General features: G+C 33.8%; 1 long non-coding RNA gene across 1 annotated transcript; it reads left to right on the forward strand.

Annotated features, from left to right (window-relative positions):
- Positions 1-8,435: 8,435 nt before the first annotated feature.
- Positions 8,436-168,683, forward strand: LOC132413949 (uncharacterized). The gene is made up of 4 exons (XR_009516851.1): positions 8,436-8,549; positions 99,771-99,811; positions 117,692-117,745; positions 168,624-168,683. It is a non-coding gene; the product is annotated as an uncharacterized lncRNA (long non-coding RNA).
- Positions 168,684-288,358: the final 119,675 nt, after the last annotated feature.

A 288,358-nucleotide genomic window follows, 5' to 3' on the forward strand; every position in this document is an offset into this window, starting at 1 on the left:
CCTCAGAAAACATAGTGCTGCTGGAATATGGAGAAAAAGTCAACCAGAAGATTGCAGCCTGCCATCTCATTTATTCTCATCCCAGGTATAAAAAATGGGTATCTTGGAATGACATAGGATTAAGAAACTTTGCTATTAACTCCCCTGCCCAGGAAGTCCTTCTGCTCAGCAAGGGATAGAGAAGAGATTGTCCATAGCAGGAGGTGATTAGACCTCGAAAAGGTGGAGCAGAGACATGTTATAGAAATGAGCAATATGATGGCAACAGGGTGCTAAAAATTGTTTTATGCACCCCATGGGGTTCTATGACTCAGATCATGGTAGTCATTAGTCACATAAATAGTCATAACTAATAGACAGCAGATTAATTAGCAACATCTTCTATTCATGTAAGGAGACCTTATGTTTTTTCCCCTCTCTTCTCTTAGTATCACCATTTTAAGAAAGATTAAATTTTCTAAGAGCCAGAAGATAGCCCACCTTTTTCTGTCTCCTGGTCACAATTCTAGTTTTTACTAGGTCAGGGAAAAAATGAGTTTTGAATTAGATACGACACAATACATATTAAAAGGCAAATAAATGTATACAAATGGCACAAAGTAACTGAAAGACTATGGAATCTGGATAAGAGGTGGTTAACAGAACCTCTTTCCAGTGGTGAAGTGAACACCTGCATTATAACAGCAATTTTTGAAAACTAGATAAAGGTTTTTTTCTTGTTTATACTATATATCTCAAAGATGTCTCAATAAAAAAATATAAAAAAAGTATATAATATTAGTACTGGGGATGCTCTTCCAGCAGTTTTGCTATGCTGTATAGAACCAATTTAAGGAATTACCAGGCTTGATTTTTCACTCTACCTTAAAGAGAATATAAATAAAACACAACCACTAATTTATGCAACATTATTTTTGTGGCAAACATAGAAGTTTTCTTTTAAAAACCTCTAATTATTCAGGTGAATAATACAAATCAGTAACTCTTTTACTAATTTAGAGCATTATTCTCAAAGCACAGAGATGATGTGGCTGGGGCAGAGGATTTACTTTGTATCTAATGGTTTAGCTTTTTAAATTCACAGGAACTGCATCTCACAGATTTTCATTTTGGATCATCTGCCAAATGCTTCTGTACCTCCCATGTAATTGAATGATTCAGAAAATTCTCAGAGATTCTTAGCATGATTCATTATTCCACTTTTAACTTTCTTGGATTTAAATATGGAGCTTAAGATAGCCATTTCTATTCTCTTTCCATATTTATTATCATAATAATCAGTGAATAGGCAAGTGTATGCTTTGCCATCTATTCTCTCTATAGCAATTTTCATAACTTACAAAAACATGAAAATGGTTTCTTCCATGATATCTATTTTTGATTAAATAACATCTTGGATAAAAGATAAGAGTCAAATTAATAATATGCTATGTCTTTGTTTATCTTTTTTCAGTACTTTGGATAGTATAGAGTTTAGAGAGGTTTGTAGCCCAGGGATTTTAGCCCGATTTTAAAATGAGAAATTATGGAGTCTTAAAAAAAGTGATCTCTGAAATTAACAATCAGCATTTGAATGCAGTGTTTTGCTTTAATTCCTCTCTTTTGAGATCCTAGGACTGAACATGTCATAAATTTACATCAGAGAGTGTAATGTCGATGTATGCTTGTTTGCTCTTCCCAGATAATTTGTTGTTTTAATTTATATCAAAGATTATAAGCAAGGATCTTGAAATGCTGTTGACAGCATTATTTAAAATCTGTCATTGCTCTCAAGCACTATCATAAATAATCACATACATATTTCACATTTAGATTAGGAACACTTTTGTAATCTTGGAATATTTATTATATTTTGAGTTTATTCCAAGGAAATTATAATAGTTCCATGTGAATCTAGAAAATGAAGATTGGTATGCATTACTCAAGTAACATCATTGCATATTTATAATTTCATTTTTATAATTCCCATAATAATTGACTTCATATGAAAACAGTGAGTATTGGTGGGACAAATTTATCCCCTCACTTGAGCAGGTTACTTTATTTGAAGGATTGCTGAGCACATTATTCTTACTGCTTTCAGCCAATGGAAATAGAAGACATAGTTGGGTACCATTCATTATTGCAAACATAGTGCCTATAGATTAGACATGCAAAACCATGTAGTCTTACACCTTTTATTCTCCCTTCTGACATAATCTATATTCCATATACACCAATGAGAACCAGAAACATATAGCTTAACTCTAAGATCTGAACTGCAGTAACATCTGTGAGATAGTTCTTCTTACAGAAATATGTCCTAAATAGATTTAGAAGCAGATTGAACCTTCCTAAGATAGGCGTATGACTAATTAAATGAAAATACATCATTCTATCTCTCTCCTTTGAAAACTTACATTGATTAGGAAAGAACTGCAAGATATTAGAGGAAAAGTTCCAAATCATTCAAGATAAAAACAAGCAATCCTTAAATAATAGTATTAAAATTATTTACACAATTGTATTGATTTGAAATCAATAATGATCATGTGAATACCTCTCTAACAGTTGAGAAAAATTTTTAGTTGCAACACTTGTTAAATTAGCTAGAAAAAAATTCAAAATGAGTCTTTTCAGTGCTGCAAGATGTACAAACATGATGTTTTATTTTAGGAAATATTTGTTCATAGTAAATTGAGGTATGTTAATATTCACTTTCCAACCAAGTAATTCAAATTAGTTCATATTTATAAATATCTGTATTTATTTATTTTTTCCTTTTCTGACTGATGCTTGCTTTTGTAGCTGAAACTTTTAAAAATTGTGTCAATATGATAAATGGCTCAAATTTGTTTATAAGTTTAGTTATTTGTAATCATTATATTAAATAGATAATATTGATACATTTCTATTTTGGAGTGAGTCTAATACTGTCATAGTTTTGTGTTTATTATAAATAAAATTGGAGAATCTAAATATCTAATAGATCACTAAGGAAATATGAGGTAAATAATCACAGTATATATAGTATTAATTTTTACTTAATACTTTAAATACTTCAATTATATGTAGAGAATAATAACTTTTCTAAAAAATTGCTTTTTATCTAATCTTAGGATAATTTTTTTAAATGAAGGAAAATGTCATTGAAACAAACTGAAATACGACAAGAGTTTAAAGCTAAATTTTCTTGTATACTCAATAGTTTTTCTTCTTTGGAATCTCACTCTTGTAATTCAAAGTTTTTTGTCCTCAGACATGCTAAAATGTATCTAAAGAATTAGTACATCACTTAACAATTTATTGGACACCTACTGTACTGATTTTGTTTTGTTGCTGTAACAAATTGCCAGAAACTTAGTGGCTTAAAATACGCACTAAAACAGATTTATTATCTAAAGATCTTGGAAAGGAGGTGCCTGAAAAATGGACTTCACTAGGCTTAATTCAAGGAGTGGGCAAGGTTGTTTTTCTTTCTGGAGTCTCTTGGTGAGAATCATTCCTTGCCTTTGTTTTTAGAGGATGGTCCTCTTCCAGCAATAGCAAATGATGCCTGCTTCTATTTTCAAATCTTCTCTGATGATCTGCTTCCCTCTTAAAAGGACGCTTGTGATTATATTGGGACCACCCACATATTCCAGAATAATTGCTCCAGCTGAAGATCCTAAACTTAATCAAGTATGCATAGTCCCTTTTGCCATATTCAAAATTCCTGACGATTAGGATATAAATATCTTTGGAGAGTCATTAGTCTGCTTACCCCACCTACTGTAAAAAATACTTGGAACATAATCGAAAACAAAAGTGAAGTGGTCCATAGAACTTGAAGGCCAGAGGACAATGCAAATATTGAAAATGGGATATTAGTAATGAGAGTAAGATATATGGGATAAATTTCCAAATGTGGGAAAAATTCAGATCTTGATGGTTCTTTAAATCATTTAAAAAATATTTTATCTTCAGGGCTATTTATGATCTTAGGAGAGAATCCTAAGCTTTATGAATATTGCTCTCATTGCAAAGTAGAGAATGGAGTAAAGACATGACAGAGCTAATACTGTTATAGTTGTAGATGGTTGTTTTCATACATGTAAGAATTAACTATACAACAAACAAGCTTGTTATCAGATGATAGAGAAAAAGATTAAAGGAATGTTAAAAATGGAAGCAGTATGAAATATATATTTGGGGGAGTGTGAGAGCAACATAACACAAATATTTGAAGAGAGCTGCCAGATATTATTAAGGGCCAGATGGTAGTCAATAAGCATGACCTTGTAGAGGCACTTGTAAAGCATTCTTCAGTAGTACCTATCAGCTTGGGTTTAAGACAGGGTCAGGCATTGCCAGACAACTCTGTTAAAAAATAATCTTGCAAGGAAATTTATAATGTATACATAAAAATGGTTGAAGTAAATAGACTATACAAGCTTAGCTGAGTACAAGGAAGAAAAGGCTGACAGGTTCTTATGGAGACAAAAAAAAGTAGAGAGAGAAGAGCATTAGTTCCAGTGAGACTCATGACAGTTGCATTGGGAGTAATCACCAAGTAATTTGAATTAATAGGAGGATGTCCTTATAGAACACAGTCTTCAACTCACCTTATGAAAGGTATACAATTGCCAAGTTAAACATTCTATTATGTGACCAAAGAATGGGATAGAAAAGAGAGTCTAGAGATTAAAGAAAGACATTAAACTGAGAAATTGGGTACTTAAATGTTCAATATCTGGTGGAGAAATATGTTGCCATTTATATCTCTTTTACTAGTTCTAGGACATAAAACAATAAGTAAAGCTGTTTTTTAATTACATCATCTTTTCTGGATTACCCTTCTTTCATTCTCATTCTGAATGCTCATTCAAACCCTTTCCCTGCCTACACTGAAAAATCTATTTTATAATTTGAAATATTTGCTTTTATATATCTAAGATTTAAAAAATGCTTGTTCTCATAGTTATATGCCTCCTTTTTTCCCTACTAGCTAATTTAAAATATCTCCATTAAAGTATATTCAAGGAGGTAGCTGACTTTTTAGTAAAAACTTTGAAACACAATTTGGCCTGTAGGTTTCCCCTGCTTTTCTCCGATATTTCACCCATGGATTTTTCTGACATATCCCCTATTATTAGAAAAATGGAAGACAAAAATAATAGGTGGATAAGTAGAAACTGTTCAAAAAATATCAGCAGGTCTCCTAGCTTTGTACTGACCAGGAATGCAGACAAGAAGAAAAAAGTTTCCTGCAGAGGATAGGATTATTGGAAAAGGGAGAGGATTCATGGAGGTCAATAAAAATATGTAGTAAATCCAAGTAGACAGAGTTAAGGAGCTTTTGTCAATCCGTAAGTAAAAAGTAAATGGCAAATGATCTGTTAGCACAGTAAAGACTATAGGATGTCATAGGAAGATTTGTTATTTTAGTCACAAAAATATCACAGAGAAAATAGGACCTGAGTGCTATATGGAAGGAAAGCTACACTGAATGGGTTTCTAGTGTGGGATATGATATGTACTATGATTACGTCTTAGTATCTGCTATATTACTTGTGATTTTCACTGATTAATACATTACCGAAGGTGAAAAATGAAAGACTTCTGCATCAATATATGAATCTGTATGTTGAAATTGTTTATATCTTTCAGAATTTTGTGGCTAGTATCTTCTCAAATTAACTTATATATTATTTTTTACATGAATTTTGCTTACTTTGGGCCAGATCATGACCTTCCTTACCAGATAATAAATACTTATTTAATATACTTTGGAAGATTTACAGATATTATTTTGGTTGCATGCTTATAATTTCATGTACATCAGGTAACCAATGATTAATCATAATAAAATGAGGAGATTAGGGAAGTATAATGATGATAATGAACTTAGTAGTTAGAGCAAGTACTAAAATCCTAGATTCTTTGAAATTGATGTGGACATCTCCAGGATTAGTCTTTTTTTTTTATATATATATATGGAATTAAAATTTTTTTAGAGTTACTTACTCCTCATTATTGGAAGTAAACCTGAGCCCCAGCCCCAAAGAACTTAGTTCAAGTTCTAGTGGTGTCATTTAGTAGTTTTATAAGGTTAAATTATTTATTTTCTCAGAGCCTCAGCTTCTTTATTCATGAAAAAAATCACCATTGATGTGCAACCATCATACTTCTCAATATTTTAAAATAAGGTATAAAACTTCTAAGAAGATTAAATATTCATATCTACCCAACATGCATGCTTACTCTGGAGGCAAATAACTGGGTAACCTCTATTATGATCATAAGACTTCTTAGTGAGCAAAACATAAGGAAAGCTGGTTATAGAATTTTCTCAGTGTAGCGTATTTGTCTACAGCAAATGATATATTTACCACTTTGAACTGATAGTTTATTTTACTCAGTTTATTTCTTGAAGTAGAGCAGATAATTGATTTTAAAAAATCCATTGTTTGGATGGACTTTTAAATAAATTTTCTCTCTCTCTCTCTCTCTCTCTCTCTATATATATATATATGTATATATACACACACACACACACACACACATGTACGTATATATTTTTTCATTTCCATAATTACCTAAGGACTTGACAGTAATACTTGACACCTTCATATAAAGAAGAGTGGGTATTTTTAAAATAGGAAATGCCTTGTTTAATTAATGGAGAGCCATAAAAATTAACAAAACACACTTGAAAAAAAGTCCAACCATAAAGTGCTAAATTAGGTATCTGAGAAGGGTTATAAAATATTAGATGCTTCAATATAATGATTTAAACATAAGAGCACACTCAGTAACCAGATTCAGAGATCACCTAGTTCATAAATTCTAGTAATAGAGCATGGGTAATAACTTCTGAAACACTATAGTACATGTCAGAACAACTTGATTTCTGTAGGCAGAACTATTAATGTACTTTGATGAAAGAGGATATAAAGGGAAAATTGTACAAAGTAGTCTTTAGTTGCAAGTAAAACAATAATATGAAAGCACAACTGTGGAACTAGACATCATACAAGTTTGAAATTTGGGTCTTCTGAAAAATTCCCTGAGGTATGGTCTTTGCCTTATCCAGCCAGTATTTCTGTAGACACTCAACAAATATTCATAAGTTGCTTATAAATGGTGACAACAGACACAAGATTAGTATATTCAAAACTGTCAGAAAAGGAGGTGCTTCCAAAAACATATATAAAAAAAAATCTGTCTGTGAAAATTGAAGAAATCTCTAACCCAGCAGAATTGTTACTCTTTTAACCATGGATTATCATTGAGTGATAAATCCCTATGGGGAATTTGTAAGCCATGGCTCCATAAATAATATTGTCATTATTTTCTATCTTCCTTGTCCTAACAAACTAGACTTCTTCTAAATGTATCTCTTGGCATCTTTCTGTCAAAATATAATTGTGACAGCCATGAAAATCAATGTGTGAATTAGAAGTGAAACAAATTTTACAAAATCTAATGAGAAAACAGATTTGGAGAGACATAAAATAATTAGGGGAAATAATAATACCAAAGTATAAGAAGACAGAACAACTTTTTTATTGGGTCTTCAAAATTTGGTGCTTGGTGATAGAAGAAAAAACTTTCTGGAGTATTTTTCACTCTGAGTAGTGTCACTAGTTCTTGACACTAGGCCACACGATGTACTATGAATTATACAAATTTTATTTCTCTGGTTATTTTATTGGTTCTATCTATAATAACAAAGTTTTCCAGAAGAAAAAGGAACAAAAAAATTAAGGTATTATATCATTTCAAAAATTTACTTTCAGAACATGTTTTGCTTGAAAATTTTGAGTTAAAAAATTCTAAAGATGTTAGTTATTAATTTTATTCTGATTTCTAGCATAATTAACTGGCTATTGAAAAGCTGGATCATCAGAATCCTGTGGTACATGGCATTTAAGGCTTTGTAAAAGCTGGATTTTCACACTGAATGTACTTGTGACAAAAGATATAAAATGACATTAGTTCTCATGTGTCTATCTAACCTGTTCTGTGACCAACTTATCCTAGCTCCTACCTCAAGAGTCTTAAAGTTAGGTGGCAGCTCTCATAGATTTTAAGTACTTGATCTGTGCCCATGAAATGTGCAGCTTTGGTTTCCAAGATTCCCTTAAGCAATAGATATATAATTCCCTCCACAGATTTTTTTTTTATAATGGTGGAGGCCCTAATGGCTTTTAATAGTCTGACTTGTGCCTACTTAAATTTTGATTTTGATGGTCAAAACAATTCACATTTTTTGACTTATTTCCCCAAGTCCCCCATTGATTTATGCATGGACTTGTCTCGAGGATTTGTGAGTCCCCTAACTGCTGTCACCTGTTGTGGACACTGGAATTCCTACTTCTTGAATCCCTAAATGGCTGCCACCCACTGCAGACTCCCACTATAACTACTTTGAAAATCTCATGGGGGCCCAGAACCATTCCGGGAACAATCTTTTTTAAACAACATTTGTTTGGATCGGAGAGCTGCATGCAAGGGAGAGGAGCTCAAATACGAGAGTGACACTGAGAGGAAGAGTGAACTCAAAGCGTTCAGAAGGCGCCTTGCCTGTGAGTATCCTCCTGCAGACCATTAGCAGTAGGCTTAGGATCCCACCCTCTTGACCAAAAACTGTTAAGGAATAATTAATAAAGACTATTTAGGGAATACAAACAAACTTTATTAAACACTTCTTAAACAGCACTGCAAAATAAGACAGAAGGTTTCTTTTATAGGATAAAGAGTATGGAACAAGGAAGAAAAAAAAATCTGATTGGTTGGGACTACACTATAAGTGTAAAGCCCAGAGTTAGCTTGGCGTTTGGGGACTGGATGACTGAATATACTGTGTTTCTGTTCAAGCACAGCATTTATTGGAACACAAAAGTTTGGTTTGCTGATATGGGAGCCTGGGCAGGAGAAATTTATTTCAACACTAGTAAGTACGTTTCATTTGAGAAAAAGTTTTCTTTAGGGCATTTACTCTATATGGAGTCATGCAGGTGATTCCTATGATGTATCCTACATATTAAGTGCTTCTACAATTCCAGCCAGGGCTTTGCCACAGAGTCAGATCAATCCCTGCTCCCAAAGCCAGTTATTATAGTTATTATAATGTTGGAAAGGTGATTCTGGAATTTCAGTAGTTATGCATATTAAATGGATATTTGGCTCAGTATATCCTGCCTGAAATCGATTTTCTTAGCACTGTACAATTAGTACTGATATAGTTAATACTTTAAGAACACTGCAGAAGTAGAAGTATCATTGTTAGGTAAGAGAAAATTCTAACTATGATAAGTCAATTTATAAAATGAAGAATTTAGAGTTTTGCATAATACTCTGGTCAAATATATCAATTGATATAATATTAAATACAGTGGGGATGACTTTCCAGGGTTAAACTATGGGTTTAACTATGGGGGTTAAACTATGGGGGTTTAACCCTAGTATTAACTTTGTGATAATTACACTTTCAAAAATCATGAGCTACCCTTTCAAAGGAGGAGATGGTATGTAGATTAATTTGTGTGTCAAATGATGACAAATTCCCAAACCACAAAATATTATAACTGAAAATATTCACTAGTAAAAAATAATTTAAAAGCTTTTGATCAGATAAAGAGTGTAGAAACAGTTTTTGTAAAAGCTGAATTGCATATAATTGGTTAGAATACCAAGATCCTTGACAAATTCAGAAGAGCAAAGACATGTAAGAAAAGGAAATCTATTTGGTATAGCTTTGCTTGCCCTAGTAACTACCAAAAGCTCAATTTCGTGACCTGCACTGGACAAAAAGGAATCATTTGGATTTAGAGACACAAGTACAACTAAAGACAAATTGCATTCCAATAAGCTCTTCTAGTATGTTTCCAATAAGAAAATCGCTAGATTTTGTAAAGGATCTTTTATTAGGATTTCAAAATTCTGAAGATTTCCAGAGTCGTTCCTGTTATAAGTAATGATATATTTTGGAACAATTTGAAAATTGGTTGTCTTTTTATCAGTTTGATTTATTTTGATTCTTTGATAGTCTCCCATGTCCTCAGATGTATGATGCTCTTGTTAATTATTTGAGACAGAATACTGAATTTGAAGGCCATTAACTTTGATTTTCTCTCTTTCTATTTTGATATAGTGTTTTTCACAGCACGTAATTATACTTTAGGCTTGATCAGGCAAAACTTCCTAAATAAGGAAAACTTTTAAAATATTTGAAGTTGGAGAGAAACACAGCAGTTGAAACCACAGAGACTAGAATAAGACATTACTACTCGACTAACATTTGCCTTGGTGATCAGCATCTTAGAATCATTTTGTGGTGAGCAGTATAACAGTGATCCTCTCACTTTCAGTGCTATAAGATGTAAAATCATGATATTTAGGGGATGACACAAAATATTCCTTCCTTCCCAAAGCTAAAGACACCAAAGGGCAGTGGAAAGCTAAAGCTTTTTTTCAAAATTAAGCTTACAAAATTATTTTTGTTTTTATAAACCTAAACTTATTTAATCATTAAGTTTAAAAGCTCTTTAAAGAGTGCTTAGTCCCATTTAAATATCGAGTTAAATATCTTAAAAGTATTTAAAACTACATTCATTAACTCAATTCCATTTTAAGTATTTCAATTTTCTGACAATAAAGAAAATCTCCTAAGTACTAAATACTGCTATAAAATTTAATAAAATAACCTTGCAAATAAGAGAACCATTAAGCCTCTTCACATATTTCAATATGTTGGGAATAAACACTGTAAGATTTCAGCTTAAGATAATCTTACACTTATTAATCTATTACAAATTCCAAATTACTCATAATGTTGTTACTCTAAACAGGCCTAACTTCATATACACATTTTAAGTACATAAAATACAAAATATGCACAAGCACTTTCCCATCAAAATTATTAATTTTTTTATTATTTTAAAACCTTCTATATCTTTAAGCCTCTCAAATTTTCTGTTATTGGATATTTTATTACCAAAATTTTGACTGAGACATGGAGCTTTACATACCCAGAGCCATTCTTCTGAACACAAACTAAGGAGGACATTAATTATGGTAGCTCTAGTAATTTGGCATTACCTTCTCAACTCTCTGCAGGCAAAAGATATATAATAGGATATTGTCTTCAGTCAGGCTCTCACTAAATGATTTAGTCTGGGCTGTCGATTATATACCAATTGATGTTGTTATTTTGAAGCTTATAGCTTGTTAATAAATGACATTTCTAAATGCTTAGAATGTGCCAGTTCTCAGTGTCTGGTCTGTCTTGGGGGCAACATTCAGTGACCAATGGATGGCACTTTCTGACATTCTCCATTGGAGGCCAGGGGAAAGCTCTAGCAAGTCATTCACCAAACACTATGTTATAAGTTCAATTTTTCTTGCATTGACAACCTATAATAATGAATAATTATGAGTGCAAGATTTATACTAAGATTTGCACTAGACAAATCATTCCTGTATTTCATTTAATTTCTAAGAATATTAGTACTCAAATTTTTCATCTATTCAAATTATTTTAAGTTCATTAAATCTTATCTTCCTTTGGATTTAGTTTTCTCTATTTCCCCCTCCCCCCCAAGTTTTCTAAGGCAGAAGTTTTGGTTACTGATTTAAGACCTTTCTCCTTTTTTAACAGAGGCATTTTCAGATATAAATTTCCCTCTGAGCACTAATTTTGCTGCATCCTATAAGTGTTGGTTTATTGTTTTTTTTAATTAATTATAAATAGCTTCCTAATTTCCTTCATGATTTCTTATTAATTTTAGTTTGAGTTGAATTTTGACCTATATTGTTGCAGTAATAGGAAAGGCTCATTTTCTGGTTAATGTGTATAATCACAGTCTATTATTAACAATGTATCTCAATGATCTTTTTTTATGTTTCCTTTTATTCTTTACCTAGAGATATTATGCTCAGAGAGCAAAATAATAAAACTCAATTTTAAAATGGCATTCCATTAGACTCATTGTTTCCTTCATGTATAATAGGTCCTTGACTTTAACTATAATGTTTTTTGTTGTTTTGTTTTGTTTATAAAGGTGAATATAATCATTACAATCAAACTAAAAAGCAGGAGGAAAAATATCTTACAATAACAACAGCTATATGAAACTTTAGTTTGAATTTTCCTGATCATGCAAAAATGTCTAATTAAAATTTAATTAGTATATGTTCCAATTTGCCCTTCTTAATTGTCCAAAATAATTATATGACATATTTAACTGAAATTTATATTTTTATGTTAATCGGTGACAATGTCTCAAAATAAATAATTTCTGATTTTAATTTCCAGATGAATTCTGTGCTTGCACATTATAATGAGACACCCTTTCAGAAGTGTGTCCAGAGAAAACCTAAAGAATTTTAAACACAATTATACACTCTAGTGTGTTGTTTAAGCCTTGTTTCAATAAGACTCTAAATATAATTTTTAAACTGCTGATTGAATTCCCTTCAATTATCCTACATCTAGTCAAGTTTTATAATTTTATTTTTATTTGTCTCTTTTCCCATGCATTATAGGAATAATCCATTAGAGGGCAGGACCTAATTAATTAGAATCTTCAGGGAGTAATATGAACATTCCATTTAAATTCTGCTTACTTAAAGACTAATTAGAAAGTCCCTTTTTTTGTTTCTATGCTCTGGGGGGAAAGAAAAACACTCAGAGAATACTTTAATGGCTACAGAAAGTATAATTTATAAATTATGTATGATAATTAAATTATATTTTCTTTCTGTGATCATTCTTAACATTACTTTTACAGAATAAAGGAGCTTAAAATTTATATATATGAATGCATAAAATCAGTTTATTAATAATTAACAAATGCTATTTGATTCTCGTAGCATTTTTTACATCAAAATAATATTTGAATCAACAGCTGTGTTTGAATATTTTTCACTTAGATAAACACTTAATTTGAATTTTTACCTTTTAAAAATAATTGTTACAATTCCTATTATAATTTCAGATATATAATTGGCACTCAGTGAAAAGTGAGCTTACAATTTTTAATTTAAATGTATCTAGAGATCTTATGACTTAACATTTTAAATAGGGGTACGTGAACATGCCAAAACTATTCTATCCCACTGCCATAAATTTGAAGCAAGGTGTTACTTCAGTCAGTGTGGACCTATGGTTAAAAGTAGATGGGTCAAGTTACAAAATCTATACACAAGAAAATAACTGTATTTATTAAAAACATAGTGAAAGACAGAGTGATCTGATTATATGTATAGAAAATCATTAACCAATATCATAAATATTTAGAAGCTTAATATTTATTTTAGCTGCTTCCATGTATGAGTCTATGTAAATGCTAAGTCTTTTACATATTATTAAATTGTCAACAGTTTTTTTTAAATGCATTTAGATTGTGTAAACTGTTAGCCCATAAATAAGAGCCATTTAAGTAACTGTTCTTAGTTTATCTGATTAGTTTTAGGTAGTTAACACCATATTGACTTACCAAGATGCAGTTCTCAGTGATAATAACCATACTCTCTAAAAACGACGTATTTTTCTTATGCTTAAACTAATACATTTTTCAACTGTTAAGTAACATTGAAATGATATCACTTGGATTTGTAATCAGAGATAAAATAAAAAGAAATTAAGTGAAAAATTAAATAGGAGAGGCAGGGTAATGAACAGCAGTCTAAGGAATATATCTTTTCTCTTTGCTCAACTGACACGAGGATCTAGAGGACTGCCCTCCAAACTTAAGATTACAGTGACGTATCTTTGTCTTGCATTGGACTTGGGTTTCTTACTTAAGAAATTATGATATTGGATTTGATTTTCAATAAGATTTTTTTGTATAATTTATTACATAACTACTTGTACTCTGTAGTTGCTTATAACAAAAGTTTATTTGAGAGTATTCATTACTTTTATTACCATTTAAAATTTTCCCATATTTTATGAATTTGTTATGCTTAATTCTGAATGAAATCACCAGGTAAGTGGAACTGCCATGCTTTTAACAGGTGAAGATAAATAAAAACACTTGAGACATCTTATGCTGTTTTGTGTTAAAAGTAAAGGGATTATAGTGGTGCCAGCATTATATTAAGAACAAATGATTACATTCTCCATGACAGGTTTAAAGAAATACAATTAGTAGGATATCAAAAAATATAAGATCAAGATGCTGGTGTTGATCATTGGTCTGAAAAATGCTGAAATGTGGAAAAATGAGGAAGACAGAGAACTGAGCTAAGAGAGATTGTCCTAGTGGAGCTGCCTGCATTGTAGGTGTTCGGTGGGTGAGAGATATATAGTTTTTCTGAGAGAGTTATATGGACATGAGTGTAGGTTTATTGGTATTCAATGGTCTTATCTGAGAGGGTCATATACCAGGTAAGGAGAGGTTGAATTCCAAATGGAATGGAAATGACCACACATGTCCATAAGTAGCTAAGCTCTGGACACACTTCCTGCACTAGCACCTGTGCGTGGAGGCTTCCCCAGACCCTCCAGAAGTCAGCAACGCATCCTTATGAGAGAGCTAGATTTTGTATGCCTGTCATATAGAGAAAACAAATCCCAGGCCAGTGATATACAAAGAATCAGCAAATCAACAGATGATTATAGGTAGTTATGCTAGAAAAACCAGTAAACAAATACATTTTTATTTCAGAACAAATGAGATCCACAAAGACCAAGGGCGCAATGATACAGCATAATATGTCTCCTTTATCCCACTCAGAGCTATCGGGACCATATATATCCAGCCTTCATGGGAAGAGTAAGAGGGATTAAGATATTATGTTGACATTTTAAAGAGACACTAAGTCTCTTACCATATTACTAAAAACTAAAACTAAAAATATTACCATAAACTAAAATATCTTAATAATCAACATTATATAGGCAGCTATTGGAAGCAGGTTGAGCTATCAATAAAGGAGACCATTTATCAGGAAAAAAAAGTTGTTCGACAGAGCATGGTTGATAACAGTTACTGGAAAAAATAAGACCACATCATATTTATGCTTCAACAAATTGAGATTTTGAAACAAATTTATGTGCCTTATGTATATATATATATATATACACACACACACACATATATATTCATATATATACATACATCTATAGATATGTGTGTGTAAGGTAACCATTTTTCTACCTGTCTGCTCCTTAAAAATTTCTACAGATATTAGAATATATATAACAGACATTCTAATTGATATAATACACATAAAATTAATGAATTTATAAAATTTTATGAATTTTATATTGCATAATAAATATAAATTTACTATATTAAAATGTATATGATAAAATAGTCATAATAATTGAAATTATGCTATTATTTCATTGTTACTTGTATGAGAAGAGCAGCGGCATCGCTCTCTAACGTAGGACATGTTTTATCTTCATTCAAACTGCAAGCAGATTTGCCATGGGGACATCCTGCCAGACCAAGGGTGTAAAACTCAAAAAGCTTTAAATCCCTGTAGATTTTGTCTGGTTTATCCTCATCTTCAAGGTCATAATTATTCAAAAACCTGAGAAATATATTACCTAAGGGACTGATAGAAATCATATAGTCTACTCACTTTAATACTAAAAGGTTTACTTTCTTATGAAATTAGAAACTTTCACAAAAACTAAAACCAACAGAAGAGATGTATTCAAGCAAAGTTAATAAAAATGCCCTACAGCTATGATCTGTAAGATTGGAGTCAATGGGAATTGAATGCGTCACTTTACACTATCTTGCAGTACTCACATCTTTTGAATTTTTAAAGTTGAAATAAAACCTAACCTGAAACTTTACCTTTGAATGTCAGTGGAAGACATTTTAAATCTTTTATAACTGTGTACTTTCAGATTTCTAAATAAAGTGAGACAGAGCTTTTAAACAAAATAATTTTCAGCTACTTTATTATTAAAATATTGTTTTAACCATAATTATGAAGAAAGATAAGCTACTATGTTTTACATTAAATTATAATTAATCCTTAAAAATAATCTCTTTCCATCATGAATTTTCCCAATAATGATAGTATAGGAAGCAACAGTAATGCAAATGTGTGATTTAGAAGTTTTTTCTTCTCAGTTCAATTATTCAATCTGCAACTATTTTCTGATTGTCCACTACTCTTAGGCATAATGAATGTGGCAGTAGAAAAATTATTTCTTCGGTCTTCCAACTGGGGATAAATTGATAATAAATACATAAATGACACACCATATGCCACTAGGGGATGTGAATAAGACTAAAGCAAATTAAGAGGCTAGAAATAAAAGGGATGGGGTGAGGGTATAACCAGTTTCATGGTCATTTGACCTGTTCAGTCACAAGGGCCCTGCATTCAGAAGGACCCTGTGTTTGCCTTAATGCTCTGCTTTTACTGTTTTAAAGTTCTTAACCATTTTTGAACACAGGACAACATATTTCATTTTGCTCAGGGCTCCACAAATTATGCAGCCAGTTCCAGGTAAGATTATTTTAGATAGTGTGGCTCAGGAAAAGCATATCTAAGTAGAAACTTAAGAAATTCTGGAGTGTTTCATGCAGCAGTGCCGTCCTCAATATCTACGAGAACATTCCAGAGGGAATCATTAGTAAAACATGCTGTGGAAGTTGGAAGAGTAACAGAAAGTTTAGTATGGGTGAAGGAGAGAGAACAGTGTGGTAGGGTCTTGGAAGCAGGGAGTGGGGGCAGATCAGATGGTTTTCTGGTTCAGTGTAAGCACTTTGTATTTTAGCTTGACTGAGATAAAAGCCTTTGAAGGATTTGGAGGAGAGTAACATGATCTGTAACATTTTTGAGAAGGATCGGTTTATATGTATAAGGACACTATTGCCCTAATCTAGACAGGAGTTGATATGTAGAGATAAACTCTAATGGGATGAATGTGGAACCAGGAAGATGAGAGACTAACTTCAACTGTCTAAGGAACATAAAAAGGTGAAACAGGGAACAACTCGAAGCCCAGTTTCTGCAATCAGGCTATGGAAAAGTCTAAAACTGCTCGCAACGTGTCTAGTAGGAGTATATTTGTGAATGTTTTAGTTGTGCTTGGGGTTGGGATGGAATGAGAGATAAAGGATAGTAGGAATAACCCACAAGGCATCTCATACACTGTCATCAGGACATGGCATTTTCCTACCTTCTTTGCCCAGTGTCACTCACCACGGTCATTATTTTGACTAAGGCTTAGTTTATTGTCTCCCTGATCCACATCCCGCAAAAAAAGGTTTTGTTTTTGTTTTTATGAGTATCCCTGGGAAGTAAAAAATCCAAATTTGGGGGCCTTAACTTGGACCTACATATCCAAAATATTTGGGAGGTAGTTTACAGGAATACATATATTTATACAAAACATTCCCAGTGCTTCTTTTCTTCATGCAATTACTTCAGTGAATTTTTGAAAATCAATAGACTACATAAGTCAGGGTCTCTCTTTGTACGCTCTAGTCCATCCCATTGATCTATGTGTTTATCCTTATGCCGATACCACACTGCCTTGATTACTGTAGCTTTACAATAATTCCTGAAATCAATATGTGTAAGTCCTTCAAATTTGATCTTCATTTAAAACAAAAATTTTGGCTCTTCTAGATCATTACCTTTTCCTATAAACGTTAAAGTAATATTTTTAATTTATTCAAAAAAGCCTATTAGGATATTGATGATATTGCACTACATCTATAAAAAATTTTTCAGAGGATTGTCATCATAACAATATTTAGTCCTCCAATCCATAATTACAGTATATTTCTCCCTTTATTTAGGACTTATTTAAACCCCATTTGGAATATTTAATATTTTCCATTATGCAGATTTTACACATCTTCTCTTAAATTTATTCCTATATCAATTTTAATAATATTGTGAATAGGGCTTTTAAAAATATTTTCTAATTTTTCATTTCTAGTATATAGTTATACAATTGATGGATTTCTATTGACCTTATGTCCTGTTCTCATGTCAAATTCATGGATTAGCTTTGTCAAATATTTGTGAACTCCTTAGGTTTTTCTATACAATTGATGATGCAGATAAAGAGAGTGTTTTACTTCTTTCTGTACAATTTATATAATTTTTGTTTCTTTTCTTACCTTATTACATTGGCTAGAATCTTGAACAGACTTTTATATACATGTGATAAAAGCAGATATCTTTGTATTTTTTCCTGATGTTAGGTAGAAAGTAGTGAATTTACCAATGAGTATGATGCTAATAAATGATGTGCTAGTCAGCCTTTAAGATTCTTCGTATAGTTAAGATTACAAAAACTAAATTCTGTTTAACTCAAACCATTATATAATTATGGATGCATTTTAAAGGGATTTAATTCGATAAAGAGATGATGGCTTCTGGGATGATTTTGTTTTTATTTTTTAGTAAATCTGATATAAATGTGTCCATAGTTCCTCTTTAAACTGGAATACCTATCATCTATTTTCCTATTGTGAGATTTTAATCTATCTATTTCAAGATAAGATTTAAATCCCTTTCAGAACAAAAGATATATTTGAGGAAATATTTAGGAAAAAACACTACAGTGTTAATTCATATTATACATGCATTTGAACAGTAAGGATCCATAGAAATAAAAAAAAATTATACAGGTTTGGTGATTCACTCTTAGAATTGTTTTTGTGACAAAAAATGCAGGGTATTGGAACTGTAGATAATTCAAGTAAATAATTTTTATTAGCAACTAATTGTTAGTAACATGAAATATTTTAATAAGAAATCAAAGGCTATGACCCTGGATGAAAACTCCATGCAAATTAGAATTCGTTTGCCTACTATGCAAGGGAGAAAGTAAATAAACACAATATTGGATGTTTCAGAAATAGAATGCAGATATTTAATATGATCACTAAGTAGATTTTGTGGTCTGTGGAAGCTAGGAAATGGAGCCAATTTCATGTATATTTTCAATTTTGGTTAGCAGATAGAGTGGTTCAAAATCATTATATATGATGTATGATATTCTCTAATGTTTGTGGTATATATTAAATAATTTATGCATTTATTTCTGAATGGGAATAGTAATCACTTGATAGCTTTCCTAATGTATTATATTTATCAAAATCTTTTTATATTGGTAGATCGGGTATAGTGAACTACTTGACTTGGCTTCATAACATGTTAACAAAAACAAAACAAACAAACAAAAAAAACAGAAACAAAATACTCCATTCTGCTTTTATTTCTAAATGATTGTTAGGATTACTTCATTTTTGAACAAAGAGCTGTGAAAAAGGAATGCTACTCACATTATGAGATTTTCATACACATATACTATATTAATAGTATACTATAATATATAAATATAATGATTAAAATATGTGATATATAATATGATTCCAAACATTTTGTTTATATAAAGAGTCAAAACCTTTTATTTATCAGCCAATCACAATAGCTTTTTACATGCTGATAAATTAAATTTACTAGAAAGAAATAGTTGAATCTACAAGAATTTAGTACCTATCCTCACTGAAGCAAATGATCAAAAAGACTAGGTCCCACTTTATAAAGATGCAAATTTGGGGAGATAACCCAGTGAATGGGGAAAATAAAAGAGCTGCACATTTAATCAAAGGGGTGGAGAGAACACAAACGCAATGAGGACAATAGACACTGAAAAAACACTGAACACCTTTCCCATGCTCCAGCTGCCATGCTTGTTCACAGGATGAACTTACACTCCACAATATTCTTCAATACAAGCATGGTTTTTTTTCCCATTTACCCAGCAAGAGCCAAGCAATGGCTTTAAAGAACTGAATTCTACCATATGTATGGCTTGCCACGTACAATGGGAGCAAATACTTAAATATCCTGCCTTGTAATATATAAGGGCTTCCTTGGATTGGTTACTTCTCTTTCTTTGTCCACTGAATCCTTGGATGTGTCATTCTGATAAAAGAGCCTTAGCTCTTATGATTGCATAAGAGCGGATTTTGAAGGTTTTTTTCTTTCATCAGAAAATTACTTTTCACAAGCCACTTATCAATAGAAAATCACACTGAGAATGTCTAAGCTATGATATCTCTAAAATAAAGGCCCCATGTTGCAACCCTGAGAACACAAACCAAAATATTCAGGCTTAAGTTTGGATGTTCAACTGTGATTAGATATTGAATAGGAGGAATAGATATACTTCTGGCTTATCCTGTGTGGTTGATCTCATTCTGACTTTACAGTCTCTGACATCTTTCCAAATTTTTCTTCACTAAAGTCTTTCTGAACTTCAACTGAACCACAAAGCTCTGTAAAAACTGTACATATAATACAGCCTCAAGTCCTCTCCTGCTCCAGAAGCTCACAGTTTTGTGGAGGCATTTATGGCCTCCTGAGGTGAAAAAAAGCTGGAGTGAGATAGTGCTAAGAAGAGATTTTAATCCTGCTGAGAGAAGCTGAGAGCAGATGTTCATATTTTAGTCTGAGAAAAGCACAGAATTACTTACTATTATTTGTGTGATATGCTTGTGTCTGACATTTCAATATTCCCATTCATTCATTCAATGATGAAGTTGTTTCATATATGTGTAAAGAATTAAACTAGAATGTTAATAAAATTTACTTTTCCTTTATGAACTGTTTGGGAAAAGCAAAAGTTGCTTAGTTTTTGTATATAAAACTATAGTGAAGTGTGTGCTGAAAAAAAATTAATCTACTTGTTAAAATCCATGAGATAATTTTCAAATCACAGAAATAATCATTCCTAAAGAGTCTATTTGATTTCAAGGAATTTCTGTCATTTTATCCAAAGAGTTCATTTTCCCTTATAGGAGTTTGCGAAGTGTCTAAAAAAGTTATTTGTGTGAATTTTATTCAAATTTTTGTGTTATTGGCAATAGTTATCCACAGTAAATTCTCTTGAAACCTTTTAAAATAAATAGCATATTGCCTCTACCACTTTACAAGCCCAAGCAAGCACACTCACTATAATGTATTTAATTTAGTTAGTATTTTTGATGGTTGACTATGAAAGAAAAGAAAGAGAGGAAGGAAGGGAGAAAAAGGAAGAAGGAAACTAATGGGTATTTTATTCATGGATACAAGGACCACCACAAGGCAATTAGTAAAGGTTTTCAAAGACACAAGTGCTGTGTCTGTTAATATTACATTATTACTGTGTAAAATGTTGATTGAAAAAAAGAGCATATATGCACCAAAACTGCCTTAATATTTCCCTCACCTTAACTAAACTTTAGACAGACTTCTTTCCTTCTGTACCCTCCTGACTTCCCTCTCACACCTGCCCTTATAATATCCAGATAGCCTGACCACAGAGCTCCTTCTCTGTTTTCTTAGATCATTTACTATGGAAAACTTAAACTTGTAAATTTTTTCTCTGTCCCTTTTGGAATATAAATCTTTTTTTTTCCAGTGACATCCAGTTTACTATTGAAAAGACAAAAAATCTTGTAATTACTCTAATTTTCTACTTTATAATTTACAATTTATACCACAGTCCATGTGTCTTTGATCATCAGTAAGCATTCTTCCTTTCACTCTGATTATACAGTAAATACCTCAATGGCAAGGGTCATGTATCATACTTCCTTTATGTTCTACCTGGTTTCTTTCTTTTTTCTCTTTAAAATAAAAATTGTATATATTTCAAATGTACCACATGATGATTTGATATACATGTGCATAATGAAACAATTGTTATAGTCATACAGTCAAGCTAATTAACATATTATATCCTCACCTTTGTGTGTGTGTGTGTGTGTGAGAGCACAGGAAATCTATCTTATCAAATGTCCAGTATATAATACAGTATTATTAACTGTAGTCATCATGTTGTACATTAGATATGTAGATATGTGTTGTACATTAGATATGTACATTAGATATGTAATATATGTTGTACATTAGACATGTTTTCATCCTGCAAAACTGCAACTTTGTACCCTTTGACCAACATCTCCCCATTTCCCCCACCTCCCTGTCTCTGGTAACCACCATTCTATTCTCTGCTTCTGTATTCAACATTTTTAGATTCCAAATATAAGTGAGATCCTGTAGTTCTTTATCTTTCTGTATCTGGCTTGTTTCATTTAGCATAATGCCTACCAGGTTCATTCATATTGTTGCAAATGGCACGATCTCCTTTTTTCTTTTAAAGGTGAATAGTATCTATAACTATATATCACAATTTCTTAAATATCTCTTAAGTTACCTGCCAGTTTTATAACCCAGGACCATCTTTCTCAAGCACCTGGGAGTCATCTTTTTGGTATGTAATCATCAAGGAAGACTGCCCTATCCTTTCCTCTCTATGAGAGGATAGGAGCCTAATTTCAATGGGTGCCTTGCTCAAAGTTGTAAAAGTATTTCTCGCCATGAAGATAAGAGAAAGTTCCTTTTTCTTCAGGTAAGACTGATTAGCAAACACAGATAGCCTATGATACCATAACCAAAGCCCCTAAAAATGCTCCTGACTTAGGAAGCCTCATAAATAGAATGATCATATAAGGCAATTTTGAGAGTAAAAGAGGGTGCTTTTAAGAATTATTCTGTATCAGACATAGAAAACAAACTTATGGTTATCAAAGGGGAAGGGGGGGTGGATAATGTATATAAAATAGATAACAAACAAAGACCTGCTGTATAGCACAGGGAGCTATACTCAATATTTTATAATAACCTATAAGGGAAAAGAATCTGAAAAAAATATATATGTATAACTGAATCACTTTTCTGTACACCTGAAATTACCAAAACATTGTAAATCAACTATACCTAAATTAAAAAAAAAATTATGGGAAAACTTGCATGAGCCTCTTAGATAGCCTCATCTACCAGAGGGCAGACAACGGAAGCAAGAACTACAATCCTGCAGTTCCTGTGGAACTACAGTTCCACAGTCCTACAATGTGGAACAAAAACCACATTCACAGAAAGATAGACAAGATGAAAAGGCAGAGGGCAATGTACCAGATGAAGGAACATGACAAAACCCCAGAAAAACAACTAAATGAAGTGGAGATAGGCAACCTTCCAGAAAAAGAATTCAGAATAATGATAGTGAAGATGAGCCAGGACCTCGGAAAAACAATGGAGGCAAAGATCGAGAAGATGCAAGAAATGTTAAACAAAGACCTAGAAGAATTAAAGAACAAACAAACAGAGATGAACAATACGATAACTGAAATGAAAACTACACTAGAAGGAATCAATAGCAGAATAACTGAGGCAGAAGAACGGATAAGTGACCTGGAAGACAGAATTGTGGAATTCACTGCTGTGGAACAGAATAAAGAAAAAAGAATGAAAAGAAATGAAGACAGCCTAAGAGACCTCTGGGACAACATTGAACGCAACAACATTCACATTATAGGGGTCCCAGAAGGAGAAGAGAGAGAGAAAGGACCAGAGAAAATATTTGAAGAAATTATAGTTGAAAACTTCCCTAACATGGGAAAGGAAATAGCCACCCAAGTTCAGGAAGCACAGAGAGTTCCATACAGGATAAACCCAAGGAGAAACACACTGAGACACATAGTAATCGAATTGGCGACAAAGAAAAATTATTGAAAGCAGCAAGGGAAAAACAACAAATAACATACAAGGGAATTCCCATAAGGTTAATAGCTGATTTCTCAGCAGAAACTCTACAAGCCAGAAGGGAGTGGCATGATATACTACAAGTGATGAAAGGGAAGAACCTACAACCAAGATTACTCTACCCAGCAAGGATCTCATTCAGATTTGATGGAGAAATCAAAAGCTTTACAGACAAGCAAAAGCTAAGAGAATTCAGCACCACCAAACTAGCTGTACAACAAATGTGAAAGGAACTTCTCTAAGTGGGAAACACAAGAGAAGAAAAGGACCTACAAAAACAAACCCAAAACAATTAAGAAAATGGTCATAGGAACATACATATCGATAATTACCTTAAACGTGAATGGATTAAATGCTCCAGCAAAAGACACAGGCTTGCTGAATGGATACAAAAACAAGACCCATATATATGCTGTCTACAAGAGACCCACTTCAGACCTAGGGACACAAACAGATTGAAAGTGAGGGAATGGAAAAAGATATTCCATGCAAATGGAAATCAAAAGAAAGCTGGAGTAGCAATTCTCATGTCAGATAAAATAGACTTTAAAATAAAGAATGTTACAAGAGACAAGGAAGAACACTACATAATGATCAAGGGATCAATCCAAGAAGAAGATATAACAATTATAAATATATATGCACCCAGCATAGGAGCACCACAATACATAAGGCAACTGTTAATAGCTATAAAAGAGGAAATCGACAGTAACACAATAATAGTGGGGGACTTTAACACCTAACTTACACCAATGGACAGATCATCCAAAATGAAAATAAATAAGGAAATGGAAGCTTTAAATGACACAATAGACCAGATAGATTTAATTGATATTTATAGGACATTCCATCCAAAAACAGCAGATTACACTTTCTTCTCAAATGCACACAGAACATTCTCCAGGATAGATCACATCTTGGGTCACATATCAAGCCACAGTAAATTTAAGAAAATTGAAATCATATCAAGCATCTTTTCTGACCACAACGCTATGATATTAGAAATGAATTACAATGGAAAAAAACGTAAAAACCACAAACATATGGAGGGTAAACAATATGTTACTAAAAAACCAAGAGATCACTGAAGAAATCAAAGAGTAAATCAGAGAATACCTAGAGACAAATGACAATGAAAATACGATGATCCAAAACCTGTGAGATGCAACAAAAGCAGTTCTAAGAAGGAAGTTTATAGCTATACAAGCCTACCTCAAGAAACAAGAAAAATCTCAAATAAACAATCTAGCCTTAAACCTAAAGGAACTAGAGAAAGAAGAACAAGCAAACCCCAAAGTTAGTAGAAGGAAAGAAATCATAAAGATCAGAACAGAAATAAAAAATAGAAACAAAGAAAACAATAGCAAAGATCAATAAAACTAAAAGCTGGTTGTTTGAGAAGATAAACAAAATTGATAAACCATTAGCCAGACTAAAGGCCAGAGCTTTTCAAACTTCCATAAGAAAGTGGATGTGTACTCTTTAAATATACATCCTGAAATTTAAACTCCATCATGGCTGACATCACTTTTTTACATAACCATACCTTGGAGTAAGAGACTAAAAACGGTAGGTCTAACTATAAATGTGTTCACCTAAATGCTGGTTGTTACATTATAGGGGAAGAAGAGTATTCTAAATTCTGGGGGAAATGGCAATCTGACAGAAATACTAAAGTACTGACTCTTGAATCAAAAGAGTTGATTATGAAGGGCTTCAACAAGTCTATGTCTAGAATGAAAGAAAATATCAGAAAATTGTTTTTAGTTACTTACTGCTGTAATTCTAAAATAAACCTAAATGGTTGTTTATATGCCTAAATATTCAATTCATCATAGATGCAACTAATGCATGTGATTATTTTTTCTCTCAAACTAAAAGATTTATTTAAATAGATAACAGCAAATATATGCCATATATTATATTTTCAGACCCAATACATGAGTATATGAACACATTCTTGTATTGGAGATTTAAATACTACAACACAAAATCTGAAATTAGTTTGGCTCACACACACATATGCAAACACACACAGACTCACTCTGGAAAAACGTAAGTGGATAATTTTTGACTAAAGTTTTAAAGCATGTTTCTCATTCAAACATTGTGGCATATTGAAATTTGAAATGTTATTGGTTACTTTTCTTCTGAATTTTCCCATATTTTTATCTAAATCACACATGCATAGATATGTTTTATATGCTGAAATAAATAATAGCATCGGATGTAGAGTAGCTAAAAACAGTTTCTATCCTTGCTATGAACTGAATAGTTATATGTGTTTTTAGCAAAAATTACTGCCTTTGTTGAATGTCCTATAATACAATGCTGGAAAAATAAAATTCTGGAAATAATGTATTTTTAAGGAATGGCAATGATATATATTAAAATTTTATTTCACACATTTATATCAATTTTCTCTATATGATTTACATAATTATTCTGTCAAATTAAATTTGACAGTTTTGGATACTCAGAGCAAATCAAATATGGCAAGTAAATGGTTCAAGTCAAATGTAAAATCCTATGTTTAATTACAAAAAAAAAAAGATTTCGATATTTCTAGGACTAATGCTAAGGTGCTTCTTGTTTTAGTCTTAACATTTAAATAAACTTTCACCATAGAATTATGCCCTCCTAAAATGTGACTGATATTATACTAAGGAGGATGAATGTACCTTCAGGCAATGGTACTGGCTAATCTTTGTCTTCTATTATTTGCTTTTAATATTAATGTCTTCTTAATATTTGGAATACAAAATCAACATTTTGCTATGTTTATCAGATATGTAGCTGAGTAACAGACTAACCTCAAACAAGTTTCCTAAGTATTTTTACACTACTTTTTATTTTAAACAATATGAAAATCATATCAAATTATTTTAAAAAATGAGGGATCAGGCATATTTAGTCTTATAATTTCCTAAGAAAATAAAGCTGTGGTATCTATTGGAAAACTAAATATAAAATTGGTTATATAATTTTCAGTAAGTAACAAAAGTATACAAACTGGATGTTAATTAGAAATATCTATAATTTTGAACCTATTTATAAAAGAGCAACTATTAAATACTAGTGGATAGCTAAAAATCCTTTATATGGAATTTAATTGGATTATAAAACTAATATACCTCAAAAAAGCAACATATTATATGAAAGACACTCAGGTTTTTTTTCTTGAACATTTATGCTAAATTATACCTTTTTTCATAAGTAAATACAAAGCAGCAAGCTGCCTTCTGACATTTGAACAAGTTTTCTTTTACTTTCATGATTGTTCTGCTCTCAATTGCTGTATTGCTCAGTTTTATTTAACATGAAATAAACAACCATATCATATAATGATGATTTTTAAAGCAAGATTACAGCATAAAAATAAGATAGGTATAATGATTGTGGTCATCAGAGTAATCAAGTGATTTTTCCTTTCAAAACAAGATAGCATGTTTCACTAACTCACTAAATTTATCAAGGATTACTGTGCTCATGTTTGGAAGAGATAGGTATAATTTTCTCTGTGAATTTAATCTAAGCAATCACTTACACAATATAAATTCTTTGAAATTTCCTATCACTTTTCTCATTTAATGTCTGGTGATAACAGCTAAGATATTTGCTTGTTAATAGTTTTCCTGGTTAATGAGTGTTTCCAACTATTTCTTAGTATATTTATCAATCATATCTTGAAAATTCAAGCTTAACCTATTTTCAGAAAAATGAATTTGTGAGCATAGTTAAAGTGTTGGCATAGGTGCATAGACAAGAAAAAACAAACGAAAAAAAAACAACACGAATTGGCTGACATATGGGCATAAAGTGGTAAAAAGATTCTTGCTCTGATTAATTCTGTGTAGACTCTAGATCACATGATGCTTGATTCATCTTGATTTATCTGAAAGAACGATTCAACTTTTACTGAGTGGCCCTATAAAATCATGCCAAACTGAATTAATTTGTTACAATTATGTGCATCACAGTTAACAACAGATAGCATAGATAACAATGAAAAAGTATTCTCTTTGTTAGAAATTTTGTGTAATGAATATCGTTAATCCAAAGTATGGGACTTCCCCAGTGGCGCAGTGGTTAAGAATCAGCCTGCCAATGCAGGGGACACAGGTTCGAGCCCTGGTCCAGGAAGCTCCCACATGCCACGGAGCAACTAAGCCCATGCACCACAACTACTGAGCCTGCGCTTTAGAGCCCGCGAGCCTCAACTACTGAAGCCCACGTACCACAACTAGTGAAGCCCACGTACCACAACTACTGAAGCCCGCGCGCCTAGAGCCCGTGCTCCACAACAAGAGAAGCCACTGCAATAAGAAGCCCATGCACCGCAACAGAGTAGCCCCTGCTCTCTGCAGCTAGAGAAAGCCCATGCACAGCAATGAAGACCCAATGCAGCCAAAAATAAATAAATTAAATTTTAAAAAAAGTATGGATGGAAATAATGACAGAATATAAACAAGTATTATATCTTAACAGTTTAATGAACAGAGTTCATTAAAATTATGCCTAAGACTGTTGATTTATTAAATGTTTTAAACCTGTTAAACAGAAACCCTACATACAATGTAACACTGAATACAAACTAGTAAACTTGCAATATCATTAACTGAATGTAAACATCATGGATTTTAATTCAATAAATATATTAATTTTTGCCTTATTCTTTCCGGAGTTAACTGTACTTTGTTACATATATTTTGTTGTTGTTGTTCTAGTTTCCCCCAGATCAAAAATAAAGTGAAACAAAACAAAAATAGCAGACAATGCAGAATCTGATTTATTCCTGATAAAATCTTGCTCTAATCACAGGTACTTGCTTGTCAATTCAAGGACATTCTGAGGACTGTGTATCTTTTGTCACAAAATTTTACTTGTTACATAATGGCACACTTTCATCCCATTATTAATATCATATCTATAAAACTTTAAGATGTATGTATATATTCCTCATTAACAATTTATTGTAATTTGTAGAGCCACCAGAAATTTTCATCTCTCATGAAATAAGGGGTTCAATTTGCAAAGTTGCTTTTCTTTCAGGATATTTTGTTAATTCAGCATTAGTGAATATACTATCGGAATATAATCCATTTAATGGCATATTGTATATGACCATATCATTTTCAGCATACTTATTGTATGTGACCTTAAAACTGACTGGTTTACTCACATGTTTCATTTAACTTTTTTTTTTTTTTTTTTTTTTTTTTTGCGGTACACGGGCCTGTCACCGTTGCGGCCTCTCCCGTTGCGGAGCACAGGCTCCGAACGCGCAGGCTCAGCGGCCATGGCTCACGGGCCCAGCCGCTCCGCGGCATGTGGGATCTTCCCGGACCGGGGCACGAACCCGTGTCCTCTGCATCGGCAGGCAGACTCTCAACCACTGCGCCACCAGGGAAGCCCCTAACTATTTTTTACTTATACAATAAAAGAAGAATATATTGGAACATAAACTACCATATATTTTACAAAGGAAACAAAAAATCTATAACATTTCACTACTTAATCAAATCAACAAATATAGACTTATATAATTATAATCAACCTCTACATTATCACTGCCTTAAGCCTACATATTGATATTTGTTTGTAAAATATCATTATGAATTCATGAGGTTCTACTAAGTTACTTTACTTGTCCTGACTGATTTCATTATCATTATTATTATTTTTTTTGCGGTACGCGGGCCTCTCACTGTTGTGGCCTCTCCCGTTGCGGAGCACAGGCTCCCGACGCACAGGCTGAGCGGCCATGGCTCATGGGCCCAGCCGCTCTGCGGCATGTGGGATCTTCCCGGACCGGGGCACGAACCCGCGTCCCCTGCATCGGCAGGCAGACTCAACCACTGCGCCACCAGGGAAGCCCCCATTATCATTATTCTTATTTGATGTTTCCAGTATTACAACTTACTGAAAATGAGCCCTTTAGCATTCTACTTGATCTTACCACTGCCTTGTGCTTTTCTTCAAAGCATCTCTAGTTCTAGTGATAATAGCATATTTCAGATCCATCTTGATTTTTATTGCTTCAAGGCATAAAATCAACTACTGTCCAAGAATTTCTGGTTTCCTTAACAGCTAATAATTTTAGGGAAGGTATCTAAAAGACTCTTGATTATACGGGTCTGAATCATAGAGACAAATTCTCAGCAAAATTTTTAATAAATAAAAATTTTAAATAAAGTCTTAGGAGCAATTTAGATCACCTACACAGTCATTCAGAGAGCAATTTAGATCACCTACACAGTCATTCAGAGAGCAAAGCGGATGAGCATTTAGCTTTGACACAATCTAATATTTACAAGTCTGGTAAAGGAGGACAGAGCAGCAAGGGACACTGAGAATGAACAGCCAACAAAGTAGGAAGGCAGCCTGGAGGCTGTTGTGCTCCAGAAGCAAGTGGAAAGGTTTCTCAAAAGGGACGAAATGATCAACAGTATTAAATACTGTTCCAATCTAAAGTAGATGTGGAATTAATTAGATTAATGATGATATCATGGTCATTGGTGATTATGGCAAAAATTGCCTTTTATGAATTATTGGGGCCAAAATTGAGGCCAACTTGAGAAATGATTAGAATGTAAAACATTAGATATAATATATGTATAGAAGTTACTTTGGCTGGGAAAGTTATGACATAGTGACAGTAGTCACTAAAATAAAAATAGTTTAAAGGAATATTTCAGATTCTGTTGTCTTTTCATTATCAACATTGGTAACCTTGAGATATGTTTAAATTAGAATTGTCATTTTGAATGTTCACATCAAGATATACTGTAATTTGATTTATGAGAACTTCTTGAAGAAATTAAATGGATAACAAGCATGTAGTTTATCATAAGTGATAGGTTTTGACATTTTAAATGAAGGGAAAATTATAGGCAGAGTGTAAAGTGTCATATGTTAATAAAAAATTAGCAAATATTTTGTCTATTTGCAGTATATATTTTATAATGATAATAGTATAAGATATACATTCATAAATTATTCAGACATATGAAAATAAGTTTAAGGTTAAAAAAATAGATTGGTTAGTATTGTGTTTTTGATTATATTATTTCAATATATATCATTTTTTTGTAAACACAGTATGTTGAAATCTGTGTAACTAGAGGATAAAGGCTTCCTTTAGGAATATTTTTATCCACTTCCCTAAATATAATGCTGAAATGGATGTATATATTTTAATAAGTGCTATCCAATATCTTTTACTGAAATTGATTTTATTTCCTTTACCAAGAGAAAGGGTGATGATAGGATGTGTTGCAGACAAAGGCGATGTCAAAAAAAGACAGATGATCACTACCCAGAAAACAAGTGGACATTTTCTTGTCGACTCTTGTCTCTTCTGTCAGAAAAATTCCTCTGAGGTTTCAGGCTTTCAAAATACTTGACACAATATTTTAGAAATGGCTAACACTGATGCAGAACACAGTATAAAATATGAGATTTATTTTTATTTAAGTTTCCAATTTCTATATGTCACTATTAACTTTGTTCACTCAAAATACAAAGATCATTGCTTCACCTGAGTGTTCCTCTGAATAATAGTTTTGCCTTAAAAGTCAAACATGTACCTTTCATTTGGTTCTCTGACTGAATATATCAAAGTTCTTGGTTCATGATAAAATAAATTATATTTATTTTCTCTGTTGTAAGAATTATTTTGGATTTTTTAATTTATCTGGTGATCACTCAATTTATCTCATAAAATGAACATGTTTTTTTAAAAATTGGTTAATTGTCTAAAGAAAGGTCTTTGCTACCTTATTTTCTTGTTAAACATGTTTCTTTCTATGGTTAATTTGGAGACAAATCTTTGCCAGTTAATCTCCATTGTAGAAAAAAAAAAGTTTTTTGCACTAGAGGTAGGTGAATATTTAATTTTCTAATTAATCAGATTAATGAAAGCAAATACAGTTTATATTAGGGCACAGGGTGATAATTTGCTTACCCTGTAGCTTGTCCTTGGAACGCTTAAATAAATGTAATCTTTGCGAATGTCAAAGGCTTATGCACAAGTCAACAAATTTTATCATCTACTTTTTAAAACTCTAAAGCACTTACCATTCTAAAGTATCATTCACATATCACTTGCCATCTGTATTTATTGTCTTTCCTACAAAATCATGAGCTCTTGATTGTCAAATGTGTTCTGATAGAAAAATTTTGATTCAAAGAGGGCATATTTGGCAGGGGCAAAGTCATTTCAGGGCTAAATTTTTATTTAAAAACCTGCAAAATGAATGTACTATAGCTAAGTTATCTGGATAACATTGTTAACTAGAATAAAATATTTTAATTTGGTATTTCGAATCATCAAAAGAGTAGAGATTGAGAAAATATATGGGTGTAATAAGACTAAAGTGGTGTTTATGGTTTAAAAAATGAGTCTGTTAGATCAGGAGGATAAAGTATAAAAATACTTGTATCAAGCTATGGATCAACATGTAAGGTCAAGTTATGGGTGACTGAATACCCTGACATAAATAATTTGGGGGCAGTAGAAATTCAGTACAATTTTGGTTGGGCTATATTTGTCTTGTAATATTATATTGGTTAATTTGCACAAGAATTATTGGAATCAGAAAAACAGGTTAGAAGAAGGTGTTAATAATGCAGGCATGATATATTGAGGTTCAAAGTCAGCATGGATACATAAAGGTTTTATAGGTTTTGATAACCTTGCATTGAGTGGGGGAATTAAAAATGGAAAATATTGCATGGACAGCCAAAAGAGTTGAAGTTTTAATGCTAAGCAAATGCAAGAATGGTGGCGTCATTATACTATGGAAGAACAAACAAGATCTTTCCTGACTAGAAAGTATGGAAATGACTTAATTTTGGATGAAAGGAAACTAAATAACCACTATCTGTTTAACAACTGACAAGTATCTGGAGTATCTTCTTAAAATTCTAGAACTGTGTTGGCTCTATGGAGGACAAACTATATAAAATGCGTTTTTTAGAGTTAGAAATGATAGGGAAATTAAAATAGATTTAATTTTCAGTGAAGATTTATTGAGAGCCTATTTTATGCCAGAATACTGGCCGATCTGAAGATTATTGAATATATTCATTATCATAAGGTGCATCAAGTTGAGTAAGGGATATAAATAAAGGAAGAAAAAGTGTATAAAGGAGGTACAAGGACTATATTAGACAAGGTTACCAGGGCTCTAAAGGGCAACATCAGGGCAGAAGAAGGGCATCAAAGTTATTAACATTTGCTAACAGGAAGAAGCTAATTTATTTATTCAAAATATTTATTTTTTGGCTCTTATGTATCAGCATTGCACTACAGTAATATTTAATTTTATAGCTGTCTCTGACTAGATAGACTTTACACTGCGGTAGTTGCTCCACTTCCTTGTAAGTATTTGTTAGTGTTTTGGATTTGGGGCATTCTAATAGGTGTATACTGGTATCTCATTACAGTTTTAATTCACAGTTTCTACTGACTTATGCGATGTTGAACATGTTTCCGTATGCTTACTTGCCATCTGTATATCTCTAGTGAGTTGTTCTCTCACAACTCTTCACCTCTGCTGTTATGCGGAGAAATAAACTATAGATGATAACTAAGTTTATAAGTGTGTTTGGGTTCCAATAAAAGTTTACCTATGAACACTGAAATTTGAATTTCATATACTTTCTATGTGTCACTAAGCATGATCCCTCTTTTGATTTTTTTCCCATCATTTTAAAAAAAAATGTAAAGAACTGTACAAAAAGAGAATTGGTCGTGAGTCAGTGTGCTGACTTCTGGCCTTAATCATTTATCTAAACAACAACTGGAGGCAGAAAAAAAGAGTTAAAAAAACTAGTAGAGAAGACAGTTACTCCAACAAGTAGTTGCAATAGGTGGAAAAGTTAGAAGACTTTTAAAAGATAACTAGTTATTATTTTTGTTATGCTATTTTTAAACTATTTTTTACTATGTTATATCGTATGATAGGCCCATTACATACTTGATTGAGAAGTAGAATCAGCAGGATCTGCCATAGGTTTGGATATATAAGGAATAAGTTGATAAAAGAAAGCAAGAAAAAATACAAAGGATTTTTGGAAAATTTAAAGAACAATCAAGTGTTAATTTAGATAATACTGTTTGTAAGATCCTAGGATATATTATTGGAAAAAAAAGTGGAGAGGAAGAATATGCATAAGAAATGTAACAGTGAGTCTCAATATTTCATTACTTTTATGGGATTGTAAAGGATGGTGGAATTTTTTCATATAGTAACCGAGGAAAGAACTGTAGGTTAAGACAATTACATGAATAAATATGAGAGAATATATAATGGGTGTGTATGTATGTGAATGTGAATTAATTTTGTTCTTCTGCTCCTTTACATTTTAGTTACAGCCCTTATTTATAATTAAGGATATAGGCTTCCTGAATGATTGAGCATAAATTATGTTTATATTCAGTAGCATGAACAGGCATAATCCAGTAAATTATTAAGAGATTCAAGTAAATACAATTATTTTAATAAATTCTTATGAAGAGCCTCTTATAATGTAGGCATGTTTCTCGGTATTAAGGTATAGATAAAAATTAAGTACATAGTCTTGATTTCAGAAAGTTCACAAACTATATATTAGAAGGTTGAAAACCTTAAAGTAAAAATGTGATAGCTACTAAATCAAAGATATGAATAAAATGCAATATAGCCAACAAAGAAGGAAAGAATAGTTCTGCTTTAACTTGGGCAGGGGAAGCAGGTAGAGAAGTTAACCTGTTGGGTTAATGATGATCAAATTTGTGGAACTGAGTTAATATTAAAAATCAATAAAATAAACTCAGTGTATAAAATGTCATTTCTGCATGATTCCAAATAAAAGATTTGGGCACATAAAAAGATTGACTGTCATCTAGTGTGGCAAAATATAGAAATCTGAAGATATTTAGTCACAAGTATTTTCTTCATTTAAATACAGTGTATCTCATTAGTGTTTATTAAAAGTTGGGGGACAAATTTATGTGTTCTATATATTTTTTTCCAAAGTTGTGAAGTATCTGAGAAATTGTTTAATAGCTTTTGTTCTAGCGAATCAAATTTCCCCAGTCCAAGCCAAGTTTTTACGGTATTGTCTAATCCTTATTACTCAATTTAGAGACACTGCATTCTCTCTTTGCATGGCTTTATATGTGTATTTAGCCATTAGATGACTTTGCTCCAGTAACAGTTTAATTTAATCTTGATTGATCATTTGTTAGTAACTGTACCTTGATATATATTGAAGAAACTAAATGAAAAACTTAAAAAAACAAACCCATGTGTAATATAATGCTTCCCTCTTTCTCTCCCTCTTCCTCTCTCCAGAAACAAGTGAACAAACAAAAACAAAAAAACTAGTAGTTCACAGAAAACTAAATTTTCCAAAGCTTTTGTCTCAGCTATGCTCTGTAATTATGTTCACTACCTACAGTGGAAAGTCATTTTATGTTTAGGTCAATTAAATGTCATTAAAACTTTAATTTGATACCTCTATTTATAGAGTATTAGATGAACTTCTCCTGATTCTCTAACCCTTAAGTTAGCATTTTATTGAAGGAAAATTATTGCCTTTGAGGCAATTCTAACTCTTTCTTTCTGTTCATCACATGGGAGAAAAATGTGATGCTCCACATAATTATGCCAGCACATACTTCAAAACTTACACTATATTTCAGTTCTATAGCTTGTATAATTGCTTCCAATTTTAAATTGCTTAAGGTCAATTAAATGAACAATTATTATAATTTTATTATTTCAATTAACCTTTTATAAACTTTCAAATATCTAAATTTTCCTTTATAATGCCTGATGATACTAGGCCAATGTAAACTAATTCTAACTTAAGTTTTGGACAGAGTTTAAAAAAACATATTCATGAAAGAAAAAAAATATGTGCACACCTACTTCAGTGATAACTGGGATTAAAGTGCTATTATGTTATATTTCATAGATGTTTATTTCATCTCTTTTACAAAAATTTGTATCTTTACTTGTTATAGTAATCCAAATAGGCAATTCAACCTAAATGAAAATATGCACTGGCAGTTTAAGAAAATGAAGTCCATCCAAATTCTACTGTAATGTGAAGTAGCCGGATGAGTTCCTCAAGCTATTTAAACCTTTGAGTTTAAGGTTTAAGGAGTTTAAGGTCACTTCCTGTGTGTGTGTGTGTGTGTGTGTGTGTGTGTGTGTGTGTGTGTGTGTGTGTGTGTGTGTGTGTAGGGGGCTGATACTGCTTCCTTAGTGTGTGGTAAGATTGGAACTGTATATATCAAATCATAATCTTTTGCTTCTTTTATAAATTTAAGACCTGATATTTGGCTCCCTTCCTGTGAATTTGTTGATGCAAGCAAATGCTCCTTTTTTCCCCATGCTTTTTTTTTTTTTTTTTTTTTTTTGCGGTATGCGGGCCTCTTACTGCTGTGGCCTCTCCCGTCGTGGAGCACAGGCTCCAGACGCGCAGGCTCAGCGGCCATGGCTCACGGGCCCAGCCACTCCGCAGCTTGTGGGATCTTCCCGGACCGGGGCACAAACCCGTGTCCCCTGCATCGGCAGGCGGACTCTCAACCACTGCGCCACCAGGGAAGCCCTGTACATTTTAATATACATCAATGTATGTCTATATTTGTCCATCTTTAATAAGACACCATTCAGGTAGCTGAAAATACATGTATTTTAATTGATCAAATTTTGTTGTAATCAAGAAAATATTTTGATGGAAGATTTTTAATAAAATTTTTAAAAATCTGTAACATTGTTCTTATATTGAAAAAGTAAAATAAAAATGATTTATTATCCATATTTACTTATTAAATTTGTCAAATAAGTAGAATTTAGAATTCATTTTATGTGACTTCAAACTTATTTCAAGTTATAATTAAAAGTGAGATTTTTTTATTTTTCTTCTTTTTTTTTTTGAGTTTGATTACCTTCATTTCTTAAGGCCCTTAAAAACTCTGTTATTGCAAATGAGAGAAATGGTGCTATATATTGTATGGTAGTATTTACTTCCTTTTTCAAAAAATGTGTATATAATACACTGACTAAAAACGTCTGCTTCTACAGTAGCTAATTAGAAAATGTTTTTGAATGAATCCATTTACTCTCTGCTTGCCATTTCCCTAAGGACAGAAGACATTTCTACATAGGTAAAAGGAATGATTGTACTTGTTTCATTTGTCTGTGAGTTACAACAGTCTTTATAGGCAGCTGATATAAACACATTTTTATACAGTTTATGTAAATGCTAAATTGTAAATTATGTGATTGACCATTGCAGAATTTCTAACAATGTAGCTCATTTAATAAATATTGTATTACATTAAAAAGGCATATTTTACTTTACTTTTATCATTAACATAGCCTACTTTAACGCCATATCCAGGTATTTATAGCCTGTATAATATTAGAAACGTAATTCTCATTATATTCTAGCATTAAAATTATTCATATAGTCATTTCAAATATAAAGTTCTACTGTAATTGAAATAAACTTGGTGGTAAATCTCAAGCACACATCCTGAAATAAATATTCATATAACATATTTATGATCATACTCATAATATTGATGCTGAAAATTATGAATTAGGAGAGTATATAATTACTTATTACATAATAATATATTTCTGACTCTTGTACCACTCAGGACATCCTGGTATCCTGGAAATATACATTTACTTATTTATTAAATGTAAGTAAATAATTAAATTACTCCATATTATTTATATATTCAATATTATTTTAGTAAATGGTTATTTTTATACCATAACAAAATTAAATACAATGAAAAACACTATATATGCACCCAAATTCATATTAATATTACATATTCATTTTTAACATATTATGTAGTGATGATTCATTACCATTGGCCAAAAGTAGTGGGTTTCTTACAGGAACAAAATACAAGAAAGTCTTATGAGAAAACGTCTATCTCATATTACTTCAAAATTTTAAACCTCTAGGAAATGTAAATGTTTCCCACTACATTGTGATAACCCTCCTGTTCCGGTGAGGTCACCCACAAAGCCCCCTGGGGTCCCCGGGAAAAATAAGAGAGAATCTGGGTGATAAGATAAGGTCTTACCTCTTCCTTTGGGCTTAGTCTAGTTTCGTTTGCCTGTAGTGGGCTGTGTGCAGAAGCCTTGCACCTAATACATGGGATTAGCGTTCCCAGCGAAGAACCGTTGCGAGCAACATGACAATTGGCGCGCAGCCCTGTGAAGAAGCGCTGCCCAGGACACCTCAATTCAAGATGGCGACGGCAGGCCGTGGGCGCAGACGCTGCTCCTCACCTCAGCCTGTAGCTCCGGCAGCAGCACGCCTGCGCCCTGACCGGCGAGAACTCCGCCCCCTCCGCCCTGACAGGAACCCTGAAAAGCAGCCTCGCCACTGGCCACTCACGGAGAGCAGTGCTCTAGAGCGGGAGCTCGCACCTCTCAATTCCTTGATCAGAGAATAAAGCTTCCCTTTGCTTCTGAGCTGAACTCCATCATCTTCTATTGGCTCAAAAGACAGGACAGAAGGATGCTCATTTGGGACTGACTCAGGAGGGTCGATAACAGTGAGAAGTATGTTATTTTATAAATACTTGAAAGAAAGCCATCTGGCAAAAACAGAAGACAATTTTTATAATCCCCTCTTGCTAAATTCAGTATTTTATCCACAAATGTTTATGAGTAAAATTGTTGTATAAGTTTTCTATGACAGCTCTGGCTGCTCAACTGCTTTATGCAATTCAAAGGACACCAAATGAAAAAGACTCTATATAGAGTGATAGGATGATTAGAATGATTTAAGCTGTGCTGGTCACTCTGTCTTTTCCGCAAAGTGAGCCCTCTGGTAAGCATTTCACTTTAACTCTTAGGAGAAAATTGTATTGGAAGCAAAGAAACTCATGACTTTACAGCATACGCGTTCTAGGTTAGGGGGTAAAACAGTTGAATCCCTAATAGCAGAATTCCAGCTCGCACTGTTTCCTTTTACTTAACACCAACCAGTGATTTTATATTACCTTGATACTTATACACCTACTGCAGCATCAGTGGTCAAGGCTGTTACAACAAATTCCATAAAGAAACAGTCAGTGGTTATTTCAAGGCAGTAAAGAAATGGGGAAAATGCCTGAAAGTCAAAATTTTTCTACAGTTTAACATCTTAATGTCACCTTGGCATCTACCTCAGCTACTCCTATCCCAAACCACACAAAGACCCTGGGCCTTGCAGTCTTTCCCCTCTTACATGTTTTTTTCAGAATTTTTGTGTTTATTGTTGTTATCATATTGATTGTCTGGGTTGTTGTTCCTGGAATCCACGTTTACCTCTACTTTTTTTTTTTTTTAAGGTCCTCTGGGCTTTTTTTTTAACATCTTTATTGGAGTATAATTGCTTTACAATGGTGTGTTAGTTTCTGCTTTATAACAAAGTGAATCAGTTATACATATACATATGTTCCCATATCTCTTCCCTCTTGCATCTCCCTCCCTCCCACCCTCCCTATCCCACCCCTCTAGGTGGTCACAAAGCACCGAGCTGATCTCCCTGTGCTCTGCGGCAACTTCCCACTAGCTATCTATTTTACGTTTGGTAGTGTATATATGTCCATGCCACTCTCTCGCTTTGTCACAGTTTATCCTTCCCCCTCCCCACATCCTCAAGTCCATTCTCTAGTAGGTCTGTGTCTTTATGGTTTATCTTGGCTTGGTTAGAACTACTGAGCCACAAACCTATTCTAATTCATAACCTTATCAGATACTGTCTGGCAACACTACAGTGAGTTTTTTTTAGCATATCTAGTGTGTGATTCTGCTTGAATACCTGACACAACAAATCCCTGTGCAGTATAAACCCAGTTGTTTGTTGACATTTCCAACTGCCAGCTTAGTAGGCAGCATTTTCAGGGCTGTTGATGCAATGACCATCCATGAATCTGCTCTTCGACCTCCAAAATTCTCTTGCATTTATTCATTTTTTGTTTCCTTTTTTGTTGGTTTGTTTCTAGGTTCACACCTTGAAAAAAATCATTTTAGTAGAGTTTTGGGAGAGCATGATATAAATGAGTATGTTTAATCTTGTTCTTTTTAATCAAAAGTCAGCAGTACACTTTATGCATAGTGAGGGAGACAACGATTTTTCAGGAAGTATTATAAGGAGAAATTTATTTCACCTTTAAAAAGAATGCAAATGCATATCTTAAGGGCAGCAATAGAAATCCAACGTGCAATAAATATTTTCAAATTAAAAGCAACAGGAGAGCTTAAAAATGCTGTGGTACTTATTGAGGTGAGCGTGCTTTAATGTTCACGCTTATTAATAGTTTTATCATGGAATTCTTCTGTTCTCATTTAGTTTGTGCTAGAATTGATTTCTCGTTCAAGCAAGTACACAATATTCATTCACACCTTGTTATGAATCTGTCAAATTAATACCTATTAAATGGAGCACAAGTTGCTGGGTGGTGAGCCGTGGTTCAATAACAGACCACAAGAAAAATTGAAATGGAGACACTTATTACTCACAAGTCCTGGAGGAAGTGGTCATAGGGCCACACAAGGCAGTGGAGGCAGGGTGTACTCAGACAGAGACACAGGAACTGAGATACATGCTTTTATTAGAGTTTGTCGGTGAAGTGCTTTGAAGTTCCTGGGTTAGGTCCAGAATGGAAGATTCAAACCAAAGGAGTGGGGTTTTGATAATCCCCATTGAGGTCTTATATAATGATACATAAAGGGAAGGTGTTAGGAAGCCATGGAGATTGTCCATCACAACAGTGGCTGGGGAAGTCCTATCAGGGATTTACAGTTGCTTATGACTCTGCGGGCTGGGCTGCTATCTATGGCATGTGCTTGCATGAGAGAGCTAGTGTCAGCTAAGGTCCCCCAAGCAGTTTGGCGAAACAAAATGGATGCCAAGGCAGCAATGCTGGTGAAGTGGCTTAGCTAAACTCTCTACACACTAGCTGGAAGAATCCGTAGGATGAGTACTGTTTCCCACTTACTTAGTCATTTCTTAATCAGAAATATTTAAATTATGTAATTCTTACAGAACTCTAATCCCAATTTTGACTGACAGTTTACTGAAATTGCATTATAATAGATGAAAGATTGATGTATCTACAAATACAGATATTTGGTTACATCATTTTAAAAAGAATAACTTAAGTAAACGATCTTTTAGATAAATTTAAAACTGTTTTAAAGGAGCCATTTTCTAAAAGATAATATAATGCAATTAAACCATGTTTGAAGATAATTTCTAATATTTGAATTTCCTGTATTTCCTTCGATATTTTCAAGACATTTTAAGATTTATTCATAGTAGTTCGTTATTATTCTTTCCCTTTCATTTTTTTTTTCTTAAATTAGGTCAATGGATGGAAGGAAGAAAGAAGACTTCCATCCCCATCACAAAAATGCAATTATAATGGGGTCAGATGGAAAGTTAGTCAGAGATGTCCCAGTTTCTTGACTAAATAAATTGGTTCTTTACACAATAGCACAATTTTCCTTAGAGGATTCATCAACAAAGAAGGATAGCTCTCCTTTTTGAGATTTTTCTATTTAATATTTGTAAGGTCATATTTTCTGTCAACAAACAAGAGATCAAATAGTAATTATTTTGTCACTCAAAAAAGTGAAATTTCTAAAACTATTTGGCAAAACATATAGCCAGAGGGCTATCATAGCAAATTAAAGCCATTTCTATTCAAGTACAAGTACACCAATCATTCAGTGACAAATCTGCTTTATATCCAAATGAAGATACTCTTTTTAAAAAGTTTGTTACTTCATATATTTTTGCTTTCATTAAAGTGACTGAATCATTTTACTCTATCGTGAATTTTATATTTCAAAACTAATTCGTGAAAACTTTATTTAGACAAAGTAATGTTAAAATATTATTCTTAATAACAATGCAGACTTATTTAACTAATATTAAATATAAATACAATTCATTTAAATAATTACAATTATAAAAAATGAGTTCCTAGTAAAATAATGAATGCATTATCCACATAGATGAAGTTATTAAATTCAATCTAATTTAACGTCAACACTGAGACTCAACTTTCTGAATTGATTGTCTGGTAGTATACTGTTATTTTTCCTGACAAAAGTTTACTTAACTGAATGCATAAGGAGCCCATCAGAGAAAGAGATCATTCTTTTTAGAGAATATCTTTGATAAAATTTGTCCTGATATTTTGTCATAGCAAATTTGCAGACAAATGAGAAAAAATAAATAATTATAATTTCAAATAGTTGAATTTTAAGATGGTTTATTCTACAGAATTTTTGTGACAATAGCTGACAGACTCAGTCACCAGCACACGTTTCAACCATAGAATCTCCACTTTAATACTTGCATGTATTAGAATTCCAAAAAAATTTCCTCAAAATACAGTACTGATCCTTAAGAAAATATAAAACCGCTGCTTTATATTATGCCATCCTTAAATTCACTGATACCTCATGAAAATGTTAACTGTTTATCACTTTTGCATATTTTATTTTGATCTATATTTCTCTAAATGCTGTAGAAGCTATATATAACCAATTCATAATCACCTAATCAAAGTGTTGCATAGACATTTTAGTGGTCTGTCCATTTAAGTAAGCCATTTCACTAAACTACAAAAAAAAAAAATCAGAGATTTCTATGAGTACAGAGGTAAATTTTGCCTAATTGCCTTCCTAAAACAGTTTATAAGGGATATGAGGAAACTAAAGTATGCAAAAACATCCTTTTTCATTGATCAAAATGTGTATCATCATTAACACATATAGGCACCTAAAGCTAAACACAGCCATTTTAAAACTACTTTGTATAAAACTGTGTGACTAAAGATACTCTACTCTTGATATTAGTAACAGGAACAGACACTTGAAGAATAAAAATTATTTACAAACTTTTCTAATCCTTCTTCTTAAGTCTAAAATATTTATTTTTCATGTGTAACAACAGCATTATAACACTTTAACATTAAATAAACAGATTGAATATGATGTAAACAAGATTAATATCCCCCAAATAACCATTTATTACTATCATTCAACTATCTACTGAAGAAAAATCCAAAAGTAGCCTATCATTGTCCTCCAGGAACTAGTTAACAAAAACATGCAATATTTCCTCTTGGATATGTTTGTACCTGAAAATCTGTCAAAAGTCTTTTTTTTCCCTCTTATTTAAATGTATTAATTATCTTTAGAAAAAAAAGAACAAGTTTCTGCTTTCTCATGAATTGCCTGATACAGTCAAGGTTACGCTTCATTTTAATAATGAATCTCTGAGCACTGCTAGCATCCACAATTTGGTTAAGTAGACATCAAGGGATCTGGCATTCTTTGAATTAGTATATATGCTAAGTTCAGCTGCATTTTTTATTAACAACATTTACGTGGCCCTTCTTATGACCCAATATTTTTTTAACTACTTGCAAATATTGCTTATTTAATTCATTTGATCTTCCCAACAACTCTATGAGTAATAAGAGTAGAAATAATTCAATGAATTTCAAAAAATGAACAATATTTTAAAAAACCATAAACAAATGTAATTTCTGACTCTTACTTGGATCAACATCAACAAATGCTTTCAATAAATTCCAGAGAAGTAAGAATTTTAGGCTTTATAAGCCATAAAGTCTTTGTGGCAAATAAAATAAACCTGCCATTGCAGAGCTAATGCAGCCATAAACAATATGGAAATACATGGACATGGCTCCAATAAAACTTGTTTTTGAAAATAAAGCAACAGACTGGATTGACCTAGTGGGTAATAGTTTGGCACCCCTAACTTAGATGATAAGTACTGGATATGATTCAGGTCGTATGAATGGGAAACTGATAATACTTGGCACTAAACACTCCAAACCTTGTTCCCTACAGGCATGCTTGTCTTTAGGGAACTATAAAAGCAATCCATGCTCATTAAAGAAAAAATTATGGAAATGTGATAAAAGAGAAAGCAAAATCATATATGGTATCATAGCTGAATATAGTATTTGAGTCATTTCTTTTTTGTAATATGTGAATCTAAAACAAACACTCTCTATTTGCAGGATATGAAAAAAAATCAAATAAATGAAAGTTCAGCTTGAAAAGAAGTGGTAGTTATATTAACATTAAATCATTTCCACAGATCGTACCTCTGATTATACACAATTATTTTGTCAGGATGTTTGCTGGGTTGCTACTGAAGTTGCAACTGAAGCAACTAAGTTGCTTATGAAAGTAAAAAGATTACAAAAAATCTTTTTCTAATCTTGAATTTTAAAAATATAGTAACTCAAAACAATAACAGCAGGGCAGTAACACTGCTTTTACATATGAAAGAGGTCACATTTCATCTTCTTATTGATGAGTAATTTATAACATCTGGTGTATTTGGCTAGCAGAGAGGAATTGAACAGCATGGCCCTGGTAGAAAGAATTAAATACATCTGTATACTTATTATGCCAAGTAAATGGAGTAATTTACAGATTGGGAACAGTGCAAAGTGTTGTCATTCTGGGCAAGAGTAGCATATATCATTTTATACAGAAATAGAACACTCTGTTCAGCTTGTTCCAGCCTTGGCTTTCAATTCCCAACATAAATCTTAACCCAGAAGTCAATGATAGGATACAGCAGAGAGCATAACAGAGAGTTGACAATGCGGTGGTTAGTTAATTAACCTGGGTACTCAGAGACTATTTCATGTGAGAGAAGTTACAAAAAAACCCAAAACAAACAAACAACTGAATATGCAAAAGTTTCCCATATTTGCAATGATTCTAGTCTTGAATATAATAGATAACTGGCAACTTGCATAAAGAAAAGAAATAAATTTATACATGCCCTAAATATGGAACTTCAATTGTGAATACTTTGGGTCAGATTTTTAAAATAGTTATATAATCCAATTTATTTGTGGAAAAAAAATAGATTGCTCATTTGACTCAATAACTTGTGTATAACAAAGTAATAAATTCCCCTAGCTTTCATAAAACTTTGTTAACACAATTACAAAGACACTCTCAGATTGGTTTATAATTAATTGTTTGCATGTCTATGTCCCTTGGAAGAACTTGAGCTACTTGAAGGTACAAATTATATCTGTTTGTATTTGTATACTTAATACCATAGTTGGCATGCATCCAGTATTCAATAAGTAATTGTTAAATTACTTCATCTGAATATAACTTTTTGTTGTTGTTGTTTTGGGGTTCCTAAAATGGGATATATGGAAATCACCCTTTTCCTTCCCTTTCTGATTTCAAGTTAGTTTTAAAAGTTTACCAGTCTTGGGATTTTTTGGTTTAAAGTGGCAACTGGGTAGCACTTTCAATTGTGACATTTTCTGTGAAACCAAAGGAAATGATCATAACTCATAAATCCTAGACATTCAGATATATAAATTACGAAATTTCAGGACCAAGAAAGAATTCCCACTATCCATATGATAAATAATATAAAATAAAAATATTTCTATTTAGGCTTTCTCTCAAGGCTAAAATAGTGTTTTATTTTAAAACATTAAATTCATCTGGAAAAAAAAAGGTATTCCAAAAGTCAGAGATCCAGTATTGTAGGTTTGGGTAAATGGTTCACTGAAATAGATGCATGAACCACAAAATACAGTTCACTTGTTACAATATTGTAATATATTAGAGATAATTGGTGCTGAGTTTAATGTATATTCTATTAAATAAAGGAGCTCATATATTTCTTGTTAATATCATAAAAATCAGGACTGTCTTATGTTAAGTTTAAACATGTATAGGGTAAGTGAGAAAATGACTTTTTGTCCACTGGATGGGTCCTCAGATAATCATATTTGGTGGTGGCATCATTCAGAAAACACCACCAGCAGAGGACCTGACTACACATTTTTCCAAGGAAAATATACAAATGACCAACAGGTTCATGAAAATTTGCTCAACATCACTAATCATCATGAAAATGCAAATCAAAACCACAATGAGCTCTCATTTCACATCATACCCATTAGAATGGCTCTTATCAAAAAGACAAGTTGTACCAAGTGTTGGCAAGGATATAGAGAAAAGGAAAAATGTGTGCACTGTTGGTGATAATGTAAATTGGTGCACCCACAATGAAAAATAGTATAGAAGTTCCTCAAAAAATTATTCAGCCGTATAAAGAAGGAAATCCTGCCATTTGCAACAACATGAATAAACCTTGAGGGCATTAGACAAAGTATTATAAATCAGAAAGAGGAAGACAAACAGTGTGTGATCTGTCTTTTATGGGGAAACCTAAGAATAGCCAAACTCATAGAAACAGAGTAGATGACTGGTTGTCAGGGACTGGAAGATGGGGGGAAATATTGGTCAAAGAATACAGACTTCCAGTTACAAGTTTTAGGGTCTAATGAATAGCACAGTGACTATAGTTAATAATACTTTATTACATACTTGAAAGTTGCTAAGAGTAAATCTTAAATGTTCTTACCACACACACACAAAAGGTAATTATGTGAGATGATTGATGTTTCAGCTAACATGGTTGTGGTAATCATTTCACAATATATATTTGTATCACGTCACCTTAAACTTATACAATGTTATATGCAAATTACATATCAGTTAAGCTGGGGGAAAAATTCACCAGAAAAATGGGATACAGAGGAAATTCATAATGTCATGAAATAATTTCAGTAATTTTATTAGCTTTAAGTTGGATGGTTATCTAATAGGCTTAGTTTGTTCACAATAAAGGCAGACAAAGTATATAAGTGAATAAGTTATATAAACTCACTATGTGTGCTAGAAAAGCTTTTGGCAGAAATTAAAATAAAATTTTTTTGAGTAACAGCAAGCAAAACAATTTCGTGCCCATTTTATGACCCTTTCTGAAAATATTTTCACAGGCAATATAACGGTATGAAATGAGCATGGACCATAAGTAATGGACCAGAGTGTGATTCTGCTTTCCACTACTTGCTATGTATATGAACTTGGACATATTATATTATTTAATATCTCTGAGCCTATGATTCCTAATATATGAAAAATGAAAAAAAAACATTTGCTTTGTTATGTTGCAATATTTAGGAAATGTATAAAAAAAACCATGTACAGGTTTATTAAAATGGTAGCCACTATTAGTTTTAAAATATTTTACTGATATCTTCAAAAATAGAAAGTAGATATCATCAAAATCAAACAGGTTGGTTGTTACAATGCAAGTTATGACTCAAAAAATCCTGAAAATACTCTGGCACTAGAGGAAAATGAAGGTCACTGGTAAAGAAAAACATAAAAATATGTGAGATAAGCTGCTAAAATAATAGAATATCAGATACTGATGACTAACTGATAAAGGAAAGAGAGAGTGGAGTGCAGAGATTTTGTGAACCTGAGGTAGAGGACCAGTAGATGGAAATATACACTCAAATCTAACTCATAGTTACAACAATTAAGGAAAAATGGTATAAATGCATAATTACATTTGAGATATTATGCAAGGGTAGAATTTATTGGGATCAAGGTATAAGGAATAGGATTATCCCAATATAATGAGCTCCCTGATAAAGGGATTTTCTTAAGGAAAAAGGGTAAGATATATGCAAAGCATAAGGCAACTAAATGAGTTATCAAGTGGGCTATTTCAGTGTTGGGCCAGATCCAATATATATCTCTATCTATCTCTATCTCTATCCATTGAGAAAAACAATAGGTACATTTTGATGCCAAGTTTAGAACTATTCAATAGAATAAAACAATTGAAAAAATTTAAGCATATTAAATACCATCTCAACCATTCATTTTCTATGCATTAGTTTTCACTATCTTAAGATAATCGTAATCTAAATTGATTGAGACTTTTATTTGTATCAACTAAAATAAATAAAACTCAGTTTTGTCTACATCAACGTTGATAGGTTAAAAGTACAAATATGATAGTTCTGCATGCTTAAAATATGAAGGGTGGATTTTTGTTTCTGTTAGTCCAGAGAAAAGAACTGCTAGTGGCTTTTCTACCATAGTTTCAGACAGCCATTGAACATCCTCTATCACTTAATTTATTCCCATTGCTCCTGTCCTAGTTCTGTCATTGACTTGAAAGACTTTTCATACAAATGACACTAATGCTCCTTCACACTGAGTGCTGGCAGATCACACAGGAATTTTGTCTGGAAAGTTTTTTACAAATCAACAAAACTTTTGATTTGTTTTATACGAGAATTGCAAGTGGGTTCACTATGAGTTATCCTTAAAGTCTGAGAGGAATAAGTCAAATTAATCACAGCTGGAATAAAAAATTAATATAAAAAATTAGAAATGTATTTTGAATCATTCGTATTTTCCTCATTTCATAACTTTATGTCTTAATGTATATATGTTTTGCAATATAAGTTTTGCAATATTTATTTAAATTAATCATATAGTTATATGATATAGTGCTTTTATATAGTGCTTTTAAGTGAATAAACCACACACACACTCACATACACAATGATATATACATCTGGTAACAGAAAGGAGTATAAATGATTATAAAATAACAGACTCCCATTACATACAAATATACTGTTTCCTCAGAGGCAAGAATGCTAATGATTCTTTTTTATCTTTTTATTTTTTTATTATTATTATTTTTTTACATCTTTATTGGAGTATAATTGCTTTACAATGGTGTGTTAGTTTCTGCTTTATAACAAAGTGAATCAGTTATACATATACATATGTTCCCATATCTCTTCCCTCTTGCATCTCCCTCCCTCCTACCCTCCCTATCCCACGCCTCCAGACGATCACAAAGCACCTAGCTGATCTCCCTGTGCTATTCGGCTGCTTCCCACTAGCTATCTGCCTTACGTTTGGTAGTGTATATATGTCCATGCCTCTCTCTCGCTTTGTCACAGCTTACCCTTCCCCCTCCCCATATCCTCAAGTCCATTCTCTAGTAGGTCTGTGTCTTTATTCCTGTCTTACCCCTAGGTTCTTCATGACATTTTTTTCTTAATTCCATATATATGTGTTAGCATACGGTATTTGTCTTTCTCTTTCTGACTTACTTCACTATGTATGACAGACTCTAGGTCTATCCACCTCATTACAAATAGCTCAATTTCGTTTCTTTTTATGGCTGAGTAATATTCCATTGTATATATGTGCCATATCTTCTTTATCGATTCATCCAATGATTGACACTTAGATTGTTTCCATCTCCGGGCTATTGTAAATAGAGCTGCAATGAACATTTTGGTACATGACCCTTTTTGAATTATGGTTATCTCAGGGTATATGCCCAGTAGTAGGATTGCTGGGTCATATGGTAGCTCTATTTCTAGTTTTCTAAGGAACCTCCATACTGTTCTCCACAGTGACTGTATCATTTTACATTCCCACCAACAGTGCAAGAGTGTTCCCTTTTCTCCACACCCTCTCCAGCATTTATTGTTTCTAGATTTTTTGATGATGGCCATTCTGACTGGTGTGAGATGATATCTCATTGTAGTTTTGATTTGCATTTCTCTAATGATTAATGATGTTGAGCATTCTTTCATGTGTTTGTTGGCAGACTGTATATCTTCTTTGGAGAAATGTCTATTTAGGTCTTCTGCCCATTTTTGGATTGGGTTGTTTGTTCTTTTGCTATTGAGCTGCATGAGCTGCTTATAAATTTTGGAGATTAATGCTTTGTCAGTTGCTTCGTTTGCAAATATTTTCTCCCATTCTGAGGGTTGTCTTTTGGTCTTGTTTATGGTTTCCTTTGCTGTGCAAAAGCTTTGAAGTTTCATTAGTTCCCATTTGTTTATTTTTGTTTTTATTTCCATTTCTCTAGGAGGTGGGTCAAAAAGGATCTTGCTGTGATTTATGTCATAGAGTGTTCTGCCTATGTTTTCCTCTGAGAGTTTGATAGTTTCTGGCCTTACATTTAGGTCTTTAATCCACTTTGAGCTTATTTTTTTTGTATGGTGTTAGGGAGTGATCTAATCTCATACTTTTACATGTACCTGACCAGTTTTCCCAGCACCACTTATTGAAGAGGCTAACTTTTCTCCACTGTACATTCTTGCCTCCTTTATCAAAGATAAGGGGACCATATGTGCGTGGGTTTATCTCTGGGCTTTCTATCCTGTTCCATTGATCTATCTTTCTGTTTTTGTGCCAGTACCATACTGTCTTGATTACTGTAGCTTTGTAGTACAGTCTGAAGTCAGGGAGCCTGATTCCTCCAGCTCCATTTTTCGTTCTCAAGATTGCTTTGGCTATTCGGAATCTTTTGTGTTTCCATACAGATTGTGAAATTTTTTGTTCTAGTTCTGTGAAAAATGCCAGTGGTAGTTTGATAGGGCTTGCATTGAGCCCGTAGATTGCTTTGGGTAGTAGAGTCATTTTCAAAAGGTTGATTCCTCCAATCCAAGAACATGGTGTATCTCTCCATCTATTTGTATCATCTTTAATTTCTTTCATCAGTGTCTTATACTTTTCTGCATACAGGTCTTTCGTCTCCTTAGGTAGGTTTATTCCTAGATATTTTATTCTTTTTGTTGCAATGGTAAATGGGAGTGTTTTCTTGATTTCACTTCCAGATTTTTCATCATTAGTGTATAGGAATGCCAGAGATTTCTGTGCATTAATTTTGTATCCTGCTACTTTACCAAATTCATTGATTAGCTCTAGTAGTTTTCTGGTAGCATCTTTAGGATTCTCTCTGTATAGTATTATGTCATCTGCAAACAGTGACAACTTTACTTCTTCTTTTCTGATTTGGATTCCTTTTATTTCCTTTTCTTCTCTGATTGCTGTGGCTAAAACTTTCAAAACTATGTTGAATAAGAGTGGTGAGAGTGGGCAACCTTGTCTTGTTTCCTGATCTTAGTGGAAATGCTTTCAGTTTTTCACCATTGAGGACAATGTTGGCTGTGGGTTTGTCATATATGGCCTTTATTATGTTGAGGAAAGTTCCCTCTATGCCTACTTTCTGTAGGGTTTTTATCATAAATGGGTGTTGAATTTTGTCGAAAGCTTTCTCTGCATCTATTGAGATGATCATATGGTTTTTCTCATTCAATTTGTTAATATGGTGTATCACATGGATTGATTTGTGTATATTGAAGAATCTTTGCATTCCTGGAATAAACCCCACTTGATCATGGTGTATGATCCATTTAAGGTGCTATTGGATTCTGTTTGCTAGTATTTTGTTGAGGATTTTTGCATCTATGTTCATCAGTGATATTGGCCTGTAGTTTTCTTTCTTTATGACATCCTTGTCTGTTTTGGTATTAGGGTGATGGTGGCCTCGTAGAATGAGTTTGGGGGTGTTTCTCCCTCTGCTATATTTGGAAGAGTTTGAGAAGGATAGGTGTTAGCTCTTTTCTAAATGTTTGATAGAATTCGCCTGTGAAGCCATCTGGTCCTGGACTTTTGTTTCTTCGAAGATTTTTAATCACAGTTTCAATTTCAGTGCTTGTGATTGGTCTGTTCATATTTTCTATTTCTTCCTGATTCAGTCTTGGCAGGTTGTGCATTTCTAGGAATTTGTCCATTTCTTCCAGGTTGTCCATTTTATTGGCATAGAGTTGCTTGCAGTAATCTCTCATGATCTTTTGTATTTCTGCAGTGTCAGTTGCTACTTCTCCTTTTTCATTTCTAATTCTATTGATTTGAGTCTTCTCCCTTCTTTTCTTGATGAGTCTGGCTAATGGTTTATCACTTTTGTTTATCTTCTCAAAGAACCAGCTTTTAGTTTTATTGATCTTTGCTATCGTTTCCTTCATTTCTTTTTCATTTATTTCTGATCTGACTTTTGTGATTTGTTTCATTCTGCTAACTTTGGGGTTTTTTTGTTCTTCTTTCTCTAATTGCTTTAGGTGCAAGGTTAGGTTGTTTATTCGAGATGTTTCCTGTTTCTTAAGGTGGGCTTGTATTGCTATAAACTTCCCTCTTAGAACTCCTTTTGCTGCATCCCGTGGGTTTTGGGTCGTCGTTTCTCCAATGTCATTTGTTTCTAGGTATTTTTTATTTCCTCTTTGATTTCTTCAGTGATCACTTGGTTATTAAGTAGTGTATTGTTTAGCCTCCATGTGTTTGTATTTTTTACAGATCTTTTCCTGTAATTGATATCTAGTCTCATAGCGTTGTGGTCAGAAAAGATACTTGATACAATTTCAATTTTCTTAAATTTACCAAGGCTTGGTTTGTGACCCAAGGTATGATCTATCCTGGAGAATGTTCCATGAGCACTTGAGAAAAATGTGTATTCTGTTGTTTTTGGATGGAATGTCCTATAAATATCAATTACATCCATCTTGTTTAATGTATCATTTAAAGCTTGTGTTTCCTTATTTATTTTCATTTTGGATGGTCTGTCCATTGGTGAAAGTGGGGTGTTAAAGTCCCCTACCATGAATGTGTTACTGTCGATTTCCCTTTTTATGGCTGTTAGTATTTGCCTTATGTATTGAGGTGCTCCTATGTTGGGTTCATAAATATTTACAATTATTATATCTTCTTCTTGGATCGATCCCTTGATCATTATGTAATGTCCTTCTTTGTCTCTTCTAATACTCTTTATTTTAAATTCTATTTTGTCTGATATGAATATTGCTACTCCAGCTTTCTTTTGGTTTTCATTTGCATGAAATATCTTTTTCCATCCCCTTACTTTCAGTCTGTATGTGTCTCTAGGTCTGAAGTGGGTCTCTTGTAGACAGCAAATATATGGGTCTTGTTTTTGTATCCATTCAGCCAATCTGTGTCTTCTGGTGGGAGCATTTAGTCCATTTCCATTTAAGGTAATTATCGATATGTATGTTCCTATTCCCATTTTCTTAATTGTTCTGGGTTCGTTATTGTAGGTCTTTTCCTTCTCTTGTGTTTCTTGCCTAGAGAAGTTCCTTTAGCATTTGTTGTAAAGCTGGTTTGGTGGTGCTGAACTCTCTCAGGTTTTGCTTGTCTGTAAAGGTTTTAATTTCTCTGTCAAATCTGAATGAGATCCTTGCTGGGTAGAGTAATCTTGGTTGCAGGTTTTTCTCCTTCATCACTTTAAATATGTCCTGCCAGTCCCTTCTGGCTTGCACAGTTTTTGCTGAAAGATCACCTGCTAACCTTATGGGGATTCCCTTTTGTGTTATTTGTTGTTTTTCCCTTGCTGCTTTTAATCTGTTTTCTTTGTACTTAATTTTTGACAGTTTGATTAATATGTGTCTTGGTGTATTTCTCCTTGGATTTATCCTGTATGGGACTCTCTGTGCTTCCTGGACTTGATTAACTATTTCCTTTCCCATATTAGGGAAGTTTTCAACTATAATCTCTTCAAATATTTTCTCAGTCCCTTTCTTTTTCTCTTCTTCTTCTGGAACTCCTATAATTCGAATGTTGGTGCGTTTATTGTTGTCCCAGAGTTCTCTGAGACTGTCCTCAGTTCTTTTCATTGGTTTTTCTTTATTCTGCTGTGCAGTAGTTATTTCCACTCTTTTATTTCCAGATCACTTATCTGTTCTTCTGCCTCAGTTATTCTGCTAGTGATCCCATCTAGAGTATTTTTAATGTCATTTATTGTGTTGCTCATCATTTTTTGTTTCATCTTTAGTTGTTCTAGGTCCTTGTTAAATGTTTCTTGCATTTTGTCTCTTCTATTTCCAAGATTTTGGATCATCTTTACTATCATTATTCTGAATTCTTTTTCAGGTAGACTGCCTATTTCCTCTTTATTTGTTATGTCTGGTGGGTTTTTATCTTGTTCCTTCATCTGCTGTGTGTTTTTCTGTCTTCTCATTTTGCTTGTCTTACTGTGTTTGGGGTCTCTTTTTTGCAGGCTGCAGGTTCGTAGTTCCCGTTGTTTTTGGTGTCTGTCCCCAGTGGCTAAGGTTGGTTCAGTGGGTTGTGTAGGCTTCCTGGTGGAGGGGACTAGTGCCTGTGTTGTGGTGGATGAGGCTGGATCTTGTCTTTCTGGTGGGCAGGTCCACGTCTGGCGGTGTGTTTTGGGGTGTCTGTGGACTTATTATGATTTTAGGCTGCCTTTCTGCTAATGGGTGGTGTGTGTTCCTGTCTTGCTAGTTGTTTGGCATAGGATGTCGAGCACTGTAGCTTGCTGGTCGTTGAGTGAAGCTCGGTGCTGGTGTTGAGATGGAGATCTCTGGGAGATTTTCGCCGTTTGATATTATGTGGAGCTGGGAGGTCTCTTGTGGACCAGTGTCCTGAAGTTGGCTGTCGCACCTCAGAGGCACAGCACTGACTCCTGGCTGCAGCACTAAGAGCCTTTCATCCACACGGCTCAGAATAAAAGAGAGATAAAGTAGAAAGAAATAATTAGTAGAAGTAGAAAGAAAGAAAGTAGGGAGGGAGGGAGGGAGGAAGGAAGGAAGGAGGGAAGGAAAAAAAGAAAGAAAAAAGCTAAAGTGAAATAAAATAAAGATAAAATATAATAATGTTATTAAAATAAAGAAATAATTTTTAAGAGAAAAAAAAGAAAAAAAAAACCGGACGGATAGAACCCTAGGACAAATGCTGGAAGCAAAGCTATACAGACAAAATCTCACACAGAAGCATACACATACACACTCACAAAAAGAGTAAAAGGGGAAAAAATCATAAATCTTCCTCTCAGAGTCCACCTCTTTCATTTGGGATGATTCATTGTCTGTTCATGTATTCCACAGATGCAGGGTACATCAAGTTGATTGTGGAGCTTTAATCCGCTGCTTCTGAGGCTGCTGGGAGAGATTTCCCTTTCTCTTCTTTGTTCTCACAGCTCCCAGGGTCACAGCTTTGGATTTGGCCCCACCTGTGCCTGTAGGTCGGCCGGAGGGCGTCTGTTCTTCGCTCAGGCAGAACAGGGTTAAAGGAGCCGCTGATTCGGGAGCTCTGGCGCACTCAGGCCGGAGGGGAGGGAGGGGCACGGAGTGCGGGGCGGGCCTACGTTGCCAGAGGCCGGCGTGACGTTGCACCAGCCTGAGGTGCGCCGAGCGTTCTTCCGGGGTAGTTGTCCCTGGATCCCGTGATCCTGGCAGTGGCGGGCTGCACAGGCTCCCCTGAAGCGGGGTGTGGAGATTGACCTGTGCTCGCACACAGGCTTTTTGGTGGCGGCAGCAGCAGCCTTAGCGTCTCATGCCCGTCTCTGGGGTCCGCGCTTTTAGCCGCGGCTCACGCCCGTCTCTGGAGCTCCTTTAAGCAGCGCTCTTAATCCCCTCTACTCGCGCACCAGGAAACAGAGGGAAGAAAAAGTCTCTTGCCTCTTCTGCTGGTCCAGACCTTTCTCCGGACTCCCTCCCGGCTAGCCGCGGCGCACCAACCCCTGCAGGCTGTGCTCAAGCCGCCAACCCCAGTCCTCTCCCGGCGTTCCGACCGAAACCCGAGCCTCAACTCCCGGCCCCGCCCGCCCCGGCGGGTGAGCAGACAAGCCTCTCGGCCTGGTGAGTGCTGGTCGGCACCGAACTTCTGTGCGGGAATCTCTCCACTTTGCTCTCCGCACCCCTGTTGCCGTGCTCTCCTCCACGGCTCCGAAGCTTTCCCCCTCCGCCACCCGCAGTCTCTGCCCGCGAAGGGGCTTCCTAGCGTGTGGGAACATTTCCTCCTTCACAGCTCCCTCCCACTGATGCATGTTTTTTCTTTATTTCTTTTGCCCTACCCAGGTATGTGGGGAGTTTCTTGCCTTTTGGGAGGTCTGAGGTCTTCTAACAGCCTTCAGTAGGTGTTCTGTAGGAGTTGTTCCACGTGTAGATGTATTTATGGTGTATCTGTGGGGAGGAAGGTGATCTCCGCGTCTTACTCTTCCGCCATCTTCCCCAGCAACCTTCCTTTTTTATCATTTTAGAAGTAATAGTATAAGCATACCCAAGAATGAATTTCAATGTTATATTCCTATTTTCAATTGAAAGAAAGTATCCATAATATCTTAAGCTATGTACTTTTTATTTTAAAAATTATTAATTCTAACTCGTGTAGATTTGATTTATTGGGATGTCAACCGTTAGGTTCACATCGAACTCATTAAAAGATGACAACGAACTCATTAAAAAGACGTCCTGCTAGGCCTTTAGTTAGCAGCCCATTGTGATTTAAGCATGGGGGTGTTGTCTCCATTCAAATATTATTTAAGACCCTTTTTTTTCCTTCTGTAAAAATTGGAAAAATACTATGTAAATCAAAGGGTTTGTGAAAATCTTTGAAAACGATGTCTGATCCAGCCTTAGTTAACTCCCAAATACTGATTTTAAGGCACATTCTCAAGAAGCTAAGGGCCAAGCAGATGATATTAAAACCCTATGAGTCACCATTACACAGATTATGCCTTGAACTAACAGTCTTTTTAACTCTACTATCCAGAGGAAAACATTCGAAATTGGCTTCTATAGAAGTTCCAATCACCCTGGCCATCCACAAGCATCTCCATTCAAAATTCACCCACAAATTGGTTATTTTCACCATAACATCAACCACATATTTGGATCAGCTGTTCTTCTGCTTATTGCCCTCTTTATTGGTGACTATTTCTCCTGTTCACTTCATCAATTCATTCATAGTCCCGCTATAAATCTTGTCATCAAATAAATCAAATTATCTATAATAATATACTTTGAAATATCTCACTCTTTTTACACTGTTTCTTTCAGGTCACTTTATCAGTTTACTGATATCAGGTCACTTTTTCAGGCTACTTTATCAAATTGTACCACTAGATCTCACGAGAGTTGTAACATACATTATTCGTTGATTCCAACACTTTTCTTCAAAATTAGCATTATCCTGATTTTTCTCTATGTTCAGACTAAAATCAGTGACTTATAACAACAGTTATTTAGCTGCAATTATATGAACTCACTTGTCTCCCTTTTCCTCAATCACCAGTGAAACTCAACCTTTAGATAAACCCTATAATTCTATAATTTACTTTCTCTAGAAAGTAAACATTAAAAGAAAATATTACAGAAAGCAATCTAACATGTTATAATTTAAATTTGTAACTTCAGACTTCAATTTGGACTTTTTCTTTTCTTAAAACACCATTTTTTCTGTAAAAGTTGGTGAGAAACAATTTTCCGTGAATGTTTTCACATCTATTCCAGGTCCAGGATTTTGGTGTAAAAAGCACTGGCAGAGTTGGTTAAAGATTGATTGTATAGCAACTGTGTCCTGGAAGCTAGAGATTGAGTATTGCTTGGAAATAATTTATAGACATCTTCCCAGGAATCTGGTATTTGCAATCCAGTGAGATGAAGCTGGAGACCTTCCTCTCTTCCCCCTTGGAGATTTATTTACATTCCAAAGTAAAGGTACTAATATTCATACCTTTTCCCATTGTATGCTGTGGACAGGTGGAAGCACACATGCAAACCCACACACTTCACACCTAACCTTGTAAGATAAACTAATACCAGGTTCCCAACTCTTGAGTCTGTTTCCAAGTACGAAATAACTGATGCTAAATAGAATACCAGTGATGTTCCAGCTGGAATCATGATTCACTTGAAGTCTTTTAAATAGTAAGAGAATTAGAGGATCTTACACAATCATTGGAAGTATGAGTAAAAGGTTTCTAGGTGTTCAGAAAGTGCCTAAATTGTTTGGAACCCACAGACAGTGCCTAACCTATCGGCAGTAATGAAACAAATGACTCACAGGAAATGAACCAGAAACTACATGTGTTATCTTGCTTAGTGCCTATGCATCCTCCCACAACTGCACCTGGAAAATAATATCTTCTTTCTTTGAAATTAATTAACTCTTTATTTCTATTGAATTATAATTGACATGCAATATTATATTAGTTTCAGGTGTACAACATAGTGATTTGATACACTATAAAATGTATCAAATATATATTATAAAATGAACAGTTAAGTCTAGTTACCATCTGTCACATGCAGAGTTATTACAATATTATAGACTATATTCCCTATCTCTGAGACTTTTTTTTTTTTTTTTTTTGTGGTACACGGGCCTGTCACTGTGTGGCCTCTCCCGTTGCGGAGCACAGGCTCCGGACGTGCAGGCTCAGCGGCCATGGCTTACGGGCCCAGCTGCTCCACGGCATGTGGGATCTTCCCGGACCGGGGCACGAACCCGTGTCCCCTGCATCGGCAGGCGGACTCTCAACCACTGCGCCACCAGGGAAGCCCTCTGAGACTTATTTTATAGCTGGAAGTTTGTAGGTCTTAGTCCCTTGGTACCTTTTTCACTCTTTCCCTGAATCTCCTGCCCTCAGGCGACCACAAATTTCTTTTCTGTATCTATGAGTCTATTTCTGTTTTTTGTTTGTTACTTTTCTGTTTCTTAGATTCCACATATAAGCGAAATCACACAGTATCTGTCTTCCTCTGTCTGACTTATCTTACATAGGATAGTACTCTCTAGGTCCATTTCATGCTGCTGCAAATGGCAAGATTTTGGTTTTTTGTGGCTGAGTAATATTCCATTATATTTAGATACCACATCGTTTTTAGCCATTCACCTGTTGATGGACACTTGGGTTGCTTATATATCTTGGCTACTGTAAAATTTGCTGCAATGAACATAGGGGTCCATATATCTTTTCAAATTAGTGTTTTGGTTTCCTTCATATGAATGCCCAGAAGTGGAATTGCTGGGTCATATGGGTCATAAAATCTCCATACTGTTTTCCATAGTGACCGCACCAATTTACATTCCCACCAACAGTGCACTAGGGTTCCCTTTTCTCAATATCCTCACCAACTCGCCATTCTGATAGGTGTGAGATGTTGTCTCATTGCAGTTTTGATTTTCATTTTCCTGATGATTGGTGATGTTGAGCATCTTTTTATGTACTTCTTGGCCATCTGTATGTCTTTGGGAAAATGTCTGTTCAGGTCATCTGCCCATTTATAATCGGGTTGTTAGTTTTTTGGTATTCAGTTGTTTAAGATTTTAATATATTTTCAATATCAACCCCTTATCAGATATGTTATTTGCAAGTATCTTCTCCCATTCAGCAGGTTGTCTTTTCATTCTGTCGATGGTTTCCTTCTTTGTGCAAAGTTTTCTGGATTTTGGATATGTCTCTCCAGGCAAGGGTAACAAAAGAAAAAATAAATAAGTATCTTCTCTCCCGTCTTTCAAATTTTGCCCAACATTTATCTAACCTGAAACCCTGTTTTCAGGGATTCTGGACAATATAGTTCTCAGCCATCTCTTCTGTGGTGCAGGGGCATATATAAGATGAACAGAAACAATCCAGCACACACGAATTTTTTTGACAAACAAATTTCTGCCAATGTTGCTGCCTGTTTGATTTCTTGTGCACTCAGCATTCTTTTATATTCTCTCTCCTTCCCTCACTCTGTCCCCTCTCCTCTCTTTTGTCAAAGGAATTATTGAGGAGTCAATATATCCAATTCCCAATGTTGTGCACAAAATATGGTTGAGTTTAAATCTCAAGATGTGCCATTTCCCTTTAGAAGTGTGGTCTGCTTGCCTTTTTCCATGAAATGCAACAATTGGACCCTCTCTGTCTACTTCTTTAACATGCTATGTAGCTCTCAATGCCTTTAATAGACTTCTTATATATTATTGCTTGCAGATTAAAATGTGTTTTAGTTTCTTCAAAAACATAGCCTGTATCATTGTATTTTATTCTTGTCATTTGGGGGGAGTTGTTGATCCCTATGAAGATTGGGGAAATGCAAAATTTTAGTAAGCCTGTCAGAATTCTGCTTTTATCCCTTTGTTCAATGATAATTGATAATCTTCTGAATACTGCTCCAGCCCAAAATAGAATTTCAACGGGAATTTTGCTTATATCTTGAACTCTGATATAAATTTTTTCCTAAATACTCGATTTGCTCCTCCTTAACGTTTATATTATTTCTGAAATATGTCTTATTATTTCAGGGTCCTATATAATTTTCATTAACTTTTCACTAGCAAATTTTCATGTCCTTACGTCTCACTGAAGATATAACCTTGGATCTTCTTGTGGTAATACACTTTGGGAAACTTTATGTCTGCTGTACACTGTATTTATTTATTTATTTATAGTTGATTTACAATGTTGTGTTAATTTCTACTGTATAGCAAAGTAATTCAGGTACACATATATATTCTTTTTTTTAATTTAATTAAATTTAATTTTTTTTTATACAGCAGGTTCTTATTAGTTACCTACTTTATACAGATTAGTGTATATATGTCAATCCCATCTCCCAATTCATCCCACCACCAGCACCTCCACTTTCCCCCTTTGTGTCCATAAATTTATTCTCTACATCTGTGTCTCTATTTCTGCCTTGCAAACTGTTTCATCTGTACCATTTTTCTAGATTCCACATATATGCCTTAATATATGATATTTGTTTTTCACTTTCTGACTTACTTCACTCTGTATGACAGTCTCTAGATCCATCCACGTCTCATTTCATACAGAGTGAAGTAAGTCAGAAAGTGAAAAACAAATACTCGTTCCCAATTTCGTTCCTTTTTATGGCTGAGTAATATTCCATTGTATGTATGTACCACATCTTCTTTATCCATTCATCTGTTGATGGGTATTTAGGTTGCTTCCATGACCTGGCTATTGTAAATAGTGCTGCAATGAACATTGGGGTTCATGTGTCTCTTTGAATTATGGTTTTCTCTGGGTATATGCCCAGTAGTGGGATTACTGGGTCATATGGTAATTCAAAGGGTGTTCTTCCTATGTTTTCCTCTAAGAGTTTTATAATGTCTGGCCTTAAATTTAGGTCTTTAATCCATTTTGAGTTTATTTTTTGTGTATGGTGTTAGGGAGTTGTTCTAATTTCATTCTTTTACATGTAGCTGTCCAGTTTTCCCAGCACCACTGGGAAGAGGTGGTGAAGAGGCTGTCTTTTCTCCTTTGTACATCCTTGCCTCCTTTGTCATAGATTAGTTGACCATAGATGCGTGGGTTTATGTCTGGGCTTTCTATACTTTTTCATTGATCTATATTTCTGTTTTGTGCCATATTGTCATATTGTGCCATAGTATCATATTGTCTTGATTTCTGTAGCTTTGTAGTATAGTCTGAAGTCAGGGAGTCTGATTCTTCTAGATCCATTTTTTTCCCTCAAGTTTGCTATGGCTATTCAGGGTCTTTTGTGTCTCCATACAAATTTTAAGGCTTTTTTTTTTCTAGTTCTGTAAAAAAAGGCATTGGTAATTTGATAGGGCTTGCATTGAATCTGTAGATTGCTTTGGGTAGTATAGTCATTCTCACAATATTGATTTTTCCAATCCAAGAATATGGTATATCTCTCCATCTGTTTGTGTCTTACAGTTTTCTGAGTATAGGTCATTTACCTCCTTAGGTAGATTTATTCCTAGGTATTTTATTCTTTTTGTTGCAATGGTAAATGGGACGGTTTCCTTAATTTCTCCTTATGATACTTCGTTGTTAGTGTATAGAAATGCAAGAGATTTCTGTGCTTTAATTTTGATATCCTGCAATTTTACCAAATTCCTTGATTAGCTCTACTAGTTTTCTGGTGGCATCTTTAGGATTCTCTATGTATAGTATCATGTCATCTGCAAACAGTGACAGTTTTACTTCTTCTTTTCCAATTTGTTTTCCTTTTATTTCTTTTTCTTCTCTGATTGCCATGGCTAGGACTTCCAAAACTATGTTGAATAATAGTGGTGAGAGTGGACATCCTTGTCTTATTCCTGATGTTAGAGGAAATGGTTTCAGCTTTTCACTGAGAATGATGTTTGCTATGGGTTTGTAATATATGACCTTTATGATGTTCTAGTAGCTTCCCTCTATGCGCACTTTCTGGAGAGTTTTTAATCACAAATGGGTGTTGAATTTTGTCAAAAGCTTTTTCTGCATCTATTGAGATGATCATATGGTTTTTATTCTTCAATTTGTTAATATGGTGTATCACACTGATTGATTTGTGTATATTGAAGAGTCCTTGCATCCCTGGGAGAAATCCCACTTGATCATGGAGTATGATCCTTTTAATGTGCTGTTGGATTCTGTTTGCTGGTATTTTGTGGAGGACTTTTGCATCTATATTCGTCCAGGATGTTGGTCTGTAATTTTCTTTTTTTGTAGTATCTTTGCCTGGTTTTAGTATCAGGGTGATGGTGGCCTCATAGAATGAGTTTGGGAGTGTTCCTTCCTCTGCAATTTTTTGGAAGAGGTTGAGAAGGATTGGTGTTAGCTCTCCTCTAAATGTTTGATAGAATTCACCTGTGAAGCCATCTGGTCCTGGGTTTTGTTTGTTGGAAGATTTTAATCACAGTCTCAATTTCATTACTTGTGATTGGTCTGTTCATATTTTCTATTTCTTCCTGGTTCGGTCTTAGAAGGTTATACCTTTCTAAGAATTTGTCTAGTTCTTACAGGTTGTCCATTTTATTGGCATGGAGTTGCTTGTAGTAGTCTCCTATGATGCTTTGCATTTCTGCAGTGTCCATTGTAACTTCATTTTCATTTCTAATTTTATTGATTTGAGTCCTTTGCCTCTTTTGCTTGATGAGTCTGGTTAAAGGTTTATCAATTTTGTTTATCTCCTCAAAGAACCAGCTTTTAGTTTTATTGATCTTTGCTACTGTTTTCTTTTTTCTATTTCATTTATTTCTGCTCTGATCTTTATGATTTCTTTCCGTCTACTAACTTTGGATTTTGTTTGTTCTTCTTTCTCTAGTTCCTTTAGCTGTAAGGTTAGCTTGTTTATTTGAGATTTTTCTTTTTATTTTTTTTATACAGCATGTTCTTATTAGTCATCAATAGATTTTTCTTGTTTCTTGAAGTAGGATTGTATTGCTATAAACTTCCATCTTAGAACTGCTTTTGCTGCATCCATAGGATTTAGATTGTCGTGTTTTCATTGTCATGTGTCTCTAGGTATTTTTTGCTTCCCTCTTTGATTTCTTCAGTGATCTCTTGGTTTTTTAGTAGCATGTTGTTTAGCCTCAATGTGTTTGTGTTTTTTACTTTTTTTCCCTGTAATTTATTTCTCATCTCATAGTGTTGTGGTTGGAAAAGATGCTTGAGATGAATTCAATTTTCTTAAATTTACCAAGGCTTGATTTGTGACCCAAGATGTAATCTATGCTGGAGAATGTTCCATGAGCACTTGAGAAGAAAGTGTAATCTGCTGTTTTTGGGTGGACTGTCCTATAAATATCAATTAAATCTGTCTGGTCTATTGTGTCATTTAAAGCTTGTGCTTCTTTATCAATTTTCTGTCTGCGTGATCTGTCCATTGGTGTCAGTAAGGTGTTAAAATCCCCCACTATTATTGTGCTACTGTCAATTTCCTCTTTTATAGCTGTTAGCATTTGCCTTATGTATTGAAGTGCTCCTATGTTGGGTGCATATATATTTATAATTGTTATATCTTCTTCTTGGATTGATCCCTTGATCATTATGTAGTGTCCTTCCTTGTCTCTTGTAACATTCTTTATTTTAAAGTCTATTTAATCTGATATGAGTATTGCTACTCTGACTTTCTTCTGATTTCCATTTGCATAGCATATCTTTTTCCATCCCCTCACTTTCAGTCTGCATGTGTCACTAGGTCTGAAGTGGGTCTCTTGTAGACAGCATATATACAGGTCTTGTTTTTGTATCCATTCAGCCAGTCTGTGTCTTTCGGTTGGAGCATTTAATCTATTTACATTTAAGGTAGTTATTGATATGTATGTTCCTATTACCATTTTCTTAATTGTTTTGGTTTCGTTTTTGTAGGTCTTTTCCTTCTCTTGTGTTTCCTGCCTAGAGAAGTTCCTTTAGCATTTGTTGTAAAGTTAGTTTGGTGGTGCTGAACAGTTGCACCATAAGGAAAGATAAATTCCCTTTCAGTCCGTAATACGTGGAAAGGTAGAGAACAATGGTCAAATCTATAACATTTATTGACATTCTTCCATAACTTCAAGTTGTCATTACTTTACCATAAACTTATTTATTAGGCTTAATTCTCAAGCACATTCTCCCACCACAGCTACCTTTAAAAAGATTGAATTCTGTTAAGTCCTACAGTATCTACAGTCCTTTCTGGGTGATGAAGCAAGCATATTCACAGCTTGTTGATGAATATGATGTCCCATTAGAATCATTATTTGAGGAGTCCATTGAAATAATGCTTCATATTCTCCTTAAGCTGACTTTCCACCATGGGTAATTTCTTGGAATGTACCTCCCTCTATTGTCCATATTTGAGTTAACATTTTTTACTATGTTAATGAGATTCCAGGTGTGTTATTTCAACCTTTTGAAGTAGGGTAAGGTTGGCTTCTAACATCTCCACAGAACATTTGGAACACGTAGACAAGGGCTAATAGAATCACCGTGTATATAGTTGTCAATAAATATTTGTGGCATTAATACAATTTAGGAGTATGATCTGAAGCAAAAATTATTGTGTATGTTATGAATCTCTCAATTGTATATTTTCTCCCCCCAAATATTTTCTGTTTGAAGAAGATACTCTGTAACATACTCATAAGCATCTCTGTGCTAACTTTGAAGTGCAGTTACTATAAGGTCATGACCCATCTTCCTTCAAACTATCAAAGTAATTTTCACTTTCTTTAAATAAGTTATATTCACATTCACGTTTGACATACAGTTGTCCCTTGGTATCCGTGGGAGATTGGTTCCAGGACCCCACGGATACCACAATCTGCCAGATGCTCAAGTTCCTTACACAAAATGATGTAGTACAGTGGGCCCTCTGTATCTGTGGATTCTGTATTCACAAATCCTGAATCCACAGATTCAACCAACCAAGTACCAAACCAAGGGCTAACTATATTCAGAGGATGACACTAAACTGTGACCTGAGGAATTTTGCCCAATATTTCTCAATATTGGGAGAAATAAATAAGAATCTGCTTTCTTTCTGTCTTAATATACTATCTTGGTTGTTGAAAATACAGAATTCAGTAACTCTACAGTTTAATACCCAACATCCTACTTAATCCATTGGTAGTACTTCTCCAGAGTGTCTGAAAAGCAACAGCAACAACACTAGAAATTTAAGCAGAGGCTACAGACTGCACAGCAATAATAACTATAGTCAGCACACCATAAATTGAATCATCATTACTTATCTGCAGATTATTCAGGTGGAGAATCTAGGGACTGTGTATGTATCAACAGGAATCCAATATTTTTCCAAGAAAACAAATCTGTGTAGTTCTCACAATTTACACCTTTAGTGAGTATCAAATCTGAAAGATAACTAAAAGTATTATTCTTTTGCCCTAATTGGCTCAGTGGAAATAACACATTTACAACTTGCCCTGGAATTGATAACCATTTATGAGCACTTTTCCAATGACTATAATGTCCCCTTGCTTCCATTTATTACCTATTTTGATTATGGAGTGACTTATTAGAGTAGCTTTCCTAATGTTTCTATTTCTTGGAGTTATCTGAGTTTCTTAGACATGTAGATTTATAATAGTTTTCCAAATTTGGAAAATATTCTGCCATCATGTCTTCAACTTTATTTTCTCTTCTTACTTCCTCTCCTTTGGGAACTCCAATTACCCATATATTAGGCTTCTTATAGTTGTTCCACAGTTCGATGCTCTGTTCATTTTTTTTCGCCCTTTTTTCTCTTGTGTTTCATTTTATATATATATATATATATATATATATATATATGTAAAATCTTAGACATTGTCATCCTGATCCCTAGAAGTCCAATTTGATTGTTTTGTTTTATATCTCTCCCTCTTCTATGTAACACAATCATTATTCTAACTTATTGAACATGTGGAATACAGTTAAAATAACTGTTTTAAAATCTTTGTTGACTAATTCTAACATCTGTGTCAGTTCTGGTCAGCTTTGGGAAGCTGATCTTTCTCCTCATTGTGGGTTGTGTTTTCCTGCCTCTATTTTTTGTATAACTGCTAGTTTTTTATTAGAGGCAAAACACTGTGAATATTACCTTATTAGGTGCTGAATGCTTCTGTATTACCATAACTATTCCTAATTTTTGTTCTGGAATGCACTTTAAGTTACATGAAAACAGTTATTTCCCCCCATTGGGGATTGCTATTAAGCTTTGTTAGGTAATACCACAGAAGGATTTATTCTAGGCTAAGTCTAAATATCCTACTCAATATGCCTTGAATTATATGCCATTCTATTTTGGCTGATAGGAATAGGTGCTGTTCACAGTCTTTTTCAAGTACAGGTGATGTTTCCTTAATCATTTTAGATGTTCTTCTCTTGGTCTTGGGTGATTTCCTCACATGACTGTATGATAAGGACTCTCCTGAATCCTGGAGGGTGACCATCTATGGGTCTTCAGACTTCTCTCTTCTTGCAAATTTCTTCTCTTAATTACTCTGCCTGTGACTCTATCCATCTTGGCCACCGCAGACTCTCATCTCATCTCCTGATTTGGGACTTGGATGGGCTCCCCCTGATGCTCCCCCTCCTATGCTGTGGTCAGCAAATTCTCTCAAGGCATTAGTCCGTGTGCAGTCATAGGGCTCACCTTGTTTGTTTCACTGCCCTTTGTTAACCAGAGACCAATGCCATGAAAACTGTGTAATCATATATTTTGTCCAGGTTTTTATTTATTTCAGTCAGGAAAGTAAATCCAATACGTTTTATTACATCTTGGCCTGAAATGGTACTCTTAAATCCTTTAAATCTATAGCCTTAGGGTTACAACACATAACATTTACATTTCACTGTTTTATGTGTTGTTTAAATGACGTATATTCCTCACTAAATTTTAAACTTAACTAGATATCTACAGATTCTAATCAATAGTTTATTCATACCCAGTACCTGGAAACAATCTCAACCTGAGCATCTCTTTTGCTTCCAGAATCTAAACCAAATTGTGCATAAGAGCAAAATGAATAAGTACTATACAAGTTATTAAAGAAAACAAAACGGTTTCATACGCATGAATTAAAGTATAGTTGAAATTATCATTGATGTAACTTTTGAAATTAAGTAGAACTCTGTAAGAGTTGTTAACTAATGGGTTCATTTACATTTCAAAAAGACACAACTGTTAATACAGCCAAATTGTAAAAAGACAGTCTCATGCTGACAAAGATGTTTTACACAGTGCATCTTTCTTGTCATCAGAATCAAATAAACCCAGTTGGTGTGTGCTATTCTTTAATTTCTGAGTTTCTCAATAGGAATAGTATGAGGAAAGTACTGAAAGAAAATGCTCATGGAGTGTTCTCTTGTAAACAATGGATTAAATTGACTATCATTTTTTTAAATTTGCAAACCTACCATCTAAAATGTACTAAATCAATTTTTTAATTGACTGATCTATAATACATATACAAATTTGTATACATATACAAATACAATACTATTTACTCAACACCACTATTTACTGGGTACTTATGTAGTAGGCACTGAGGATACAGAAGAAGATCATAGCTCCAATCTTGGGGAGCTCATCCTATTTTTGTAAGTATAGACACATAAATAACTGAGACACACTACAATAACTGCCATAATAGACGTGTGCAAAGTGTAATAGGAAAAATATGAGTGAACAATAAATTCATCCTAGAGTAATAGTGCTTGTTTGTTACAACCTTAAACTGCCTTCTACAATTTCACTTCCTAATATACAAGCTGGTTGAGGTTCAGTGTGTTTGCCCTGGCTAATATTCAACTCTACAATGAGAAAGAGTATCTTTAGCATCTTTTTAAAGTTCACCTTTCTATCAAAGGTGAAGGTTAAATTTAATATAGAAACTTGATGAATGTGTGGAAACAAATATATAAAGTTGTCCATTAGATTGCTCTTTTTAGTAGGCTCTTAAAAATATGTGATTAAAGTAATAAATTGTGTAAAAAATGCAATTGTTCATTATAAATATATTTGTAGCATTTCTTTTTTTTAACCTCTTTATTGGAGTATAATTGCTTTACAATGGTGTGTTGCATTTCTTTTTATTATTGTAATACATTGGAGCAATTTATGCCATTAAGAAAAGCAATGTAATTGAAAATATGTTTACATTAGGCCTTTTAATTGACCTTGTACAGCTATTTTATATATACCACTCTAATATTATGTACTAGCTAAACCAAGGTATTAAGCTTCTCTCTCTCTGTCTCTGTCTCTCTCTCTCTCACACACACACACACACACATACACACACACTATGCTCCATGCTTATGATGTTCATTGAAGCGACTTAAACCACTTAAGAGGAGTTAATATACAATCTAAAGCACTCATACTTTCAAGGGGGCAGGTGGCTTGTATTTGAACAACTTGATACTTTTGATTAATGTTTGAAGTATCTAAGAAGATAATTAACTTAGCTAAAATCAGTAAGTAAGGGAGAAAAGGTGGGTACAGTGTGAACAGCATATAATTTATAATCCAGCCTGTATATCACTGGGAAGTAAGGATATGACGTGGTCAAGCTGCTGACCTGATTCCACTGTTCTACTTTCCCCTCCTACCTTGGCTTCCTTCCAAGTAAACCCACATTCTGAAACATTCCTCCTCTATTTTTCTTTTTTCCTTTTTTACTATTCTGTGCATGCAAACCCAGGAGCCATAGGCTGTCTATGAAAGTGATTCCCTCATTATTGCACTTTCACTCTTTTCAAGAGAGTAATCAAGATTTTCACCTGGAGCAATCACATGTAGCAGCTGGAGGTCTCTCTATACCATGCATGGAGTTCAAGTAATTTATTCCTTAGATATCCTGCAGGATCAACTTTTTTTTTTTCTGATTTAAAAGAAAACGAGAAAGTGGAGAGAGAGAGAAAAAGGAGTAGAGAAACAAAATGAAGTAAAAACAAAGAGCAAAAACAAAAATACAAGACGAAATCAGCTCTAAGCATCTTCTCAATTGATTTAAACATAAGTTAAACCTTAATATTGATTTTTTTTCAGATTTTTAAAATTATTATCTGTGCACCTCCTTTCATAACACATGGGCTATATTCTGCTCTGCTTATTGTAAAATAAATCTAGATTTCTTAGGATACAGTGACAATAGCTAATAGTTAACTGAAAAATTACCTTTATATTGGGAAAAACACTTTATAAACATTGCCCAGTTGAAACTTTGGGGAAGAAATGTATGAAAGAGGTAAATATCATATTATTAATGAGAAATTGGAGATAAGAAAATTTAAATATGTGGGCAAATAGGAAAAATGATACAGTGTAGGCCATGGCTGTAACCCAGTGCTACTGAATCCAAATTATCTGAACAACTATGTTGCAAATTTTATATATATATATATATATATATATACTTAGTGTTAAACCCTACCTTCATGTTATCTATACGGTTTCCAATTAATTGTCATATATTAAGAATTTATAATGGTCACACATGTTGTTGAGAATAGTTATTGGTACCTACTATATATTAAGCATTTTCGTAACTTTGTAACATCAAAGGAGAACAAAGCAGACAAAAAGTTAATCTCAGTGAGCATATGGTTTAGCAAGGAGTAAAATCACAATGTTAATTTGTCAAGAGTCAGATACGTAGTGTAAAATATAATGAGTGTCTATATTACAGGTTTGGTATAGTCAATAAAGGGATACCCGAAGTAGTAAAATTTCAAGTGAAATTAAATAAGGAGTATAAGTAGATTGGTGAAAAAGAAAACGAAAAGCATTTTAAAGAGTGGGAAAATGTGCAATTATCAGGGCTGGAGAGAGCTTAACTTATAAGGAATCAGAGGTCCAGCTGAGAAATTGTACTGCTAGATTATACTGAGTGCACATTTTATTAAAAGGAACTGATTTAGGGTTCAGTACATAATACATTGAAAAATATTTGATTAAGAAACAATAAAAATTTTTTAAAGATATTATTTTGAAGGCAAAACATTTTAGATTTAAGTAATAGTATACTTTTTAAACTGGATCTCCTAGAAAGAGATTCATAGTGAAGCAGCAAAGATTTTGCCTAGGTGAAATTTTTAAAAATAACTAAGATGTGTGTGTGTTTTCAATAAATTTGTATCATCAGAGAAGAAAACAATGAGTAACTAGAAATTGCCATATGTATGTGCAAAGTCAGTACAGATAAACATAATTTTGTCATGAAAAATACCATCCTGTTCTGAAGGGTTCTGTGAGGTATAGAGTGATTCAAATGATTTTGCCTGGGGAGGAAAGGATTAAATTTTAATTTCACGCTTGTAGTTTCCTTCCTTGAATGATTTTGGCACGTCACTATAAATATATTTTGTCTCTGAATAACAAAATTCCTTTACAGAACACTGCAGATCTTCATCTCCATGAAATTGTGAAACACTAACCAAAAGTATAAAAAAGGAAAATGGAGAATTCTTTGTAACTACCAGGCTTGTGTTTAAACTGGGCAAACATGATTTTACAAAACATTTTAAGAAAGTTGGTTTTAAACAATTTACTTAATATATATAAGCATTAGATACTTCATCTGTAAAACCAGGTGCTAACAATACCCTCTCCATGTGTATTCTACAAGAATAAAAGATGCTATATTCAAAAGCACACAGGCAGGCCTAATTCATACTGCCAGATAGGCAAATCCAAATCTGAATTAAAACTTTTTGTTAGAAAATGTTAATAAATAATATCAGCAAAATATATTTGAGCAATGAGTAAACCACCTTCAGAATTATTTTAAAAAATTTTTTAGTGTGTCAGCAACAAAAAAATAATCGAGTCGACTTAAGAAAGAAATGGAAAATTTTATTCAAGCCAACCTGTGATTTATAATCCAGAGACAGTCTTACAGAAGGTTCTGAAGACTGTCCCACCCATTAGAGGTAAAAGCACAGTTATATATGTTTCTGAAAGAAAGGGTTATACATCAGATGACGTATTGCCAGTTTATACAATCTAGATTTGCATGTACAAAGCAAGTAGTGGGTCATCCTGACCCTTTACAAGATTGAGAAGGAATGCTATCTCCTAAGAAGATCTGGTTAATGCAGGTGCAAAATACAAACTGAAGGGTAAGAAGGAGCCCCAAATAGGCAGATAAAAATGTATGTTTAAATTTTTCTTATTTTGCTGTAGATTATGAATTTTATTTCATCAGTGAAATAGCCATATATATATGGCTATTTATATAACCATATGGCTATTTATATAGCCAAAAAATATATATACTATATACACAGTATATAGCGTATATATAGTATATATATAGTGTATATAGTATATATATATTTTTCTCTTTCATGCAGTGAAATAATGAGTGACAGCCAAAGAGAGACTGGAAAGGAGAACCATCTTTGATGAAGTGAACGTGATTATAGTCATTTCCCTTTTCCAAGGAGCTGACAGTAGAATTCATGAGACTGATTCCAGAGTAATGTCAGCATTTCTGATCCAATACTGGTACAGGACTCCTCTGTACCATCTTATTTTTCAAACCCTTACCATCTTCGCACGTGCAATTTGTCTCATCTGCTGTGTGGAGAATTAGGCCATGTTCTTTTTAAAACACATGGTATGACTGAAGAGGTATTGCCCATATTCTGGAGAAGAATGTTTTCCCAACTGTGATACCACCTATCCCCCCTGAAAAAGAGAAAAATCAAGGTGAGTTTGCATTACATAATTTGCTTTTCACAAAAGACTCTTGTTTTTATAAAAGGCCTCCCTTTCTGGAGGGCAGTGTAATACCTGAATTTAAAGCTCAGCTCCTCCATGATGCCATTCTATTCATTCTGCCACACAAATAGAAGGCCTTTGTCAAGTTATCCCTGTGTTCGTACATATCACTAATACATGAAGAGTAGAGCTAATAACATTTATGCTTGCTTGTAAGTGGCAGGAGTACCTATTAGCCTGTATGTAATGTGATGGATATCCTCTCTTCCCATAAACAGATGTATTTGCAATAACTACAAATGATTCTTCTTATACAATTAATTCTTAAAATTTATAAGTAGATGTATAAGCATATTTTTTTACAAATTTTATTTACATAAACTTCTATTTCTGTGACTCAACTTTTCTTATATTCTTTTAGAAAATCCTCAGAAATTTTCTCTTTTCTAAAAGCAAGAGCAAGTGGTTGAAGTTTATTACAAAATGTTGACCTGCCTTAGGTTAGAAAACACACACAAACTTAAAATTGTCCTCTATATTTTTTATTATAGTGGGAGTTTGAAGGCCGTCATGCGAAAACCACTTTAACTATATTGAGCAATATTTATTGGATTGTGAATACTTGATTTTTTCCTCCTAAACATCATTTAACTGTTTCCCACTTAATCCTAAATCTAGACAGAGACAGGTTATGCACATACCTTAGAAGTAAGGAGTTTGTAGTTTATTAGCCACAAAACAGTTTAGCTCAATGGAAGCCACATCATCTGCCACAGCATTAAAGTTAAATTGGCTGAGTGTCCCAGGCAGTAGCACACCACACATTGCCTATTTTCAAGGTTTATTTCAAAATATATATTCCCAATTACAGATTTGGAAACCATAGTCACTATAATTATAGCAATAAAGTTATAAATCAGATTCCCAGAGATTCATTAACTTGCTCATGTATTTATTCTTTCATTCTTCAAATATTTGTGCATGATGCAAAGAAAAACAGATTACAATGCATAGTAACAAATAAGGTGTGGTATAAGAATGGCAATAGTTAGACCATTTATAATAAAATGAGTGATTTGGGGGTTAATCATTTAAATTATTTATCATATCTTTACTTCTGAGATAAGAAAAAAACCATACACACACACACAAACACACACACACGAACACACACACACACACACACGAAAATTGCATTCTAAGCTCTAAATCTATGAGCAGATGGTATTTAATTTAATTAGTTTATAATTATTTTATCTACCAACATAAGGAGTAAATATAGATGTTGACAGTTTTAGGGAGAGGAGATGGCTAGTATTTAGGGCCTAGTATATTGGAATGTATTATAATTGAAAAGTTATATAGTCATTATACAGTCTATGGTATTATGCCTTTGTCACTTTACGGACATTAACCCGTCTCTGATAACAATCATATAATATTTTTAATGTATAATCTTACTTTTGGTTTGTTTCAAGCAATTTTTCCCATGGGCACCAATTCAACTGGGAAGGAGTTCGGTGTGTTGACCTTGTGTGAATTAAAAAGAAAAGGCCAAACACACTGGAAACTTACTTTAGCCATTGCCAAAGACTTTATGAGAACTGCCTCTCTCCTAACCTCACTGAAACATTCTTCTGCTCACTTTCTCTTTACTTCTTTCTTTAAATTTTTTATTGGAGTACTTTCTAAAAAATTTTTATTGAGTATTTTCTCAAAATTTGGTGTTGCCTGTGTGTGAAAACAGATAAATGGGCTCATACCTCAAATTATTTATTGAATAATGGCAGTCACATATCTCTAGGAAAGGTTTCCTATCTCCTCTTCCTCAATTCTCATGACCTTCTCAATGCACTGTGTACTAGTATCCATGCCCAACACTGTTGTGAAGGGACTCTTGCTAACATCACTAATTACTGCATACTGTTGAGTCTAATCATACTTGCCTCCTTGGTCCTCAATTACTTGAAATCCCATTACCTTCAAAAAGAATTGAGAACATCCACATCTGCAGAAAATCTCTTTCACTGACCTCAATGACAATCTCCTTTTTACTCCCTTTCAATTTTCTTTTTAAATCTCATTTGTGAGCACAGTTGACCCTTGAACAGCACAGGTTTGAACTGTGTGGGTCTGCTTACGTGAGGGTTTTTTTCAGTAAATATAAATGACAGTACTATATGAACCGTGTTGGTTGAATCTGTGGTTGCTGAACCACAGGTATGGAAGGCCAACTATGGTTATACTTGAGTTTTCCACTGCCTGGTTGGTTGGCACTACTACCCACCCTGAGTTGTTCAAGAATCAACTGTACTTATATGTCACATGAAGTTTAACTTTGAAATTACTAGTGTCTCTCACTTGAGTGTTTCTCTTTAACGATTACTCTTTGGGGAAATAGTTTCTGTATGCTATATGCTTAAATAAAATAAAAATTTAGAAATAAAAATATAGAAAGAAACTGAAGATTCTTATGAAGTATGAAAGTGAATTATATGCTTTTGAGATTATACATTTTAAATGGACATACCACATTGAAATTGTGCAATTTTTAGTACATGCATATTTTACCATATTCATATATTTAAATTAAAATACAATGATAAAGCATGCTCTCAAGACATCCTAGTACTTTTCCATTCATCTCTCCAATATATCCATTATTCTATAGGTGCAATCATAAATATATGTATTTGTATTTTTTAAATGGTCAGTCATAAAAATGTATGATATTATGTATTTCATGTGGTTCAAATATTCCATAACTATCAAACTCTATAGATCATGAGGCAAATTGCTTCCTCCACTGAAAATATTAGTAAACTTTATTCATACTTAGACTTACATGATTTGTACATTAACTTCAATTGTTGTTTAATACTGCATTGTATTTGTAATCTACAACTTATCTACCCTCCTGCTGAGGAAATATTAAGTTGTTTCTGCCTTGGGGGGACAGATGTAGTGCTGTAATCTATACTTCTACAGATATATTCTAGTGCAAGGATTCCTCCAAGAACTGGGATTGTTGGAACCCAGGGTGTTTGCTCTCTCACTTTTTCCAGGTATTACCAAATTCCATTTTAAAGTAGAATTTACACTGCTCCCCCCCCCACAAAAAAAATAGTGAATCCATATAGTGTTAAATTTCATCTCCAGGAAGTTTTAATTTCTTGCTTAATAGTGAGATTGAACACTCGTTAATATATTTATTTTACAGACAAGTTTCCATATCTGTGAATTATACTTTATTTTAAAAGTACACTTTTAATTACACAGTTTTATACAATTAATTACATAAGGTCCAAACTCTCCACCTAATGGCAAACCTCCTGACAAAAGCAAACTGTCTTGTTGGGGAATCCAGGGTCTAGCAACTAAGAGTCAATCTCTCTCTTCCTCTCTTTCTCTTCCTCTCACTCTCTCTCTCTCTCTCTCCCCTTGTATATGTTTATACACATATATTTATTACACAGATGTAAAATTAACAACTATGAACAAGTTAGATTAAAAATAAAGAGAAAATATACAGAGGTTTTGTACGATTTTAAAGATATATAAAAAATCAGAGATCATATATGTTTAATTAAATTGTTAGAAGTGAGCACTGAAAATACCCACCCTTAAATTGAGTCGAGTTCAGTCAATCAGTTGCTCAATTATATAACATGGTGTCATGCACACCAACAAGTAGTTTTTTGTTATACTGTGAGATTGAAAGATTTTATTGTGAAATTCTAAACCCAGAGATTTGACAGATATGTTAGTGTTACGGGATACAAATTTAATTTGAATCAATAAATGTTTAGTTAAATACATGGCTGGCTAGAAAGACATAAAATTCAATCAATAAAAAATATATAATACCAGCTGCAACAATAAAGTTACTACTGTCACTTTATTAATGTAGGAGCATATTTTTAACACAACTGAAAAAAGTACTTAGTATAATATTTGCATAAACATAATATAAATGACATTTTATATGGGAATATAATTTGTAAACCAAATACATAGTAACAAAGTGAATATTATTAATAGTGATGAATGTATCATTGTAAGTTTGTGTTTGTGAAAATGTAGTTACTTTGGGCACATGATTTAAACTCTCTAAGAAACAAATTTCTCATATTTCAAAGGATTTACAAGGAGTAACAGGATTTGTGACAAGTTTAGAAATGGATATAGTGGAGAGAGGAACATTCTTGGGGATGACAATAAGAAAGCTATATAAGTGTTATTTTATTCAGCATCTATTTAATGGAGTTCAGACCATTAAGAAGAAATATTTATAAATTAAATCAGTTATCTCTGATTACCTAGCCTTCCTTTGATCCAACTATTTGTCTGCTTCATAGTTAATAAAATTCTGATTATTCAATAAAATACCTACAGTTTAAAATCCATTTTAGTGTAGCTCTATTGGAATAAAAAATAATATCTTCTGATATGAGTACTTTTTACTTCATTCACCCTTATCTGATCATATTGGCTAACAATATTTAAGCAAACTCTGACTACTAGCGTGAAGTGATAAAATAAGTAATGCCAGTTGCACTCTTGTTTCATTGTCCCATATCCTAAACCCTACAAGCAACTTACAATTATGGTTACTTCTTTATCAGTGAGACAGATATGTTTGCATTGCTCTCTACCACACAGAGTGTGAGGCATAACTAGGCTGAAGTGAAGAGTCAAGTATTCATTTGTTCTTCAAATGAGAAGGAAAATATGTTTATTTAAACCTTAATTAACCTTTCCTTATTCATAACATCTTCATTTTCTATATATCAATTAACATTTTAACTATTAATTTTCATGATTTTGCATTTATCTGTATCCACCAAGAGACCATGAGCTTCATGAGAGAGCATGTATGATTTGTCCAAGACCACTCAGAAAATTACTCTGTATTTCTACAGTAGAATAAAATTAAGTGTTTATGTTGGATTTTCATAAAACTTAAGGCTTAGAAATTTTAAAAAGTAAACTAGAGTGTAGTAGATGACTATTTCATCAGAAAATGTTTAAACATAGATTGTACTGAGATATCATGTTTTATATTACATTTTATATAATTATGTTTTAGCTTTATGAAGGCAAGAACTATCTAATATATCTTATTTTAAAAGTTAATTTTTATTTTGTATTGGGTTACAGTTGATTTGCAATGTTGTGTTAGTTTCAGGTGTACAGCAAAGTGATCCAGTTATACATATATTTAATATATCTTAGATTTCGTTATTGTGTCAGGCAAGTAGATCTAGAGCACTTGCTTAAAATTATTTAGAATACTTATGTATTTCTGATATTTGCTATTTGCCTAGTATATAATTAGACCAATAGTAAACTTTCAGCTCTCATCCATATGCAACTGAAGTATGAAATATTCACAAAGTATGAAATTATTTAAATTTAATTAAGCTATTACCTATTTTATTTGTAATACTATTATTGTTTTTCTTGATTTAAAAATGAGATAATTTTCAAGTTTTGTTGTATTTTATGTTCATTTGAAAATTGCCTCATTCTTAAATAGTAATTTTCTCAAGTGCAAACATGAAATTTATTACTTGATTTTATTAATGAGTAGAAGAAATTCTGATTTTTTTCACAAGAATAGTTACTATTTCACTAGGTAGATAAAATCAGTTGTTTATTATTCAACAGCTGTTAATTATTGAATATAATTGTTTTTTTGGTTGTTGTTTTTGTTTTTTTTGCTGTACACGGGCCTCTCACTGTTGTGGCCTCTCCCGTTGCGGAGCACAGGCTCTGGATGCGCAGGCTCAGCGGCCATGGCTCACAGGCCCAGCTGCTCCGCGGCATGTGGGAGCTTCCTGGACTGGGGCACGAACCCGTGTCCCCTGCATTGGCAGGCAGACTCTCAACCACTGCGCCACCAGGGAAGCCCCAAAATATCGGATTTTTAAAGAAAATCACTTATCTGACTAAATCTCCTTGATTGTTTTAAGGCATTTGGATTGAAATAGTAACCTTTTAATCTCTTGCTTTTTATCTTTTTCTTTTAAATCTAACAAAACCTAAAATGATTGAAATAAGCACCTCACTCTCTCTCTTAAACAGAATTTAATCTAAGTTGCAACAATATCTCACTAATTCCTTAAGGCTTAAACATTTTAGAGAAAATGTAGCCAGAGTGAAACAAATGCATAACATGCAGCAAATAATGAATTTAGGGAATATGTATTTTTATGTATGGCAAAAAACCTTTTAATTCAGTGACTAATCTGGTGTAAACCTGTCATTTATAAAACTTGCAACATCAAATAAAATACAGTGCTTATTTATAGGTTTTAACAACGCCTATAGAATTTTACCCAGAGTATTAAATACATTAATGTGTGGTTGATATACTCAAAGTATAATATATATTTTATAGGAATTAATTAATGTATTTAGCAAACAATTTTCTGAATCCCAAATAGTGTCTATTATGCAACAAATTGTTGAGAAATATCTTTCAACTTCTTCAGCACTATCTCTTGCATTTAAGGCAGAAGGGCCAGATTAAGTTCTCTCATTTTCCCTATCTATATAATGAAATTGATAATGGTGCTTATCTGTGGGATCCGTTCTCCTGTTTCCACCATGTCTGGTTAACAGTGTTATTGGTTGTGATCCATAATTCTTAATTTTGAATATTCCAAAAACATTGTTAACACATTTATTTGAACACATATAAATTTATATAAATAGATATACTTTACATATTTTCAACATGTATCTGTAATTGTTTAATGACATATAATATGTAAGAGGTAATACTACTCTTTTTCTCTACATTTTTCTCTCCTTTGATAAACTGAAAAAGAGGCTATGTGCTAGCATGCAAATCATACATCTAATAAGGACTTTTACTCAGAATATAGAAGGAACACTTTTAACTCAAAAATTAAAAAATAAAACAATTAAAATATGGAAATACTATGAATAGATAATTCTCCAAATAATTTATATAAATGGCCAAAAAGCACATAAAAATATACTCAATGTCTTTAGCCGATCAATGAAATTCAACTCAAAATTATAATAGAAGGTCTTCCCTGGTGGCGCAGTGGTTGGGAGTCCGCCTGCCGATGCAGGGGACACGGGTTCGTGCCCGGGTCCGGGAAGATCCCACGTGCTGCGGAGCGGCTGGGCCCGTGAGCCATGGCCGCTGAGCCTGCACGTCTGGAGCCTGTGCTCCGCAACGGGAGAGGCCACAACAGTGAGAGGCCCACGTACCGCAAAAAACAAAAACAAAAACAACAACAAAAAAATCATCATCATAATGACAACAATAATAATATAAATGTGTTGGTGAGAATGTGGAGAAATCAGAATCCTCATACACTGCTGGCAAAAATGTAAACTGATGCAACCACTTTGTTAAATATTCTGGCTATTTCTCATAATTTTAAACATAGAGTTACCATGCAACCCAGCAATTTGACTTCCAGGTTATTTATCCAAGATAAATGAAAACTATATTTACACAAAAATCTGTTCATGAATGTTCAAAGCTGCATTATCCATAGCAGCCAAAATATGGAAACAACCCAAATGCTCATCAACTGATGAATGGATAAATCAAATGTGGCATATGCATATGATAAAATATTATTCAGCAATAAAAAAAAATCAAATGGAGATATAGGCAACTACATGAATGAACCTTGAAAATATTATGCTGTGAAAAACATCATTCAAAAAAGGCTGCATATTATATAATTCCATTTCCATGAAATGTCAGGATAAGCAAATCTATGGAGACAGAGATTACTGTTTCCTAGGACTGGGGGTATAGTGAAAATGGGCATGGATTGCTAATGGGTATAGTGTTTCTGTTTGGGGAGATTGAAATGTTCTAATATTGATTGTATCCATGGTTGCATAACTCCGTAAATATACTGAAACCCATTGTCTTGTACACTTTAAATGGATGAATTGTATAGAATCTGACTTACATTTCAATAGACAATATCAATTTTTGAGCCATTTAATATACAGTTGTCAGATTCCATGCCTGAATTCAAAGTGGTAGAACATTAAATGAAAGAAAGTGAAAATGTCATATTAGGTAAGATTTTAACCCATAAATAATTAAATTTATTCACTTGCAAATACAAGATCATTCAGAATACAATAACTATTTGTTTAAAATAAATTCACATGTGTATATACACAGAGAACGCCTGTATACCTATGTTTGCCTTGGGGAAAATTGTTTGCAGTGACCCATAGAGAAAGTGAATAAACCGGTGTTAAAGCATCCATTTTATCCATTTCTAAATGCACACTTTTATATTTAACCAATTAACTGTTTAAAAATGTGTACATAAGCTAATGTAATTGTGATAATTAATTACTCAATTTTTTCAAGTGAAATCCGTGACTCGTATTTAGGTAGTATCTCAGAAGGTACAAAGCTAGTCAGAGGAAAGCTATGGTTAAACTTAGTTAAGTCTTATTCCTAATCCTATGAACTTTCTGGTTCTCTTAATTGCACAGATAAATTAATTCAGAAAAAAAAGATTTTTTTCATATATTAAGACTCAAGAAGAAACTCATTTAGATTATTAACATGACCTTCCTTCCATAAAAAATGGAAGAGTGAGATAAATGTTAGAATTTGCATAATGCTTCTTTCATTGAACATTTATAAATTTTGCATAAATCATATGCTCCTGCTTCACATTATTTATGTCATGTCATCTCAAAATCAAATAAATAAAGGCACTTATTTGCTCTCAATTTAATGTTCCCTCACTAAAATAAAAATTTTAAATACCTTAAATTTGTTATTTTAAAATCCTTCTCAATGATTAAAAGCAAACAAACAAACGTACAAAAATAAACTGTAAGCACTGTAATTTCTGAAGGATCAAATGTTCAAAATAGAAGTCATGATCGACTCAGTTTATCATTAGCTCCAAAGTTGCTCTTCTGAATTCCTCTTCAAAATCTTCAAGTTCTTGAATCTCAAAAGGGACTGTATTATTTTGATAATGTTTAACTTTATTTTGCAGAAGCAACAAACATTATTAATTTTTGAATATTCTGTAAAACTTGATTTATAAAGAAACAGAAAATATAAAGTCCTCCCTACCTAATACATATTAACATTTCAGATTTTAAACTGTTTATTTCTCAAGTGATGACTTTAAATAACCAAATATAGCATGAAGAGACCTTCTAGCTGGACTTAAAATAATATTAATACTAAATTTATAGGTATGTCATTTCTTCAGGTTGAGCTAACCTGGGGTTAAATACACTGTCCAACCATTGTAAAATAATTTTTCAAAAATTGACATTTTAATTTTCATGAGTTAATTTTAATTTTCAAAATATTTTTCTGTGTGTCTAAGGTTTCAGTATCATGCACTTGATATTTGAATCAGCCTTAGTTTTGGCAGTATTTTGGTAATAATGACAGATAAATTCTATTTAATTTTTAATTAATTTAGTTTTAAATTTAATTATCTGTTTAATTTTTAGAGATACAGCAGTGTACAACGCAAAAGGTCTTATGTTCAGGAAGCTTATATTCCAACTGGGCAAGTCAACCTACAAAAAAGTAGATAATCCATGGACCATATTTCAACTAAGAAGAAAGTGACTGGCATTCAGGCCATTTCAGATAGTTTGAAAGAGGCATCTTCTCTAAGGATGTGACACAGGTCAGAGCCTTCAATAATATTTATTGAAAATGTATTACAAAAAAGGGGAAATAGATATCATCAAAAAATTAGCATTATTACAGTTCCTGAAAGATTGCCAGAAAGCCTGTAATACTGGGACCAAAGCAAAAATGGTGAGAGGTAAAGGAGAAATTCACTGAGACTGGGTCATATGAGATCTTAAAGGTCATGGCTACAGGTAACTCTATGATCAATGGAAGCTGTGGCAAAGTTTTAAGGAGAGTAATGCCATGTATGGTCTGAAGTACATTTACTAATTGAACTTAGAGTGAAGTATGGTTGAAGGGGAAATTTGGAAGCATGAAAATCAGTGATTATATAAAATTCTAGGAGAGTCTTGTGGTCATTCAGAGCAGATTGATAAAGTGGCCTTGATAAAAATTGCTTCATATGTGCTGGCAGAATTAAGGAGAATAGCTGATGATAAAATACACAAGGGAAACAAAATGTAAGGGGAACTATGTTATTTAACGTGAATGAAATATATTTTCATTTACTAATATTGAGAATGCGAAAAATGGACAGTGAGTCTAAAATCCTTATTAGGTGTGTACGGAAAATTATAGTGATGTGGTATTGGAATATTATATGGTTGTCATTTAAATAAAAGTGTGAAATACAGGGAATTAAAGGCATACATAGTTTCATAAGATTAACAACACAAAAACCTCTTTTTGAAAATACTTAAGAAAAGTACTCCAGCAAGAATCAAGGAGAAAGTTGTATGATTTATAGGAAATAAGTCTAAAAATGACTCAGTAATGTTTACATTCTAAAAAAGTCTAAAATCAGAAAATTGCATAAAATATATGCTGTACACACACATAACTAAATGTATGTACATATATTTGTATATACAAGACACCAAAATAGACGAGGTTTTGGGTGTCTGTTTGAAATCATTTGTGGACATACAGGAGAAAATAAATACTTCAAAATAGTTGTTAATGTTAATCTTCAATTAAAAGAATAAAAATACAATGTTCCCAACCAAAATAAATCTCATAAATAATAAAAGAAAAATCATGGTAAATAAAAAACACAATAATAAGATGCCAGATTAAATCCTAAAATTTTGTGAGTGAATGATTGTATGAGTCAGTTTAATCTACTAGAGCAGGAAGAACACACTACATATTCAAATTCATCATAATCACATGATATATTTAGCAAAAGCAAGTAATTTGATGTGATTAGAAATAATCAGGTAGACAGAAGTATGGCTAATTATTATAAAGTAGGTGCATTCTTAAGGATAAGCAAAAGTATTTTAAAGAGCAAACATTGGGAAAAAAAGGTGTTCACTTTTTCTTTCCATAGATATCAATATCTCTTTGGGGAAAATATGAACATTTCAATGAGGATATTGCAATTGTCCATGAATAAGATAATGTGCAAAGCATTTGAGATAGAGGCAAAATATTATATACTGAGGATAATTGAAGGAGGAATCAACACTGTGTGGAGACTGATTAAATGTTGGCAGTACAATGGCAGGGAGATGATAAATTATTCGTGTTTCTTCTTTGGACTATATGATATGACCTTAAATAGATTAGGGGTTCCAGAAAACAACGCTAAAAATGGATGAGAGAGGCAGCAATGAGAAATTAGAATTCAGTTTGGGGCATGTTGTGAAGCAAACAAATATAGATATCCAATATAAATGTAATATTTATGTCTTGATCTCAGAAGAGAGATCACAGCTTGTGATTCAGATTTGAGAATTGTGGAAGTTAACATTTGTTTGCCCAGATGTTTTTTGTTCCTGTATCTTTGATAATACATCTTTATGGTGGGAAGTTTTCTCCGCTGAATGCACAGATCCACACCTTCACTCCACATATGTATATGACACATTCCACACCAATTTAATTATTTCTGCTAGAAACTAGGGCACAAGTGTGGTAAATCACTCCTTTAACCTCTTAGGAAGATAAATTAAAGTTTCTGTTGCTGAAATCTAAGAACTGCCATTCCCACAAATCTTATAAATGTCTTGTGGTTAAGGTCTTCCTTTAATTCTACAAACCATTTCCATTTCTTTTCGTTAGTTACCTTGGTTTCTGAAGCTGGCAAACAGAAAGCTCAATAAATTATTGAAATTGGTTCCAGAGAGCGAGCTATAGGTATTATTCCCTCTGGAATGATGTGTTTGGAATTAAATAATGAGCTGCATTTCAGTGAATGGTAATGAGCATCTGATTCATATTTCAAAATGGTAAAAAAAAAAAAAAAACCCAGCTTATTTCAGGAAGTTGAGAAACTGTTACTCAAACAATGGCTGTGGTCGTATAGGACCATGAGTTTATTGAAGGAGATGCTCTGAGCCACCAGATAGTTCCTGCTATAGAATAACTTAAAAGTTAGTCTAAGTATTGAAGCCACGCTTTAAGGAAGCTGATTTGACATTACTGAAAAACACAGTGAGAAATACACACACTCATATATCAAGTGGAAAGCCTGGCTCCAGGTTAAAAATCTATTTGGGATTTTTCAGGTCTGACAATAGGCAATGATAAGTGCTTTACCTGGCAGGCATTATGGGGGAAAGCTGCCCGCCTCACACCACATTTGGTGCACAGCCAGTGCATTACAGTGTATAAGGGGAATTGCTTTCAAGAACACAAGGTCCCTAGTCAGTCATTGTCTCAGCTTGTTTGCATTCCTAACCCAGCCACCTTCATTCCTAGGTCTCTTTTTGTGAGGTCTTAGGGGGCATCTTCTTCAAGCACCTCTTCTGAGGCCTTCTTGTAAGGGAGGAGAGGGAGAAACCTTGAAGACCCATTTCCTCACTCTAAGTACACCTGGTTCTTTTCCACTCCTGGCTCTTCCTCTCACTCCAGAGTCCATTAACTTTCTGGAACCGTCAGTTCAGGGCTTCCTCAAGAGTGAGACAATCCCCACTTCTGTATCCTTAGTAATCTGTCTGACCCTCAACCAGTGCACTCTTCCATGGGGGAAAATGGAACAGGGATAGTTGGCTTTTTCTCCAGTTTTAGACTCTTGATCATACCATTTCAGTTAGTGATTAAATGCTTAAGTCTTTCATTTTTGGCTGCTTGCTTTAGTCATCTATTCCCACATCTGGCAGCTCAGCTCTTTCCCTCCAGCTCAGCTGAACTGCTGACATCAGGATACTCACCACAAGACACAGAATATAACCTAGTGTTTTTCACTATTCAAACTGAAAGATTCTATTATTGATAGTGACTCTAAAAATGAGATCATTTATTGGCAACCTGGATGGCTGATTCTGTAGGTTGCTGCATTATAATGTTAGTTGAATTTACAACCTGCTGTGTCACTCTGCATGAACATGAAGGCACTGATCGATACTGAATGGGGTAAGAAGCATTACAAGATGGCTATCGTGATGGATATGAAAGGCTTGGGGAAATGTCCTCACTGTGGAAACCTGGTCTGAAAAGCCATGCTGACTTGCAAAAGAAAGCTAATAATGTTCAAAATCCCTTTCTAGTAATAATTTCATAAAGTTTACCTAGAAACCAGGATAAAAACTCTATAGTCCTTAGGGGCTTGGAGGTTAATAAATAAGAATAGCAAGGAGAGGATTTTACTTACAGAAAGTTTATAAATTCAGCATTTTAAAAGAGATTTTGTGAAGTTATGCATCTGCTTTGAAAAAGTAGATAAAATTATTTCTATGAGTTTGTTCATTAGGAGATTTACATATACAGTTCTAAGTTGCAGGATACATGCCCCTTAAAATAGTTTTGCTTGTTTTGGGATTTATATACTGGGTTCTAAAAAAGATTTAGAATAGGAAGAACCCTGGGTATAACATTCCAAAACTACATTCAATGGTTGTAGGATTATAGACATTTAGATTGGATCTGTGGATCATAGGTATGTGGTCAATGCTCCTCTTAATTTGTCTCTGTCAGATTCTGGTCAACTACTTTTTACTTCTTCATAATGTTGAAGAAAGTCAGAATTTTTAAAACATGACTTAGACTCAGAAAGCTAGGAATACTAGTATGACAGCTTGCAGTAAAAATTGAAAACTCAAATGTAGTGAAGATCAGAATAACACTGGATAACCATGTTCCAGTGGGTAAACATGATACACAGAATCATATGATAGGAAACATTTAATCAGACATCAAGAAGCAAACAAACAGGTCAATTATACGGCTTATAGCCTACTATCTATGTCTACTTATTTGACTTATATCAAATATAAAAGTCAACAAATAAATTAAAACAACTCCCATCTTACCAACACTAGTGAAAATAAGCCATGTTGAGCCATCACATTAAAAGTTCACAGCCTTGGGCTTCCCTGGTGGCACGGTGGTTGAGAGTCCGCCTGCCGATTCAGGGGACATGGGTTCGTGCCCTGGTCCGGAAAGATCCCACATGCCGCGGAGCGGCTGGGCCCGTGAGCCATGGCCACTGAGCCTGCGTGTCCGGAGCCTGTGCTTCACAACGGGAGAGGCCACAACAGTGAAAGGCCCGCGCACCGCCAAAAAAAAAAAAGTTCACAGCCTTTCACTGAATTAGAGATTTGTAGTCTTTCACCAGATCACATAGAGCCGGTGGTAGTAGTACTAACAGTTATAGTAGTAGCAGCAGAAAGAACAATAGTAGAAGTTAAAATATTATAGTACCCTCGAAGAAGCATGTTATGACATGCTGCATAATATTGCATTTCAAAGGAAGTTGCAGAGATTACCATCACCAGCAAACACATCAAGGATACAGGTTACTCCTAGCACATTACAATTTAACTTGCCATGTTGAAAAATAATAAAATGTGTTGATAAAAAATTTATTGTGTATTTATCCCAATTATATTTGCTTTTCCAGATGTGTTCTCCTTATTTGAGAAAATAAATATAATTCTTTACATTTGGAAAAGGCTACTGATTTTTCAAATGGATTTTCTCAATTCTATGAAAAGGAAAAGATGAAAAATAAAAAATTTTAAGATATAAAAATATCTACCATGACTTTTCTATGCATTTCTAAAAGAAAGAGGAGGCAAGACCAGGTTGTTTATTACAAGTAAACACACACTTAAAAATATAGTACCTCTTATAGCCATGCATATAATGTCCAAAGAATACTTACTGTCTTACAAACAACAGCAGGAAAATAATCTCTCTTCTGGGACCCATCTACTATATACACTGGTCTGCTGCATGGTTTCCCACCCTTTCAGGAATGAGACCCTTGTTTCCACAGGTTCTGGAACTGTAGAGAATGTTGACTCACAGCTGAGTCTGGGAGTCAAAGAGAGAGAGCTGCCTCATCTGATGTCATCCCTTTCCAGAATTGCCAACATCTAATGATTGGTCACTAGGCAGTTAAATAGGCCCAACCTGATTGCCTCAAGGCAGGAGAATTCTGAAGGTTGTTCAGAGTTTATTGTGAGATTGTCTGAGGTCTCTGTTGCAACTGCATTGTAGTTTTCTCACTCTACCCAGTTCTACTTCCATCACTGCCAAATAATTCTAGATAGCCATGGACAGCCCCAAAAACTTCCTAGATGCAAATCTTCATCCCAGAGTCTTCTTCACAGTGACACTAACCCAAGATTTTGGGGTGAGAAGTAATCTGAGGAATCACTCTAAAGAATGGGATTTGGGAACTGAATCACTGACTGGCTAGCATTGAGAGCAGATGAAGTATGAGAAGTCCCCAGCATGTTGTAATGGCACAGTTTTTTATTGGAACAGGAAAGGAAGGGAATGTACTGACAGGTGCAGTATTCTAAGCATTTGAGAAGATTCGGGGAAAGTAAAAAGCATGAAATTGTATGATTGCCCCTGGGGAAAACTCACATACCGGAGAAAAACAATGAGATTCAATTCATCAACGACTGAAAGTGAAGAAAGAGTCAGACACCTTCCTTGACTCTTATCTTCTGTGATCAGAGAACAGAGCATCAGGTCCAGGACACATTTTAAAGAGTAGCAGAGCTTCAAAATAGGCTGAATTCTCAACCTTGAAAGCTTTGCTATGCCAAAGTCAGAGATTTGACTGGGGATAGATGGGTTCCTGAGACATGGGACACATAAGCAGACAAAGAGTGCAGTCCTCTCATTTACAAAATCATAACTTTTACTTATTTCTTACTTTGATGTAGTAGACATTTAAGTCTGCTTTTAATAGAATATGGCTAGTACAGCTTCAACATTTTCAAATATGGGAATAACCTGTATTTGTCTTCAGGCCATACACTCTACAAACTGCAGTGATTGTTACAGGAGAATTTATATTTCGTTAGAACAGTATTCAAATACCAGATTCATTAATTCCAAACTAAGATGCTTTGGGCAAAGTTTCATAAACTTTTCAACCACTGATATCATCCTTTCTTTTTTTAGTTTCACAGTTGAAATAGGAATAAAGTGATACTTATCTCCCTGGGCTACTTGTAGGATTAACAATGAAAAATGCAAATTATTAGTTACAGCGCCAGATACATAGTGAACATTGAACAGTATTGGATCCTAGTATTTTATATAACTATTTGCATAGATAAAATTAGTAGGCCATAATTGTTTTCTCTCAAATTTGCTGACGTTGCTCCATTGCTTTCTGTACAGTATTTGATGATAATTCAACTTTTTTCTGTCTTATATTTTTCTTTCCAAATCTGAATAAGTATACAATTTTTAAATTTCTTTTTTCTGTGTTAAATGTAAGCATATTTCTCTTTTCACCATTTTCATGATGATTAATTAGTACTTTAAATATATGCCTCATTATATATTATGATATGTGTGTAAAAGAAAGGGAATTTGATATACCTAATTTGTAGCACAAGTTCTAGTATCTAGAATGTAATCAATAATATGCTGCCAATCTGCATTTAAAAAAGCAGTGTATGTAGAGTTTCCATCAGACACAGATTCTGTGACCCACACACTCCCCTTCCCCCAAATCTTTATATGCTAATTTATTTATTGGATTCATATTACATAGGATGCAACGTCCAATTCAATCTTCTTTCCATTTTATTTGTAATCATTTATCTGTTCTTCCATTAATTCAATAAACAAGCATATTTGGGAATGCTTACTATATGCCAATCCTTATACTGTATGCAATCATTTTCTGGTAGTTGTAGGAACAGAATCAATAAAGGATAGAGGATGCTAAGATGAGGAAACAGTCTGAAATAACCCCAGCACCAGCGCAACAGAAAAACATCTTTCTAATTTTCCATTTATTGCAAATGTTAAGTTTCTGTTCTAGACAAGTACATTCAGTTCTATAATTGTGGTGGTTACAAATTAAAGCTAATGAGAACAATTAATTCATTTGCATATATCAAAGTATTTTTGAGGGGAGCCAATGGTCACAAAGAGGTCTATGTACCCTACAGACTATTTGCTTCCAGGGATTGTGACTTGTAAGTTAAAATATAAAGCAAAGATAGAATATAAATTACATTATTTAAACTCCTATTGTAATTTTATTCATCTAATGCACACATGACTGAAAACAAGGCAATTGTGTTGAAGTCTTCCTTTCCTTCTTTCTTTCTTCCTTTCTTCCTTTCTTCCTTCCTTCCTTCCTTCCTTCCTTCCTTCCTTTCTTTCTTTCTTTCTTTCTTTCTTTCTTTCTTTCTTTCTTTCTTTTTCTACATTGTCTGAGATGGTCAAGCTCTAGAGTAACTAAAAATTGTTTTTTATTTATTCAGTTAAGTAAAAAATATATATTGATGATATGAATTACCAATCCATTGACTTCAGCCTTTTGACTCTAGTCTGTAAAACACAATCATAACAGCAAATTACTCCATATCTGATCTATGTTAACTAGGTTTCTTTTGGCACTAGCATTATATGATGCTCCTAAATCTTTTGATAAGTATTGACATGTCTCTGAGTTGTGTGTCAACTTCTATGAGTGTCCAGGGCTGTGCATCTCATTTTAATGATTGTTCAGCATTAATCTTTATGAGTGATAAAAATGTGTGCCATTGGAAAGTAAATTGATTTGAGTGCATGCCCGTTATTAGGTACTACACAAAACACTTAAAATCCTCTTGCTGTGCCTTGAGATTTGGTATTATTATTTTCAACATATATACTTTGCTGTTTTAAGACATTTTTAGTATTAATTAAACTAATATTAAATGACTTTATATTAACTTCTTAAGTGCAGGAGTGATACACTTTTTACAGGAAAGAACACATTGCTATGTATGAATAAGTATTTGAGTAAACTTTGGAATTTTATTTTTAGCAGATTTTGAATTGAAGCCTACTCACTTTCACTTTTCATAATCGGAAAGACTCTAAGGAGAAAATGATAGGATTCATGATTATAATTAATTGGCCTTATATCCAAGTAAACATTGAAGATGAAATAAAATCATAATTGATAGAAATAAAGGTTTCTTAGCTTTTTTGTCTTCTAAAAATTAACTGAAAGATAATGGTGTATGAGATGTAAATTTTGTGTGGGTGGAAACCAAAATTAAGGGTTAAAAAGGACAGACCTTATAAAAAATGATTTCCCATTAAGAAGAAAGTCATAGGAGTGAAATCTAGGGAAATTATTGCACTTTTTGATGATATTAAAGGCTCAGGATCCACCTATCTTTCTTCCCAGTCATCCTTTGTATAGCTTATGGCCTCTCATAAGATTGCTACTGATTTGCAAGCATCAGGCTCCTGTTCCAAGCAAAAATAAGAGTAATATTAAAGGGCAAACAACACCAGGGATCCCACTAGCACTGTAAGAGTTTTACTAGAAACATCACCAAGCAAGGTGTAACTATCATTATCAGCAACTCAGGGAACTTGTGGAATGTAGAATTCCATATGGGAAATTTGTCAGTATACATAAACTGTAGATTTTGTAAATAAGGCAGAGACAGGTAACAGATACTAGGTAAGCAATACACAGTGCATGTCTTAAAATGTGAGAGATATGACATGGTACATCAAGTTTCATCAGAAACACCAAGGAGTCTGAAATGTTGCAATAAGCTTAATGGGAAGGGGACACAGTCAGGTAGCTTAAGTTCTACAGCTTCAAAATGTGTTCAAATTGAGGAACATGGAATTATTTAAATGTATATTTGTGAAGTTGCATTACAGATATCTCTTCTTATTGTTTAAATGTCTTGAATTATTACATCTTTAGTTACAGTTATTTAACATAAAGAAATTATTGCTATTAGTTCTAATGTTGTTAAGCCTGTCTGTCTATGTATGCGTATATGTGTATATATACATATATGTATACACATACATACATATATGTCCCAAAGATTTTTTACAGACATATGATCTCATGGATTTGCTTAAAAATTTTAATAACCTAAAGCTAATTTTTTAAGTTAATAATACAGGCCAAATATAGGAATTAGTAAAAATACAAGTATAGTAGAAAAGTATCTACTCAGAGATGTAATGATGCCTGTCTAGTAATTTTAATATTTTTTTCCTCATATCCTCTCTTGCCCTGTAAAATTTCATCTGCTTTCAGGATAGGGATCTGTCAGCAATGTTCCTTTGATTCCACTGGGTTTTCACTATTTGCAATCAGCAAATAACCCCAATTGACTCATGGCTTTGGTAGAATTATTTTTATCAATAGTATTTTGTATTAAATGGTACCTCTGATAAAGAAAGTAAAGAAGAAAGGAAGGCAGAAAAGAAGTGGGAGAGGAAGGAATATATATTCATTAATTCTTCTTTTTGTAAAATATATTTGAGCTCCCAGTACTGGCCAGGCACATATCTATGCAGCCTTGTTCTGGCTGTGAGAAAAACTTTAAAAAGAAAAATCCTTTGGATTAACGGAGTTAACATTCAAATGAAAGGTGAAAATAAATAAGCAAATAAATGTGTGAGATGTCAGAAGCTGACAAGTACTATAAGGAAAACTAATTCAGGGTGAGGGGATTGTGATAAGAAACTTGCTATTTTGTACAGAGGGAGCTGACAATTAGTATGTCTTGAAAGTTGACAATTAGTGGGAAGCAGAAAAAAGTGCTGGAGTAAAACAGTAGATATTTGGTGGAAGAGGAAGAGAAAGAAGAGCCCATGCAAAGTCTCTGGGGTGAGGGAATATTCATGTGCAACAAAGCTAGCTGGTTTGTGGAGGGGAAGGAAGCAAGAGAGAAGAGTTGGGAGGTTTAGTAGGGCAAGAGGCCAGAGGAAGGAGTTCACATGGCCATAGTAACATCTCTGGATTTTTTTTTTCCCCAAAGGTCAAGTCTTGTATTTATTTATTTATTTTTGGCTGCGTTGGGTCTTCGTTGCTGTGTGCGGGGGCTACTCTTCGTTTCAGTGCGCGGGCCTCCCATTGTGGTGGCTTCTCTTTCTGTGGAGCACGGGCTCCAGGCACATGGACCCCAGCAGCTGTGGCTCGCCGGCTCTAGCGCGCAGGCTCAGTAGTTGTGGCGCACGGGCCTAATTGTTCCGCGGCATGTGGGATCTTCCTGGACCAGGGCTCGAACCCATGTGCCCTGCATTGGCAGGTGGATTCTTAACCACTGTGCCACCAGGGAAGTCCCACATCTCTGGATTTTAATCTGAGTAAATATGAAGTAAATCATGACATTTGAGCTGACGTAATCTGGCTCTTTTTCAGGTTGATTTATGGAGAAGAGAGTGAAGGGAATGATTCTGTTTTTATATTTGTTTCTGTCATTTTCCTGTGTGCTGTTTTTCACCCCAATTGACTTATTTCTTCCTTTGTACTCCTTCAGAGCCTGAAAATTAATTAGCAATATCCTGACTATATCCCAGAGTTTATAGCTTTGGTTGGCTGGAATCCTTAAAATTTGATTATGTATATTACAATACTTGTATACATCTTATTTGACTTTACCTTGAATTTTTTGTTTATATCTACTAAGAGGTAATAAACATTAAAATATAATTTCTTTTCACACATATGCACATATACACATTGATACTAACAATAAACACTATTCATAATCTTTATCCCCAATTATGACCCTTAAATTTTTATTCCCTTTTATTTTTTCATTACCTGATAATTCAAATAATCCAAACTCAGATAGTTAATTTAAGAGTTTGAAACAGCTGTGCTAAACTTCAGAGATACATTTAAAAAATTATTTAGTATCTCTACAGATTTTGTTGTTTTTGTTTCAAGCTTCCTTTTATTCCATAGTATATCTTTTACTCTTTTGAAGTGTACATGAGCAGTGTGTTTTGTATCTTTGCTTACTTCTAAAATGCATTGTTAGTTATCTGTCTGTGAATGAACTACTAAATATATCTAATTTTGCTTAAATTACAGTTACAAATATTTTAACCTCAAATGGTGTTTTTTTTTTTTTTTTTAATCAATGGAGACCAAGGACAAATATGTCTTGGCTACTATGAATGTGAAATGTTTGTGAGACCACTTACAAAAAAATTACTGCATAAGTTATATAAATAATTGTTTGGCTCATTTCAATATAACTAAATTAGGCCTTCTGTAAACTTGTAATTTCACAAAGATTCTTATATCTATCCAAGTTATTTTTCAGCAATAACACTTTCCAATATAAAATTTTTACTGACAACTACATACTTTTTATTTGATCTCTAATTTCTTAGGGTTGAAAAACACCTTTACCATGTCATTCAAAACAATTGCATACACCACAGACAGTAAACTCTAAATGAAATGGCATGACCTACTAGCCTTATCAAAAATCTGATATCTTAGACCAACATTAGTGCCAGTCACAATTTAACTAGGTCAGTTTCTAAGAGGAAAATAAAGTGGCAACAAAAGTTGTTCATTTGTTTTATGTCAATTGAAATGTTGAGTGTGATTGGCAGAAGCAGCAGATTCAGAGTAGTGATTCAATAAATGGAATTGTTTAACTTGACCCTGAGCACTCACTCTAGGTTATCTGAAAAATGAGTTACCTGGTACTGGAGGAAGATCCCCACTCCCCACCTTCCTCCAGAGGGGACTGCACTTAAGATAATATCTTCATTGGATTTTTGGTTAACCCCACACTGGAACTCTAACATCCCATGTTGCCTCAAATCCTCAAGGACGGAGCAGCTGGTATTGCCAGACAACTCTTAAACAATTGACTCCCCATAGTTAGACTGCTTGGTGTCACACAGTTCAATTTTGACTCCATTTAGCAAATTTGCTTTCACTCCTATGCCGTAATGGGGGGGGGGGCACTATGGCAACAGTAGTAGTTCCTTCACTGGGATATAGACCAAGTATACCTTCACTCTGGCTCCAAGATGTGGGGTAATAGGAAAATAGAGAAACCTGTGCCCTAACTCCTCTCCTTTCTGATCTTAAATTTATGAGTGTTCTTTTCTCAACAAAGCCTCTTCCTTAACCCATGCCATGTTGCAACTGAAGTCCATCCAAAACCTTAGTTCATAACAAATGAAGGCTCACACAGAGGATAACAGCACTCAGCACACAGATAACATACCATTAACAATATATAGTGCCATGATCCTTGACCTCTTTGATTGGGTTCAAAAATGACAATAAAGAATAATTTATTCATAAATATTGAACAGCAAAGAGTTTTCTACACACACACATATTAGATAATCACGTTTTGATGACTACAAGGTAATTTGAGATATTTTCTTGAACTCAAAATAGTATAGAGCCATGATAAAAATAAACAAGTCATGAGGTTAGATTGTAGACATACAACTAAAAACAAAATAGATTTTCCCCACAGTTACTTCAGACAGTTCTCTAATTTGCTCTGGCTTCTTTCTTTCTCCTTTTCTTCCTTCCTTCCTTCCTTCCTTCCTTCCTTCCTTCCTTCCTTCCTTCCTTCCTTTCTTCCTCTCTTTCTTTCCTTCTTTCTTTCTATTTTCCTGTTTGCTGTGGCATAGGCAGAGGAGAAAATAAACACAGATATAGGTACCAATAAGTGATGAAAAATCAATAGCTTCATGGAAATACATAGATGGAAAAATAGAAGTTTGTTATTTTGAACTTTCCAAATATCTTTGAATCAGAATTTAAAGAAGATTAAAATGAGGATATGCATGTCTCTCTCTCTCCATCTATTATATACAAATAAACATTTATACATATATATTATTTATCATATATAACCTTTGAAAGTATTACATTTATATTTTGTATATTTAAATATTTTTGATATGTATATACATTTATATGAAATATTTCTCATACTTCCATAAAACATTAATAAACAGAAACTTCAAATGAGAGTTGGGAGACCAGAAGGGGGAGCTCTCCTGCCCTATGAAGATAGCAGAGTTCAGTAGGAAGAAGAAAGACTCCTCTTTTTTCCTGGTCAGGACTCAGCCAATGAAAGGGCATGGACTCTTTATTTACTATAGATCTCCCCTTCCCCCTCTATAAAAAAAGTTCTTCCCTTGTCCTGCAGGAACTTGCATGTGGCTCACTATGGTTGAAAACCCTGAATTGCAATTCTCTGCTGCTCCTGAATAAACCCATATTTGCTGGAAAAATAACTGGCAGTCTATTTATTTTAGGTCAACACTTCCATATTATATTGAGTTTAATGTTGTAGTTCCTTTTGATTTATTATTTTCCACTGCTTATAATGTATAGCAATTTTAACAGAGTTGTATTATAGTAATATTAGACTTAAGCTTAATTTAGATTTGTCTTTGTATATTTTTTTCCTAACAGAATCTTTCACTGCAAAAATGTAGATACTCCTCATAGGACTTCTAAAGTAATTTTAACACTGATTTTTATATAGTTAACAAATAATAGATAAAAGAAATTTTTAAAAATCTTACAAAGTAACAATAGTAGTAGTATTAATGTCAATAACTTAATAGCTATCTTTGTTGTATCTGAGCTTAAAATGATGACTTAAAGGCATTCAAAGTATAGATTTCAAATAAAATCTGAGATTTACATGTTATAGAAAACCAAACAAGGCACTGAAACAGGAGTTAACCTCTACTTCTGACAATATCAGAAATCTAAAAGTATTTCCTCAATTTACCTTTGATTGAAACATGCTGTAAAACTTTAGATATATTGAATTCAAGATTCCCAACAACCTATTATTTCTCAGAAACATGCATAGCATAATAACACTTGGTGAGACTAATGTTATTTTATTATATGGCTGCTTCATCAGTCTCCAAACTTTTTAATAAAGGTTTCCTAGTTCATTTGGTTAAGAATTAACATTACATGTTTAATCTGAACTGCATGCCTCCAGCAAATGCTCTTAGATAAAACAAGTTTGAAATTGCAAAGTGTTGCTTGAATAACTTACAGTCAATTAGAGTAAATACTATTACCTTTTAAAATTAATAGAATCTAGTAGTACAAGTATCAATTGTATTGTGCTATTTTAAATATAAATTGGCATGATGTCAGACACAGGACTTAAACACAGAGCTTTCACTTCCCTGAATTTTTAGTTCTAAAATAATAAAGTGATATGTCAAAATATCAGTGCCTTCAGTAATTAAATAAACATAACTACTTGTATAGGCTGTCTTATGTTTGATGGTTCATGAAAAGTTAAAAAATTGTAAGTGATCTGAATTTTTATTCATAGAGTGAGAGAAAAGTTCTTTCCTCCTTTCTACCTCCTAGACAAAGTTGAAGGTTCTCTAAGTTCTTATCAGACAAAAAAGGAAAAAAAAGGACATATTCCTAGGTAAAATGTCAAGTAATTTACATTATTTCAGTACAGAAAAGCAAATTGATGATAATATACTATATTCGTACTTACCAGACAGATGAGGAATTGTCCAATTTGAGGATATTTTGCAAGTCTAATATGAAGAAGCAAAGCTCAAAGCTGCCATATCAAATTTGGTGTGTGGGCCTAGTTATTTTAGAAATTTTGTGTTTTAGTTTTTAAGAATACTAGACCAGGTTGGTGATGTCAATCAAAATGCTAGAGTAAGGAATTCTGAAATTCTCTCTTAAATAAAATCAATGTGAAAACTGGCAAAATAATCAGAATCAATGCTTGCAAAACTCTGGAAATTAACCAAAGACTCAGGAATCTGGTGGCATTTATTCAAGAAAAAAAGTGCTGAACCTGGTAAGAACTGTGAGCTTTGTGGTATTTTAACTTGCCCCATTTTCATTCCTTTTTCTCTAGCTCTTATGGTAGCCTTAAAAAACAACAGTCTGCAAACATAATGAAAATCAGTAGCCTGGCAACCACAGAAGTATGATAAACAAAGTTGGATCTTCAAAGATATATTTTCAGAGAGAATTATATTTTACATGTTTGGTGATTCCCTGGAAAATCCCAATTTCAAGCCTGCCTTTATTTGCTCTGATTCAGAAGTTACCCAAGACAAAAGGCTTTTTATCCAGAGGCATTTATCAAAAATTGTTAGAGGCAGTGGTTTAATGTTCCAGCTTCCTGAAGATTTAGATAACAATTGGGGCAAATAGTAGGCTAACTAAAAAGATTAAAAGCAAAATCTGGAAGGTGAGATGTCTATATGGACTTTGAAAAATTCTGATATATCCCTGGGACTCTAGAAGGCCATATGCACATACAGAATTTTGTGCAAGCCCAAGGCCCTGGACATGCTTAGGAAACACCTGAAAAAAAGCCCTAAACTCTCACATCTGGTTGACCTTGAGCCTCCATGCAAGCAGGAAGTGAAGGCTAAGGCACAATTGTCAATCATCTGGTTGAGTGTTAAAGACATGCCATAAAACACACACAAAGCACCTTGGCAAAGACCGGAGATCTATTGGTTTCACATGTTCAACAAACTTTCTGTCCAATAGTTAAACTGCCATTAAGCTACTTAGCACAGATTTCAGTAATGACAAAGACTGTAGACTTTGCAGAATTAGTTCAGAAAAGTCACTAAACAAATAAATAATCGACATTTTTAGGGAAATTAAGGAAGACCTAAAAAATGGAAAGACCTTCCATGTTGATGGATTGGAAGATTTAATATTGTTAAATTTCCCTTACTTACCTATAGGTTCATTGCAATCCATATCAAAATCCTAGGAGTCTTTTTTAAGAAATTGACAAACTGATTCTAAAGTTTATACAGGAAGGCAAAGGACACAAACACTGAAATCAATTTTTTTTTTTTTTTTTTTTTTTTGCGGTACGCGGGCCTTTCACTGTTGTGGCCTCTCCTGTTGCGGAGCACAGGCTCCGGACGCGTAGGCTCAGCGGCCATGGCTCACGGGCCCAGCTGCTCCGCGGCATGTGGGATCTTCCCAGACCGGGGCACAAACCTGCGTCCCCTGCATCGGCAGGCAGACTCTCAACCACTGCGCCACCAGGGACGCCCAGTGAAATCAATTTTAAAAAAAGAACAAAGTTGGAGAACTCATACTTCCTGATTTCAATAGTTACTACAGACTTAACAGTAATCAACATAGCGTACTTCTGGCATAAGGATAGACATATAGATCAATGGAAGAGAAATTAAAATCCAGAATAAATTCTGGATATTTATGAGAAATTGATTTTAGACAAGGGTGCCAAAACAGTTCAATAGGGAAAGTAGTCTTTTCAACAAATGGTTTGGGAAAATTGGATGTCCCTTTACAAAAGAATGAAGTGGGACTTCTCACACTTTATATAAAAATTAACTCAAAATGCATCAAAGGCCTAAATATAACTCTTAAAACCAGAGAAATTGTAAAAGAAAACATAAAAGTCCATCTATATGATTTTGAATATACAATAGATACTTAAATATGACACATAAAGCAGGAGAAACAAAAGTAAATAAATAGGTAAAACAGACTTCATCAACATAAAAACCTTGTGCTTTAAAGGACACTATCAAGAACATGAAAATACAATCTACATAATGGGTGAAAACATTTTCAAATCTTATATTTGATGTAAGTCCGGTACCAGAATATTACAATCTTAGAATGATGAGTAACCCAGTGGAAATTTGAGCAAAGGGTTTGAATAAGCATTTCTTCAAAGAAACATGCAAATGGCCAATAAACACAAGAGAAAATGCTAACTGTAATTAGCCACTAGGGAAAAGCAAATCAAAACCACAATGAGGTACCACTTTACACCCACTGGGATGGCTACAACAATAAACATATGAAACACAAGTGCTGAGGAGGATGTAGAGAAATTAAAACCCTCCATATATTATTGGTTACAATATAATTGGTACAGTTATTTGGAAAACAGTTTGGCAGTTCTACAAAGTTAAATAGTTACTACATGATCCAGCAATTCTACTACTAGCTACACTCCTCCCAAAATTGAAAATGCATGCTCAGGTGAAAATTTGTACATGAATATTCGTAGCAACATTATTCATTATAGCCAAAAGTTGAAGCAACTTAAATCCCATCAATGATAAATAAATAAACAAATTGTGGTATTTTCATGCAATGGGATATTATTTATCCATAAAAAAGGAATTAAATCCTAATACATGCTGTGACACGAATGAACCTTAAAAATATTATGCAAAGAAGCCAGACACAAAAAGCCACATATTGTATGACTGCGTTTATATTAAATGTCCAGAATCCACATAGAAAGTAGATTCATTTTGCCAGGGTCTGGGAGGAATGGTGAGTGGGGAGTGATTGAGAATGGGTGTTCTGTTTCTTTTGGGAGTGGTAGAGATGTTCTGAAATTAGAGAAAGGTGATGGTTGACCAGCTGTGAATATGCTAAAAAACACTGAATTTTATACTTTAATTAGTATATTTTATGAAAATTGAATTATGCTTAATTTAACAAAAATACTGGTGCCAGAAAGCCTGGCTCTGCCATTTAAGATTCTGTGATATTGGCAACTATTCATCCTTTCTATCCCTAAAATTCTGCATCTGCAACATACCAGAACATTCCTTATAATATTGTTGTTAGGAATATATGAGATAATGCACATACTTTTCACCATACAATAATTATGAAATACAATAGAATACAATAATTATGAACATTTATTGTCATTTTAATGTGTTCCATCCTTTCCACAACTGCATTACATGCATTAAGTAACGTTATACATGTAGTAACCTACTGAGGAAAGTGCTGTTATTAACCTCATTTAATGGATAGTAAAATGAGGGGCAGAGATTTTAAGAAAAGAGCCCAAGGTGACTCATGTGGGTGGAAGAACTAGGCTGTAAACTCAAGAAACCAAACCCCAGAGTAAGAGGCCTCATTGCCACAATACTGATTCCATACACAATGGGCGTTGCTTCCATGGAGAGGGTGAGGGGTTTTTTTCTTTAATTATTTTGTCACCACTCCTAGAGAGACAGCAGACCAACGAAAAGTCTCTACCACTCTGTTTCCCCTAAAAGTGTTCTGATGTAGAAAACACAATGACAAGGCTGATAAAGTAGATTTAGGGGAAAAAAAGGCAGATGCAAAAAAAGACATGTCAATTGCCATTTCATGACTTGAAGGATGATATTATTTTTATTTGCTGTCATCATAGTATGCTATAATAACATCAAATTAGGAAATATATCATCTTTGATGTTTAATAGCAGAACTATGGGTAACTAAAGGGAATTGAAATTAAATCTTTTATTACTCCATTTGGTTTTTAAAGTTGTATTCATTAAATTATTAAAATAAAGTAGAAACTGAGTCAAAACCAATATGAATGAAATGTTTTAAATAGAAAGAAGAAAACGATAAACTTCCAAAATATATTACAGTTTTCTGAATCACAAACATGACAATAAATAAATAAATAAATAAAATTGATGAAAGAAAATTCTTACACAATGGAGTACCATCTGTTTGAAATTGTGTTTGTTATTATTTTTTAAAAGGTCAATAAATTTATCTCTAGAAATAATATCAATAATAGTACAGACATTGTGGAGACTAATATAAGCATACTCATTCTTGAACTTGAATTTCTTTAATAATTTGCAAAGCATATTTCACATACTGGTGCAACTGTCCTCTTTCTTAATTAGAATGTAATGAAATAAAAATTATTTTAGAAAAGCTATTTGTAATAAATCAAAGTCAAACTACTAAACATTTTAAATCTCAGTTTTCAAATCTCTAAATTAGTGTCAATCATACTTCTTTTTCAGGTTGTAAGAACAGCTAAAAATGAATTCACACATGGCAAATAGTAAGTATGAAATGGGCAATTTTTAAAAAAACATTTCTATATTATTATAATATCTCAAACAGTTTAAAGTATTAATTTTGTACCTCAATTTCATATATATATAATTATATTTTATATATAATTATATATACAATTTGATAAACTAAAGACATACAAATGAACCAAACGTTCTTCTACCTTGAACTGAAACATTTAAATATACATTTAAATTAATTTGACTTTACAATATTTTTCCAATTCTACACTGATAATGTACAGAATAAAAGACTTTAAAACTAATAATTTAGTAATTTTACCAGCCATATAGGGTACCAAATGTATGCGTGGACCCAGAAGTAATGTTAGATGGGCAGATGTTTTACACTCACCTTTCACCTTTAGATGGAAAAAGTGAGAATGTGTTCAGTAATGCAAAAGTTGTTTCTTTTAGATGAAAATATTTAACAATGTTGCAAATATACTTTGCATGGGTGCTCAAAAGTAATTCTTTCAATTCTGTATAAAATAAAAACAAAATAAAAAAGAAATAAGAAATACATACTACTTAAAAGACACAATTTATCTCAATAAGAAAATTTCATGAAACTACCTGAGAGCAACCTGAATTTTATGCCCATCTGGGAAATTTACAAAGTTGATTAAGATCAAAATTAAAAGAAAGCAAAAACAAAAACATGAATTTAAGCTGTTGATCAATAATACAGAAGCCAAAAAAATAATAATAATAACCAAAGTTGTAATGAAAAAATACGACTCATTTATGAAGGTTAATAACCACTAACCACTGAAAAAAATTATGAACATAAAATTTAATCACAAGGCTTATTGAAGTTATCCATGGGAAATCTGACCTACAACAGGTCACAACAAAGTCATTAAATTAAACAAAGTTTAATGAAGCTTACAGGACTTTAGATTCATAGCTGTAGGTATTATGTGTCAGTCAGGCATTTAGCACCTGTATTAGAATGACCCCTGAGCAGAAAGGGGGGCTCTAGATGGACAATGAATAAGGCAGTTCAGAAACTTCACAACATCCTAGGGACAATAGGAGACCAAAGTAAAACTACTTTATGTTTCACTGTAGGTGAAGAAAGTAACCTTTGTAATCACCTGTTCTTTAAATTTCCTCAACAACTCAACTATGAATGACAGTCCTAGGATATAAGTCACCATTTTGGCAAAGTGTTTATGAAAAGGAGCACAGGTTGTTTATAAATCAACATTTTTAACGAACTATTTAAAAACTATAAACAGGGACATAGCCATTGGAAATGAGCCAGCACTTTTTTTTTTTTCTTTAGCTGTCAGAGAAGGATGTGACTTAGGCAATTTTGTAGTTGCTGTGGTATCTTGAAGAATTTTTTCTTTTCTGACCAAACATATTGCAAGTATATGTTATCCCAGAGCCTCAGACGTATCATACTGATCTGTGTACATATACATGAGTGTACATAAGTGTGTAAAATCACTTAATTGTTTAGAATTGTTATAATAAAACTAAACCTTACACTGATACATTGCATTCTTGATATACTAATCAATTTTTTATTGTGGTATCAGGTAACATTTCAAGCAGAAGAAATACTGTAGCATTATACTGTTTAGTCATTTTTATAATTATAATTTCACGTTAGATACATATTTTATAACTATAATATTTTATAATTACTGAATAAAATGGTTGGATTTACTATTGTTTTTTTAGTACTCACAACCTCAGCCTGATGATTACTCTAGGTGAAGTTTTCCTGATGCAATTTCTTATGTAGGGCAATAAGGTAAACATTGTTATATCCTCATTTTTAATACTCTGTATCTATGCCCAGACCTACACAAGGCTGTCTGCTTTTCAGGCTACCCTTTCTCTGAACTACTAAGTTTTAGAAAGCAAAAATTGTGTGTGTGTGTGTGTGTGTGTGTGTGTATGTGTGTATGTGAAAGTGTATCTGTATCTGTACATTTCTGTGTCTTTGATTATCCAAGACCTCTATAACAGCTCACTTGCATAACATCACGTGCCCTTGCAACAAGACAAGGAAGAAACAACACTGTCTTTCCCAAGATGGTGTAGGATGAGAAATCTTCCCAATTGCCTCTGACTCCTTAGCTTTGCTATGGACAATTGACTTTCGCTTTAAACACTGCAGATAACTCTTAGAAGAAGTGGTCATCCATCTATGCTTGAAGGATTCACTGGAATCACATTCTTAGCCATGAATAGATAAACACGCTCAATGGAGTTTGCAGTGCTAATTAAAAACTCTTGATTGGGTTATTTTGGGGTTTTGGCTATAGAGTTGTAGGCGTTTCTTAAATATTTTGGAACTTAACTTCTTATCAGATACATAGTTTGTAAATATTTTCTTCAATTCTGTAGGCTGCCCTTGTGTGATTTCTCTTATATGTAGCTGATACTGACAAGCCCTGTGCTCCTTGTTCCTAGCCATCTACAGACATCTCAGCTAAGCCTATCTCCCCAGCAATCCTTTCTGTGATGTTACTCTCAGGTTTTTGCCCCACTACTGCAGTGGGTTCTCAGTTGGATTCTTGAGCCCTCCCAAGGCTATTTTCCTTCATGGAAAGCTGTCTGATTGTTCTTTTTCATGGGGAAATGAAGGCTGGTATCCCCCATTCTGTCATCTTGCTGACATTACTTCCTTGGGATCTAAGGTCTATTGACATATTTATGATTTTGTTAGTTACAAGATTGTATATGTTTGTCACAACTCATAGAACTGTACATGTAGCAAGTTGGATTTTTTTATGTAAATTATTTCTCATTAAATTTAATTTATGAGGTCCCTTGAATTTTACATCAATATTTATGGAATTTCATTTATCTAACCGTTCACTGAGGTCCTAAATAGAAGTGATTTTTCTGACACAAGTAATAAAAGCTACATAAAACTTCATTGTATGATTGACAGAAGACTGCCGTGTAGTTGAATATGGTTTACTGGAGCAAAACAGATACATGCAAGGTTGCCAAAATGAGTATTCTCAAGACACATTGAAACTAATAGTGAAGTATCCTCACATAGAGAAAGATCAACTCAGAGATCTTATTTTATATATAGCTGGGAAATTTTTCCTTTGATGGTGACCCATTTTCTACATGAACCATTAACTTTGCTAATTTCTCTGTATTGGGGTGAGAAAGCAGTACTCTCTTTGGTGACTATGATTTACTCCCAAATGCTTCAGTACAGGAAAATGTAGCATGTTAATTAATTTCATAAATGCACATAATGTATATTTGATTTTATGCCACTTTTATTTCTCTTTCTATGCAAAACTCACTAGAAGAGAATAAAATATGATGGGTTTTTAAAAATCACTTTTTAAATGTTATATGACTTTTCCTTAAGAAAGAATTTTGATGGCATGCTAAAACAGTATAACTGCAAATAGAGATTTCAAGAATTGTTTGATATTCCTTATGAAATAGTTGAAAATAATATTGGAGGTTAAAGAGGAGAAAAATAAAGATAATTAGATTAAAAACTCTGTATTTTATTACTATGATGATTACTTTTTGTCAGGTATTTTAATCATTATTTGTTGTTTGCATTTAGAAAATTTCTATCCTTGCTTTCTAGTCTCACCAGTATCATGGCCACAAGTGTAAGCATCTCTGAGAATGTCCAAATTTTAATAATTTCCCTGCATTTATGATCTTTCATAATGACATGTGTTAGACCAATATGTCCTTGATGTTCTGTACATTTGTAAAATAGGTAGTAAGAGGAATTAGGATTTTTCTATTTTAGTGTCTGGTAACATTGCTTTCAGGACATTATCTATATACCTGTAGTCAACTTTGATGATCAAGAGTATTCAGTACTGATTATTTAAAATGTATATATCTTTTAGTAGGTAAGACCAATAAAATTGCTTTAGTAACAGGAAGAAATAATCAAATCAGAGTTGAAATAATAATGCACCAATGTTTTGTTGGAGGGTGAGACAGCTAATCTTGAGGATTTTATTTATATTTTAAGTATAAAAATCCTCATGTCTTAAAAAAGTTAAGAATAATTAAACAGGGGTAATGAATTTTCCTTTTTTTGCCTAGAGCCTAATACCCATATGTAAGAAGACTTAAACACTTTCCATTTATATACACTTATTCTTCCAAAAAAATTTATAGTCACTTCAATGCTTGTAAAAAAGAAAGTTGGTGCTGAGGTTTTTATTTTGTTTTGTTTTGCGGTACGCGGGCTCTCACTGCTGTGGCCTCTCCCGTTGCGGAGCACAGGCTCTGGACGCGCAGGCTCAGCGGCCATGGCTCACGGGCCCAGCCGCTCCGCGGCATGTGGGATCTTCCCGGACTGGGGCACGAACCCACGTCCCCTGCATCGGCAGTCAGACTCTCAACCACTGCACCACCAGGGAAGCCCAAGTGCTGAGGTATTTTAATAAATGAGTTCAGTAATATTTGGGGCATTCCCTACATGAGCCTTCTGCGATTCTATGAGGTTGCCTTTTTTGTTTCTTTAGTAAAATAAAGTAGAAGGAGTTGGAAGAGAAAGAGGAGATGGAAGGAGAGGAGAGGCAGGAGTGAGAGGTTGTGTGGCATAATTTGGGGAAGATAGAACGTAAGAGGCAATCAGCTTCTACTCATGCTCATCAGTTATGAGGGAAAAATGGAGTTCAGACTTGCATTTACGTGTCTCTCCTTCCTTTGATTATTCTTCAAATACCAACTTCTTCACTGTGGTTTAAAGATTGCTCTATTTCCATATTATCTTGAACTTAATATTAAGCATACATATTTCTGTACACCAATTATTTACTTTGGTGAATATGCATTCTCAACATTTACTATAAATGATCTTTGCCCAATTTCTCCGGTATTAAGTGACTTCATTGTCAGCCTAGTTTGTATTTCCAGTGTCTTAAAGGGGTTGAGCCTCTATTCATGTGTTTGCTATTTATAATTTTTCTCTTAATTATCTGTACATATCTTTTTTTGGTTTGTATTGATTTGTGTACTATGAATTGTTATCTAGTAAATGGTAGTGATCTTTTATATATATATATATATACACACACAAAAAATAATTTATTCTCCTTGTATATTGTCATTCATTGCCTTTATCTGTATTTTGAGTAATATATGTTCTTCTTCTTTTTTTTTCTTAATCTTTATTGGAGTATAATTGCTTTACAATGGTGTGTTAGTTTCTGCTCTATAACGAAGTGAATCAGTTATACATATGTTCCCATATCTCTTCCCTCTTGCATCTCCCTCCCTCCCACCCTCCCTATCCCACCCCTCCAGGCGGTCACAAAGCACCGAGCTGATCTCCCTGTGCTATGCGGCTGCTGCCCACTAGCTATCTACCTTACGTTTGGTAGTGTATATATGTCCATGCCTCTCTCTCGCTTTGTCACAGCTTACCCTTCCCCCTCCCCATATCCTCAAGTCCATTCTCTAGTAGGCCTGTGTCTTTATTCCTGTCTTACCCGTAGGTTTTTCATGACATTTTTTTTCATAAATTCCATACATATGTGTTAGCATACAGTATTTGTCTTTCTCTTTCTGACTTACTTCACTATGTATGACAGACTCTAGGTCTATCCACCTCATTACAAATAGCTCAATTTCGTTTCTTTTTATGGCTGAGTAATATTCCATTGTATATATGTGCCACATCTTCTTTATCCATTCATCTGATGATGGACACTTAGGTTGTTTCCATCTCTGGGCTATTGTAAATACAGCTTCAATGAACGTTTTGGTACATGACTCTTTTTGAATTATGATTTTCTCAGGGTATATGCCCAGTAGTGGGATTGCTGGGTCATATGGTAATTCTATTTGTAGTTTTTTAAGGAACCGCCATACTGTTCTCCACAGTGGCTGTATCAATTTATATTCCCACCAACAGTGCAAGAGGGTTCCCTTTTCTCCACACCCTCTCCAGCATTTGTTGTTTCTAGACTTTTTGATGATGGCCAATCAGACTGGTGTGAGAAGATATCTCATTATAGTTTTGATTTGCATTTCTCTAATGATTAATGATGTTGCGCATTCTTTCATGTGTTTGTTGGCAGACTGTATATCGTCTTTGGAGAAATGTCAATTTAGGTCTTCTGCCCATTTTTGGATTGGGTTGTTTGTTTTTTTGTTATTGAGCTGCAGGAGCTGCTTATAAATTTTGGAGATTAATCCTTTGTCAGTTGCTTCATTTGCAAATATTTTCTCCCATTCTGAGGGTTGTCTTTTGGTCTTGTTTATGGTTTCCTTTGCTGTGCAAAAGCTTTGAAGTTTCATTAGGTCCCATTTGTTTATTTTTGTTTTTATTTCCATTTCCCTAGGAGGTGGATCAAAAAGGATCTTGCTGTGATTTATGTCATAGAGTGTTCTGCCTATGTTTTCCTCTGAGTTTGATAGTTACTGGCCTTACATTTAGGTACTTAATCCATTTTGAACTTATTTTTTTGTATGGTGTTAGGGAGTGATCTAATCTCATACTTTTACATGTACCTGACCAGTTTTCCTAGCACCATTTATTGAAGAGGCTGTCCTTTCTCCACTGTACATTCCTGCCTCCTTTATCAAAGATAAGGTGACCATATGTGCATGGGTTTATCTCTGAGCTTTCTATCCTGTTCCATTCATCTATCTTACTGTTTTTGTGCCAGTACCATACTGTCTTGATTACTGTAGCTTTGTAGTATAGTCTGAAGTCAGGGAACCTGATTCCTCCAGGTCCATTTTTCATTCTCAAGATTGCTTTGGCTATTCGGGGTCTTTTGTGTTTCTATAGAGATTGTGAAATTTTTTGTTCTAGTTCTGTGAAAAATGCCAGTGGTAGTTTGATAGGGATTGCATTGAATCTGTAGATTGCTTTGGGTAGTAGAGTCATTTTCACAATGTTGATTCTTCCAATCCAAGAACATGGTGTATCTCTCCATCTATTTGTATCATCTTTAATTTCTTTCATCAGCGTCTTATAATTTTCTGAATACAGGTCTTTCGTCTCCTTAGGTAGGTTTATTCCTAGATATTTTATTCTTTTTGTTGCAATGGTAAAAGGGAGTGTTTTCATGATTTCATTTTCAGATTTTTCATCATTAGTGTATAGGAATGCCAGAGATTTCTGTGCATTAATTTTGTATCCTGCTACTTTACCAAAATCATTGATTAGCTCTAGTAGTTTACTGGTAGCATCTTTAGGATTCTCTCTGTATAGTATCATGTCATCTGCAAACAGTGACAGCTTTACTTCTTCTTTTCTGATTTGGATTCCTTTTATTTCCTTTTCTTCTCTGACTGCTGTGGCTAAAACTTTCAAAACTATGGTGAATAAGAGTGGTGAGAGTGGGCAACCTTGTCTTTTTCCTGATCTTAGTGGAAATGCTTTCAATTTTTCACCACTGAGGATGATGTTGGCTGTGGGTTTATCATATATGGCCTTTATTATGTTGAGGAAAGTTCCCTCTATGCCTACTTTCTGCAGGGTTTTTTATCATAAATGGGTGTTGAATTTTGTCGAAAGCTTTCTCTGCATCTATTGAGATGATCATATGGTTTTTCTCCTTCAGTTTGTTAATATGGTGTATCACGTTGATTGATTTGTGTATATTGAAGAATCCTTGCATTCCTGGAATAAACCCCACTTGATCATGGTGTATGATCTGTTTAATGTGCCATTGGATTCTGTTTGCTAGTATTTTGTTGAGGATTTTTGCATCTATGTTCATCAGTGATATTGGCCTGTAGTTTTCTTTCTTTATGACATCCTTGTCTGGTTTTGGTATCAGGGTGATGGTGGCCTCGTAGAATGAGTTTGGGAGTCTTCCTCCCTCTGCTATATTTTGGAAGAGTTTGAGAAGGATAGGTATTAGCTCTTCTCTAAATGTTTGATAGAATACGCCTGTGAAGCCATCTGGTCCTGGACTTTTGTTTCTTCGAAGATTTTTAATCACAGTTTCAATTTCAGTGCTTGTGATTGGTCTGTTCATATTTTCTGTTTCTTCCTGATTCAGTCTTGGCAGGTTGTGCATTTCTAGGAATTTGTCCATTTCTTCCAGGTTGTCCATTTTATTGGCATAGAGTTGCTTGTAGCAATCTCTCATGATCTTTTGTATTTCTGCAGTGTTAGTTGTTACTTCTCCTTTTTCATTTCTAATTCTATTGAGTCTTCTCCCTTTTTTTCTTGATGAGTCTGGCTAATGGTTTATCAATTTTGTTTATCTTCTCAAAGAACCAGCTTTTAGTTTTATTGATCTTTGCTATCGTTTCCTTCATTTCTTTTTCATTTATTTCTGATCTGATTTTTGTGATTTCTTTCCTTCTGCTAACTTTGGGGTTTTTTTGTTCTTCTTTCTCTAATTGCTTTAGGTGCAAGGTTAGCTTGTCTATTCGAGATGTTTCCTGTTTCTTAAGGTAGGATTTTATTGCTATAAACTTCCCTCTTAGAACTGCTTTTACTGAATCCCATGGATTTTGGGTCGTTGTGTCTCCATTGTCATTTGTTTCTAGGTATTTTTTTATTTCCTCTTTGATTTCTTCAGTAATCACTTCGTTATTAAGTAGTGTATTGTTTAGCCTCCATGTGTTTGTATTTTTTACAGATCTTTTCCTGTACTTGATATCTAGTCTCATAGCATTGTGGTCGGCAAAGATACTTGATACAATTTCAATTTTCTTAAATTTACCAAGGCTTGATTTGTGACCCAACGTATGATCTATCCTGGAGAATGTTCCATGAGCACTTGAGAAAAATGTGTATTCTGTTGTTTTTGGATGGAATGTCCTATAAATATCAATTAAGTCCATCTTGTTTAATGTATCATTTAAAGCTTGTGTCTCCTTATTTATTTTCATTTTGGATGATCTGTCCATTGGTGAAAGTGGGGTGTAAAGTCCCCTACTATGAATGTGTTACTGTCGATTTCCCCTTTTATGGCTGTTAGTACTTGCCTTATGTATTGAGGTGCCCTATGTTGGGTGCATAAATATTTACACTTGTTATATCTTCTTCTTGGATCGATCCCTTGATCATTATGTAGTGTCCTTCTTTGTCTCTTCTAACAGTGTTTATTTTAACGTCTATTTTGTCTGATATGAGAATTGCTACTCCAGCTTTCTTTTGGTTTCCATTTGCATGGAGTATCTTTTTCCATCCCCTTACTTTCAGTCTGTATGTGTCTCTAGGTCTGAAGTGGGTCTCTTGTAGACAGCAAATATATGGGTCTTGTTTTTGTATCCATTCAGCCAATCTGTGTCTTCTGGTGGGAGCATTTAGTCCATTTCCATTTAAGGTAATTATCGATATGTATGTTCCTATTCCCATTTTCTTAATTGTTTTGGGTTCGTTATTGTAGGTCTTTTCCTTCTCTTGTGTTTCTTGCCTAGAGAAGTTCCTTTAGCAGTTGTTGTAAAGCTGTTTTGGTGGTGATGAACTCTCTCAGCTTGTGCTCATCTGTAAAGGTTTTAATTTCTCCATGAAATCTGAATGAGATCCTTGCTGGGTAGAGTAATCTAGGTTGCAGGTTTTTCTCGTTCATCACTTTAAATATGTCCTGCCAGTCCCTTCTGGCCTTGCAGAGTTTCTGCTGAAAGGTCAGCTGTTAACCTTATGGGGTTTCCCTTTTGTGTTATTTGTTGTTTTTCCCTTGCTGCTTTTAATCTGTTTTCTTTGTATTTAATTTTTGACCGTTTGATTAATAACTGTGTCTTGGCGTATTTCTCCTTGGATTTATCCTGTATGGGACTCTCTGTGCTTCCTGGACTTGATTAACTATTTCCTTTCCCATATTAGGGAAGTTTTCAACTATAATCTCTTCAAATATTTTCTCAGTCCCTTTCCTTTTCTCTTCTTCTTCTGGAACTCCTATAATTCGAATGTTGGTGCATTTAATGTTGTCCCAGAGGTCTCTGAGACTGTCCTCAGTTCTTTTCATACTTTTTTCTTTATTATGCTCTTCAGTTTTTATTTCCACTAATTTATCTTCCAGGTCACTTATCCATTCTTCTGCCTCAGTTATTCTGCTATTGATCCCATCTAGAGTACCTTTAATTTCATTTATTTTGTTTTCATCGTTGTTTCTTTCATCTTTATTTCTTCTAGGTCCTTGTTAAATGTTTCTTGCATTTTGTCTCTTCTATTTCCAAGATTTTGGATCATCTTTACTATCATTATTCTGAATTCTTTTTCAGGTAGACTGCCTATTTCCTCTTCATTTGCTAGGTCTGGTGGTTTTTTATCTTGTTCCTTCATCTGCTGTGTGTTTTTCTGTCTTCTCATTTTGCTTATCTTACTGTGTTTGTGGGTCTTCTTTTTTGCAGGCTACAGGTTCGTAGTTCCTGTTGTTTTTGGTATCTGTCCTTAGTGGCTAAGGTTGGTTCAGTGGGTTGTGTAGGCTTCCTGGTGGAGGGGACTCGTGCCCATGTTCTGGTGGATTAGGCTGGATCCTGTCTTTCTGGTAGGCAGGTCCACGTCTGGTGGTGTGTTTTGGGGTGTCTGTGGACTTAGTATGATTTTAGGCAGCCTTTCTGCTAATGGGTGGGGTTGTGTTCCTGTCTTGCTAGTTGTTTGGCATAGGATGTCTAGCACTGTACCTTGCTGGTTGTTGAGTGAAGCTCGGTGCTGGTGTTGAGATGGAGATCTCTGGGTGATTTTCGCCATTTGATATTATGTGGAGCTGGGAGGTCTCTTGTGGACCAGTGTCCTGAAGTTGGGTGTTCCACCTCAGAGGCACAGCACTGACTCCTGGCTGCAGCACCAAGAGCCTTACATCCACATGGCTCAGAATAAAAGGGAGAAAAAGTAGAAAGAAAGAATTAGCAGAAGAAGAAAGAAAGAAGATAAAGTAAAATAAAGTAAGATAATATATAATAAAGTTATTAAAATAAAAAAATAATTATTAAGAGAAAAAAAGAAAAAAATTCAAAAAAAAACAACAACAAAAAAACCAGACAGCTAGAACCCTAGGACAATTGGTGCAAGCAAAGCTATACAGACAAAATCTCACACAGAAGCATACACATACACACTCACAAAAAGAGGAGAAGGGGAGAAAATCATAAATGTTGCTCTCAAAATCCACCACCTCAATTTGGGATGATTTGTTGTCTAAAGGAGGGAAGGAAGGAAAGAAAGAAAAAAAAGACAAAGTAAAATAAAATTAATTTATTAAAATAAAAAATAATTATTAAGAAAAAAAAAAAAGGACGGTAGAACCCTAGGAGAAATGGTGGAAGCAAAGCTATACAGACAATATCTCACACAGAAGCATACACATACACAGAAAAAGAGAAAAATGGGGGGCTTCCCTGGTGGCGCAGTGGTTGGGAGTCCGCCTGCCGATGCAGGGGACACAGGTTCGTGCCCCGGTCCGGGAAGATCCCACATGCCACGGAGCGGCTGGGTCCGTGAGCAATGGCCGCTGAGCCTGTGCGTCCGGAGCCTGTGCTCCGCAACGTGAGAGGCCACAGCAGTGAGAGGCCCGCATAACGCTAAAAAAAAAAAAAAAAAAAAGAGGAAAAGGGGAAAATATCATAAATCTTGCTCTCAAATTCCACCTCCTTAATTTGGGATGATTCGTTGTCGATTCATGTATTCCACAGATGCAGGGTACATCAAGTTGATTGTGGAGCTTTAATCTGCTGCTTCTGAGGCTGCTGGGAGAGATTTCCCTTTCTCTTCTTTGTTCTCACAGCTCCCAGGGGCACAGCTTTGGATTTGGCCTTGCCTCTGCATGTAGGTCGCCAGAGGGCATCTGTTCTTCGCTCAGACAGGACAGGGTTAAAAGAGCAGCTGACGGGGGTTCTGGCTCACTCAGGCCGGGGGTAGGGAGGGGCATGGAGTGTGGGGCAAGCCTGCGGCGGCAGAGCCTGGCGTGACATTGCACCAGCCTGAGGCACGCCGTGTGTTCTCCCGGGGGAGTTGTCCCTGGATCCCGAGACCCTGGCAGTGGCGGGCTGCACAGGCTCCCTGGAAGGTGAGTGTGGATAGTGACCTGTGCGCACACAGGCTTCTTGGTGGCGGCGGCAGCAGCCTTAGCGTTTCACGCCCGTCTCTGGGGTCCGGGCTTTTAGCCGCGGCTCGCGCCCGTCTCTGGAGCTCCTTTAAGCAGCGCTCTTAATCCCCTCTCCTTGCGCGCCAGGAAACGAAGAGGGAAGAAACAGTCTCTTGCCTCTTCCGCTGGTCCAGACTTTTCCCCGGACTCCCTCCCGGCTAGCCGTGGCGCACTAACCCCCTGCAGGCTGTGTTCACGCTGCGAACCCCAGTCCTCTCCCGGCGCTCTGACCAAAGCCCAAGCCTCAACTCCCAGCCCCGCCCGCCCCGGCGGGTGAGCCGACAAGCCTCTCGGCCTGGTGAATGCCGGTTGGCCCTGAACTTCTCTGCGGGAATCTCTCCGCTTTGCCCTCCGCACCCCTGTTGCAGTGCTCTCCTCTGTGGCCCCGAAGCTTTCCCCCTCCGCCACCCGCAGTCTCCGCCCGCGAAGGGGCTTCCTAGCGTGTGGAAACCTTTCCTCCTTCACAGCTCGCTCCCACTGGTGCGAGTCCAGTCCCTATCATTTTGTCTCTGTTTATTCTTTTTTCTTTTGCCCTACCCAGGTACGTGGGGGGTTTCTTGCCTTTTGGGAGGTCTGAGGTCTTCTGCCAGCGTTCAGTAGGTGTTCTGTAGGAGTTGTTCCACGTGTAGATGTATTTCTGGTGTATCTGTGGGGAGGAAGGTGATCTCCACGTCTTACTCTTCTGCCATCTTCCCGGAAGCCCTCTATATGTTCTTAATGTTATATTTTTTGTTATAGTTATATTTTGTTGTGTTTTGATGTAATACCTCTTTTAGAAATCATTCCCTAACAGAATTATGACATTTCCTGCACTTCCTGTTCACAGTTTACATATATAATTTTTCATACTTCAGTCTTTAATCAATTAGAAATTTATTCTTGTGTATGGATAGATAGTAAGTTGTTTTTCTTTCCTGTATGAATAACTATTTCACACAGTATTATTTTCTAATTGTTGGTTTAATGACATTTTCCTATTGACCAATGATATGGATTACTTTTTCATGTGGTTTTTCATGTGGTTAACAGACATTTGTATGTTTTCCTTTGTGAAGATTTTCTTCAAGTAATTTGCTTTTTGAGGGGGCATTTGTCTATAGGAATTATTTATATACCCTGGTACAAATTCCAAGAAGTTATAAGTTCTGTAAATACAGTGTCATTAAGTGAACTTTTTTTAAGTGTATTTTTTTGAAATTTAATACAACAATGTTTTGATAATTATTGCTTACAGTATCTTGTATAAGAAATATTTAAATAATTTCCAGGTTGCAATGAGGTTTTTATACGTGTTCAACCAGAAGGTTTAAATTTAAAATTTTAAATCTTTACATTTAGTTCTCTAATGCATCTCAAAGTTTGCATAAGGTATGAGGCAGTTTTTTTTTCCATATGAATATTCAGTTGTGCCATCATTATTTTATTAAAAATTTTTCTTTCTCTAATAAATTGTTTAGCACTTTAAAAAACATCTACTGACCTTTTAAGTATGTTTCTCTACATAGACTCTATATTCTGATCCATTGATCTCATTTTCTTCCTTTATTCCAATGCTATATTCTCTTGATTTCTATAAGTTTATAGTTAGATTTGATATTAATATTAACAAGTTCTTGAACTTTGTCCTTTTTTTTGTTTCTTTTTGACCTCCTAGATCTTTACATTTCTATGTACATGTTAGAGTCACCTTCTTAATATTTATATTAAAATTGCCTACTGGAATTTCAATGTATTTCTGCTGAAACTGCATGTCATTTTGGTGAATCATCTAATCTATAAACATTTTAATTAACTTGCTTGTGTTTATGACTTTTTATCTTTGAAAAATTTTAGCAATAATATAATTAATTTTTCTGCCAGTCTTCCCCTGTCTTTATCTCTCTTTCCTCTCTTTATGGACTGTAATTACTTGTTATTCTGCTGTACTAGAGTTCTCTGAAGAAATACAATCAATAGCATGTAATAGAGATAGAAAAAGATTTGTTATAAGGAATTGACTCATGTAATTATGGAGGCCGGTAAGTCCAAAACCTGCAGTGTAGGCCCACAGGCTAGAGACCCAAGAGAGCTGATGCTACAATTCCAGTCCAGTGAAAGTCTGCTGAAGAACTCTGTCTTGCTTATGGAAGCTGGATTTTTTTTTTTTTTTTTTTCCCTTTCAGGTCTTCAACTAATTAGATGAGGCCTGCCACATGAGCAATCTGCTTACTTTTTTTTTTCGGCTGTGCTGCTTGGCTTGTGGGATCTTAGTTCCCCCATCAGGGATTGAACCTAGGCCCTCGGCAGTGAAAGCACAGAGTCCTATCCACTGGACTGCCAGGGAATTCCCTCTGCTTACTTAAAGCTCACTGACTTAACTGTTAATCTCATCCAAGAACACCCTCCAAGTTGATACATGAAATTAACCATCACACCTGGTTTATCATTTGTCACAGATCACTGTGTCTTTCTTATTTTTTTCCAAACTTCATTCTTTCTTTGTTTCAGATAATCATTTGATTTATTCTCAAATGTACTAACATTTTATTCTGCTGGTCTAGAGTGGCATTTAGTTCAACCAGTGAAATTAAATATAATAAGATTTTCCATAATCAAATTCCTAAAAGTAAAATCCTTTTATATTTAAATTGCTGTAATGTAACTGCTAATCACTAATCTCTGTCTTTGAATCTGTTAGCATTATGCAGTTCCCCATTTTTTTCTTCACTTCATCATTTGGGTACCCTACACTTAGATGGAGAAATCAGATGGTCGTGATTTCAGGTTTTACTCACTAGGAAAAATGCTAACACATAAAATGTTCTCTTATTTAGTCATAGTTCACAAAATATATTATTAAGCCTTTTAAGTCTTAGATAATCTTTCCAAGAAAACATAATATTTCCCAAGGTACATACTATTTGAAAGGGTGTGCAATTCATCAGGCATCTTTTCAAATGGGAAATTAGACAAAATAAGCAATAACCAATGTAGCAAAATAATCTCAGAACTTGTCTTCATTAAAATGATTATGTCAGGTGGATGGCAAAGTAGAAAATGGTAATTTACAAGTGGTACTACTAGTAAAGTTAAAGATTTGAGTATTGTAGCATGTTACAGCATAGAGAGTCCTGAGTACTGATAATCTCCGTTCTTGTCACATTTCCACCACCAACCAAATCCAATACTTAATTCTCATTTAATAATTGGTTATTCAAAACTTCAGCCTTTGGTATTAGGGCCAATAGAGGAATCTTGCTAAAAACAGGATTAATTACAAAAACGAGACAAAGGTGCTGCTAATTTTACCTCCTTTGCCTACTCTAACCACTGGCAACCTATTTTCAGATTAATCTTGGAAAGATTTTGATTATAGAGCTCATATAGTTCTATTACTATCCTGAAACAAGCTTCTAAGAATGCCTCCACATTCTCCAATCCTCACTAAGAAATTGTTCCGCTAGATTTCTCAGAATAGCTAATATTTTTTTAAATTTAGGTGATTCATATTTTATTGGATTATATCAAAAAAGACCTTGGAAATTATTTAATTTTATTTAGTTAAGAATTTAATGAAAAACAAGTGAGACAAAGGAAGGATCTTTTCTTTTAATATCTTTTTAAAAAATATGGACACATGATTTTAATGCAAACAAAACTGAAATCATTAAGATGGTATGCTTAATATGAGTACAAGTAAGACAGTATGATACCAGATTCTTTTTTTTTTTTTTTTTTTTTTTTGCGGTACGCGGGCCTCTCACTGTTGTGGCCTCTCCCGTTGCGGAGCACAGGCTCCAGACGTGCAGGCTCAGCGGCCATGACTCATGGGCCCAGCCGCTCCATGGCATATGGGATCTTCCCGGACCGGGGCACGAACCTGTGTCCCCTGCATCGGCAGGTGGACTCTCAACCACTGCGCCACCAGGGAAGCCCAGATTCTATTTTTAATAGGGTAAATTCATTCAAAATTGTAGTGGAGTATTAATAGGGTTTCTTAAGTCAAACCATGGGAGGTAATCAGGAAACTAATGATACTGGGAGGTATTATCTGATTTCTGCCTTTGTAATAATTAGGGGCATTTCAAAACTATTGCAACTTCATGCCGAAACTAAAATAATTCTGACTCTTACCTACCTGAGTCCTTAGTAATATGTCAAAATGTTGCTAAAATATTTATTCCCACCATCTATAATATGGAAGAAATGTTCTAACACTTACTGATAGATTAGGGTTTTCAAAAAGATTATTTTGATGGTAGCTTATGATAAAAATTGTGTCAATACAATAGTCACTAAGGATAAAACGTCATATTAAAAGCAAATATTATAGTTTCTTATGTATGGAAAACATACTGTATGCATTTTAAAGAATTTATATGGAATGACATCAATTTAGAAACTATCAGGAAGGAACCTATATGACTTTGAAGCTTGGGTTTTAAATTGCAAGTAAATCATACTGTAGTTAATGTAAAAATAGAAAGGAAATGATATGTTTGTATGAGTGTAAGATAATTTAAATGTTTTTCAGCTTTCTGCTCTGCCATTTAGATTTGCTCAAAAGTATTCATTATTATCATTGCATAAAGATGATGAAATTAAGTAATAAACTTAAAACACTGTAATTTTAAAATTATATTTATCCATAAATGTTTTAAAATATTCACGATTCCTTTATAACTTTTCCCCGGCTCAACATTGTGTTAATCTATAATATCAAGTAATTTAGTTATTGGCTTTGCTTCAGAATATCTATATGGCTTTCTCCCAGAAAAGCACTCAGTGATTTTTTTTCTTTTTGCTTTACCCACTGAATTCTTATAGGTTTATAAAAAATATTGAAAATTTGTCCTGAGAATTAGAAAGAAACTGTCTTTCTTAATTATGTCCTTGAATGACTAATACATAATATTAAATTGATGCAGAAAAAAAGGGAGAGCAATAAATAAAGGAGCATTGTGAGTAAAAAGGGACTTCATTAAACTACTAGGAGTAATTTGCCACTTACCGTAAAATTGCCTGGTGAACACTTCCAAAATTAATAGTGAGCAAAAATGTTATTGAAAGGTCTTTCTAAGTGTTCTTTACAATTACTAGATAACAACAGAATGAAAATTACCCCAAAGAGTTATAACAATAAAGCATAAAAAGTGATTTAATTTGGATTTTCGTGAAACAGAACTATGTGGATGATACTGTCATTAAAAACTAATTTGGAAAAACATATATTTTCTAGAGGAGTCAAAATTATAATATATTTGGTGGTTTATAATTTCTCAGAAAACAGGAATGCATAAAAATTAGAGTAAATGACTGACAAATATTTTAACATGAAAAATCAACATGAAACCTAAGCAAATGATTTCTTGAGAAATATGGATAATTTGTCTAGGAATCCTCCTTACAGGATATGTCATTTTTTTTAATAAGACATATATTTTGAAATAATAGTTAATGAGTATAAATTTACCTTTTAACATCAACCTGTAGTCCAAAGTATATTGATAATTATCATTGTAAATCACTGGCATAAAGTTAGGGAGAATATGGTGTATTAAAATTATATAGAAGCATTTATGTATGTATTATAAATGTATATATTTATGCAGGGTCAGCTGATATACGTTCTTTCAAAATTTAGACAATAGATCAACATTAGGAATGTTGAAATGCAACATTTGCTGGAAACTGATTAAAAATTTGATAGCTAGTCTAAAGTTTTATTCATACATTTTTTATTTGGAGCCATTTTATTTTAGAGAAATCAACTGTTTTATTTCAATTTAATAATATATTTTCAAATGGAAAAATAGCACTATTGCTAACCACAGCTATTTTTTTTTCATTTCCTCTGGCCAGATTGCAGAAGACCAATTAATCAGGTATATGTTAGAAGATCAAAGTGATTTAAAGGTAAGCAATCACTTTTTTTTACTTTAAAAACCTTGGCAAATGAGTGAAAGTTTATTATTTAGTGTAATTTGCATTCTGTTTGGAAGAGCAGAATGAAAGAATTTCACAGAGCATGCTTAAAGAATTTAGAATTTCAATATTTTATGATGATGGTATGAAAAGTATTTTTTTGTCTTTCAAGAAAGCTATGTTGTTTGTTTAAATAAATATAATGCTAAGTTAAAGGTGGTGTGTATCGACTGTTAGCTTGAAAAAACAAGGAAAAAAGACATATATCTCCAATTGTCATTGTTTTCTGGGTACATTATTAAAGAGAGAGAGTATAGGATAATTTAAAACAGTATAGCAAATTTGAAACGTCAAAATTAAGTTAGGTCAACATGGCAGTATGTTGAATAAGTGAAAATTATCTCATCAAGCAGGAGAAATCAGAATATTTGAAAAATAATCTATGTGACTATGTATTTTAAAATCTAATAGTTAAATTTACCACACTATTTTTCATATATTTGCAAATGTAAGTTATATAAGTTTTATTCTGGGGCTACAAACAACATTAATAGATGAGTCTTTAAAACCAAAAACACTGAAAAATAGTTCAAAAATAAATATTTACAAATATAGAATCAGTATGTTAGTCTTTCGTCCATTTAAGCTTAAAATTTTTTATTGAGGCTCTACTTATTATGTTCCAGATATTATCTTAGTCATTGGACATATGGCAATATACAAGAAAAGAAAGTCTCTTCTATCATATACTCTACCATATGCAGGAAGATCCAGATGATGTCCAAACCTTTATTCAACGTAGCATCCATTATTAATAAATTATATGTGTATATATATATATATATATATATATGCATGCACATAATACATGATGTACATACATGTGTTGTATACACACACACCATAGAGTATGTAAAATTGCAGAGAGACATATATATATATATAAAATATAGCACACATAATATATTATTTATATTATAATGTTAATGGAATTTGCTTTTGAGCTGTACAAATATCTATGAAGAATAGGGACAGCAAGTGCAAAACAATTTTAAGTTAAGAAGCTGTGTGGAATTCTTTTGGTACGCGGGCCTCTCACTGTTGTGGCCTCTCCTGTTGCGGAGCATAGGCTCCGGACGCACAGGCTCAGCGGCCATGGCTCACGGTCCCAGCCGCTCCGCGGCATGTGGGATCTTCCCGGACCGGGGCACAAACCAGTGTCGCCTGTCAGCAGGCGCACTCTCAACCACAGCGCCACCAGGGAAGCCCTGTGTGGAATTCTTAAAGAACACTAAGGAGGGCAGTAAGGCGCAGGAAAGCCGTTGCAGTTTTCTGATTAGGGAGTTCAGTGGCCTTGTTTGACTTAGAATTTTAAAGTACCGATTTGGCTGCTACATAGAATAGTCTTTGTGGGCTTAGTGGGCAGGGATGAAGGTAAGAAGATCACTTTGGAGCTATTGCAGTAATCCAGAATTAATATTAAGTATGTAATAAGGGGAATGGTGATGGAGAATGAAATATGTATTTTAGATAGTTTTGAAATAGTTTGTGATGGATTACATGAAATATATATATTTAAAAAAGGAGTCAAGGATGACTTCAGTTTACTTAGCTTGAGCAAAACAGAGTAAATCATGGTATTAATTTTTGAGATATGTGAAAAATATGGAAGTAGCATATCACAGGCATTATTCAAAGATTCAGTTTTAGACACTTTTATTTAGTATTGCTTATTTGGAAGGGTAATTAACAAATTGTGAGGAAAGCCCACACCTCTGAAAATCTGCATCAAGAGGAATGTCAATACCACACTTCTTTATTTGACATTTTCATAGTGATGACTCAATAAAGATCTTCAGAAAGGAAATATAATTTTTACACAAAGTATTTCATTTAATATGATTGCTTAATTCATCTCACAAAATCCTTATAATTGAATGCTTTTCTCAGGTATTTTTGCTTTCAAAATATTTGTGTGAAGTGGTCTATGTAAGTACCAAAACTTATCAAATCAGAAATATGAAGCAAAATAATTTTGCATATAGCTTATATAGGCTACTTTGAAAATCAAAATGATCAAATGTGAATTTTATAGGCTATTTTCTATGTTAATCTAATTTATTATCACCATATTATTAGTTCAATCACAATATTGAAACATTAGTTGTGAAACCTATAGTGCAAACACTCATTACTTCAAGTTTTTGTAGAAAACAATGCTAAATTCCCAGCATCTCTACCCATTTTTCTTCTGAGGTATCCATGGACTTTGCTCAGGCAGCAACCTGGCCAGCCCTATGGGGGTAATGATGGTAAGGGAATAGGGGGATGGAGATTGGCAATAGAACACGATAATGCTTCAGGAAACATAATGTCAGGGCTCTGCTCTTTACTCTGTCACCTTGAGATTCTTTAGAGAAGTCTCTCTGGATCCTTTGATCCATAAATTATCCTGAAGGATATCTAGTTTCTGGAATAGAGGCAGAGACCTTGGGATCTAACTCTACCTCTCAGAGACTTGAAATAGTCTACAAGTTCTTATCATTATTCCACACCCATGCTTTGTATCATTCAGTGAATCCAAATCTTGGGGTTTTCTTGAGTTTGAGGGTAAAAAATTATCAAGCTCCTGCTTGCCATTTCCTTTGGGAAGGAGCTTGATATTCTGTGTCTCCTGTTGGCTAATCCTTCATTCACTTTTCATCTTTCCGAAATTGGTTGCATGCCTTGCTGTATAGTTAACTCCCATTCAGTTTTACTTTCCCCATGATCTTTTAAAACTCTGTATTATGTACTTGTATTTTGATGTGGTTTGGGGAGGAAGAAAGGATAAAAAAATCCTTAGATTCAAAGTGAATATTTAATTAGAAATGCCTATTAAATGCTGTTCATGAAGTATTTAGTGGATGGGCAAAAAACTAATAATAAAACATTGTTACTGTAAATGGAAAGCTATTTCTTAAAGTTAGACATTCTCAAAATAGTAAAGTTCAGACGGTCTTAATGGTGTAATTTAATCATGTACTACAGGTTACAAGCCATGGAAAATCATGTAATAAATCATTAATGGGATTTTATCTGTTTAACTGATTTCAATTTCCAGAACTCATTATGCATTTTTTTCATGATTTCTCTTTAAAGCAATAGGAAATAAAAGTGTCTGCCAGGAAAGGATATGAAATGTTGCATAGTGCTGCTAAGTCTAATTTCAGTTTTGAATACTTCATTGTGAGTATTTACGTGATTTGTGAACTGCAACTATATTGGATATTAAAATGGAACCACTTTGGCAAAAAGCCTTCATTATTTTTTATATATTTGCCCATATAGCTTAAATTAGTTTGGTGACCATGCCAAGACAGAATACAAAATGAGATTGTTTATGAACTTCAATTGAACCAAGTATGCTGATGTAAAAGGTCGATTAAAGTTACATAGAATTTGGAAAACTGGTGCTGTGAGAAAGCAGAAGTCAGATTCATTCTGGCTACAGTGGTGGTGAATACTTCCTCCTTTTAGAAGAAAGATTGGCAAAATTTCTAGTAACATCACATGCCAAGTATTTTTTGGTTTGGTTTGAGTGGTATTGTTTTTGGCTGCAATGGTTTTTCTCTTGGAAACAAGCAAGCAAACAAAAACATTAAAAGTTCACAATAAATGACTTGTACAAGACCTTCATGATAACTCATAATAAAGGGAAAAAATGTACAGATATCGTTGATGTCATTGTCACATACAGTCCCCTGTGACTGAGTCAGGATTTTAAGTTCTGTTTGTATTAAGAACAGAAGACAAGTAATGTTCTTCCATCTCACCCATCAGAACAAATCCATAGAAATCAGAATTCTAGGATTGTCACTTTGAATCTTTATTTTTCTTTCTCCTGTTGGTTATCTTCTCCTTTCTCTAATGATTCAATATGAAACATTGTTAATGGGCAACTGGCCCTTTAATTTTTGTGCTCCTAAGATCCTTACACCTAAGAGTCATCAGATAGGGGACTAATTTTTCAAATGCTGATGAAATTGAAATATTTACATGCAAATTAAGGGGGAAAACCCACTGTGTTTTCTAAAAAAGATTTTAAAAATAAATAATGGGATAGGTTTTCATGGAATATGACTTTGAAGTACCATGAAATACTTGTCTTGGTGATGTTAGTCAGATGTGATCTCCAAACTCGCAAAAAATACTATGCATTCTCTCTCCTATCAGAATAATGAAAAAATGATCAACAAAAAGAACAAGAAAACTTGATGCTTGTAGGTATCTAAATGACTGCCATGTCAACTTCAGTGTTTGTTCTGGATACATATCATGATCCAGAGGGGATGCAGATCGGGAATAATCTGGTTAATGTGTTTGTACAATAGTTTTTATTTCTCTACTGACTACCCTATTTTTTCAATCATATATCCTTTAATTTTTCTGAATATTTATAATAGCTGCCTTAAATTAATTGTCAGCTGAGTGCAACATTTAGGCCATCTTGGGACTGGTTTCTATAGACTGCATTTGCATAGACTATAGGTCACATTTCCTGTTTCTTCACAAGTCTGGCAATTTGTATTGCCTACTCTTTGTTTCATGAAAAGTTTTAGACCTTTTGGATTCTGTTACATTTTTGTACATTGGTTTGATCTTTTATTCAGCTCTGATGAGGTATAATAGGCAAATAAAACTGTAATATATTTAAAGTGGAGAGAGTGATGATGTGATACAGAATACATTGTGAAAGAATTCCCACAATCAAGTTAATTAACACATCTATCACCTCACAGACTTATTTTATGAGAAGATTTAAGATCTACTTTCTTAGCAAATTTCAATTATACAACAGAGTATTATCAACTATAGTCGCTATGCTATACATTAGATCCTCAGGACTTATTCATCTTATATCTCAAAGTTTGTACCCTTTTATCAGCCTCTCAAATAGACTCTCATTTCCGCTGGGGCCAGATCTCTAACTTCCTTCAGAATTGTTCAACCACAAGTATCCCTGTTCTCTCAACTGGCCCATTCTCTGAGGAGATTCAGGGAGGCTTTCCTTGGATCTAACCAGCCAAGCCCTCATTCAGGGACTCAGAGTGTACCCTTGCTTCCCCCACTGCATAATTTCTTTTTTCAATGTCAAAATTTCTCAAATGCCAGTTGCTTCACTTCTCCTGAAAACTTTCCTCTGACCTCTCAGCTCCCTGGGAACAAGGCACTCTGCTTGGATTCCAGCTTGCTGTGCCACAGTTGGGGAATTTTTCCCAGTCAGAGAGGTAGATCTAATATAGGCTTACCTTGTGAGCTTCCTTATTCTTAGGGATTCATCATCTAAACACATGTTTTTTTATATTTCACCCATTTTCACATATTTTTACAAAGTATTTTTAAAGAAAACACATTTTTATTTCTGGCAGATCACTTTAGCCCATCGAGAATATACCATTTCCCACTTGAATTTCTTTTTATAAGAGATGTTCTTTTTTGTTTGCTGATTTTCATGAGTATCAACCAAATCTGGATTGTTTACCATGGATCTCTCACTTGTCCACACCTAAGTTCTGATTTTTGCCTCCAAATTTTCATAAGAATTTGGGAAATTCTTCTAAATCCTCTGACTCATGACTATAATCTAAGGTAGGGGACATCACAATGATCTGACTGGAAATTGAGCTGTTTCAAAGCTGAGATTAACTCTTTGTGAAGGCTAGGTATTTGTTTAACCTTGCACCTCAGATGTACCTTCTCAGAGATTCCAAGCAAATATCGTGAGCGTTTGCTAGTTTCCTTCCACCTCACAAGGACCCAAGGTCCAGTTCAGTTTATTCTAACGTGTGTGAAGACTGTGAACACGTCTCCTCAGCACCTCTGCCTTTCCCTGGTTGCATTCAAATCAGCAAGTGGATCAGGGATAGCTGGAGCACAGAAGGTCGGGCTCAGGCCTTATGCCATGGTACTGACCCCTCAAGTTTTTGTTGCCTTGGTAACTCTTTAATGCCTTCAAACAGATTTTTAATATATATTCTATTTGATTTTCTTAGTTGTTTTCAGTAGGTTAATTGGTCTGTTTCAAGCTAATTTAACATAGCCAGAAGCATATATTGGGACATCTAATCCCTACTTCTTAAATCCTAAGAATTTAAAGTGCATTTTCTTAGTTGGCCTAAAAGAAATTCTAGGTAAGCCAGGATTTTCTTTTTTAATTTCACCTTCAGTGTTTCAAATGTTTTCTGAAATTGAACTGACATTCCAATTTGAGTATTTGAATATTAATTTGAATATTTATGAACTTGCTGATGTGCTAGTCTTATGGTTATGAAAAATACAGGATCTGGACACTGTTTGCAAGTGTCAAGATTCAGTCTTAAGAGACATTTTTCACCCACCTTCTTTGGGTTTTAGGGCATCAGTCAAATGAAACAAGTATCAGAAATACAGGTCTTGATAGGAAAATCTGGCAGCAATGGAAATAACTCTAAATCTAGGAGGTAATTATGAAGAGAAACTAAGAGATGGAAAATAGCATCAAAACTTCCAATAATGCATATAAATACACAGGTATAATTTTCTAATAAAGATAAAAGAGGCCCATAAAATATCTACTTTACAAAACATGCTATATGATGCCCTGCAAGAACTATAGAATCACATTGGACATTTATTTGAATGGAATGCTAGTTTGATTATAATTCATTCTTATTTTCTTTATATATTCATTCTTTCTGAGAAATTTTTATTGTTTCTCCAGAATTAAGAAAAAAAGAAAAACTCTACTGCAAACTAGTGTATTATTGACAATTTCCTATAACACAGCAGTAAACATGAGCTTCAAATATGTAAACAATAATTTGTGTTTTCCTATCATAACCCTAAATAGAAAATGTACTTTCATGAATTAAAAGAGACAATGTCAACCAAAGTCAGTTCATGGACCTTTAAGATGCACATAATTACTGTAAGTGATTCATTAAAAATGCATGAATTGCAAGAATAGTCTTCAGGTTGAACAAATATTATGTCATCACATCTATATCTATATATGATAAATTATTTTAAATATGCATATTTATTTGAAAATATAGAAGAACTCACAGTAGCCCTTTCCTTTATAGATTTTTATAAAAGAAAATTTAGAGATACTTAAATCAGGATATGGAAGGATATAGTCACCATCACAGTAATTACTTTACAATATTTAGCCTTTTTTTGTTGTTTTTAGCTTTAGGATTGTTTTCTTTCTTAATCCACCTTTCAAAGACTGATAAAACAAAAAGGGGAAAATTTGAGCTGTTAGGTCTTTTAACATTAACTTGGACTTAAGATATTTGTAACAGTGAAAGGCTAACAAATGGATGCCAGAAAATAAAATAGTCATCTCAAAAAAACAAGCAGTTTTCCACTCTAAATGAGGTTGAATACTGTATATACCAGAGTGTAGGTATTTTCTTGGATTATAAAAAAGCTGCATAAGTATAACTTATGTAAAATTTTTTGAAAAGCTACGATCAGAAGAGTATACTTTGTGGAACTGTAACAAATATCAACGATAATAAGGTAATGTAAAAGATTGCCTAAAATTTAGGTAGTGCTAAATCTTCCAAGATAATTTTTCTCTGAAAAATTTCTTTTTGAAAAATATATTAGATTACATTGAGTCTGCATGATATTTTATGTTCTATGGATATTTATGTTTGCCTAATTATAGGAATTGTTCACAGTATATGAGGAGCCATGCTTCTAACATTTATGAAAGTCATGTGGCCATTTTTTGTATCTCATTATGAACAAAAGAATGTAAAGAAGTAGAGACATGGCTCTGCTGCCTTAGCTCCATATTGATATTACTGTTGATGTCTTATATTAATTATTAATTATGTATGGTTGAGTAATTCAGAACTTGAGGGATAAACTGAAGTCAGACTCTGCTGAGACTATTTTGGGGTCTTTTGGGCAAGACCAAATTGAGTCTTGGTGGGAGGTTGTGGGGCTCCCCATGGTCAATCATACTTGTAAAGAGAAAATTCCAGGAGTGGTGATGCCAACACGTGGACAAAAATAAATTATATTAGGAATAAGGAAATTGTTTTATTACAAATTAAGCTGTTTGAATAGCTCTTGTAAAAATTTATGCAATAATTTATGAGCCAAAAAAGGATGTAGTTAAATCTAAACATGCACATAGAGCAGAAAAGCTACAAATTATTATTTGGAGTATTCCTGGGGCTATTTACAGAGATAATCTTTAGGATAAGTGGGGGGACAGAAGAAGAAGAAGAAAAATAACAAATAAAATAAAATAAAATAAAATAAAATAAAATAAAATAAAATAACAAATAAAATTAAAAAAAAAAACTTTATTCCCAGGGTTGGAACAAATAGCAAGACATGACACAGTAATCAGAATGTTAAGAGAAAAAATATATAAACTTATTACTACTGAAGTTGATTAGAGAATGTAAGTTTTGATATATTGTTAATGGGATTAATAATACAGAACTTTAATTTGAAGAGATTTATTTACTTAGTCGCTTGCACAGCTATTTTACTCAGAGGTCAGAGGAGTCAGAATGCAACCCCATAACAAGAAGCAGATACAAATGAAAGCAGACCCTTGAGAGGGTTCACTTTGGCTCCTGTCTTAATTGTAGAGGCAGAGAGAAAATTAAATTGTTCTAATAATCCCCATGTATGGCCACAGGAGAAAAGTTGTAATACTCTCCCCACAGCAAAAACGTATGCATGGGGGAGGGGTGAATAGGTGTGCACAGCAAAAAAAGTTTTTTTATATTACATAAGGATTTTTTGAGCCTGTTTCTGCCTATCAATAACTAATGCTGTGACTGGACCAGATCTTGTGGTTCTTATTATGATTGCAAGATGACCTCAGCAATGACCATCAGGAAACTCTGAAAGAGACAAAGTTTATTGCTTAGAAGTCCTGGGAATTGTATGGCACCACTGGAGCCATACAGAGAGGTTGCTGAGAGAGAGGAAGCCTGGGATTCTGCTTTTATGGGGTTGAGGGTGGAGGCTTAGGGATTTTCAGGCTCACTTTTTATTGGTGAATTTAAAACATAAAAGCAGGCCTCGCTCTTAGTCATGTGGCAGGCAAAGTGTTTATTAGAGATAGCCATCTTTGAAGTGGATGCCTCTTTGAAGTAGATGCCTAGGCAATCAAAGCTTAAGTCAGACACTTGCAAAAAAAGAAAAAGAGAAAAAGGAGCTGTCAGAGCTTACACTACAGTGGTGTTTCAGCACAGCCTAAATGATTACTCATTTCCAGGTAAACAGCAACCAGTGGGTATCGGGGTTCCACTGACAGCTGAATTTTAGAAAGAGTATCACTGTCTTTAAATTTGGGGTTTGTTTCTTCTTTATTAATTGTTAGGTAATTGACCAATTCCTTTATATTTCAGTTGCAAGGGAATGAGTTATTGGAAAAGGAAATGGGTACATGCCTATTTAATTCAGCTGCTAAAAAAGGCATAATTGTTCAGTTTATCATCCATTAGCTGGACTTGCTACCATCCTTCCATTGTTGTCCTCTGGAATTCAAGGTCTGCAGAATTAAGGCCCATATATCCTCAAACTCCCCTTCTATAGCTCGTTTCTGCTTTTCTAACTGAAGTCTGGGTTTCGGGAAAAGTTATATTTTTCTTGAAGTCACTTGATGATAATTTTTTTCTTTACTCATGTACCAGAGGGACTGTAGAAAATGCAGTATTTTCTTCGTTGTCATTATAACTCTAAATATTTCCTTTTCCCTTTTACCTTTTCTGGAATCCTAGATCGTTTGAAACACATGCCCTCAAACTCTCTCTTCCCCAGAACGCTTTTTTGGTTTTACTCTAATCTGTTTCCCAAATTGCAATTAAGAACCCCAAATAAACTTAAAAAAAAAATTTGCAGCCCTCTGAGTTTTTTTGGTTGACACGGATGACACTGAAATCTTAGTAATGTCACCTTTTATACAGATTATCTATACAACACTTCAGTCTTTAAGTCCCTTAATCTCAATTTCCACAATTATGTCCGTCTACTACCCCATTTCAGCCACCCAGTTTCATGGCAGTGTCTTTAACCAGATCCTTTCCATAACTGCACCTCTTAAAATGTCTGATTTCAAAATTTCTAATTCTGTCCACAACCACTTATATTTTCATTCACTCATTTCCAATTTAGCAATTATTTAACACATTGTGTTTCCTTTAACTTGATGACCTCATTATTTTTCACTAAACTTCATGTCTACATATTCCTTTTTCCATACATATTCAACTTAAATTCCAAGTTCTATTGCTAAATTTACTATCTTAAGCTGAAGGCAAAAGAGGGTGTTGGGATAATGGTTTGGAACCTCAAATGGGAGGAAGACAATTGACATGAAGATAGAAAAGCAAATGTTTGGTAAACAAATGTTTGCTGGGCCATACAGAGACGATGGAACACAGAGAGAAATTTTAATGAACAGACTTTGCTAGATTGCTCCCTGTCTACCACACCTACTTTATACTCTAGCTATCTATAATAATAGTTCCTTTCCTGAACAGGTCCTCTGTCTACATTCTTTTAGGCAGTTAGGGGAGAGTTCAAGGTTTCTCCTGGAGTCTTTTGGGCCTTAAAAATAATCAGTCTAAATTAATCCTCATGCCAAAGAGACACATTTTGAGGTGGCAAATTTTGCTCCCCTATACCATATTACTGTATCTGTTTCCAATGCGTTCTGTCTTCTCTGCTCTTACAAGAGATAAAAGTGATCTGTTCCAATCTAAATTCAATCCCTTTGCCAAGTCTTAGAGTCTTGCTATTGTGATGGAGATTAGAAGTGTTTACCATATTTTCTATGTGTTAGCTTTCTTTCACAATCCTCCTATACTTTGGAAGAAAACATACAACTAAATTGTGAATAAAAGTGATTTTGTGTCACATTTGGGCAAAGGCAGTTGAAAGTCAATATGCCCTCTCCATCTCTTTCTTTTCTTCCATAGTGATTTTAGGAGCCATGTTATCTAGATGGTATAGTTACAAGATCATGTAGCCTCCATCAGCCCGAGTCCCTGAATAACTGTTTGGAGCAGAAAGCCTGTCAATGCCTGACAGGGAAAAATTATCATATGAACCTACTGAGATTCTGGAAGGGTGACTGTTGAGGCAGCAGGTGTTAATTACTTTGACCAATACATGAATGCTGCAGGCATTCTTGTACTTATTCTTGTGTTTATTTCATCTTCACTCCTCTATCAGCAATCTCCTCTTTTCTATGTCATTTTAAAAGGTTTACTGATACATTGTCTATAAAGTAAAATAAAAATTAAAAATGAGATAAATATTCCTACGATTTTACATTCTCTTTTGGGTGAAATATTCCTAAATTCATTGAAATATATTGATGTGTGGTAATAAATATTGGTTACTGAAATGAGTATAGTAGAGGAAAAAGTGTCAAAATGAACTATGACAATTATCTCCAACTTGTAAACTTCCAAAGGTACTGAAACTCTTATTTTATGTTATATTTGCTGCCTAAGAGAAAACAAACACCTTGGTAAAATCTGAAAGTAAACACACGTAATTAATTTCAATTTCTGTTGGATGTGTTGAAATATTTTTGTGTGTATAAAATACCACTAATGGAAATATTTAAATGTGGAAGAGGACTTGGAAATTGAAAATACAGTATGAAATGGACTCCTACATGTTGTACCCTTGATATACGCCAGTGTCCAGGAAAAGCACCATCCATTTCATTCTTAGAATGTTTTTGTATTTATGGTCTCTGATATATGCTGCATAAACTGGAAATCATTTGTGGCTAATTCACTTCTGCAATTTCACATGACCTATAAGATGTTAATAATGAAATTTCAATCCCTGTTTACCTGTCTTCATATATCAGTGTTTGTTTTAGTTTATCACAGAGCCATAGATAAGCAGTTGCTGCCCAAGTTCTTACTGTCTCTAACTAAATAGAGAATGTTTAGGGAATTTGATAATTAACTCAAATTACTGTATGCCTCAAATCTGATAAAAATAAGTCTTCATTCATTCACAAGTGATTATTGTCCAATAGTGCATAGGTCAGTCATTATAAAGAAATGAGCAAGAGATGAATTCTATACTTAAAAAACTGAAATCAAGTGGATCTAGATATCTTTATCTACTTCTCTCTGTCTATCTGTCTATAGAGAAACTATCAATCTATCTGAATGTACATATTCAGGAAAACAGAAACAGAAATGCGTAGGCCCTAAGGTGGCACTTTGCTTTTCCTCAGGCACAACATGTTAGGGAAGTATGCATAGCAAAATCAACAATGGGAGTATGGACACATGGGTATGGAAAAGTTGTGTAATATGTTATTGGTCACTTGCTTGCAGATAATTATGTCAGATTTGAATTTAGCATCTCACACTTAACATAAGTCTCTTAAATAGAGGTCCATTCTTTTGAGGAATACTATTTCATTACCTCAATTTGAAAATTGTGTAGAATTTTCCAGATATTATTCTGAGAAATATCAAAGGTTTAACACATTTTGACATACTCACTGATGGTTTTGTTCCTTTTGGGCTCTTACAGTTCTGTGTTGAAAAGCAAACGGATATTAATGTTACTTTGCTGAATTAAAATTAAAAAATTAAGAGCCTTTTTCATCTATTTTACTAATATATAATTAAATGAGTTAGTTATTATTTCTATGTCATTTTTGATGATCCTAAGTTGCTAAACTTTTTTTTCCTGTGTTTTAAAAATCCCAGTATAAGCAAAATATTTAACTTGTTGCCATAAATACCACTTAGCAAGTTTTCTGCCATAGTAATTAATTATTTTTCTTAAGGAGTCAAAAGCATTAGGAAACAACATTAGTACTAACTACAGTACTTGTTAGAAACTATATGAAATGCTATGGAACATCTTTTGTGTTGTGTAACATTTTTAATATAGGTACTTAATAAAAATAAGTGAGCATCTCTGAAATGCTATTGACTATCATGGGAAAGAATAGTCAGGAAATATATAATAGAAAGTTTATAGACTCATATGAGCACAGATATATTATTTTTATGCCAAATAATCACAAATTGTTATAATAATATTGAATTTAATAATAATAAAATCTCAGTAGTGTAGCTTTGCACAAAACATTTTTAATGTCTGTATTCTTTAGGAGCTTTATAAGTTGGAGAAATTGTCATGAATAATTTTTAAATGTCTAGATCTTATATCAAAATTAAATACTTAGTATTCATCGCAAACTTTACAGTCATTAATTGATAGTACAGAGTATGATAAGCAGTATCACTACCAGTTTATAGAGAAGGAAATATATCAATCTGTGAACAAAAAATAGGTTAGTAACACTTGTTAATATTCTGTGCACTAACTGTTTTTGTTCTTTTCAATTACCCCTTAAGAATGAATTGCATGCAAACAAAAGGAGATTTATGCATATTCAGATAGAATTTTGGGATAAATAGAGACTAGGTAATAATTCATTCAAGGCAATGATAGTATTGAATTAGAGACATATCTTCACAGTTCTTATCTCTGAAAACAATTCAAATCTACAAGGAGGGGGAAAAAAAGAACAAAAAGGAAATTCTTATGAAACCAAAAGTCACCTATAACTCTCAGCTTTAGTTCAGAGAACTGCTATTTGTGGAATGAACAGCAAAGCAGAAAACAATAAGGAAGTCAGGAATACTTGTAGGTCTACCAAGGTAATGCTCAATAGTCATGTGGAATCCTGAAAATGAGGCCAAATTCAGTGAGGAAATTCATATTTACCTCCTAAGAAATCCAACCAACTCAAACCGAACTAACTGACCAAATCAACAAAACAACCAACCAACCAAACAAACAAACAAAATACATAGGAAAGCACTTGTCTCCCTCTGTGACATACTGGGGAGAAAACAATAGATGTTATTCAGCTTGCCAGCTAAATTTCCTAGTGAAAGGAATCGAAGTAAGTACTAGAAAACCGTATTAAGGATCTGTAACATACTGACCTTCACTCTGATCCACACAAATGCCTTGCTGGATAGGAGAGAGATAATACACCCAAAGCAGAGAATCTGTGAGATGCTGTTCTGTGTTAACCTAGCAAAATTTAAATGATTTGCATCCCAGTTTACTCCGTGGGCTGGTCTATTACAAATGGATGACTCAGAAAAAATGTTACATACTCTAGGAAGAATGACAACTAAAAAGACTCCATCACGGGACCTACTCAATTGCACTAATAAAATGAGCACAAAGCAAAATGCAGATGGAAAATGAAACAAAATTTATTCCACAAACAAGTTAAATTTATAAACAAATAATTGTTTTGATATTTTAGAAATTCAAGGATGTATTCAAAGAAGAGATGGTAAGACTACAGAAGGCAATGAATATTAAGGCAGCAGTACTCTAGATATAAACAGATGAAAGAAAGGAAATGATTAAATAAAAACAAATTATAAGCAGACCTAAGAACTTGAGCCATTTCAAACAACACATATGGAAAATACACAATACTAAGAAATTTATAAAGATTAGATAAAATTAAGCAAGACAAATTATTAAACACAAGTGCATGTACACGTATATCTCACATGGAGAGATGACAATGAATGGATGAGAGAAAAAAAGAAATTATGTAATAGAAGATAAAGTTTCCTAAGTTAAAAAATAAGGGTATCGTATATCTGCAGATTAAGAAGACAACACTTCCAAGACAAAAAACAAACAGAAACCTTTCTATGGAAAAATTTCAACCTTCAATTAAACCATGATAACATTATTGGAATTCAGTGGTGAATATTTGTGTATATATTTACCTAGAAAAAAATCCAGGTTATTTAGTTATATAAAATGTTTGAAAATTACATGGTCTTCATATTTTTCTACAACCAAGTGTGGTCAAAATATTTTGTTTCCAACCATAATGCCATTAAAACTTGCAGGAAATAAATGAGAAATATTATCATGAACTATATCTAGAAACATAAACCTATATACCACATTTTTACCTAATCATTATCCTTAGAAGTTTCATAAGTAATGCCGAAAACTTGGGCTCTGTGCACCAGTGCCAAGTTGAATCTCAGAGACAAAGTTTTGGGTGAAGTAGAAAAGAGTAGCTTTAGCCTATGGTGAGGTGGGGCCGGGAGCCACTTGCCCCAGTCACTTGCCTGGGTGCTCAAGTCAGACTCTAGGGTCAGCAGAAATACTCATTTGAGGGTCCCACCAAGTTCCCCGGTGAGAGTGCTGCAGCTGAGCAGAGTGGGTGCTTAGGAGTACTGCTGGGGTGCTGCAGAAAGCCTTTTTGGAGTCTGACATGTTATCACTTTGGGACCATTGGCCATCTGCTCCTGACTTGGCCACATGAGGGCTCAGGCTGTCCCAGTCTCTGAACTGAAGAGAACCAAAAATGTTAGCATATGTCTCACCACGATGAATGCAAGGTATTTCAATGAAGAGTATGAGGAGGACATCTACAAATCACAGACTGGCATGTGGAAGTTCTGAGGAATGGTGGAATAACCCAATGTATCTGGGTGACCTTTGAAGACAGCTGAGACAGAAGTACAACAGGGCAGTGGCTGACAGCAACTCATACCCCATCTTCTCCAGCCATGTGGCTGACAGGGTCTTGGTGCTCCAGCTGGCTGTCAGCCATGAGCCTCAAGGTGGGAGAGCTGAATTCAGGACACTGGTCCACCATAGACCTCCCAGCCCCACGTAATATCAACCTATGAGAGCTCTCCCAGAGATGGCTGTCTCAATGTTAAGACCCAGCTCCACTCAATGATAAGCAAGCTCCAGTGCTGGACATCCTATGCCAAACAACTAGCAAGACAGGAACACAACCCCACCCATTAGCAGAGAGTCTGCCTAACATCATACTAAGTTCACAGACACACCAAAACACACCACTAGACATGGTCCTGCCCACCAGAAAGACAAGATCCAGCCTAATCCACCAGAACACAGGTACCAGTCCCCTCCACCAGGAAGCCTACACAACCTACCGAACCAACCTTACCAACTGGGGGCAGATACCAAAAACAAGGGGAACTACAAACCTGCAGCCTGTGAAGAGGAGACCCCAAGCACAGTAAGTTAAGCAAAATGAGAAAACAGGGAAATACACAGCAGATGAAGCAGCAAGGTAAAAACCCATCAAACAAAACAAATGAAGTGGAAATAGGCAGTCTACTGAAAAAGAATTCAGAGTAATGATGATAAAGATGATACAAAATTTTGGAAATAGAATGGAGAAAATACAAGAAACGTTTAATAAGGACCTAGGAGAAGTAAGGAGCAAACAAACAATGATGAACAACACAATAAATGAAATTAAAAATTCTCTAGAAGGAATCAATAGCAGAAAAACTGAGACAGAAGAACGGACAAGTGGCCTGGAAGATAAAATAGTGAAAATAACTACCACAGAGCAGAATAAAGAAAAAAGAATGAAAAGAACTGAGGACAGTCTCAGAGACCTCTGGGACAACATTAAACCAGCAACATTTGAATTACAGGGATCCCAGAGAAGAAGAGTAAAAGAAAGGGACTGAGAAAATATTTGAAGAGATTATAGTTGAAAACTTCCCTAATATGGGAAAGGAAATAGTCAATCAATTCCAGGAAGCACTGAGAGACCCATAAAGATAAATCCAAGACACACACCAAGACAAATATTAATCAAACTATCAAAAATGAAATAAAATGAAAAAATATTAAAACCAGCAAGGGGAAAGCAAAAAAATAACATAAAAAGGAATCCCCATAAGGTTAACAGCTGATCTATCAGCAGAAACTCTGCAAGCCAGAAGGGTATAGCAGGACATACTTAAAGTGATGAAAGGGAAAAACCTACAACCAAGATTACTCTACCCAGCAAGGATCTCATTCAGAGTCAATGGAGAAATTAAAACCTTTACAGACAAACAAAAGCTAAGAGAATTCAGCACTACCAAACCAGCTTTACAACAAATGCTAAAGGAACTTCTCTAGGCAGGAAACACAAGAGAAGGAAAAGACCTACAATAATAAACCCAAGATAATTAAGAAAATGGTAAGAGGAACATACCAACTGATAATTACCTTAAATGTAAATGGATTAAATGCTCCAAACAAAAGACATAGACTGGCTGAATGGATGCAAAAACAAGACCAGTATATATGCTGTCTACAAGAGACCCACTTCAGACCTAGGGACACATACAGACTGAAAGTGAGGGGATGGAAAAAAGATATTCTATGCAAATGGAAATCAAAAGAAAGCTGGAGTAAAGTAGTAATTCTCATTTCAGACAAAAGAGACTAAAATAAAGACTATTACAAGAGACAAAGAAGGACACTACATAATGATCAAGGGATTAATCCAGGAAGAAGATATGAAATTGTAAATATTTATTCACCCAACATAGGAACACCTAAATACATAAGGCAAATGCTGGCAGCCATAAAAGGAGAAATCGACAGTAACACAGTCATAGTAGGGAACTTTAACACCCCACTTTCACCAATGGACAGATCATCCAAAATGAAAACAATTAAGGAAACACAAGCTTTAAATGACACATTAAACAAGATGGACTTAATTGATATTTATAGGACATTCCATACAAAAACAACAAAATACACTTTATTCTGAAGTGCTCATGGAACATTCTCCAGGATAAATCACATCATGGGTCACAAATCAAGCCTTGGTAATTTAGGAAATTGAAATCGTGTCACGTATCTTTTCTGATCACAAAGCTATAAGACTAGACATCAATTACAGAAAAAAACACTGTAAAAAATACAAACACACAGAGGGTAAACAATACACTACTAAATAACCAAGAGATCACTGAAGAAATCAAAGAGGAAATCAAAAAATACCTAGAAACAAATGGCAATGAAAACATGATGACCCAAAACCTATGGGATGCAGCAAAAGCAGTTCTAAGAGGGAAGTTTATAGCAATACAATCCTACCTCAAGAAACAAGGAAAGTCTCAAATAAACAACCTAACTTTACACCTAAAGCAATTAGAGAAAGAAGAACCAAAAAAATGACCAAAGATAGCAGAAGGAAAGAAATCATACAGATCAGATCAGAAATAAATGAAAAAGAAATGAAGGAAACAAGAGCAAAGATCAATAAAACTAAAAGCTGGTTCTTTGAGAAGATAAACAAAGTTGATAAACCATTAGCCAGACTCATCAGGAAAAAAAGGGAGAAGACTCAAATCAACAGAAGTAGAAATGAAAAAGGAGAAGTAACAACTAACACTGCAGAAATATAAAGGATCATGAGAGATTACTACAAGCAACTATATGCCAATGCAATGGACAGCCTGGAAGAAATGAACAAATTCTTAGAAAAGCACAACCTTCCATGACTGAAATTTAAACTGAGATTAAAAATCTCCCAACAAACAAAAGCCCAGGACCAGATGGCTTCACAGGTGAATTCTATCAAACATTTAGAGGAGAGCTAACACCAATCCTTCTCAAACTCTTCCTAAATATAGCACAGGGAGGAACATTCCCAAACTCATTCTACGCGGCCAACATTACCCTGATACTAAAAACAGACAAAAATGCCACAAAAAAAGAAATCTACAGGCCAATATCACTGATGAACATAGATGCAAAAATCCTCAACAAAATACTAGCAAACAGAAGCCAGCAGCACATTAAAAGGATCACACACCATGATCAAGAGGGCTTTATCCCAGGAATGCATGGATTCTTCAATATATGCAAATCAATCAATGTGATACTCCATATTAACAAATTGAAGGAGAAAAACCATATGATCATCTCAATAGATGCAGAACAAGCTTTTGACAAAATTCAACACCCATTTATGATAAAAACCTTCCAGAAGTAGGCATAGAGAGAACTTACCTCAACATAATAAAGGCCATATATGACAAGCCCACAGCCAACATCATTCTCAGTGGTGAAAAAATTAAACCATTTCCACTAAGATCAGAATAAGACAAGGTTACGCACTCACCACTGTTATTCAACATAATTTTGGAAGTTTTAGGCACAGCAATCAGAGAAGAAAAGGAATCCAAATCGGAAAAGAAGAAGTAAAACTGTCACTGTTTAGAGATGACATGATACAAAACATAGAGAATCCTAAAGATGCTACCAGAAAACTACTAGAGCTAATCAATGAATTTGGTAAAGTAGCAGGATACAAAAATAATGCACAGAAATCTCTTGCATTCCTATAGACTAATGATGAAAAATCTGAAAGAGAAATTAAGGAAGCACTCCCATTTACCACTGCAACAAAAAGAATAAAATATCTAGGAATAAACCTACCTAAGGAGACAAAAGACCTGTATGCAGAAAACTATAAGACACTGATGAAAGAAATTAAAGACAATACAAACAGATGGAGAGATATACCATGTTCTTGGACTGGAAGAATCAACACTGTGAAAATGACTATACTACCCAAAACAATCTACAGATTCAATGCAATCCCTATTAAACTATGACTGGCATTTTTCACAGAACTTGAACAACAAATTTCACAATTTGTATGGAAACACAAAAGACCCCGAATAGCCAAAGCAATATTGAGAACGAAAAATGGAGCTGAAGAAATCAGGTTCCCTGACTTCAGACTATACTACAGAGCTACAGTAATCAAGACAGTACGGTACTGGCACAAAAACAGAAACATAGATCAATGGAACAGGATAGAAAGCCCAGAGATAAACCCACGCACATGTGGTCACCTTATCTTTGATAAGGAGGCAAGAAGATAAAATGGAGAAAAGACAGCCTCTTCAATAAGTTGTGCTGGGAAAGTGGGACGGCTACATGTAAAAGAATGAAATTAGAACACTCCGTAACACCATATACAAAAATAAATTCAAAATGGATTAAATATCTAAATGTAAGGCCAGACACTTTAAAACTCTTAGAGAAAACAGAGGCAGAACACTCCCTGACATAAATCATAGCAAGATCCTCCACCTCCTAGAGAAGTGGAAACAAAAGCAAAAATAAACAAATGGGACCTAATGAAACTTAAAAGCTTTTGCACAGCAAAGGAAAACATAAACAAGATGAAAAGAGAACACTCTGAATGGGAGAAAATACTTGCAAATGAAGCAACTGACAAAGGATTAATCTCCAAAATATACAAGCAGCTCATGCAGCTCAATATGAACAAAACAAACAACCCAATCCAAAAATGGGCAGAAGACCTAAATAGACATTTCTCCAATGAAGATATATAGATTGCCAACCAACACATGAAAGGATGCTCAACATCACTAATCATTAGAGAAATGCAAATCAAAACTACAATGAAGTATCACCTCACTCCAGTCAGAATGGCCATCATCAAAAAATGTACAAACAATAAATGCTGGAGAGGGTGGGGAAAAAAGGGAACCCTCTTGAACTGTTGGTGGGAATGTAAATTGATACAGCCAATATGGAGAACAGAATGGAGTTTCCTTAAAAAACTAAAAATAAACTACCATATGACCCAGCAATCCTGCTACTGGGCATATACCCTGAGAAAACCATAATTCAAAAATAGTCATATACCAAAATGTTCATTGCAGCACTATTTAAAATAGCCAGGACATGGAAGCAACATAAGTGTCCACTGACAGAAGAATGGATAAAGAAGGTGTGGCACATATATACAATGGAATACTACTCTGCCACAAAAGAAAATGAAATTTTGTAATTTTCAGTGAGGTGGATGAACTTAACATCTGTCACACAGAGTGAAGTAAGTAAGAAAGAGAAAAACAAATACTGTATGCTAACATATATATATGAAATCCAAAAAAAAAATGTTTCTGAAGAAACTAGGGGCAGTACAGGGATAAAGACGCAGACGTGGAGAGTGGACTTGAGGACACGGGGAGCAGGATGGGTGGGCTGGGACGAGCTGAGAGAGTGGCATTGACATATATACACTACCAAATGTAGAATGGATCTCTGGTGGGAAGCAACCTCATAGTACAGGGAGATCAGCTCAGTGCTTTGTGACCACCTAGAGGGGTGGGATAGGGAGGGTGGGAGGGAGATGCAAGAGAGGAGTGATATGGAGATACGTGTATACATATGGCTGATTCACTTTGTTATACAGCAGAAGCTAACGCACCATTGTAGAGAAATTATACTCCAATAAAGATGTTGAAAAAAAAATATTATGATGTGATGACAAAACAACTCTAGCTGAAGGATAAAATAGTAATTTAAACTACCATTCAAAGACCACCATTCATCATGTTTAAGAACATACGTTGGCCAGAAAAAATTACGATGGAATTTCATTCTTTTCTTAGTCATTGACTTATAACTATAGGTAGACCAGTCTTCCAGGATTTTCCTCAGGGGGCTATTGAATGGAATTAAAGAAGTGCTTCTCATATTTGATCAACAGAACACTCATGCACGGACTAAGAATGAACCAAATCCTTGCAAGCAATGGAAGCCTCAAACCAAAAACCAAACAGAAACCAAAACAAAATCAGCTTCAAAGTTCCAACTTAGACTGTGATTTCTGTTCAAACAGCAAGCCTTCCAAGTGAGATCCTCCAGAATGGAAAATCCCCTAAATGGGAACCAAGGATCTCCCAAACAGGGGCAAAAGGGTCTTTGGAGTGCTTGTCTACCACACACTAGACAATGTGTCATGACATCCTAGATGCTACTTTTCTGCTTCCCCAAAATAATTCCTCAGAGTAGCAAGTCCAGGGTAGTCCAGGTAGAGAGGAACGTACTTAAGGCAAAGATGGCCTCAGCAGCTGCTAGGGCAGTCCCTCTTCCCCTCTCTACTCCCGCCTTGGAGTTCCAGCTTCTGGGATGGTGGACAGGGTATGACTGTGGCTTGCCCTTTCCAGGCAAGTGTCCCAAGCTGTCTGCTCTCTAAAGGAATTCTCCAACCCTCTGCTCTCTTGAAAGAGGCCAGCATGGAGAAAACCTCAGAGCATCTGATCAAGCCAGGGGTCCCCCATGAGGGACTGTCCCCAAGTCAGCCCCATGTTGGATGCCAAATTTGATGCCAGAATCTTCGTTTTTGTGCACCAGTGTCAAATCAAATCTCTGAGGCAGTTTTGGGTGAAGTAGAAAAGAATAGCTTTATTACTTTGCCAGGCAAAGGGAGACACAGTGGGCTCTTACCCTCAAAAACTTTGTGTCCCAACCTGAGAGGGTTTAGTGAGGAGTTTTATAGCAATCAGTTCAAGCCTGGAGTTGCTGATAAGAATAGGGTGTGTGCAGGGTCTGCACTTCTTTAATCCAGTCTCAGGTAATCTGATGAGTTTCTGTGGTTCCTTTAATCTGGCCTCAGGTGGTCTTCTTGAAGAGTTTCTCTGCTTCCTTTAATCTGCAATGAAGAATGTTGACATCTTTATTTGTTGGAGGTTTTAGTTCTATAAAGAGCTTGATATGTGTATCCCTGGAGGCAGAACCGGGACCCTGCTCCAAGGCTGCCCTACTGTTTCTTGGCTGTTCCTCTGGTGCCTCTGCATCCCCTCTTTTCCCTATTAGCAACTGTTCAAATCTGCCCTTTGGAACTAGGGAAGGTCACAGAGGCTGGAGTCAAACAAGGAATGGGAGACAAGGAAAGGCTTCTGTGCCCTGGATCCCTGCAGGGTCCTGCTCAGTTTCATAAGTAGTCATTTTTTACATATGTTTTTATGAGTTGTTGACCTGAAAAGAATAGACTGCCAGATATTTTTCCAGCAAACATGGGTTTATTCAGAATCAGCAAAGAATTGTAATTCAGGCTTGTTGGGCTGTACCCCTCAGGCCTACAAAGCCTGTACTTGCCCAGCTTTAAGACCTAAGAAAGAGCCCTGAGTTAGCAACAAAGACATCAGTGGTTTAACGGATAGGAGGATCTTACACATCAGCAGCAAGTTTCTGGTGCGACACCCCACCCTGTACTGCAAATGGTGGGCAGGGCAAGGCGGCAGTCTTTGCTCTAGAAAAGGGGGAACGGGAGATTGCCAGGAATAGGGAGAATGATGTCAGGTTGGCTAGTTTACCAGGAAAACTAGCAGAGGGTTATGCCCCTCACTGCCCCTTTGATAAGAACAATCACTAGCTGGGGTCTGGGGCAAGTATATAGGTAGGTCAGTCTTGTGAGTAGGGTGTAGGTAAAGTAGGCACTGGTCGGGCAGAGGATGTACAGAGAGCAAGTGAACAGCTGCCTTGAGTGGCCTGACCATACAAGGGTCTGCGACATATACATGTATCTCTCTCTCTCTTCTCTTTTAAAGAGAGCATTAAAAGGTTGCATGTAATCATCAAGCGTATGTAAAAATGGAGTATTTTTTAACTTAATAATTGTTGACTATATGAATGTTCATTCAGCACTGCCTATTCAAAGTATGAAAAGCATTAAATCTAAGATTAGAATTGATCATTTCATGTTATGTATTATTTTCTTCTTTTAGTCAAAGGAATGTTTAAGATAAGCTGACCTTCAAGGAAATGCCATGTCTCAGTGAAAATTAGATAATTTATTTATGAAACATGTTTTAACAAAATCAATATAATGCCTATCTAAAAAATAACACGTAAAATCAGAGTAACATCTAATAAGCAGATTTTTAAGATATCTTCCATTGTGGACAGTTTTAACAACATGCTAATGATACTTCTCGTTAATGTTAAATGCATATATGCGGAAATAAAAAATCATCATCATGGAAGATAATTAAAAGTACCAAACAAAATCAAGACAATTCTTTAAATGTATTTTAAATCATTCTCATTAATCAGTTGTTTTTCAAATGTAAATCATCCGAGAAACATTTGATTGCTGTGTTCAAGACTGGTGACATTATCCTGGTTCATTACTTCAGGTTTCACTGCAAGCAGAGCCTGAGACAAGATCTTAGTGCAGGTGGTTAATTGAGAAGTGATCACAAGAAGTAGGAGTATGTGTGTGTGACAAGAATGGGACAGGACAGGGTTAAAAGCCACAAATGATGATGTCCTATGAAGTTCATTGTGGTAGACTGCAGGAGTTATTTCTTCCCACATCTGAGAAAATTACAGAATGAAATCCACAAGTATCTCCCTGAAATATTGGTGGCTGGGATATTTATTTACTGGCTCCTGCACCCCATTTGAGGGCTGCCACTAGAGACACTATCTTCTACAGGGGTGTTAAGTTTGGTAGGCTTTAAGTGTGTAGTCGGTGTGTAATTTGTTCCAGGTGCCAGATAAGGCCCCAGGGCAAACGCAGAAAGATGAGCAACAACCACTCCGGGCGAGACACTGACAGTGCAAAATCAGTCTGAATCCACACAGAATTTTTCAGTACCTCTAGCTGAAATCAGGCATAAGCTAAAGAGATGTAATGCAGGCATTAGAAGGATCTGCCAGTCCTGGAGGCATTAAAAAAACCAAAGCGGAAAAAAAAAAAAAAAAAACCAAAGCGCAGTCACTGCAAGAACAAATTAGAGAAGATACTGGCTTTTAAATAAAGAATTACAAAAGGGGTGAGTTGTGTAAAATACAGTTATGTAATGAAGAGTAAAATAATTGGCTGGCTTGGTAGGAAGTTATTAGTTACTGGTTACCAAGTGTATTAGTTTCTTATTGCTACTGTAACAAATTACCACAAATTTAGTGACTTAAAACAAAACAAATGTATTATCCTACAATTCTGGAAGCTCAAAGTCCAAAATCAGTTTCACTTGGCTAAGGTCATGGTGTTCACAGGGATGGTTTCTTCACAGGCTTTAAGAGAATTTGTTTCCTTGCGTTTTCCAGTTTCTAGATTTTGCCTATGTTCCCTGGCTCATGCCCCACCCACCGACCTCCATCCTTCAGTCCAAACATTGTGGCATCTTCTTTCCTCTCTGACTTCTGATTCCATCTTCATATCTTCTCTCTCTGACCCTAACTTTATTGTCTCCCTCTCATAAAGACCCTTGTGATTACATTAGGCCCACCTGCATCATCCAAGATAATCTCCCAATTTTAAGATTATTGGTTTAATCACATCTGAAAAGTCCCTTCTTCCAAATAAGATAAAATACACACAAGTTCTTGGGATAAGGATACGGAGATCTTTGGGAGGCCATTATTCAACCTACAATAAATTAAATTTTGAAGCAAAAATATAATCTGAGGACTTTATCAGAAATCTAGCTACTTCTAAATACTCTGGTGCTTTATGAAACTTACATGTAATTCTACCTGTTTCTCCAAGTTCTTATTCAAGGCAAACTTTTCATGAAGTACAAACATCTCAAAGACACAAATGAGAAACAGAATAGGGATGAATTACTCCAGATCCTCTAAATGATTCTCTCTGGGAAAAATAGTTTCTTGGTGTCCTTCAAATCTAAGTTTGGGCATAAAGAGTTAGGCTGAATATTCTTTAATAAACTCTCCAAAAAATATCATTCTTTTTGTTTTGATATGGAACAACTGTTTAGGGTCACTTATACATTCCCCCATCCATTTAGGGTAAAATGTTTCATGTTTACTGTAATGAATACTAATGCCATTTATTTACCCCAAGTTCCCCACTGCCCCACTTTTGGTTGTTGGAAGATATTCATAAAGTAGAATATTTTCTACTTTATAGATATTCATAGATATTCATATAGTAGAAGATATTCATAAATGTCATAAAGTAGACATTTTGGAAAAGCTACTTTTCTCAGTAAGGGTAAAGCAGCCTTAGATGCCAGAAATGTATTTCAGTTCTATGCCTAATTACCATAGTAAATGTCAGGAAAGCGTGGCTTTAAGTGTATTTTCATAAAAAGCCTATAGTGTGCAGTGGATCTCATTATCTTGACTAAAGGGGGCATTTCATAGTAGAGTTTCAATGACTCAAAGCCAAGCTACCTTTCAGTGATTTATAATTCCTATTACCAGGACGTTCTGCATGATGAACCAGCCATTTCATCAGACAGAAAGTTCTCAGTTGTGCAATTCTCTATCAAACCTGTTTGTGGAAAGAAAGATTTAGGAAAGCATTACAAATTTTTCAAAAACATAACACTAAATCTATAGTTGCAACCTACTCTCTCAGCATATCTAAAGGTTACAATTAGAATTTGCTAAATGAAAGTGTTTATATCCTGTCCTTTACCAAACACATGCACCACATATACATACTCAAACACAAACACAATTATTCCTCTAACTGTTGAGTGATAGTTTACTGTTAAATATTATCCAGAAAATCCCCATAAAATTATTACTGAAAATAACCTGTACAATAGCTGATGAAAGAGCAAAAACAATGCATGATATAAAATCATGCAAATAAATAGTAATTAAAATATTTTAAGTAAAAAGCACTCTACCTCTGAAAAATCCAAAATTAAAAAATATGATTATTCATACATTTAAAATTTTATTAAGACAGAAAGGTACACATATCACAAGGATACATTATACTGATTTTTAACAAACTGAACGCATCACCTAGAACATTACCAGCAACTTAGAAGTCTCTTGCTGCTCCCTTTCAGTCACTCGCCCCAAGGATAACCACTTCCAGACCTTTAACAGTATGAATAATTTTCCTCTTTTTGTCTTTTATTTAAATGAAATTCTATAAAGGGTACTCCTGTGACTGGCTTCATAGCCTTTAATTATTCCCTGATGAGTTGAAAAGTTCTGTCTTTTGTCTCTGTTGCAGAGGTTGTTACTATCTGATTCAAGGAATATTCCTTTTGTGATACAGAAAACAACAATTTAATCAAAGAAAGGTGCCTTCATAAGAATATTAAAAAAACTCCAAGGTAATCCAATTGTTGCAGGAAAGGCGACCCCTTCCAGGGCCGGAGAGTGAGCTCTTAGCTAACACTCTAAAATGCATTGTCCGAGGAGACACACATATTGACAAAGCAAAAGACTTTATTGGGAAGGGGCGCCCAGGTGGAGAGCAGTGGGGTAAGGGAACCGGGAGAACTGCTCTGCCACCTGGCTCCCAGTCACAGGTTTTATGGTAATGGGGTTAGTTTCTGGGTTGTCTCTGGTCAGTTATCTTGGTTGGCCTGTATTTGGTCTGACTCAGGATTCTTCCTGGTGGCCCTGCCCATCTCTCAGCCAAGATGGATTCCAGCAAGAAGGATTCTGGAAGGTTGGTAGGACATATTATGGGCTGGTGTCTCCTCACTCTTTTCAACCCCTCCCGAATTCGCCTTGTTAGTTTTTGGTGGCAGCACCATGTTCCTTATTGTGACTTCCTGTTGTGAGACAGCTCATGCAAGTGGTCATCATTGTGCCTGGCCAAAGTGGGCTGTTCCGCTCAACAGTTTCCTAACAAAATGATATATATTTTATATATGCAAATGAATTTTTAAGATATAATCGGAACCTATAGAGTGTTGGGAATGTGATATAGATTACAAAGTTACAATCTCTAAAAATACATTTTGTAATCAAGAAGAAAAAGTGTGCACATGTTTTTAGTGATTTCAATATATTCAAAAAAGCTGGGCTTTTAGAGAACTACTCAATCTAATTTTAAGGAATTGTTAAAGAATAGTATTTTTTTCAATCTTGTCCTCAAAAAATTCCCAGGTAAAGTCCTAGGCATTAGATTAAAGCCAGTCAAAAGACCCCCACAACCACTTTAAGTGGGCCTGTCATAATTCCAAATTATTTTTTCAAGAATGCCAAATTAACCTATATTGAAGATATTTTTGGCATATTTTAATTAAGGAATGTTCATTGGGCATAACTTCTAATTGGTAAGAATTTTCTCTCCTAAAACACCATGTCAATATTGATACATGCAATTTTTCAGCACTTAGTCTTACAGGAACACACATAAGGTGTGTGTTATTATAGTTCATGGGTAAAGCTCTATGTAGTTGGAATCCATCAACCCCGGCTCTGGCTGCCTCAGGCATCACCCAGAAACACCGAGAGCAAAGGAGATCAATAATTTTGGCACAGCTGTCATCAACTGGGGGGCACTCCTGTGTCCTCTTGAATATCCATTGAGAAACTCTATGCTAAAGCCTTGCTATTCAGTATGGTCTGGAAAAAGGCCAGCTTTGAAAGCACTTGGGAACTTGTTAGAAATTTGGAAAACTCAGGTGCCACCCCACCCCTGCATTTTAACAAGAGTTTGGGAGTTCCGTTTAAATATTGTAATTTTAGAAGTGTTGCTGTAAAGAAAGTAAGAGCGCTGATTGTAAGTTTTGGTGTGAAAGGGGAAAATTAGGATACACATATTTCTTTGGAAGAATGGAATGCTTACTATAAGAGGACATGGATGTTTTATTTGCATCTCCATACAAATATTTTTACCATGAAATAAATCACCTTTATTCAAACTGACCATTTCTCAGAAATGGTTTCTTCGTGGAACATATGCATCTCTTTTTTTCTCCTTTCTGATTTATCTGTGAACTAGTCATTAATTTAGTCATTGGAAAAGTCATTTATCTATTTTCCTATAAAAAACATATTTAAAGAGGGAGATTAGGTTTAAAAGTCATATTTGGTTATTCTGTGACTCTCTGTGATTTCAGATCAGGATTTTTTCTCTTTGTTTTTAGGTATCTATTTCTTTACAATTCACTGTCATGTTTCACAGTGTACCAAAGGCAAAGAGGAAACTCTATTATCTTTTGTCTTTGGAGAGATTCTTAGGTATAGTTGTGAAAGGAAATGTGCAAACAATGTAAGTTTGCCTATTTTATGAAAGTCAATATTTCAGACATATTTGCCAATATATCCTGGGGCACTGTTAGCAAAGCTGGGTTTGTCTCATGGAAGTTTTGCTCCCCACTGCTTCCAGTGAATCAGAAACATCTGATGCTCCCCTCTGGTTAGCAGATTTCTGCATTGAGATTCTGTTCTGTTTCTCCACAGAAGTACTCCTATGTTGCCTTTAACGTTTTAGCCAATCAATTCTTAAAAAATAACTTCAGCCACGTATGGTACCTAAACTCCTAATGAGTCTGCAAATATGGAGTTTTTAAATAAAATGACTCATTTTTATGTTATACCAACACAGGGCCATTATTTCTGGAGAAATAATGCTTATGTTAACTCTGAGTTACTCACAAATGTCCAAAACACAGAACTCTCTCTCTACTTTTATCTTGATTACTGGTATTTTCTTGAAATTACATACATTTGTTTCCAAAGTACGTATCATAAAGCAAAATTTCCACAAAACATATGGTTGGAAAAAATACAACAGTGATCTATTTCAGAAATAGGTATTTTATTTAAAATCTCTCTATCATATTTTTTCTAAGTGAAATTTTTCTGACAGATCAACAGCAATTGTCTTTATGTCCATATTTGACTATTGAAGTAACTATGTATTTGGTGAGATATCTCTTTAAAAAAATATTAAGTTATAAGGTACTTACTTTGTACCATGTGGAGCTTTTCATGCTACATTTTTTAATTTAGGTTTTAGAACTCTTCGACATTTTAATCCACGTGTAGAAAAACTATACATTTTTCCATTTATGCAAAGAGAAGGTATACAACAAACCTCAAAATAAGATATGCAGTTAGCTAGACACTGAGCTAAACACAACACACATACACGCAATCATATAATAATGCATATATATAATATGCATAATGATATATATGCATTCTTGCCAAACTTTTAGAAGTGATTAAAGAGGCAGAATCGTATTTGGCAACACATTTTCCTTATGTTCTCCACAATTTAGGTGGTCTAAATTTTTTTTTTTCTTTTTTTCTCATGGAAGTTTGGTATTCTGTTAGGAATAAGCCCAACTTGGGCACAATAATTCACATGATTTTATGATTTGCTTGGTTACTGGCACAGAGGAAGTAGATCTTCAAGGCAAAGTGATTCAATATATGTTCAAATACTCATCAACTTGGATAATGGTTTGCTTGATTTTACTAAGATATTCTCTCATTATCTAAGATGGAAAAAATAAGGGTAACTGAGTTGATGTTCCTTGTTATCAGAAATGGGGCCAAGATGTATATTCTGACTTAGATATATCTTAATAGATTTATTGGCCCAGAGAAAACATGAACTATTTTATTCAGTACACAAATAATTCATCTCAATGACCATACAGGATGTTGAAAGAATAATGTATATAACACTCACAGGCTATTATAAAATATTTTCATTAAAAGTCATGTTATATTCAAATGAAAGATTAAATATTTCATAAAAGCATAAGTATTAACATAAGAACTGATAATGAACATGAGATCCATTTACAAATAGGAATGATACAATATAGTATGTAGAATTATAGCTTCAGAATAAAAGGTAAGTAGTACATACACACACACACAAATCAACCTCAAAATATATATGGTTTTAATTTAAAGTTTTAAAAAATAGGATTTTCGCCATTTTTGAAAAGGAAAATCTACAGAGAGATATCTATATTTATTAGTACACAATCCATAAAAAGACTACAGAATAATCACGTACATATAAAGTGTGATGTTATCATTTATAAACTTCTCAAAACCTATGTAATCTGTTGGCATTCTTTCACCATTTATTCTCTTCCTTAGACATAGATTGGCCATCAGCTAGTAACATAGCAGCATAATTTATACCCACACAAGACTGTGTTGGAGGGCATGGTCTCCATCTGTGTTTTCCCTCCATCTCTGAGCGCTATACTCTTTATATTTGCTGACGTTTGAAAGCTACACATTACGTCTACAATTCACAACACTATACATTTTATCTTGGTACACATTTGCCTACTAGAAATTTCTTATTTGATTATCATACCTTAGAATCCCACATATATTTTTATTACATTTTAATATTATGCCTTCAGCTTTCTATGAAAGTCATTGTATAAAATGTCTCACAAAATATTTCAAAAATGTTTCTGAGTGTAATCCTTCTAAATATACCTACCTCCTGATTGAGTATTCGTCCAGGAACTTTCTTTTGAAATTCAATGCTAAAAACAAATGCTTTTTCTGTGAAAATAGACAGTCCTCCTTTCCATCAAGATAAATGGTACTATCAGTGGTGGTGATGTTCTATTGCCCTTTGGAAGCAAAGAAATCCACCTATATGAATTACCCTTTTCTTCCTAATCTCTTATACTTCTTCCTTAAACCTGAATTTGATTTTCTAATTTGATATCATTTTATGATTTTATCATGAAAAATAGAATCAACTACCTAAGTTTGTGCAGATAGATGAAAATCAACCAACATTTCATTTATTTTTATGGGATTAAAGAACACACACTTTAGGGCTTCCCTGGTGGCGCAGTGGTTGAGAGTCCGCTTGCCGATGCAGGGGACACGGGTTCGTGCCCCGGTCCAGGAAGATCCCACGTCGCGGAGTGGCTGGGCCCGTGAGCCATGGCCGCTGAGCCTGCGCGTTCGGAGCCTGTGCTCCGCAACGGGGGAGGCCACAACAGTGAGAGGCCCGCGTACCACACACACACAAAAAAAGAACACACACTTTAATATATTTGTTTGGGGTTCTATCATTTTAAATGATTATGTCCAAAGTAGCAGTTTACCAGATTGCATTTCAATGTATTATGTAACTCCAATAAAGAGCAACAATAATTTAATTCTGATAAAATTTGAAAAAGAGATTGAGTTAAAGCGCATGATAAAATAAAATTTGTGAATTGTCTTTAAGAGGTAACTGTTGAGAATTAATAAAATATTAATTAGATTCAGTTGTTCACACAAAGAAAATTAAAGATAAGTAAAAACTTAATCTTCATTTTATTTAAATCTTTTAATCCTCAATACAATAATTTTAATTTGAATCATTATATTCTAAATTTATTAATTTTAGGTGTTGTTAATAATGAGACAATGCTAGGCATAGTTTCATTAACCATGATAAAGAACCTGAACATATTAAAAACCCTTTCAGCATTATTCTTGTGTCTGTTAATTGACTCAAGAGAAAATAATTTATGACCTCTTAATTTAACACACTGGCTTCCGAGAGTTTGCTAATAGACAAATGATGTATCCTTTTGATTAACTGAACACATTTTCAGGAGTGTTAATAGACTGCTTTACTGAACTTTAGTAATCTTGAATTTTTAATACCATAGTGATGTTTAAAGAGGCTGGAAATGACCGTTTCCTTTTATAGGTTGGTGTTTAATTAACCATTTATTCATTCCATCAGTCAGAGAGAGTTTTAATGTATACCTATGTGCCAAGAACTCTTCTAGATGTTGGGGATTCAGCACCCAACTAAAGAAATCACTAGATTAGATTATTAGAGAGTACTCAGAGGACATTTCCCTCATTTTGGCACCACTGATGAATGTGGTGTCAAAATTTTTGCAGACAGCATTGATGGCTAGGCTGTCAGGGTATCTGTTTGGTATTGAGCTTCCTTATGAGCTTATAAGCTCATAAGGCTGGTGGGATGCTAGAATGGCAGAGCACAGCTAAAGCATTCAACAGTCAGAGACAACAGGAAGTTGATTAATGTGATGAGCTGTAATGCTGGGTTGAAATCACAGTCTCTTAACTCAGAGAAATCTATGGCAATGTATAAAAGTTCATTGTATGCATAGCACACAATAGTAATGCTGTTAATTTGTATATTTTATAAAAAGGATTAAAGGTCGGCCAGCAGAAGTTTGACCACAGTGGAAAAATTAAATTCCTCACTCAGTGTATTAATTTTCTATTTCTGCCACCACAAATCAAATATAACCACTTAAAGCACACCCATTTATTATCTCACAGCTCCATAGGTCATAAGTCCAGTCAGACTCAAACAGCTTCTCTGCTTAGGGCCTCACAAGATCAAAGTCAATGTTTCAGCCTGGTTAGGCTCCTATTGCAAGGATCTGGTGGAAAATCCACTTCCAAACTCATTCAAGTTGTTGGTTCTCCCAGTTCTTTGTGGTTGTAGATCTGTGGTTCCACTTCCTTGCTGGCTGTCATCCAGGGGTTGCTTTCCTCCTAAGGCTGCACAAGTTCTTCACATGGCTCCTTCTATCTCAAAGCCAGCAAGAGTATATTGAGTTCTCACACTTCCATTTTCTCTGCCTTCCCCTCCTGCCGTCAGCCAGGGAAAGCTCTCTGAGCTTAAGGTCTCATGTGATTAGACAAAGCCCACCTGGATAATTTCCCTATCTGAAGGTCAACTGCACCATACCACATAAACTAATCATGTGTGATGTTTCATTATATTCACAGATTCCGAGGGTTACAGTAAGACGTTTTGGGGATGGGGAGGGGAAGGGCACTTGAACATTTTTAACAGTCACATTCAGTTGCTAGATCTAAATCAACTCCTGAATTCAAAGACCTAAAGTTATTGCTGGATATACTTGAGGAAAGCCATTGCACTCTAACTAGAAGTATATACAGTATCTTCCAGTCCTTCACCAAATGGACCTGCAGCCACAATCTGGAGTGTAATGTGCTCTGGTGTGCTGCCCAGATATCCCTTTCAGGACCAAACTCCTTATTTCCCCAGGTGCCAAGAGAGTTGACATGTAATGGCTCATAGCTGAGAAATTCCCTGGAAACTGTTCCCAATTGTTTTTGGTCAAAGGAGCTGTATTTCCCAAAGTTCTGTGTCTTCTCTGGGAGCAGCTCATACCTAGTGACCAGTCAATGTGTTGTAGGTCCCTTTCCTATATTTCAGTTCACTGTGAAGGGCCATCCTCACATCAGAGCTATAGTAGGATCAGCTGAGGCCTCTGGTGCAACTGCATCAGAGCTCACCATAAAAATATAATCCTCTGCTTAATTCATTCCTGCTTCCCTCACCTTGTTTTGGATATATTCCCGAAAGTCCAAAACACATCCTACATACAAGTCTCTACCTCGGAGTCTAATTCCCAGGAGGTTGATTTAAATAAAATGAAGTAAAATTTGCACTGGGAAAGGATAGTATCTAGACTTATTGGGGACTATTAGATACAGGGTCTGGGTTAACCTGGGTAACAGGTGATGCAAAATGCTGATTAATCTTAAACACGAAAAGGAGTACAATACATTCTATCCATGCCAGTAGTTCTCTAAATCCTGGCTGTCAGTGGTGGAGAGGTGAGAAAGCTGTTTGCTTCATGGAGCATCACTGACCTATGTAATAAACTATTGTATTAGACTTAGTGGCTAGACAACTGTCTCATACCATTGGCTCATATGAGCTTTCTGTCCACTGAAATGTTGCATTTTTTAATTGGACAATTATTAGTTCAAAAAACAACAAACAACACAAAATAAAAACTACATATATTGACATTCATAGAAATGTATTAATGTATTTCAGAATGCAAATCCACATGAACTGACATTTTCACCATAAAGATCACAGTTTAAAAATGTCTTACATCATGTATCCATTTTCTAATGCTGTGTAATATATTATGAAAAATTTAGCAGCTTAAAACCATACCCACTTATCAACTCACATTTCTGTCAGAATTCCTGGTGGGTTTGAGTGGGTTCTCTGCATATGGTTGCAAAAGTCCGAAGTTACATGTCAGCCAGAAATGACTCTTATCTAGGAACTTGTTTTGGATATATTCCTGAATATATCCAAAACAAGAATCCACTTCTAAGCACATTCAAGTTGTTGACCAAATTCAGTACCTTGAGGGGTAGGACTAAGGTTCCCATTTCTTTGTCACTGTCAGCCAGGGACTGCCCTTTATCATGTAGAAGATGCCTGCATTTCTTGGCATGTGGCCTCCTCTATCTGCAAAGACAGATGTGGAATGTCCATTCATTCCTCCCTAGGCTTCAAATCTTTCTCAATTCCTTTTTCTACCAATCAGGAAAATCTCTGCTTTTAAAGGCTTATGTGATCAGATTAGGTCCACCTAGATATTCCTCCTTTTGTCATATGAAGTAGCAGAATCATGAAATGATATCTTACAATATTCACTATCTCTACCCACACTTAAAGAGAAGTGGGTTATGCTAGGGCAAGGAACATTGGGGACTATTCTCAGAATCCTTCCTACCACACATCTCATGTGTGAAAACATGTATATTTGACCATATGCCCTCAAACAGAGGAAAAAGAGATGCTCAAGGAGAATTTGTTTTCAATTTTCATGTTGATAGAACAATACTACATAGTATATCTGATTGTTTAAAATTTATGGGATGAATAAATTTAGTTAATGTCTACAATCCTACTTGAACATAACTTTCTGAAAATACGTAAAAATGAATAAATGACTAGAGTTCAGTTTTCTTTTCTTCCTTTCTATGATGAGAGCTCCTGAAAACCCCAAATCTCCTCCAAAAAGAAGAGAGTAGGAATAAAATTACACCTTTAGGTATTTCTTTCGTTATGATGTCAGTGTCAACTAGTATAAAAATAGTATGGGCAAGGTTCTACTCATTATTTTAATCCAGGAACTTAACAATTCCTGGTAACCCCCCCACACACACACACACAAAGCCCAACAAACAAACAAAAACTAAGGCAAATTATAGTGTAAACCAGGTACATTTTTTCTCTGATGCTCCATTAGTTCTAGCAGATTGAAATAATATATGTAACGTGCTTTCTAAAAAAATACCTGTTGCTACCTGCCATCTTTTACCCATATGCACTGAACTATTTTTTATATTTGGTTGGTTTTCTACTGGGACACCGGTTTCTATAGAATGTTTCTGCTTCCTCTCCTTTTCCATCAGAAAATGCTGGTTGAAGTTCCTGCATCTGTTGTATCACACCTGAGTTTACTTGAGTTATGACTAAGAATATCTCTCCAAAGCTGTTCACATATGTTGTATTTTATAAATCTTCAGTTCCAGAAAACTGCAACTGTTTTCACCCCCTGGACTATAACATTTTATTATTAACTCTCTTACAATACTTGAAAACAATTTTGGGATAGTATCAACCTTGGATTTATCTTTGATTTTTATTATTATAAAATAATACATATTTATTTAAAGATTATTACATTTTTAAACACTTAGTTTGTCTCTGTATAATACAAACTCTTTTTTGTATAGTATATGCTCAATTAATTCCAGTGAGTTCATTTATCATTTATTTCTTCATTCTATGTTTATTCATTCTACAAAGATTAACTAAATTATCAATGGAACATTAAGAAAAATTCTTATCTATTTTAAACATTTTCAAGGTAATTTGACATCATACTAAAATATTCTTTAGAAATTAACTATAAATTATAATGTTTACTAAAAATTTGTATGTCAGGCTGTTTTATTTTTATTTTTTCCCCAAGGAAATTTTAATTTTATTAAATAGAACTGTCATGCAATCAGAGCACAATGTACTTACTGACAACTCAACAGCAAAATTGTCTAATGCTCTTCTGTATGACATATTATTATAGTTTTACAAGTTATAGTAATGGGTAACAGTCAGTGAGTAATTACTATGTGCCTAGCAATCTGCTTATTATTTTGCATAAGTTATCTCTAAACTTTGTTACATTTCTGCAAAGTAGGCATTATTGTTCCTAATTCATACCTGGGAAAAATGAAGCTCAGAGAAGTTAAGGAACTTGCCCAAAGTCAAAGATAGTAAGTGACAGAATCCACTGATTTCAAAGTCTGCTTTTTACACAATGTTACATTGCTAGGGCCTTTGTGAAGTAGCTGAGTGCTCTATCTCTGCAAGCAGAATGTCCTGGGTTTATTCATGGCTCTATCAGTCTGTGGCCAATGTATTTGGGCAAATAAATTACATCAGGCTGCTTTAAACTCTGTATGTCAGTAGCATATAATAGTAACATCCTTAGTCAGAAATCCTGGGTTCTAGTCCTAGTTAGCTTCTTTGTAGCTAATTAACACTAAGTAAGTAACTTATTCTAAAATGCAGTTTCATAATCAATTAAAAATAATTTTATAAAATGCTACATAAATGTAAGCTGTAATGATGACGATATAATGATGACACCTTCCATTCTGCAATACCTGCGTGATCTGGAATTGATCAGCTCCATTCTTAGGAGAGCATTCTAACAAGAAACAAAATTTTTCCTGGAGTAATATACCTTGATAAAGCTTCAAATGATACAATCATTGAATACTCACAAATTCTGAACATCTGAGTTATTTTCTTTTTATATTGTTCTGCAAGCCTATTCATGTGAGGAAAATTGATGGCAATAAGATTCCAAAGCAACCTGTGTATGAGGAACTGAAGAAACCAGTTGTGCAACAGATGGTCATAAGAAATCCTTTGAGAGCATGTTTGAAGCACAATTTGAATCAATATGATAGAGTTGTCAATATCAGAGAAGCCCAGACTTAACGTGCCTGTGCAGCAAAGTGTGAAGGGGTGTCTCAGTCAGAACAAAATGCTCTTAGGAGGCAAAGAGGCAGAACTATAAACAACAAACTGTGCAAGTGGCAGCCAGTCATTAAGGCTGAGATAGTTTATACATATAATCAATGTTGTGGAAATTTCAGTTTATTCATTAAGGTATTTGACTCACTAGACCATGCTTTTACATTGGGTGCAGTTTGATGCCATCAAAGAAAATATCCTTCATTCACTGTTTCAAAAAGGAGAAATTTTTAAGTCATTGGATATATGCCTGTTATCCCTCTGAATTCTTCGTATGCAGGGGGAATATTATGTTTGTATTGTTTTAATACTTAACACGTGTAAAATTCCTTACAGTTACTGTATGACTAAAAAGCAATATGAAATATTTCTGAAATTTATTTTCTCATTCAATAATATTTTTTGAGCAACTATCATTTACCAGACTATGGAGATAAAATAGTAAACAGGACACATACAGCATGTTCTCTATTGTTTTAATAGGATGACAGGAAAAAAGACAGACAATTACACTGATGTGTGACTAATTCTGTGTCAAAGTAAATCATAATATAGAACAAATACTGGAGGAATCTGATCCAGTCTACACAGTGTCTGGGTACTTTACCAGAAAACATCTCTCTTCCACCTTAGCTAGAAATCTCCCAAACTAGCATTGTTCCTTAGTTCATTGTTTCTCAAACTGTAGTAATAGCTTCCTTTAAAAAGAAATAAATCATTTCATGGGAGCTGAGCATTGTTATTTTTATTATAATATTATTTAAATATGCCCAATCATAAAACTTAGAACAAAGTTCTTGGGGTTTCGGTTCGTCTGCTACGAACCGAAAAGTGTACTGTAAATGAATCATAAAGCAACACAAATCAAATGACTGGAATGGAAATGTTTGCCTACTGGTAAATTGCTACAATGTAGATTTTTGAATATGACCTGATTTACTGCTAAATGATTTCTAACACAAAGTTCATTTCATAACTATTAAAAAAAATAAAAAATCTAAAAACAACAGCTCTTTGCCAGGGTCTGCCTCAGCAAAGTCAACACACAGAAAACTGTGTTGGAAAATCAGTACACATTCAAGAACCAACAAACATTTGAATAAGGTTACTATCTTAAATGAGATATAAGGAATACAAGAAGACAGAATTACACAGAGGAAAAGAAAAAAGAGTATACTTAGAACTTTAAAATAAGTGTTTCTTTTCATTTCTCAGAGATATAAGTGAAGGATCTGTGTCCATTAAGCAGAGATCATCACACAGTAATAAGCTATTGGAGATTCTGGAACTTAAAACTGTGATTGTTGAAATTAAAAATGAAAATAAAAACAAAAGTTCAGAATGTGGAAATAATTCCAGACTAAACAAAACTGAAGAGAAAATTACTATGGTTCAATGTTGAGCTACAAAATTATCAGAGAAAACAGAACCAAAAAATAAAGCAGTGGATATACACTCATATGTGCTCACACCTACAAGTACACACTTACCACGCAGAATTGTTAAAAATTCTAAAGTAAAACCCAGTGGTTCTTAACAGTGTCTAGGAATGGAGCTAGAATAGGAGATTGTCCAGCCTTGTATGCAATGTTCTCCTTATTAAAGGAAAATGCATTCCTATGTGGTTTACGGATATAAAAGGTATTTAATTTTAAAAGGCATGAAATAATGGGCTTATCTGGAAATAGAGGAGCAAAAAATAATATAATAATACTTACCTGGTATATATTTTAGTAACCAAGGCACTTAAATAATGTTAGTTGGAAGTCAAATTTAAAATGAAACATTAAGGTAGTCAATTATTCCTGTCTGATTTAACCAAACAGAGAAGAGTGAAAAGAGAAAGAAAGGAAAGGAGGAAGGAATTTTCTACTTAAGCTGCTCCAACAACTTACTACTAAAGTTACCCAGCTTCCTTAGTAAAAAGAGTCCCAAAAGTGGCATCATTTTTAAATGCGTTTCAATAACAACAAGAAAATAATGCAGTGAACCAATTTCTGAAATGATTAACTGCCACCAGTTAAAATACAATTTTGTTCTTGATAATAATGACATAACTGCACATTAATTATAAATGTCTACAAATAGCTTAACAAATGCACTTAGAAACCTAAACAGCATTTATAGTATAACTGAAATTCAGCTTTAGAACATAAACATTACATGTGCCTTGGTCTCTTTTTGAGAGGCTTGATGCCAGTTAAATGGATGGATTATGTGAGAAGTACTGTATAATCATAGTAAGTCATCAAGTGCTTTCTTATTAATATAAAACCTAGAACCTTTAATATTTGTAATCTATGTAATAATACTTTACTGTGTAAACAAAATAAATCCATATTTTTGGCATATTTCCCTGAAGACATAATTAAAAAGGAAAAAATGCAGTGAAATTACAGATTGGATTAACTTGCTTCTGCAAAAGAAATATTGTTTAGTATAAAAATTTTTTTTCTCAAAATAAAACTAAGAAAGTAAAGAGGTCTTATATCCAGAAATGTATTGAATTCACTTAGAAAACAGTCCAAATTCAAATACATGCACGCATTTATTGAGATTGGATGATTTAAAAAATTTTAATCTTTCAGATGGGATAATCCTGATTTATTTTTAATAAAAAATTTATTTTCTTACACATATAAGTATTGTATAAATAGTATTATACAAAAGTATAATGGCATTGTAAAAACTATAAGTTGCTCTTTGATTATATAGAATTATAACTTTTCCATATGGCTTTACTTATTGAAATCTCATAAGTACTCAACATTTAAGTCATTTTTCCAATTGAAGATGATGAAGAAAAGGCAAAGGAGGAAAAGAAACAGAACAGTAACATAAAAAATGAGGCCAGAGGGCTCCTGAGGTCAGCAAGAAATATGATGGAATGAAAACAGTTTTACTCTCATGCTTATGATAAGAACAAAGCTGGAGAAACAGCAAATTAATGACTTTTCTTGAACTCATCAGAAAACTGACTTTTCAGGGCAAACAACTAACCTGAAGTGGACAGAGAGATAGTCATCTGTCTTGAGAAACAGGATCCCATATTTAGACACCTGTCTTGAGAAACAGGATCCCGTATTTTCTTACCCAGGACAAAAGCTTCCAAATGCCACCTAAACAGGAAAGAAGATTCAGTTAATTTAAAAAAAAAAAGTTCAAGGCCAAGTGTAAGATAGAGTAAAAGTGAGAAGCCCCTTCAGATTTCAGACATGGGAGGAGGGTTGCACCTTCTTACAGGGTTTCCCTCCAAGATCTCCATGATGAACTCACAAGGAAGATCTGGGAGAACCTCAGAAATCTTTGCTGTGGTGCTGGCTGAGGAAGAAGAACAGCCATTATACAAACTCCACTCAGCCCTACTTCTCCTATTTCTCCTAAAGAACAAGTCTTCATCTACCAGACATTTAAGGAAGAAATAATACCTGTTGTACAAAATCTCCTCTAGAAAATACAAGGGGAGGGAAAGGTGCCCAGCTCATTTATGAGACCAGCATTACCCTAACGCCAAAACCAGACAAAAACTTTATAAGGTATTGTAAGAAGAGTACAAACCAAACTCTACAGTGGGTAAACCTGGCAGATACCACCTTAATCCAAGGATCAAGGTTAACAGGAACAAGTCTTTGATGCCATGTTGATGTCATGTATCCGTTGGTATGATGCAATTGAAGAACACTTTCTCTCTGTGATATTCTTCCCTCAAATCCATAATCCCAATATAATTATGAGAAAACATCAGAAAAAAACTAGTTTTGGTTCTACAAAATTCTTGACCAATACTCTTCAAAAATGTGAAGGTTAGTTCAAAAAAAAAAAGGAAAGATGTAAAACCTGTCACAAATTTGCCAGGAGACCTGATGACTAAATGAAATATTTTAACAAGCATTAGAAATTTTAATGTCTGTACTATACTTTACTAGCATCACACCTTTGTTATGTCTTAATTTTGATATATGTGCCATGGTTATATGAAATGTTAACATTAGGAGGAGCTTGGTGATAGGTATACAGTAAAACTATCTGTATTATCTTTGCAACTCTATAATCTAAATCTAAAATTATTCAAAATAAAAAAATAAAAATATGGAAAATGAGTATACTCATCAAAATTAAAAACAAACAACTGTAAGACTTCTACATCCCAAAGGCGGGTAATAAATTATTACTAGAATTAAAACCCTGACATACGGGAGCTTGTGTCAGTTCAGTACCTCACATAGCAGTCCCTGAGATAAACTTAGGCGTTCTGAAAAGTTATTGTCCTTAATGTCTGCAAGAAAAAAAGGGAAAGGAAGCCAGAATACACAGGGGAAAACTTCAGAATGCATTGAGGATCTGCAACCCATTAAATGAAAGATGGGTGGGAACAGGATAGGCAGGTAGAGCCTGAGATTGGTATGCAGATCTGACAGTTTGCCAGCATGATGAGAAGTTCTGAAATAGCTACTGTCTAATAAAGGAGCCGTGCATTGGACAAAAATGACCAGCACTGGTAGCCTTGCTATGTTCACTCATTGGCTGGGACTGGGCAAAAAATGTGTAGTCTCAGCTCAAATGCTGGGACAGAAATTAAAGGTGCTACAATTATAGACTGTCAGCTACCCGCTATCTTCAGTGCTGAATGCAAGTTCTTTTCTGAAGGGAGATCTGAGCAGGGCAACTGAAGAATAGTCAATGTAGAACTAGATGATGACAGCTTGGAGTAATAATCACATAGCTTCACACAAATATTCATATGGAGATAATATAGATATATGAAAAATAATTTTACTTCACTTTAGTTTGCCCTTAACATTTGATAATGTTTAATAATTTTCTTCCAAATGCTTATGAATGGTATGAATAAAATACTTTGCTAAATAAAATATATAATACAATAGTATAAAATTTTGTGAAAAAGTGGAAATAAAATCTTACTTCACTGAAACAAGGAAAAGAATAATATTAAATTGCTAATGTTAAAAAAGTTGCATGTCATGATGGGTATTTTATGGGATTCATCATATGCATTTAAATTAATTGTGTAACCATTTTATATAGTATCCCAAATATACAATGTGCTGAAAATCATATTATTTTCAAGTTTTGGAGCTTACATGGAAAAACTATGATAATTTGAAAATGTACAAAATATCATTTCATTCTTCAAAATACATTCAAAGTTTGCAGGAGCAAAAAACATGGATTATTTCTGGCATATAGTTGGGTAATTTGAGTGGAAGGAAATGCTGGTAATGAATCAAAATGTGCTATCTCTGAAAAAAAATCAGCTTATTCTATTCCATAAAAGCTTTCATAACTTGTTACTCTTGGCAAATACGTTTATTTGATTAGAGTATACAATTCCACCTAAATAAAAAGGAAAATGCCATAAACTGAATTCTCTTACCATTACTAGTTTGCTCACAGATTCCACATATTGTATTTGGACATTATCTATCTATCTATCTATCTATCTATCTATCTATCTATCTATCTATCTATACATCTTCACCAGAAGACTGCATGTATTTTTTCCAAACTGAAAAATATTGACTTCTAAATGTTGGACTGAATATTGGGGATTAATTTTTTTTCTAATCAGATTCACGCTGGTGTGAAGAGAATCAGTACATGTGCTTATATGGAGCGTTATATCCTATTCTTTTCTTAAATTCTTTGTATATTTACTTATATAATTTGATGTAATGGGAAAAAATTAAATTAGTATGGGTACATTTTAAATATCCCAGGTAACTTAGAGTAAAAACCAATGCCGAAACAACCTTAAAACAACATTAGAGCCAGAAGGGTTACACAAGTAAGTTGCAAGTGATTGGATAAAATTTTTTCTGAATGAATGAAACTTTACTTCTACTGGAATCGTCTAGAAATAATTTTAACTATTCCAAATTTTCCATATTCCAAATTATTATTTTTAAACTTTGTTCAACATATCATAAAAGAAATTAAATATAATATATTTTGTCTTGAATTAATAATGAAATGGTATTGAACTTTTAAAATATGTAAATACGAAATACAAAATTAAGGATAGAAAATTAGTTTAAAAGCTGTTTGTGGCCAGCTAGGAACAATCAGGTGATTGACAACTCAAAAAAACATCTTAGCATTACTAACTTTAAGACAGTTTATAAGGAAAATCATGATTCTGTATTGAGGTCCAAATTACAGGCAGAGTCAATCAGTATATGCTGGGGATTTTTCCCTACTGGATTTTAGAGTAAAAACTTAAAAGCATTCTTGATACCAAAAATTAGCATTCATTATTTATCTGTTAAATTGGTGTGCTCTTCTAAACTTAAAAGTAAAGGCTTTCTTGAAGAAAAGAAATAAGGTACTGTGAATGAATGTTCACAAATATAACAAGCTGTCAAGATTCACACAGAGGCAAGTAAAGCTATAAATGATAATAATGATAAAGAAGAGAAAGTATAATTGCATGTCTGAGGCTAATAAAATATGACAAACCATAAGAAATCCTGGCACATAGAAAGACATAGAAGTCAAACAAGACTGTCTGATGAAAATAATGTTTATTTCCTCCTCTTATTTGGTACATTCACTATTTTGCAAACTTATTAAATATACCAAGTTTAGGGCATAAAACTCCAAGTTCAGTCGATATTCCGTGTGGTACAAATTTTGGACTGTTATGTTAAAAGTAGAATATAAAATTTAAACAAGATTGATTTACATAGTGGCAAATTGAATCAAACCAATTAGCTAAAATAAGGAATTCTGTTATTTGAAAGAATCTGCTTATTGATATAGATAAATATGCTGCTATTAGGATATAACTGAATATATTTGAATACATTAACATTTCTCCTTGGAAACTCCATCTAACATTCTTGCCAAAATAGGTTGTGGTTTTATTTTGAAAGAACACAAGGCTGAGATTTTGTCTCTGATATATTTATGTATCATTGTTTTTTAAGGGAAAGAATATGAAATGTACTACAGTCACTTAAGGTAATTTCAAGCAATATTGTCTTCTGCATTAAGAAAAACATAGTTTATTTTACTTCTAGGTATTACTGACTACAGAAAAAGCCAAATTGCATTTTATCCCATTATATTTTGAGGTCTTTGATGGTACATTTTGGTATTATTATTTTTGTATTCATAATAGCTAGTCAAGAACTTGGTGTATTGTTTTTCTGTTTTTCAGTTCAATTAACACCAAGTTCTTAATGGCAAACATGTTTCATGGTCAACTGATATCTCATGTTGTGTCATTTAATATTTATAGGATCTGAGTCCTATATAAGTCACTATTTCTCAAAAGAACAGTTATTTGCTGAATAAAGTAAAAGTTTACATCAAAAGCCAAGAACCTTCTTCTATGATATTCTGCCCAAGAAAAGCTAAAGTTACCTTATATTATTCCAATCTGCCACAAATGCTTCAGGTATATTAACTTAAGTGATCCATATGCATCAAACAGAATAGCTTATTCTGCCACCAATTAAAATTAAACACTGGATTATGGTAGCTATTTTGTATGATTGAGAAAATGCCCAAGCTATTTGGATATAACCATTGCCTCCAAAATTCAAGACTACTTTAAAACCACTGTCCAACAATAATTGGTTGCATTGTAGTAAGTTAGTGAGATCTATTTTTGCAAGAACAAGAGGATTTTCTGATTATAAAGATCAAGTTGATGGGGTGCCTTCAAGATGGCAGAGGAGTAAGAAGTGGAGATCACCTTCCTCCACACAAATATATCAAAACTACATCTACATGTGGAACAACTCCTAAAGAACACATACTGAATGCTGGCAGAAGACCTCAGACTTCCCAAAAGACACCCTCAGGCGACCTACACACAGAGGCAGGGCCAAATCCAAAGCTGAACCCCAGGAGCTGTGCAAACAAAGAAAAGAAAGGGAAATTTCTCCCAGTAGCCTCAGGAGCAGCAGATTAAATCTCCACAATCAACTTGATGTACACTGCAGCTGTGGAATATCTGAATAGACAACAAATCATTCCAAAATTGAGGCAGTGGACTTTGGGAGAAACTGTAGACTTGGGGTTAGCTTTCTGCATTGAATTTGTTTCTGGTTTTATGTTTATCTTAGTTTAGTATTTAGAGCTTATTATCATTCTTAGATTTGTTTATTTATTTGGTTGCTCTCTTTTATTATTTTTATATATATATACATATTTTTTCTATTTTTTCCTTTTTCTCTTTTTGTGAGTGTGTATGCTTCGTTGTGTCATTTGTCTGTATAGCTTTGCTTTTGCCATTTTTCCTAGGGTTCTGACTGTCCGTTTTTTGTTTTATGTTTTTTTTTAGTTTTTAGTATAGATTTTAGTGCTTGTTATCATTGGAGGATTTGTTTTTTGGTTTAATTGTTCTCTTCTTTCTTTTTCTTTTTTACTTTTTAACTTTTTTATTTTTAATAATTTTTTCTATTTTAATAACTATTTTATTTTTCATTCTTTCTTTCCTTCCTTTTTTTCTCCCTTTTCTTCTGAGCTGTGTGGCTGACAGGGTCTTGGTGCTGTGGCCGGGTGTCAGGACTGAGCCTCTGAGGTGGGAGAGCCGATTTCAGGACAATGGTCCACCAGAGTTCTCCGGTTCCACATAATATCAAATGGCGAAAGCTCCCCCAGAGCTCTCCATCTCAGTGCTAAGACCCAGGTCCACTCAACGAGCAGCAAGCTGCAGTGCTGGACACCCTATGCCAAACAACTAGCAAGACAGAAATACAAACCCACCCATTAGCAGAAGGTCTGCCTAAAATCATAAGGCTGGGCTTCCCTGGTGGCGCAGTGGTTGAGAGTCCGCCTGCCGATGCAGGGGACACGGGTTCATGCCCTGGTCCGGGAAGTTCCCACATGCCATGGAGTGGCTAGGCCTGTGAACCATGGCCACTGAGCCTGCACGTCCGGAGCCTGTGCTCCACAACAGGAGAGGCCACAACAGTGAGAGGCCCGCGTACCGCAAAAAAAAAAAAAAAAAAAAAAAAATCATAATAAGGTCACAGACACCCCAAAACACCACTGGACACGGTCCTGTCCACCAGAAAGACAAGATCCAGCATCATCCACTAGAACACAGGCACTAGTGCCCTCCATCAGAAAGCCTACACAAGCCACCGAAGCAACCTTACCCACTGGGGGCAGACACAAAAACGATGGGAACTATGAACCTGCAGCCTGAAAGAAAGAGACCCCAAACACAGTAAGTTAAGCAAAATGAGAAAACAGAGAAATAAGCAGTAGATGAAGGAGCAAGATAAAAACCCACAAGACCAAACTAATGAAGAGGAAATAGGCAGTCTACCTGAAAAAGAATTCAGAGTAATTATAGTAAATGTGATCCAAAATCTTGGAAATAGAATGGAGAAAATATAAGAAACGTTTAACAAGGAACTAGAAGAACTAAAGAGCAAACAAACAATGATGATCAACACGAGATATGAGATTAAAAATTCTCTAGAAGGAATCAGTAGCAGAATAACTGAGGAAGAAAAATGGATAAGTGACCTGGAAGATAAAATAGTGGAAATAACTACCATAGAGCAGAATAAAGGAAACAGAATGAAAAGAATAAAAGACAATCTCAGAGACCTCTGGGACAACATTAAATGCACCAACATTCGAATTATAGGGGTCCCAGAAGAAGAAGAGAAAAAAAAAAGGGACTAAGAAAATATTTGAAGAATTATAGTTGAAAACTTCCCTAATATGGGTAAGGAAATAGTCAATCAAGTCCAGGAAGCTCAAAGAGTCCCATACAGGATAAATCCAAGGAGAAACAGGCCAAGACACATATCAATCACACTATTAAAAATTAAATACAAATAAAAAATATTAAAAGCAGGAAGGGAAAAGCAACAATTAACACACAAGGGAGTCCCCATAAGTTTAACAGCTGATCTTTCAGCAGAAACTCTGTAAGCCAGAATGGAGTAGCAGGACATATTTAAAGTGATGAAAGGGAAAAACCTACAACGAAGATTACTCTACCCAGCAAGGATCACATTCAGATTCGGTGGAGAAATTAAAATCTTTACAGACAAGCAAAACCTAAGAGAATTCAGCACCACAAAACCAGCTCTACAACAAATGCTAAAGGAATTTCTCTAGGCAGGAAACAAAAGAGAAGGAAAAAAATTACAATAACAAACCCAAAACAATTAAGAAAATGGTAATAGGAATATACATGTTGAAAACTACCTTAAATGTAAATGGTTAAATGCTCCAACCAAACAGAACATATATGGATATCAAAGATGTCTATATACATAATAGTTATTTTTCAGATTCTCCATAGAAAATATTTTCAAAGTTATGAATGTCATTAATATAAAATTTGTTTAAAGCTTCTGGTAATTAAATACTTAATTGTCCCTATATGAGTGAGTTTGTATGACAGAAAGATGTTTCAAGTTACTTGGATTATAATCAGAGAGCTATTGAATAAATTCCCGATTCCTTTGAGAACATACTGGAATGCACAAGTTGATTTACCTAATTTTTTCACCATATTTGAAATCTTCATGTTCATTCAAAAGCTTTAGATTATTATCTCTCCAAGTAAGTATAATATATATATTAAAATTCATATACAAATATGCTTTTGCAAAACCTTCAGTGTACTATTTGCCCCTGTCTGCTAGTAGTCTTAGCATACACTGTCCAGAAGAAAGATTTTCATTTAAATAGTCCAGTAGGAAAACTTATATAAACTTTCCAGATCTGCAAAAGAAAGCCTTTGATAGTAGAGGTGATTTAAATTAGTGCTGATTTAGAACCCTTTTTAGAATATTTGCCTGTCAGCTCAGTGCTTGACATGGAGCTAATTAGAGCTTTTTTGCCCACAAAAGATGATTGTTAAGTCCAGCAACAATACACATGGAATGATTAAAGAGCCTCAGAAGCAGAAATAGAAAGGCAATTTTTATTAGAGTGTATTTTCTTTTCTACTTTTGACCTCATAGATTAGATTTTTGAAAGTATAATACCTCTTATTCAAAATACTGGATAGGGCAAAATGACTGGATTGACTTCTCAAGCAAGGATAATAAGGAATTGTGTATTTCTCTGTTAAAGATGATATATTTTATAAAGCATATTCATTTAAACAAAATCATACATATTCATATTTTACTGTTAATTTATCACTGAAATTTTAAGGGGAATGAAATGATAACCACTTACTCTCTTTTTTTTACCACCTTGGATTTTTTAACTGAGATGAAATTCACATAACATACCATGAACCAACTTAAAGTGGACAATTCAGTGGCATGTTGCACATTCATAGTGTTATACAATCACCATGTATCTCTAGTTTCAAAACTTTTTTATTACTCCAGAAGAATATCCAGGACCCATTAAGTAATCTCCATTGAGAATTTCTACATCCTAAGCTGAAGCAGCTATCTCTTTTGCATCAATATTTGCAAGAAATGGGGAATACCATTTGTCAAGATGAGCTCGTTTTGTTTGTTTGCTAGCTTGGTTTTTAGTTTTTTGGGGGTCTTTTTGTTTGTCTGTTTGTTTTTGGTCCAGAATAAAGTACAAAGATATTCCTGGAGCTAAGGAAGAGCTTTGGCTTTTGACAATGGTGAATCCATAAATTTCTCATCTGTCTTGTGCTGCTTCTTTCTCTGCGCAGAAAGTGTTTAGTCATATGCAAAGGTTTTTTTCCCCTTGAATTAATTAATCCTTGAGGTTTTTGGAATTTTTATACTACTAAAGTTAATTTCAGTTAAGGAGAAATTCCAAATTGTGTTAGTTATGTTTAGAGGAACTAGGTTGAGATAAAGAGACATATCTAATAGAAGGGTAATAGCCACCCTTCTTATTCCCATTTTTGTGCCAGTTTGAAAAACTTTTTTTTCAGTGGGGGGGGCAATCCTGGATTTAGTTGCTATGTATTATGTCACTTACAAATAACCTTCCTGGAATACACAGCAGATTGAAGCTGTCAGTTTCTCCCTGTAAAATAGGTTCCCACTTGCTATGCACATCCTTTCCTCTTTTTGTACTTTTTGACTTCATTTTCCCTTTCTTAAGCTTAGCCCTCGAATGAGTATTCTTGGCTTTGAACTTCTACTGAGTATACAGCGTCTCCATTTCTTATATATTATTTTATAAGATGGGGAATGGTACCTTTTAATAACTGAATGTTTTCAATTTTAGTTTAATCAAAATATGACTAACTTTTAAAGTTGGTGCTTTTCTTTGTTTTATGAAGATATTTATTTGAATGCAGTTGTTTAAAACAATACATTTCTAAAATATTTGTCTACTAATTGAGAGGCATTAGGAATGCTCACTAAAGAAGTGGATTTATGATTCATTTTCTCTCAAGATGGGCAGACTACATAACCTTTATTGGCCTCAGTTGACCCATTCGCAAGGCAGATATAACAATAGAATCAACTTATGAATTAATTGTGGATCTCTAGTAGTTTAATGCATGTAAAATGCTTAGAACAATGACTGGCACAGTATGTTCTCTCTGTTTTTACTAAAGTGATTCAACTTATTTGTCCTAACTGGGATGACCAACTGATTTTTTTAATGGCAGTTATTTGCATTGTGCATCTATTATATTTATTTAATTAATGCCTACCTTTAAAAGTTTATGTATATATTACTTATACTTAAATATCAATGTGTACCTTTATCTACCAAGATGCTTGTTTATGGTTTTATTCTTATAACACTCATACTTAATTTGCAAATAAAATTCAATAGTTTTATTTAATAACTACGGTGCCAGGCTATAGTTTCTTTTTCCTTCCTCTCCCTTATTATACATCTATTTAATGTAAGAAAATAGTTATTTTCTTATATTAGACTATAAGATACTTTATCATGATTAGATTATCAGTAAAAATATTCCTAGATTCATTGACTACTCCTATTTTTTCTCAATGCAATCTACATTGGCATGTCTGTTTGAATGTTGGCAGACTTTACTGAACTGTGGTGAAAGCCTCAGCCTCTAAAGGCAAAGTGAATGGCTTAAAAACTATATTACATCCTGTGTTCCTGTGTCCTACATAGGTATTTGATTTCTTAAGCTTTGTTATCCTCATTTGGAAATTAGTAATACTATTTTGTCCATATAATTCTTGTAAGAAATGAAATACGTATTATATGCAAAAGACAGAACAGTGCTTGGTAAAATATACATAATAAGTGCTGAATATAATTATTATATAGTTCCAATATGATTTTCATGGAGCTTATCAATTATATAAGTATTTCTCTCAAATATATGTTATATCTTTGAAATTTTTAACATCCAGCAAGTTTTGATTTTGCTGATTCATGAGCGATGGTGGTATACTGTACTTTTTCCTACTATAGATAGCCTATTACTGAGTAAAAAGAATTTGATACAACCTTTTAAAAAATAGTCTTCCCTTTTCTAGCTTATAATGTATAAGAAAAAAATATAATGCCTGTTTGGTTATGTTTCCATTGGTATTGACCTGTTCTTGAAATCTGGATTGTTTTTTGGTTTTCATGGGTTTATAATTGGTATTCAGAAAAGTTAGCAACACATACCTAGGTGTATGTCTTTATATAATATTTCATTTTATGCTTATGCTCAAACTATTTCTTTTCCACTCTTTTCATCAGGGACTCCTTTATTTTGTAATTAGTTTCTGGACTCAAACACTTCTTTGCATTTTTGTCATGGTAAGTGTTACTTCTTTCATTTGATGCTTTACATCATTATTAATTTGTTCCTGCATATTTTAATTCCTACCTTTATAATATTTCAACTGGAACTCCCTTTAAGCTATCCTATATTAAAAAAAATCAATTATTTATAACCACATTGACATATACATTGGAAATCTTGATCGGAAAGTCAGAATTCAACATTCAATAAATTTCAAAAAATATTCCTATTTCAGGTATAAATCTAACCAAGGGTTTGCCATAGCTAAATAACTACTAAGTACTCTGCTAACTTTGAAAATCTTTAAATATATTCCTATTTTCTATTTTTTTCCAATTTTACTGTGTAATATTTCATGACAAGGATCATTGCTTCTGATGCATGTTTAATTCACTTATATTTTATCAGTACCAGGAACATGAGAAATGTAATCTATGCCATTTAAACTATTTTATATTATACATATTTATATACATATGTTTATAAATATCATATACATACATATGCACATATATATTATATGTATGTAACATACATACGGAAGCAGGAGTGTTCAGCATAAAGCAAAAGTCTGTGTTACTTCTTTGATAAACAATGATCACAGCATAAGATTGTTTTGTGAGATACATTCTGCAGACTTGCTTCGTGACATGTAATAAAATGTTGATTGTGAGCCAAAATAAGAATACATGATATATTTTTAAACGACTTGATTAGATTTGAGATAACACCTTGATTCCCAATAATCTAGCAGTTAAAGCAATACATAGTGACTTATGCTCTATGAAATTTTGTTATAATCCAGAATACAGCTATATATTCTAACATTTTATTTCAGTTATCATTAAGCATATGTAATATGACATTAACTGTTGCATCTTACCAATGTGATATTTTTGCAAATACTTTTGAAAAAAGAAGTATTCTTCACTGAATAATTATTTCCATTTTATTTTTATCTTATTCCATAGTGTTTTTATTATAATATTTTATGATCTAATTAAATTAAAACCAATTGAATGACTGACAGGAAAAAATGAATTTTTATAAGTGATAGGGCATGACAGTTTTTCCATTAAAATATATTTTCAGAAGAAGAAGCACTATTGAAAAGATGTATTAAAGTTGATATGTATTAATTTATTCATCAGTGCAGATCATGCACTATACTTCTTGATTCCAGATGGCAATGTTAATGGAGTCATTATTTTATCAAACCCAACATCTATCCATTCTATAAATACTTATTGACTAACTTCTGTGAATGAAGACCTGTGCTTACATATTAGAAAACACAAACCTTAAGTTACTGAAAACCTAGTTGCATGTTGAAAAATACTCAGGGATGGTGGGGAAGTTGAAGAAAATAGGAAAAGAGGAAAAGGCAAATTAATGTGAGTGTGGCTATAATGTGTCTTTGGAAGAACATGGTACCTAAGCCACTTTTTATATAGTCAGCTAAGTCTTAAGCATTGACCAGTCTATAAACAAGGAGGAAGTACAGATAAGTGGATTGTGTATACGTGTGCATGTGTGTACATGTGTTGTCGTTTTCACTGTTGTTCCTCTGGGTTTCTTTTAATTATTTGAACAAAGTACTTGGTACACTTGCAATCATTTTATCAGTAAATGATATAATTTACAGAAGGTGAGTATAATTCAGAAAAGGGGGTAAAGGGGTTTCTTCATTCTGTGATGAATGTTAAGATACAAAATTTGTTGATGTAAAAAGATAGCTGATTACGGTTGGAACAAGAAATTCAGTTTTACTGGACTCATTGGTACTACCAACTTATGAATTGCAAATGAATGCAAATTTTACTCTCATTCAGTATTTCTGTTTTAAATACTCCCATATATTTTTATGAGTTACAGTTTTATATTGGCTTGTTAAACATTTTTCTAAATTTTTCCTATTGCTAATCAAATTTATGAAAATATATGGCTCTTGCTAAGCCAATTCATCAGCGAATTAAGATTAATAGCAAAGGAGAGTGATGACAGTGGGTCCTATTTCAAGAAATATTTCATTTAATGTTGTTATTCTTGGCAGGCATGTACACTTAGCATAAACGATAGAGACTATTTTTAGTTTATAGCCTATTTTCATTTTGTCAGAAAATGATCTCAGGCATGAGCAGGAAATTATTTCCAATTTTGCCATCCCCTCTCTCCTCACCTCAAATTCAAAACTGAGTGTTAAACTTAACCATAGTCTTGTGCTTTGATTTTGGTTTATTTTTAAATTTTGATTTTATATTTTCAATTATTCTCAGACCTGTTTGACTATATTAACTGATTCATAGAATTATTTTCTGATATGTAGTATATGTTGAACTCCAAGGGTAGTGATGAATAAGTTGGTGATGAAAAATATCATATTGATTGTATAACATAATTATTTTCCTAAATACAGTCTGTTATTTCTTGCCAAATATACAAGATTGGTAAAGTAGGGATAATATTGTGAATTTTAATTTTCATTATTCTTCGATTATCTCTCCATAAAAATGTGTCCCTTCATCAGATCATTTATTTCACTATTTTTTTCTTTTATTAATCATAGAAAATGTATTTGCTCGCTCATTTACACTCAATAAACAATTATGTTGATGGCCAACAGTATACAAATGTGAGATTCCAGGCAAGTTTTATGCTTTAGCCTCTAAAAAGCACATAAAATTGCTTTCTCCTGATATCACTGTAAAAATAAAAATAGAAGTAGCAAGCATATATAGAAAACTCACTCTTTTCTCAGTCTCTTTTGAAAATACTTTTCAAATATTCACTTATTAAATTTTCATAAATATTATGAAGTAAATAATACAGTAATATCTACTTTAAATGTGGCAAAATTGGAAGATAAAGGTTAAGGATGTTACCTAAAGCCACATAGTTAACAGCAGAATTGAAAGTTGAACCTTGAAAATTTGGCCAAAGAATTTGGGCTAGCGAGCACTAAGCTATTTACCTCCATTATGGTCACAATAACGATTGCCTCCTAGTGACAATATTATGTAGTTTTCTCCTACTCTGCACCAGGGCTGACTGTCCCTGCATGACCAGTGAAATATTGTGTTTAGGTCATTCAAGTGTTACAACTTCCAGTTTGGTTGCTTGAATCTCTTGCTCTGATGTTTGCTAGTTTCCATGCTGAGACGACACTTAATTAGCCCCATAAAGAGGTCCACATATAGAAGTAAGGCTCCTAGACAACCACCAGCACCAACTTCCCATGTAGATGAAGTTACTTTTGTATGACTTCTGTGGAAATTAATTCTACAAATGTATGTATGATGTAAGAAGACTGAAGTCCAGTTGATACCTACTACAATCTTGTGGTGACCCCCTAGCCAGAACCTCCCAATCAACCAACACTGAAACTCCATACCCACAGAGACTGTATAAGACAATACATGATTCTTGGTGTTTTAAGCCAACTCATTTTGAGATTTGTTTTGTAACACTAAATACATAATATACTTACACTCACTTCTTCTGAACTTTTCTTCTAAAACTCATTCAAATAAGTCAAATAATAATTATGTTTCTATTGATACAATAAGTGTGAGAGGCTTGGAGACAAGGCTTTGTACAATTTCATTCCCTCCCAATGACATGTTTCATTCTAGTTAGCAATGTGTGAATAATTAGAACTTCTGAATAATTAGAACTCTGTGGATTTTAATTTGAAAATCTCATTTTAACCATTTTATTTAACCAGCTTTAATGAGTTGTAAAATAGAACAAGAATAAATCATACCAGATGAACAATATTGCATTAGCTTCACAGAAGTTACACAAAATATGATGGCTACCTATGATTTTTAAGAGGTTTAAAATGTAAATGCAAATTCAAGTATTGTATAGAAAATCCAAAATAAATTACAACAAATATTACTAGAAAATAAAATTTTATATATACTGCATTTAGCTTATATATACTGCATTTAGTAAGAGAAAAGAATTTTGCCATACTTGGACAATTTCTACCAAGTGTTTTTTTTTTTTTCTTTACTGTGATAAAATATAATAAAAATATTACATAATTACTTAAGTGGAAAAATATGATAAGTAATGGATAAAAATGCTATTGAAGTAGGACAGAAAGAAAGATATTTTTGGAACAATCAGGCTGCTCTACACAAAGTATACTTAATTAGGAAGATCTCTTAATTGGGATTTTCCCATCTTATCAAATCGAGCCTAGTAACAGGCATCTGTAAAGACAGGTGTTTAATTGGGATAGTAATTCTAGATAATTGGGGTGCCTGCAGGTGATCAAGAGTAGCCTAAATCAATCTGATTTCCAGATATTATGTCTTTGTAGGTATCTCCTGCTGTGCCTGTTTATTTGCTCTCTAAGAATGACCTCTGCACTGTTAAGAGAACAAATGTCTTTTTAGCACTAACTGCTGCAATTTTTGATTCCCGTCCCAGTTCTTAATCACATTATAATTCTTAAATATTCTTTCTTCTGTAAAATAACTACATTTTATATAGGATAACTTTAATATTACTTAATGTGTCCAATTGAATAGTAAAGCAAATAATTAGCACATTAAAACCGATGAAATCTAACATCACAAATCAAATATGCTCTAGCACACTAAACTATAAGAAATAATAATTATCACCTCTGAATGTAATAATTTATCATATGCAAATAAATTACTTCGCTTGAAAACCTTTTTCATTTTGTTCTTAAAGAACTACTTAGAAGTTGTCTGAATTTCAAAATATATATTTTATTATATTTAATTATATGATTCAAATGAAATTATCACAGCAATGCAACATGTAGCATTGCATTTTGTTCAGACATAATATAGAAGCATGCAAACTCATAGGATGAGATAGAATTTTCTGTACATGAACTTCTACTTAGAGAAAATTTATTTCTTTACATCTTGGATTCTTTGGAATATATTTTTCAGTGGAAGTAATGTTAATATACATGCTTTTTCTTTTAAATTAAGAGACATATTTTACAACTAAACTTGAAACTTTTAAGACTCATAGTAAAGTTATACTGATTTATGGTACACAAAAATTCTGTACAATTAAAGTTCTAGGAATCTTTGCAGATAAATCTTTATTAGACTGTGTTTAAAGTAGAAATTTTAATAAATTTTCGAAGGAAAATTTTAGATAACCCATTTTCCTAAGCAAGAATCATAATTAAAATATAATAATACCTTCAGTAGCAGGTCAGGTTACCCAGCACCAAGTCCTCCTGTCTGCAGACCCCAGTACTAGGTCACCTGCCAGCAGACCTAGGAAACAGGTCTGTCCATAATCTCTAGCCAGGCCTACTGGTGAAAGACTTTTCCTGCTGAAGTCAGTCTGTAAAGACTAGAAATGTGAATACTTCATGAAACACACAGACACCAGTGCAAGACTGCAAGGATTATAAAGAATCAGGGAAACATGAAACTACTGAAGAAACAAAATAGAGCTCCAGTAACCGATCCTAAAGAAATGGAGATCTAATAATTGCCTGTCAAAGGTTTAATATAATCATATTAAAGAAGCTCAGTGAGGTACAAGAGAACACATGTGGACATGTAAACATAATCTGGAAAACAACACATAGATAAGATGAGAGAACCAAACAAATTCTGGAGCTGAAGAATACAACGACTGAACTAAAAAAATTTGATAGAAGCTTTAACAGCAGACTTTATAAGGCAGAATAATCAGTGAACTCAAATACAGGTCATCTGAAATTATCCAGTCAGAGGAACAAAAAGATAAAAGAATGAAAAAGAGTGAGGACATCTACAGAACTATGGGTAACCATTGAATGGACCAATATATTCATTTTGGTAGTCCCAGAAGGGGAGGAGAAAGGAACAGAAGCCTTATTTAAAGAAAAATGGTGGAAAACTTCACAAATCAAAGGAGGGAAATGGACAACCAGATTCATGAAAACCAAAGTAATCAAAATATGGTAAATCAAATGAAATCTACATCAAGATACATTATAATCAAATTGGTTATTTGAAAAGATAAGCAAAATTGATAAAGCATTAGCTAGACTAAGAAAAGCAAAAAGAAGACCCAAAAAAATAACAAAAAAGAAATGGAAGAAGAGATATAACAGCTGATATAACTGGAAATTTAAAAATTGTAAAAAAAATTATTATAAACAATTATATGCCAACAAATTGGACAACCTGGAACGAATTAAGAAATTCCTAGAAACATACAACCTACCAACACTGTTTGAAGAAGAAATAGAAGGCTGGAACAGACCAATAATGAATAAAGAGATTGAATTAGTAATCCAATACCTCCCCACAGAGAAAAGCCCAGGACGAGATGGCCTCACAAGTCAATTCTAACAAACATTTAAAGAATAATTAATACCAGTTCTTCTTAAACTTTTCTAAAAAAACAGAAGAAACACTTCTAAATTTTTAGGAGGCTAGCATCACTCTGATACCAAAACTACCCTAAGACACCAAAATTACAAATCAATATCACTGATGAACATGGATGAAAAATTGTCAACAAAATATTAGCAAAATGGAAATGAATTCAACAGCACATTAAATGGAGCATAGGCTATGGCCAGGTGTCATCTCTGGGATGCAATGATGGTTCAACACATGCAAATAAAACAGTGTGATATACTACATTAATGTACTTAAGAATAAAAATCACACAATCATCTCAGTAGATACAGAAAAAGGAGCCATTGGTCTTTTTGCTATTTTTAAATAAGAATTTATTGATTAGATAAATTCAATATCCTTTCATAATAAAATTCTTAACAGAGTAGGTATAGAAGGAATGTACCTCAACATAATAAAGACCATATATGACAAGCTAACATCATACTCAAAGGTGATAAAAAGCTGAAAGCTCTTTGTCTAAGATCAGGAATAAGACAAGGATGCCCACTCTCATGATTTCTATTCAACATAATACTGAAAGTGCTAACTATAGCAATTAGGCAAGAAAAATGACTAAAAGTCACCCACTTCAGTAAGGAAGAAGAACAATTATCTCTGTTTGTGGATGGTATAAGATTATAAGTAGAAAATCCCACAGGTTCCAAACAAACACGCACAACACACACACACACACTATATATGTTAGAGCTAATAAGCAAATTCAGTAAAATTGCAGGTTACTATATTAATATACAAAAATTAATTGCATTTTTATATACTAACAAAAACTATCCTTAAAAAATTAAAAAGAAAAAATCCATTCACAATTGGATAAAATACTGAGGAATAACCAAGGAGGTGAAAAACTTGTACACTGAACAGTGTAAAACACTGATGAAGGAAATTAAAACAAATACTAATAAATGGAAGACCATCCCATGTTCATATATTGACAGAATTAATATTGTTGCAGTGTCCATACTATGCAAATCTATGTATAGATTCAATGCAATCTCTAGCAAAATCTCAATGATAGTTTTTACAGAAATAGAAAAAAATAATAAAATTCATATGGAACTACAAGAAACCCAGAATATCAAAATGCAGTTTCGAGCAAGAAGAACAAAGCTGGAAGGGTCACATTTTTTTATGTGAAAATATATTACAAATTTACAGTAATTAAAAAATAGTATGGTGCTAGCATAAGAACAAATATGTTGACCAATGGAACAAAATATAGAGGTAGGAAAAAAAACCACATATATCAACTGATCCTTGGCAAGGATTCCAAGAGTACATAATAGGGAAAGGATAGTCTCTTTAATAAATGATATTAATAAACTGAATACCCATATGTAAAAGAATGAAATTAAATCCTTATCTTACACAATACATAAAAATTAACTCAAAAGGGATTAAAGACTTAAATGTGAGACTTCAAACCATAAAAATACTCAAAGTATAGGGGAAAAGCTTCTTGACATGGCCTAGGCTATGATTTCTTGGATATGATACCAAAAGCACAGGCAACAAAGACAAAAATAGGCAAGTAAGATTACACAAACCAAAAAGATTCTGAATAGCAAAAGAAACAATCAACAAATTTAAAAGGCAACCTACAGAATGGGAGAAAATATTTGAAATCCATATATTTGATAAGAGGTTAATATCCAAAATATATAAGGAACTCCTACAACTCAATAGGAAAAAAAATGGGCACAGCAACTGAATAAGCATTTCTCCAATGAAGACATACAAATGGCCAACAGGTTTATGAAAAGGTGCTTAATGTTAATAATTATCAGGGAAAAATAAATTAAAACCACAATGAGATACCACTTCATGCATGTTAGAATGACTATTATCAAAAAATCAAAAGATAACATACAATGGCAAGGATGTGAAGAAAAGATATCCTTGGACATTGTTCATGGAGATGCAACTTGGTATAGCCATGACAGAAAAATGTATGGCATTTCCTCAAAAATTAAAAAGAGAACTATTATCCAGTAATCCCATTTCTAAATATATATCTGAAGAAAACAAAATCATTACCTTGAAGAAATATCTGTACAGGAATATCTGTACAATGAAATATCTGTTCATTGCTGCATTATATACAATAGCCAAGGCATGGAAGAAACCTAAACGTCTATCTTTGAATTAATGGATAAAAAGTATATACATAAAATGGAATATTACTGTCTTAAAAAAAGAAGGAAATCCTGCCATTTACAATGACATGGATGAACCTGGAGGGCATTATGCTAAGTGAAACAAGCCAGACACAGAAGGGCAAATACTATACATGGTACCACTTACATAAGGAATCTAAAATAGTCAAACTCATAGAAGCAAAAAGTGGAATTGTGGTAGCTAGGAGCTGGAGGAAAAGAGAAATTGGTGAGGTATTAGTCAAAGGATACAAAGTTTTGGCTGAAGATGAATTGGTCCTAAAAACCAACTTCCAGCATAGTACAGTAAAAATACTGTACTATATACTTAAAAATTTGCCAAGAGGTAGATCTTATGTTATGTGTTATTGTCACACACACACACACAATGTAATAAAGAGAGCTGAAGAAAACTTTTGGAGGTGATAGATATGTTTATGGCATAGATTATGGTGATAGTTTCACTGTTATTAAAGACAAAATTATATATATATACACACAAATGTATACATATATATGCACATATATATACGTATATACACATGTTTATATATACATGTATATATGGTAAAATTTAGCCTTACCAGATTCATTTGTGTTACCTATTGATGGATGTGTCATCCCCTTCAGAGTGAATTACTTAAACTCTAGCCCAAATGTTGAATACTTTATAAATATTTTTGACTGTCATTGTAATGGGCATGTAAAAAAAGAAGGAAAAAAATTAGGAAGGATAAAAAGATGGAAAAAGTGGGAAAGTAAGAAGTATTAAATCATATTGCTGATGTTTGAAGTGGTAAGATATTTATTACAAATCATTAGAAATTATTTGACATGTAAATAAGGACTTTAAGATTATTACATTAGATTATTAAAAAACTGAATATTAAATGTTAAATTGAAAAATATTGTTTCAAGAATTTAATATATAGAAATATATATCAAACAGAAAAAAATAGTAAACATACAACAAAGATAGGAAGGAAGGTAGGGAAGAAATGAACAATGGAAGGAAGAAAAAAATATAGAATGATGGATGGGTATACACAATATTGAATGACATACTACAATTTTGTCTTAATAAAGTTGCATATAAGGAATATGTGCATATTTATTTAAACAAAGTATGTGTTTAGAACAAATGATATCTTCCATGAGGTCTTCTCATCACTGTTGACCGGATGACTATTAGAAATAACTGTCAGTACTTCTTTATCAATCTCAAAAATACCAGCAGAAGAAACAAAGTTTCAGAATGAATGTTAGTAACCTGGAGAAGTTGTGAAGAAAAAGGGAAGAAGAGGAGAGGGAGGGGAGAAGAGGAAGGGGGAGAGAAAGAGAGAGAGAGAATGAATGGGAATGAGAGTAGTTTCTGGTCAGCTGCAACTGTTACACCAGGCCAGTGCATGCACCAGATATTTGAATGAAGAAGGGATCTTGTGTATCAGGCTGAATTGTACTTTCAGGTGGCTTTTGACTGTAAGTGTATGAGAGATCCTGAGAGGGAACTGTCCAGCTGTAAGTAGTCAATGATTTAAGCACTATGTTCTGTGGCAATTTTTTTCTTTCACATTAGACACCCAGAACAAGAGAAGGGATGCCTGAGAAGGGATGCCTGAGTTAGGAAAACTGTAATAGTGGAATCAGTCAGCAAATATTTGTAATTTTCTTTAGTAATGATCAGTAACCAGGGACAAAGAAAGCAGAAAGTATGATATACTCTTCCCATGAGATATACAAAAGGAAAAACACTAAGAAAAATGTTTCAAAAGGAAATTTTAAAGTGGCTAATATACTAAACCTTTTCAGTGAAAGCCATTAATTTTGTTACTCAATGTAACAGGCAAGTGAAAAGTACATTAATCATATAAAATATTTGTAGTATATAAAATAATTCTGAATTGAAAATAAGGCTAGATAATTTTTAAATTATGCAATGTAAACACTGTAAACATTTTTACATGTTAAATGAATTGCTAAAAATTTAAAATATTTGCATATATTTCAGATGATATACACATTTTATGGCTAACATCACAAATACTACAGATTTATATATTTCTAATACCCAGTTTAAGAAGATAATTGGGAATCAAAATATTTTACTTATAATTAAAGAATAATATAACTTCAAATCAAATATTTGGGCTTTAGAAATAAAGCACTGAGGTTCATTTTTATATATTTTGAATTTTAAAAGTTAGATTAAAATAGTTAACACTGAATGTTTTAATACTTATTTAGTTTTTACAATGTTTGAACAATGTTCAAATACAATACTTAAGTGATATAATGTTTTTAAAGTAATATAATATTTTTGAATCACAGTGAAAATCTGTGTGGAAATAAAATAGTCAACATTATAAAATATCTTATTAAGTGGATTTTTACTATTGTAAAAAGCCTTTTTATTGACAGCTTTCAGGATATTTTAAGTCTTTGAAATCTTGAAAATAGATTTAGCATTTCAACATACATATTCATATCTGTTTTAATAATCTACTATTTGGGTATTAGTGACTCACTTTCATGCCTTAATCAACTTTATTGGACTGAATCATGTGACTTGCAACATGTCAAATCTTATTCTCACTTTCCTCAAAAAAAAAAAAAAGTAGCAGCTGCTAAGGATGCATTAATAATTCCCTGGGTAGGAGTTTAACAATCATATATGCAAAATCTGTTTTACTATGTTTGTGCATACTGGCTTGAAAAACTCCTTGAAACTTGAATTTTTCTGTTGACACCGAGTTACATGCACATAAAAATGATTACATACAAGAGTAGTAATTTTGATTTAGAAAGTACCTCCTAACCTTTAGAAGAAAGCCTGATATATCGTTTTACATCCCAGTAAACACTTCATTCTAATGCTCTGTATACCCATTGCATTTAATAATGGCAAAGGCATTAAAATGTTATGAATTAATGTATGGATTGCTGAATTAGAAGAAATAGTCTTATTGTTTTTTTCATCAAATTTCTACATTACCATGAAGTCAAATGTCTTGATCTGTATAATGCTTATTCTTAACACAGAATTTCCTTAATATCTATTAGATGTATAAGTTATTCTTATTTAATGCTTACAATAAACATATTACATACTACTGGTACCAGGATAATCCCCACCAGCCCTTCCCTCTCTCATTTTTGCTCATACTTTTCCAAGATAAAATGTGCAAACATTGATCTTTCCTTTGCAAGCGATAACTCTGATTAGCCACACTACTTTCACAATGCCATTGGAGTCAGGAAATCTGCTTCTCCAAATTAGACAGCAAAATGAAAATTTTTATAAAGAATCTTAAGATATCTTCCTATTACGTCTAATTCTACAAAACTCCCATTATCATTAAAATACACATAAGCAAAAGGCAAGAAGAGGTAGATTCAAATATTCTTGCTAGGGCTTCCCTGGTGGCACAGTGGTTGAGAGTCCGTCTGCCGATGCAGGGGACATGGGTTCGTGCCCCGGTCGGGGAAAATCCCACATGCCGCGGAGCGGCTGGGCCCGTGAGCCATGGCCGCTGAGCCTGCGCGTCCGGAGCCTGTGCTCAGCAACGGGAGAGGCCACAACAGTGAGAGGCCTGCGTACCGCAAAAAAACACAAATATTCTTGCTAATCTGAGTTCAAATTATTTTGAATATTAAACATACTTATAATTCATATTTGACTTCTGTAAGTTCAGGATGCAGAAATACAGATGTTATTTCTCACCAGTTCTAGGAATTAGTTTGAAAACTATAAAAAAGTAAAATCAGCATTCTTTTTTATTTTTACTTTTTTTTTTTTTTTTTTTGCGGTACGCGGGCCTCTCACTGCTGTGGCCTCTCCCCTTGCGGAGCACGGGCTTCGAACGCGCAGGCTCAGTGGCCATGGCTCACGGGCCCAGCCGCTCGGCAGCATGTGGGATCTTCCCGGACCGGGGCACAAACCCGCGTCCCCTGCATCGGCAGGCGGACTCTCAACCACTGCGCCACCAGGGAAGCCCTATTTTTACTTTTTAAACTCCCCTGTGTTCCTGTCACTGCAGTTTAAAAAAAAACAAACATGTAGTCATGTTGCTGAGCAACATTTATGTTAAACACGTACTTTGGATACTTAAAAAGACTAAAAACTACATAAACTGACGCAAAAAAACAAAATGCATGAGACTAGAAAAAGCACGAGACTAGTTTATGAGGTAGCAAATAGCAAGTAATGGTTATACAAGGGATATTTATGTAAATAGCAAGTTATATTTTGTACAAGACTCTGCATGTTGCAAACTTTAATTGAAGTAGTCTTTATAATTATTCATTTGAGAAAGAAAACAAGGAGTAAAAGAAGTGTAACTTTTCATACATTACACAATTCTAATCAGTGACAAAGGAGGGAAACACAAAGTGAATTTTATGATGTATACATTCACATGCTTCTTTTAACTAAACTTAGAAATAATTCATTGTTAAAATAATGCTGATAATGCTTATTACACACTATTAATCACTTTCATTTTAAGTTATAAAGTGTATAAGGCATGGGCCAAAAGAAATATTTGGAATATGTATTGATTCTAGAGGGCAGTTGTAGAAGTTATTACGTACAGTCCCTGACTTACAATTTTTCAACTTTAAGATAGTGCAAAAGCAATATGCATTCAGAAGAAAACATACTTTGAATTTTGATCTTATCCTGGGCTAGAGATATGTAATACGATAGCCTCTTGTGATACTGGGCAGCGACAGCTTGTCTCAGCTCCCACTCAACCACGGGATAAGGAGGGTAAACAATCAATACACTTACAACTATTCTGTACTCTTAAAACCATTCTGTTTTTCACTTTAAGTACAGTATTCAATAAATCCCGTGAACTATTCAACATTTTATTATAAAATACGTTTTGTGTTAGATGATTTTGCCCAGCCACAGGCTAATGTAAGCATTCTGAGTACGTTTAAAGTGGGCTAGGCTTAGCTATGATGTTCGGTAGGGTGGTGTATTAAATGTATTTTTGACTTAACGATATTTTCAACTAACAATGAGTTTATTGAGATGTAACCCCATCATAAATTGAGGAGATGTGTATTCACTCAATCAACAACATACACTGAACACAGATTATATGGTCTGCTTTTGTGAATTTAGTGTAAATGAAGACATGAACTGGTTTTAGAATGTTAAATTTCAGAGGCAGAGATAATTAAGTAGTTGAGTATGTTATATGCAAACAACAATGGGCGAGAATAATTACCATTTGAATAAGTGTAATTATGCTACTGGAAGGTAGAGGAAGAAGAAATTATTGTCCTTGATTGGGGGCATTAAGAGATGGCTTGAACATAGCACAGGGAGATCAGCTTGGTGCTTTGTGACCACCTAGAAGGGTAGGATAGGGAGGGTGGGAGGGAGACGCATGAGGGAGGGGATATGGGGATATATGTATATGTATGGCTGATTCACTTTGTTATAAAGCAGAAACTAACACACCATTGTAGAGCAATTATACTCCAATAAAGATGTTAAAAAAAAAAAGAGATGGCTTTATAAACTTGGCTTTATTTGAACTTTAATGAAGTCTGCAGTTTTGCTTTTTTTGTTTGTTTTTTTTAAATTTGTGCAAGAGGGATATTCTACAACTGCCTTTATTATATTATTTCATTTGAATACAGTTTACTTATTTCAATAGATGTATATGTATAAGTCCACAGATATTTATTAATGCATAAATTATCCTCCCAATATGCACTGAAAATCAAAACTGGCCTGCAAAAACTGGCCTTCAAATATCTATGTATTTAAATAACGAATGAACAATTATATTTTCCGATATGAAAAGTAGGCCATTTTTGCCAGTCAAAGCAAAATTATTGCACATGACCTGAGTGCTTGAATTATTTCACTTACTTTAGTTTGAAAACTGGCCCTTGTATACAGAAGGCTAAGAGAGACTAAAGAAAGAGGCAGACCACTCCATGTTGGTAGCTGGCAGTTTTAATAAGCAAGGGAACTTACATGCAAGACTTGTCTTGGGAGGCCACAAGAGGAGTAGATTTCTGTGTCCACCTGCCAGAATCCTAAAAGTTTATACAGAGGCCTTAAATGGATTCAGTCACGTACTCAATCCACATGGTCTCAGTAGCACAATGCTCTTTCCAGGCTATGTCCTTGGAACAACTCCTACTGTGGAATTGGTAGGCAGAGTGTACATTCCAAAGACAGGGGAGGAGCCTCTGATTGACTGGGTCCATCTCACAGGTGAACTCGCAGTCACATCCTCTTGACAACCTCCTCCAACTTACCATGTCTCTTTCATAATATATGGGCATACGTTCACAAAGCACACACATATATATTTTTTTCTTTTAAAGATAACACCTTCACAATTTCCTCTGTAGTTTACTTTTCAGAGTAAAATTAATCACTGCTTAAATAACATGTGGTATGTTTTCCAAAAGTAATTATTTTATCAATGTTTATTTTCAAGCTTCATAGTAACAATTATATGAGTTTCCTAGGGTGGCTTTAAAAAATTATAATGAATATTGTGGCATAAAACAACAGGAACTTATTGTCTCACCTGGAGGCTAGAATTCAGAAATCTAGTTGTCAGTATGGTCATGCTCTCTCTGGAGGTTCTAGTGGAGGATACTTTCTTGCCTTTTCCAGGCTTCTGGTGGTTGCTAGCAATCCTTGGTGTTCTTTGCTTGGTAACTGCAACTCAGCTCAAACCACTACAGTTGTCAAAAATGATATGAATACACGTGATAAAAAGTTATAATAATTTAAAGTCATGTAAAAGAGCCAAAATCTCTGTAAAAATTTTACATATCATGGTAGTTTATTCCAATATGTGTATATCTATATTGTTCTAACTATTATCTTCTATTGAAAATTATTTTTCTTAAGTACCAAATGTCATGGTAAATATAAAGTTGTGTTCAGTTGTATTACCTTTCTTCCATTTGATTTTATTTTTTATGCTTTTAGCCTCTCTGGGTTGCTGTTTGGATGAATTTTTTCTGTACATATTGGGTATTTCTGTGATACTATATTTATATGTAAAATGTAATCTTTTAAAATGTGCTATTTGGAAATTGAATCTTTTGGTAATTCTTTTAATAATATTCTATATATGAGATTAATACTTGACTTTGTAAAACCCACAAAGTGATCACAAAGGGAACTCAGTGATCATAAAAATAACATAATTTTCTGGTGATCTAAAAAAAAAAGCTATAGCAACACCATGGCATATTTTTGGTGTCACAGTTTATTTCACATGAAAGCTGTTACCAGCAACCTAAAAAGAAAGTTAAGGAACAGTGAGGCCCTAAAATCACAGATTTTTGAGGATAGGGATTTTAGTGAAAAGAGATAGATCATCTCTTGACTGAGCATTTTGTTGCAAACTGAGCAATCCACAAAATGAAATAAATCAAAACTATAATGCAACTGGGTTGTTCAACCCTACTCATGATTGCATCATAGAAATGATTCTCTCTTTAGCCCCTGAAATTTATTATTTTATATTATAAATTATAGATAAGTGGATTAGTTTTGTCATCAAGTCTCAATTCTACAAAGAGAAAAGGCAAAACATGTTTCTCCCATCAAAAGGTCTTACAAATGTGTCAGAGGAAGGTTTCAAAACAAACTCCTTTCTCTCTGAATGTACTGTAACAACACTGGTAAAGCAAAGGACAAACATGCTTCTGTAAAATAAGATGTTTTATTTCCTATCTATTTATTTTTTGATAACAACAATCACTCTTCCCAGTGTATTTATGAATTGCACACACCCTTGTTGCACCAGAAATTCATTGCATCCATCTTCACTCTTTACCACTCTCTCCAAATTAAACCTAAAACCATTGATGCTGTGAAGTCACTTATAGATTATAATTGAAGCAGTGCTCTAAATGTCTGCATGTGCAAAACACCACCAATGTGCTTGAACTTATATTGTATTTGGAGAGCAGTTCTCCTATATTTAAAACATCTTATTTTGGAAAAAACATATGCTGAGCATATTTCCCCAACTTTTATCCTTTGTTAAACATCTCTGCTGACTCTGCCTACCAATTTTCCATCTCTCCTTTTAAGGACAATGACTTCCCTTTCCAACCCACATCTCTGTTCCAACCAGAAATTTTTAACAGTAGCTTTCCATTATATTACTAGGGACTTCTGTCTATAGTTGATCATCCCTGGAATAAACAATAAAGCCATTCCATCTACGAACTACTCAAGTCTATGTTCAAATCAGATGGAAATAGCTTGTCTGAAAAAAGTAAAACTAACACAGGAAGAAAAGTGAAATTGAAAGGTAGACTATTCGTAACATTCAATTGCTGGTGCCAGATGTTTCAGAAGCCCAGACACATATTACAAACTCGTAACTAAATAAACTTTACCATACATTTTACCCTTGTCTAAGCTATTTTAGGATGAATTTCTTGTACTTCTTTCATTTTTTTACTAAGTTACCTCTATTTTTCTTACAAGAAAGGTAGAGAAATTTATCAGGAAAAGAACAAAATCGGGTCAACAAAATCATTATTAATAGTATCCTCTATTGGAGCAAGGGGTTAATGTATTCTTAAAATAGTGCTTAGATTAACATGCATCAGATGACAAACATAATGAGAGGGATTTGAAAGTAATTAATTTTATTAGAAGTAATTTTCTGACTGTAACAACCTCTTTCCAAAAGCATATCAATGATTAAACCAATATTCCTTAATTCATAGTGTAAACATTTTGATGGGTTGGAGGATTTTAACATTATAAATATGAAAATAAATTACAAATTATTGGTTATTTATAAACAATTTGTTTTCCTTAAGTATATATTAATGTTTTTAACCAAAAGACTTTTAGAGAAAAATCAATGACTTAAGAACATTTTATAATATGCCTACATTTTTATTTACTTCATTAATCAGTACATAAAGTAATTATTTAATGGTTATTTTGGAGGAAAGCCAGGGAAATCAATACACTGGTGTCTCTCTCCCCACCTCTTCTAATGCTCCCCAGTGACTTTCCATTGCTTGACAACAAGTGAAGTCAAAAGGTATGGGAATAAATCTATATGTGTCATAGAAATCATTCTTCCCAGGAAGAGAGTAGGAATGAGACAAGAGTAGATATGGAAAGTCAAATGGAAAATATTTGGTAAAAGCACTCTTTTTCCTTTATCATCACTTCTGTTTTTAGTTCAGGTAAATATAATGTGCTCCCAATGAGAAGAATTCACATAGATCCAGCATCATAAATCTTCTCATTAACATGTGGATAACAAACAAGTGTGGATAACAAACAAACACTTACTCCAGTGTAAAGCCTAGCATATTAGCCATCACTGTGTTCTTTCTAGGGTTGCAAACATAAATAACTAAATAAATGAATGAATAAATAGATAAGGGGATGCAGATCACTAACAGTGGTGTAAAACATAAATGTCACATACCCCTCTTAAAGCTTGTCACAACTCTATGCTGGTAATCTCCCCTGACTTCTACCATCCATGTTCTATTCTCCTGCCCTTCATCAGCACATCAGTTATAAGGGGAAAAAGCCAGTCACTTATTGCTTCAGGATCTGAGGGCTTACTAATGATATCTTGATCATATCTCCCTAGTTTTCATTTCCCTGAATTACTGTCGTACTTAAAAGAAAAACCCGAGAAAATTTCATTTTCCAAATATAGTCCTCCCTGTTCCAATGGTATCTCAGCAAAACAACATCGGTAAAAGGGATTAATCGTTCCATCTACAATAGCCACCCCGCTAGCTGCTTGATATCTCAGCTGCACGCTAAACCCAGGATATTCATGAATTAGTCTTGACTTCTAGCTCATCAGAACTCTAGTGATGTTTCTTAGTGGAAGCATTTGTCCTAAAATATCCAAATTCATTGAGCCTAAAGTATTGGCTATGAAAGGTAAAAATATTTTCCATAGATTATTTGGCAATGAATAAGGAATTTTGTCAGCCAAGGACTTGAAGTGCTAACAGAAACACTATAAACAAAGAAGGCAGTCCAAGACAATCAACCTGCCACTAATAAGGGAAATGATTATCCTTGAGATGGTGTCATATCAACAGCACAGGACTCATCTTTGTTGTTGATAGGTTGAACATACAGCTGTGAGAAAAGCCCAGCTTGCTTTGTTGAGGGAAAAAGAAGTTTTATGAGTTCATGCCTTTCACTATGGCTATTTTTTGTCTGGGCCCAGTGATCAAGAATGGGGTGGCTAGGGAAGAAGTTTTTATATACCCACAAGGGAGGTAATTTTGCCTGCCTATTTAGTACCTATGCTGACATGGATGAAAAATTTTGTTCATTTGCTTTAAATTGATTTGTTTAACATCTTCATTGGAGTATAATTGCTTTACAGTGGTGTGTTTGTTTCTGCTTTATAACAAGGTGAATCAGCTATATTTCGTGCCCACTCTGACAGTCTCTTCCCCAAAACTTCTTGTAAAAAGTATTGAAGCTTTGTCCTTTTTAGGTCTCTGACAAGCCAGCTAACCCACCAACCAGACCCCGTAATCCCAGGTAGATCCTAAACTCAGATCATTTCTCCTATCACACAAAGTAGAGAATCAGAGAAGCAAGTCAAATATTTGCTAGCTGGGCGATTTCTCTTTAAGGCTCACTTCAGGAACATTATTGAGATGCGTGTTAGTTCAGTGGCTACTCACTAAAGACTTCTAACCAGGATACTCATTTGATCTATCTTGGGACCAGGATCATGAATTTTCTTCCTACTCTCCATATTTGTAGGGCCCTGCCCCTGAGGTGAAAGATTTTGATTAAGGGAAAGGTGGAGAATCAGTGGGAGAAACTAGTAAGGGACTCGATGCCAAGCTCAGAATCCTACTCAGGTGTCCTATTTCCAGGCCATTTCTAGTATTAGTAGCTGCATTGCTTAGGGTCCCAACAAAAAATAGATTGAATACTTGAAAAAAAAGGAAAGTTGAGCAGAGTTTATTTAAAATAAGTAGTGTACAAAAGTGTGGGTATAGGTATTTCAGAGATAGGACTGTAACCCCAGAGGTTAGTAGCTTGAGAGCTGTTATGACCTCTAGGCCCTGAAATGACAAGGGGAGGGAAATTTTGTGAAGCACCAGAGCAACTTATTTGGACTACTTGAGAAGAGCTGTGAGTTACAGCTCAATTGACACAAACATCTCAAATGTCCTTGCAGAGAGGGACCTGCTAGGTCCTGCTTTTATTCTTCCACTACCTTCTTCCACTACCTATATGCTTCCACTACCTTCTAAATCCCTGCTAGGCCTCTCCACTATCAAGGAAAAGCACAGCGAACAGGAGATCACTGATTTGGTTTTATAAAGGCTGTCTTAAGTGTCAATAATTTAAATATATATAGATATATCTACATACACAGAAACTTAGACAAACATGCATAAAATACCACACATACACACCATTAAAAACTTCATTTTATAGGGCTAATCCCCAAAATGAGATTGATAGTAAATTGTAATAAGTTTTAGTTCTAAGAAAACTTTTCAAATATCTCATTCACAACTTCTAAGAATCAAAACTTTTAGAGTAACAATGTTCTTTTGTCCCCCAAATTATATTTCAATTCTTCTACTCTTATCATTTTCTAAATAAATAGTTAATAGTGAATAAACTGAATAGACTTGAGTCAATTAATTATGCCAAAAATAAAACTACAAAGTGTTTATATTTAGTGTCTATATTTTTTTACTTTTTCTCGTCTTTAGAATTATGCATCTATCACTGTACACAATTGATTGTATACAATGACTATCAGTGCAGCTACACAATGATTTTATTATTGCAATGTTTTAGATATATATATTGAATCAATGAGCTCTTATTATAGTTTTAGTAATTCCAACCAGTTATCAGGAAGAGTATTACTAATTGAAACGCCTCCCCACCCCCATCAAAATGTAAGTTTGGAAATAGAATTATTACAGTTAAAGTCACGTGTGTGTATGTGTGTAGCTCTGTGTGTGTGTGTGTGTGTGTGTGTGTGTGTGTGTGTGTGTAGGGGTGAATATTAACCACATATTTATGTTTGTTTTGAATTTCCTATATAGGAACATGTGATATCTCTCAATAGGTTCAGACTTCATTATGTCATTCACTCAGACTTCATTATGTTATTCACTCAATTATCTTTCAGTTTTTCACATTGTTCTTAGGTATACATTTTGAATGATGGATTATAGTTTTTCTAGGTGCGGTAATTACATATTTCCATTATATTTTTATTGAAAAAACATGGATATTTTGTATTATTCTGCACATATTACTCCATATAGTTATTCAATGTGAATTTAAATAATTTTATTTAAATTTAAATAATTTTATAAAGTGATTTTGTCACATGAATTTTTTTCAATATACTTATTGAGTAACATACTGATTGAATAATAAGTACATATTATGACATTGAATTTTATATTCAGAAATTTACCCTTCTGCTTCATAGAATATAAGACTTTTAAAGCATTATTAGATTTGCGTGTAGTAATGTCAGTGTAAGATATTTTGTGCTATTTTTTTCTAGGTTATCCTTTTAATCCTAGAAAATTCTTTTCTTAAAATACGTACGTAGTGTGAAGTTATTTGTCATCTTCTATTTTCTGTGATTATCTGAACCTTGATTTTCTGGAATTACTGAATCATCTGATATTGACACATTTCTGGTAATTTTATAAAATTTCCTTTTTTCTATATTTATTCTTATACTCACTTCTCTATTCAAAACTTTTTTCCCCTGGAAATCATCACCTCAACAATTTTATTTAATTAATTTGCCATGTAATTTTCTTTAGTTCATTCTTATAAATTTTGGTAATTATTTTCCTATCCATGCTTATATTATCACTAGACAATTGAGATTGAATCTAATGCTCTTAAAATTTTGAAGTCCAATTCAGAAAATATATTTTAATAAGACTTTTTAGACCATACATTCGTGACACTATGGACAAAGAATGTTGCCTGCCATTCCAGTAAACAACGAATGTTACCGGCCATCAAGCCATCAGCCACTAGAGCTGCCTCAGACAGGTGTGCCCTGAAGGGAATTCAGGGTGGAGAAAACAGGATACTAGCTCTAGAGAGTTTAAGATGCATACCTAAGGAATAATTTCAATAAACCCAGACCCTTGCATCTTCCCAGACATAGAAAACCACTAAAATGTCTGCTTTCTGTGATTAGCAGTATTTTTTGATGTTCCACTACATGCTTATTTTTTCTTTTTTTCAGCAAAAATTCCTATATAACCTGGCTTCTCCTTTACTTTTTTGGAATGGTTCCTCCAAAGAGCTACCTGAGAGGCTGTCTCCCAGGTTATAGTCCTCAGTAAGGTCCCCAGATGAAATATAATTCACAACTTTTAGGTTGTGTGTTTTTCTTCAGTCAATAACAATATATTTTAGAGTATATTTCCTACTTGGAAGAGGGAATAGATAAGGCCATTGGAGAATTATTAGAGCCGAGTAGTTTTCTGTTCTATACTACACTGAATTGCCCATGCCCTTAAAATTTGTAATTAATTAAAATTCATTTTGCACATTGTTTATTTTATAGTAAACATGTTAAACAGAAGACTAAAATAAGTATAAACTTTGTTATTAATCCAAATTCCATCTTAACAATTACAACACCAGATATTTGTTCTGAGTACGAGAGATATTTTCAAGAGACAACAAAGGGGTCTTAAAATACACTATATTTCTCTTTTAGACCTACCAGTCATATTTTTAAAGATATTCTCCTTTCATGTTTGTTCATTGACATGTAAAGCCCTTAATGAAAATATTTACAATTTCAATACAATTATATTTTTAACTTACTTTATAAAACATGTCTAGCAACTAAATTCATTTTTAACACATGAGAGCACAGATCCTGTCTACTGCATGTAACGAGTACTTTTCTGTAGGAATATATGTATGAATTTGCCACTACTCAAGACTGAAATTTTTCTTTTGAATTATTGCTGGAAACTAGGAAACTATGTAAGAATTAAGAAATAAATGTGTTTGTTTTATTCATTTCCACATAAACTATGTGGTAATGTGCTCTTCCCAATGTGCTTATTTCCTACCTTATCTCTCACTTTTTAGTTCCATCTATATATATGCTTTTATTTTTAATGCAAATGTATAGTTACACAGGTAACTATACATTTGGTAGTGTATATATGTCAATGCCACACTCTCACTTCGTCCCAGCTTACACAACCCCCTCCCCATCTCCTCAAGTCCATTCTCTACATCTGTGTCTTTCGTTCTGTCCTGCCCCTAGGTTCATCAGCCTTTTTTTTTTTTTTTTTTTTTTTTTTTTTAGATTCCATATATATGTGTTAGCATACGGTATTTGTTTTTCTCTTTCTGACTTACTTCACTCTGTATGACAGACTCTAGGTCTATACACCTCGCTACAAATAACTCAATTTCATTTCTTTTTAGGGCTAATATTCCACTGTATGTATGTGCCACATTTTCTTTATCCACTCATCTGTCAATGGACACTTAGGTTGCTTCCATGTCCTGGATATTGTAAATAGAGCTGCAATGAATATTGTGGTACATGTCTCTTTTTGAATTATGGTTTTCTCAGGGTATATGCCCAATAGTAGGATTGCTGGGTTGTATGGTAGTTCTATTTTTAGTTTTGTAAGGAACCTCCATACTGTTCTCCATAGTGGCTGTATCAATTTACATTCCCACCAACAGTTCAAGAGGGTTCCCTTTTTTCCACACCCTCTCCAGCATTTATTGTTTGTAGATTTTTTGATGATGGCCATTCTGACTGGAGTGACATGATACTTCACTGTAGTTTTGATTCGCATTTCTCTAATGATTAGTGATGTTGCACCTCCTTTCATGTGTTTGTTGGCAATCTGTACATCTTCTTTGGAGAAATGTCTATTTAGGTCTTCTGCCCATTTTTGGATTGGGTTGTTGGTTTTTTTGATATTGAGCTGCATGAGCTGCTTATATATTTTGGAGATTAATCCTTCATCAGTTGCTTCATTTGCAAATATTTTCTCCCATTCTGAGGGTTGTCTTTTGGTCTTGTTTATGGTTTCCTTTGCTGTGCAAAAGCTTTTAAGTTTCATTTGTTTATTTTTGTTTTTATTTCCATTTCTCTAGGAGGTGGGTCAAAAAGGATCTTGCTGTGATTTTTGTCCTAGAGTGTTCTGCCTATGTTTTCCTCTAAGAGTTTTATAGTATCTGGCCTTCCATTTTGGTCTTTAATCCATTTTGAGTTTATTTTTGTACATGGTGTTATGGGGTGTTCTAATTTCATTCTTTTACATGTAGCTGTCCAGTTTTCCCAGCACCACTTATTGAAGAGGCTGTCTTTTCTCCATTGTATATTCTTGCCTCTTTATCAAAGATAGGGTGACCATATGTGTGTGGGTTTATCTCTGGGCTTTCTAGCCTGTTCCATTGATCTATATTTCTGTTTTTGTGTCAGTACCATACTGTCTTGATTACTGTAGCTTTGTAGTATAGCCTGAAGTCAGGGAGCCTGATTCCTCCAGCTCCATTTTTCTTTCTCAAGATTACTTTGGCTATTTGGGGTGTTTCCATACAAGTTGTAAACTTTTTTGTTCTAGTTATGTTAAAAATGTCATTGGTAGTTTGATAGGGATTGCATTGTATCTGTAGATTGTTTTGGGTAGTATAGTCATTTTCACAATATTGATTCTTCCAATCCAAGAACATGGTATATCTCTCCATCTGTTTGTATTGTCTTTAATTTCTTTCATCAGTGTCTTATACTTTTCTGCATACAGGTCTTTTGTCTTCTTAGGTAGGTTTATTCCTAGGTATTTTATTCTTTTTGTTGCAGTGGTAAATGGGAGTGTTTCCTTAATTTCTCTTTCAGATTTTTCATTTTAGTGTATAGGAAAGCAAGAGATTTCTGTTCATCAATTCTGTATTCTGCTACTTTACCAAATTCATTGATTAGCTCTAGTAGTTTTCTGCTAGCATCTTTAGGATTCTCCATGTATAGTATCATGTCATCTGCAAACAGTGACAGTTTTACTCCTTCTTTTCTGATTTGGATTCCTTTTATTTCTTTTTCTTCTCTGATTTTGGTGGCTAAAACTTCCAAAACTATGTTGAGTAATAGTGGTGAGAGTGGCAACCTTGTCTTTTTCCTGATCTTAGTGGAAATGGTTTCAGTTTTTCTCAGTTTTTCACTGAGAACGATGTTGGCTTTGGGTTTGCATATATGGCCTTTATTATGTTGAGGTAAGTTCCCTCTATGCCTACTTTCTGGACGGTTTTTATCATAAATGGGTGTTGAATTTTGTTGAAAGCTTTTCCGCATCTATTGAGATTATCATATGGTTTTTACCCTTCAATTTGTTAACATAGTGTATCACACTGATTGATTTGTGTATATTGAAGAATCCTTGCATTCCAGGGATAAACCCCATTTGATCAGAGTGTATGATCCTTTTAATGTGCTGTTGAATTCTGTTTGCTAGTATTTTGTTGAGGATTTTTTGCATGTATGTTCATCAGTGATATTGGCCTGTAGTTTTCTTTTTTTGTGACATCTTTGTCTGGTTTTGGTATCAGGGTGATGGTGGCCTCGTAGAATGTGTTTGGGTGTGTTCCTCCTTTGCTATATTTTGGAAGAGTTTGATCCAGGGTTCATTTTATAAGCCTCAATAGTTTGGGAAGTCCTGTCACATTTTTATGGTTTTAACATTTATCACAATATACAATTGTAATTATTTATTTATTCAGGCAGAGTAGAACCTTAGAAGAAATACAACAGCTGTGACCTGTATAATTAAGAAAAGAAGGGTGTTTTGAATAAATAGACATGAGAGTTTCATTTGCCCCAGTATCCACAGAGTATTCTTTAATCCATAAACAACTGAGAATATGCAAATTTTTTAATTGCTACCCAGAAAGAATAACAAAGACTAAGAATACATTAAAATCTAAAATAGATGAGTATAGTTAAATTTAAATATATTATATTACAATAATATATAATATTAATAACATAATTCATGTATAATTTATAAGGTATATTTTCTTGTTATCTTTTTACAAGGTAGTGGAAAATGTAAATTCATATCAGATGAATACGACATGCAAAGCTATAGGGATAAAACGTTGAATCTCAATTTCTCTAAATCTCTCTCTCTCTCATCACTCCCTTTCCTTTCATCCTTCCCTCACTCTCTCTGTTGATTTGATAGTTTTAGTAAGATTTCTAGTTGATGTTGAGATTTTAATACTTACAGAAACTAGTGCATTTATTTGGAGGAATAATCTGATAACTGGATTGGAAAAGAGAGTAAAGATTTTAAATGTATGATCAAGCCAGCAAGAATTATTAGTAAATCCTTCTAATGAGTATAAACTTGTAGCAAACAACAGCAACAAACAAGAAGACATGTTGGATTTCTTTTAAGAGAGAGGAGGAAGTACAAGGAGAGAGATTTCGGGGAAAAAAATGAGAGAATGAGCTCCAGAAACATGACAGAAACCCCACATTTGGTGTGTTGTTATCCTCTCCTCATGTCTCTAAAAGCTTATGTGAATTTTAGTTACACATGAATAGTTGTGCAAATAAATATGCAATTTTGTATGTCAGTTTGTGAGGGTGTGTGTGTATGCTTGGCATTACTTCCATTTTAAATGTTTGCTGGATTTCAGCTGTAAAGCCATGGGGTCTCGTGGTTAACTGGAAATATTTAACTACAAATTCAGTTTCTTTAAAATTGTAGGTCTAGTCAGATTGCCTATGACTTTTGGGAGAACTTGGGTGACTTATTTTTTTCCAAGAAATTTGCCCATTTCAGCTAAGTTATTGAATTTCTTTGTACACATTTGTTAATATTACTTTTATAGTCTATAGTATTAATAGTAGTTTTCCCTCATTCAGTCCTGATATTGGTAAAGTGTCTTTTGTTCTTCATAAGTCTGGCTAGAGTGCATAAAATTCATGAACTTTCTCTATAGCAGCTTTTTGATTCACTGATTTTTTTTGTATTAGTTTTTAAAAAAAATTCTATTCCATTTATTTATGTTCTTATTTTAAATATTTCTTTGTTTCTATGGATTTAATTTGATCTTCTCATGTTTCTTAAGGTGGGAGCCTATGTTATTTGCTTTAGATAGTTTTTCTTTTCTAATGTAGGATTTTGCACTATAAGTTTCCTCTAAGCACTGTTTTAGGTGCATCACACAAATATTCATATGTGTTTGTCATTTTTATACAGTTAAAACTTTGTTCTATTTTTCATTTATTGTAATTTCCTTTATTTCTTTTTTGACCCATATGTTATTTAGAAGTATGTTATATTGGTTTTAAATATTTGAGGATTTTCCATATCCCTTCTGGTTATTGATTTCTAATTTAATTTCACTGTAGTTAAAAATAAACTATTATGATTTGAAACGTTTTGTAATTATTGATATTTGATTAATGTCCAGAATATAGTATATCTGAGTAAATATTTTGTATAACTTTAAAAAGAATGCTATTCTTCTGTTCTTGATTGGAGACATATTAATGTCAATTAGAACAATTTGGTTGATAGCATGGTTCATGTCTCCATTCTTACTGACTTTCTCCTGAATATTGAGAGAGGGATTTTTAAATCTTTGATTATAATTGTTGATTTAGGTACTTTCACTTCTACCATGTGTTGCTTAATGAAATATAAATCTGGAAGTATATTTCATGTTCATGAACTGGAATTATATTGTTAAAATATCCATAGTACTCAAAGTAATCAAAAGATTTAAGGCAATCCTTATCAAAATTCTAATGGCATTTTTCATAGAAATAGAACAAATAACCTTAAAATCATAAAAGACCCTGAATAACCAAACCAACCTGAAGAAAGAAGAACAAAGCTGGAGCCATCACGGTCCCTGATTTCAAACTGTATTACAAAGCTATAGTTATCAAAATAGTATGGTATTAGCAGAAAAATAAAAACATAGATAATGGTACAGAATAGAGAGCCCAGAAATAAACCCGTGAATATATGGTCAATTATTTATGACAAAGGAGCCAAGACTATACAATGGAGAAAGGACAGCCTCTTCAATAAACAGTGTTGGAAAAACTGAATAGCCACATTACCCATAGGTGTAAATAATGCTAAAACTAATGTATAGAAAATGGATAGGTAAAGGGTATAATCAGTTTTTATTTTAAATATTTGAAGGAATTAAGGGGACAAAATGATAAGTTAGTTAAACCTATGAGAAAGACCAGATCCAAATGTACACTATGCGAGTTCTTTGAACAAAGACTGGAATGTTCTATGTTAGAAGGATTAAATTTGAAAGAGCAGATGGTTTACCAGTTTATAGAGACATTTGTTTTTACCAAAACAAAAGTAAATAGTTAAAAACTAGAACAAAGTACTTGAATTCTCAACAATACTGAATGTATTAAATTTTGGAAAGTTTGAGTGAAAGTCTCTACTGTCATACTTTAAAGCATCCTTTAGATTAGTGGCTGATAATAATCAGATTATCCTTACTCAAAAATATAAGAATCAAAATGAATACATTGACTATATGAACAGATGTAATTTTTTCATTATATTACAAAAATGGTAGTCTTCTATTTAATTTAATTCTGGGAAAGATTCTAGATGCACTTGCTACAGCATTTTTTTTCTTGCTATGCTGAGCTCTGTGTCAAAGACATAGGCACTGTGACTTGTGTTCTCCATATGTGTAAAACTGAGACTCAATTTTAAAATGCCAAATGAGGAAGTGCGAATGTCATAATTTATTCTGTAAATCACAGTGTACCACCTTGTCAGCATTAGTAAATTAGTACCTTAATCATAACAAAACAAACTTCCTCAACAGTGCTAAATGAATAAAGTGCCAACCCATTGCATGGGATACTCAATTTAGAAGAGTAATAAACTTTAAAATTTTCCAGTGTAGCAACTGCATGCAATCTTAAATAACATTATTCTGTTATTTTAAGTGCTTATAAGTGAAAATGACTCTTGAGGTGCTTGAGAGTCAAGTGTTCAAAGGCAGTGTAGTTGTCATGTTTGGGAGACTGGGCACTAGAGTCCAATCAGTGGTTTTAACCAGCTCTACTTTATACAAACTATTTCATTTTGGAGAAGTAAAATGATAATTACTAGGCTTTGCTTTTCTCATTTATATAATAAAGGAAATTATATATACCTTAGAATTTAGTGTAGTGAGTGTTAAATATAAAAACAAATAAACATTTTAACAAATTTTTGGATTATCTGAATCCCAGTTTCAAGTCCTTTATATAAAGAGCTCAAAGTCTTTACATTCATTCTTCTAACAGGAAAAGGCTGAACACGCTGAAAATCAATGAATTTCTTAGACCCATGAGAGAATTGAGGTAACAGGGTAAACTCGCATCCTCAGATCAGGAAAATAGACACATCTAGAAAGTCACAGCTTAGATCTATTTACCTGGAGAGGAATCCTTTGGAACCATAGACTGGGAGGAACATTTAAATGGTGATTTGGACAAAATGCTGCAGGGTAGTTGTTGGATAAGTTGAGAATGAGAAACCCCTGAAGGCTGCAGTCTTACGAGGGCCCCCAGACTTTTGTGGGTTTTACCTCCTGTTCTGCACCAGGTTCACTCAGCAAAGGGCCCATAAAATTTTCATTATGTCTCTAAGGGGGATTGAGGAGAGAGTAATCCTTGTGAAATACTACCAGAACATTCTCCATAAAGTGACGGACTCTCTAGCTAAACATACTCTACCTGAATATTATTTGACTTGAAGGTAGGATATTCTGTCACACTAGGGCCCTCTAGCTTTTGTGTACCACCTGAAAAGGAAACCAAATGTTAACACTGAAGGTCACAGCTGAAAGGCTAAAGCTCAGTGAATAATGGAGATTTCATCATAAGAGTATAGAGTGATTTTCTTCCTCCCACCTTACCGCCTCATCAATAAGACTCAAATATAACAGTGAATTACAGTGAAAGAGGTGTAAGAAGATACAGGAATAACTAAGGAAGCCCTAAGTCAACAGAAGAGAGAAAAAGAGTGGGGGAGTTTGAGGCCTTGGGCATCTATCTCTACAGCAAATATTAAACACAGTCCGGCTCTGAGCTAAATGAACATAAAATCTTCTACTAAAAGTCTATTTACCTGGACTCCTCTTATCTAATGTGTTATTCTAGCTTTCAACAAAAATTTAAGGTATTGTAAAAGGGAGGACAAAATAAGAGCTTGAAGAGACAAAGTATGGATTAGAACCAGACTCTGATATGACACAGGGGATGGAATTATAAGACAGAAAATTTTAAATAACTATAATTAATATGTTAAAGACCCTAACAGAAAAAAATATATACAATAAGTGGATAATGTAAAGCAAAGAGATAGAAATCTGTAAGAAGGAATCAAAAGGAAATGCTAGAAAGGAAATGCAAAATGACTGAGACAGAAATGAAGAATGTCTTTGTAGGTAGACATTTGTAATTAGATCTGCAAAGGAAAAAGCAGTTTGGAGATTCATCTATAAAAACTTTTCAAATTGAAATGCAAAAGGAAAAAAAAGAATGGAAAAAATATCTAAGAACTGTGGAAAAGATTTGAAGCGTCCAACATACATGTAATGGGAAGACTAGGACAAGGAGGAAGTGTCCAAGAAATATTTAAAGGAATAATTGCTGAGAAGCCCATAATTAATGGCAATCATAAAACCATAGATTAAGAAGCCAATAAAACCCCAAGAATAAATGTTAAGAAACCTAAATCTAGGCATATTATATTCAAAATGCAGAAAAACAAAGATAAAGAGCAAATTTTGAATGAAGCCAGAGGTGAAGAAAATACCTTGTCTATATGAAAATAAGCATAAGAATTACAGTGAACTTCTCATGGGAAACAATGCAAGCAAGAAGAGAGGGGAGTGAAATATATGTGTGATATATTATATCCAGTGAAATAGTTCAAAAGTGAAGGAGAAACGAAGACTTTTTCAGTCAAACACAAGCCCAGTGAATTCATTACCGTCTAACCTGTCATGATGGGAAAAAAAATAATGGGACAGCCATATTGGAAGTCAGTTTTATAGTTTCTTATATAGCTACCTATAGTCTTACCATATGATCCAACTGTTGTGTTATGTCTTCATAAAAGCCTATTTGGGGATGTTTAAATCCACTTTAGTCATAAGTGCCAAAAATTGGAAGCAACCAAGATACCCTACGATAGGTGAATGGATAAACACATTGTAGTATATCCATACTATGAATATTATTCAACAATAAGAATAACCTATCAAACCACAAAAAGACATAAAGCATTCTTAAATGCATGTTGCTCATTGAAAGAAACAAGTCTGAAAAGAATTCAAGACTATAGTATAATTCCAATTATATGACATTCTGGAGAAGGCATAACTATAGTGATGTTAAAAAGATGAGTGGTTGCAGGGTACGGGGTTAGTGGGTGAGGGTTGAATAGGTGAAACACAGCAGATGTTTTAATTCTGCCAGTAGTTCTATTCTACATGATACTGTTAACGGTGGCTCATGACACTGCACATTTGTCAAAAGCCCTTGACCTTTACAGCACAGAATGGAGCCTGGTGTATGAAATTAGGAGGTTGGGGGATCTCAGGATGAATGAAAACTAGAAGATAACCTATATTACAAATTTAAGAAATAGCCTCACTGAAGGGGGTAGGGAAAATGTACTGATGTCAGTAACTTTGAATATGAGTGGAGACTAAGATTAAAAACAGAAGAATTGTATGTAACTACTGTAACCTAGTTGATACAGATGTTTTCTACAGGGGTATAAGGTAATAATTTTGATACCATCATACATGCACACTGGAAATGAACGATTTTGTAAATGGATGACTGTTGGTAGGAGCCAGGTTTCTCACTGTTGGTGTCAAGGAGTGGAGGCCAGAATAATCCATGTAATCATGAATTAAAGTTTGATACATTTTATACACCACATGCTTATTCCAGCACTGTGCCATCTGAGAGTCTAAGAAGCAAACTCAATAGCAAAGAGCACACATAGTACCCAGATTTTAGGTTTTAATGCCGTTCCCCTTTCAGCCAACTGAAAGGGGCCATAGAACAGAGGCCACACTGAAGTGACAAGGTTAATAAGTATTGGATTCTATCCCAAAGTTTAAAATATACACCAAAGTAGAAAATAAAAACCACGGTATCACTCATATTGATATATCAGATGCATGTCTCACATTCCACTAGTGATTTTTTTTCCTTTATTTTAAATAAATGTGTATTTGTGAGGAAAAAGTTAATACAATTAAGATTAACCCTAACAAAGGTGAAATAGAACTATGAAGACTGGAAAGTAAAAGAAATAATCAAATAGCTTCATATTTTCTAAGTAATAGCTTCATATTTTCTAAGTAATAAGACCATTTAAAAATAATTTGATATCAATAAGCTTTTGAAATAAAATTTATTCTCACAATTTTCTTCATATTATATGTAATACACTTGCTGAAATGGAGTCCTCAAAGCTGCTATAAACAAATTATGTTAATTTTAAACATTCTTCCAGGTGTTATAAGACATTAAATAGTTATATCAAATTAACAATTGTTACGAATATTTCTGATAGTATAATTGAAAGCATTAGAGAATTAGAAGAATTTTATTTTTTTTTACAAGTGGACAAAGAAGAGAATACATGGTTAATTTCTTATTAATTCAGTGTAGTACTTTAAGCATTTAGCTTTAAGCATTTAGAAAGATTTTATCTGAATAAAATGCATATATAAATTTCAACTTTGTTTTCAAAAGCTGTGGCATTCTTATTTGATAAGATTAAAATGCTGAAAGAAAAGTTACTACAAAGTAATATCTTTGAAGAAACATAAGAAATTACTACACTTTGGAAAATTTTTCCTTGCTGAATACCTACTCCACTACGACAGCTAGATCTTGCTGAAAATTGTAAAAAAAAATTGAAAGCTCAAAAACACTTAAGTTTCAAAGCAACAGATTGTCACAAAGAAAATACAATTTGCACTTGTCTGGGATTTAAGAGCTGAAGTAGTATCAAATATTTATATCTGAGAAAACACCACAATAAGACCACAAATGCTATCTGTAAATATTTTAGAGTATAGAAATTGTAGCATCCAGCAAATATCCACTCCTATTCCCACCTTTTGTTTTGTTTTTCTTGAGGATATGTTGAAATGTTACATAGTATTTTTTTAATTTATTAATTGAAGTATAGTTGATTTACAATATTGTGTTAATTTCTGCTGCACAGCAAAGTGCTTCAGTTATACATATATACGTACATATGTGTGTGTATATATATATATATATATATATATATATATATATACACATATATATATATATATATATACACACACATACATTCTTTTTTACTATGATTTATCACAGGATATTGAATATAGTTCCCTGTGCTATACAGTAGGACTTGTTATTTATCTATTCTGTATATAATAGTTTGCATCTTTTAATCTCAAATTCCCAATCCATCTCTCTCCCACCTCCCTCCCCCTTGACAACCACAAGTCTGTTCTCTACATCTGTGAGTCTCTACATCTGTTTGTTTCATGGATAAGTTCATTTGTGTCACATTTTAGATTCCACATATAAGTGATAGGTATTTGTTTTTCTCTTTCTGAATTACCTCAGAATGATAATCTCTAGGTCCATCCATGTTGCTGCAAATGGAATTATTTCATTCTTATTTATGGCTGAGTAGTATTCCATTGTATATATGTTGAGTTTTCATTTTATCTTCATCATTTTCAAGTTTAAATGTAGTAAAGGAAGAGATTAATCATGATGAAATGAGACTAGGAAAAAGAGAAATAATTACATATTAGATTTAAGTCATTGGTTCTCACAATAATATAGATTCTAGTTTCTGAGTAAAGTTGGTGCAGATTTAAACTACGAAACAAAATAAATGCTTGAATACTATAGGAGATTGAGTTTGTGCTTTACTTGAGCAATTTGAAATATCTGATCAGTGTGGTTTCATTACCAACAAGGCATATGCATTGTACTATTAAAAATAACTATTCAATAAAATATTCAAAGTGGTGAAGCAGGCTTAACTTCACTAAAAAGGACAGTATGAAATGTATAAAAATGTTTGGAATAACCTCTTTCAATGTTATTCTCCTTTTACCTTCTTGCTAAATTTAACATCCCAAATCCTCTAAATATCCACACCAGGTTATGCTGTTAAATAAATAAGCTGGATTGATTTCTATAATATGTTTCTGTACAGTCAGATATGAGATTTCTTTGATAATAGTTAATATCACAAGTAATTTTCAGTGAATTCTCAGAAATAATACAAATTTTTGCTTTTCCTTTCTCTTTCCACTTCATACACCATAGCAATACCAAAAGTAGGAAAAGAACAGAGGAGAAAGATTTATAGTGAGTATTTGGAAACACGTTATAATTATTGCCAGATCTTAACGTGTAAACAGTAAATAGGAGAACATTGAGAAATGTTCACAGTACTAGATCAAGATGGTAGGGAGAGTAAACACCTCTACCAGCTCTTTAACTCAGAATTGATTATAATATCAAAAAGCAAACTATAAATTAACCCATCAATCCAGGAATATAACCATTTAAACAAGAATGTCAGAGAGGCTAAAATGTTAGGAATTCATAAAACATATTTTAAAACCAGACCAAATTTACATAAACTAAAACAAGATTTGAGAGAATAACGATGTCTCAGAAGAGTTTTATAGGCGGGAGCCCAGATAAGTCACTCAAAAACCTAAATAAGGATGACTTAAGAAGGAGCAACTATTTGAACATACAACCCCTGTTGTTCTTGATAGTATGAATCGAGCTCAGGGTTTTCCCCATCAACTGTATAGTTTTTAAAAATGTGATCTAATCATTCAATGGAAAGCTATAGAGCAATGAATATGAACAAACAGCAACTCCAAATAAATGAAAAGATGTTATCTCCATACATTCTACTAAAAAAAAATCATATAGGAAACATTACTTGCCATATAACTTCATCTATAACAAACACAAATATGCATTTATTTAAGAAAACTACATGCAAAATATTCATAGGAGCAATAGTGTTAATAACTCTAAACTGTAAAAATGCTAATGCACCCCAGACAGATTTTTAGAATATCTGTTAACCCAATCCAGTTCTCAGAAATGTTTGTGGAAAATGGAAGAGCCAGTCCAATACTTATGTGAAAATGCAAAGAAACATTGTTAGCCATAAATATTACCAAGTTGAAGAATAATTTAGAATATTTTATACCAACATATTATTTCAGGGGAAAAAAAGCTTAGTTATGATATAGAAATTAAGACTGTGATATTGTACAAAGATTGGCAAATTAACCAATGGAAATGTTGCAAGGATAAAAGAACTCTTCACGTTGGCCCTGGAAAATGGTGAGGAAATAAAAAACTATCAAATAAATTGTGTTGGGTCAACTGGGTTATCAATATCAGGAAAAAGGGTAACATGACTACTGTCATCCATAAACAAAATTAATTCCAGGTAAATTGTAGATCAAATGTTTAAGGTAAAACAATAAAAACTCTGGAAGTTCATATAGGAAAATAACTTCCTTATCTTGTTATTTGGTGATATTGCCTAAATCGGTCATATAAATAGTAACTATAAAAGATAATGCCTGTTCATTAACAGATGCCATTAAGATAGTGACAATGCAACCTATAATGTGACTGAGATAGTTTCAACATATGTGAATAACTATTAATAGCAAAGGGCTTATATTAAGAAAATATAAGGTAATCCTAAAATAATAAAAATACAAACTTGTAGAAAAATGAAAAGGATCTTGAAGCGGTACTAAAATTTAAAATATTAACTCAAAGTGGTTTGTAGACCTAAATGTAACTGCTGAAACTACAGAATTCTTAGAAGAAAATTTAGGAGGAAATCTTTGTAAACTTGATTTGGCAAAGCCTTACTAATTTTGACTCTAAAGCACATGGTACAAGTGAAAAAAAGATAAGGTGGACTTCAATAATTTTTGTTAAAGGTTTTTGCTTTAAAGGATATTATCAAGGAAGTAAAAAAGACAGCTAACAATAAGAGAAAATAGCTTTAAATTATGTATTAAGCAACTTTTATGTTGACTATATGAAGAACTCTTAGAACTGAATAATAAAAAGACAACCAATAGTTAATAATGGGCAAAGTATCTGAATTGATATTTCTACAAAGAAGATACACAAGTCAGTAAGCATATGAAAAGATATTCAACATCTTTGGCTGTGAGAGAAATGCATATCAAAATTACGACATATTAAAAAAAATCACGGCATATCACACCGACTAGAATAGCTGTAAGTAAACATAGATAATAACAAGTATTGGCAAAGATGTGGAGAAACTGGAACTCAGGTTTGTGAGAATATAAAAGGTGGTGAGGTTGTGAGAATACACAGGTTGTGAGAATATAAAATGATATGTCAGTTTTGAAACCATTCTGGAATTTCTCCAAAATGTTTAAGCGTAGCATTACCATTAGCTCAACATTCCGCTTCTAGGTATATACCCAACAAAATGAAAATAGACATCCACATAAAAATCATAGAATAAAGTTTATGACAGTACTATTCATAAGTCAAAAAGTGGAAACAACACAAATGTTCGTCAAGTGATAAATGTATAAATGTATTATATCCATACAATGGGATCCTTTTTAGGGAATAATATACTGATATATACTATAATATGAATAAACCTTGGAAACATTATGCTAAGTGAAAGAAGCCTTTCACAATAAAGCATGTAGTGTATTATTCTATTTGTATGAAATTTCCAGAATAGACAAATCTATAGAGACAGAAAGTAGGTTAGTGCTTTCCTAGTCCTGTGAGTGTTGCTGGAAAATGCGAAGTGACTGCTAATAGGTATGGGGTTTCTTTTTGAGGTGATAAGTGTTCTAAAATTGATTGTGGTGATAATTGCACAACTCTGTATATACTAAAACACCTGGAATGGTATGATATGTGAATTATATCTCACTAAAGCTTGTGACAAATGTTCCAGTATTGTAAGAATGAATGAAATATAACAAATAGAATCCAAACCACCTTAAGAAAATTAAACATAAATGAAAGTAATTTCAGAAATCCAAGGTTGATTAATAACTGTAAGTCCATAATTAATATGCATTAGGCATCTACTCCTCCAGGCCAGGAGGGGAAGGCCTCTAGATCCATTACAATTTGGAATGTAAAACAGTGGCTCCATGGGACATACATATGCAAATCTCTCATGCATGAGGTCTGTATTTAACTTCCAAAGCTTGTTTATCACTTAAATATCCTTAAGTTACCAGCAGTCTGTGTTTAGGAAGTCCTGACTGTACAGAAACAAAAATGTTAATGAAACTTTGTCTCCTGACAACTCACACACACACACACACTCACAGATAACATAAAATAAAGCAGATATATGGAGAAAAATATGCCATTACACACATATAAGAGTACCTAAATTAAAAACAAAAAGAAGCAAATGGTTGGAGTAGAAAATTATGTAGAACATTGGAAACTCTTATACACTACTAGAATGATTTTTTGGCCCAAAATCATTGCAAAAATTGTAATATTATATATTAATTTGAAAATATGCAAGGTGTACACAATTTCACTTTTGGGTATATACTTAAATAGATGGATGAACTGGAGCATCTAGAAACTTATCAAAGAATGTTCTTAGCATTTCAGTCATAATAGATAGTAACTGGAACAGAAATCCGAATGTCCATTAAGTACAAAATGTACATATAATTGTGATATATTTACACACTAGAGTAGGAAAGAACAATGACATTGAATGTGCTTCATTCACATGAGACAACCCTGAATTATTCTCACAAACAAGGTATGTCTTATAAAAGGCCAGACAGAACACAATTAATCCTAAATAACTATATTCACATGAAACTTAAATTAGGAAAAGCTAATATTTGGGGTTAAATTCAGGGTAGTGGTTAACTCTGGTAAAAGGGCAGGGGTAGTGATTCAGAAAACACATGAGGGCACTTCTGAGTGGTAGCATAATTCTGTTTATTGGGCAGTTTGAAGGTACATGGTTATGATTAATTTTGATGTTTTATTGAGCTTTATATTTAAGATTTGTTCATATATATGAAAAATATAAAAAGTATATAACACAGGTAAGTAAAAAGTTTAAAATGAAAAGGTCACCATAGAGGATTAGTACTGCCTATATCAGTAGCTAGTTTCAAAAGGAATGGTGGAGGGGTGCTTATTAAAGAGGGGTTAAATTTTGTGTTTTTGTGATGATTTGTAATCCTATCATAATTTATGATTACTGACATAGCTAGAAATAAATTTCTTAAGCTCATAGCTTTAATGCCAATAAAACATAATGTTTGTTTACAAAAAAATCCCACATAAACATAACAAATAACAATAAAATTAACATTACTTTAGTGTGACAGATGTTTTGCTTAAATTAATCACATCCCAAAAGTAAAATATTTTTCTATTGGTGACTTTCAATTGCAAATTATAGATCCAAAGAAGAGTTCTGTTTTCCTAAATGGTAAAATATTTCATCCTGACAACAGTAGCAGACGCTTTTAATAGTGATCAGTTCACATTCCAGCTTAATTCTGCCGAACATATATGTTTCCAAACATGAGCACTATATTGTTTTCTTTCTTTCTTTTTTTTTTTTTTTGCCACACCTTGCAGTCTGTGGCATCTTAGCTCCAGGAGACCAGGGATTCAACCGGGGCCCTCGGCAGTGAGACGGTGGAGTCCTAACCACTGGACCACCCTGGAATCCCCAGCACTATATTCTTATACCTTTTTTATTACTCACTAACAAATCAAACAATTCAAAGTAGAGACGGACACATCACAAGTCACAACTTCAACATGTTTGTCTTTTAGATATTTAAATATGTTTGTATAGGGGTTTTTTCTTGACCAGAATTTAAAAATATGTATATCAAAAAGAAACTTAAAAACTTATCAGTATCCAGTGGTTATTGGAAAATATCAACCTAAAACAAGGAAATGAAGGGTTGGTTTAGTCTTATAATACTAAGCTGACTAGACAGTTATTTGGGACCTCATAGGAACTTAAATTTCCTAGTACTGGGACCCCCTGCTGAAAAGGACTTCTCCCATTGCTGAGGGTTTCCAGCCTAGTTCATGTCAATGCCCTCATTCCGGAAAACATTGGCCATGCACACCCTGCACTTCTGAGTTCAACAGTCATCCTGGCTCAGGAATTGCTCTTTCAAGATTTTCACAATCAACCTTCATTTGTAATAGACAAAAATAAATATACAATAATTCTCTATAAACAATGAATAGACAAGTTTGCTATAACATTAATTATGGATTCTCAGGTCCTCTGGGGTAAGAGTTGATTTAGCAGATTGTTGTAAATTTTTCTTTGCAATTCTTCTTCTGTAATTAATTACTTTAACATCAATTCTATTTCAGATTTTTGTTTGTATATCTGTTTTCAGCTAGGACTTTAAGACTTGGAGTGTATGATTTCAAAAAGGGCTGCTATAAGGTCTCTGTGGACAAGAATTACAAATAAGAACTACTAAGCAGCAAAATTATACACATGGGAACCCCTTTTAGATATTTCCCCCTCCTTATAATGCCATTTTAAGCTATTTCCCAATCCTACTAATTGATCACATCTGGTCTTCTCTGAGTTCTCTTAGCTATTATTTTTTAAAGCTTATGCATTTACCACTAAATAGTGTTATAAACATATGAAAGATGTTCCTTTTTTCTTATTTTTTTCTAACTGCTACTCCTTGTTTGAAATTTCTTTACCTTAATCTTTCTTATCATCATTTCCCTCATACATTTCTCCTGTGCTTTGAACATAACATGCCTTGATTAAAATTTTTCTTTCTCTTTTTTTTTCCTTTTATACAGCCTCTTTTGCTCTCAGAGTAAGAGAAGAAATATATTGTGCCAAAGAATGTAATAGCTCACTGCAGAAAATACTATTTAATTACAGTGTCAACAAGCAAACAAATAAAATAATGAATACATTTCAAATGCCTTCAGAAAAATTATTCTGCTCTAGCATTGATAGGTTATGAAAATGCTATTTTTAGCCTCTGTTTCTGAAATATAAATGTTCCTGACTGTCAACAATTTGTGACAATGTCAGTGTTTTAGTTTGCTACATTTTCCATAACACAGACAGTGTAGCTTAATCAACAGGAATATCTTCTCACAGTTCTGGAGTCTGGATGTCCAAGCAAACCCTCAGCAAGTTTGATTTCTCCTGAGATCTCTCTCTTTGGCTTGCAGATGACTGCTTTTTTTGCTTCCTCATATAGTCTTGTCTCTATTCATGCACACGTGTGTCTTGGTCTCTTTCACAAGGATACCAGCTATATTTAATTAAGGTCCACCAGTATGACCTCATTTTACCTTAATTACCTCTTCAAAGGACATATCTCCAAGTACTGTCACAATCTGAGGAACTACTAGTTAGGACTACAACTCAGGAATTTTGGTGGTATACAATTCAGTCCATAATGGACAGCTGCTTAAACATAGCATAATTACTAAGCTAGTGCTTGTTGTATATTCATATTTATAGAACTGAAGATTAACATATCTTCATGAAAGCAACAATTTAGCAAGCTAATCAAAAGAAGTAATATCACCTGTCTGCCTCTCAATGACTAACACATTGTGCATTCTAATTTCCTCAACCTCTGTAAGTCATTCACTGATTATTTATTTTTTTAATTTAATTTAATTTATTTATTCTTTATACAGCAGGTTCTTATTAGTTATCTATTTTATACATATTAGTGTATACATGTCAATCCCAATCTCGCAATTCATCACAACCACCACGACCTCACCCCCCACGTTCCCCCCTTGGTGTCCATACATTTGTTCTCTACATCTTTGTCTCTATTTCTGCCCTGCAAACCAGTTCATCTGTACCATTTTTCTAGATTCCACATATATGCATTAATATATGATATTTGTTTTTCTCTTTCTGATCTACTTCACTCTGTATGACAGTCACTAGGTCTACCCACATCTCTACAAATGAACCAATTTCGTTCCTTTTTATGGCTGAGTAATATTCCATTGTATGTATGTACCACATCTTCTCTATCCATTCATCTGTCGATGGGCATTTAGGTTGCTTCCATGACCTGGCCATTGTAAATAGTGCTGCAGTGAACATTGGGGTTCATGTGTCTTTTTGAATTATGGTTTTCTCTGGATATATGCCTAGTAGTGGGATTGCTGGGTAATATGGTAGTTCTATTTTTAGATTTTTAAGGAACTGCCATACTGTTCCCCATAGTGGTTGTATCAATTTACATTCCCACCAGCAGTGCAAGAGGGTTCCCTTTTCTCCACATCCTCTCCAGCATTTGTTGTTTGTAGATTTTTCTCAATTTTCATAGTTAGCTGAGATGTATTGACTTGTTGGAAACATTTTTTTTCTTGTGTCAATTATCCTCCCTTTCTACATCTCCACTGTTGCAGTTCCAAGCACACTATTTCTTTCTCATTGACATTAGCCCACTATTTTTCTCCTTCTGTCCAAGTGTTCTCCACACATGGATTGAACTTATAGGAAGAGAAAGTCATGTTATATGGTTATATGGCATTGATCTTAAAAATAAATTTCAACTCTTTTCATGACAAACATTTTCTCAAACCTCACTTTGCAATGCCTTCATGCTAACTTCATACACTCTTTCTCTTCTCACAGTCCTTAAACAGGCTAAGTTCCCTGGAAAAAAGGATTTTGCATATTTTCTATAGTTTTATAAAACAGAAAACAGCAAACTTTAAGACACCATTATTTACAAAACAAGCTATTCTTTATTAGAGTAGAGATCTGACTTTTCTAAATATTTTACTCACCCTGAAACAAAACAACACATACATCTATTACCTGATAACATTTTTTTTTAGTTAAAATAAAATCTCAGTGTCCCTGAGATTAAAGCTTTTACCTACCACTACAAATATTCATCTTTGAGTAAATAGTTACTATATATGAAATATTTTCCCCCTAGATGGTTAGATTTACTGACCCTAGATGATGGATGAACATTTATGTACTGCCTTGATTGACCAGTGATTTTTCCCAGACTGAAGTTAAATAACCTTGGCTTCTTCCCCTGATGCCAACCACCAATGTCATTAGGAATGTGAATGATTGGGTAGTTTATGAGGTCTACACAACGTTTCTTCTTTTATGGCTCAACATTCTATAACTGTAATTTATTGTTTGTATTTAAATTTCACCACACTTCTAGATAACTTTTATAAATTATCAGTGAGTTAGTTTTCCAGCAGTTATTCCTTGAGGAGTCTCCTGCTCTGTACTTGATTGTCATGTCAGCACTCCACACTGAAAGACCTGTGCATGCTTTGGAAAGGTTAAAAAAAAAATCTTCTTGTACTGAATTTCTCCTGAAAGTTCAGGGGCTCCTCAGATGATAACTAATCTGTCCACTAGCACATGAAGATTATTATAAGACTTACTAATGCTTCAATATACAATAGGATGATGAGCCACTTCATCTTTACAGTCTTCTGCATTGTAACTCACTTGTTCAGAAAATCATGTTTCACTCTCATAAAATATTTTCAAACTTTGGTTTTTTTCTGAATCATATTTCTTTTCATCTTTTTTATCAATAAATAAACTTTATTGATAATTATGTCCACATTTCCCATAGGAAAAATGCATTTTAAAATTTTTATATCTAACTTTTTTGTCTCTCTAATAAAATATGTTATATTTTTTATTGGCCTCAAAAATTTCTGAACTTGTACATTGAATTCACAATATTATTTAAAATCATTTTAAGTTGTTTTTAAAAATCACTTTTATAAAACCACATTTTTATCTTCTAATTAGTGAAATATTGTTCCACGTTTACTAAATTGTACTCTTGAAGAGCCAATAATACATCATAATTATTGTGATTTTTCCTCACATTTAAAAATCAAATCGCTGAATATTTCAAAATTAAGTAATCTAAGTAAATGTATATATCATAACCAAACATCGGATTTTTCTATAAACTATTTTCTTGGTTTTACAGAAGCATACAGTAAACTTAGAATATGTGGATAAGCAAATTTATTTCCAAATCTCACAGGAAGAACAATTTACCAAAAACTAATTTTAGAGATGATAGCTGAAATTTCTTTCTTTGCTTTTTGTCTTTATTTGGAGAATGAAGATTTGGAGTGAATTTGTGGGTGATGACAAAGAGCATGGATGCTCTACCATGAACACAGGGGTGTAGTACTGAATAAATAAATTAAAGTAAGCAATGCAATACTAATAAACTCATGACTGATAATAATGCTACAATATAAAATTGGCAACTACTTACTCCCATTGATATTTATTACCAATCATAATTTAACAGATGTTATTTGGTCCAGGAAGAATCCTTTTGAAATCTTCTAGCTTTACATGAAAGGCAAGTGACTACACTTTTACTAATAATAATTATGATGATGATGATGATGATGATGTGATGTTTTATTTAGCACTTACTATGTGCCAGTCATAATTCTAAGCATTTATCATGAATTAGAACATCTAGTCTTCACAATATCCTTTGAGTTTGGATATTACCCTCTTTTTAGAAATGAAGAAACTGAGGTATACAATTTAGTTAACTTGTCAGATCAAACTTTGAGGTATTGGCAGATCCTGATTCACACACAGGCCATCTTATTCTACTGGCAGTCTTCCATGTGTCTTAAAAAGGTCTCTTAGTATTCACTTGGAAAGTGTTGGGAAATACGATCTCATGTGGCAGTCTTTTGAGCCCAGCTTGTTCAACATAAAAATGAGCCTTGGGTCTGGAGCTTCCTTACAAAGAGATAAAGAGCTAACACAGCCTATGTCAGGCTATTGTCTTGTGTGGGGATATCTTTCTGTTTCAAGCTCACTGTATGCTCCTTTGTTCTGCTTAAGGTTATATGTCAATGGCCCTCAGGCAGGTCCCCGGATTTTGGTATTTCAGACTCCTTCTACTGCGGCTGGAGAGGAATGTAAGCAGGCAAATAAGCAATTGCCCTGTGCCAGCTGCCAGGAGAGACCCTCTGGCCATGGGAGATGGATGCCCACTATCGAAGCTGATCTTGCTATGTCTCTACTCTATGTGAGCAAAGCATGGTTCCATCCAGTGTTTGACTGTGTTGTGTTTACCTCGGTGACTCCTATACCAAGATGCAATGGGCAGAAGTTTTTGGAGTCCACCCCTGGGATTAGTAAATGTGCACAGGGTTTTGCTTCCCTAAGGTTAGTGACTGGTGCATGGTACTCTGTTCGACAGAATGCACGGCTGGCCTTTGGGAGGAGGGAAGTAGTTCTGTATAATGATCTTAAAGACTACTGGAAGCAAAGATGTCTAAAATTTGAATGCTTCCATTTGGATGTTCAACATTAATAATAGCACCTCTGCACCAAGCTTGTCACAAGTCAGGTACACTAAAATAGAACAAAATTCTGAAGAAGAATTTACCTTGAAGGATAAGGAAGTCTTGTCTGGTAATTCAGTGTGAACTTTAGGGCACAAACACATTAGTATAGCTCTAATTCTCCAAAAGTATGAGACGATTCAATGAAAGTTTGAAGTTTTTACTTTTAAACAAATGGCTGAAATTGTGAATGCAAATTACAGAGTCTACTGCTACACATTTAAACATGAAACATATTTGATTGAACTTGACATTACTTGAGAAGAGTGTCCCTCTCCAAAGAACTGTTGTGACTTATGCAGGAAAATATAATGACAATGGGACTAGAAAAGAAGCTTAGAATACAGTAGACAACCCCAGGCCAGTTTTTTCGTGAAACACTCTGAGCCAACACGATAATCATGGTGTCCCTGAACCATGCCTCTTGTAGGAGTAATTAGAGCCTCTGATTCTATTTTCATGAAACACTTGAATTCATAATGGATCCCACTGGAATAAGTAAGCAATTGGAACTTAGAGAACACTCTTATCCATAATGAGCATGTAATACAAATGAGCTATAAACCTCTGTCTTTTTAATCCACTGAGATTTTAGTCTTTACTTAGAGCATTGAACTTCTGGGTCAATTAATTTTGCATGAACTGCAGGCATCACAAACTCGGCATGACCCAAACTAACCCTACTTCCCCCGTTTGTGCTATTTCAAAGAATTTTACCACCATCGAGTTGGTTGAGCAATTCAGAAACCTAAACATCATTCTTGACTCTCCATTTACCCACTCTAATATCCAATTATTCACTAAATTCTATGATACTAATATTTTCACTTCTTTCTATCTCCACTGACATTACACAGCTTTTATCATTGTTTTGTTGTTGTTTTTTACACACAACTCCACCTTTTTCTCCAAATTAAAAGAATAGTCTTCGGTAGCACAAGTTCATTCAGGTCAATTTCCTGATATAAATTTCAGTGACTCCACATTATTCTCTTATTTTATTTTACACAGTGTATAAGGCCTCTCAAGGTGTCTCTCTTTTTTCACCATCACTTTTCCCCTTTCCCCACTGCTTACACACACTCTATACTTTAGCCACATGGATCAGCTTGTCTCCTTAAGTACTCATCAATCTGTCTTTCTCAATCCTAAACCGTTCAGTCTCTCATAGACTAGGTCTCCATCCCAGGGCCTTTGAAGCCCACAGTTTTATCTTCTGCATGTTGTTATTTTTCTTTATTGTAACTGTCTAATGTAGTTTAAATCTCTGAAGAGCATCTTTGTCTGCTTGTCTAGTTCATCATTTTGGCCTGAACATTAAACACAGAGGCAGACTTTGGATAGCAACATGTTTATGGTAAATAAACCAGCTAACTTTAATTACTGAGCCAAATCTAATGAGTTCTATTCAAATTTTGATTATCTACCTTGCAATGTGCAAAATGGTGGTTTTTGTGTGGTTTACTTTAAAGAGCCATCACTGTGTCTTTCTGATTCTATAGTGTGAGAATTCTTGCTTATGTGTTTTTCTTTGGCGCCTGGGTTTGCTAAGTAGCATGAAGCATTGTTTCTGCTTTTATGGGAATGAGAGGGGAATGTTAGACATCCTCTGAAAGAAGTTGTTACTTTCTGATCAGAATACATGTTGGATACATCCCTGTTTTTTATTGTCATGGTATTTCAATGTACCCTTCCTGGGAACAACAGTTAATGACCAATACTGTTTAAGAACTCAATGCCTTGTATTCCATGCACTCTGTCTGAATTTAACTAAGATACATGCAGTCTTTATTATTATTAAAAGACAAAACATAACCTGATTTCCCAAATATGGTTACATTTTATTACAAAGTTCAGAAGATTTAGACAGACAAATATAGCTAATCTTATTACTTTGCTTCTGATTATTACTGTATCTAACATTAAATTATTGATTTAAACTCATTTTTCAGGGGAAAAATCATCTGATTTCTGCAAAATATATTGTGCATGAGGTAAAGAAAAACATTGATTTATGTATTAAAGACACATGTCTTCTGTATTTAAATATAGGACAGACATTTAGCTACTTTTCTAACATTTTTATCAAGCCCACAGAGATTGAGTAATGGAAACACAAAATAAATGTGTTATCTTACTGAAATTAAGTCTATTTTAAAGGGGCTATAAAATTATAAATTTGACTCTGTTGCTTTCAGGAATTATTTTCAGAATATTAAAAAAGAAAAACAAAAAACAAACAAACAAACAAAATCTTCCTTGAGTTAAAGGACCCAGAAGGATTTGATCCCTCTGACTTGATGAGATCATCTCCTTCTCGTTTTAAGTCCCCGGCTGGTACACTTTGAATAGGATGGTCTCCACTAAGCCGGTGCTTACTTTCAGCTACCCTGCTTCCACAGTGGGCAGAAAGCGCTTGATCCATGCTGGCCCTCCTATTAGTAGGATCATCTTGCAGGGAAAGTGCACTAAGCCTCACTTCAAATCATGTTTTAAGATGCTTGTCATGTCACCCCAGCCCTCCATCTAATAAACACCTCATTGCTTCGAGCTTAGCTTATGTGCACAGGCATTTCTGCCGGGCTTTGTTTTGTTCCGTTACAAAGAGATTGCAAAAATCACCACTCTCTTTTTCATTCAGCTGGAAAAAGAAATTCTTGGTAAGGTCACTTCTATTAAATTAAAAGAAGAGGCAAATAAAAACTTCAATCTTCTATTTGTCTTGCCTCCACACTTTCTCTTTGCGTGGTCTCAAGGCGTTGTGTTATAAACACCAAAGGCAATGGATATAAGAAACATGAGTGTCGTGACTAGGAATGCGGAAGTAAAATAAAAGTTCAAAATAATTGATTCATATATATTATTAATTTAATGCTGCACTGGTAATAAAAATAAGATATGAAGAATAAGAATACAGGAAAGTGAATAAGAATAGTGACTTCTAAATAACATAAAAATCAAGAGGACAGCAGTGAATTTTATACATTTTACATTTCTATGTAAACACAAAGATCTTTAAACGTTGCTTTATGTAACTGCATATGTACTTCTGAAAGACAAACATGGCTGTTATACACAAGTGGAATAACGGTATCATTTTAGATGACTGAACGAGTGACTGACAAAAATAAGCCATTTTCTATTTTAAAAATTAATTCATTGTGTCTGATTTTTATAACATTTTGATAAGTGATGCAGATAGGATGAAATATATGAGTTCCCAGGTAAAATACAGGATATTCAGTCAAATTTGAATTTCAGATAAACAAAAAATATTATTTTTATTGAGGTAAAATTCACAGAACACAAAATTAACCATTTTAAAATGTACTTTTCTATGACATTTAGTACATTATGATGTCCTGCAACTACCACCTAAATTAAGTTCTAAACATTTTCATCACTTTACAAGATAATCTCATGCCTATTAAGCAACCCGTTCCCACTCGTCCCTCCTTACAGACCCTGGCAACCATCAATTTGCTTTCCATCTGGATGGATGTATTGATATCTATTCTTGGTATGTCATATAAATGGAATTACATAACCTGAGATCTTTTGTGTTTGGATCTTTTCACTTAACATAATGTGATTCATCCACTATGTAGCATGTATCTGTACTTCATGTCTTGTTGTGGCTAAAAAATATTCTATTGTTTAAATATACCATAATTGGTTTATTCACACATCTATTGATGAAAATTTGTACCATTTCCACCTTTTGGCAGTTGTGAATAGTTTTGCTATGAACATGTGTGCACATGCACTTAACTGAGTACTTAATTTCAGCTGTTGTTGGTATTATACCTAAGAGTGGAATTATAGGGTCAAATGTTCATTGTATGTTTAATTTTTTGATTAAGTGAAAAACTGTTTTCCACAAGAGTTGTGCCATTTTACATTCCCACAAACATTATATGTGCGTTCAAATTCCTCCACGTCTTTGCCAACACTTGATATTTTTCTTTTTGTTGTGGTTTTTGTTTAATATAACCAACCTAATGGGTTTGAAGCTGTAACTCATTGTGGTTGTGTCCTGTATTTCCCTAATGATGAATGATGTTGAGCATCTTTTCATACTCTTGTTCTCTATTTGTATTTGTATATCTTCTTTGGAGAAATGGCATTTAAGTCTTTGTTTATTTTTTAATTGAATTACTTGTCTTTTTGTTGCTGAATTTTAATTGAGTTCTACAGATTCTGGATATTAGACCCTTATCAGACATATGACCTGCAAATATTTTCTCCTATTCTGTAGGTTATTTTGCACTTCCTTGATAATGTCCTTTGATGCTCACAAGTTTTTTAATTTTGATGATGTCTAATTTATTTTTTCTTCTGTTGCTTATGGTTTTAGTGTCATTATCTAATAAGTCATTGCAAAATTCAATTTCATGAAGATTTGTTCCCATGTTTTTTTCTAAGAAGTTTATATTTTAGCCCTTATATTTAGATGAATGATCCCTTTTGATTTGTTTCTATCTATGTATCGTACAAAGTAGGGAGAGATCCAACTTCATTCTTTTGCATGTGGGTATCCAGTTGTTCCAGCACCAATTGCTGAAAGGACTATTTGCTGCATTGAAGTATCTTTACACCCTTATCAAAAATCCCTTGACCATAGATATTTTGGTATATTTCTGGACTCTCCATTTTGTTCCGTTGGTTAATGTCTATCATACATCATTACTACCATGGTGATGCACCCCCTCCCCTCCCCTCCCCCTCCCCTCCCCTCCCTTCCCCTCCCCCTCCCCTCCCCCTCCCCTCCCCTCCCCCTCCCCTCCCCCTCCCCTCCCCCTCCCCTCCCCTCCCCCTCCCCTCCCCCTCCCCCCTCCCCCCAGTTAAAATATTGTACCAGAGAAATATAAAGTGAATATCCACAGATAATCAGAATGTACAAAAAATTTCATAGGCCAATTAAAAGATAAACTAGCACTGAATAGAGTTATAGTTTTAAAAATAATTCATGTTTTTATTTATATGATTTTTTTTCTTTGAAATGTATGCACTCTGGGAAGGAAAGAGTGCTATATAAACAAACTCAAAATTTTAAGTCATTTCATAGTTTTAGGGCTGCTTTTTTTCTCCCAAAACACACTGATAAAAATGATAGGAACTCATTGATTGCTGAAATCAAAAGCTAAATTATATGATAATTTCACTAAACTGTCATGTTCAGAGAGTATTATATTATTATTAAGACATTAGATTTTCATTAAAGGTTAAGAAATTGAATGTTTTAGAAAGAGGCTTGCGTTAAGTAAATTATGTAAATTAATAGGTAAATTAGCTTGCATTGAAGAAATATGCTAATTTTTAACCTTCCGACTTAGTCTTAGGAAATTGCTGAATGCTGAACATGTCTAAACATTTCAATTTGAGTGCATTATTAAAAATGTAATGATAGATTTTCTTACTCAGTGTGTACTTAACAACTGAAAGGGTTATTTTATGTTAACTGTAAGTAAGCTCACTAAAGCTTTCTTTGATAAACAATCCCTCTGCAGTTACTACTTTATTAAAGCCAAATAAAAAATTACACTGATACTTGAAGCACTTCCATATGCTAATATTTTATATATTATCCATGGAAGCTGGAACTCTACATTCACTCTTCTACTTTTCTCTCATTTTTATTGCCTATTATATCTAGAAAGCATATGTCTTTCTAGATATGATACAGAACCATTTATATTTTAACTTACCAGGTGGTTTATTACCTCCATTAAATTGTGACATTTTCAACACAGGCTAGAAGCTCACAGGGAAGGAATTACCAGGGGTAACATCTAACCCCAGAAACATGTTGTCAGATGTGTTAGTATGCGACTGCCTTCTGAATTGTTAATTTTAACTTTTTACAGCAAGTAACATATTATTTCAATTCTTGAAGATGATATTTATAAATAAGCTATGTAAAAATATTCTATCAAAGCAACTAAACCATAATAAATTCCATTATATATTTTACAAAGTATAATTTATCAAAACATTTATATCCTTGACATAGCCAATAAGAACTTTTATGATTTTTAAAAGAAAAGATCAAAGTGTATATTTGCATAGATTAATTTCAGGGCAGAGTTGTTATATATTTTCCAGACAGAAAAAAATAATGATATGTAACTAGTTAAAGTAAAGCACATTAAAGTATTCAAACTTGCATGGCATTAACGACAAATATGAATTAAAATTAATTGAATATTTTCAACCTATAATTTTTCCATATTATTTCATTTGTTGATAAATTTTAATCATCATGGATCCATTATTGAATACAATGGGAAAGTTCTGTTATGATTGATTGACTTATATTTTACTATTTACATTCAGTTCATGGTATGTTAATTCCTTTAAGGGGGAACTGTAATTTCCTGAGTTAATAATCAGTCAGATAATTCAGACCTTCCATTTCAAAATGGTAGACTCTCTTTTTAACCTGAGAATATATTAAAATCAAAATAGGGGAGTATAAAATAGTATAAATTAGTAATAATAAAAAGTATAGGAGGAGAGAGAAAATTGTCTAAAAATTCTTCTTAAAGTAGAAACTGGAAAAATTAAAAAATAATATAATATGGAAAGGGGGAACAAAGAAAAACTTTCCAGTGGACAAACACAAATATAACATTAGGTAATCTCAAGTTCAACATCAACAGTGATGTCATGCTGATATCATGTACCCTTCATATAATGTGATGAGAATGGCATTTTATCTCTGAGGTCTTCCTCTTAAAACCATACCCCAGCTTAATCATATGAAGGCCATCAGTCAAATCCCAATTGAGGGACATTCTACAAATACCTGACAAGTATCCTTCAAAACTGTTAATGTTATCAAAAACAAGGAAAGTTTGAGAAACTATCACAACCAAGAGAGGCTAAGAAGATATGACAACAAAATGTATTGTGGTATCCTGTATTAGATCCTAGAAGAGAAAAAAAAGGACACTAGGTACAACTAAAAAAATAATAATCATGTTTCAATATTGGTCCATTAATTGTACAAATATACCATAATAAGGTAAGATGTTAATAAGAGGTGAAACTGAGGGTGTGCTATCTGGAAACTATCTGTACTACCTTGTCTTTTTTGTAAATCTGAAATTAGTATAAGAAGTAAATTTTATTTAAAAAAATTATTTGTAAAACACATGAGTCACATAGACACAACCAGCTTGACAATAGAGTTTCCATGGGTCACACTGTTAGAAATTAGAAGAAAATTTTAGAAGGACATTATTTTCAAATTATAAAGGAATATACCAATAAGTCATCCCTATCTTATATTTTTGTACCCCCATTCACCCTTAAGATGAATTTATATTAGGATACATTCGAGCCACATAATGGAGAAAAATTGAACAGAATTTTTCTGAAAAATCAAAAGACTACTTAGAAATGTATTCTAACCAAGAATTGCAGTGAAAGGAATTCCCAGAATGATACCTTTGCAGCAAACCCATAAATTAGCCTTAACTGGTTGAACAAGATGATAGGAGGGCTTTGAAAAGGGTAATCACCAAATAAGAGATTTACATGCAATAGACAGGATCACTCAAAAATGGTTACATCCAAAGACCTGGTGACTAAATATTTGTCAATAAAATCAAATTAAATTTTGTAAAATTAAATACTAGGAACTAAAAAAATATTAGTACCCAAATTTATGGTCTCATGATCAAAACTGAATTATGTCACTATTTTCAATATTGATGAGTTATTGTTAACATTTTTCTGTTAGTAAACAGTTATGGAATTGGGCATTGGGAGATGGAATTGTATTATTTATATTCTACTTTCTGTAGTAAAACATATTCACAAAAATAACATAAGCCACATTTATTTTCATATATTGGCATCAACCTTCATGCAAAACAGTAGTGAGTACTGTGACAATACTATAAAAGCATAACAAAAAATTACAAAACCCCAAACCATATAATCTTTCAGCTATTTATATTATTTTCTATTTATAGTTATAATTTTGATTAACTCCATAGCACACATGGTTGAAGATTCCAAAAATAATCATTTTTTCTGAAATATTTTAATTTGAAGGTAAAGATACATATGCACAAGTCTGTAGGGGAAATCTTAAAATTCATTTTGTATCACCATTTTATTATAAAGAAATCCATACCTCAATTCCTATAAAATTTGTTTTTCTGTACTATATTCCCAACATACTTTCTTAGTAGGCTAAGCTTTTCTGTATATAAAGATAAAGGGGCCCTGTTCTGATGTTATTTTATATCTCAGGTTTTAAAAATGATGCTATCAATGCATAGGGAATAAAACCCCAAACAAATCTTGCTATGTATTAGCAGTCATTTCTAGGTATACCGGATCTGGCAGGGTCAAAAAGCTGGCAGTGGATTTATGGGGGGAATCATAGCAACAGATGAAAACTAGTTATGAGACTGAGGTCACATCAGTCTTCTGGAGATTTCCAGTGTGTAGGGTTAAATTCAAAATACATGTTTATGAGTGACCACCTGTGCCGGAGTCTGTAACTGTTAATGGTATAGATACAAAAAGGTGCTCAGACCCTTTCTTCAAAATCAGATGGTTTAGTAGAGGAGATAGACATGTAAAATATTCTTATAGTCCACTGTGGTGGGTGCAACTCTTCTATAGATTTTAGCTGGGGTCGATGACAATTGAGATTTAGATATGATTTAAATTAACCCTATTCATGTTCTGCTCAAAGTTTCTCCAAATACCAAAGTTCTCAGCTTCTCAAGATCATCTCTGGCTCCTGCTTTCTCCCCTGGCTGAATGTATATCCACTAAATCCACAACTTTGTCTTTTATTTCTGATCTGGCAGAGAGTAAAAGTTGGATCTCAGCCCCTTTTATATAAGTAACTGACAAATCTCTCCCAAATAAAGACACCAACAAAGACAAAATCAATTACCATCCCCTGCATCCTTAAGTTTACTTCTGGGGTGAGACACAGGGGTATTAGACAGCCACAGAGCAAATTATTTAATTTTGAATTTTAGATATCCCAGTTCTCAAAAGTACTATAGCCAGCTTGCCACGGTGCTGAGCCAATCCAATACTCTGCTTTTTTCTCTTCTCAAAGTCACTTCTAAATTCCTCTTCCCTTCTAAAGCGCTACTGCCTGTTTCTTCAGAGTATTACTTCGTATCCATGATCCTTTTATTTCGATTGATTTATAAAAGTATTTTCTTAAATAAATATTCCTTCCTTATAAGAATTTCCCTTAAAAGCATTACAGAAATTTTTCATATAGCTGCAAGTTACTATAAATTAATAAATAATACATTAATACATAAACACAAATTTTAATGATAAAACAATAATATTAGCATATATAGCACTATTAAAAATATGCCAACCTAGAGGCAAGATGGGAATAAAGACACAGACCTACTAGAGAATGGACTTGAGGATATGGGGAGGGGGAAGGGTAAACTGGGACACAGGAGAGAGTGGCATGGACATATATACACTACCAAACGTAAAATCAATAGCTAGTAGGAAGCAGCCACATAGCACAGGGATATCAGCTCCATGCTTTGTGACCACCTAGAGGGGTGGCATAGGCAGGGTGGGAGGGAGGGAGACACAAGAGGGAGGAGATATGGGGATATATGTATATGTATAACTGATTCACTTTGTTATAAATCAGAAACTAATGCACCATTGTAAAGCAATTATACTCCAATAAAGATGTTAAAAAATAAACAAATAAATAAATAGGCTTAAAAATTTAAATAAATAAATAAAGCTTTCAGCTTGTACACACACACACACGCACACAATGCCAGACAATTATAGAAGCACACCAAATGAATTATATATATATCAGGACGTAGATATTGCTATGATATTTCCACTTTATACATGATATTCTTAATCCATTAAAATTAGAGAATTTTGCAAATGCTACTCCAGCTCAGCAAAACTTTAAGGTGCATGGTATTCTTCTAAAAGTGACACATACAGCTTTAATTTTGAAATATATTGGTAGTGGTCAAAGTTACAGAGTGAAGGTAGAAATTTGTGAAGGAAAAAGGAATTTTAAGTACAAAGACGATGAAATATGAAAAAGTATGGTTAGTATGGTGAAGCACAAGGATCTCAAAGTGCTACACTGTTACTTGCAGTGGTAAATGGGTATCAGGTGGTGAGGAGTATAGTTCAGAAAAACAGTCAAAGCCCAGAGCACAATAGACTTAGAAGGTAACTGATGATATTGAAATCTATCTCGTAAACTTCTCAGGCTAAGCAAGGGATTAGAATAGAATATAGAGTATAGAATATAAAATATTCTTATGAAACAAAACTACTACTTAAGTGTAGAAAAATTAGTAGGAAAGCAAGACTGCATTTAAACAATACCATGAAAGAAGAGTATGAGAGACTATTATGATAGTTTAAGTGAATGTGGCAAAGTCCAGAACATGGGTAGCAATGATGTTGGAGACTGGTAGATTCAGAGATTTAATTTGTCCTTTGTCTGCTAACAATCAATTCAGCCTATGCTAAAAAGCAATACCTTCACTATTATAGGGAAAACAAAACAAAAAAGCAGAACAAAACAAAACAGCAAAACTACTTTTCAGTGGATGCTGACAAAGGAAAATGTAGGAAAGTCAATAGTAGAGCATGCTAACCAACTTATAAGCTGTAACTTTAGTCCATGTGAGACATCATGGTGCCTGGCAATACAGTGGTAGCTGAGGAAATGATGGGAAATATATAGTGTTTGATTATATTTTAAAGCTAGAGCCAAAAGGAAGATAGGTTGCAAGTGAGTTATTAAAAACAAGAGTTAAGACTGCCAAGCTTTTGGAACAATGGAACTGAGTAATATACAGGGATGAGAGGAACAGCCAAAGCGAGCAAGAGTCGTTGTGAGTTTGGATTGGAACAAGATCAGTTTGGGACATAAGTTTGAGACACATATGATAATTAAGAGAAGATTTCAAGAATACAGTTTTAGGTAGGAGGCTGGAGTTCAGCTGAAGGAGTTGCTGGATGGATAAAAACTTTGTTATATAATATAATTAAAGCCCTATGACTATAATTTAATATAGAGTTAAAGCCAAATGACTGGAAGATAGAAATGGTATGGTAGCTGGGGATGAATATTGGTCAGTAAGAGTTTCTGTGTGTGTTTGCATACATACACATTGATGGAAATCATTGAAAAGAGAAGGAAAGTGATAATGTAAATGATATTAAAGTATGTATTTTCCACAGAACTAATGTCCTAGTGATTATTTACTTATCAAGTCCATATATACATATAAATGTTCTATGTTATCAGTGGTATTGCAATACATAAATATTTACATTATTTTCTAAGTTAAAGGAATTCCACATTCCAAAACAGCATGTACAAGGACATTTGAACCATTTTACATTTTATTATTGGGTATTGCAGGTGTTAATTTGGATTTTGAAATATCGAATATACAGAAATTTCATATTTTATTTCTATGGAAATCAGAATTGCAAGTAACACAATGGCTTAAATGGCTTCATTTAAACCATGAAACTGTTAAAATGTTTGTGGTTTCAGAGAATGTTGTTATTGACAAATGAGAATGTGAAATTCATGTTTACAATATTTTTGTGCAAAGTTCTTTGCACTTAGTTTTTCTCATCTGTAATTGTTCTTTCTCAGACAAGAATTTGAATCAGACTTATAGATAATCAGCAAACATGTCATTTTTAATTGACTCAAATTTTCAATAAAATCTGAGTCCATATTCTGCATAGTTTCTTGAACAGCTCTAGCAATCTTTTCTCATAGACTTTTTTGTAATACCACGTCATAAACAAACTTTTAAGATTCAAATAAGAAATGTATTTAATAAAATTGAAATGCCACTAACAGAAACCTATATTCATATTCATATAGAAATTCTTTCAGAATTTGTGTCGTTGACATTTAGAACACTAATATGTAGAATTGCCATGAAATTGTTATTTTTCTAGAGCAGTGATTCATCTCTAGGGTATCATTGCCCCCCACAGAAGCACAGGTGCCACTTGACGTGTCATAAACTCGTATAGAGTCAAAATAAAATAAAAAACCCTGTAAATAATGACTATAGGGCTTCCCTGGTGGCGCAGTGGTTGAGAGTCCGCCTGCCGATGCAGGGGACACGGGTTCGTGCCCCGGTCCGGGAAGATCCCACATGCCGCAGAGCGGCTGGGCCCGTGAGCCATGGCCGCTGACCCTGCGCGTCCGGAGCCTGTGCTCCGCAACGGGAGAAGCCACAACAGTGAGAGGCCCGCGTACCACACAAAAAAAATAATAATAAAAAAATAATGACTATGAACTAGACATATTAATAAGAGGAGACTTTCAAATTTAATTTGGGCATAAATCAAACTACATATATTATCTGAAATACTAACTCAGCAAGCAAATTCCAGCACTATTAGTGATGCTATTTTAAAGATTAGCATATCTATATTATTTTAGGGGAAAGTTATTTTGAAAGATTGAGAAAATTATTGAAAATTGTATAGACTGTGCTTTTTATATAACAGTTTCCTCAATCCAGTAGCTCATTTTAGCTACAATCTGACAGTTTTTCTTAATAGTTTGAACTAGTTCAAAGAAGCAGTAAATATTGATGAAAGGTTGAAATATAGAAGTGCGGAGATTTAGGAATAATGTCTTAGAAACTGATGTGATGTGGACAGACTGTCTAGCCTGGGCTCAAACAGAGTGCACATCTGAATGTCACAGTTTCTCATGGTGAGTTTTGATTAATTAATCTTAATTTAGGGCTTAGAGGTCTCTGAATACTTAATACTGTACCTGATTCAGGAGCACTGAAACCTAATAAACTATCATCAACCAGGATGTGATTTGATAGGTATTTTGAGGCCTGTCATTCATTTTCAATTTGTGCTCACCTTACAAATGCAATAGAGATACAGCAAGTGTTAACATTTACTCCAAAACAGGATTGAGATAAAAGTGCATTAAAGTTCAGAGTCGATTTAGTACTTGGCTGATGAAAGAGTTAATGAAAAATGATTTTGAATGACACAAATTAAACACAGTACTGAATAATTTCTTTTTATTTTAATTAATCCTTTTAATCCAGTCTAGTTTATAAAAGTAAATACTTATGTAATGCTTAGCAAGTGTCATGCATTATTCTAAGTATGTTATATATTTTCTCCTTTAATGAGAAATATGAGCTGCACAATAGGTACCTTTACTATCCTGAGTTTACAGATGAAGAAAATGGAAAAGAGATGTTACATAAATTGCTGTATGTTACACAGATAGGAAGTGGTGAGGCTGAAGTTCAACTCCAAGCAGTCTGTTTCTAGAACATCATGATGTGAATGTGAATGTGCACACACACACACACATTTTATATATAACATATAGCAACCGTTTGAGTTAATTTTCTTCCCTTTCCTAACCTGTCAGTGCTTAGTTCAAAATTAATTTCTTCCAGGGAAATAATTTTCAGTACTCGCCACCATTTAAAACACTCTGAAGCACTGTGCATTTGATGTTTTGTACTTTATGATTTATTTGGATGAAGTATATGTAGGTATACACAATAAGGTTTCAACCAGTGCTTTATACCTACAGAAGAATGGGGCTGTACAATTTCTTTTTCTAGAGCATTTAAAATAAACTGTAAAATCAACTCATATTTTCATATAGAAGAATCTCAATATTTTATATAGAGTTGCATGAACGTATTTTAGAGCTTTATTAATTTTGCTCAGTGATTTGCTTGTATTTTTGCATACTTCATCAAAATTGTTTTCTAACACAGAGTTTCTTAGACTTGTATAATGACCTTTTTAAAATTACAGTACTTTGCAGGATATGCACTGCAGCTATAAATTAAATATATATTTGGATTAAAATAAATAATAAGATGTCACAAAGTTAATTATTATAAGAATTGGTAAATGTATTTAAATATGTATTTTTTTATTTAATACTTGAGAAAAATCTTACAACCAAATTCTTTTAATTTATTAAAGTAAAATCATCACAATAAAGCTCAATACTTTAATATTTTATCATAAAATATGACATATATAGACCAATATTTTTCATGGAACCAATTTTTGTTCATTATCACTGATCTACTTAATATTCTAAAGGATGAGAAGGTGCAAGTATCATCATATCAGTTTTAGCATAAATTATTTTCCAAAGCTCAACTGTCATCCCAGCATAAAATAAAAAGCCAATTTGAACATGCACCCTGAGGTCATTTCCTCTTCTGCATAAATTGTGTACTTTTAATTTTTATGTTCCAAGAAATGTCATCATGAGCAGTTATCTCCAACATTGTTTTAGAAATAAAAGATGCACATTTTTAATGTACAAGCTAATACAATTTTTATGTATGAGTAAAGAATTAATAATTTTCTTGAATTCAGGTACATTTTATCCATTGATCCATGGAGAAAAACTGTGAAATAAATAAATGTTTTGATATGAGGGGTAATTTAGAGAGAGCTTTTATTGGAAGGGTAAAAAAAGTATATATCCCTGATTTAAAAGTAGAGATGGATTTATGAAATCCTAATTTGGAAAAATTATATAGGTCACCAGAAAACAATTTAAAACAGAAGTAGAATTATGGAACATTTTGCATTTACTTGTTCATTACATTGAGGTAATCCAGAGCAAACACCTAATTAGTAAGACTCTAAGTCACATCCACAGCTTTCCTGGTTGCCATGGCAATGGTGATCTATCCTATATTAATGGAATTATAATGAACATCAAAATGAAGTAAATTATAATTAAAATGAAGATTAATTAGTTATCTTGATCTTGGGGGATAGTCTGGGGATGCCCTTGAAAGAGTTTATGATGAAGAACAAAAATGAGGTCATGATGTAAGACATGCAGGTAACGTTTACAAGTTTAACGTGTGATTGCATGCTCAAGAGAGGCTGAGGCTTACGGTAACACATGAATTTGTTTCTACTTCTGACTTCGTTTGAAGACACTGTAGAGCCATGTACTGGCAGCACCTTGGACTTGATCTTTACTTTGATGCCATTTCTTTGTTTGAAAGTCTTTTGCTACAAGGAAATGAAGATTAAAACTAGGTTATATTTTTAAAACCAGCAATTTCTGCTTTTGTATTTGCTCTAACAGTTTTTTCAGAAACTGAACTAATACCTATTCAGTTATTCTTTCTCATATTTTATCATCGGTAGCTAGAAGCCAGTGGATAATTTTACACCCAGCCTGAAATCTTCCATGCTAGGGATAAGAGTTCATGAGATCCTCTTTCTAATTTTTATGTTACTACAGCAGCAACAGTGTTGCCAAATGTCTATTACTACATAAATATGTTCTTGTTTTCTCCAGACTACAAAAACATCCACCTCATTCTTCTTCAAGCTCTCAACAATAGCCTTATTGAGACCTCCAATTTCCATAACACTCTCTTCCAAACTCTTTTAGTTTCTTCCTGCCACCATTACAAAACAATGCTACATGTTTTAAGTGTTTTTATACCATCACAATTCCATTATTAAACTATGCTCCAATTATTTATTGTGGCATAACAAACTAATCTCAAATTTAATGGTTTAAAAATTTATTGTTGACACCTGATTTTATATGTCAGGAATTTGGGAAAAACTTAGTTGGGCAAATATTTTGATCCACACAGTATCAACTGAGTCACTTGATAATATTCAGGAAATGACCATGCTGATATAGAGGGTTAAATATGGCCTAATTTCCCTGTCTTTTTCCTGGGTTGTGATGACTGATAAAGCCAGGAGTTGGTGGCATTGGTATATCTCAATGTGGCCTTTCCACATAACAAGCTTGGGCTTCCAAGGCAGGTTTGGGGTTGGTGGGGGGGGACACCCAGTGTGGGAGTTAGTCAGAGGGTCACCACTACAGCATGAAATGTACCAAAAGGGCAGAGAGGGAGAAAAATTCAAATACCTGGCTTCACCCTCCTCCCCATTTTGATTTTTTCTGTTATCTTTGGTCCAACCTAAGAAGAAGCCACACAGGAAGAATGGCAAGTTAATGTAGTCTGCATGGGGAAAAAGAGCAAAGAGTTGATCTAGAGGGTCAAACAGGAAAAAATTAGAACAATCCCCAGTTTTGCTCTTCAGCAACTATTCATTCACTTTCTTTACTTTAAGAAAATCTATTCCATTACCATGGAGACGAAAAATTACTATCATGAACCATATCATTGGGCAGATGTTGATTCAATTGACACCTCCAGTTCTAAAGTTTGTGGTGCTGGCAAAAGTGTTTTGAGCAGACACATGTTTATCTAGGTTATGTAAATATCTCTTGAAGGACACATTGCAGCCTCTTCTATGAAAAAGGAGTACAATATGACGTACCCCAGTGTGGCTAGGGATTCCACATTGACCTCTGCTGTGGATGGACTCAAAAGTAAAGGTAGCAAGATTTTTCTAGCTCAGCAAAAACCCATGTTGTTTGAGAATTTTTGCTTCTCATTACCACAATTTTGCAAAGAAAGTCACTATGCATAAAAGTAATACTTACCCAGTAGTTACAGCTATAGTTCTCTTAAACTCCTCAGCCACAGGAAAAAATAAAAAGGTTACTCAAATTGTTGAACTGAAAGCTTAAAAATGAGGTCATAACGAGCTGGGGTGAATGATTCTGATAAATAAGCTAAATTTGAGTTTGCTGCTATGCTGTGGTTGCAGATAAGACTATGGCTATTACATTTTGTTGAGTTCATTCACTTTCCAGTTGTGCTACTGTAGCCATATTGTATTTGTGACTATCGAACAACTTGGGTAATCAAATGAAGGTGACATTCACAAGAAGCTGTGTCTTATTTGAGTTTATTGAGAGACATTTTTGCAGAGAATGTCCTCTAATGTGCATTTCTATGGAAAAAATATCTTCATACTTTGCATTTATTCTAAGAGGTATATCCAAATGACTCCTCTTCAGATCTCCTAGTCATCAGTCTTTTAATCTTGACTTCCTAAGACCCTATCTAGCCAGTCAACGCATTGCGAATGTCCATGAGTCACTACCCAAGATCTGTGTGTCTGGCCACCTTTTCTTCTTAAGAAAGTGGAAATCATATATTTTGCTCAAAGTTCTGAAGTTTTCTTTTCAACACTTTTTTTCAAAACCAATCCTGCATACGGCTGTTTTTCAGCAGCCATCAGCTTCGAGATGATACCAGCTTCAGATTCAGACTCAGCTGCAAACCGACTTACATTTTTTTTCTCTTCTGTTCATAGTCATAATGGACACCCCATGAGGTCATACCAGTGTTGTGAGGGAGATGCGGAAGAACAGCAGAGGTAGGTATTATGGTAGTCTGTGTCACCTGTTCATGTAATTTATTTGCATCTTTTAAAACCTGTTTGGATCCAGTTTGTATACACCATTTCTATTTAAAGATGGAATGCTGCTGGGCATGCATCAGATAATACTTGGTTTATGAATGGTAGAATGGTAGCTAAGTTCAAAGAGACTTCTTGTTCCATGGCCAGGAATAATGATTCCTAAAATAGTTACTTATACATCTTGAGAGAATTCTAGTCAACAGTATGAGGCCTGAATAATCATTAAAGGCACAGGAAAATTACATTACATGTATATATTGTTTTCACATCTAAACTCTGTCTACTGCAGTCATATGGCTACCAGTTGGATTCGTTAAACCCACACTTATGTTCCTGTGTAGAATTTATTAACAGCTTCCTGTAACTTTTAAAAACCAAGAAAACCAAGGAACAAAAGCAATATTGTCCCTGTTTTATATATGGTTTTGTGTAACATGATAGCTTCAACTTAAAGTCAACCTCTCAAAGGCTCCATGGTGTTTATTAGCTCACTTAGTGGTAGAACTCAAGTCAGGGGTGAAAAGGAAAAGAATAAAAAGTCACAGTTGATAAAACTTTGACCAACTATAAAGATAGATGATAGATAGATAGACAGATGTCTATGTCTCTATCTACACACAGAAGATGCACTTATATATTTATTTTACATGAAGCAAAGGTATCCCATGCATAATTTTCTGGCTAGGTGATCAGAGATTTCAAAGGAATCCTTCAACAAAAGATGACAGAGATGTCAAAGGAAAGGGTATTTGGATCGAAATTAGAAAATTCCTTGGGCCACTTCCTACATACTTATGCCTCTTAATACATGTTAGTGAAAGATGACTGTCAAGATATCAATGCAAGAATTTACATGAAAGAAATATTGCTCTTTCAATTGAAAGTTTGAATTATTTTACTTGGCAAAGAATCTTGTGCTGCTGAAATGCTGCTCAAAGGAGCACACATGATATGTGGTGGAGGGGGGAAGTCATGTATATCACTACTGCTTTGTCATCATACAATGAACATTATTTATTAAAGATTATATTTTTATTATTATTATTTTGTACTTTTCTATTTTGTTTATTTAGTCTTTTATGAATTTTCCCTAGATCATATTTATCATAGCACTCTAAAGAAATTTTTTCGAAATTGTTTCTACAACTGAAATTCTGAATGCTTTCTTGATTTTGATCTTTCTAAATCTTCAGTTGATGTTCTAACTCCCTTATTTCTATGATTCACCCATGATCATTTTCATGTGTTTGCTTTGTTTTGTTGTGCTTTTGCTTTAATTATTTGTTTTGGCATTAGTTAGAGAGACCTGTATCTGTTAGAAGAAAATAGCTCTGAAGGATAGAATCTGTGCATTATCATAAATCTCATTTGGAACACCTTTATAATTTGTTTTAAATAGTCAGCCAGGAATAAGAATTGGGGTGGGACTGAGCTTTACTGAACAGAAAAAATATTCTTAGATTTCTCCTTTTAGCAACAGAAACATATGATGTGGTCTTTCAGAACTCAATAGTGTTTATGGTAGAATCTAGAGATTTGCCTATTTTGAAACGGCTTGTGGGGTATAGTTTACATAACACTTTTAAATAACTTGCAAAATAACCACTCTTACCAATAAAACTGAGCCATTTCTCGTGTTCTTGTATTTTTTTAGAAAAATGTGGATATTTCAGTATTATTATTGATCACCATGAGGGAAAAAGTGCTCACTATGTTGTTATATTTTTCATTCATATAATAAATATTTGTTGAGTACCTTCAGTGTGCCATTTGCATTGCTCTAAGTGAAATATGCAGTGAGAATATAAACATATTTCTTCCTTTATAGAATTTATGGCCTAATTTTTAAGTGAGTTAAATATTATTTCCTAACATATATAATATTAATATATTCATTTTTCCAAAAACTTAATGGTGTTTCACATTCTTATGTTTTTAAGAAATATCATTCAGATTTCTAGAGTTTTGCTTATTACTTATAAGAATCTTCCCATTTAACATTGCTAATTGCTAAGAGCTAAACTGATAATTCTGTAGCAATTTTCCTTTCAAAATATTCCTTAGTATGTATTCTCAGACTTACTAGTATATGATGGTAATAGGTTATAATCATATACCTCTTTTAAAAATATTTTAAGATATGAAAAATGCATTTCCTTTCAATTCAACATATAACTTGATGAGCTCTAGTAGTTTTCTGGTAGCGTCTTTAGGGTTTTCTATGTATAGTATCATGTCATCTGCAAACAGTGACAGTTTTACTTCTTCTTTTCCAATTTGGATTCCTTTTATTTCTTTTTCTTCTCTGATTGCTGTGGCTAGAACTTCCAAAACTATGTTGAAAACAAGTGACAAGAATGGGTATCTTTGTTGCACTCCTGATCTTAGTGGAAATGCTTTCAGGTTTTCACCATTGAGTATGATGTTAGCTTTGGGCTTGTCGTATACGGCCTTTATTATGTTGAGGTATGTTCCCTCTATGCCCACTTTCTGGAGAGTTTCTATCATAAATATGTGATGAATTTTATCAAAACCTTTTTCTGCATCTATTGAGATGATCATATGGTTTTTATTCTTCAGTTTGTTAATGTGTATTACACTTATTGATTTGCAGATATTAAAAAATCCTTGCATCCCTGGGAGAAATCACACTTGATCATGTTGTATGATCTTTTTTTTTTGTAACATCTTTATTGGAGTATAATTGCTTTACAATGGTGTGTTAGTTTCTGCTTTATAACAAAGTGAATCAGCTATACATATACATATATCCCCATATCTCCTCCCTCTTGCATCTCACTCCTACCCTCCCTATCCCACTCCTCTAGGTGGTCACAAAGCACTGAGCTGATCTCCCTGTGCTATGCGGCTGCTTCCCACTAGCTATCTACTTTACTTTTGGTAGTATATATAAGTCCATGTCACTCTCTCACTTTGTCTCAGCTTCCCCTTCCCCTTCCCCCTCCCTGTGTCCTCAAGTCTGTATACCCTGAGAAAACCATAATTCAAAAAGAGACAATGTACCACAATGTTGTATCATCTTTTTAATGTATTGTTGGATTTGGTTCGATATTATTTTGCTGAAGATTTTTGCATCTATGTTCATCAGTGATATTGGCCTCTAATTTTCTTTTTTTGTGGTATATTTGTCTGGTTTTGGTATTAGGGTGAATGGTGTCTCATAGAATGAGTTTGGAAGTAGTCCTTCCTCTGTAAATTTTGGAATAGTTTCAGAAGGACAGGTGTTAACTCTTCTCTAAATGTTTGATAGAATTCTCCTATGAAGCCATCTGGTACTGGACTTTTGTTTGTTGGGAGTTTTTAAATCATGGATTCAATTTCAGTATTCATAATTGGTCTGTTCACATTTTCCATTTCTTCCTGGTTCAGTCTTGGGAGACTGTTCCTTTCTAAGAATTTGTTTATTTCCCCTAGGTTGTCCTTTTATTGGCATATAGATGTGGGATTAAAAAATTAATACACAGAAATCAGTTGCATCTCTATACACTAACAACAAAATATCAGAAGGAGAACTTAAGGAAAGAATATAATTTACCATTGCATAAAAAAGTATAAAATACTTAGGAATAAACCTACCTAACGAGGCAAAAGACCTGCACTTGGAAAATTATAAGATGCTGATGAAAGAAATTGAAGATGACACAAACAGATGGAAAGATGTACTGTGCTCTTGGATTGGAAGAATCAATATTGTTAAAATGACCAAGGCAATCTACAGATTCAATGCAATCCCAATGCAATTCAATTCAATACAATGCACATTACCAATGGCATTTTTCACAGAACTAAGCAAAAAAATTTTTAAATTTATATGAAAACACCAAAGACCCTGCATATCCAAAGCAATCTTCAGAAAGAAAGCAGAGCTGGAGGAATCAAGACCCCTGACTTCAGACTATACTACAAAGCTAAAATAATCAAAACAGTATGGTACTGACAAAAAAAACAGACATATAGATAATGGAACAGGATAGAAAGTCCAGCAATAAACCCATGCACCTGTGGTCAATTAATCTATGACAAAGGAGACAGGAATATCTAATTGAGAAAAGACAGTCTGTTCAATAAGTGGTGCTAGCAAAATTGGACAGCTACATGTAAAAGAATGAAATTAGAACATAACACTGTATATAAAAATAAACTCAAAATGGATTAAAGACCTAAATGTAAGAATAGATACTATAAAACTCTTAGAAGAAAACACAGGCTGAACACTCTTTGACATAAATCACAGCAATATCTTGGATCCATCTCCTAGAGTAATGGAAATAAAAACAAAATCAAACAAATGGGACCTAATTAAACTCAACATCTACCATGTCTTTTTAAAAGGTCAATTAAAATATTTTCCTATATGAATGTTTCCCATTAGCAAATATTGAATCACTAGTAAAATATTTTAACCCTACAAGGGTTCTCTAACTTGGATGATGTCTTGAAAATGAAGGTTAAAAAATGAAAATATTATGTTGTAATATGGAACTTGCACTCTAGATTATAACCAACTTTTATTATAAAATTCATATTTATTTATTTATTCAATAATGCTTGAAGCAACTATATTAAAAGTATCAGTATCTTATGGATTATACAGTGAACATAGACTATCTGATATTGTCCTGTCCAAAGTTTAATAAAATTGTATTCATTCTCTTAACACATATAATTTGACCTCTTACCATATCCTCAGTTGTAAGTTAAAATATTTATGACTCAGTTATTCAATAACTTATACTCTGTGAAATTTCATTACCTTAGGTTACTATGAAATTAAACTATTTCCAATGAGAAAGACATTATGGATATTTATTAGGAGCTGAGTGTTCAGAGCTAAATTTCCTACATTTGAATCTTAGCTCTACTACTTACTATTTATTTGACTTTGGAAAATTACTTATCTATTGTTTCTTCAGTTTACTCAATTGTGAAATGAGGATAGTAATAGTACCTACACCACAGGGTAATTGTGAAAGTTAAAATGATAAAAGTAATTAATGCAATATTTGGCACACCTCAAACAATATGTAAATGTTAGTTGTTGCTGTTAATTATTATCAGTTTCTGGTTGTTTTAGTGTGTATGAATTTAAAAATGCATAAACCATAAAAAGTATCAAAGATTAAAATATTGGAAGTACATAAAATAGTATTTATATGTATCTTAAAACCGTTCAATACATTTGGAAAAAAAGTCCCAGTATTTTGATAGATGATATAAGGAAGTGTCCTCTACACAAGTAGTATATTTTGTAATAATACTAACTCATTGAGCAAAATAACCAGTGGCAATTAGAGTGATTAAAAATTAAAATAATGCTTCTCACTTCATCTGCTCATCTTAAGATAATACTCAGTGATCTACCACACATATATATTCATTGTTATGCAAGACAGGAGAACAGGGGTTTTGCAGGAAAAAAAAATTCTAGTGAAAATGTAATATAAATTAAGTAAGTTTGTGATAAACAGAAAGGACATTTCAGATAGAGCTACTGGTAGGATCAGAAATATAGATGTTGGGAAAACTAAAGCACAATAACGAACCAGGATTCAGTTGCTACACAGCTCTGTCTTTTTACATCACATGCTCCTTTTAATGATGAAATAATTCCCTTTCTTTAACATAGGCAAAGTTAACCTTGTGTCCACACAGCCTATGCCAAATAGGATATTTGCATTCTATGTGAAATAAAAGGCACTCTTTCTGAGCAGAAATTTATTTACTTAACAAAATATTCATATATAAAAGATATTCTGGTAGACTCTAAGACTAAAATGCTACATACGATAAAGGCAGTACTTACACAGGATTTTCTAGGGAAAAGGCGGGAAAACCAGTTCTAGGTGAATAAAATGGCAAGTCTGAAAGCTCCAAGGCATAGGAATGGAGAAAGGGGACAGAAAAAATTTCAGGGTGATACCTAGAGTGTATGTAAGTAGTCTTGGCAGGGGTGGGTTGGGGCTGAAGTTAAGTTGAAAGATGTAGAACAATGATGTTGAGAAAATAGGTGAAATATTGTAGAAGAAAATAAACCTACCAAAACTTTTAGCTTAAGCATTTATTGAAACTTTGCAAATGTGAGAATAGCTGGAAATGTGTCCTACAGGGAACAAGGAGCTTAAAGATTTAAAAAGGTTCAACTGGGGAAGGCAGTCAAATTTCGATTAGTATTAAGAATTGGTCACTAATCAAATTTTCAGAGATATAGAAAAACTTAGGTTGCATTTATCATGAGACAGGAAGTGAGAGCAGCAATACTAAAGTCACAGTTGAGCACCCATCAGTTGGATAATTTGGATTTAGCAAGGGGATGGGGAGGAATAGTTGGGGCTACAGTCTTGCAATGATCAGTGGAAAATTTTTAGTTGGTCAATACCTATTACAATACAAATTTGAATATTCAGATGTTCAATAAAGAGCTTTGGAAATTACGTGAAGACTCAGCTTCTTAACAAGGAAACTGGAGAGCAGTGGAAGAGTTTATGACACATTTGCAACAAGATCAAATGTATATGTCTAAAGAAAAATAATATTGCAAGAAATGTAGCTAGAAAAATTTTTTAGATTAAGCCAGCTGGGTACAGGGATATCAGTTAAGAACCTATTGTAGTAATCCACTGAGAAATACTGATTGTCTGAATTTGGGAAGTGGCACATGAACAGAAATGGATAGAGATGAGACAGAACTAGGAGGTCAGATGAATGATAATTTGTAAATAAAGGAGCATGGGATGCAAGCAACAGGGAGTCAAGGAATTTTTCCAAGTTTCAAGATTAAATGGTGGGTTGAATAGTGGAATACGAAATTGTTTTCATGTGGATAAGGGCACTGCAATTGGGTGGACGGAGTCTTGAACAAGTTTGTAGCCCAGGGTAAATTGTGTTGAACATACTGAAACTGAAGCAACTGAAGATAGAGAAGTAGAGATGAACAATAGGAAGGTGGATACAGATTAGAAATCAAGGTTTGTGCACCTGGTTTTGAAACCATTAGCATTACTAGGATAGCACAGGCACTTAGGGGTAGACTCCAGAATCTGACTGGCTAGGTTTGCTTCTTGGTGCTATAGTTTACACAATGTTTTATCTTTGTGCTTCAAGGTACTTTATTTATGAAATTTGATGTATGTACGTCATGGAAGTTGGCAAAAGCAACAAATGAGGGCTTTTTTTTTGAAAGCCTATTTTTTTTTTTTTTTTTTGCGGCACGCGGGCCTCTCACTGCTGTGGCCTCTCCCGTTGCGGAGCACAGGCTCCGGACACGTAGGCTCAGCGGCCATGGCTCACGGGCCCAGCCGCTCCATGGCATGTGGGATCTTCCCGGACCGGGGCAAGAACCCGCGTCCCCTGCATCGGCAGGCGGGCTCTCAACGACTGCGCCACCAGGGAAGCCCTTGAAAGCCTATTTTTAAACATTTACTCTTTGTGGATGATGATTTCAGGGCTTTCTCTGCCTGGTCTCTCTTGTTTTTCTTTTTTCGGCATGTCTTCATCAATGCAGGGCTTGAAATTCTTAATTACTGACCATCTTGAATTAGAACCCTGCATTTACTCAGTAAACGCTAAGTTACACTCTCATGAGGCGAGTATTTTTCTGTGTATAATCTGGGGGAAACTGGAGAGAAAGTGAGACTGGAATGAATGAAATTATCAAGAAAGAATGACTATAGGGTAAAAGCAAGAAAGTCTGGGGCGAAACCCTGAGAAAAAATAAAAAGGAAGAAAAACAGAAAGTGGAAATAACCAAAGAATGCAATTTTTTAAAAGAAAATGTAATACCATGTTTGTGCACCTGTCTCAGTGGGTGGTGGTGTCATGGTGGACGAGTGTCAGCCCCTGAGCTAGACTGTACTGTTCAATGTGCTCAAGGTCACCAAGACTGCAGGCACCAAAAAGCCACTCCAGAAATTCTGAGACTGGACACCTGCCCATTTCTCCAAACAAAATAATTTTCCCAGTCTAAATAAATATTTTTAAAGACATTAAAACTCATAAGGCAATTATGGACTCCCCTTTATGTTGCTTGGGGACCTATATCAGAAGTCAAGTTCTCATTCTACACAGTTTGCCAAGATCATTCAAGTAATTTTATGTTGCCCTATTTGTTTAGCTACTAATAAAGAGAATGGAAAAAAAACCCCACAGGTTTTCTTGCCTTTTCCTCAATGAAGCACAAGCAACTACATATGTAGGAATAATATTATCTTTCTAATATACAAATGGTTTATGCTTTCTAATTAAAAATGTTATACATGATGATCACAAACAATCCAATAGAAATCACAAGACAGAAATCCCTCATATTCCGCCACTTAGAAACAACAATGGTTTATTTTGGCAAATATTTTAACAAAATTATATATGTAAGCAAAAACACATTCTCACTTGCGAATGATAAAATCATTCTATGCACGCTGGTTGCATATTGCAGTTCTCACTGAACACCTGGCACACGTTTTTCTGTGAATCCATTCTTGATTATCACAAAAATGGATATAAAACTGTACTTAGCCTAAAAAACCTTTCAAGTAGCAAGTAATCAGTAAAGAATCATTACCATTATTATTAGAATTTCAATGTATATTCTGTATTCCATTTATGAATTTACCATAATTTATGTAACTTGACCATTCTAATCAAATATTATTTTGTACAGTAGTTAAAGGTATTGGACTTTCAAATAAGCCTAATGTGATCATATATTTAATCTCTGACCCTCAGTGTTTTCATCATAAAATGTAGATAATTATACAACTAATATTACAGTGTCCTGAGAAAAAATAAATGAAACAATGCAAAAATGTGTCTATTATAGGAAATAGTATGTAGTTACTACTAAGCAATTTAAGTTTTTATTATTACATTTTAATTATTTTTAATTCATACTCATGTTTCATTGCATATCTAATGCACAAAATTGCTTGTTTTTTTCTAATTATCTGATTGTAACTAGTCTGCTTTTATTTTGCTCTACTCAATGACTTGGGAAAAATCCCAAAGAAAGATAAGAGATGTGCTGATATTTGGACAATAGTCTGTGGTGGGATAATAGTGCAATAATAATAAATATTTATTTTTTTAAAAACTACATATGTCATTCTCCCTGTCAAAGTTTTAAGCACATAACATTGTATATCTTCAAAATACCTTGCTGGGGAAAATATAACTCTTTATATCTTGCAAAAGAGTAAGGTCAAAATGCAGTTTGTTTAAGAATTGAAGACTTGAACTTAAGTTCAAGTTTAGCTCCTCTACATCCTTAGAAACACTTGATATGGTCAATCATTTTAATTTAAGCATTCACATAAGTATGCAGTATCATCTCAATGGGATTTTAATTTGCATTTTCCTAATAACAAATAATAATCAATTTCTTTTCATGTGTTCATTAACATCTTTGCAAGGGACCTATTCAAATATTTTTCCATTTTCTTTTTAATTGGTCATTTGTATTCTGATTATTTAGTTTTAAGATTTATTTCTATATTTTGATTACAAATAATTTATGAGAATTTTTTTTTGTTTTTGCAAATAAAGGACACTTTTATCTCTCCCTTTCCAATCTGGGTGTCTTTATTTTTCTTGCCTTATTGAACTGGCTGGAAGTTCCAAGACAATATTGAATAGATGTAGTATGATTTGACATGTTGTCTCTTTCCTGATATTAAATTAAAAGATTCAAAATTTCAACATTAAGTGTGAGTTTTGATACCCTTTATGAAGTTGAAGAAGTTTCCTTTTAACCCTAATTTACTGAGAATTTTTATCAGAAATAAATTTTGGATTTTTTAAAATGCCTTTTAATATCTATTCTAAAAATCATATATTTTTCTTTTTAAAGTAGATGATATGACAGATTAAACTGACTGATTTTGAGTGTTAAAGTAAACCTATATTTCTGGGTTAACTGGTCATAATATAAAATAATTTTTAAATACATTGTTTAACAATTTCTACTTGTTAAAATTTTGTTTAGTTTTTTTGCATCATAAGATATATTGGTCTGTGGTGTTCTTATTCTGCCTTCTTGATCCCACCCTCTTTGGTATAGTTTTCGTCATGCTTCTTATATTAAAATTGTATTAAACAATTTTAATATGTAGTTTTATACTTCTCATCAAATGTGGAAAAATCTGGCCCATGATTTTTTTCACATATTTTACTGTAATCCATCATCTCTTTTCTTTCAGGGATTCAAATTGCAGTTACATTAGACTTCTTAAATTTATCTTACAGCTCAATATACTTCTTCCTTTTTTTAATTCTTCACTCTGCTTCATTTTTAATGGTTTCTCTTTTTTTACTTCAAATTTACTAATCTTTCCTACTCTGATGTCTAATCTGCTGTTAATCTCACCTAGTGTTTATTTCCTACATTGTAGTTTTCACAAATGGATGTATAATTTTTAAAAATATTTTCATGCCTCTACTTAGTTTTTGAACATATGAAATGCAATTATGATAACTGCCCTATGTCCATTTCTTCTAATTGAAACATCTATGTCAATTCTCTGTCAGTTTCCATCAGTTAAATTTTCTTGCCAGTATGGTTTATATTTTCCTGCTTCCTATCATACCTGAACAACTTTGTGTTCTTATAAATGTTCTTGAGCTTTGTTCTGTGCAGTTTAGTTACTTGCAGAAATTGTATCTTTTGGCATCTTGTTTTTATGATTGATTAGGCAGTAATGGAACCACATGCAGACTAGAGTTAAACTCAGTATTGAGTCAACATCTTCTCTATACTCATCACAATATCCCATGAATCTTTAGACTATCTAGTGACCAGTGGAAACATACACTATTCCTGGCCATGTATAAGCACTGGGCACTCTTACTCCTAATCTTTTCAACATGTCTAATTCAGAGGTCTCTGTTAATTTTCATACATATATGCACTTTTCCGTACACTGCTGAATACTCAGAAGAGCCCACCGAAGAACTCCAGAGTCCTCCATGTGCAGTTCTTTCACCTGAAGTTCTCTCTGTATTGTAAACTGCAGTCACTTTGGTCTTCCAGGAGTCTCAGACCTTTCTCCTAAACTCAGTCAGTGTGCCTAATTCCTTCCAGGTTTTTTGTTTATTCACCATGATCTTCGAGCCTTATCAGGGCACTATTCTGGGACAGTAATAAAGCTCACCTCATTTTTTTCTTTTCTTTCTCTGCAAGATCACTTTCATTTATCAGTTAATCTCTAGTATCTTGAAAAACTTTATTCACATATTTTTTGCCTATTGTTTTGGTGCTTCTATGGGGAGGATAAATCCTATCTCTGATATTTCACTTTGGCCCAAACCTAAGTATTGTGTTTCTAGTCATTTACTGGATCTCTATGGAAGAAAAGCAAAGGATGATCATCTAGGTCAACACACTCACAAGATATTTCCCTTATTTAATTTTAACATTTGTAATAACTTTATATCACATATTATTTTGTGCTCTATGTATTAAAAAATAGTCAGCAGTTTCTGTCCTTTATTTTTAGAAGATCAACATAACAATTTTCAATACTACCTTTTGAGGATTCTCAAGGTATGCACATAACAACATAAGAGAGCGTAATTGGCATTCAATACAGGTTTAATTGGGAACTTGGCAGATATTCAGCGAATGCTACCTAGAAGAATTGATTACAGAATTACATTTGAATTGATGATTTGGAGTTTTCAATGGAAGAAGACATAGCATGAGAGCATTTCAGACATAGGTATATAAAAAAATGTGCAAAGGTGTGAATAGAATATAATGTATTTACAAAGTCTCAAACAGACTATTTCTCGATTATGAAGTAGAGTTCTAGAATGTTAATTCAGCATTGAAAATGAGGCTGAGGTAGCAGACTGTTGCCAGTCATCAAAAAGGGCCTGTATGATAGCCAACATACCTAACCATGATCTAATGATGAGAGTAGGATAAAAAACTGAAAAATAAAATCTTTGAGAAGCCATATGGAGACTCCAACAAACATTAGAAAAAATAATTTTTAGAATCAATCATATGGTGATGACATTTTTGACTAATATCATTGTCATCATGGGAATATTATAGCAAAAGACAGACAATAGGTTGATTATAAGATCTGGGTTTTTTAAAGGGTATACAAATGATGAAGCAGTGTCAAGGGTTTTGTGGATGATGCTTTGAAACCATGAAATGATCAGTCATGAATTTCGGGGTTGGCAAAGAATGAAAATAATATTGGATTGTAGTGGGTACAACTAGAAAAAAATAGGAAGTTGTTTTCTAAAAATGGGATAGAAGAATGTAAGATTCTGGAAGTTCTGCTGTTCTAATACTATTAGAATGACATTAAATGAGATAAAAAATATTAACCAGTTTCCCTCCTTATGACAGTTTGTTCTAGAAAATAGTTCAGTAGTTTAATAGAAAATAGTTTAATCCGTTAACAATGCTATGGCTATTTGTGGGAGGTATCAATGGAATAAAGCATGATTTCTATAACACTTTAATGCCTAAAATAAACCTTTATGTTCTGGCCTCCTTCAACCCTCTAGCCCTATGTGTGATCACCCTCCACTCCAAAATGCATACAAATTGTCCATTCCTCCTTGGTGCCAAGCGCTGTCTAATCTCTGAGTCTTATAGTACATAATGGTGTGTATTGGGACACTCCTTGCAATCACCCTTTTTTGGGGGGTGGGTGCTGCTAAACCCTGATATCCTTAAGGTTTCAGCTCTAATGGTACATTTTCTAAGAAGTCTTGTTTGCACCTTCCTCTGCTGCCCTCTCAGTGAGGTTAGTGTACCTCTTTGTATAACCAGAAAACGCCTATACTTACACAGTTTGATGTGATATTGCCAAATTTCCTATTTCCGTCTGTATTCAAAACCAATATTTAGAGTAACCTTCAGCATTCCTTCTGAGAATCACCAATATAAGTATTAATAAGCTGTGCACAGATCCTCAGTGAACAGTCATTGTTCATGACCTCATTGAGGAATCTTTTTTTCCCAAGGAGAAACTCTTCTGTTTAATATCTTTATTTTTGCTTTCAAATATTCCTTAAAATGCACAGAGAATCACCAAAGATTACATATTCTGCACCCCAGAGTCCTTGAACATAACCTTTCTCTAATGTACCTGTGTCATTTGTGTTTGCTCTGCTACCAGTAGCTTAGGGAAAAAATTATACTTTCACTGGCACAGTGGCAAATATTATTTCTACATTTTTGCCGGTGTCTGGGATTGGAGACTTATAAGGTTCCTTAAACATCTCTGTCCAACACTGCTGCCTGAAGGTGTCTCTTATATGCTCACAGCCACCATTGTTAGTACCAACATTCGGGATCCAGTATTTTTGTATTTTTATTTCTCTTTTAGTTCTGGCTCTTATTCCTTGTGGTTATATTTACTGCAGAGCATACATCTTTACTGCTGGCAGCTGCTGCAGCACGTTGCTACATTAATGCCTACAGAACTGCCGCTGGTGCCAATGCAGAAATGTGCAGAAGCTGCTCCCCGTGCCTTTGTGTCTTTGTAGTGTGATGCCATCCACAATGGTTTAATTCATCCTCCAGCAGTGATCCTAGGATTCCAAGGATTCACAGAAACTCTTTAGTGAAACACATCTTTCAGGTTTTCACTTGCTGTTATCTCTCCCAGGAATTCTGCTCCAACTCTATAGGAATTAGAAAGGGGAATTAAAGTTATCCATTTGTGCAGTCAACAAACATACTTTTATCCAGTTTCTATTAAGTGCCAGGTGCACAGCTAAGCAGTGAGAACACAGTGAAGATATTGTTTCCTGCCAAATCAAGTGGGCAGTCTAGGGGAAGAGGCAAATATTCAAGGATTTTTTTCCCCTTTTTATGCCAGTTAATTAAAGAACATTATCATATGCCAGGCATTCAAATGGAGTAATAAATAAACTTGACCAGGTCCTTGCCTCTTGGAAGTAAAATTCCTCTACTCTTGAAGAGAGTTATTAAACATAAACTCAAGCAGTGACAGCTGTTATGAAGAAAAACAAAACGGAACACTATATTATACATAGTGAATTATAGAGGAGAGTCTTTTAGATAGAATATCCTCACTACCAATATGACTTATAAGCAGAGATCTGATAAGGATAGTAAAAATAGACCAGTCAGAAGGACAATAGACAATTACAGTAAAACGTGCAAGGCCATTGTTATGATTGTTTTAAATAGTTTCTACCTAAATTTAATTTTGATTGTTGTCACAATTTACTAAGGCATGGCATTGTTTCCATGTTTAACATTTTTTTTAATTAAAATTAAATTAATTAAAATTTTTCCCTCTACAGCTAAAACTATATCACAACTAACTTGGACAGCAAAAAAAAAAAAAAGTGAATTTAATCATGCAGTTTTTCAATTTAAAACACCCAGTTTGTTACTAGTTACTAAACATGGATTTCATGCAATCTCTTCTTTTCAAAAGTCATTAATTCTTTGATCGAAGTCATAGGCATAGGAAGCTAAATATGCACATTGATTAATCATCAACTAACCAGGGTGATTCCATCAATGACGTTTCAGATAATCATTCTGGCCATTTGTAAAAGGTAATTAGATTCTTTTAATGCCAAATAAAAAGTTCAGATCTAGCTCTTTATGAATAGTTTATGCTGAGAAACTGGTGATGGTTACGTTTCCTTGTCATTCTAAAGGAATACTACGTGGGAGACAGATTGACACAGATTTGTTATGGCTCTTATTTTTTCATATACATATCTTAGATAGATAAATAGAGAGAGAGAGCGTGCAATTTCTCATACTGAAAGGTAAGATGGTATTCCCTAGTTTATATAGAATCAAGGGGACTTTTACTCTTGTTTTGTTAATGTAATATATAGGATCCCTGAGTGTACAAAGTTAATACAAAGTTTTCTTTAACCCACACAACTTATATATATAAATTATATATATACACACATCTATCCAGATTACTTTTTCTTAGAAAACAGCATCACATGTGATCTTTGTCCTAGTATTAAAGGTTTTTTTTGCTTCCCAAACATTAAATACTTGAGTCACTAGTTAAAATTAAGAAACACATCTATAAATTTGGAGCCACCTATATTTTTAATTTGTAAGATAACCAATATTATTAGTGATGGTTGTGGTATCCCCCTGTTTCCTCATATTTAACAACAGTGTGTGTTTGAAAAACCCACCCAAACATTGTGCTGTGTACCTAAAAGTTTGAAATGCCATTTCTAGGACAATGAGTTCTAGACATATTTATGGTCTTTTCAGGTAGATACAAAATGTGAGAAAATAGCTGCAATCTGCCTCAGAGGTGTTAGCTGAAAAAAAATCACATCAGAGTATAAATCCTCACTGAATTTCAAGTAGCATAATCCTGTAGTTAATTTCCAATGCCTGTTTTATTTTAAAATCACTGATGTGTTTGTCATTTATTGCTATACTATGGCAATAAATTATTCCCAATCATGGCAGCTTAAAAAAATTTTTATTATCTGACAATTTCTGTTGTCAGGAGTCTGGATGTCGCTTATCTGAGTCCTCTGGCCCAGGGTTGTTCACAATGCTGCAAAATCATGTTGTTGGCTGGAGTTGCAATCATCTCAATGTGGATCTGCTGTTCCATGAGGAAGGGATAACCCCTATTACATTGTTTCCCTTTGTCTTCTTTCTGTATAGCTCCTGACAAGGCATTGTAGCAGAAGTGAGTGGCTTCTAGCCAAAGACTGAAATGGGAGAAATCTATTTACCAGAAAATGTCTATGAGATCACAGAGATAAATAAGACCTGGAAAGTAACCCCAGTAATAGTTTATAAACTCTTGTGCACAACTCAGACCTGTGCATACATGGATCTGATTCTAAGTAGCATGCCTAAGACTGTAAACTGAGCAAACATCTTCATTGGGGTCTCCGATCGACCCCTGAGCAGTGCACACACAGGGAAGAATGAAAATGCACAGTGAATCTTTTTATTATTGAATTATAAGTATTCTATACATATAGAATATATATAACATATATATGAATATATTTCTTATATGTTATATTATTCATATATATGTTCATATTCATATATATGCAACATATATATATATTCTGGTTATAATTCTTCATCCGAGACAAGATTTGCAAATATTTTCCTCCATTCTGTGAGTTGTCTTTCTTAATGGTGTCCTTTGAAGCACAAGGTTTTAAACTTTGGAGAAGTCTATTTTTTCTTTTGACACTTGTGCTTTTGTTGTCATATCAGAAGACGTTACCTAATTCAAGTTAACAAAATTAACTCCTGTATTTTCTTTTAAGAACTTTGTAGTTTCAGCTCTTACAGTTAGATCTATGTTTCGTTTTGAGTTAATTTTGATGAGGAGTCCATCTTCATTCATACTTTCATGTGTGGATAGGCAATTTGTTGAAAAGACTATGATTTCCTCTTTCAACTGTTTTGGCACCTCGGTAAAAAAATCATTTGACCATAAATGCAAAGGTATATTTCTGGAATCTCAGTTCTATTCTATTGATCAAGGTATCTATCTTTATATCTGCACTGTAATGTTTAATAGTGTGAGTTTTAGTAACTCTTGAAATTGGGATTATGAGTCCTCTAACTTAGTTCATTTTCAAGATCATGTTGGCTGGGTATCTTATGTTGATTTTTCTGAACTATGTAAATAATTTAAATATTCTGAAAAATAAACTTAAAAATACAAAAGAAAAAGCAAAGTTGAAAATAAAGTGAAAAAAATGAGCCTAAATATGTCAGACTGACCACATAGATAAGTAAGTAATGAACATGCTGTATATTCTTACCATACGTTTTTAGTTTTAGATTCTAAGAAAAATAGTGTGTAAAGATATAATTGACATCCTTCAGATTTTTTATATTTTAGTAATGTTGCTATTTAAATTATTTTATGAATTTTATATAAGACTATATTGAGTATGTAAGTTAAATTAGGAACCAAAATATATTTAAGGTAAAACAATAAAAATATAAAGTTTTTTTAAATAGAAGTATGGTTGACTTACAATGTTATGTTAGTTTCTGGTGTACAGCAACGTGTTTCAGTTATATATATACATATATATGCATATATATATTCTTTTTCATATTCTTTTTCATTACAGTTTATTACAGGATATTGAATGTAGTTCCCTGTGCTATACAGCAGGACATTGTTTATCAATAAAAATATAAAGTTTTAAAGAATGTTTTAAGAGAATAAATTTGATTTGGAAATCAAAATTTAATCATCAACCTTAAAAATGTTTTTTCTAAGTTTTACCACTGAAAGAACCTAGAAGAAATGACACTCAGAAGCAATGACCCACCTTCTACCCAGATCTTGTTCTGAATAATGGAACAGAGACTTAGGAGATTTGGAGAAGAACTATGTGATTGGAGGACATTTTGTGTCAGAGATCAAGGAGAACACAATATATAATAGGTTTTTTGATCTGACACCAAAACAAATTTTAAGGTGTCCCACTACTCAAATGCTGAAGAATATACACACAAAACTAAACATTGATTAGTCACTGGAATATTCAAAAGAGAAAAATATTTCCACCATTCTAGGTACCATTACTCCAGCTTCTTTTGAGAAATAGATGAAGTAAAGATTTAACCCAACTTTAAAAAAAACACAGAAAACTGTTGTTCATTCTCATTTAGTGACCTTCTTATTATGAGGCTGTCAAGTAATAGAGAAAAAATATATAGTATCATAAAAATCACCATTTTGCTACCTCTAATGAAATAATAGATTCAGGTAAGGATCATCAATAAATGTTAACATCGGTTGAAAGGTGACACTTTATTATTCCATATATTACTTTCTAACTGAAAAGGGGAGATGTTTTTAAGGGAGAAAGCTGGCAGTCATCACTTTAACTAAAGGTTTAAAATTAACATCACTAAAAGTTAGACTGTCTATAATATGTGCTGCTTAATGGAATGTGATATTATGTCCCCAAATCACTATGAAGAATTCTTGCTAAAAATATTTAACCTGAGTCTAATTAAGGTTTAGACTATCCTTCTCTTTGGACAAAATTAAGTAATACCACAAAAAATTAGGTCAATCCAGAATGTTTAACTTCTATAAGGAAACTTGTCTGATTTCCTAAAGAAATAAAGTCATGGAAACAAACAGTAAAAAAAAAAAAAAAAAAAAGCAGCCAGTACTGTTTTACTTTTAAAAATAAATAGAAAGCCATAATAACCATATACAATGGAAAAATCTGGATCCTGAACCCTCTTTTGGAAAAAAAACGATTCATTGTAAAAGCCAAATGCAGAAACTCAAGGTTAATAAATCATATTAGAAAACTGTTTATTTCCTTTGGTATGAAAATTATAGGGGTGTTGATGTAGAACAGGATTCACCTACTATGGCCTTGAGCAAAGGGCAGGTATGCTTTCTTCTTATTATAAAAATCTGTGTTTCCTAAACTTAGAGTTCTCCTGTAACTCAACCCACTGCATGTGCAAGTGTCATCTAGGTACATCTACCTTGCTTCCATGGGATCAGGGGACAAGGAGAAGGGATACCTATACACTGATGCTCATGCTGGTCGCTATGCCATTAACAATAAAGTCCTTCTGTGACCCAGAAGTATTGTGTCTTCTATCAAATTCCATGAAACTGCAGCAAGCTAACTTGTTGACTCACAATCAGGTAAAACCTCAGACCTTTCACAAACTTGACAGTCAACTAATCATATATTTCTTTAAAAACTTTTGTTTGAAAAGTTTTGCTTAAAAAGAAGAATTGGAAATTCTTATATGAGTTTTCTGTGTTGCAACTCCAAATTGAGGAATCTGATAGGTCTAATTTACCACTCTATTCAAACACATTGTGTTAAGATGATTCCTTAGTAAACAAAAAGGACCCTCACAGGGATCAATAAGAATGCTTACTGTATAGCACAAGGAATTATATTCAATATCTTGTAATGACCTATAATGAAACACAATATGAAAAAAAGAATAACAATCACTTTGTTGTATACCTGAAAATAACACAGTATTGCAAATCAACTATACTTCAATAAAAAAATGGGAAAAACTTAAAATTTAAATTAAAAAGAAGTAAAAAGCAACCAAAAAAGAATGCAACTAGGGGAAAAAAGATGAATGGCAGCAGTAGTAAACCTAGGCATGTTAAAAAGCAAAAAAAAGAGTAGAAGAAATAACCTGAAATTTTTATGTTAAAAGGTTTTGAAAGTCCAGGAAATTATTTTTGCTGCTTTTATTTTTTTCCTTTACAGTTAAGAAGGTATTTGCATGTTTATTTCAAAGAGAGAAGGAAAAGGAGTTGGGGAGTTAAATATATTTTTCTGATCATTCATTTGGCTACAATGTTAAGGACAATAGTATTCAATAATAATAAAGGTGACCATTTTTTCTTGTTTCTGACTTTAATTTGAATACATACTGTATGTCAGCCTTAAGTGAGATATTAGCTATAAGACTGAGAAACAATTTCTGCACATGATAAATGCATTTCTACTTATCCTTGGTTTCAATAATGAATCAAAAATTTCGTTAAAATTATTCTTTTAATTTACCAAAATGCAATGTAATCATGTTTCTTTTGGTTGGTTGATGTATGACATCGAAAAAATATTTAATATCAAAACTGTTCCTTAATTTAAACAATTTTATTACTTGTGGCATAGTAATCTTTAAATATATTGCTAAATTTGATTGTTAATGTTTAATGTAGAATATTTGCAACTTAAAATGATGCATTTGCATTAAAATGATGCATTTTCAGTTTTTTCTTATTATGGTTTTGATTTCAGGGTTAACAGATTAAAAAATGAATTGTTATATCTTCTATCTTTTCTCTGCTTTGTAACAATGAAAATGAAAGAAAATTATATATTTTTGAATGTTTGAGCAAGAAAGTTATTTTGGGGTGAATCATTTCAATGATCTGTTTTGTCCTCTTCATAAATTAAATTATTATTTGTCAAAAAAGTCATCAGACTCATTGAGGTTTTACACTTTTTCCATAGAATCACATATATTAAGCCACAATTAGTTTATAAAATTGATATAAAATAAAATACAGATATAAATAATTCATCTCTAAAGTAGATGAAAACTGCAGAAAATTGCCTCTTCATTTCACTTTATATAAATGATATTTTAGAAAATAAAATTAATCACTCTTGAGATTATGACCACTTTGTGTACCACACATGAATAAAAGTGCGTTTTAGAATTATGGAATACTAAAAAAAGTACATTGACAAGAACATCTAAATATTTATTATTAGAAAATCAAAATATGTATCTACATATATAAATATCTTGCTTTGGGTATGTTAATCTATTTTATTTAGGCTAAGCTTTTACACCAATAATTTAGAACATGTTTCTCATTTAATCCTTCCAAAAGCATGTTAATTTTTAGACATATTTACCCACATTGTTAAAGGCAAATTTCCCATTTTCTCCTTAGAAGTAAAAATAGTCTTGTGTATTTTTATTCATTTAAAAATGTCATAAAATTTTTTCAGATTTCATATTTATTTAAAACATTTTAATATACGTATTAAATAGACCTACAGGAAAATTTTATGTCTTGATATTTATTAGACAACTACTTAACAATAAATCTTATTACTTATAATAAGTCAGTAGTATATATTTTTGGACTTTCTTAAAATATATTTGTATTTTCAGCAAAAATAAATATTTCCCAAGATTTTCATTATTAATACATACTAACACTTTTCTAATTGTGTTAGACCTGCCAGAAAAAAATTTTGAATAGGAGACAGTCTTTTCTTGCTTCTGTTTCCACTAACCTTGGATAACAGCTTTTCAAAACATTGATGTATTACCTGCATGCATTGTTGAAAAATGCATGAATTTAAGTGTAAAGAGATTAGTGAATATTTATGTAGCACTAATCTAATTTTTTTATATAAATGTTCCATCTTATATATATTTTTTAAGGGGAACGAAGGTTTATTTCTATGAACACTTAAGAAGTGTTAAGAGTTAAGTGTATTTAAGTGTTAAGAAGGTGTATTTAAATGGTAATTTGCATCAAAAGACTTCAGTGTCCTGCATCTTATAATTCTTAAATCATAATGTTACACCCATTTTACATGTGGTAAAATCAAGGCATAGAGAATTAATATAACTTGCCATTGTAATGCAGATTTTGTATATGTATGTATTTGTATATGTGTATATATGTACTTATGTACATGCGTTTGTGTGTGTATAAGCACATATATAATCATATATATGTTCACACACACGCACAAATAATTACATAGCCTCTAGTCTTTGTTGATTTGAAGTATAGCATTGAAAGAAGATCCTGACTGGAATAGTTTCATCAATAATGAGAGATGAGAAAGACAAACTGTATTGAATCATTTGAGGAGTATAAAAAGAGGAGAACAAAACCAAAACATGAATTATTTTTTTACTTAGAAAGAATACTGCCTTAGAAAAATATTATCAAAATATTTACATCAATGATGTGATTCCTTCAATGTGTTTCAAGAATAATATACTTTGGTTAATTATGTTTTATTTAAAAAATTCCACTGGTCTTCTTTACAAAGTTTTATTATGAATATTTATATTTATAAGTAAAGAATTATATAGAAAGCAATAATTTAATGACAATCTCATTAAACAACAAAAACAAAACGTATCATTTGGTTACATAAATACAACCAAAAGTCTGTTTCAAATGATCTGCTCATCAGATGAGTTCAAGAGATACCCCTTTGTTCAAGAACAAGAAAATTAAGCCTGCTTTTGCAACATTACTTCATATTCTTCAGGAAATGTAATTAATGTAATAAAAAGTGAAAATAAATACAAAAAGGGAGACTGTTTCACCATTATTTCTATATGTTACTATTGGCTGATAAACAATACAGGAAAATAAGAAAATAAAACATTACAACAAATGCTGGGATTATTAATTGGTGCAATGCTTATGCAGAGTCATGTAGCAACAGATATCAAAAATTTAAATGCAAGTTACTTTTACCTCAGCAGTTCCAATTTTAGATCTATATACCTATATTAGAGTCTATATTATATGGATAGAAAGTTATTTAAATAATCCAAGTATGAAATAATGAAAATCATAACTAAAGCAATATGCAATGTATATGAAGGATTTAATATATTTATAAAATATTTAGAAAGTGAAATCCAAAGAACCTCTTGTCTGCTTTAATGTGAATAGTGAGTAGGAAATGTAACCTTTGATTTCTTCTGGTTTTTTTTTTCCTATGGTGACTTGTAAGGGGCAATACTAATGGTAGAATATAGAATATATACAGCAGGACCTATTTGTCACATGTTGAGATGAGTTTAGTTTTGGACTAGTTTACTGTGTACTGCCTAGGACATAGGCAAATATTCAGGGCATAGTCAAGGAAAATATTGTAAAACGAATAAATAAACTCTTAAACAATGTTGCAAGTTAGAGATCAGGGTGAAGATTTATTCAAAGGATATAGATTTTGTCCTCAGCATTATATAAATGGTTGTGTAAGCCATGACTATGAATGAGGGCACCAATCTGCATAGCGTTGCCATTTTCTGCAGTAATGTTGATCAGCCAAGGTCTAGGAGTAGAGAAATCAAATATTTATATGTGTGATTTATGGCTACAACTCGACTTAACATAGCATCCAAATCCTAAGGGCACAGTTCTTTTTTATACATCAAACATATATTTCACCAAACTAGGTTGGTGACTTTTCTGTGCATTAGCATGTATTCTGCTTAAATTAATGCACACACACACACACACACACAAACACAGAATATGCTATATAATCATGTCCTCTATACAGTACAATGATTTTGAAATGACCCTGGTATTTCATTATTTCTAGAGTGATGTCACTTTTAACAGTGTAAATCTCCCTTGTATTTAAGTATAAAAATCACTTGTGGTTAAAAATTATTTCCATGTTGAGAAAGCAGAATAGTAGGCTCTTATATTCCACCAAATGCTTACTGGGGTTGACAGTAGTAGACATATCATAAAATGGTCTCTTCTGACTATTTGGCTCATTCTATACTTTGATACTGGAAATATATTTCCACTTTCTAAAACTCGTATTAGCCTTTAGAAGTATGCGGTTAATTTGGATATTGCTTGATTGATAATATTTTACTACCCTCAGTGGTTTCCAATTTTACCCAACATATAAAAAGCAGGAGAAAACTATGTAAAGCATTATGCAGAATCATGTATGGCAGGAATAATTCAAACATCTGAGACCAGATTGGTAATTTAAATATGTGAAGTGGCAAGTATAATACTATTGTGAGCTTTGGTCACTTTTCTAGAAAAAATGGAACCCCACTTGGAAGCATCAAAATCCATTTTGCTTGAAATAGAAAGAGATGAGAAGATAGAGAGACAGAGAGAGAGAGAAACACAGAGACAGAGAAACAGAGACAAATGGAGAAAGAAGAGAAGCAGAGACAATCCTGTCCAAAAGAACATGATCATAATTAAAATTTGCCCTGAATTTTGTTGACTCTTCTAATATAAATAAATAAATTAAAAGATATGAAAGAATATCCAAGTATGATAATTGTTTATTGAGAAATTCATTTTTGTTAAAAATCATTGTAAGTTCCAGTTCTTGTCTCCACTTGTTAGGAGCTCAAAAGTTGCCCCTGCATCCTAATAACAAGTAAGAAGCTAAACAGACTGAAAAATGAACAATTCTTCTAGGATCTATAAGAGACATGGACAATCCATGGCCCCTGAGATAGGTGACATAGGCAAATACAGGGAGATAACAGCTTAGCAAAGAAGAGATTCATGAGTGTAAATGACCATGGGCAACAGTGCTGGAGAGGAAAGTCAAAACTGTAATGGATGAATTGCTGGAATCACAATGTGGACAAACTTGAAAGTTAAAAACTCAGAACCCAGTCAGAGGGGGGGATTCCCACACTTTTGTGAGTCATGTCTAGGAGCTTGACCAGGTTGCAAGAGCAAATATTGGAGAAAAATCCTCACATGCTTCCAGCAGGGAGAGGGGTGAAGGAATCATCCAGAGGACTCTGTTCTTAATAAGGCCTGCACTCAGGAGAAATTAGTTAACCTGACCTTAACCTGCTGGGGTGTCATCAGAGCAAAACTGTCCAGGGAGAAGGGTAATATCCAACTCCAGCGCTCTCTAGCCATTGTATCCCACCTAAGGGAGAAAGAAAACACTGCTCTGTGTATTCATCCCTCCCTCTAACTTAACCTCTGGCAACCACTAATTTTTTAATCATATCTCTTTCTCAGCATATTGGTTATACTTATTTATTGTTTTTATGTGTTACCCTAGAGTTTTCAATATACATTTACAGCTAATCTAAATCCACTTTCCAATAACACTATGCCACTTCACGAGTAATGTTAAGTACTTTATAATAACAAAATAAACCAAATTCCTCCTTCCCATCCCTTTTATCATTGTTATTATTTATTTCACTTATATACAAGCATACACACACACACAAATCTCTGGGATGGGTAAAACTTGAGGTTGTTTATTGGCATGATTTTAGGATTGCAGACAGTAGAAATTGTGGCTACATAATTCCTGTTTATAATGAACAGGAAATGGCACATCTGTCTTTCCATGGCTCTCTTTAAAGAATATGAATCTCTTCCTTTCCTACCCCTTTCCCTCTATCTCTTCCTTCCTCTCTTTTATTCTTTAAACTTTTTTCATGCTTCTATATCAAAACAAATTTTGTTCAGTTTTGACCTTGATGGGAGGAAGGAGTTTCCATTGAGAAGATTAAACTATATATCTCTTTTGAGTTTATATTTTAAAGATTTGAACCTATGCATTTTTTCATTGAAAAGAAGGATCTCAGATTTGCAGGACAATAAAGATATGTGTTCTTGGTGAGAGAGGGATAAGTAAATCTACTAATATATATTTTAAAATTCTTATAGAAATGGAATTACTATGGAATTATTAACTCAAATGATTTTATTTTTATATCACAAAAATTTTTGAACTATAAAATTCAACTTTGGGGTATAAAATCTACACAAGGTAGATTGGAAAATTGATCCACTGTGCAGTTCTTCTAAGTCTGGGATACAGGAGAAAGGAGAGTGTTGCTGAGTATCAGTAACATTTTGCATGAGATGCCTCAGGTTTTCCCAGCTCTCAGCTACTCATTGTGTCCCAGCCAACACAACAAATAATTCTGTAGAAACCTAAGCAGTCCCTCCACTGAGGGTTAAAGCCTGGCTTTTCCCAATTCTTCCAGACTTAAACAATACATTAAGGTTTCTTTCCCAGTAGCCAATGAAAGATCAAGTGACCACTACCAGAACCACAGAGAAGTTAATTCCCTACAGGATACATTTTGCTGATTGTGGATAAGAGATGGGAGAGAGTGCTGCAGGTAAATTCCCACTCTGTTTCGTCCTTTGATAGACTGTTTCTATACCACCTACCCAGATATGTCCTCCACGCTGATTGGCTTGCTGTGTATCTTTTCTAGCAGTGGGCAATGTATCTCTTCCCATTCTTTTCTGCATGTCCTTTTTCCTCACTCTCTTTGTGCACCTCCCAATACAACATTAGCCTTAACTTTCACTTCACGTTATGTATTTTTAGCAAACCCTAGGCTAAGAAATTCTAAATAAAAGTAAAATTTAGATGATCAACCGTGAGTCTAGGGATGGGTATAATAAAAAGGAAAAAAAATATGAGAAACATGATAGAATTGGAGAGAATGAAGCATGCAAAGAATTAAAGATATCTTGAAAGTTTAACACAGGTGTGCTTATAACTGAGTGTTAGAAATGTCGAAATTTGGAATTTTGTCGATAGTGTAAGTGTAAAAATTATGTAGCTGTATTGCTAATGCAGAAGAAAGTCTATGGTCTCTCTAGACTCATTGGTACCACAATAGATGGGGTCTGTTAGCATAGGCAATTTTTTTTAGTATGATTTTACTTGTTTACTAAGCTAGATTTGTGCAAGAGAAGCAAAAGGCTCAATTATGCACTGGTATTCAATTGATCCTAAGTGTTGAAGAGAATATTTTATGGAATTTAAAATTTTCAAGTCAGTTTATTTACAATAGACATAAGGTTACCAATGGAGCACAGTGGGAATTGCATGCAACAAATCTTTAAGTATGAGCAGATTGGAAAGAGAATCCTGGATATGATTTGATTTCTGTTTGAGCACAAAAGGTTGCAGGGGAAAGTGGCATAAGTGGAAGGTAATTACCTAAAATTACAATTTTTCTACAATAGTTTTGTTGTTGTTCATTTAGAATAGGCTGAGAGCCCAAGCAGTATCTGGAATGGTTTCAGGGATGCGGGCTGCCTGAGACTAGGGAAGGTTATGGTTGGTCGTGGCTGAACAAGGCTGACTCCATCTTCTGTGTTTTGGTGAATGCCTTGCTTAGGGATAGGTTCCCAGAAAGTTTGTGTCAAAACATGAACCAGAAAAGAAAGAGAATGAGCCAAGATAAACTGATATAGATATGTAGGCTGATTCCTGAAACTCTGCTATTATATTCATGGTTACGCAATTTTGCCCTCAGTGTAGGCTCTTATATAACATTTTTATTCTGTGGATTGCATAGTAGTTTGTTAAAGGAATCATCTCTTTAGGAATAGTTAGTGATATGGAGGTTGGTACTTTAAAACTTTAAATAACCTCTTTCAGACTTTAATTCATAATATGTAACCTCAACAACCATGAGATAATGTTTCTTTTTTTTTTTTTCTTTTCTAAGTCAGCTCATATTCACTTCGAGCAAACTTACGGCATTGATTATTCCTTCATTTCTCTTAAAGATAAGTCCTTCAGCATTACCTAAATCACCATCATTTTGTCCATTATCATTTTTACTTTTTTCATTTGTTTGCATTTCATGAACGTTCTCTTTAGTCTCATTGGTAACATTTCCACCGTTTTCAGGTTTCCTATCTGCCATCCTATCTGATTCATCATTCAGCTTGCTCCTGTGTTATCAGGGAACACATTATTAGTTCTATTGTTCTGTTTCTCCTGGCTGACATATTTAACAGGATCAGATAAAATTTTATTTTCTTTCATACAAGATGAAACCTCACCGTGCTCTTTGCTGGTAATGACTTCCTTGCTATATCATTTCATTTATTAGGATTGTATTCAGTGTTCTGAGGAGGGGCAATTTGACTTATTATCAACCAGAGTTTTGTTTTTGATCTCCTACATGCCTATGATTAAAATCCATGAGTGCTTCCCTAGGTAATTCAATATTATATTAATATTAAAGCTTAATAGAGTATCATTTTATTTTCCTACTTTCCTAATTTATAGTGTTGGTGCAAGCTGTGGCTTTGTTTAGAGTGGTTATAAGTTGTTGTGACAAGGCAAGTCTTATGTTTATAATTGACTCAATAATTTAGCTTATGGTATTGGGGAGACCACAATATTGTAGTTCACTTATTTCGTATTTACCATATTTGTTGTAGATATACACAAATGCATGTCATGGTTCAAAAAAACATTAAGATCACACAGATGTATTTATTTATTAAATACATATTCACTGATAACTTTTTATGTAGCATGTATTGTATTCAGCGCAGAAGACTTAAAGACAAAGACCAGTAGTCTCTCTCCTCAAGCAGTTTATAATGTAATGGGAAGGCAGCTCAGGTAAATGGCAATGTAGAGGTGCACTAAGATTTTCAATGAAAATAAGAAAGAGTCAATTTGGAATTGTCAGTTTTGTGGTGCTTTGAGGGACGTATATGTAGATGGATTCAAGCAAGAGTTGCATATAGTTTTTTAGAAATCCACATAGGTGTCTGAGCCAGAAGTAAAGACCTGGAATTTATAACTCTCGCTATGATAGCTATTTAAGGAGAGGGAATTAGATCCCTTGGTAGAATATGGGAGACATAGCGTTTGACCTTGTTTCGACTTTGTTTTAATGTTAAAGGATAAAGAGTAAAAGGGGGCTTCCCTGGTGGCGCAGTGGTTGGGAGTCCGCCTGCTGATGCGGGGGGCGTGGGTTCGTGCCCCGGTCTGGGAGGATCCCGCGTGCCGCGGAGCGGCTGGGCCCGTGAGCCGTGGCCGCTGAGCCTGCGCGTCCGGAGCCTGTGCTCCGCAACGGGAGAGGCCACAGCAGTGACAGGCCCGCGTACCGCAAAAAAAAAAAAAAAAAAGAGTAAAAGGATAACTTGGAGCACAAAAATGTACATGGAGAACATAGAACCTTCTATTTGTAATATGCTCTGTAACAGAAATTAAAGAGGAATCTTAACAGAGAGAGTACTTATTTGTTTTTCTTTTTAAGATGTTTTTCTTTTCAAGAGTTTATTTAATTGATGCTGTCAAAGGTCTGTCATAAAGAAGGAGATGAGGTTAAACATGTAAGAGATGGACAGGGGCTTCCCTGGTGGCGCAGTGGTTGAGAGTCCGCCTGCCGATGCAGGGGGCATGGGTTCGTGCCCCGCTCCAGGAAGATCCCACATGCCGCGGAGCGGCTAGGCCCGTGAACCATGGCCCCTGAGCAACGGGAGAGCCCACAACAGTGAGAGGCCCGTGTACCGCAGGAAAAAAAAAAAAAGATGAGAGAGATGGACAAAACTAAATTTAGTGTTGAATTAGCAAATGAAATGATTTACCATATATTTATATTAATTGACTCTAGAAGTATTTATGTGTTGATTGGTCTAATAAGGAAACCATTATATAAACTCTTTAAACAGCACTCTTATTCATTAAGAGGTATTTAATAACAAGAGTTAATATAAATCTAACTGTGTTCTCTTTATTTCCCTAAGGGAATGTAACCTAATTGAGACTGAAGGAGGCATTTTACTTAACTGTATTTTCTCCATTATTTCCATACTATCTTGAACATTAAATGTGAACAAAATTTGTTGATTGTTATGAATTTTTGACTGACATGTAAAAATTGGACTTTTTATCTACTTTTAAAAATAAGGATCAAAACAGTTTTTTTTTTTTTTTACCGTATCGTGGGTGCGTGAGTGTGTGTGCATATAAAAGTGTTAGAGCAGAGAAAGCACATGAATTTCTAGGAGAAGGGGAGGTGCCATTTTGTGTGCCGCACTCAAAACCCATCCATTTCTTAAGAAAGGCATATGGTCCTTAATATCATCCCAGAGGTACTGTGGTTCATAAGTATCTGCTGTGCCACATCACTTGTATATAATCAAATGGTATCTTACTAAGTATTTATATGAGCTATTGGATATAGGTCAATAATTCTCACAAGTAAGGAGACACACACAATTATCAGAATGCATATCTACTGAATTGTAGGGGAAACACAAGTGAAACAGTTGAAGAAAACAAGAACCTGTATTTATTTTCTTTTTTAGTTAAATTTGACAAAGTAGAATGCATTACTGAATTATTCAAGCAATCACTTGTTGAGTGGGTAATCCATTTCATTTAGAATTGTATGATAAAAAAGCAATGTGATGGGTTATTGCAATTCAATGTAGGGTTTTATTTTCAATATGCCAGACTAAGAATATTCCTTTGTTTTCTATACCTCCCATGATGGCATAAGAGTATAGAAATAGATACAGGAATAAATAGGTAATAAACAAGAAGAAGTTCATAAACAAATAAACATTTTGGAGTATTTCTGAGAAAGAGAGAGAGAGACTAGCATTGGGGTATGTATGAAACAGAAATAAGCATCAAAGTCAGGGCAAAGAATATGGTTCAATGTTGCCCAATAAAAGGAAAGAGAAGTCAACCCAAGAGGAGTCCAGAGAGATTTTCTGGGCTTAGAGTCGAAGCAGGAGAGAGTTGTAATGAAACTCATGTTAAAACCAAAAGAATCAACTCAGAGCCTGTATTAAAAAGCATTCTTCATACAGAGAATAGGGAGCCTGCATCATTCCCAGACAATCTAATGCTGATGTGAATGCCTGTAAATAAGCCTTCCGTGTATTAGCCTTTCTGGTGTCATTAGTATATGTCCATAAACCAACAGTATCCAAATCTCCTCATCTGAAAGTGAGTTTTGCCAGTTATTTTCCAAAAGTGATGGCTAAAAAGCTCACAGCAGTTTTATTCACAGTGGTGGTCTAACCGGTAAAAAATCTACTTAGCAGGAAAGAAAAAAAGTCCATCTACACCATCCCTGGGTTTAATATATGAATTGAGGAAAATTAAATATCCTCATGCTTAAAGGCAAATCCTAACCATGACAGATAACAACTAAACAAAAACAAACGAAGAAACAATAGAAAACTGAACCAAGGGAAACAAAGATAATTTAGAAAAATAAAATATTCACAATAAGCTAAATTTAAATTCAATCGAGTATCCAAATATTCCAATATTTTGGGGAAATGCATTCCTTAAAAATAAGATGCCATGGAAAAATTAAGTCAAAAGAGAAACCTCAAAAACTAAAATTTGAATTTATATTTTAAAGAAAAATAAATGGGCTATAAATGATATATTCAAAAACATTCCCTCGAGACATAAAGAAAAATATTAAAAGAAAGCCTGTGAAATTAAGATGGACATATACTTTTGGAAATGCACAATCTTAAGTGTCAATTTGGGATACTTCCAATTGCACATAGTAGGAAACCTAACAAATTGTATTAAAACTGTGCTTGCTCCTGTATCTGAAGCATCTAGAGATGAGATTAGCAATGGAAGTTCCTTGAAAAGAGCTCAGCTTCTTTCTCTGTCATTGTCTTAGCTTTGCTCTCCTCCATGTGTGACCTTTATCCTCTGGTTAACTTCTCCGGCTGCAGCAGCAGTTCCTCATGTCACATCTACATGCCACGCTATCCATATAAGTAAGCATCTTTCCAAGTAGCTTCAGCACAACAGGAAGAAAGCTGCTTTTCCGGAAGCCCTAGTCATGGCCATCTTTATGAACCTGCATCCACATTTCAGAGAAGGGCATGGTGACAGCCCTTCTTGCCTTAGCCTGGGAGCTCAGAGTGTGTTCTGGCTGATGATTCAGTGGAAGTGAGCCTTCTTCCCACTTCAAAAACCGAGAATGTCCTGGTGCAGAGTTTGCAAAACCATGGGGGTCATCCATCTGCTGTTGGTTGAAGCTATGAACAATGGGAAAGTGTGGCTGACAGCTCCATCCCAGGATGGGGCAAGAGCCATGGACCAGTATCAGGCATGAGGCAGGACAGGCAGTTGGTGTGTTGCAGGAGTACAGTGTCAGGGTATCTGTAGTGTCTGCACTCACCTTGCAAGTATCCTAAGTGTCCAATGCCAGAGGGAATATGACATTAAATAGCAGATAAAAAACATGACAAGTCATGAGAGAGACCTAAAAAGAAAGGGGAACTTGTTATATTTTGGTACCTTTAATGGCACTTCTTCTCTTTAGTTTTTGAAAAAGATACCCTGCATTTTTATTTTGCCATAAGCTATGAAAATTAAGTATATGGTCCTGGGCACAGCATATATTTCCTTGCAACACATCAACCTAAATTGTACCATACACCCAATCCTGAATCAAATAGAACGGGAAGGAGAATTACATGTGCATTTGTAAGCAGAAATAAAGATGAGGTAAGAATAATGACCCTGCATTTCATGGTTATATGGTAGAGTTTTGATAACCTCAATAAGAGAAGATTCAGTGCCAAGCGAATTTCCCCAAAAACATAGGCCATAAAAGATCTATAAAGAGAGGAGAGAAAATGAGTGAGAATCAGCTATGAAAGAAATAATAGAAGAAAATTTACTTGCAATCTTAGATGACATGAAAGACCTCATTTTAAGATGAACAGAGTAAGTGAAAAAATACTCATGTCTATACACGTTTATAGAATTTTAAAGTACAAAAGATAAAAAGCAAATCCTTAAACTAAAAGAAAGAGAGGAAAGAAATATTTCCTGATAATGAGAATAAAAACAGCAACTGGGAACAATGGACTTCACAGATGCTGGAATCTTGCTATCAAATATTTGAGAGAAAAGGTGTTTGGGGGCCACATCTAAATTCTGTTTTCAGCCAAATTATCATCAACTGTAAAGTCATAAAATATATTTTCATACATAAAAGAGAAGGAAGATTTTCTTCCGATGAACATTGTTTATGCTCTAGCCAAGTGGTTGTGGTGTGCCGTTGCAGGGGGGAGGAGGTCAAGACAGAAGACATGTGGCCCAGGAGACAATGACTCTAAGTATAGAGAGTTGGACAAATACTTGCAGTAGCCTAGTGGGTGTCTCCTCCAAATCATGCAGAGGCATTCAATAGGGAGATTCTAAGAAATAAGGGATCTAGATAAAACATTAAGTAGATTGAAAACTGAGAAAAAGGTGGTGATAAAGACACAAAAATGAACAATATAATAAGAAATCAGAAACTCTAGTAAAAATATTTATGTATAAATGTTACAGTTTAAATAGAAAGCAAAACAAAAGATGGGGTGGAGAGATAAAAATTGAAGAGTTACAATAAAATCAAAATGTTTGTTTTTGAAACTAACAATAGTAATATTTGAGTATCTATGGAGTGATAATAATAGTACATAGAGATGAAAATACAATATTTAAATTGCTTGGAAGATCATTAAGCATAATTTTCTAGTAACAATGAGAAGATTATATTACTTCATAATCTTAATCTAGGGACATAGAATTAAAAAAAATTTTTGAAGGCAGAACATAAAAACTCTTAACATCCCTGAAAATGCTAAATTAAAAGTATTGTTGATAGGAACTGGGGAGATTGGGAGCAAAAATTACTCTCAGGATAAGCCTGAGATTTTGTTAACAGTTGATTGAAATAGATATAAAATTTTATGTCGATTTTAAAGTTGCAACTATGTTTTATAGGAAGGAGTAAATGCAAATTTTCTTACATTGACAAATGGAAAAATGGATTAAACATATTAAATAAACATAGACAAATTTTAAGAATTTGCCTTTGAGGAGATGGACTTGAAACAGGCAAAGAGAGTTTTGCAGAGATAACGTTATTTGTCTACCAAACATTCATTTTCATCCTGTGAGCGCAAAAAGATAATAATCAAGTCTTTATGTCTCCATTTGGAAACATGTAACTAGTTCCCATCAATGGAATGTGAACAGAGGGAAGTAGCCCTCCTACCCATAAACAGGTCCTCATTTAATTTTTTTTTTCACATTTTCTCCTACCTATAGCAAGAATCACTTAAAGGAGGTTCTACCACAGCAGTTCTACTAGGAACATCCACACCAGTCTTTGAAAGAGCAACAGACCACATTTCTGCACATTTAAGCTGCAGAAATTTGGGGATTTTATTTTATACCAGCTAGATATAATTGTGCTGAGTAATTCAAAATACAAGGAGACTGTTTCACGATAAACCCTTCTAAGTGCAAATGACATGCTATCATGGGTATGTAGCACTCTGAAGAAAATTGTTTTTAAAATGTCAATGAAAGCAAAAGTAAAAAGTCTTTGCTCTTGTTTTACTGAAGGTTAAAGCTGCATGCAGTGCAATTTTCTGAATATCATTATATGCATCATGCCAGGTTTCAGAAAGCACTATGTTGAAAGCCTATGATATCAATTTCCTTGAAAATTATAAAATCTGTATTTTCCTAAGAAAATGAAAACACTAACTTGAAAAGATATATGCACCACCATGTTCATCTGCAGCATTATTTATAGTGGCCAAGATACGATGCAACCTGTTTCCATCAGTGGATGAATGAACAAAGCAAATATGGTATACATACACAGTGGAATATTATTCAACCATAAAATAGGTGGAAACCTTGCCACTTGTGACAACATGGATGGACCCTGGGGGCATTATGCAAAGTGAAATAAGTCAGATGGAGAAACACAAATACCATATAATCTCACTTATATGTGGAATCTAAAAACAAAAACAAAAACAAAAACAACTCAGATACAGAGACCAAACTGGTGGTGGTCAGAGAGAGGAGTTAGTCAAAAAGTACAGACTTCCAGTTTCAAAATAAATAAGTCCTGGAAAGGTAATGTACAGCATTGGTGACGATAGTTAGTAATAGTGTATTGTATATTTGACAGTTGATAGGAGAGTAGATCTTAAAAGTCATCATCACAAGAAAAAAATTGTAACTATGTGTGGTAATGGATGTTAATTATACTTACTGTGGTGATCATTTCTCAAAATATATAAATATCAAATCATTATGTTGTACACCTGAAACTAACATAATGTTATATATGAATTATATCTCAGTTATATCTCAATACCAAAATAAAATAAATAAAAGTAAATAAAGATATATATGTCTATTTAAACTTAACCAAAATGTTATAAAATGATTAATTAAAAAATACATGTACACACAAGTGAGGATTTTCATAAGAAATAAGATAAGGTCATGTATTTGGCAAAAAATCATTAAATAAAAGGGACTAAATAATAGAACAGATCTCAAACAATCAGAAAGCAAAAATGAAGAACATTGTACAGGAACTCACTGAAGAATCACAAGCAAAAATATACATGGAATAATTTAAATCTGATGGACTATAGTAATACCACAAAACTGTTTTATTAATGCAGGAGACTGTGAAAGAAATGTTTTTTGAGTTTATATTTAGAAAACCATTAGACGATTCCTAATTTGTCTGCAGTGCACTCTGGCATATTAATAAGCCTGTTCATTCATGCAACATACTAGCTTCACACTACCCCCATTATAATTTAAACTTTTAAAAAATAGAGGCGGTACCCTGGACTATATGTTTACAAGGTATAAAAGAGTATATCAGTCAGATTTTCCTGCGTAATAAACTAACACAAACCTATGGCTTAAAGTAAAATCATTTTATTTAGCCTATAATTCTGTGGCTCAGCTGTGTGATTCTTTTAAGCCAGCTCAGCTCATCTCTGCTGGGTTCTCTCATGCCTCCATTGACAGCTGATGAGTCACCTGGCTGCTAAATGTTCCAGGATGGCCTCACTCAAATGTTCAGCATTTTGGTGGCCTGATGAATATGGGGGGATATGCTGTGACAACACATTTCTGCTCTACATGGTTACTTGTCACCCAGTAGCTTAGCCTGAGCTTCTTCCTGTGATATCCCATGGTAGTCTCAGGATTCCAAATGGCAGCAAGAAAGCACGTGTTCATGTGCAAACGCTTTTCAAGCCTGGGTTTCACTTCATTTATAATGTCTCATGGCCAAAACAAACCTCATCACCAAGTCAGAATCAAAGAGCAGAGAGAAAGACTATACCTCTTATTGGGGGGATCCTCAATATCATAGTGCAATAGCATGGTTGCAACAAGGGGGGAAATTTGTGGCCATTTTACAATGTAACAGAAATGGCAACTTTCAAAAAACTAAATGTCAGAGTTTAAATATACATTGTATATGTATTTCTCTTTATGTATGTATTTTGTAACACATACATGCACTATTATATACACAAAGCATATGCTGCATGAACATATTCTTCAGGGCTATATTTATTTATTTAGTGGTTTTTTTTTTTTTTTTTTTTTTTGCGTTATGCGGGCCTCTCACTGTTGTGTCCTCTCCCATTGCGGAGCACAGGCTCCGGACGCGCAGGCTCAGTGGCCATGGCTCACGGGCTTAGCCGCTCCGTGGTATGTGGGATCTCCCCGGACCGGGGCACGAACCCGTGTCCCCTGCATTGGCAGGCGGACTCTCAACCACTGCGCCACCAGGGAAGCCCTATTTATTTAGTTTTTAGCAGTAATTTATAATACTATAGAGTCTTCTCTTTTAGATTGCCTTCATGGAGTTTCACTTAGTGCCTAGAAGTCTTACCATAGTCAGGCTTGGAGAAGTCATATTGAATTCTCTATTTCAGGAAAGCCTGTGAAGTTGTGGAGCTAGGTTTTTAGCCTGAGACAGAGAAAGAAAAGTTAAAAATGAATTGCAAAGGTATTTTTTAGATTTTGCTGGGCAAGCTCTGGCTTGATCTGGAATTTCAGTTTATTCTAGGGTAATAAACATGTAGGCATTCCTTTACTGATGTAGGATTACAAGTACTTTCCTGTGTCACCATGTTTTCCTCTGTACCACCACTACTTTCATAACAAAATGAATTCGATTTTCCATAGTACAAGACTTCAGTACTTTTGTACTACTGAGAAATTGTCTAAGAAAAATGTAATAAGTAGTTTAGAATTTTATAGTAGCCCCAAGAATCTCTTTCTTCCTATTATAATACTATGACATCCATGTCTTGTAATATGCCTATATGGAGTAAAAGTATCCTTGTTCTCCTAAATATCTTTGCATAATTATATTTAAATGCCTTAGGCTTTCTGTGTAGATCCGATAGTTCAAATGTGTGGGTACTCTTGCAGGAAGGTCTGTTAAGGTGGGGAACCTTGGACAAAGGGCTAAACCAGTTATTAGTTTACATAATTCCAGCACTTTCAGTGGTATTAATTTGTTTGACTTAAAAGCAAGAGATATTTGCTTAAAATATTTGTGAAGGGCAAAAGCAATCATTAAATTAAATATATCCCATGTTTCTCTTTTTTAAACATCTTTATCGGAGTATAATTGCTTTACAATGGTGTGTTAGTTTCTGCTTTATAACAAAGTGAATCAGCTATATGTATACATTTATCCCCATATCCCCTCCCTCTTGCATCTCCCTCCCACCCTCCCTATCCCACCCCTCTAGGTGGTCACAAAGCACCAAGCTGATCTCCCTGTGCTATGTGGCTGCTTCCCACTAGCTATTTATTTTACAGTTGATAGTGCATATATACATGCCACTCTCTCATTTCATCCCAGTTTACCCTTCCCATTCCCCGTGTCCTCAAGTGCATTCTCTATGACTATATCTTTATTCCTGTCCTACCCCTAGGTTTTTCAGAGGCTTTTTTTTTTATTCCATATATATATGTTAGCATACGGTATTTGTTTTTCTCTTTATGACTTATTTCACTCTGTATGACAGACTCTATGTCCATCCACCTCACGACAAATAACTCAATTTCATTTCCTTTTATGGCTGAGTAATATTCCATTGTATATATGTGCCACATCTTCTTTATCCATTCATCTGTCAGTGGACACTTAGGTTGCTTCTATGTCCAGGCTACTGTAAATAGAGCTGCAATGAACATTGTGGTACTTGACACTTTTTGAATTATGGTTTTCTCAGGGTATATGCCCAGTAGTGGGATTGCAATATGGTAGTTCTATTTGTAGTTTAAAAGGAACCTCCACACTGTTCTCCATAGTGGCTGTATCAATTTACATTCCCACCAACAGTTCAAGAGGGTTCCCTTTTCTCCACACACTCTCCAGCATTTATTGTTTGTTGATTTTTTGATGATGGCCATCTGACTGGTGTGAAGTGATACCTCATTGTAGTTACGATTTTCTCTAATGATTAGTGATGTTGAGCATCCTTTCATGTGTTTTTTGGCCATCTGTATATCTTCTTTGGAGAAATGGCTATTTGGGTCTTCTGCCCATTTTTGGATTGGGTTGTTTGTTTTTTTGTTATTGAGCTGCTTGCATATTTTGGAGATAATCTTTCATCAGTTGCTTCATTTGCAAATATTTTCTCCCATTCTGAGAGTTGTCTTTTGGTCTTGTTTATGGTTTCCTTTGCTGTGCAAAAGCTTTGAAGTTTCATTAGGTCCCATTTGTTTATTTTTGTTTTTATTTCCATTTCTCTAGGAGGTGGGTCAAAAAGGATCTTGCTGTGATTTATGTCATAGAGTGTTCTGCCTATGTTTTCCGCTAAGAGTTTTATAGTGTATGGCCTTCCATTTCGGTCTTTAATCCATTCTGAGTTTATTTTTGTGTATAGTGTTAGGCAGTGCTCTAATTTCATTCTTTTAATGTAGCTGTCCAGTTTTCCCAACACCACTTATTGAAGAGGCTGTCTTTTCTCCATTGTATATTCTTCCATCCTTTATCAAAGATAAGGTGACAATATGTGTGTGGGTTTATCTCTGGGTTTCTATCCTGTTCCATTGATCTATACTTCTGTTTTTGTGTCAGTACCATACTGTCTTGATTGCTGTAGCTTTGTAGCATAGTCTGGAGTCAGGTAGCCTGATTCCTCCAGCTCTGTTTTTCTTTCTCAGATTGCTTTGGCTATTTGGGGTGTTTCCATACAAATTGTAAAATTTTCTGTTCTAGTTCTGTGAAAAATGCCATTGGTAGTTTGATAGGGATTGCATTGAATCTGTAGATTGTTTTGGGTGGTATAGTCATTTTCACAGTATTGATTCTTCCAATCCAAGAACATGGTGTATCTCTCCATCTGTTTGTATTGTCTTTAATTTCTTTCATCATTGTCTTATAGTTTTCTGCATACAGGTCTTTTGTCTCCTTAGGTAGGTTTATTCCTAGGTATATTATTCTTTTTGTTGCTCTTCTCTATATGTTTGATAGAATTCACCTGTGAAGCCATCTGGTCCTGGATTTTTGTTTGTTGGAAGATTTCTAACAACAGTTTCAATTTCAGTGCTTGAGATTGGTCTGTTTATATTTTCTATTTCTGCCTGGTTCAGTCTTGGAAGGTTGTACATTTCTAAGAATTTGTCCATTTCTTCCACGTTGTCCATTTTATTGGCATAAAGTTGCTTGTAGTAATCTCTCAGGATCCTTTGTATTTCTGCAGTGTCAGTTGTTACTTCTCCTTTTTCATTTCTAACTCTATTAATTTGAGTCTTCTCCCTTTTTTTCTTGATGAGTCTGACTAATGGTTTATCAATTTTGTTTATCTTTTCAAAGAACCAGCTTTTAGTGTTATTGTTCTTTGCTATTGTTTCCTTCATTTCTTTTTCATTTATTTCTGATATGATCTTTATGATTTCTTTCCTTCTGCTAACTTTGGGGGTGTTTTTTGTCCTTCTTTCTCTAATTGCTTTAGGTGTAAGGTAGGTTATTTATTTGAGATGTTTCTTTTCTCTTGTGGTAAGATTGTATTGCTATAAACTTCCCTCTTAGAACTGCTTTTGCTGCATCCCATCGTGTTTTCATTGTCATTTGTTTCTAGGTATTTTTTAATTTCCTTTTTGATTTTCAGTGATCTCTTGGTTATTTTGTAGTGTATTGCTTAGTCTCCATGTGTTTGTATTTTTTACAGATTTTTTTTCCTGTAATTGATATCTAGTTTCATAGCGTTGTGGTTGGAAAAGATAACTGATACAACTTCAATTTTCTTAAGTTTACTAAGGCTTGATTTGTGACCCAAGATAGGATCTATCCTGGAGAATGTTCCATGAGCGCTTGAAAAGAATGTGTATTCTGTTGGTTTGGATGGAATGTCCTATAAATATCAATTAAGTCCATCTTGTTTAATGTATCATTTAAAGCTTGTGTTTCCCTATTTATTTTCATTTTGGATGATCTGTCAATTTGTGAAAGTGGGGTGTTAAAGTCCCCTAGTATGACTGTGTTACTGTCAGTTTCCCCTTTTATGGCTGTTAGCATTTGCCTTATATATTGAGGTGCTCCTATGTTGGGTGCATAAATATTTACAATTGTTATATCTTCTTCTTGGACTGATCCCTTGATTATTATGTAATGTCCTTCTTTGTCTCTTCTAATAGTCTTCATTTTAAAGACTATTTTGTCTGATATGAGAATTGCTACTCCAGCTTTCTTTTGAATTCCATTTGCATGGAATATCTTTTTCCATCCCCTCACTTTCAGTCCCTAGGTCTGAAGTGGGTGTCTTGTAGACAGCATATATACGGGTTTTGTTTTTGTATCCATTCAGCCAGTCTATGTCTTTTGGTTGGAGCATTTAATCCATTTACATTTAAGGTAGTTATCAATATGTATGTTCCTATTCCCATTTTCTCAATAGTTTTGGGTTTGTTTTTGTAGGCCTTTTCCTTCTCTTGTGTTTCCTGCCTAGAGAATTTCCCATAGCATTTGTTGTTAAGCTGGTTTGGTGGTGCGGAATTCTCTTAGCTTTTGTTGTCTGTAAAGGTTTTAATTTCTCCATCAAATCTAAATGAGATCCTTGCTGGGTAGAATAATCTTAGTTGTAGGTTTTTCCCTTTCATCACTTTAAATATGTCCTGCCACTCCCTTCTGGTTTGTAGAGTTTCTGCTGAAATATCAGCTGTTAACCTTATGCGGATTGCCTTGTATGTCATTTGTTGTTTTTCCCTTGCTGCTTTTAATATTTTTTCTTGGTATTTAATTTTTAATAGTGTGATTAATATGTGTCTTGGCAAATTTCTCTTTGTATTTATCCTGTATGGGACTCTCTATGCTTCCTGCACTTGATTGACTGTTTCCTTTCCCATATTAGGGAAGTTTTCAACTATAATCTCTTCAAATATTTTCTCAGTCCCTTTCTTTTTCTCTTCTTCTTCTGGGACCCCTATAATTTGAATGTTGTTTTGTTTATTGTTGTCCCAGAAGTCTCTGAGACTGTCCTCAATTCTTTTCATTCTTTTTTCTTTATTCTGCTCTGCAGTAGTTATTTCCAGTATTTTATCTTCCAGGCCACTTATCCATTCTTCTGTCTCAGTTATTCTGCTATTCATTCCTTCTAGAGAATTTTTAATTTCATTTATTGTTTTGTTCATCATTGTTTGTTTGCTCTTTAGCTCCTCTACGTCCTTTTAAACGTTTCTTTTGTTTTCTCCAATCTATTTCCAAGATTTTGGATCACCTTTACAATCATTTCTCTGAATTCTTTTTCAGGTAGACTGCCTATTTCCTCTTCATTGGTTTGGTCTGGTGGTTTTTTACCTTGCTCCTTCATCTGCTGTGTGTTTCTCTGTCTTCTCATTTTGCTTAACTTACTGTGTTTGGTGTCTCCTTTTTGCAGGCTGCAGGTTCGTAGTTCCGTTGTTTTTGGTGTCTGTCCCCAGTGGCTAATGTTGGTTCAGTGGGTTGTTTAGGCTTCCTGATGGAGGGGACTGGTGCCTGTTTTCTGGTGGATTTGGCTGGATCTTGTCTTTCTGGTGGACAGGACTATTTCCAGTGTTTTGGGGTGTCTATGACCTTATTATTATTTTAGGCAGCCTCTCTGCTGATGGATGGGGTTGTGTTCCTGTCTTGCTAGCTGCTTGACATAGGGTGTCCAGCACTGTAGCTTGCTGGTCGTTGAGTAGATCTGGGTCTTAGCATTAAGATGGAGATCTCTGGGAGAGCTTTTGCTGTTTGATATTACATGGAGCCTGGAGATCTCTGGTGGACCAATGCCCTGAACTCGGCTCTCCCACCTCAGAGGCACAGGTCTGACACCTGGCCAGAGCACCAAGACCCTGTCAGCTACACAGCTGATTAACTAAAGTTTAGGATTCTCTTCAAATTGGCACACACATATAAATGTGATTTGATTTGAGCATCATTGAATCCCTAGCCATTGAAGCACAAGCTTTTCAAGTCTGCTAGTGTCGGAGTGTCTCCTGCAGAGGCGGGTGGTGGCTGTGGTTCTCTGTGGGGACAAGGACACTGGCAGCAGAGGTTCTGGGAAGTACTCCTTGTTGTGAGCCCTCCCAGAGTCCCATATCCCATATTTTTGGTACGCATGTAACATAGACATGAAACATAGCAGCTTTATTCAAAAAAATTTTTTTGGAAACTTACAAGCAACCAAGATGTCCTTCAGCAGATGAGTGGATAAACAAACTGTGGTGTGTCCAGACAATGCAATATTATTCAGGGATAAAAAGAAATGAACTATCAAGCCAGGAAAACACATAGAGGAAACTTAGATACGTATTGTTAAGTGAAAGTAGCTAATCTAAAAAGACTAAATACTTATGTGATTCCAAGCATATGACATTGTAGAAAGGGAAAAAGACAATAAAAAGATCAGTGGTTTCCAGTAGGTTGATGGTGAGGAAAGAAGGCCTGATATGTGGAACACAGGGCCTTTGGGGCAATAATATTATTCTCTGTAATACTGTAATGGTGGATATATGTCATTATGCATTTTTCAAACCTGTAGAGTACACAAAGAGTGATCCTAATATAACTATAAATTTTAGTTAGTCATATTGTATCAATATTGGCTCATGAAATGTAACAAATCTACCACACTGAAGCAAGATGTTAATGATAAGGGAAATTCTGTGTGTGTGTGTGTGTGTGTGTGTATGTGTGTGTGTGTGTGTGTGTTGGAGAAAAAGCATACAGTATATGAAAACTCTTTGGACTCTTTGATCAATTTTTTATAAACCTATAACTATTCTAAAAGAGTAGCCTAAGTAAAAATGACCCAAATTTTTATATACTGTAAAATAACACACAAAGAAATGAACACAAAAAAAAATTATAGTCAGGGGGTAGAGACTCATGTTATAAAGGAAATATAATGGCTCTTATTTGTCTTCAGACTGTGCACAGTCATATTTATTTTGAACTTAATTAGACAAGTATCATTCCTGGTAAAAAGATGAGAACTTAATACTTCCTTCACTTTAGTGCACGATAATATTGCAGCACAGAGATGAAGCCAGCATGTTTGATCAAAACTACTTTTATAGTAGCATTGCTAACAGCTCTTCTACCAGCACTTCTACCAGCAGAATAATAATAATAATAGGGTTACTTATGCATCAATCTCCAACTTACTATCACTTACTAATAGAATGTGATTTGAAAAATGTTTCTTTTTATGTATGTGTCTAAAATTTCTCTTTTCAAAATAATGTATAATGATTGCCCAATATTTCAACTATCCATGAAAAATAGTATGATTTTAAAAGTTAGGGAAAATTCCAAAAGAGATAGTGTTAGCTCATAGGGGATCTAAGTGTTAGTGTCTTCAAACCTTTCAAACAATTGTACATACTTTAACTAGGGTTGCTTCAAAAGCATAGCTGCATGTAGTAAACGTAAAGAAAAATATATAATATTAGAAGATTTCCCAGTTCTCTCTAAGATATATCATTTAAATAGGATTTCTGTTCTGTAAAATGAATCAAACCATTTACAAATTAGTGCTTTCATAGTTTTATTGATGGATGTGAATGAATTCTTTATCATTGTTGCTGTCATAGCATAGTAGAGAAATCTAAACAGATAGATACAATTTTTGCTAAGAACAAGATCAATTTAACTTTTGGGCAGTTTCTAAATTGTGTTTGTCAGTTGTTAGTGAAATTATGGAGATAGATGATCACTGGTCTTGACCTTTCTTACTCCAAGGCCATGGTGTGAAGGAGCAGTTTGCTGCTGTAAAATTTTTTTACTTTGTTTCAATTTACAGTATCTCCAGGTCATTTCTCAAAGCTCAGAATTAGATAACTGTCCGGAAAGGCTTACAAAACTTCCACCCTTACATTTTAGATGTTATAACTAGCTTCTAGATTTTGGCAAATCTTCTTATTCTTATTGTGTCTACTTATAGTTCAAATTGTTTTAATTATACAACTATGTGGACAGATTTTGGGGCATAACTGCACTCAGTCTTTTCACCTGTTACACTTAATCTATTGAACTTACTTCATTATAAATGGATTTCCTTTGTATGCAATATCTAAGTGTATCCTTCTTGAAAAATGTTTTAAGCTTACATTTTTAATAGGAAAAAGTATTTCCAGTTGGTTTAGATCCCCAAATAATTAACTTTCTCTTATTTTAAAAATTAGGAATTAATGCAAAAATGAGCAAGTCGCGGTCCTGAAACGACTCTAGACACTCCCTGAAACACGTCTGATTTTGAGTGACAGCACAGCTGTGAAATATAACATTTGTATTGTGATATCTATTGTTGAAATAAATCCAATAGGTATGCACTGGCATCACCCAGTCATCTACAGTCACTCAGTCATCCATAGGATAGAAAAATAAACAAACCACTACTCATTTAAAGATTTTATACATGTGGGCTTACATTTTAATTTTGGGAGAGACAAATTATCACCATTCCCTCTCTCTTTCCACACCACACACACAGGCACACATGCACCTTCAAAGAAATGCTATTTTGAAGAGATGTGTTTTATACCTTTCAGTGCACAATCACTTACTATGGAAATGCATGTTATCTGCAATGCCAGAATCTCCAATCTACATTACAAAGACAGAAAAACCGATCTATTTTCCTGAGATCTGAGGGTTATTGCAAAAGAACCCTATTTCTTTTAAAATATTTTCCTTTTTATAGTAATAAAATAATAACCATTTAGTTATTACTTGGATTAAGCTATTCTCTTTCCAGGAACTTTGTATTAAAATTCAGATAACTTCACCTAGTATTCTTATTTATTTCCATCTGTTTTCATTGCCAAGACAGATTTATTATCAGATATTTTAATAATCACCCAGAAATCAGAGTTCATTGTCCTGAAAATATAACAGAAAAATTCATGAATGTAGAAAAGTGCCATGTAGACGTTGCTGCGTAAGAGCCATTGGTGAGTCATGGAAGCCACCATGACTTCCTAAAAGGCTGTTCTAGCAGATGGTAGCTACATAGGGTTGAGGTTTAATTTTTTCTATCTAAAGTTTGGTTTTTATTACTTTATTATTTTTATACTTAAATTTTTCTGTTATAGTTTTATATCATTATATTTTGGCAACACCTTAAGCCCTAAATGCTGCTTATCTTGGGTTTCCAGTATCATAGCAAGTGAAAAAAATGAGAAATTTCCTCCAACGTGATAGAAGGGAAAATGATAATTTTATTTAGATAGACTCCAAACTCGGAGTACCTGTAATCCTCTTACTCATTGTTAGTTTGAGTTCTTCCTTTTTTATATACTGTGAAAAGCTAATGAGATTTATTTTGCTCTTGCCTATGAGTACTGTAAGCTTGTATGGATGTCCATTTCACACAAATTCTTTGGTAATAATAATAATAAACAAGAATTTTAAGACATCATGTGTGTTTTGGGCTGTTTTGCCCACTAAGCTGTAGACTATTGTAAGACAAATCTATCTTGCTTTGTTATAACCTCTGTCTCTTTGTTTTCTTTAATCAGAAATGCTAACCTCACTATCTAATACATAATAAAAATTCAATTAATATTTCAAATGAATGGGAGGACTTATGAAAAGTTTCAGCCCATGTTTGTTATCTATGGACCTACAACTATTGCAAAGACTGTTTTCTATAATATTTAATTATCAAAGCAATTCTACAGTAAGTTTCCACAGCCTAAGAAACCAAACATTTTACTTCTTCCTCTATAAAAAGCTGACTAAAGAAAACTGAGTTAGTTCAACTTATTTTCCATCATATTTAAACCATTCTACTATGTGCTAAAAAGAAATAATTGTGTTTTACTCTTCCAATTTATCCGCCCAGTTTTTACTTACATGTAAGTTTTCCTTTCTATTTAGATGTTATGTTCTTATTTTTCCCATCTGTGCATAATGGAAAGCAAAACACTGTATGCTTTTCATACTTTTGTTGTGGCTCCGATACACTAAGTATCTGTTAAAAATATTCTAAAACGTAGCAAAGGAAATGGGGACAATATGACAATAGAGAAAGTGGAAAGGTGTATTCTTTGCTTGGAAGCAATTTTTATATATGTATCGCAACACTTAAAGACTATAGCTTGTGACCATTACCCAAACTGAACCCAACGTGTAATGGCATTATGCTGTGTTTACTTTTTGTATCTGGCTTCTTTTGCTCAGCATTAAATGTTCTTCCATGTTGTTGCATGTAGTAATAGTGCATTTTTTTATTTTCTTTTTTAAAATTTTTCTTTCTGAAATAGTTATATATTCACAAGAAGTTTCAAATAGAGTATAATCTTCTCTACCTCAGATAATTTTTGAGACTGTTATAAAGATGCCTAAACCAATCAAAGTCATTATAAGACATTATCTTTATTCATGGAATTACATGCAAACATACAAAGGTAATATATTGGAAAATTAAATCCAGAAATAAAGTTTAAAAAATAACATATGACTAAATAGAGTTTACACTGTGGCTTTAAGAATGTGTCAGTATTAGAAAACCTCTTAACACAATTCCAAATTCCAAAGTTAATGGAAAATAACCATATGATTGTGTCAATAAATTCAGGAAAACATTTATAATACTATACAAGTTATAATAAGGTTTTTATAAACTTGAAGTAAAAGAGAACTTAATAAATTTCAAATAAATTTTATTACCTAAAATCATTAGCAAAGATTATACTTACTAGTGAAAAATTACTGAGGTTACTATTAAAGTGGTGGATTTTTGCTGTCACTGCTGTTATTTTCTGTTGTACTAGAGTTTCAGTTATCTCAATAAACATGGAAATAGCACTAAAAAAACGTTACCTGTTTATGGTCAAGGCACTTTATATAATAGGAATAAAAGTAAACTTCCTTTTCTAATCAAGGCAATAAAGCCAGGAAACAGAATTCTTAGAAAATATTGCTAAATATGACTTCATAAAAATGAGAAAAATTAGAGTATAATACCTTACACGAAAATAAATAAACAAGTGGCTAACAGGAAAAATGTTAGTACCTTCTATGCTTAACACCTTTACAAATTCCTTGATAGTATTCAAACGTTCTTACACATCGACCAGCGGTACTGTTTTAAAATTATACATCAATAACTTTACATAAAAATATATCTATGTTAGTTTCACATATACAACATGGTATTAAATTCTGTCACAATCAAATAAATGTAAATTAAAATAACAATGAGATGGCATTTTTAAAATGTCATTATAGCAAAGCCAAATAATGTATAATACACATTGCCCGAGGGAATATGAGAAAGCCTGGACTCTCATACGCTATTGTTGATACTCTGAATTCCTTCTACGGCTTTTTTAGGGAGCGGGGGTGAGGAAAATGGCCAATCTTTGGCAATTTAAAAAATACATATATGCTATAAGTCACGAATTACATCTCTAGGAGTTTATCTTATACTTGTATTGACAAGGAATGGCAAATAATAAATGGTAGAGTAAATTGCTGCAATACATAGTTCCTATCTGGCATGGAATAATGGTCTGAAATTCTGACCCAATTAAACACTTATATCCTACATGTTCCATTGGACCAAATTCAAAAACTCAATTCAACAATATTTTATAACCACATTTCTCTCATTTTTCTATGCAAAATATCATTTGCTAAAGACATACTCTATTTTCCTTATATTTACAGTAGCTTTAGAAATAGAAAAAGTGACCTGAATTGTGTTTTGTCAGATTCTACTTAAAACTTTGAACAAAGACAAGGCATTTATGGATAAATTTAACACACAAATCTCAATTATATAACCCTTTTCAGATTTACCCTCAAAAATGCGCCGCCTCTCACCTCTTACCTTAACTGAAATATATTCATGAGACAAACAAACATCCCTTTGTAACTTCCTGAGTGAAATTTGCCTCATCATCTTTCCTGTATGTTTTGCAAGATCTGTTGGAGACTGGTGGGAACACTCTTTGGAAGTCCCAGGACCTCAAAATATCATTCACTGCAGTCCTCTTCCTGGGAGGTTCCTCTGTCATACCTGTCTAAGGCATTTGATGATTAATCCCAGCTGTTCTCTTGATCCCAAACCCCTAGTAACAGGAGACTCAGCCAACCATATGTGTCATACATTCAGTCCTCTAGAATTGCCTCCTCAAGTTCCTTATCTTCAATGACTTCCCTTTACACTTTACTTCAGTAATTCAGTGCTAGGTCCATTCTGAATGGGCTGTCTTTGCATCTTTCCTCCACGATTTGCCATTTGTTCATATCCCTTCAACACATCAGTTCCCTTACCTGTAATGCTGGAAATGCTCAAATACTAGCATTAAGTTCATAAACTTCTATCGATCATTTCATATGAATAATTGCCAGGATTTTATCTTTGTTTTTCTTTTTTTCCTACCGATTCTATACAACTTAAATGACTTTACATTTCACAAAGAATAACATATTAACTTGTTGATTTGGGAATGTGAAACATTCTTTGTCTGCCTCCTGCTTTCCTTTCTTAATTCCTACTATACCACACTCCTTCATTCATCTTATACCATAAACCACTTGGAATATTTCCCAAAGCTCTTTCACATGTCTAGTCAATAAACCCTAGAATGCTCACTTTGCTTCTGGAAATCTCAAATCATTTTTCACATACAAGCTGAAGCATATTCTAAACAAAACTTGTACAGATTCATTTTAGTTAATTTGAGAACTTTCCCACTATGCATCCACCATGCATCTGTTGTTTCTGTTTTTAATTTTTAAAACATTTTTCAATAAAGTTTTTATCAATATACAACATACTACGGAAAACTAGAGAATTTATAAGTGCACAGCTTCCTGAATTATTGCACCTATGTAACCACCAATCAGGACAAGAAGTAGATTAATACCTGCACACGTTAAACAGCCATTTTTCTGCTCTTACCTCAAGTCTGTTCCAGTCATCAAAATCAATCAGCTTCTGAAACAACATATCCATTTAAAAAATAGCTTAGCTTCCTTCTGCTTCTGAAATTTGCAGCTAAGTTATGATTTTGTTCATTTTTCAAATTCCCATTACCCCTACCAGGAACTTTCCCAGATGTTTTAGAAGAAAGTATTACCAAATAATTCAGGAAAACGTGACATTGTTATACTTGCTTAGTCATCTTGATTTGCATATGTGATATGATCTGTAATTAACTTTAAACCTTTTAGCATCCATCATCAGTAGGGTTTCGCTGGCTTTTGAATCACTCAGGAATTTCTTCCCTTGGGAATGGCAACCGAGGTACTTGCATACCCCTTCCCAAGGACAGATATAAAAATTTTGCTGTGCAATTACACTAGAAAGTGAACTGACTACTACTAATAGATTTGCTGTATAAGTCCTGGTAGAGCTCCTAAAGGTCCAGAGAGCTGGTGGTTTCTTTAAGCTTACAAATTGTGTTCTATAAATATTTCCTTTATTGTTTGCTAATAAATGTTTGCAGTTGTGGCAGAATTCAGTCTGACATACACTTTCATTATTATCATTACTGTCTATAGCATGATTGTGGGAAGGAGGCATATAGTATTAATTTAAAATATCTATTAATTGTGAACAATGCAATCATTTTAGGTCAGTTCACATCAGCATATCAGGCCAATCTTTGTTTTATAATATACATCGCATATTTGTATACCTCTGCTCCCTTTCCACCCAGATTTGTCCTTATTAACAGGAAGTATTTTTTTTCTTAAAGACCTCTCTTAATTGATCAAAATTACAGAGTTTTTCTTTGTTTTTAATATCAAACTAAGGTTAATCCTGCTTCCAAATAGGGAAAAAACATGTGGTCTAATCAATCTGGCACAACTGTTGCTTCTCAGTGACTTGAGTTAGCTGGTTGGTAAACTAGTTCTGCCCTCCGTGACACATTCATTTCCTACTAATGTGATCGCCAGATTGTTCCAAATCACTCCCTGGGCACTGTGGACATACGTAAGCACAGCAGCCCATATGTATTCACATAATCATCCTTACCTTTCTCAAAAGCACTATCATCATCCTTAGCCATATACTCTGCTGAAGCAAGCCCTCCTTCAGCATTGTATTAATTGTGAATCAATCACCCAGAGGTTCTTATTGCTCATGATGTGTTCCTCTTATCTGTGTCCTGTCCTCCAAAGACTTCAGCCCATGAGAAGGATCCTGCACATTTGAACCATGGAGTGAAAGGATTGAGAGGGTCAAGCCTTATACTCCCAGGAGGCCACTTGCTCTGCAGTAGATGTTCCTACTCCGGCCCTTGTGACAGCTCTGCAGCAAGGATTTATGAGGACCTCCTTCTGTCAGGACACAATAGGTCCTTTTATATGGTCACCCTGTCTAAATGTGCCTTCTGGCATAATATTTGCATGAATAAAAGAGGAAAATCATATGGCTTTTTAGCAGAACAAAGATATGTCCCAAGGTGACTTTCTCTCTCTAGATACAGAGGACAAAGAAAAGCCAGGCATAAAGTTTAATCTCTTGAAAGCAATAAGGCAGAATAGTTTGTGTCTATTCTTTTCTCATTTAAAAGTATCTTGCATATTTGAGTGGTCTTTTCCTTCAAATTAACCTTTCAATAAATTGATGTAAATACTGAAGCACATTTTCTCTAATTTATCTTTTTATCATAGATCCTATCTAAATGATAAGACGATAATTTACTAAATTTTTCTATGTATTTATATATATTAAAATTTAAGATTTTTGTAGGTACTGCATTTTCTTGTGAGAAAGTTCATGATGAACAAATATTTGTTTACATTAGCCATCAACCATGATAGAGAGAAGTATTGGAGACATCACTGAACCCATGAAGTCAGAAGAATCAAATATGCTGCAGAAGCAGCACTATCCACTTCAATGGTGAAAATATTGCATGTGCAGCTACAGAAATAACATTTCCATATCACTCTGAAGATTTACTTTTTATTTAGGTCAAAAGGTTCTTTTTCTAAATTAATTTTGATCATTTTAATCTAAATTTTCATGTGCACATAGAAAAGTGAATTGGTATTTGTGAATGTATTAGTTCAACTAGCAGAAGAAGATATTTGCAAGCATTTAAAGGCAGACAATTTTATAAGAATATCATCTAATGCAGTAAGTTGGAAATCAGGTATCTGCAAAAATGGTTCAAATATATTCATCCAATTTATGAAGTCAAAGTAAAGCTTTTCAAAGTACATTTTGTTGAAGATGGATTATATGACATTTTAAAATATTTTATAAATTCAGTTAAAATTACATCAATGATAAAATTAATTTTTGCAATGATAAAATGCATTCCAAATCTGGTGAGGCAAATGTGATTGTGTAAACAATATTTTTAATTAAATTCTGAAAACTATGGAGCCAAAATGATTTTGCAGGAGGTTGTAGTGAATGTGCAACTAATGATTCTATCCAAAGAAGATGTAATGTTCTGTCAATTACTGATACACTTAAGTTATTAAAATTTACATACACACATACAAACACACACACACATATACCCATTGCAACTTTTAAAATTTTTAATATGAGAAGGCTGATGCTGTTGCTGAATACACAAAAATACTTCAGCATAACCATATTCACTTTCTCTTTGTTGCTTCTTGTTAATTAGAATTTAAGATATAAAACTCTGAAGAATTAGTGACATGTAATTGTATTCAATGCTTTTATTCACAAATCACTATTATTGTGTTCAAAATTACTAAATGGAAGTCCAAAATATTCAAGTCTTGAAATTTTGGTGAATTGCAATTTATGAAAATAAACATGCAAGCAAGAAGCTATTGAAATTCATCACACAAGAGCAAGACAAATATAAATAAATTAAATAATGAAATATTATTTAAATTTAAAATAACATGATTGAACTTTGGAATAGCTGGACATGTGGAAAGAATCTTTTGATAGATCCATATTTTAATTGGATAAATTCATAATCTTTATCTGAATGGAATAAAAATGAGAAAGTCAACAATTTTGTAGCATGTGCACCTTGCAATATATTCAAATATTTATAAATAGTGACTACTTAATTGATAAGTGTTTTCTTGTTAAAAAATGTTTGCCAAAATTAGACTGTATAGAGGAAAATCAAAACCAGAAAACTGTATTTGTGAAAGTATTTTGCCTGCACTATTTACAATTTTCAATTTTAAATGGAATACAAAAAATGTCTGCATTTAACCAAATTTATCTTCAGCTTACCAGGAACCTCAGCATGTTTAGGGAGCATATTATTTCAAAAAAATACTATATTCTACAGAGAAGAGTTAATTGATATTGCCAACCTTTGCAAAAATTTTAACCATAACATGCAATGATATAGAAAGCTCTAGCAATTAATTAAAAATTAAAAATAATTAGGTCAAATTGACAAATCTGTTTTTTAAGGATAATACTCTGATGTTAGAAACAGGCTCAGAAATTTATTGGAGTACTTGAATATGTAGCAACAGATTACTCTTTTACATTATCTTTTAATATTGAGATAAACAGCATACTTTTTATTTTGCTTTTATTTGGGTGCACATATATTATTTTCATTTTATACAAATAAATTTATTTTTGAGAAAGGATCTTGAGTAGAATTTTCCATAGGTCTACCGACATAATACAATAAATTTGCCAGACAGTAAAAAAATTATCATATTTTATTCATTTTATGACATCCTTTCACTCTAAAGCAACTTCTGGTTTTGAAATTAGATACATGATGGCCTCAATCACACTTCTGTCTTATTTACATTGAGTGAGACAGAGAGATCTTTTCCTGTATCCACACAATTGGAGATAATTCTCCAGAGGCAACAGATACTTATCACTTAAAGTCATGCCCTTCTCTGGCCCTTAGAATCTATCCTACTCTATTCTCTTCTGATTCCCCACACCCTCTGGGGAACTCACTCCAAAGTTATTTATTTCTCACAAAGATTTTGTGAATCAGTGTACGTGCATTTCCCCTTATATCCCTTCTCTGCACAGCATGTATGCCCAACATCTATATCCCTGATATATTTTATTTGTGTGTGTTTGTGTGTGTGTGTGTTTGTGATTCCTTTGGTGGGATGGAGGTGGGGATTTTTGTGACATGACTTACAAATAAAAAACAACATTTCTAAGAGGGAAGTTTATAGCAATACAATCCTACCTTAAGAAACAGGAAACATCTCAAATAAACAACCTAACCTTGCACCTAAAGCAATTAGAGAAAGAAGAACAAAAATCCCTCAAAGTTAGCAGAAGGAAAGAAATCATAAAGACCAGATCAGAAATAAATGAAAAAGAAATGAAGGAAACAATAGCAAAGATCAATAAAACCAAAAGCTGGTTCTTTGAGAAGATAAACAAAATTGATAAACTATTAGCCAGACTCATGAAGGAAAAAAGGGAGAAGACTCAAATCAATAGAATTAGAAATGAAAAAGGAGAAGTAACAACTGACACTGCAGAAATACAAAGGATCATGAGAGATTACTGCAAGCAACTCTATGCCAATAAAATGGACAACCTGGAAGAAATGGACAAATTCTTAGAAATGCACAACCTGCCGAGACTAAACCAGGAAGAAATAGAAAATATGAACAGACCAATCACAAGCACTGAAATTGAAACTGTGATTAAAAATCTTCCAACAAACAAAAGCCCAGGACCAGATGGCTTCACAGGCGAATTCTTTCAAACATTTAGAGAAGAGTTGACACCTATTCTTCTCAAACTCTTCCAAAATATAGCAGAGAGAGGAACACTCCCAAACTCATGCTATGAGGCCACCATCACCCTGATACCAAAACTAGACAAGGATGTCACAAAGAAAGAAAACTACAGGCCAATATCACTGATGAACACAGATGCAAAAATCCTCAACAAAATACTAGCAAACAGATTCCAATGGCACATTAAACGGATCATACACCATGACAAAGTGGGGTTTATTCCAGGAATGCAAGGCTTCTTCAATATATGCAAATTAATCAACGTGATACACCGTATTAACAAATTGAAGGAGAAAAACCATATGGTCGTCTCAATAGATGCAGAGAAAGCTTTCGATAAAATTCAACACCCATTTATGATAAAAACCCTGCAGAAAGTAGGCATAGAGGGAACTTTCCTCAACATAATAAAGGCCATATATGACAAACCCACAGCCAACATCATCCTCAATGGTGAAAAACTGAAAGCATTTCCACTAAAATCAGGAACAAGACAAGGTTGCCCACTCTCACCACTCTTATTCAAGATAGTTTTGGAAGTTTTAGCCACAGTAATCAGAAAATAAAATAAAAAAAGGAATCCAAATCAGAAAAGAAGAAGTAAAGCTGTCACTGTTTGCAGATGACATGATACTATACATAGAGAATCCTGGCATTCCTATACACTAATGATGAAAAATCTGAAAGTGAAATCAAGGAAACACTCCCATTTACCATTGCAGCAAAAACAATAAAACATCTAGAAATAAACCTACCTAAGAAGACAAAAGACCTGTATGCAGAAAATTATAAAACACTGATGAAAGGAATTAAAGATGATACAAATAGATGGAGAGATATACCATATTTTGGTTTGGAAGAATCAACATTGTGAAAATGACTCTACTATGCAAAGCAATCTACAGATTCAATGCAATCTCTATCAAACTACCACTGGCATTTTTAACATAACTAGAATAAAAAATTTCACAATTTGTATGGAAACACAAAAGACCCCAAATAACAAAGCAATCTTGAGAACGAAAAGTGGAGCTGGAAGAATCAGGTGCCCTGACTTCAGACTATAATACAAAGCTACAGCAATCAAGACAGTATGGTACTGGCACAAAAACAGAAATATAGATCAATGGAACAGGATAGAAAGCCCAGAGATATACCCACACACATATGGTCACCTCATCTTTGATAAAGGAGGCAAGAATATACAGTGGAGAAAAGACAGCCTCTTCAATAAGTGGTGCTGGGAAAACTGGACAGGTACATGTAAAAGTATGAAATTAGAATACTCCCTAACACCATACACAAAAATAAACTCAAAATGGATTAAAGACCTAAATGTAAGGTCAGACACTATCAAACTCTTAGAGGAAAACATAGCCAGAATGCTCTATGACATAAATCACAACAAGATCCTTTTTGACCCACCTCCTAGAGAAATGGAAATAAAAACAAAAATAAACAAATGGGACCTAATGAAACTTCAAAGCTTTTGCACAGCAAAGGAAACCATAAACAAGACCAAAAGACAGCCCTCAGAACGGGAGAAAATATTTGCAAATGAACCAATTGACAAATCTCCAAAATTTACAAGCAGCTCATGCAGCTCAATAACAAAAAAACAAACAACCCAATCCAAAAATGGGCAGAAGACCTAAATAGGCATTTCTCCAAAAAAGATATACAGACTGCCAACAAACACATGGAAGAATGCTCAACATCATTAATCATTAGAGAAATGCAAATTAAAACTACAATGATATATCATCTCATACTGGTCAGAATGGCCATCATCAAAAAATCTAGAAACAATAAATGCTGGAGAGGGTGTGGAGAAAAGGGAACACTCTTGCACTGTTGGTGGGAATGTAAATTGATACAGCCACTATGGAGAACAGTATGGAGGTTCCTTAAAAAACTACAAATAGAACTACCATATGACCCAGCAATCCCACTACTGGGCATATACCCTGAGAAAACCATAATTCTGAACGAGTCATGTACCAAAATGTTCATTGCAGCTCTATTTACAATAGCCAGGACATGGAAACAACCTAAGTGTCCATCAACAGATGAATGGATAAAGATGGGGTACATCTATACAATGGAATATTACTCAGCCATAAAAAGAAATGAAATTGAGTTATTTGTAGTGAGGTGGATGGACCTAGAGTCTGTCATACAGAGTGAAGTCAGAAAGAGAAGAACAAATACCATATGCTAACACATATATATGATATCTTAGAAAAAAAAAAAAGGTCATGAAATACCTAGGGGTAAGATGCGAATAAAGACACAGACCTTCTAGAGCACTGACTTGAGGATATGGGGAGGGGGAAGGGTAAGCTGTGACAAAGTGAGAGAGTGTCATGGACATATATACACTACGAAACGTAAAATAGATACCTAGTGGGAAGCAGCTGCATGGCAAAGGGACATCGGCCTGGTGCTTTGTGACTGCCTGGAGGGGTGGGATAGGGAGGGTGGGAGGGAGAGAGATGCAAGAGGGAAGAGATATGGGAACATATGTATATGTAAAACTGATTCACTTTGTTATAAAGCAGAAACTAACACACCATTGTAAAGCAATTATACTCCAATAAAGCTGTTAAAAACAAAACAAAACAAAACAGTGTTGAATAGATAAGACTGTGCTGAAGTCATAGGTTAGTGGAGAATCCACACCAGATTTTAAATGAGTTTTTCCTTTGTACACTCTCCTTTGTCCTATCCACAGGGCTACCTTTTCTTTGCTACACTTTCTAGAGTTTTTGGTTCTTCCACTCATTTCTGTGTTTTGCAACTCTTCAAATATCCCTTGATATGTTTTTATTAAAGGTAGTCTCAAAATAAACAGCCAGTATGTAAAATATAAGGAAGAATTTTCATTAATTATAGCTATTTAACCCACAGTAATCACGTGTTAAAAAAGTTAAATTTAAGTAAATCAAATACGATTCTAAAAGGAAGTGGTCATGAAGGAGTAGGGAATTCAAGTTTCAAAGTTTATTGAAAACCTTTTTACAAGTCTGTGGTATAATTTGAAAATTGAGGCAGACTTAATGCAACCTTGATGCCTTGAAACACTGTAAGAGATGGTTGTGATATTTGACTTACTAACAATTGCAATTATAAAGATAATAATTTTCACTATCCATAACTATTTTTAAGAAAAAAATATGACTCATTTCTCTGCAATGGTTTTTGATGTTGTAAGCCTGACAGAACTATTTTAGAGTGGACAACACAAACTGAAATTATTCAAGAAAAGTTATAATACCCACATACCCACTCAGAAACACACAACATTAAAAAGAATTCAAACAGAATATGAACTCACACTTAAAAATTTTATTTTACTCTCAATAAGATACATATTACTTTTTTGGTTTACTCTTGAAGTTTGCCAAATTATGATGTAGGTAAATGAGAACTTTTGTAAGTGATTTCTTTCTTATAAATTCTCTTTCATTACAGTTGTGATATATCTGTGCTGATATAGAATCACAAGAATGAAATGTCAAAAAAATTTTTTTGAGGAACAAAAAGCCTATTTTCCTCTTCCCCTCCTTTAGGATTTCTATTTGACACAGCAATGATTTCAGATATCCTGAGATAAATGTTACTGGTATGTATGGACAGAAGAATATTTCCTTCCCAGTTACAAGATATATCAGCTTGATGTGTGGCGGGGAAAGGGTCAGGAAGCAATACAGAAAGGTAAGCGCCACAAAAATTAAATCACAGCCATGCAGGAAAAAAAAAAAAAAAGAATCAAGGAAGAGTTATGGGTTTCTCTCTGGATTTCAGGCTGTGGGGTCATTCCTCATTCCCTCCTTCAGTTGGGCAATTACTCACTCCAGGGAGTAAATCCACATGGGGTCAAACCCTGCTGTGTGCAGAAAGAGAATCCCCATAGAGATTCTTTTTTTTTTTTTTCAAAAAGTTTGTACTCTACTTTTTGACTGAGAGGGAAAAAAACCTAACAGTTATCCCAAGGATATTTTAAAAGAAAAATATTTGAAATATTTGGCCTATATTACTTGGAGAAATGTCACTAAAGGGAAAAAAACTAAAAGTGAAACTTCTCCAATCTCTCTTTAAGCACAGAGATTTCACCTTTTTGTTGATTGTTAGAATCACCTAGAATTCCTTTGAAGTTGAGTGTAAAGTTAATCTCTGGATGAAGATAAGAAAAATTCCTGGGAGACAGAACCTAACATCAAAATCTTAACTTTGGACCAAAAATATGCCTATATACACCCAAGACATTCAGAAATGTGGCATCAAAAATTAATGAATCTTTTATAAAAACATTTATATAATTTCAGGCTATATTCAATTATTTGAAAACATTGCCTATCACACTTTATGGCACGCTACATCTTGTGACTTCTATGATTTTTTTAACTGAAAACTTATTAGAATCAGAATTAATTTTAGAATCTTCCATTTTTCTTTTCTTGGCTAATTTGAATCTATATCTGTTTACTTTGGTGTATGTACTTAGGTGCATGAATGTTCATCTTACAGTTAAATATTTTACTACAGGTGCTAAATTGGCACATTATTTGTCCTACTCTCAAAAATATCTTAGACTATTGAAACTTATAACTGAATTGTCCTTTTCTGACAATCTATCAATTTGAGAAAGTAATACTGATTTTTTGCTCTTTGTGAAATTGTCCAGAACATACTTGTTAGAAACACAAGTAACACAGTATATCTATATACTTTACATGACTTTAACTTGTGCCAATAATCTGACATATAGTTCACTCAGGAAATCCATTTATTAATTATACAAAGTTATTCATATGGTATTGGATGGCACCTAAGTATTAAATAAAATATAATGCCTTCAAAATTTTATCTGTGCTATATGAAGACATGAAAGTAAGCTCATTTTTCTCTTTCTGTGTTTTTTACTAGTCAGAACATGTAGGTTTGCCCTTTGATACTTAGTTTCACACCTCATCTGTCTGCTGATTATTTTAGAAAGTAGATATTACTTAATGACCCAAGAGAATTTTGCCCCTATGCCTGGAATGTGATTTATTTTTCTCCAAGAGTAATAATTTACCAAAATGTGAG

The sequence above is a fragment of the Delphinus delphis genome, chromosome 18 (genome assembly GCF_949987515.2).
Source record: "Delphinus delphis chromosome 18, mDelDel1.2, whole genome shotgun sequence".
NCBI lineage: Eukaryota > Metazoa > Chordata > Mammalia > Artiodactyla > Delphinidae > Delphinus > Delphinus delphis.